General features: G+C 39.1%; 1 protein-coding gene across 3 annotated transcripts; it reads right to left on the bottom strand.

Moving 5' to 3' along the window:
* Window positions 1–59,921: 59,921 nt before the first annotated feature.
* On the bottom strand, window positions 59,922–258,452 carry CCDC60 (coiled-coil domain containing 60). 3 transcript variants are annotated; one of them, XM_051972899.1, is made up of 16 exons: window positions 258,365–258,452; window positions 166,928–166,996; window positions 158,823–158,902; window positions 122,483–122,650; window positions 113,891–113,995; window positions 109,679–109,786; window positions 100,020–100,110; window positions 94,226–94,466; window positions 83,927–84,011; window positions 81,575–81,634; window positions 78,758–78,820; window positions 77,908–77,961; window positions 70,716–70,835; window positions 65,005–65,136; window positions 63,473–63,662; window positions 59,922–60,492 (listed from the first exon to the last, which is right to left on the bottom strand). In XM_051972899.1, exons 1-16 carry the CDS (start codon window positions 258,422–258,424, stop codon window positions 60,388–60,390), a joined length of 1,731 nt encoding a protein of 576 aa, XP_051828859.1. In that variant the 5' UTR covers window positions 258,425–258,452; the 3' UTR covers window positions 59,922–60,387. The 3 variants fall into 3 exon arrangements, with proteins under 3 accessions (XP_051828859.1, XP_051828858.1, XP_051828860.1); XM_051972898.1 differs by lacking the exon at window positions 258,365–258,452 and adding an exon at window positions 257,068–257,662; XM_051972900.1 differs by lacking the exons at window positions 78,758–78,820; window positions 258,365–258,452 and adding an exon at window positions 257,068–257,662.
* Between the last annotated feature and the right edge of the window lie 4,162 nt (window positions 258,453–262,614).

Genomic DNA, 262,614 nt, shown 5'->3' with positions numbered 1-262,614 from the left:
GGGAGACAGCGAGAGAAGTGGGGAGACAACGAGAGAAGTGGGAGACAGCGAGCGAGAGAAGTGGGGAGACAGAGAGCGAGAGAAGTGGGGAGACAGACAGAGAGGTACAGAGACAGGAAAAGTAAAAGAAAGAGAAACTCTGGGACAGAACTAGAAATTCAGAGGAAAGAAGGGAGGAAGGAAAGACTGGCCCGGAGAAAGAAAAAGATATAGAAACAAGAGAGAAACTGACACCGAGGCAGGCAGGGAGACACAGAACAGAGAGAGAGACAGATAGACACACACACACACACACACACACACACACACACACACACACACAGAGAAAAGGCCACACAGAGAGAAATAGAAATCCTGCCACAGAATTTGGGAAGGAGGGAGGGAGGAAGTGAAGGAGAAAAGGAGAGACAAGGAGAGGGGCAGACGAATATAAGCAAAGGGGGAAGAGAGAGAGAAAGAGAGAAAGAGAGGGGCTTCAGAGATAGACTAAGTAAAAGAGAAACAGACTTACTGGGACAGGAAGAAACACAGAAAGAGACAGGAGGAGAGACAGGCAGGGGGAAAGGAGGAAAAAGAAGGGAGGGAAAGGAGAGAGAGAAATGAAGAGACACACACAGAGAAAGACAGATAGAGACACAGACACTGAGTAAGAGAGAAACAGACTCACTGGGACAGAAAATGGCAGGAAGAGACCCAGGGAAGGGGAGAGAGGGAAAGAAGGAAGGAAAGAGAGAGACAAAAACAGACCTATACAGAGACACACAGAGAAATACATATTAGAACAAATATTGAGACATAGAGAAGATAAAGACAGACAAACCCACAAAGAAAAACCCACAGAGACAGAAATAGGGAGAGAAAAATACATTGGGACAGACAGACCCTCTATTGGAATCAGAGACAAAGAGAAATAAATGCAGGTACAGAAAAACACGGGGACAGAATCAACTGATCTCAGAGCTGGAGGGGATGTTAAGTGCCATCTAGAATAACTTCCTTATTCTGTGCATGAGGAAACTAAGCCTGAGATTGACTAAGCGACTTACCCAAAGTCATACAAGTAGTAAATAGTAGAGAAAAAAATTGAAACCAGTAAGGTGAATTGAAATATTGAATTAGGAAAGGGTAAAGGATGGGCAATTGGAGAGCCAGACAGTTGGAAAGACCCTATATTGTTGGTCCTTGATCCTCTGCATTTTCCTTTTTGTAGGAACAATGATCCTATCAACACAACCAATGTAGTATCGATGTCCAGGGCCTTACATTTAGCATTGAGCAATTTAGCTCAAATTAATGTTTGTTAAACTCCCCAGGTGATAGAAAGTTGGCTAGAAAAACTTAATAAGTGCAACCTAGGATCTTTTTATACTCAAAGGTTGATCAACTCACTTGACTGTAGTCCTATATTCAGGTACCATGTTAGATGCTAAGCAATATACTCTTTCCAGGATCATGGACTCACTCCTAATTCAAAGTCATCTGTGACATTGTCAGTCAACACACATTTGCTAAATGCTATTTGTATTTGCTAAGAATAGGGGATGCAAAGAAAGGCACACTTTTTTTTTTTAAAGTCCCTCCTTTCAAGGAACTAACATTTTAATGAAGGAGACAATATGCAATTAACTATGTACCTACAAGATATATGAGACATAAATTTCAGAGAAAAGACTCTGGGGCAGGAGATAGGAGGCAAGAAGGACTGGGGAAGGCTTCCTGCAGAAGGCGAGTCTTGAAAGAAGCTAGAAAGTTAGGACATAGGAGAGAGAATTTCAGACATGGCAGACAATCAGTGCAAATGTGGGGTTGGAAGATGGAATACCATGTGTGAAGAATGTCACCAGTGTCATTGGATTTAGAGTTTATAGAGCAGAGTAGGATGTAATAAGATTAGAAAGGCAGAAAGGGGCAATGTAGCAATTTAAAGTAGTGCTTTAAATATCAGAGGACTTTATATTTGATCGTGGGGCAAATGAATCCCTGGAGTTTGAGCAGAACAGGTAAGAGAGGAATGACATGGTCACACCCATGCTTTAAGAGCAGAGAATAGAATGGAGGGGTAGCTTAAGGCAGAGAAACCAACCAGTAGGTTATTGCTATAGTCTTGGCAAAAGGTGATTAGAATCTACAATAGGGTGACAGGTGTGTGGAGAGAAAAGAATGTATGTAGGAAATATTGTGAAGGTAGCAATTAGATAAGAGATTGAATGTGTGGAGTGAATATGAATGAGAATTTAAAGATGATACCTCAATTGTGAGTCTGAGTGACTTCAAAGATGGTGGTTCTATTGATAATAATAGGAAAATTGGGAAGGGAGAAAGATTTTTATGAGTTCTTTCCTGGCCACATTGAGTTTGAGATATAAACTATCCAATTGAAAGTGCCCAAAAGGTACTTGGAGATGTGAGACTGAACCTTAGGGGAGAAATTCAATCGGAATATATAGATTTGGGATTATCTACACAGAACTGATAACTGAACTCATGATTGCTGATGAGGTCATCAAGTTAGATAGTATATAGAGAGAAGAGGGTCCAGGACAGAGGTCAGGAGAATAACTATGGTTAATATGATCTATATGAAGATCCAGCTAAGGAGACAGAAAAGGAACAATCAGACAGGTAGAAGGAGAAGCAATAGAGATTAAAATCATGAAAGCCTAAAGATGGGGGAATATCTGGAAGAGGTTGATTGAGAGACCAAAGATATCTGGGGGATTAATAGGAAGACTGAGAAAAAGCCTTTAGATGTGGCTATTAAGAGGTCATTAGTAACTTTTGAGAGAGTAATTTCAACTGAATGATAAGGTCAGAAACCAGACTGCAGAGAGTTTAGAGGGTAAATGGAGAACACAAGTGGAGAGACTGAATGTAGATGGTTTTCTCAAGGAGATTAACTAAGAAGAGAAGGAGAGATACATGATTATAGTTTTGGGGAATGGATGGAGCAAGTGATGATTTTTTTAAAGGATGTAGCAGTATGGGTATTTTTGTAAGCAGCAAGAAAGGGTCAGTAGATAGCAAGAAATTAAAAATTAGTGTGTCAGAACAAAAGAGGAAGCAATCTATTGGAGAAGCCAGGATCAATTAATCAATAACCATTTACTAAATGCTTACTATGTGCCAGGCTTTATGCTGCCTGTGAGTCATTCTAATTTCAAGGATTGTGGTTCCCTTTTCAGTAATAGGAAAAGGAGGAAGAGGTGAGAAGAGTGAGACCCTCAGCTGAGAGGGTGGGGAGGGGAAACCTTGGAAAGTTTGAGGAGAGATGACAAAGTTGAGAAAAGATTCTGTGCTGAGTGCACTATTGAATTAATCAAGGAAGCATAAAGGATTGCCTTACAACAGTGAGGACCCTGTTGAGATCACGTAGCATCAATTTGTGGGTAGTCTCAACATGGTCTCATGATCTTCTCCAGCCTTGTTCAGCAATATATCATTAGGAACAAAGGAAGTAGATTCAGGGTTGATGTTTGGTATCATTTGCAATCAGACAAAAGGGTATAGGATCCCAATGTAGAATGGAAAGGATTTGATTAGGGAAGAGAAGTGCAACAGTAATAGCCAGGAATTGACATTGTAGATGGACAAGATGTCACAGAAAGGTGAAGGAAGAGGGTTAGGTATTATAAGGCAAAGGGAAAAAAAGTTATGTAAATTAAGGAAATTTCAGAGTTCATGAACAAGGAAATGAAACACCTACAGATCTGTGGTACAGTGGGGTTCAAATTATGCTTCTAATGCTTGTTGCCTGTGTGATCTTGGGCATATCCTTAATTTATTTGGGTTCTTCATTTATAAAATGAAATATTTAGACTCTAGGACTTTTGAAGTTCAGCAATGGTTCAATGAAGTTCAGGTGGACCTGAGAGTCCAGCTCTAGATTATAGATCTATGATCCCATAAAATAACCTAACCCCTTGGACCTCAGTTTTCTTATTTGTAAAATGAGCAGATTGAGTTAGGTGACCTTTGAAGTCTCTTCTAGCTCCAGCTCTGAACTTGTTAGCTTTTGAGCCCCTCTCTCCCTTTTTTGTTTGCAAGCAAACAATGGTTAGCAATGATTCCTAGGATATGCTTTCCTCATAGATCTCCTCAAGGTACTAATTCTTTGGGCAACTTCTAATCCTGATCCAACTGGCCTCTCATGACATCTTGGCTCATATCTGCCTCTTCTTTATTTTCCATGAGGGTAGGAGTTATTTCAGGATCCTCTCCCTTTGATCAAAAAGAGGAAACGTTCAAATAGTTTGAAGACACCCTGTTTCTCAGAAGTAAGGTGTAGAAAGCAACCCATGTCCTAAATTTGGCATAACAACAGTCCTTTGTTTTCTGGATGATCTCACTCTCTGACCAAATGTACTGTTTTGACCAACACCAGATGTTCACTGATGGAGCTCTCCCTATTTCCCACGGACCTGAGAATTGTCTTTCATACTTCTTGACATGCTGACAATAACACCTTCACTAAATGAATCCAACCAGGTATTGCTCATCAAACCAACTCTGGTTCTGTACTCCAGTATGAAACAGTGACCTTGGAGACTTCCCATAGTACCCAGGAACACTTGAATTATCTTTGCATGAATCTTCCTTTGGAACTGGTAATTAAGACCTAAGAATGATCATGTCATGGTCCAGCCCACTTGAATTTTTTCATGTGTATAAGCCCTGCCTTTGCCCCAGCATATTAAGCCTTCCTTCTTAGGAAGGGACTTCTGCTTGCAAGCTTTTCTTTACTTTGAAACTAATTAATTTCTGTTTAATTCTTGACTCTCTGTCTCTAGCCTGCTCTGTTTGGGCTCTGGCACCCACAGATGAGAGGCTAGTTTTGTTTCTGTTGACAAATGACACTTTATCACTTATCCTCTGACTCTTTTGAAAGAAACCAACTTGAAAACATGTCTTCCTTCCTTCTGGTGGCCCAATAGTGTCACCTTCAGATAGTCAGGGTAAAAACTATTCACACTTAAGTTGTTTTTAAGGATTTAGCGTTCTTCTCACACCATGACTCTCCAGATAGAAGTACAAGGACTTTATCTCCATGCTTAAAATGAAGAAACCAGTTTAGAGAGAGGAAGTAGCTACCCCAGGACACACAATGAATAAGTATCAGGGCTGAGATTTGAATTTAGCTCATTCCTTATTCTATGTCTTAAGCCCTTTCTGCCTACCATTACAACCTCAGATGGTATTATGGTATTCTGACTTATTTCTTACTAATCATAGCTAGCAGTGATCTATGACTTTTTGAGTCACTTCACACACATGATCTCATTCAATCCTCATTTGAGGCTCTTTGAGATGAACACTTTTATACTTTGATGGATTGGTGAGCTCATCAGTGTGGTCACTCCTTTCAATATGTCCTTCACTTGTCATTCTGGGAATCTTCTATTCTTGAATATACCTTTTGCTATTCAGTCAGATGCAAGACTTTCCATCAATCCAATCAATAAGTTCTTAAGTGCCTATTATGCTCCAAGACCTATGCAAGGTCCTGGATGTATAAAGAAAAAAACAGTAAAACAATTCCTGCCTTCAAAGAGTTTACATTCTACTAGGGGGAACAGCATTCTCATATCTCTCTTGGTTCCATGTCTAGTTTTCTTTTCAAGACATATCATGGTCTATCTCTGCTCTCCTCTACGTGTCTTAGGTGTTCATAACTATAAATGGAGTTCCCCTGAAGAAATTTTTATCTGAGAAGGCCATTAGAGCAGGAGGTCAATCAATCAATCAATATTTATTAGGGATCTACCATATAACATTAGTACTTGTTAGTAGGTCTTGAGCAAACAAAGATTAAAAAAAAGAAACAGTCCTGTCTCTAAAGTGATTATATTCTCTCAAAAAAAGACAACATTTAATTATTTATATTAATTATTATATAATCAAATATATGCAAGTTCCTGAGAAAGGTCCAAGATAATTGGAGTTGGGGGAGGTGCTAATAATTGAAGTGATCAGGGAACACTTCCTGTAGCAGGTAGCACTTGAGTTTAACTTTCACAGAAACAAGAAATTTTTAGCAGTGGAAAGGGAAACCTTTCCAGGTATGGAGGGCATTGGAGGTAGAGAGAGAGTGACATGTGTGAAGAGCAAATAGAAGACTATCCATAAAGTATTTCTCTCTCTCTCTCTCTCTCTCTCTCTCTCTCTCTCTCTCTCTCTCTCTCTCTCTCTCTCTTTCTCTGTCTCTCTCTCTCTTTCTCTGTCTCTGTCTCTCTCTGAAGGCTGTAAAAGTAAGCTGGAGAAACCAGCTTTCAATTGGCTTTCAATGCCAAATAGGAATTTTGTCTTTAATTTTAGAGTAGGGGTCTCAACTTTTTATGTGTCACGGACTCCTTTGGCAGTCTGTGAACCCTGTTGCCTATATTCATAATATTCATAATAGAAGGAAATGGTAAATTTCAACTGAGTTGAGTGAAAATGAAGATGTACAATTTCCCCTCCAATCCACCAAAATCCACTTATGGGTTTTTTGATGATCAGGGGTGGTCTCCATGGCCCTCTGGCTATAAATCTTTGCTAACCCTTTTCTACATATGTCCTAGTGAGGATTGGGCTTAGTGGGTTGGGCTTAGATGTCTGATGAGGTCCTTTTCCTACCCTCTCTATCTACCCTCTCTGATTATAATTTGGTAATAGTGAGCCACTGTAATTCACTGAATAGTGGAGTGATGTCAGTGAGGATTTTGACTATAAGAATCTTTTTGTTTGGGGGGGGGCAGCTAGGTGGTGCAGTGGATAAAGAACCAGCCCTGAAGTCAGGAGGACCTGAGTTCAAATCCAACCTCACTTAATACTTCCTAGTGGTGCAACCCTGGGCAAGTCACCTAACCCCAATTGCCTCAGCAAAAATAAAAATAAAAATAAAAAAAAATCTCTTTGTCTTCTATGAACTATCTATATGTTATTCCAAGGGAAATCGCCAATCCAGGACCAGAAAAAGAAGACTCCAAGTTACAGCAGTTGGGCAAGGGATTGTCTTATTTAGCAGAGGGACGAGGACAAGGGGGAGGGCACTCATTTCTGGAAGATGCCAGACTCACATCCTGCTTTCATATTCTAACAGGGTGGGTGGATTAATAGCTTTTGGCCTGGTCTAAAAGGCTGCAGTAAAACTTCCATCACTTGAAACATTTGCAATTAAATTGAAAAGAAAAAAGTCCACCACCAGAAAGCCTAATGTATATTGCCGTGCTCCCAGAGGGATGTATTCCATTCCTGGGCTGGCCTTCCAGATCCAATTTACGGGTTTTTGCTGATATTCTCTGGAAGGGTCAGTTCATCACTCTGGGATGAGCTCTACCGGTTGCTTGAGTTGAGCTTTGAAGCAAACTAGGAAAACAAGTTAAATCAACGAATATTTAAGTGCCTACTATGTGCTAGATCTGCAAAGAAAGGTGAAACCAGTCTTTACTTTCAGGGACTTCACAGTTTAATGGAGATTGAGGGACAATAGACACGTGACAATGTGCAGACAAGAGGGTATATATAAAAACAATTTTAAGAGGAAGGCAGAAGCATTAAGGGAAGTCAAGAATGGCTTTCTGCAGAAAGTGAGACTTAGAGCTGAGGATTGAGAAAATCTGGGGAAATCAGAAAATGGTGATGAAAAGAGAGACAGTTCCAGACTAGTGAAAATTCATAGTGTTTGAAGATGGAGCATCTTGTCCAAGGGATAGAAAACGGGCTGGATCAAAAGTGTGTGTGTGTGTGTGTGTGTGTGTGTGTGTGTGTGTGTGTGTGTGTGTTGGAGTGGACAAGATGGAAGAACATTGAAAAGGCAACAAGGAGCCAGATTACAAAGACTTTGAAACTTTAAAAGCCTTCTCTCTTCTAGATGAGAAAGGCAGATAGTTAATAAGAGAAAGAAAGAGGAAGAGAATAATTTATAAACTGCCTATTATCTACTGCCTATATACTCTTCTAAGTACTTTTTTGTGAATATTATCTCACAATATTTATAGGTATTTTATTCTCACCACAATCCTGTGAAGTAAGTAGTATTATTATCCCCATTTTACAGATGAAGAAAGTGAGGCAGGCAGAGATTGAGTGACTTAACCTAGGCTATTAGGAATTTGTCTAATTAGTAAATTGTCTAAGGATGTATTTGAAGTCAATCTTCCTGCCTCCAGGGCTGAGACTGTATTCACTGCATTATCAGCTAGTGAAGCAAAAGCTGTAAATCAGGCACTGTGCTAAGCATTGGGGATACAAAGAAAGACAAAAACACAGTCTCTGCCTTCCAGGAGCTCACTTTTTATTGGTAAGATGACTTGCGAACACTTATGTGCACACATGATACACGCAGAGGAAATGGGAGGTAACAGAGACTAGGGGAAAGTCTTCCCGCTGTTCCAGCAGCAGCAAAGAAAATGGAATCATCTCTGTGGCTTTTGTACCATATGCTTCCTAAGATCTTTTCCTTAGAGGTGGCCGGGTGGTACAGTGGATAAAGTGCTGCCCCTGGAGTCAGGAGGACCCGAGTTCAAATTTAGTCTTGGACACTTACTACTTGTGGGATCTTAGGCAAACCTGTTTAACCCTGTTTGCCTCAGTTTCCTCATCTGTAAAATGAACGGGAGAAGGAAATGGCAAACCGCACCAGTGTCTATGCCAAGAAAACTCCAAATGGGATCACAACACGATTGAACAGTAAGATAGTGCAGTGTATAGATTTCTGGACCAGGAGTCAGCAAGACTGGAACTCAAATTTACTCTTAGTCATGTGACCCTCTGACTCAACTTCTGCCTGCCTCAGTTTCCTTATTTATAAAAGGGACCGGAATTAGCAGCTTTCCTCTTATTTATAAAAGGGACTGGTATTAGTAGCTTTCCCCCAAGATTGTTATGGGGATCAAATGAGATAATATTTGTAAAGTGCTTGTAAAACTTTAAAACACATAATGGAGATTATGCTAAGGAGTCATTCTAGTTCTCTGAATAGTCAATTTCTTAGGGTTAGAAAATCAGAGCTGGCGGAGAGGGGCGCAGATCTTAGACGTTATCTGTTTCAACTTCCCTCATCTCACAAATGAGGAAACTGAGTCCCAGAGAGGTGATTTCTCCAATGTTACAAAGGTAGCAAGTGGCAGAGAAAGGATTGAACTCAGATACTCTTTTCCTTACAACTTACTACTATCTCTGCGAGGATAATGGAGATTCAAGCTCTTAGCTCAGGATTTTGGGGAGTATTTTCTCAAAAAAATCAAATTTGAGGGCTCTGTGGTATTGTAGAGAGAGAGAGAGTCTAGAAGACCTGGTTTAAAGCTATAGCTTGCCCTCCCTGCTTTGCTCTCTGCAGAAAATCTCGCCTTCCACTTCTCTGAAAAATTTTGCTCCCTTCATTTTTTTTTTTTTTGTGCCTCAGTTTTTTCATCTGTAAAATGGGGCTGGTAGCAATACATGCTCTGCCTGTTCGACTTTTTTCAGGATCCTCAAGGGGGAATACAATGAAATTATGGAAGTTGTAAAGGACCTCAGAAATGAGCCAATTCAACTCATTTTACTGAGAAGGAAACTGAGAGCCATGGAGAATGCAGATGAATTTTGTAAAGGGTCGCAGAATTGTGAAATGTGTTCCAGACTTGTAATATTAGTTGAAGAGCCAGGAAAGGAATGTATATAAGTAAAATAGTGAGGTGGCTCAAAGGGAAATCATTTCCAAGTGCAATTTCCCCCAAACTGGATGGACTCCAAGTCTATACCCATCCCTGGGGGGTGAGTGTAATATTGAGTTCATAAACAAATAGGCAACGGATATGTGCTTTCTGGAATGAAGAGGGAACTTCTAGAAATGCAGAATGAAATCCTGAGCTCACTACTTAAGCCCTAGTACATTTGTCCTTGGAAGTTGACTGAGGGTCTCAGAGTTTGAATTACACAGTTTATGTTAGAGGCAAGATTTAACTTCAGTTCTTCTTTACTCATTATGAGTCAGAGTTATGAACTTGAGATTGAAGAATCCAAGTTCAAATTTGAGTTCTCTCGGTCTTATTTCCTTATAGTAAAAGGAGGGGTTGGGAGAATGGAGTTTTTTTTTTTTTTTGCTGAGGCAATTGGGGTTAAGTGACTTGCCCAGAGTCACACAGCTAGGAAGTGTTAAATGTCTGAGGCCAGATTTGAACTCAGGTTCTCCTGATTTTAGGACTGGTGCTCTAACCACTGTGCCACCTAGCTGCCCCCATTGATCTCTTTTAAGCTCTAGAATCACAACTTCAAACTATTAGACCTTTCCTCAAAGAGCTTACATTCTTCTGGAGCAGCATAATGATAATTTTTATTATTAATTTAAAAATATAATGGAGATTGGAAAGCAATTAGGCCTTTTCTATATGAATCTGTAGAATTTCATATAAAGGATCCAGAATCATACAATTCAGGGCTAACATGACCCCAGAAACTTTCTAATCCATTCTTCATTTTCATATAAGACAAAGGTGGAAGGTAACAAGTAGGTATCAACCACAGCAATTGTATCTAGTCCCTCTGGCTCTCAGAGCAGGGTTTTCCCTATCTTTCCATGCTTTAATGTCTCTGCTCTATATTAGGCTCCACTGCTACCTCTGTAGAATCCATAGTGGAGCAACATTTGCCTTTGTTGGAAATTTGTGGTTTAAAACCTTACCTGTGCAGTCGTGTTCTGGGATTCTGAAATAGAAATGAGAGCATCTTGGCGGGGAGGGATGAAGGAGAAGAAGATGGGGTTTGGGGGAGAGATTTTGCTGATCTTGACAAATATTAGTGAAAGGATTCCAGACCTTTAGGAAATGGTAAGAAGAAGCCCAGTTCATTTGCTGCCAATTTCACCATTAGTTTCTGGCATCAGCCTTCTGCAGTCATAAAGGAACTACTGTGGTCTCAGGGGCTTGCTACAGGAGAAGAGTAGCTTTTTGGCTAATATTATTAGAAAACTCTTTACCTTTCCAGCGTCCAGTGACTTTGATCTGCTCAGAAGACAAGAAGCTGGGAGTGGAGAGGGAGGGACAGAGTTGGTGCTGATGTTTCTTTAGAAATTTCTTTAAACAGCTTCAGGCAGTGGTCCTCAAAATGTAGTCCAAAGAATTGTTGGGGTCTCTGAAACCCTTTCAGAGGGTCTACAAATTCAAAATTACTTTTAATTTCTAATATAGTAAATAGCTATAAATATAACCCATGTGAACATAAACTCTTTGAACAGATCCTCGATAGTTTTTTAACAACAGGAAGATACTGAGAACAAAAGTTTGAGAACCACTGGGCCTTCTGAGATTAAAAATGCACTCCTCTTCACCTTCAGTCTCCACAGAGGCTGGGAGACTTTGGATATGGAACGCTATGTCTACAGATTTTTTTCTGGTGTGTCTGTTAATTTCAATTGTCATTCTCCCCATTTTTTCTTTTAATTTTTTTTTTTTATTATTAAGGACAGCTCTTTGTTAGGGGGGAAAGGGAGAAATTTATTAAGGAATAAAGAGGATGTAAAAATGAAAGATTGTAATAAAATTTTATTTTAAAAGATTCCCTTAAATGCAAACCCCCCCAAACTCCAATATTCTTTCGGTATTACTTGTGAGAAGTGTCTCTCGTCACTGTTCCCTACAATTATTTTTGCCACAACTGGAAAAAAAAACCCTAGTTGTAGCTCTGACTTCCTTCTTTATAAAAATGAGAGAATTGGACAAGAGGCTTCTAAGGACCTTCCAGAAATGGCCCCAGAAGAAGAAGTAATTTTAGTGGAGGAGATAAAATTGCTGCTTTGGATTTGGAAGAGACCTGAGACATCATTTAATTCAATCCTGTTACTCATTTGATTCAATCCTGTTTCTTTTCTATCTTCTGAAATCCATGAGAGATGAAGTAACTGATCCAGTTTTACACGGATAGTAACTGGGACAGGATTTGAATCAGAGTTCAAGTATAACAATGTCCTATCTCTAAATCTGACACTTAAAAAAATGGTATCACGACTTGACCTCTCTTCCCAACATGAGTTACTCAAAAAGTTACCTTGGGATCAAGGGACTCTGCAAGGAAGGTCCCACTCAAAGTCAGAGATCACAAGCCCCCACTGATGTGTTTACTTTTTTCAGGCTCTAGAATTTTTTAAAAAAAGAAATATGAATCCCCAAACACTTAATGCTATTCAATCCATTAACATTTTCTTTCTTTTCTTTTTGTTTTCGTTTTGAGGCAATTGGTATTGTCTATAAACATTTTCTAATGGAACTTCTTTGTGCCAGAAATCCAGAAGCCTAAAGCTAAGGTGACAGGGGACTTGGTTTAGTTGGACTAGAGCTCATGGATGCCATTTCTCGAAGGGTCCTTGGGAGCCTCTTGTCCAATTCTCTCACTTTTAATAAAGAAGGAAAGCAGAGCTACAACTAGGGTTTTTTTTCCCAGTTGGGGCAAAAATAATTGTAGGGAACAGTGATGAGAGACACTTCTCACAGGTTATGTTATGTTATGACACTCACTGACCATTCCTAATTATGTTCACTTTATCTAAGTGACAATCATGCCCTTTCTCTGAACCTCAGTTTCCTATTCTATAAAATCACGAAGTCTTATATTTGTATTATCTACCTTATAAGGCTATTTGGAAGGCATTTTCTAAACTTCAAAATTTAAGGCACATGTGACTTCATCTTATTTTTATTATGAACACCTCCATTAATATTCTTTCCTCATTCTGGTGATTCAGTCTGTTAGTCAACCACCAAGCATTTATTAAGTACTTTCTATGATCCAAGCACTGTGCTAAGTGCTGGGGATAAAAAGAAAAGTAAAATTACCTTCTCCCCTCAAGGAGTGTCTACCCTTTAAAGGGAGAGGGAATATAATATGCAATCCCCTGTATAGTGCATATATAATCTACATTCATATGTTTATATGTACACATATGTATGTATGTACAGAAACACCCAAAGCAAGGTAGAAGGTAATCCCAGAAGGGAAGGCATGTAAAAGAGCTGAAGGAAGTCAGAGAGATTGAGAGACAGGGAAGGAAAGAGATTTAGAACTGGAAGAGATCTCAGGTGCCAAATTATCCAATAACTTCATTAGACAGGTGGGGGGACTGAGGTCTGGAGAGGTAAAGGTTTATAGGATATCAGTCAAAAGGCATTTTTTGTACAAATCTGAAAAACCACAAGCCAGTGAAAAACCACTACACCTCCCACTCTGATCAAGTCACATCTCTTTGAAGTAGAGAAGCATTAATAATATTTAATGCTATTCTATGGAAGTATAAATAATAATGATTGGGATAGGAAGGGGATTGTCACTGAGCTGTTTCAGTCATGTGATCCCATTTGGAGTTTTCTCAACAAAGATACTGGAGTGGTTGGCAATTTCCTTCTCCAGCTCATTTTGCAGATTAAGAAACTGAGGCAATCAGAGTTAAATGACTTTCCTAAGATCACCCAATTAGTAATTGTCCAAGATTGAATTTGAACTCGTGAAGATGAGTCTTCTTGATTCCAAGTTCTATCTATTTTGCCAACTGGATGCAGGAATATGTATAGCACCATAATAATTAAAACCATAAAAATTAAAAAAAAATTAAAAAAATTAAAAAATAAATAAATAAAAATAAAAATTTTGTTTTTACCTCCTACACGACTGTTGCTATCTTCAAGGAAATTACATTTCACTGGGGGAGTAGCATGAACAGAGGGAATTAAATTAAAATTAGATTAGTTACAATTGATTAAATTAAAAATATAGACAAAGTAAAGACAAAATAATTTGGGTGGGTAAGCAGACATATTGATAAATGAGTGGGGGGAGGAACAGGAAAAATTAATGCCAAGAAGATACTAGACCAGAATAGGATACTAGAGCCAGAAAGTTCACACTTAGAAATATGATCTAAGGATCCCAGACTATCCGGAAAGATTAGGGCATGGACAAGGTCTCACAACCAGTTGGTCAAATGGCAGATGCTGGAACCCGGGACTCCAGGTTGAATGCTCTAACCATTCTACTATTTTACCTTAAAAAGAAGTTATTTTAAAAAGATTCTTTTATCCAGGAAGAACTTGCCGCGCTCCCTGTTGAGGGGCAGGTGAAGCTTCGTATAGAGCAGAATTGGTCAAGTGTTTGTGTAGTGAGATTTGGACTCTCTACTCGTCCCGCCCCTCCCCTCCACTTCTGCCCATTTTATCAAACCAGCCTAGCTGGGCAGGCTCAGCCTATAATGCAATTTTCCTTTTGGCATTTAGTAAATTAGAAATCCCACAGCAAGGAAATGAAAACCAGCTCTTGAAAAATCACAAACTATTTCATTTAGCACTTTGTGGCTATGCCTCTGATGCACTTCCCTTATTCTAATAAGCCATACCCACTACAAGTGTTTGTAATATTCATTTCCTCCTAGCAGAGTATATGCTTTCTGAGGGCAAAGATCAGTATGAGGTAAGGATAAGCCTTAAAGACTTAGTAGCGATGGGATCTTGGGCAAATCACTTCACCTCTGTTTGCCTCAATTTCCTTATCAGTAAAATGGAGAAAATAGATACTGTTGTGAAGACCAATTGAGATAATTGTAAAGAACTTAGCGCAGTACCTGACATATAATAAACACTATATAAATATTGACTTTTATTATTATTATTATAAAAGTATTACAGATTGCATGTGCTTGCAACATTTTAGAGTGTTGGACTTGGGGTCAGAAAAACTTCAATTCAAATCCCTTCAAACATTAGCAAGTCACTTAAACTCTCTTTTCTCAATCCTAAAATGGGGATAATAGTACCACCTTGCAGGTTTGTTTTGAGGGGTAAAATGAAATAATATTTGCAAAGTGTTCAGTAAATACCTGGCACATAGTAGGTGCTATAGAAAATTTCATTTGTCCCCCAATCCCTGTCTCTTTCTTTCCCTTCCCCTCCCCCCCAGCTCAGGTAACTATCTTATGAACAACTCGAATTAAAAAAGAAGTCAGCCCATATTCCACTCATGATTCACTGACAGTCATATACTGGGACATTCACAGTCATATATATATATTTTCTCTCTCTCTCTCTCTCTTTCTCTCTTTCTCTCTGTCTCTCTCTCACACACACACACATTTTTTGATTATGTGATGTGTACATCCATGCACAATAGATATCCACTACATGAAATTAATATTATTCAGTTCTGAGCACTACAAGAGAATGTAGTATTGTAAATAGAGACTTGCCCGGAAGCCAGCAGTACCTAGCACTTAATTTACTGTTCTAGGTAACTCACTATGACTATAGGTTTCAGAGAAAGTGTCAACTTGAACTGGAAGAGGGAGCTTTCTCTCCCAGGAGTTCCTTGTGTCACTAATATCTTTTCTCTAGTCCAATGTGGGTATTTCATAAGGATGCTGATAATCTGGAGGGTCTTGAGAAGGGCAATGAGGGAGAATCCTGAATTCCTATTATATTATGATATTCTATGATATGATATTAAGAGGAGAGACTTGTGGAGTAGGGAGGGAGAAGGAGGGATATATGATAGTCTCTTCAAGTATCTGAAGAATTGCCTTGTAAAACAGAAATCATACTTAAATTTATCCCTTCCACATCATGATTTTTCCCATTGAGATTTTCATATATTGCAGGTCAGCATTAGAAATTAAAAGAGAATTTTGTGGAAGCTGCAGATAACAGTTGAAGGCCAGTATTTATGATCAATGTAGCATTTATGATCAAATTTTATAATAAGGTACTGTAAACATCCTATAAAATAAAGAGGAAAAAATTCTGATTTCTCTGATACAAAGGGAGGGCCAAAAAGTTTTATGTACTAAACCTCTAAACAAGCTCCTATCCTGCCACAGCGTGGAAGGTATATGATTTGAATTCAGAGGATAGAATTAGGAATAATGGATAATAGTAGTAGACAGGGCAGAGCCAGGTTACATATAACAACTTTCTTCCAATTGGAGCTGTCCAATAATTATAGGCTGCCTTGAAGGTAGTGACTTTATCCCTGTTGGGGATCTTCAAGCAGGGGTTGAATGATCTTTTATTGGGGATGTCTTGGCCAAGTCTAGGTTGTACCGCCCAGCCTCTGAATGCCCTTCCAGCTCTGAGATACTCTGTATGCTCTCAGTTACTTGAATGATCTCAGAATCTTAGATCAGCAGAAGTATTCACTTCTAATAAATAGTTTGTGAAAGCTTCCTGGGAGAGTGATGGTCTGGGAGGCTAATGTGCCAGTTAGGAGTCAGTTCTCAGTTCAAGCAAGAAGGCTCTAATGCTCCCCTCTCTGTCTTTAATTATACATGAAGAAGCTGGTTGCTTGCCAGAAAAGAGGCATTTTTAAAAACCAGGGATAAGGCAGTATGGCATAATGGATAGAGCCTGAGCATCAGGGAAAACTGGCTGGTTTCAGGACTCATCTGTGACACACGTTGGCTGGATTACTCTGAACAACTCCCTTAACCACTAGGTGGTTCAGGTAACTCTCTAAATCTTTAAGTTGCAGATCTGCTTTGGTAAAGAGAGATCCCCCCTGGGATGTCTCCACACCAATGAGATCCAGGTTCAGTTAAAAAAAGGGGGGGAAGATTAGGGTTAGGCAAAAACATTTCTAGGTCTTTTTAGTGGTGTAAACAGTACTTCTAAATCCCTTTGCCATGTTAAAGCTATTTTTGTCTTTAAAAATTAAAAAGTTATTCTGAATCTGACAAGCATTAAGAAACACAAATACTTCCATATACAAATAACAATAAAATTGTCTGAATATGAGTAGTTGTACTTTTAAAGCAGGTACCTCAGTGAAGAACACCTAAATGACTCATCCCTTCTTCTTCCTTCCCGCTTTCTTTTTTTATTCCTTCCTCTTCCCATCACCATCTACTCCACTTGTCCTTTCTCTCTTCCATTCTTTCCTCTCTCTCCCTTTTTCTCTTTTCTTCCTGTGAGCATCAATTAATTTCCTACTATGTTTAAAGCACTTTGACAATCACTGGGGATGCAATGACAATAATAAAACCAAGCTGCTTTCAAAGAGCTTTCAAAGATACTAATGGACATGAAAGAAATGACATCCCACATGATTCAGTTTGGGGTTCTTTTCCTTTTTTTTAATTGAGCGATTTTTAAGTGTGCCTCTCTCTATCTTGAAGTATAGAATAGTATTATTTGGATTTGGCATCCTAATTCTCTCCCCCCCCCCCACTATATGCTTTTGCTCACACTGTCCCCCATAGCTCAGTTCTACCTCGAAAGATCCTTAGCTTCATTCAGGGGTCAGTTAATGGTGATATCTGATAGGAAGACTTCCCTAACTTTCTTGGTTTTTAATGTTTTTTCCTTTCTCCTCAAATTATCCTGGATTTATTTATTTACTTATTTGTTTATCTCTTATGGCAACCCCCCTCCCCCCCAAGTTGAAAGTAAATTATTTGTGGGCCGGTACTGTTTCCTTTTTAAAGTCTTTGTATCTTCACTGCCTAGAATACTCTTGCACAGGATTGCTGCTTAATACATGCCTGTTGGATTGGTTCATTTCCCGAAGTTGATATACTGAAGCTTGTCTATTTTCTTTTAACCCTCTTCTACTCTCCACTGGGTGCGTTGAAAGCCTTTGTCAAGTATTTAATGCATTAGAGTACCTGCCATCTAGGGGAAGGGGTGGGAGGAAAGAGCAGAAAATTTGGAACAGAAGGTTTTTCAAGGGTCAATGTTGAAAAATTACCCATATATATGTTTTGTAAATAAAAAGCTTTGATAAAAAAATGAAAGTCTTTGTCAAATCTTCCTCCAAAGAGAAAAAAGCTAATTCAGCTCCAGGGAACAGACATGCTGCTGCAGCTATTTATTGGACATGAGTTTTTAATTTCCTTGTCTTACTTGGCCTCAAAACATATTCCTTTCCTTTTTGTTAGGCAATCAAAGGCCAGGAAGGATAGCTTTTTGGCTCACCCTAAAGAAGGGCTTTCTAACAATTGGAACTATCCAATAGTGGAATGCCCTGGGAGGTGATGAGCTTCCTATCACTGGGAGTAATTCAAGGATAATCTGAGTGATTTTTTTGACCCATATGTCAGGGTTTTTACAATTGAGGGTATTTGAATGGGTTAGGAGATTAGACTAAATGCTGTCCTTAAAAGTTCCTTTTAGTTCTTAGATCTTGTGTTTCTTTCAAAGGTTTACAAGGCAATAATAGAAACTTTTCTGAATACAGAGGCTATAAGGAAGTTCTCTCACTGTTTTTATGCTGGCATCTAGTTGGTTTGGATTTTGAGAGAGACTTCATGGAACTTGATGTTTTCTGTACTACAGTTATACTCAAGGAATAAATTTCGTAGTGTTCTCAGGCCTGTGATAAAATAAGAACCCCTATGAATTGGTAAAGTGGAAAAAATCTCAGATCCAAAAGGGGAACCTGGAATATCTGTTTACAATTTACAAAGATTGTAATTGCTCTTATTATCTGAGAAGAAAAATCTTCAAGCTGGAGTAGTGACATCTGCTCAAAGGAAAAGAGTGAGGTATTTATATATACTAAGTGGGGGTTAATGGAAAAACATAGGAAATTGAAAATCAGGTGGGAAGTGGGCATGTAGGGAGATATTTATAAGCCCCCAAATCAGAAAGTGGAAGGATTGCTGCTCTTGAGATTAGTCAGAAAGCAAGATGTTTGATATTCTGTCTGAGCTGATCAAGACTGGCTTCAGCAGTTGAAGGCATCTCCCAGTGCAGTGAAAGTTTCCTTTGCAAAAGTTCATTGTTGTGTCAAGCAGCCTTAAGCATCTGAAGTTCTCCCGATTGACTTGTTGTTGTGCTACTCCATTGTCTGGTTCCCCTTCGAAAAAAAGAAGTTTTAGTATGTTTAATTAGTACAAGCATTGCAGAGCTCATGTCCACACCTGTCATCCCTATTTTGTGGGTAGAACAAAGGGTGAGAGAACATTTTGCCAGGGTATAACAGATACTCTTTTAGATGGGGAAAAATCATCTGATATTACATCTGCCCAGCTCTGGCTGCTAAACTTTAGGAAGGACATCAATAAAGGGGAGAGGGGCAGAGAAGAGCAGTCAAATTATCCAAGAATCTGATGATCATGCCATAAAGGGATTACCCAAAGGGTTGTTAAGCCTGGAGAAGAGAAGACTTTAAGTCTTTTAAGAACCATCTTCATGTATTTAAAATGTTAAGTAATCAGGCTCATTCTGCTTGGTCCCAGAGGGCAGAGCAAGTAATATTGGAAGTTGAAAGGTAGGCTTCATGTTAGGAAACATTTTAGATGAAAAATATGCAAAAATATTCTGGTTTGCTTCAAGAGATTCCAAGTGATTTTCTTCTCTTGGAGATCTTGCCCCCACAATGAACAATTCTGAACTCTCTTTTTCTAGAGATGTTTTCCAGGTTGATGAAGATGTAATTGTGTTCTAAGCTTAGCTTAGTAAAGGAGCTGTCCAGAAAAGATCTTAACAACCCAAACTCCATCTTCCCTTGGAACTTCCTGGACCAAGGACGTGCTCTTGAGGTTGCAACCCACATAGGTGATCAGAACTTGTGACTGACAACAGTGACTCATTTGGGTCACAATTTGCCTTTTAATATTGATATTATTCCCCCAGGATTGAACCTTGAGTCTCTTATCACATCTCCTTTTTGGACTGTGTCCTTCATATACTGACTCATCCTCATTAGGATGATCATCTCTTACTCTGGTGATGATATTGAGAATCAGATCATATAGTGATACCAGCAGAAATCTGGAGATCAAAAGAAAGGGGAAAAGATTTAAAATGGACAAAAACATTTATAGCAGTTGTTTTTGTACTGGCAAAGAACTGGAAATCAAGGGGGTACTTTTCAGGTGAAGAATAGTTGAACATTCTCCATTTATGAGTAGAATTTGAATGAAATAGAATTTTCTTTTGCTGTAAGAAATGATTAAAGGGATGTTCCCAGAAAAACTTGGGAAGACTTGTGTGAATTGATGTAGAACAGTGGTTCTCAAAAGTATGGTCCAGAAAATCCTGGAGTTTTCTGAAACCCTTTCAGAAGATCTAGAAATTCAAAATTTGTTTTTAATTCTAATATGGTTAAGTATATATAAATGGAACCCCCTTAAACCAAAATTCTTTGGACAGATCCTCAATAATTTTTAATAGCATAAAAGGGAGGAGGATTCTGGAGAAGATGACAGAGTAGGTCAGTAAATTTCAAACTCTCCAGATTTCCCCCACAAACAGAACAAATTTGCACCCCAGAACAAACATAGACTGGTGAAAAATCAGAAGATTTGGGGCAGAATAGGAGTCCTCCTAGCACAATTTGAGAAGAACTGAGAAAAGACTGGAACCACAGGATGAACCCATGTGAAGTGCAAATACCTCCAGGCTAGCTCCACAGAAACACCAAGTGGGGAGCTCTGGGGCTAGCTGGGTTTGATTGGAGCAGGAACCACAGAAACTTTTACTTTCTGGACTACAACGTCAGGAGTCTTAGTCTGGAAAGACTGAATGAACTTCACCTGATTAGGAATTCCAGGCCCAGCTGTGCTGCAGAGATACTTCTGTGGTCAAGAAAGAGCCAGCACACAGGATGAGTGCTGAAGCAGCGGGACTGTCACTTGCAGGAGGGTGCTTTTGGTTTGTGGTTCCAGGTCAGAAAGGAGACTTAAAGTGAAATTTGAGGCACCATTTCCCCACCTCATGATTAGAAATGCTTATACTAATATTTCTTATTTAAAATTTTTTATCATATTTTTAAAAATATGAACCAGCAAAGAAGATCTGGGTTCATCTTCAGAGGACAGTGAAGTAAAAAAGCTTCTTTTTCTCCAAAGAATAATGATGAATGGCCCCTTGCCTAGAAATAATTCACAGAAGGCCTCAAAAAAAGAAATTTAAATATGAAACACATTGAGGAAAAACTAAAAAAAAAACCAGAAAAACAAGAAGATTATGAAAAAAAGTTAACCAGCTAGAAAAGGAGATAGAGTCTTAAAGATGAAAACAATTTTTTGTAAATTAGAATTAGGCAAGGTCTATGAAGCTATGAGATCAAGAAAAAACAAAACAGAATATAAAGAATGAAAAAATTTTCAGAATGTGACATACTTTATATATACAGATCAAGAAGAGAAAATATAAAAATAATTGAACTATCTGAAAGTTGTTACCAAAAAAGAACCTTGACACAATAATGCAAGAAATAATGCAATAAAATTATCCTGTAGTGATAGTACATGAAGAGAAACTAGAAATAGAAAAAACCCACCAATCATCACTTCAAAGAAATCCTTTGTGGAAAACACATAGGAATATTATTGCAAAATTTGGAAACCCTCAGATGGTAGAAAAAATTCTGCAATGGACAAGGAAAAAACCAATTCAAATACACTGGAGCTACAATTAGAATTGTACAGGATTTATCAGCAACCACAATAAAAGACTGCAGATACTGGAATTCTATATACCAGTAATCAAAAGAGCTAGCCCTATGGCCAAAAGTATCATATCCAGCAAAATTATTTGTAATATTGAATGAGAAAAATGGACATTTAATGAACTTGCAGATTTTCAGAACTTTCTTCCAACCAAACTGGATGTTAATAGAAAATTTAACATATAAGAGCCAATATTAAGGATCAGTTTGAAGGAATTTACCATGGACAAGTCATTTATGTTTTTATGGAAATGTATATCATATGTTTAAGATTGACATTAACAATTGGGCAGCTTGAAAGAAAGATCGGCTAGAGTTGAGTATAATCTGAATTTAAAAAGCAAAACCACCTAGAAAAAGATAAAAATAGTAATTATGTTATATAAATGAAGTGCAGAGGAAGAATAAATACAGAGGAATTAGAGGAGGGAGGCGGGCTTGTAGTCCTGAAAATGGATTCATATCAGGAATGGGTTAAATAGGCAACCTTCTATATATGCCATGAAGAGTAAATAAATAAGTGAATGTGGATGGTTGGAGGGGGAAGCAGAGACTGAAGAAGGTAAAGGAAAGATCTATGGAGGGGGGAAGGTTAAATAACAGCAAAGCAAATTGAGAAGGAGAATTAAAGCAGAAGGCTTAGGAGGGATAGGAAAGAAGAGACATTCACTAATACTACAACAAGGAAATGTATGTCTATATAGAGATATATATGTATGTGAGTGGCTTTATGGGTGGATGATTGTATATGTGTGTGTGTGTGTGTGTGTGTGTGTGTATACACACATATATGTATATAACATATCTATGCTTAACTATAGCCTGTTTAAGGGAGGTAGAGGAGATGAAAGGGAAAAAAATAATGAAATAAAAAAAATATACAGCAGAGAACAAAAGAATAACCTACAAAAAAGCAAAGAAAAGATGGACATTCACAAATATAATTCTTCTACTATTATATATCCTTTCTCGAACTGGTAATTTATGGTTATATATTTTGAAATCTTCCTGATACTCTGCTGGGTACTTGACAGTGTTCTCTCTTACTTTGTTTTGTTTCTCTTTTTTCTTTTTTCTCTTTTGTTTTTTAAATAAAATAAATTAATTTAAAAAGGGAAAAATATTATAAAGAGATATTTGAGAACATAAGTTTGAGAACTACTATGTAGAGTGAAGAGAACAGACCCTGAAGGACAAGGCATATAAAACAAATAGTTTTAATAAGGATTCAGACAAAATACTGGTTATGTGATTTTTAGGTAAATTACTAAATCTCTCTTAGAGTAGAAAATACCTTTCTCTTTCTGGCAAAATACTGGTTGTATGATTTTTAGATAAATTATTAAATCTTTCTGGGATTCATTTTTTTTTTCATCTGTGGGTTTTGATGAAGTAAAAAATAAAATAAATAAAACAATAAAATCCCTTCTCATCCCTCTTTCTCTTCCCCCCTCCCAAAAAAAGACAAATAGCTTTAAAAGACTTAAGAGTTCTGGTCAGCATAACAACCAATTGCGATGTCAGAGCACTATAATGAAGCAAGATACTCATTTCCTGATAGAGAGATGGGCGGATAAAGATTTATGTTTAACGTTATTTTTTTATGTTATGACTGAGATTTATGTTTTTGGAGAATATGGGAATTTGTTTTTCTTGACTATGCATATAGGTTAAAGGGGATTTCTTTTTGTTTTTTGAATGGGAGGGAGTAAGTGAGAGAAAGAGAAAATAGATTTTTTAATGAAAAAATACTTTAGAGCAAAAGCTCAAAAACTGCTTTTACGAACAGTTTACCATTCAAATCTGAATGAAAATATATCTTGTTGGTTCCCACAAAAAAGAGAAATTCAGCCAAGTGCTGGTGTTTTTCATTTACAAGTATGAAAAGCAGACTTTCAGTAAGCCCCGGTGGATTCGCTGGCTCCAGTACTGTGAACCATCTCCTGGGTTCAGCCCAAGGATGAGCTAATTATTAGAGTCAGGCAACATTGCTCACAGTCACAGAGACTGTGCTTGATTTGGAGTAGGGAAGAAATGAGTTCAAATTCGTCTCTGATACAAGCTATCTTGTATCTTGGGCAAGTCACAAACTCCCTGTGTCTTGTTTTCTTCAACTGGAAAATAAGTGGATTTGATTAAATGACTTCTAAGATCCCTTCCATTGCTAAATCAATGATCTTATTGAATTCCATTTTAGTGGAGATATCTTTAAATAAATTCAGAAAAAAACCACTTATAAAAAGCAACCTTCTGTTTATCTCATAATGTCCTCTCAGCATGACTTTGAAAATGATTCTTTTAAAGGTCCCTTTTTCCTACCATTTTCACCCCGTTTCTCATACCATTCGGAGTTTTACTTGTATTTCTTCCCTTTTTATGAGAGCCATTCTTTACCACAAAGAATTTTCTCTTCTTTCTTTATTCATTTACTTATTTACTTATTTGTTTATTCATTCATTCATTTATTTATTTAGTTGACTGTCTGTTTGCTTGTTTGTCTACTTTTATTTCCAAAACATATGCAAGGATAATTTTTTACCATTGACCCTTGCAAAACCTTGTATTCCAATTTTCCCTCCTTCCTTCCACCCTCTCTCTTAGATAGCAAGTAATCCAATATATGTTAAACATGGTAAAATATATGTAAATCCAATATAGGCACAGATATTCATACAATTATTATGCTGCACAAGAAGAATCAGATCAAAAAGGAAAAAAAATGAAAAAGAATATAAAATTCAAGCAAAAACAACAAAAAGAGTGAGAATGTTATGTTGTGATTCACACTCAATTCCCACAGTCCTCTCTGTAGGTGTAGATAATCCTTATCATCATAAGAGCATTGGAACTGGCTTGGATCATCTTATTGTTGAAAAGAGCCAGGGTCATCAGAATTGATCATCATATAATCTTCTTGTTGCCATGTGCAATGATCTCCTGGTTCTGCTCATTTCACTCAACATCAATTCATGTAAGTCCCTCCAGTCCTCCCTGAAATCATCCCGCTGGTTGTTTCTTACAGAACAATAATATTCCATAACATTCATAAACCCTAATTTATTCAGCCATTCTCCAACTGATGGGCAGCCTCAGAAAGATTTTTCTTTAAAAAAAAAAAGAAACATAATGAGATCAATCAACACACAAACATACATATTGTGGAGCAGGAACTCTAATCCACTCGTCTTGAGGTTTCCATTGTCACATAGAGATAGACCAACTCTTGAAACCATCTTGATTAGACAGTGACTCTGCCAGGCCCCTCTCTGACCCCTCCTCAACTCCTCCCACTTATTCCCTTATTCTCTAGATCCTGTCCTGGCTTCCCTTTCCTTTTCCTTCTGATTTTAAAGGTTGACTTCCCTCAGAACACATTGCTTAATTACATGGTTCAATCTTGTTTAGTCATATTTGGTTTAGTTGATGAGCCGTTTCACATAAGTGCATCCCTTTGTAGTTATGATAAATGTTACATCTTGAACTACTCTCACCTAGATACTTGGTACTTTATCTGATACACACATACACACACACACACACACACACACACACACACACACATTGTGATACACAAAGTCCCCAAACTATGAACTTCATCCTCTGAAAAGAATCAGGGGACTTATTTTCTCTATATCTTCTTTGGGGGAAATTTTAAATATACATACAGATTAATACATATATACATACACATACATATACAGATACACAGAAATATGTTTCACATATTCACAGCTATGTATTTATAATTTCACAACACTCAGTTTTGTTTGCCTTATGCTTGTCATTTTTCCTTCTTGTTGGGTAATTGTTTTCTTGCCTTTGCTTACTTCATTTCATATTAGTTCACATACATCTTTTTATTCTTCTTTACATTAAGAAAGTCTTTGGATGTTAGCCTATATGGGATGTGTTTTAAATCAGAGGCAAGAGGGAGCTGCTGAATGTTTTGGAGCAAGAGTTTGCGTTCATAACAGCTATACCTTACAGGGGTCCTCAAACTATGGCCCGCGGGCCAGATGCGGCAGCTAAGGACGTTTATCCCCCTCACCCAGGGCTATGAAGTTTCTTTATTTAAAGGCCACAAAACAAAGTTTTTATTTTTACTATAGTTCCACTCTCCAACAGTCTGAGGGACAGTGAATTGGCCCCCTATTTAAAAAGTTTGAGGACCCTAAGACTATTGATGTGAGTGCTGGGTGGAGCAGACCTTATCTGGGAAAAGACTGGAAGTGGGAAGATTAGGTGGGAGGGTATTGGAACACTTCAGGTGACAGTGATGAGGTCCTGAATGGTGGGTGTGTTGGGCAGAGAGAAACTGAAGCATTGATCTGTGGGGCAGGCAGAGAGAAGGCACTGACAGATCAGTATGGCTCTGTGGTCCCACTTTCTGGGGACTTCATCCAGTCAGAAATTTAATCCTCTGGGCGGGTCTTGGGACCTTGCCGTGCCCTATCAGAAATTCCAGTCCTGTCCCTGAGGTTAAATGTTACCTATAAAACCTACTCATGGCTGTGCCATATTTACTGCCCTCCTTTGGGTCAGTCTGCCACAGCATTCTGCCTCAAGATGTCTTTCTCCTTACCCCTCCCCATGCTATATCCTTCCTAATCCTATCATTCCTTGTGGTGTCTCTCCTGACCCCACTTCTCCTCCTTACAGCTAACTCTTTTAGGGTGCTAAGTCTCTTTCAGGATTTAGCCTGCTAGCTAAAAACATGCTCCAACCTCATGGGGTGTTTCCTGGCAAATGACAAGTTCTACTAGGGAGCTCACCCTTTTCCATTAACTATTAACTCCCCTTCCCCCTTTTAAATTCTTCCAATTCTATTTCATATTTACCATTCCCAGTGTCACTAGTATCCCTTCATTTGTCTGTAACCATTTCCCTAAATAAATCTACCTTTTGCCAACGAGAATGGCCATTGGGAATTCATTTGACTGAGAATGGCCATTGGGAATTCTTCACATAACCAACCCCCAACTTTTGGTGTCTCCCATCATCTGGGATCTGCATCAGTCACATCAACAGCAGATGTGAAGGTGGATCAGGGCAGTGACAGTGGAGAGAAGATACATCGGTCATCCTTGATCAGTCACTTAACCTTTCCTCCTCAGAGAAATGGACTTGATGGGCTTTGAGGCCCCCATCACTGTCCTAATTCAGGTCACTGATTCAGGCTCAGAATGCATCGAGATACTTTTCAACTGTGGAGTGCAATCCAGTGACTTTTCTAATGAAAGGATCCCTAAGATTACAAAGTACAATGATTGAGTATTATAGGGGTAAGGATAAATAATAGGAAATTACAACCCTAAGGTTAAAAAGTATAAAATGAAAACCAAATCTGGTTTCTTTTACCTTTACATTCCCTAAAGCAATCAGCAGCACTGTCCAGAAGGCATCCCTGTGGGACCGTGGTTCTGCCAAAGCCTCTTCGGCACCAATTCCCACCAGATTCCCTGGGCTGGGTTTTTTATGCCTCACAGGGCAAGGAGGATCTAATTGCGAGCCCAGCTAAATCCTCAGAATGCTCCTCCTGCCACATTTAATGGAAAACCAGTTCAACCCACGTAAAACCAGACACTCCTATCATCTTCCAACCCTTGATGGCAAGATCCCCCAAACAGCATAAATAATAAAAACACAAACCGATACAGATAGTATTTCTTTTCCCTCCCTTCCTCCCTCCATTTCTCTCTCCTTCTCTAATTCCTTCTTTCCTTCCTCTCTTCTCTCCTCCCTTCCTCCCTCCCTTCCTGCCTTCCTCCCTCCCTCCCTCTCTTCCTTCCTTCCTTTCTTCCTTCTTTCCTCCCTCCCTCTCTTCCTTCCTTTCTTCCTTCCTTCTTCCTCCCTCCCTCTCTTCCTTCCTTTTTTCCTTCCTTCTTTCCTCCCTCCCTCCCTCTCTCCTTCCTTCTTTCCTCCTTCCCTCTCTCCTTCTCTTCCTCCCTCCCTCCCTCCCTCCCTCCCTTCCTTCCTTCCTTCCTTCCTTCCTTCCTTCCTTCCTTCCTTCCTTCCTTCCTTCCTTCCTTCCTTCCTTCCTTCCTTCCTTCCTTCCTTCCTTCCTTCCTTCCTTTCTCTTCTCTCTTTTTCTTCCTTTCTTTCTCTTCTCTCTTTTTCTTCCTCGCCCTCTCTCTCCTCCTCCCTACTACTTTCTTCCCTTTCTTCTTCTTCTTCTTTTCTGTCTATCTCTCTTTCTCTCCACAGTGTGGGTTATGTGAGGAGAAGATGAGAGTAGCTTTCATGGCATCACTATGATGATCAGGAATATTAACTCCACAGCACAGATGGGGATACCCCTCTGAGGCTCTCACCAGCACCTCTCAAAGGTTTAGCTCATTTGACACAAACAAGCAAAGAAAGCATAAAACTCTTGTGTGTGCAACCTCTCCTTGGTGGTGCGGTGGATAGTGTGCTTTGTCTGGAGTCAGAAAGACCTTAGTTCAAATATTACTAGCTGTGTGAACCAAGTGCCTGGCTCAGAGTTGGGAAGATACGACTTCAAATAGTACTAGCAGTGTGACCTTGGTCAAGCCACTTAACTCAATTTCTTTATCCATAAAATATGGATAATAACAGTGTCTGTCTCCCAGGATTGTTGTGAGGTTTAAATAAGATAATGCTTGTAAATAATTGGAAAGTGCTTAGCACAGTATTTGGCATATAATAAGTGCTGTATGAATGTTAGCTGTGATTACAGCTACCATTATTACTAGAGCCTGAGAGGACATAGTTTCTGGCAAGTGGGCCACCCAACCCCAATAATCAAAGGGGTGATGATAAAGCTATTGTTTAAAAGACCATTTCAGCTTTCAACTGTGCCAGCTGTCTGAAGCAGGTGCAAGAGAGAAAAAACCCTGGGAACCTGATGGCAGTAGACCCAGTCTCAAACATGGTTTGCGGTAAATGAATGTCTTGATCAGGGGTAATGGTGTAAGGGTGCTCATAAGGGAGAAGGATATCAATCGGTCTTTGGCAATGATGGACTTAACTGATCTGTAGTGCCAGAGCATTATAATTATCAGATAATTATAATCATCATTATTAGCAATAATAGCTGTTATTTACACTGCTTTGTAATATTTACAAAGTTATTCACATATATAATCTCATTTAGTGTTCATAATAACACTGTAAGATAAGTGCGGTTACCATCTCCATTTTACAGATGGAGCAACTGAGGCTGTTAAACGACACAGGGTCACATAGCTAGTAATTGTCTGAGGCAGGATTTGAGTAGTCAATGTTATTGGCCCGTAGTTCAATAAAAACTTTGCCATCAAAGAGGAAATCTCTGGAACTGGGATGGGAGAAGAGGGACAATATAATCATTTGTCAGGTAGAAGCAGGCCAAGAACCATGTAGATGCCATCTTGATCTTTCCAAGTTGGATGTGCCAATTGGAATAAAAGGCTTCACTAAACAGAGGTTGATGCTGTGATAAATATAATCCCATGATGGATTCTATCATCTTCTCTGCTCTTTTCACGAGAGCATCTGCCTGAATATTCATTTCCATGGAGAGGGTATGATGCTTCTGATGGGCATCAACATCGGGTTAATAGAGGAAGGCAAGGACTTGGGGCTGTGACTGCAAGTCTCAGGTACGGTAAAATCATGAAGGGCACTAACACCCAAGGGTTTTAAGGAGATCCCATCTCAGATACACATTTCCATTTAATACTGGTAGGTCCTTATATCTTAGCTTATATACTAGAAGAATCTTCTTATATCACTCAATTTACACGAGCAACTTGAAACAAAAAGTATAGATCATATATTCACGGCCACTTGGACCCATCAAGCACCTGTTTTTCCAAAGTAGGAGAGTAGAGGTTGACCCACATTGGTATAGCTTTTGAAACCCAACAGTAATTTATTCTGCCCATTCTTTAGTTCTTGTCAAAAGCTATATTCAGCTCAGGCCTTATGGGTAGAGATTTCCCTCTACCAGAAAAAAAAAAAAACCTCTCCCAAACATAGGTTATAGGAGCGAGAAGACCAAGGGAAGAGATTTCTGGGGGGGCCCAGCAGGATTGTACCTGTTCTTGGGTACATCTGAATTCAGTAGATTTGTGAGTGACTTCATAAATTTCACCAAAATCTTCAGATGGGGATTATGAGGTCTCCAAAATTTAAAGAGTCCAATAAGCCTCAGAGAATACTTTTTGAGAAGGTGAGGAAAATAAAAGTCTCAGTAACTAATCACAAGCTACATCTCGACTCTTTCCATCCAATGCATTTCCCCAAATTATACTGTGTGGCATATGTATGTATACTATGAGTTGGGGTTGACCTCCAATATCTCATTTTTCAGATGAAAGGCCAACTATCTTGGGCTTCCATCACCAAGACAGTCAGCATTGTATCATCAATATCTATCAAATGGGTTCTAGCTCTCTCTATGCTAGAATAGCCATATTTCTCCCCTCAAGGTGCTAGTATAGTCTGAGACATGGGATGTCTCTTCTTTGCCATCAGCAGTTTGAGTCTCCACTGATTGTTTTTGCCACTTTTAAGAACCAGTGACTAAAATCTCAATTCCATGTGATCATCCAACATTAAGTGACTTTTTACAGGACATTTACTTTGAAGATACAGCAAGAACAAAGCACAAAGACTTCTCCCAATAGCTTGGGAGTCCCCTGGACTCCTTCAGTCTCAGAGAAGAATAAATTCAATTTACCTCAGTTAGCATTAGTGTCCCCACATTCATTTCCAAAAGGAATATCAATGTTGGATGAAAAATTTTTTATCTTACCTATTCACTCCTTATTTCTTGGGGCATTGATGCTTCCCTAATTTTAAACCCAGGCTATGGAATATAAGAATTCTGGGGCCCCCTCCAGACCTTTGTAACTCAAAAAGTCAAAAGTCCACTCCCACAATATTCTCCCAAAAGTACTGAAGCGAAGAATAAATGGCTCAAGATGACAGACAATTTTGAGTGCCTTTGCAAGCCAATCAAATTACCAAACCAATTACAGAATGCCCTCAAATGACCCACTTTCTTTCCAAGGCACTTACATTCTGCATCATCACTTTCACAGGAGCAGGAATTATGCTTCCCAGTGTCTCTACACGGCAGGGACACCATTGGACTCACCCTATGCATATGCCAGATTCTCATTACAAATATAGCGTGAACATCTCTACTCTCGAGAAGTAGGGGCAAAATGAAGGAGAATTCAAGCAACCTCAAGAAAAGAATAATGATTAGTATAATTGCATAAAAGCCTGATTAGTCCCTCCATAGGAGTGGAGAATGTATCATTAGGAAGATGAAGAACACTCAGGTACATTCACCTGGCATCTGAGTCCATCCTGTTGATGAAGTCAGTAACAGCTGCTGCTATCAGTGTGAAAATTTTATTCCATCCCTGATGACCTACTCTAAGCCAGGCCAATGAACATTGACCTTCATAGACTACATGGGGTTGTTAAAATGAGTAATTTGGGCCTATATCCGGTGATATAATATGCAATACAAGTTCTATTACCACTTCAATCCACTCCCACCCCTGAAATAAGTCAGGAAGAGTTTGGAAAAGTTCCAAATGACAGAAATAAATGTAAAAAACCATAACTCATCATTTTGAGTTATATTATGTTATATATTACATTTATAATATATAAATTCTTATTTATATTTTTCTTATTTTTCCTTTTTTAATTAAAAATTTTTAGAGAATACATGTACATTCATTTTTTACATATTTCCATATGAATCATACTGGGAGAGAAAAATCAAAATAAAAGGGGAAAATCACAAGAAGAAAAGAATATATGTTGATCCACATTCAGTCTCCATAACTCTCTCTAGATGTAGATGGCATTTTCCATTCAAAGTTTATTGGGATTGCCTTGGAGTTACTATGTGGTTTAAATTTTTTAAAATTTATTATTATTATTATTTTTGCTGAGGCAATAGGGTAAAGTGATTTACCTAGGGTCACACCTAGAAAGTGTTAAGTGTCTGAGACCAGATTTGAACTCAGGTCCTCCAGACGTCAGGGCTGGTGCTCTATCCATTGCCCCAGCTGCCCTCTATGTGTTTTTTTTTAAATAGACAACCATAACAAAATGCTTTGTTGGAGAAGGCTCTTACAATCATCATCAACACCACTAGCACTTGTAAGATCTATAAAACAGGCAGATGGTGACCTACAGGAATTTTATCAAATATTCTTGTATAACCTGTGTATTTTGGAGTGAGTAATTACCAGGCCAACTATGATAACTCTGGGACCCCATCAAAGACTTAATTTTCTAAGATCGGTGTGACAATATACTTTTCTGGGACTTTGGATATGGCACCCAGGATGCATCTGAGGACTCCATGTGAATTGTGTTGCAATCCTTCAGTCAACACAAAGCAGGAATGATGCTTGAGTCTCTTCATGTTCCCAGAGAATTATTCAGAATTGGGGACACGTATACATTTGTCCAAAACACTATAAATTGATTTGCTGAGAAAGTAAGTATTTAACTGAAAGAAGGAATTTAACAAGAAAGGAGAATCCTAAACAATTTGACTAGTTTCCCAATCAATTTGTAATTGTTGGGCATGGGGTTTTATTAGTAGGGGGCTCTGCCTATGGAGCTAGACACACATCATACTTCCTTATGAAGAGTATAAAGGAACACTTCTGATTGGTCCCCTGTTTCTGAGGCTATTCTTCATGACTAATTGAAAAAGGTTCAAGAAGTTGGACTCTTGTGTCACCTTACTGAATTTATCTGAACAAGGGATAACCTATCTTTGAGATATCCCCTTCTCCTTTCATAGGAGACAATTTTCTTAATAATATGCTTTGCATGGTGGGAGAGGGCTACCAATAGGAAGAATGTGCTATAACTGGAGATCTATAGTCATATTGTCACGGGGCAAGAGATGTGGATCTCACTATTCTTCCATGCTAATATCCGTGAGTTGTGTAGGACAGATATGAGGCAGTTGGGAAATCTCTAGCAGTTTCACAGAAGATCTTCATTTTCCAGTGGAAATATAATGAATGTTGGTGGGCTATTCGAGTTATTTATATTCCCTTAATTTGTTCAGGAATACCTATTAATGTTCTGAATCCTCAGTATAGTAGGAAATGAAAAGCTGCCTCATACCCAGTACCCATATTATTTATGGAGACTCCTTTCACATCACTTTTTTTTAATTAAAATTTTTTATTTTTTCAAAACACATGCAGGACAATTCCTTAACATTAACCCTTACAAAACCTTGTGTTCCAATTTTCCTTCCTTTCCCCCATGCCCTCCCCTAGATGGCAAGCAGTCCAATATATATTAAACATCACATCACTTTCTATGCTGTCAATTCCCAATACATGGATTTTCCAATGAATTGGGGCTTAGCATGCATTTCCATATTTTCTCTGAAGGTAAGACATAGGCAATTCTTTTGTATTCTTTTATTTTCTATAGTGTTTTCAAGTTTAGATTTGTAGAGGAGGAGAAAGTCAGAGACAGATCTGGAGTTAAATCTACTAGTCAACAATCTTAAAAAGATTAAAAGTTTACATTCTACAAAGGGTTTCTCCAAAGTTTCTTCTCAAACACACACACACACATACACACACACACATTTATATGAATTTTGATTTTAACAAAATTAAGTATTCAAATCACCCCTCCTGCAAATCTGAAAAATCACACAAAAAAGTGTTTGTTCATAAGAGTCTCCTTGTGCCCAACCTGCCAAAGAAACCAACCAAACAATAGTGGGAAAGTTTTGATGGGAATTAGAACTTTTAGAAGAATAGTTCCCCAGGAGTATTCTAGAAAAACTAAATAGGACTCATTTTGACCCTTCTACTTTATGGAAGTCAACCTGAGGCCTCAAGGGAAGAAAAGACTTACAATAGTGACCCTATTGTGGTCCTTCATGTTCATAGAGGACCACAATAGCATCACCATGTTGGGATCAATATATAGTATGTCCAACTTGAGCTGATCAGATCAATACAAGCTCAGAAGGTTCTACCACAGATCAAGCACAAATAATCCATGTGAACATTTGGAGAAGAGATTTCTCTAAATTTATGCATCTCACATTTCTTTTGAGCTACTGCAATTCTGCTTTGCTTATAAAGCATAATACATACTTTAATTCAGGGTGGTTCTATGTCATCATCTTCCATGTCTCACAATTCATCCCATAATTCTTTGGACAGCCCTTGAGAGTGTCCTTGTATCATTTCTTCAGAGTGAGTGCTTGTCTTTTGTGAATTCTCTCAGTCCTATTGGCAAATACACATTTGACATTCAAAATATATGTCCAGCCCCTTTGATATGCACTCTCTGTAGTAGAGTTTGAATTCTTGGCAGTTCAAGAAAAGTCTTCAGTATCTGATACCTTATCTTGCCAGGTGATCTCTAGAATCTTCCTGAGAAAATTTACATGGAAAAAATTCAGTTTCCTGACATGATACTAGTAAACCTCCGGATTTCACAATGAGGTCAGCACAATGGTTCTGCAAACCTTAGTCTGATAGGTGGAATAATACCTCTTATCATCCACATTTTCTTGAGGAGCCTCTCAATCATTTAGGGAGCTCTGACGATGCATATGTCAACCTTATCATCTGTGTAGGCACCCCTGGAAAGTATACTGCTAAAGTAAGCAGACTTATCCATAGCATTCAAAAATTTTCCACTTGCTATAACTGATGGTTCTATGTATGAACAGTATGACCTGAGTGGGAGAGAACTTGTATTTTCTTGATGTTAATTATCAGGCCAAAATTAGCAGAAGAGGCAGAGAATTGATCCATACTTTGCTGGATCTCATTCTCAGAGGCTACATCAAGTGCACAATCATGTTTAAATAAAAAGTTGTATGCCAACTATTCCTTCATTTTAGTCTTAGCTTGTAGCCTTTTCAAGTCAAATAATTTATTATTGGTGTGGTAGCTGATCTCGATGCTATTTTTATCCTGAGAGAGTTATCTTTTTAAGTTGAGGTTCATAATGCTAGAGATGAAAGAGATTTTAGAGGCAACTCACTTCCTCTCTCATCATCATCATATTTAATCACCATCACTAATATTTATATAATACTTTGTTGTATAAAATATTTTAAAAATATGGTCTTTTTGTTTGTTTTTGCCAGGCAGTTGGGGTTTTTTGACTTCCCCAGGGTCACACAGCTAGGAAATGTTAAGTGTCTGAGATTGGATATGAACTCAGGTCTTCCAGATTCCAGGACCAGTGCTCTATCCACTATAGTGTCATTTAGCTGCCCTCATAAATATAGTGTTTTAAAAAATTATGCATATCACCTTGAGAGGTAGTTGCTATTATTATTCTTATTTTTCAGCCGAGGAAACTGATGTAGATAGAGAAAAAGAATTTATCCAGAGTTGGACATTGAGGTGGTATAGTGGATAGAATGCTGGATCTGAAGTTAGGAAGGCTCATCTTCATGAGTTCAAATCTGGCCTCAGACACTTACTAGTTGTGTGACACTGTGTAAGTCACTTAATCATGTTTGCCTTAGTTCCCTCACCTATAAAATTAGCCAAAGAAGGAAATGGCAAATCACTCCAGTATCTTTGTTAAGAAAACTTCAAATGTGACATGACTGAATAACAGCAAATGAAACTTAAACACTTTAGCTACATAATGAGAATATGGGACTCATGGGAAAAGATCTGATGTTGGGAAAGATTGAAGGCAAAAAGAAAAGGAGATAACAGAGGAGACAATGGATAGTGTCATGGAAGCAATGAACATAAAGTTGGTAGACTTCAAGAAGTAGCAGAGGATATAGAAGGACTTGGTGTGCTATGGTTCATGGGATGGACATGACTGAACAAGTGAACAAAAATAGTTTGCCAGGTAGCATGCTAAATAATTTACAAACAAATTCTCATAACACCCTTGGGAGATAAAAGCCATCATTATTCCTATTTTATATTTGAGGAAACTGAGGCAGACAAAGATAAAGTGATTTGCCTAGGGTCACACAGCTAATAATACCTGAACTCAGGTCTTTCTGACTTCTAAGACTTCAAGCTCCAGCCTCTTCACTACCTCGCTACCTCTGTAACTCTTTTAGTCACCAAAATTTTAAATCTCAGAGCCTTCATTCTCCCTTATGTCTCATATTTAATCAGCCACCAAGAGAGAAGAGGGTCAAAGGATACAAAATATATTATTTCATGCTTTTCACTTGTCTTAATAGGTAAATTTCATTTATGGAGGGGGGAATAGAGAAAAAAGAGATAGAAACAGGTTAAGATGGTGACAGTGAGTCAGAGATAATTCCATTTCACAAGGTGTCTAAGATTTCTTTTCTTTATCTCCCCAGACCCCGTTCAAGGGGGATTTCTTAAATATTTGGAAATAATCTTCTATGTTTAATGTTGAAAAATAGTTAAAATAATAGTACAGACTATATTGCAATCCAGCTCAGGAGTGTTATCTGTTCGTTCTCTCTCTCTCTCTCTCTCTCTCTCTCTGTAAATCTCAAAGAATGTTTCAATCATTTAGAATTAAAAGGAGAACTCACAGAAAAATTAGGCAGAATACTGAATATTCATAACAATAGTCTTATTGTTTTGTTTTGTTTTGTTTTTAAAGGAGAAATCTGGAGGTAAAGCAAGAACAACAAGGAAGGCTGGAGACAGGACAGATCACTGACTCATATCAGGACCAGGGACAGGGCCACAGGTTGATTTCCTGTCTCATGCCACAGGCAGTGCTTTGTTGGGAATTGGCAAAGGAGGACCTAAACCATCCAGTGGGTGTGGTTATTAGTCTTCCTCTCTTCATCTCTTCTTCTTTCTAATCCATTTTCCAAACAGCTGCCAAAGTAAGATTCTAAAAGCACAGCTTTGACTATGCTCCTCACTCATCAGCAAACCTCGGTGATTCCATATTACCTCTAAGATTGAATTTGAACTCCTCTGTTTGAAATTTAAAGCCCTTTGCAGTCAGAGAACCTGGGTTCAAATGTAGGATCTGCTGCTTTCTATTTGTGTGAATTTGAACAAGGTCTCCCCTTTGGACCTTAGCTTCTTCTATCAAATGAAGAAATTAATCTTTTTTTTAAATTTTATTTTATTTAATAATAACTTCACATTGACAGAATCCATGCCAGGATAATTTCTACACGACATTATCCCTTGCAATCACTTATGTTTCGTTTTTTCCCCTCCCTCCCTCCTCCCCCCCCCCCCCCCCGGATGGCAAGCAGTCCTATATATGGTAAACATGTTGCAGTATATCCTAGATACAATACATATTTGCAGAACCGAACAGTTCTCTTGTTGCACAGGGAGAATTGGATTCAGAAGGTAAAAATAACTCGGGAAGAAAATCAAAAATGCAAATAGTTCACATTCATTTCCCAGTATTCCTTCTTTGGGTGTAGCTGTTTCTGTCCATCATTTCTCCAATGAAACTCAGTTAAGTCTCTTTGTCAGAGAAATCCACTTCCATCAGAATACATCCTCATACAATATCGTTGTCGAAGTATATAATGATCTCCTGGTTCTGCTCATTTCACTTAGCATCAGTTCATGTAAGTCTCTCCAAGCCTCTCTGTATTCATCCTGCTGGTCATTCCTTACAGAGCAATAATATTCCATAACATTCATATACCACAATTTACCCAGCCATTCTCCAATTGATGGGCATCCATTCATTTTCCAGTTTCTAGCCACTACAAACAGGGCTGCTACAAACATTTTGGCACATACAGGTCCCCTTCCCTTTTTTAGTATCTCTTTGGGGTATAAGCCCAATAGAAACACTGCTGGATCAAAGGGTATGCACAGTTTGATAACTTTTTGGGCATAATTCCAGATCGCTCTCCAGAATGGCTGGATTCGTTCACAACTCCACCAACAATGCATCAATGTCCCCGTTTTCCCGCATCCCCTCCAACATTCATCATTGTTTTTTCCTGTCATCTTAGCCAATCTGACAGGTGTGTAGTGATATCTCAGAGTTGTCTTAATTTGCATTTCTCTGATCAATAGTGATTTGGAACATTCTTTCATGTGAGTGGTAATAGTTTCAATTTCTTCATCTGAAAATTGTCTGTTCATATCCTTTGACCATTTATCAATTGGAGAATGGCTTGATTTTTTATAAATTTGAGTCAGTTCTCTATATATTTTGGAAATGAGGCCTTTATCAGAACCTTTAATTGTAAAGATGTTTTCCCAGTTTGTTACTTCCCTACTAATCTTGTTTGCATTCGTTCTGTTTGTACAAAGGCTTTTTAATTTGATATAATCAAAATTTTCTATTTTGTGATTGGTAATGGTCTCTAGTTCATCTTTGGTCACAAATTTTGAAGAAATTAATCTTAATAATTTCTAAGGGTCCTTCTAACTCTGTCTTTTTAGAGAGACAATATGGTTCATATTTAGATGCTGACCTTAATTACTTATTTGACTATGGGCAAATTGTCTAATTTTTATGGGCCTCAGTTTCCTTTTCTACAAAATGAGACTAATAATACCTGAGGCTTGTTTTAACAATTTGATGAGATGATGTATATAAAGTACTTTCTCAACTTTTAAGAACTATAGAAATGGCAGCTATTATTAATACATCAACCTAATTTGAAAGGATATATAAGAATTATGTAAATGTCAGTTATTATTATCTCTCAATTTTATGGTTAGTAGATGCTATGGCCAAAGGCACAATGGAGCAGCCAAAAGAAAATTTAATCAGCTTGGATGGTGTGCCTTTCACATCACTCTCTTAATGGGCTTCTGGGAAATAACCAGTGAGTGAACTTGCATTCATTCTTACACATCCCCACAGGAGGCTGGAATTTGGTGAGCCAGGGCTTTGGACAGGGCTTGCCAAATCTTATTGAAGCTCCCAAGTGAGCTCTCATTCTGGCAAATGGGCTTCCTTAAATAAACAGGAGAGTTCTTAAAGGCTAGATGCCTGATAAAGTTGTCTTTTTGATACCAACAGATATGCTCTTGGCAGAGCCATAATTCCACACCAATGTGTCCAAGAATATCAAAATGGGATGTATAGGATATTGGTAGGCTCTACTTTTATTATTGCTTTTTTTGTCTGGTTTGTACTATGAAGGATCAGAAAGATGGAGGGGAAAGGTGGTGGTCATGGTGGTGGGGAGAATGTTGTCACTTAAAGGAAGGGGTGGTTTATTTTTTGCCTTTGTATTCACAGTATCTCAACACAGGGCACAGATGGCAGATACTTAATAGATGTTTGTTGATTGATCAATTGAATGAAGGGGGAATATGACTGGACTGAGAGGTTGTTTTCTGTGACTGAACCAATGGAATACAAGTTCTTCTAGGGGATGGGCTGCTTCCATTAGTGCCTAGCATGGTGTGTATCAAGTATTCAAAGGATGCTAGTACTTCTGGTGTGAGAACTTGCTCACATTTCAAGGCTATTTACCTACTTTTGCTATCCATTTGTTACTCGGATCTCACCCGTGGCTCCAAGAAGCTATAGTGTAAATGTAAGGCAAGAACAACAAGGAAGGCTGGGGACAGGACAGATCACTGACTCATACATCCCAATAAACAAGCTTGGCAGATGGGCTAAACCAAGTTGAAAATAACCACAGGACTCAAACCTGTTGGTGAATTAGGGGGATGAGAATGGGTGCATGAGAACTTTTTTTCCCAATGGTCATGTGTAGAGGGCCAGAACTCTGGACAAGTATACTTGAAATAAGATGTTAACTCAGTGGAACTGATGAGATGATTGTTCTCTAGTTCACATATGCTTAGTACTTAGCATGGTGATGTAATGGTTCTCTAAGTTCACACATACTCAGTGTGCTGTAATGATGTAATCACAATAAGTTATATAAGGGATAAGAAGGACTGGAAGAGAGACATTCTATTTTTGACCATCCTCCTGGTGGCTCTCCTGCCTCCTGTCTCCTGCACTAAGATCAAGCCTGGGCCAGAATAAAGACTCTAGACTCTGTTCTTGACCATTCTCGTTGTGTTGATCCTGCTGAGACCAAGGCCTGTCCTAAGGACCTGCAGAAAGCTAGCCCGAACATTATAGTCGTGAAAGTCTGGAATTCTTAGAACACAATCAGAAATAGAAGAAGCCAATTGAGCTCATCTTGATTTTAATCTTTACACTGGATTTTTATGATTCTGAAAAAGAGTGGGGCTGATGACTGAACATCTCTGCCTCATTTAGATCCAGTTCTTATGCAAGTCAAGATATCACCTTGTGATATCATTGGTTCTCTTTGAAAATGAAGGGCAGACATTCTGCCTACATATATTGTGTCTAGGATATACTTTAACATATTTAACATGTATAAGACTGCCTGCCATCTAGGGGAGGAGGTGGAGGGAGGGAAGGGAAAAGTCAGAACAGAAGTGAGTGCAAGGGATAGTGTTATAAAAAATTACCCATGCATATGTATGTCAATAAAAAGTTATTTAAAAAAAAAGAAAATGAAGGGCAGACAGTAACAATAGTATGGAAGTTAGTAGCTGCTTAATAAAAACTTGTTGATTGGTCATTTTACTTGATAGACCTTGTAGAAAATTAAGTTAAATACATGGCTTCCATCTCCATGAAGAGTAATTCATTCTTTAATTTAAGAAGAATTTGTTATGCAGCTACTATGTGTCAAGTATTGTTCCAGGCTGAAGATATAAAGACCAAAAAAGACAAGGGCAAAATAATCCCTACCCTCAATAAGCTTACATTTTATTGAAACAACTAGTAAAAAATGCAATTGCTCAAATCTGTCCTCTTCCCCCTTCACTTAAGCAATGAAGTGACCAGTCAACAAGCATTTGTTAGATGCTGACCATCTACCAAGATGGTTACCAAACACCGTGCTTGATACACAAATAGAAAAAAATGAAGCAATAAGCTTTAACTTGCATAACGAACCCTGACGTGGATATCTCATACACATAAATACACGGTTACAAAGAGAAAGTGGGCAATGGGATGGCTAGATTACAGAATCTCAAAATCTAGACCTGGTAGCAATCTTAGAGGCATCTCATCAGAATGATACTTGACTTACTCATGAAATGACTGAATATTTTTGTTTAGTTGTTTTTCATTGTGTCTAACTCTTTGTGATCACATTTAGGGTTTTCTTGGAAAAGATACTTGAGTGGTTTGCCATTTCCTTCTCCAGTTCATTTTAAAGATGAGGAAACTGAGGCACACAGAGTAAAAGTGACTTGCCCCAGGTCACACACCTAGTAAGTGTCTGAGGCTAGATTTGAATTCAGGATGAAGAGTATTCCTTATTTCAGGACGAGTGTCCTATTCATGTTCTAACATGTGCAGAACATGGTCATCTAACCTCTGATGGAAGACATTTAGGAGGTAGGAAAATTGGAGAGAATATTAAGCATGGAGTCAAGAAGATCTGAATTCAAATCCTGCCTCTAATCTTTAATTACTGTGTGACACTGAACAAATCAATTAACTTCTGTCTGCCTCAGTTTCTTCAACTGTAAAATGGGAATAATAAAAGTACTTACTCTGAAGAACTGATGTGAGGATCAATTGAGATAATATTTGTAAAGCACTTGGCATAATGCCTGGCATATAATAGTTGCTTATTTTTTTGCTTGTTTTTTACTTCTATGAAGGGGGATCCCCTAGTTTCCCAATTAGAAAGAGAGACAGACAGAGAGAGAGAGAGAGAGAAACAGAGAATATCCTTCAATCTGTAATTAGGCACACAGATAGTTTCTTTTCTGGGTATAGATAGGATTTTTCATCATAAATCCTTCAGAATAGTCAGGAATCATCATACTTCTGAGAACAGCAAAATCATTTACGAGATGGTCCTCCCAGGATATTACTTTTACTTTGTCTACTACATTTCACTTTTCTTGAGTTTATGGAGGACTTGCCAAGTTTTTTTTTCTGAGAGCATCCTGTTCATCATTTCCCATAGAACAATAATGTTCCATGACAATCTCATACCACATTTTTTTTCAGCCACTCCCCAATTGATGCACAACCCTTCAGTTTCCAATTTTTTGCTCTGAGAAGAGAACTACTACAAATATATTTGTATATATATGTCCTTTTCCTTTTTTAAAAAAATCTCTTTTGGTATATTCATGCTTAGTAGTGGTATTATTAAATCAAAGCGTATGCATGAATTTATAGCCTTTGGATATTATCACTTCTTTTTTTAACCCTCTGGAACCAAAGACAACAAGTTGAATTTCCCCCCACATAGCAGTCTTTGAACTACTTGGAGATCTTTTTCTTGTCCCACCTGATGCTTCTTTACAGTAAGCTGGAAGCCTCATTTCCTTCAAGTGATCCTCAAGTGGCCTAGACTAATTCCTCTGGATGTTCTTGTTTATCAATATCCTTCCTAAGTGATGTTGCCCAGAATTGCCCAGAATTCCCCAGGTGTGGTATGACCAGGGCAGAAAACAACAGAACCATTGATCCCCTCCCTGGATCTGAAAGTATCCTTGAATGCATCTTAAGATATAATTAGCTCTCTTTGCTGAATCACTCCATGTTTTGGGTTTAATAAAACCTATGGAAATGTAACACTTAGATATGGGACTCCTGAGACAATCTACTTCATTTCTCTCTTATTTTAGAGATGAGGAAGCTGAGGCTCAGAGAAAGTGAGTGACTTGTTGAATCAGGTCACATAGATTAATAAATAACAGAGTTGGTATTTGAACAAAGGTCTCTGATTCCAGAATCAAGGTTTTTAAAATATAATTATCACCTTTTATTAGAAAAGTTATTCAGACCTAGTGGGACCACATGAACAACTTGTTATTTTATGTAGTTTGCCACCTGGTATCACTCTGCTTAAAAGACTACACAGGTTGTCACTGCCCCCTGACTTCTAAGGAAGGCCGAGAGCCCTTTTTTTGGTCTGGGTACATGATGTATCCCTCGCCTTAATGGAATATAAGCTCCTTGAGAGCAGAAACTGCTTCCTTTTTGTTTCTATATCCCTGCTGCTCAGTACCCTGTTTGACAAAGAGAAGACATTTACCAGAAATTTTATTGTTTTCCCAGACTTGTGATTTCAGTGATATAAGGAACTTTTGGACAGGAAATTGGCTCAAAGCTTGCCAGCAAATGTTCTGCAGCTCATTGTCTTTAGTTGGTAGTTTCCTGGGACACTGCCGCTAAATGTCAGAGGTGAGACTTGAAACCAGGTCTTTTCAACTTGGACGATGATTCATTGTTCACTCCATTAAATGACTTATTGAATTGAATTGAATATTCATTGAAAAGAGTGGAAATGGATATTTCCATTTCTTTGCCTCGACTAGGAAAGGAAGGATTTGTGGGCGCTTTCGTGGAGCCCCATGAAGAGGATGTCTTGACATACCGTCCCCCTGTAGGTGGGCATCTACAGGTGCTTCCCCAGTAGTGGCTCATTGATATCGTGAGTTAATTCCACTGAAGAGATTTTCCCAGTGGTAAGAACCCCAAAGACACAGGTATGTTTTGCACCAGCACACCGAATGGAAGCCTTTCCTTATTAAAGGCACATTTAGCTCGGTTATTGCTGCTAAGACATTTGGAGCACTGCACTGGAAGCTTAATTGTATCCGGCTCACATTTTGCCAAACACTAAAACGTTGTAACTTGAGTTAAATGCATTGAGAAATATGTTGAATCTTTTCTTGGCGATTTGGGTTTTGGGGAGTTGGAAATAATGATTCTAATGCCAGGTCCATCTTTCTCTACTGCTTTGTGATGGATCTGCGTGGCCCAGAGTGAGATGGGGTCCCATGATAGGGGTAGGGATGCTCTGCAGATAATTCCAAAAGATGCACCATTAAGTAATCCTATCATGTGTGTGTGTGTGTGTGTGTGTGTGTGTGTGTGTGTGTGTGTGTACTGATCAGACACTAATGCTTGGGTTTCATGAATCAGGAATTGGGCAGATATAGGAAGTGACCTCAGAAGGCTGATAATCCCAGTGGGAAAAAGATTAGTTCCTCAAGTGGGATAGCAAGCACCAGGGTGCCTGATTTATCTTGGCCCAGCCACCTACAAAAGAACATCAAAGGGGAGGATGAACATTTGGGCATCATCTTTGCCATGCCCATGGGCATCATTTGCCATGCCCAACCCTTTGGTTATCTGTCGAATCTTAAAACCTCAGCCTGATACATACGTGTCTTCCAGGGCCACATATAATGAACACACAAGAACACAGACCCAGGCTCACAGAGGAAGGCATCTGGAGAACTAAAATTTTGGGAGTACATTACTGGGTTCCACAAGGGAGTCAATACTTTTCTGCCTCTTTCTCATGGCAGCCCAATTAGTTAGCTCTTCAGTCAGAAGAAGCCCAGGAACATATAAGTGCTTACAGTTATATCCCAGGTTGTTGTCTTTGTTCTAAAGCTATTCTAGTGACCTATGGTAATTGTTTCCAGTGTTCTCCCAATTCATCACTTCTGCTATTATAGCCTCTCTTTACTCCTTTCCCAAAGCTGCCCCTATCATCACCCAGTTCAACTATTCATAACCCTCAAATTTGGAAACTTGTTCTATTAGTCCTCATACATTATCAGATACCGGTTGTGGGGGACCCTTGCCATTCACCTTTTCTGGAAGGCTGGCTCATTTATTACTTAATGGCACTAGAAAAAGTCATCATTATAAATATGTTATTCAATTGCATCTCTCCATAGCCCCATATTTATTCTTCTAAGATTGATTCTCATTCTATTTTTCACAGCAGCTTTTCTAAATTTTCTTTTGAGCCTCCTATGCCCTCTTCTGTCTCAATAGACAATACTTAACCAAAATCATGGAGGTCACTATTGATCAGAGATCACCATCTTCTCTGTCCCATGTCTCAGAGTCCATTGATAGCATCTTCTACTCTCACCTCCTTTACTGTAGTCTAGAATGAAGCAGTAACCTTTCTTTGTACTAAAGCCAGTTTTGCTTCTTCTTTAAATTTTCATTTATTTTATTTTTAACTTATGAAATAAAACAAGCATTTCTACAACACAGTAGAATTAAAAAAAAAAACCAAACCCTTCCAACTCTGCTTCTTGTAACCTTGATTTTCTTCAGCTGACCACCTCAACAATCAACCCTCGCTCTCTTAAAAGTTCAATCTCTCACCATCACTGATTCTTGCTCTGCTGTCTTAAGACATACTTAGAGCAACCAGTTAGTCAATCAATCAACAAGCATTTATTAAGCACTTATAATGTGTACTAGGGATGCAGAATAGACCAAAAAAAAAAGTCAAAAAGCCAAACAGTCTTTGTCTTCAAGAAGATTACATTTTATCTGGGGAGAAAAGCAGGTAGCAAAATATGTTTTCAGTTTAGATATATTGAGTTTAAGCTGATTGTGAGGCTTCTGATTTGGGATGTTTAAGGAGTAGATGGACACGTGAATAAGAGAGTTTAAGGCTAGATAAGTGCACCTGAGAATCATGAGCAGAGAGATGGTAATTAAATCCGTTGAAGCTGATAAGGTCACCAAGTGAAGTAATAAAGAGAAAAGAGGGCCCAGGACAGATAGTCTGGGATACACGTGGTAAGTGGATTAACCTGGGCAAAGATCTAGCAATGGGAACTTATGAGTTGCCAAATAAGTAAGAAAAGAAATAAAAATAAAAGTAAGTATTGTCATGGAAATCTGGTGAGAAAAGAATGTTAAGAGGAAGAGGCTGATGTCAAAGGCTGCAGAAAAATGAAGTAGTATAAATACTGAGAAAAGACCAGAACTGGCAACTAAGACTTCATTGGTTACTTTGGAGAGAAAGGCTTCAGTTGAATGATGACATTAGAAGCCAAAATGTAGAGAGTTAAGGAGAGAATGAGAGAAGAGGAAATGGAGGACCCATTGTAGAAGGTCTTTTCAAGAAGTTTAGCCATGAAAAAAAGGAGAGTTAGGGGACAATAGCTAGTGGGGATGCCTTGATCAAGTGGGTTTTTTTAGGATGGAGGGACATGGGTATATTTAAATGGAGTAGGGAAGCAGTTAGCAGACAAGGAGGGACTGAAGATAAATAAACCGGTGAACATGAGAGAGGAGGAAACCTGCTGGAGGAGGCAGATGGAATAGAATCACTTGTGCAGGTAGTGATTTATACAGAGTCACACAGAGATGGGACTCATGTCTTCCTGACTCTGAGACCTGCTTTCTACACTATGTCACTTCTCTATGCAGGTATATAAAAGTATCTCCAGAACAAATAAATTGCCAAATTGGTCGGGAAAAGGTATTATAATTATCTGGGGATATTAAGAAGGCTTTATATAGAAAGTGGCATTGGATTTGAGTCTTGAAAGAAACTGGAGATTCTAAGAAAAATAGGTGAGAGAATACATTACAGATGTGGGAGACTGCTGATGCAAAGGCATGCAACTATGAGATGGAATAGTGTGCATGAAGAACAGTGAGAAGACCAATTTTGCCTAGACTTTAGTGTACACAAAAGGGAGTAGTATGTAATAAGGCTAGATTGTGAAGACCATCAATAGGAGTTTGTTGGTTTTTCATGTTAGAGGTAATATGGAGCCGCTAGGTTTATAGGGTAGGAGAGTGCCACAGTCAAATCTGCACATGAGGAAATTCATTTTGGCTATGGAGCGGAGAGTGGATCAGAGTGGGGAGACACTGGAGAAGGAAAACCAATTGACATGCTAGTGAAATGGGCCCGGTGATGAAGGCTTTGAAAGTCACTTAACTACTCAGCCTCAATTTTCTCATTTATAAAAAGTGGAGAATAATAGCCCAGGGTTGTTCTTAAGGTCAGATCAGATAGCATATGTAAAGCTATTTTGCAAACCTTCATGTAATTATTCCCTCTCCTTAAGCTCTTGATCTCCCCTCCTTTTCACAGCCCAAGTCCTAGAAAAAAAAGGTATTTACTCTTATTGCCTTGATCTCCTATCATTCCCTTTTCCATTTATTTAATTTATTAAAATTTTCTTTTGTGTTTCAAATTCTATTTCTTTCTTTCTTCCCTGCTCCCTCTCTGAGAGAGTAAGCAATCTGATATAAGTTTTACTTGTGCAATTATATAAAACATTCCTATATTAATCACTTTGTGTAAGAAAGCTGAAACTGCAAAAGTAAAGAGGAAAGGAAAGAAAGAAAAGAAGGAAAGAAGTGAAAGAAAGTGTGTTTTGATCAGCTCTTTCTCTGAAGGTAGATAGCATTTTTTATCATCAATCTTTTGAAGTTGTCTTGGATTTTGTATTGCTGAAAATAGCCAAGTCATACACAGTTGTTCATTACACAATGTTGCTGTTACTGTGTGCAATGTTCTACTGGTTCTGCTCACTTGTATTAGGCCATGCAAATCCTTCAAGGTTTTTCTGAAATCATTTTGCTCATCATTTCTTATAGGCACAGTAATATTCCACTAATTTGTATATTACAACTTGTTCAGCCATTCCTCAATTGATGGGTTTTCTTTCAATTTCCAGTTCCTAGACACTAAAAACAGTTGTTATAAATATCTAGGTACAAATAAATCTTTTCCTCACCCTTTTTTGATCTCTTGGGATGTAGACCTTGCAGTGGTAGTACTAGATCAAAGGGTATGCACAGTTTTATAGCTCTTTGGACTTAATTGAAATTGTTCTTCAGAATGGTTGGATTAGTTTACAACTCTACCCATAATGCATTAGTGTCCAGTTTTCCTTTCAGCATTTATCATTTTCCTGTTCTGTCCCATTAGCCATTTTGATAGGTGTGAGGTGATAACTCAGAGCTGCTTTAATTTGCATTTCTCTAATCAGTATGGAAATAGAGCATCTTAATATAATTACAGATTGCTCTGATTTCTTCTTCTGAAGACTGCCTATTCATATCTTTTGAGCATTTATCAATTGAGGAACAACAAATTTTTATAAATTTAACTCTATTCTCTATATACTTAAGAAATGAGACATTTATCAGAGAAATTGTTCTAAGATCCCCCCTCTTCCTGTTTTCTGCTTTCCTTCTAATTTTAATTGCGTTGTTTTGGTTTGGGCAAAATCTTTTAAATTTAACATAATCAATTATCTGTTTTACATTTTGTAATGCTCTCCATCTCTTACTTAGTCTAAAATTCTTCTCTTATTCATAGATCTTAGAAGCAAACTATTTCATTATCCCTTAATCAATATCCTTAAGATATTACCCTTTATGTCTAAATAATGTACTCATTTTGATCATATTTTGGTATATGGTGTGAGATGTTAGCCTATATTTAGTTTCTGCTTTATTGTTTTCTAGTTCTTCTAGAAGTTTTTGTTAAATAATGATGTTTTGTCCTCAAAGCTTGTATCTTTAGATTTATTAAACCTAAACACTAAATTATTCTGGTGATTTACTACAATATATTGTGTACTTAAGTCATTCCACTAATCCATTACTATTTCTTAGCCAGTACTAACTAGACTGTTTTTCTCACCACTCTACAATACAGTTTGAAATTTGGGACAACTAAGCCATGTTCCTTCACATAAATAGGTTAATTTAGGTGGAATTGTTATTTTAAAATTATATTGGCTCAGCCTACCCTGGAGAAATTATTTTTTCCAGTTGTTTATAATCTGACTTTTATTTGTGTAAAAAGTGTTTTCTAATTGTATTCATATGGTTTCTAGGTTTATCTTGGTAGTAATTTTTATTATTATTTTATATTATCTATCTATTTTAAATGGAATTTCTCTATTTTTTCACCTAGTTCAACATGTCTTCTAGATATACCATTCAATTGGAATCCCTGTCCTCAAGGTTAGCAATGACTTCTTACTTGGTAAATCAGATGATCTTTCTTCAGTCTTCATTCTTTTTCTCTACTGAAACAGATGACAATGTTGACTCCTTCTAAATGTCTATTCTCTTTTCTGTTTTTATAACATCTTCTTTCTGGTTCTCTTCTCCATTCCTGATTTGTTCTTATTTTCCCTCCTGTTCCCTCCTCTCTCTTTTTTTTTACTTTTCCTTCTCCTCTTTTCCCCCTTTCCTCTCTTCTCCCACCCCCTCTCTCCTCTCCTCTCCTCCTTCCATCATTTCCCTTCCTCTTTTTTCCTCTTCTCCTTTTCACTCCCTTTCTTTTCCTCTCTTCCTTTTTTTCTTCTCTCTTCACCTCTCCTCATCTTTTTTCTCCCTCTATGTTTTTTCACTCCGTGATCTAATAAGCTCCCACATTCAAAGATAATTTCTATTCAAACGAATTCTAGATCTACTTATATGTTTATCCTTATTCTAGCTCCTAAACTCCAATTCTCTATCATTAGATCTTTGTTGGGCATTTCAAACTACATGTTTATTAGGCACATCAAACTGTCTTCTAGTCTCTACTCTCGGCTGAAAACCTTCTGTAGCACAGCTGCAAAAATCATCTTAAAGATCAAATATGACCATGGTACTTTCTTGCTAAAGAATCTTTGCCTCTAGAATAAAAATATAAATGTTTTATCTTGACACCTAAGTCTCTTTACAATTTTCACATTCTTCTTCTTCATATACTTTATATAATAACAACAAAAATAATAATAAGTAATATTAAATAGCATTTTAAGATTTGCAAAGGGATTTAAAAATAATTTCATTTGAGCTTCACAGCAACCATTGGGGAGAGATGCTATTATTATCTTCATATTACAGATGAGGAAACTGAGGCTGAGAGAGGCAGGTGACTTGCCTAGGGTCACATAGCTAGTGTTTGAGGCTGGATTTGAACTCAGGGCTTCCTGCTTTATTCAGTGTACCACTTAGTATTGTCTAGTATTGCCTCTACATGTCAGCTGAACTGTTCCAGTGATGTTTCCTGAAATTCATAGCCCAGCTCCTACTACCATGTTTTTGCAATGTTATTCTTCATAACTGCACTGATTCTCTTATGATACCTGACTTTCTCCAGGACTTAGCTCATGTGTTGTCTTTTACAGGAAGGCTTTTCTGAATCTTCTCATTGTTAATAGTACCCTTATTATCCTCCATTTCCTTATTTTGATTCTTCTCTTGCTTTTGTCCTTTTTCTTCCCTTGATCTCTTTCTCCTTCTCCAATAATCTCTGTACATGGTGTATTTCTCAGTAGAATATAAGTATCTTGAGAGATTCCACTTTCTCTGGGTCACTTAGCCAGGTATTTTGCACAGAATAAATTCAATAAATTCTTGGACTGGATGAAACAGTCAGCTCTAGACCTTCAGGTTGAGTTGGAAAGCGGCCTGGGTTATATCACTGTTTATAGGCTAGTTCTGAGGGATAAAGTGTGTAGCTATTAGCAAAAGCTGCTATCTTTCTGTTCTATGATTCATTCTCTACCATTAACTGGCTATGTTAGTAGTTATCAGTAGCTCTGGCAAGTGGAAGGAAAGGAGAATAATTCAGTATGATATTGAAAATTAGCAATGAGATGGCCTAGGTGCACATAACATCATCTGGGTTCTTTAAATAATAGCTGAAATGGATGTCTCTTCTTTCATACTAAAGTATTAAATATCAGAATGGTGTAATGGAAAGAACTATGGACTTCCAATGAAGAGACTTACATTCTAGTCAAACCTTGTATGATCTTGAGCAAGTTACTACCCATTATTTCCTCTGAGCCTAGGATTTTTGATTCATGCTGGACTGAAGCAGGAATAACAGATCAAAGTTCCAGAGAGACAGATTTTGGTCTTATATCCTTGTAAGGAGAGAATAGCATAATTCCTCAGGTGATATACTGACAGGAATATAGTTCCAGATCATGAGGTGATATGTGGGAACAAAGTGATGACACTCTATGATCTCTTGTGGAAGCATGGACAGCTACCTCTCTATATTATTGAATCAGAATGAACACCACCAATTGGTTTGAGTGAGATTTGTCATACTCCATTAGAGTTTTAGATGGTTAAGTGTTGGAGACAACAATAGAGAGTTTGAATCAAGTAGGAGGAGGGGCAGCTAGATGGTGCAGAGATAGAATATTACTCCTGCAGTCAAGAGAACATGAGTTCAAATCTGGCCTCAGGTATCTGCTAGTTGTCTGATTCTGGGCAGGTCACTTAACTCTAATTACCTCCCCCACCCACAAAAAAATAAAATTGGAGGAAGTGCATATTAGTTGTTTCTGGTGGAAGGGACTCTTAGCAAGAGAAGATAAAGTCTCTTTTCCTACTCCCTCTTCCATTGTGTATGACTTCTGTCAGTGGAGTTACTTACCTAGAAATTCATCAGTTGAAGAGTGAATTTGAGGCACATATAAAGGAATAGAGATACAAAGGAAAGTTAGAAAAAGGATACAGGAGCTGTCACTTGAGGCTGGAAGCAGCTTTACAATTGTCATTACCTGGAAGCAAAGAAGAGAACAGAATACAAGAGAGAAATTGAGAGAGCTAGTCCTAGATTTGAGAATTGAGCTAAAAAGAGAACTCCACTGAAGATCAGAATTTTTGATACCCCAAATAGGTGAAATTGTGAATTACGTAGGTCACATGTGTTCTCTACAGTTTGATTGACTACCTTGGTGATATAAATTTATTTCCATTCTTCCCAAGTTCAATTATGAGAGAGCATATCCCAGATTTTTTTGGGGGAAATGTTTTGTAGTTACTATTCTTCTTATGTCATTTTAGTAAACACCTATACTAAGGGCTGTTTACTATTCTTGTTATTGAACTCATTTCCCTATGGATTATAACATGGAAAGTCCTTCCTCCACTAGTTCTTGAAGTTTGTTCAAGTTCATGTTCATTGCTTCCATGACACTATCTAGATATCTCATCCTCTGCTATTCTTTTTTCCTTTTGTCTTCAATTTTTCCCAACATCAGGGTCTTTTACTTTTTTTTTTCTTCTTTCACAACATGACTAATGTGGGAAATTGCTTTCCATGATTGCACATATATGACATATATCAGATTGCTTGCCCTCTTGGAAAGGGAGAAGACAAGAGAGTGAAGGAGAAAAATTTGGAAGTAAAATTCTTTTTTTTTTTTTTTAAATTTTTTATTTAATAATTACATTATATTGACACTCATTTCTGTTCCGATTTTTTTTCCCCTCCCTCCCTCCACCCCCTCCCCTAGATGGCAAGCAGTCCTTTATATGTTGGATATGTTGCAGTATATCCTAGATACAATATATGTTTGCAGAACCGAACAGTTCTCTTGTTGCGTAGGGAGAATTGGATTCAGAAGGTATAAATAATCCGGGAAGAAAAACAAAAATGCAGATAGTTCACATTCGTTTCCCAGTGTTCTTTCTTTGGGTGTAGCTGCTTTTGTCCGTCATTTATCAATTGAAACTCAGGTCTCTTTGTCAAAGACATTCACTTCCATCAAAATATGTCCTCATACAATATCGTTGTCGAAGTGTATAATGATCTCCTGGTTCTGCTCATTTCACTTAGCATCAGTTCATGTAGGTCTCTCCAAGCCTCTCTGTATTCATCCTGCTGGTCATTTCTTACAGAACAATAATATTCCATAACATTCATATACCACAATTTACCCAGCCATTCTCCAATTGATGGGCATCCATTCATTTTCCAGTTTCTAGCCACTACAAACAGGGCTGCTACAAACATTTTGGCACATACAGGTCCCTTTCCCTTCTTTAGTATTTCTTTGGGATATAAGCCCAATAGAAACACTGCTGGATCAAAGGATATGCACATTTTGATAATTTTTTGGGCATAATTCCAGATTGCTCTCCAGAATGGTTGGATTCGTTCACAACTCCACCAACAATGCATTAGTGTCCCAGTTTTCCCGCATCCCCTCCAACATTCATCATTATTTTTTCCTGTCATCTTAGCCAATCTGACAGGTGTGTAGTGGTATCTCAGAGTTGTCTTAATTTGCATTTCTCTGATCAATAATGATTTGGAACACTCTTTCATATGAGTGGTAATAGTTTCAATCTCATCCTCTGAAAATTGTCTGTTCATATCCTTTGACCATTTATCAATTGGAGAATGGCTTGATTTCTTATAAATTTGAGTCAGTTCTCTATATATTTTGGAAATGAGGCCTTTATCAGAACCTTTAACTGTGAAAATGTTTTCCCAGTTTGTTGCTTCCCTTCTAATCTTGTTTGCATTAGTTTTATTTGTACAAAGGCTTTTTAATTTGATGTAATCGAAATTTTCTATTCTGTGATCAGTAATGGTCTCTAGTTCATCTTTGGTCACAAATTTCTTTCTCCTCCACAAGTCTGAGAGATAAACTATTCTATGTTCCTCTAATTTATTTATAATCTCGTTCTTTATGCCTAGGTCATAGACCCATTTTGATCTTATCTTGGTATATGGTGTTAAGTGTGGGTCCATGCCTAATTTCTGCCATACTAATTTCCAATTATCCCAGCAGTTTTTATCAAATAATGAATTCTTTTCCCAGAAGTTAGGGGCTTTGGGTTTGTCAAACACTAGATTGCTATAATTGACTATTCTGTCTTGTGAGCCTAGCCTTTTCCACTGATCCACTAATCTATTTCTTAGCCAATACCAAATGGTTTTGGTGACTGCTGCTTTATAATATAATTTTAGATCAGGTACAGCTAGGCCACCTTCATTTGATTTTTTTTTCATTAATTCCCTTGAGATTCTCGACTTTTTATTGTTCCATATGAATTTTGTTGTTATTTTTTCTAGATCAATAAAATATTTTCTTGGAAGTCTGATTGGTATAGCACTAAATAAATAGATTAGTTTAGGGAGTATTGTCATCTTTATTATGTTCGCTCGGCCGATCCAAGAGCACTTAATATTTTTCCAATTATTTAAGTCTGACTTTATTTGTGTGGAGACTTTTTTATAATTTTGCTCATATAATTCCTGACTTTCCTTTGGTAGATAGATTCCCAAATATTTTATGGTATCAACAGTTATTCTGAATGGAATTTCTCTTTGTATCTCTTGCTGTTGGGTTTTGTTGGTGATGTATAAAAATGCTGAGGATTTATGGGGATTTATTTTGTAGCCAGCTACTTTGCTAAAATTATGAATTATTTCCAATAGCGGAAGTAAAATTCTTTAAAAAAATGTTGAAAATTGGGGAAAATACAAATCAAATCAACTGTTTGTTGTCTATATTCAAAGTTCTATATTGGTAGGAGTCCTTAGAACTAGCATTCTAGTGAGTTCTCTTTTGAGAACTCAGGGTAGCCTCCATGGCCACCCATTAAAGCAGGATTTTTTTGAGTGGAGAATTGTTTATTCATCAGGATCTTTTCCAATGAGTCCTGTCTTCTCATAATGTGGCCAAAGTATTTAAGCTTCAGCTTTAGTATTTGACCTTCCAGCACATAGCCTGAATTAATTTCTGTAAGTATTGACTGATCTGACCTTCTTGCTGTCCAAGGGACTCTCAAAAGTCTTCTCTAGAATCACAAATCAAATGTGTTAATTTTGCAGCACTCAGCTTTCCTGATAGTCTAACTCTCGTAGCTATATATTGCTTCTAGAAAAACCATAGCTTTGACCATATAGACTTTTTCTGGCAAGCTGATGTCTCTGTCTTTTAATATCCTGTCCAGATTTGCCACGGATTTCCTTTTAGGAAGTAAACATCTTAATTAATGGTTGCAGTTGCTATCTACAATGATCTTTGAACCCAAGAATATAAAATGTTAAAACCCTGCTCTCATGTTTTTCTCCATTTGCCAGAAGTGATGAGACCAGTTGTCAAGATCTTAGTTTTATAATGTTAAGGTTCAGGTCAGCTTTTACACTCTCCTCTTTCACCCTCATCAAGAGGTTTCTTAATTCCTCTTCACTTCCTCTTCACTCTGCCATCAGAATGATATTGTCTGCCTCACTAAGAGTGTTGATCTTTTTCCTGGCAACCTTAATTCCAGCTTTTAATTCATTTGACCTGCTATTTCACATGAGTTAAAAAATTAAGGTGACAATATACAGCCTTGTTGCAGCCCTTTTCCAATCTTAAACCAATCAGTTGTTCTATGTTTGGTTCTAACTATTGCTCCTTGGCCTGCTTACAGGTTGCTTAGTGGGCAAGTAAGATGATTCTAGGCTCCCATCTCTTTGATGACACATTTAGTTTGATCCACAAAGTCAATCTTTAGGATAGTCAGTGATGCAGAAGTTGATTTATTTTTCTGGTACTTCTTTGCTTTCTCTATAATCCAGTGAATGTTAACAATTTGGTCTCTAGTTCTTCTGCCTTTTTAAAAATGAGACTGTTGTTCTGGTAATTTTTGGTTCATATACCGCTAAAGCCTAGTTTGCAGAATCTTAAATATAACCTTGTTGGTGTGAAAAATGAGTGCACTTATTTGGTAATTTGAACATATCGTGGTATTACTAAAGTGTTGGGATGTTTCCAATTCAGTGGCCACTGTTGTGTTTTCTAAATTTGCTGGCATATTGAGGGCACCACTTTAACGGTGTCATCATTTAAGGGCCTGAATATCTCAGCTGGAATTCCATCATCTCCACTAGCTTTATTGTTAGCAAGGCTTAAAGTTCACTTGACTTTATTCTCTGAGATGTGTAACTTTAGATTGGTAATGGAAGCATTGTGATTATTGGTGATATTCAGATCTTTCCCCTCTTTTCTGCTTCTGTTTAATCTCTACCATTTTTTGTCTTTTAACATCTATTTTTACATGAAATTTCCCTTGATATCTCTAATTTTCTTAAACAGATCTCTTGTCTTTCCCATCTGTTTTCTTCTATTTCTTTGAATTCTTTATTTAAGAAAACTTTCTTATATTTGAACATGAAGTGGAAGTGATAAATGAATTTAAGGGATTAGATCTGGTAGATAGAGTGCCTGAAGAATTATGGATAAGGGTTTGTAATATTGTACAGGAGGAAGCAAGAAAAAACATTCCAAAGGGAAGCAAAATATAAAAGAGAAAAGGAAAGATATAATCAATTGATTGTTGTTCATTCACTAATCATCAATTGAAAGAACACTGGTGGGGACTCAGACACATAGTATATCCTAGAACCTGTGGGAATCATCAACTTCCTTGAAAGTTGACCTATGTGAAAGAGTGGGAAAACTGCTCAGAGGCAGTGCTACATTGGGGAAAAATATTTCTAGAACTAAACTGGAATCAACCATCTCCAGAGATAGAAAGTTTCCGTTTATTGGAAATCTTCAAGCAGATACCAGATGATAACTTGTCAAGTATGCTGTAGTGGACATTTCTTTTCAGGTGTAATTTGGTTGGCCACTGAGAATTCTGAAATTTTTTTATTTTGTGAGTCTACACCGAAAGCTTTTAGATATCTATAGTCACTCACGTAAGAGAGAATCCAGCTGTGTTTCATTTCAGGCAAAAGGAGAATGGCAGTATGACTTGGATGATTGTGTTATTCACCGAAATGGAGAATATTGGAGGAAAGATAGGTCAGGGATGTAGGTGGAGAGATATTGGTGAATCCCATTTTCAGCATATTAAATTTGAAATGCCTAAGGGATATCTAAGTGGAGCTATCCAGCAGGTTATTTGTAATACAGATGGGGGTTCAGAAGAAAGATTAGGGTTGAATATAGTAGCCATCTGCATAGTGGCATTAATTGAACCCACAGCTGCTCATGTCACCAGGAAATCAGAGAAGAGAACTAAGGACAAAGTCTTGGGGATAATATTCACAATTAGGTCAAAGGAGTCATATAATGACATAGCAAAGGAGGCTGAGAAAGAATAGTCAGACAGGTAGTAAGCTAAGGAAAGGAGAAAAAAGATAGGAAAGGAGAGTAATGCTATGGAAACCAAGGGAGGAGAGAGCATCTAAGAGAAGGAAGCAGTATATAAGGTAAAAAGTTTCAGAGAAAAGGGTTAAGCTCTGAGAAAAGGCCATTAGAAGTTAGTAATAAAGACATTATTTGTAAGCACAAAGAGAATCAGTTCAGTCAAAGGGTGAGATCAGAAGTTAGGCTACAAGGAATTGAGAAGAGAGCATAACTATATATATTTGTGATTTGTGAAACATAGAGTTAGATAACAAAGAACCATGACCAATTTTGCTTACTTCTCTCGGGCTTCTTTTTCTATTAAAGATGATAGCCTATGTCTCTAGAACTAAGTCATCTTTTTCTCCATCTTTTATTCACCTGGATATTCTTTCTCAGTCCTGCCAGGTAGTTCTCCCCAAGATGAGCCAGTGTTAAGAGTGCAATTGTTCATTGACCTTATAGTCTTTATAGCTCCTTTATAGCTGAAAAGAAGGGAAAGGAGCAGAGGTAGCTTGAAGTCCTTTGCTACTGTTGAATCTAGCCTTAGTCAGAAGACATGCTCAAATCTTGGCTTTCTATGTGAATATCCTTGGGCAAAATGCTTCTCCTCTCTGGACCTCAGTTTCCTCTATTTGTAAAATGAAGGCATTGGAATAGATGATCTTTAAAGATCTCTTTTGGTTCAGTGTAATGTTGATTCATACCACAAGAGGTCAGGCCAGGACTGAAAATTCAACATGGTAGCCCATGAGGGAGAGAGATCTAGGAAAGAAGAAAAAGACTCAGGGGAGGGAGAAGCTGGGTTTTTTAATAAAAAGGAGGAGGCTGATGACTGAGCAGGACAGTATGGAAGAACAGAGATCTTAATCTCTCTCCACTGACATGGTGCCTGAATAGCCATGATCCTTAAGTATAAAGCGTTGAAGAGTCCTGTTAATTGACAATTAGGTTATTTGGGAGGATACTATTATTCTTTTCTGTCCATATTCATGAGATGTCTCCACTTTGAGATCCCCTCTCCTCATTGGTGAGTTCCTAGTCTGAGCTGCCATTTCATGAGAAGTTCAGACCATGATCACATCATTCTGGCTCTACTCTCTGGTACTTCTACATCTTTTATGTGTTACAGTAGAATGTAAACTCTTGGAGAGTACCATCTAATTTTTTTGCTTGTATTTGTATATCCATCACTTAGTGCAGTGCATAGAACTTAATAAGCATTTAATAAATGTACTCTCTTCTCCCCCTTCCTTTCTTTCTCCCTTTCTCCCTCCCTCTCTCTGTCTGTCTCTGCCTCTGTTTCTGTGTCTTTGTGTCTGTCTCTATTTCTTTTGTCTCTGTCTCTATCTCTATATCTTGCTCTCTGTTGTCTCTTTGTCTCTCCTCTCTCTCCCTCTCCCTTTGTCTCTTTTTTTTTTCCTCCCCCTCATCTATTTCTTCTTTCTGTCTCTCCTCTCTCTCCATGGGATGTTGGGATGGGGAAAAGGTCCAAAGGCATGGGTATTGCTTGGGGGAGAACAACCTTGAAGGGGTTACCTAAACTGCAGTGGTCTGCTCTGCTCTTTTGGAGGCCATGGATTGAAGGGGAGAGTACTGGCTGTGGAGTAAGAAAGCTGGCTTCATATATGGACAAATAACTTCATCTCTTGGACTTCAGCTGTCCCTACTTTACAATATGAGCTTGGACTAGTCTTTTAATGACAGGTTGAAGACAAGGATTACAGATGCAGCATTAGAAGAACCTTAGAATTACAGGTCCTATGGTCTCCAAATTGGGGCAATTGAGATAGCTTGGTGGTGCCATAGTATATAGAATGGAGTCGGGAAGACTTAGAATTCAAATTCAGCCTCAGACATATGACCCTAGGCAAGTCACTTCACTCTGTTTGCTTCAATTTCCTCATCTGTAAATGAGCTGGGGGAGGAAATGGCTTATTATTCCAGTATCTCTGCTAAGAAAATCCCAAATAGGAGCACAAAGACTCAGACATGACTAAAATGGCTGAAATAGTAGTCTTTAAATACCTCATTTTACAGATAAAGACATGAAATCTGGAGGTAAAATATTTTTCCCCAAGGCCACAAAGTTAAATCACAGTCAAGTCAAGACAACAAGCATTTATTATTAAGTACTTACTGTGAGGCAGGTACCCTATTAAAATTACTGGGGATAAAAGAAAAAGGAAAAAAAAATCAGTCCTTAAGGAGCAATCTATTGGGAGATGCGCCTTATAAAACATCTATGTACAAGCAAGTTATAGATGTGTAAAGTGGAGATAATCAACAGAAGGAAAGCACTAGAATTAAAGGAGGTGAGAAAGACTTCTTGCCAAAGATGGACTTTTAGCTGAGACTTGAGAGAAGCCAGGAAAACCAGGTGATTGAGGTGAGCATTCCAAGTCTGGGGACGACTGTTGACAAAGCAGAGTCTGGAGATGCAGGAATGGCCAGAAGGCCAATGTCACTAGACTGGAGGGAAATAAAATAAGAAAAATGAAAAGGTAGGGGAGTAAGAGATTTATAGGCCAAATAGATTTTATATTTGATCCCAAAGGCAAAAGGGAGTCGGTATAATTTATTGAATACGAGAGACATGCTCAGTTATGTTGGATTCATTGTAATCCCATTTGTGGTTTTCTTGGCAAAGAGAATTCACTGTTTTATTTGCTTTTTCAGCTCATTTTACATAGGAGAAAACTGAAGCAAACAGGGTTAAGTGACTTGTTCTGCTAGTGACAGTCTAAGGCTGGATTTGAACTCATGAAGGTGATTCTTTCTGATCCCAAGTCTGGCACCTTATGCACTATGCTGCAATATCTGTTTTAGGAAAATCAATTTAGCAGCTAAGTAGAACATGAAATGGGGAAAGACTATAAAAGCTGGCTGACCCCCCTCTCTCCACCTCTTCCTCATCCTTAACCACCATGTTGAATTTTCAGTCTGGGGCTGACCTCTTGTGGTGTAAGTTAGAATTACTCTCCCCCACAAGCTGGGTCTCGCAATGGTTTAAGCATAAAATAAGAGCTTGTATCAGTCTGATGGCAGCATGAAAAGAGAGAAGAGGCCGTGGTCAAGACACATTACAAAGGTCCAATTGATAGCACTTGGCAACAGATTGGATAGAGGGAAGTGGGTAAGGGGTTAAGGATGACCCCTAGGTTTCCAGCCTGACTGATTGGGTCAAAGATGGTTGTTAAATATTTATCAATGTGCCCCTCTTCTCATTCATTTTCAGCTAAATTCTTCTTGAGACTAGATCCCACCTAGTTATGGAAGAATGCTGGATATTTTAGAAATACCTTGAATCAAAACACAAATATTACCCCTCTATTTTGGAAGGTAGGAAGAAAGTCTAGGTTTCCTCTGTCATAAAACAGAGCTCTAACTAGGCCTGGGTGACCTTCCCCAATCCATCTTAATTCTGCTAATTATTTCCAATTTATAGTTTGCTTTGTATATATTTGTTTGCATGTTAACTGTTAGACTGTAAACTCCTTGAGAGAGCTTTTTCAATTTTAAGTTCCTAGAGGGAGTTTTTTAAGATTGTAAGCTCCTCTAGGGATCTTTTGCCTCTTTTTGAATCCTCAGGACTTAGCCCAGTGTCTGGCACATAGTAAGTGCTTTATAAATATTAATTCTGTACAGTTGCAACTAATTGTAACTTTGTCCCAGGTGCTGAAGTTTAGAACTTGTTGAAAGCCTTTCTCTTCTTTTAGCAGTTTAGATATAAGCTAATAGCACCTAGTAAGAATCCTTAATAGGAAACTGCCAGGTGTTTCCTCTTCATTTTCTCCACTCTCCCCCCTTTCCACGGCCCATGGCAGCCTTACTAAGTGGTTTCGAGGGTGTGTTTTATACCGTTTCCCCCAGGTGCCGTCTCAGCTCACACCCAGAATGTTTCTACGTGTCCGATATTCATTTTCATTTTATTACCAACAATAAATTGCATTCGATGGGAATTGGTGGAACTGGGCCGAACCTGATAGAACACTAGAGTGATGGACCTGAGAGGAGGGAGGTAAGTGGTTTGGAGGAGCCCGGGGGGGGGTCGCAAAAGGCCAGCTTCTTGGAAAACAGAGCCCCAGTGGCAGACCACCTCTGGAGCATGGCTTCTGGTGTGGAAAGGGCTCCAAAGTGGGATGGAAGCTGAAGTCCAGCTGGTCAGGCCTTGCAGGGAATGAGAAGCTTGGGAGCTCCGATCAGGTCTGGGAAGCAGGCGGAATTGGCTTTCTTCCTCTCAGCATCTTCTCTCTGGGCACCAAACGCCCAAAGATTCCCACGCTTCCACCTACATTCCCCATCTTCCTCAATAGTGTTCCCATTATCAGTCTGGGCCATTTCTTGGTCTCTGGCTTTGGCTGCCCTATGGGGGTGGGGCGCTGAAGCTTCGCACGGGAAGGTTGACCCGAGCCCGAAGCCACTTGATATAGTCTACTTGAGGCATTTGGACAATATGTTCTCGTACAAACTGTGGGAAGAAAGGAAGAAACACAGTGAGTGGATATGAGCAGGAAAGTGGGTCCCTCCCTTGGGGGGAGCAGGATCTGGGGACCCCATGGGAACCAAGGCTCATGGAATCTCAGAGTCGCAAGGAACCTCAAGGTTTGCAGTGTCCAATGAATGCTAGTGGATGAAAATCCCCTCTGTGGCATCATTGACAAGGAGTTCCATGACTCTTTGCAATTTGAGCCCATGACTTCCACAGATGGCCCATCTCCTCTGTGGGGAGGCTGAAGAGTGCAAGAGAAAGAACATTAGCTCTGGAGTTCAAATTCTGCCCCAACCCTCCTGTTGTTATTAACTCTTGTCTAACTCATGTCTAACTCTTTGCGACTCCATTTGGGGTTTTATTGGCAAAGGTAACAGGAGTGATTTACCATTTCCTCCTTCTCCAGCTCATTTAATCTCAACATCCTCATCTACAAAATGGGACAATAATCCATGCTGATTTCTCAGAGTGATTTATAGGATCACATGTGGAACTGTATAGGATCTCATACTTCATTATGACAGCTGAGAAAACTGGAGTCCAAAGAGAGAAGTCACATAGGAAGCAACCAACAGGGCAGAAACTGAATTTTATAGACCCTGGGAGTTGAGACCTATAGTAGATCTTAAAGGCTGATTAAGTCTAGCCCCCTTCATCTTACAGATGAGTTAGATGGAGATCCATTCAGGTTCAATGACTCACCCAAGATCATGCAGCTAAGAGTAAGGGACAAAGCTGGAATATGAATCCAGCTCTCAAACTCCCGATCTGAAAGTCATTTCCATATTGCCTCAATATGAGGTGCATATATGAAAATGGATAAAAAACACCTTGCAAATTTTAGAGCTCTCTATAAATCTAGGCTATCATTAATAATATAGGAGCATTTTAGAAAAAAATCACTTCTCTTTCTCCATATTTTTCTTTTTTTATCCAATATTTCTTCTGATACTTTTCATTTTCAACAAATCCCACGTTCATTTTGATGTAGTGAAAGTCTCTCAACATCTTTTCATCTTTTCTCTTCTTCTCCCCCACAGTTCCTGAAGGGACATCTCAGACAAGGTGGGGGAAGATGGGAAATCCACATCTTCCCCTGCTTTATATATTAAGACAAAACAAGGTATGTGATAGCAAGCTTGGGCCTGATTCAGAGAGCCAATTGTTAAATTTTCAGTGTGAGTATTTCTACTTCTGAAATGAGCAAATGCTACAAATCAGAGCTTGATTTCTTAATTTGTTGATTGTCAGAACTTAAGAAAGCAATGGAGAAAATATTAATGCAGATTAAATTTAAAAGTATATTTTACGTGCATTTTTTTTTTTACCAGAATCCCACTGGGCAGGACAAATCTCTAGCAATGAGGCTGGATGTTATGGCTGCATTATTGCTAGGGACAGTGTGCCGGGCAAAACTAAGTACATCACAAATATCATCTACTTTGATTCAACTTAGGAAAGGGCAGAACTCTATTGTCTAGACTTCCTAGGATATTTACTTGGTATGGGCAGCTCTCTTTTATACACTCCTTAAGGGACTTTTTTTTTTTTTTTTTTTTTTTGATATAAGGAAGTACACAGGACAATGCCCTGGACATTCAATAATTATGTGTTCAAAGGATCCTAAATATAACACTGGAAGGACCCCCCCCCAAAGACCCTCTAGTCCAACCCCCCTTTTTTTTACAGATAAAGAAACTGAGGCACAGAAAAGGGAGGGATTTCTTCCAGGTCACACAGCAATATGGTTCAGAGTGGGTACCACAGGTCTAAAATTGGAAGGGATTTCAGGAGGCTTCAAATCCAATTAACTCATTTGGATGGATGAGGGGAGACCCAGAGAAGGGATTTGTTCTTCCAGGTCCCAGTGATTCATGACCCAACCCTCTCTTTTCACTGTTGCTTCCTTGTGAATCAGCAGGAAAATATTCAGAGGAGTATTTCTTTCCTCCAGAATCTTAGGGACTGTGGCCAGGATGAGAACCTCTTCCAGGGGGCAAAGGGTAACTTCTCCAGGAGGAGTTGAGTCTATGATAATCAGGTCATTCGTAAACAACTCTACCCACTATTTTTCTGATACTAGAATTGTTCTGAGATCCCACCTCAATAACTTAATTAGAGGCACAGTAGATAGAGCATTGGGCCAGGATGCAGAATGATCTGAGTTCAAATATGACCTCAGATATGTACTTGCTGTATCACCTTGAACAAATCATTTAACTCTGCTTGCCTCAGTTTCCTAATTAGTAAAATGTGCTGGAGAAGGAAATGGAAAAGCCCTCCAGTATCTTTTCTAAGAAAACCCCAAATGGAGTCCGAGTTGGACATGACTGAAATGACTCAACAGCGATGATTATAGCAAAGAGCAGACTAGATAGAGTTAGAGGAGTTTTAGCTTTCTCCATGAATGCGAATGACTCGAATAATCCCTGAACAGCAGTGACCTTCAAGATCTGGGCTCACACAGGAGATGAGGTTCCTTTCTGAAATTTCTCTCAGGGATTTTTACATTTCCAGTTAAGCTTCTGCATTGAAACCATCCTGGGAATCTCCCAGCCTGCTCAATGATCCTTCCTATGTCCCAAGGTCCAGCTGACTCACTTTTTCCTTGGAGAAAGAGCCCCTCAATGCAAATTGGTAAACACGTGGGGGACCATGGGTTAGAACATGGAATAAGTCTTTGAAGACATTTGTTAAAATGTAGATATTACCCCTTAGAGCAGTAATGCTTTAGTCTGAATTAATTTCTTAGTTTAGTTCCTTTTACTTAGGAAGATTCTGAGCCAATGGGGAGATTGAACAGGGGAGTTTCAAAAAGGGTAATAGAATTATAAGTTGAGAGACCCCAGTCAACCAAAGGGTCACGTACAGAGACTGGATCAGGGGAAGAGTAAAGCATCCAGGGATGATTGTCGGAAGTGGACAGCGACTCCAGGGAGCAGACCTTCATGATGCTTACCTCGATGGCCACGGCGATGTCAGGGGAGCATATTTCCCACGTACGGAGGTCCTGTAGCACTTTCAGGAGCACGTGCGGACGGATTCTGAGATCCAAATTCTCTCCATGCTTTTGCAATTTCTGTAGGATTTTCTTGGCAGGACGATATTTCTTTAAGTCTTCCGGGAGTTTAGATAATAAATCAAAATACCTTCATTTCCAACAGAAGACAACCAGTTAGAGGAGTTGCTAAAGAAATTTTCTTTGGGGGTCCCTTAGGCCTATGAGCTGCTTCCCAGGAAAGTGGAAAGAGTCAAAAGGTTTGAGCCTCAACAAAGTTTGTGGGCTAAAGATTCTCTAAGAGCTTTTCTCAGTTCTGATAATCTCTGTTCTGAGCCCCTTCCATGCCCTGACATCCCATGTTCTAAGGCCCTTCCCAACTCTGACATAACATGCTCTAAAGCCCCTTCCAGCCCTGACACTCTGTTCTAAGCTCTCTCCCAGCTCTGACATCCCCTGTTCTAAGATTCCTCCTACCTTTGACATTCCTTGTTCTAAGTGTTTTCCTAATTCTGGTATTCTCTGGGAATATCTAAGGTACTTGAGAAGACATATTGATTCTTTATCTTAAGATTCCAAGTTGCTCCAGGGATCTCTCTAATAAATGCTTGCGGATTGTCTTTGTACCTTCATCTCTACTTGTCACATAGTAGGTGCTTAATGTTTTACCATCCCAATAAGACATTACTAGCAACCACTTGTAGAGACCCCAAATAATTCCTGTCTCTGGTAGGGTCATGAGTGTTTCTTTGTAAATTTTCTACTTACTCTCATGGTTTATTTTCTCTCATCCCACAATTCTCTATTTTCTGGATCAGGGTATTTTTTTTTGGGGGGGGCTCTCATGAATCTTTGTCAATAGTGATAATGCTACATGTGTATTCCTTTTTCGATTCTTTGTATATGTGGTTTCCCCTGTTATAATGTAACCTCCTTGAGGTCAGGGATAATTTTTCTTTTATTTATATCTCCAATGCTTAGCAAAGTGTCATGCGCATAGTAGATTCCTTGTTTTTTTATTCATTCATTCATTCATGGTCCCAGAGATCCCTTTCAGTTTTAGATTTATGATTCTATGATGAGGAATGAGAAGCAGAGTTGTGTAATGGAGAAAAGCCTGGAATGGGACACAGAAAATCTGGGTTTGCTCCCTAAAACTTGTATGATTTTAGGGAAGACCTTTTTCCTCTCTGTGCCTCAGTTTCTTCCTCTGTAAAATGAGGGTCTTAAGCTAGTTTTTTTCTAATCTTTATTTTTAAAGGTGTGTGTGTGTGTTTGTGTGTGTGTGTGTGTGTGTGTGTGTGCGCGCGCGCATTGATTTTAGAATCAAGAACAGAGGTTTCACTGAGCTCAGAATTTGGACTCTTCTGGGGGTCCTATCTGTAGTCAAGGGCACTTTAGGGGGTTGACACTTTTCTATATAGCTAAGAATATATGGGATTATGGATGTGCTAGAGAAGACCCTCCCTGATTGGATCGTTTCCCTTCCTCACCAGTGGTTAGCCATTTCTTCAGCATCTCCTCTTGTTATAGTGATTGGATGTCTCATTTTTTCTATGTCGTCATGAAAATTGGAGACCACGGTGAAAGCAAAAAACTTCTGGATGCCTCTTTCTTCCTGTCTCCTATAAAACAGGTTTGGAGAGCAGGAGAGAATCAGTATTCCATCTTGGCCAGTTGACAGCCAACCCATCTTTCGAGATCTAGTGCAAATGTCCCTTGTCTCAAGCAAGAAGCAATATCTCCTCTGGAAAGACAGGGCTGCTGGTTTATGCTGTGCTTAGTCTTCTGTATTCTCCTTATTAACTTCTCAAGAGCCTCAGTTTCCTCATCTGTAAAGTAGCAATGATAATAGCATCTACCTCACAGGGTTGGACTGATTATCAAATAAGATAAGGTATGTATAGTGCTTGATAAACCTTAAATTGCTATGTAAATTTGAGCCCTCAGCAAACATACAAAGAATTTGAATCCAAGGATTATTTATCACTGTGTTCCCAAAGTTGAGGTAACAGTGATTAGAGCACTGGGACTGCAGTCAGGAAGATCTGAGTTCAAATTCAGATTCTCTGTGACCCTAGGCAAATCCTTTGACCCATATTTGCCTCAGTTCCTCATCTGTAAAATGGGGACACACTAAAGAAGGAAACAAGCCATTCCAGCATCATTACCAAGAAAACTCCATGGGATCAGTTAGATTTGGACACAACTGAACAATGACAACAATCCCAATGTGTAGCATGGTGAAGAGAGATCCAGTTTTGGAACCCGGAAGAAATAGGTTCAAATCTTGCCTCTTACCCAAACTAATTCTCGGCAAGTTACCGAATCTCTCAGTGCCCCTTGCGTTTTCTTCAAGAGTCCAAGTTGCAAAGAAATATACTGCCCCAAGTTAGTAGAGGGACAGTCTTCCTCTTAACTAATGAAATCCCAAGTTCAGTGCCCATTACTATCCCCAACTTATAGGAGGACATGGATGAGTTTCGCTATAAAGGGGGCCCTGAATAGATTTAGTAGTTGGAAGGAACATCCAAACATGAGAAGGATCATGGCTCTACTGGAAGATATGATTCTCCCCACAATGTGACTAGTACAGTGTTCTTACGTTCAATTCTATTGAGCATCTACTCTGGGTCAGGAACTGGGAATACAAAGAAAAATAGAAACAATCCCCGCCCACTGGGAACTTATATTCCTTTTGGGGGAGAAACAATGTGTGTATAGAAAATTAAATTACATATATGATGTTAATAGGGTGGGGGAGGGAATGACATGAAGAGTCTAAGTTAAATCAACATTTATTAAGCTCTGCTAGATATTAAGGTTACAAAGACAAAGGAATAAACTAGGAACTCCTTGATGGAATTGTTTTTTTCTTTCTTTTCTTTGTATCCCTAGCATTTAGCAAAGTGCCTGGCACACAGTAGGCACTTAATAAATGTTTTTCTCGACTTAATTCTATTGGGGGAAACAAAATATATATATTTGTATATGTATCTATATACACATATAGAAGTATAAATATATGTGTATGTAGTAAAATATTATACCAAATGAATACAAGGAAGAGTTAGGAGGGGCTTCCATAGGACCAGGAAAGGTAGAAGATACCAGTTGACTTGAACTGAGTCTTGAAGGAAGACTGAGATTCTAAATAGAAGTAAGAGAGTAATATATTCCAGGACTCCAGGAGTGTAGAGTGGGCTAGGATTGACATAGAAGGATAGAAAGGAAGGAAGGAACAAAGAAATGAATGAAGGAATTTAATGGGAAGAAAGGGAAAGTCTTAAGGATGGGAGCTCCAGCCTATATCATCTATAACTCAAAACCAGAGGGATTCTGGGTGATGCCATAGGAAAGTAGCTATCAGCTCCTTCCCAGTAATATTGCTAATGTTGATCTGATTATTGTTGTATGTGCAAGATCTGGAAAAAGCCTGGAAAAGGGAATATGCTCAGCATTTGAGCAGATGTTAAGTCTTTAGTTCTGTCTGTTGGTTAGGGTAGGAGTGGGTCCTGATATCTGACTGGTGGAAAAAGAGGAAGGGATTTTGAGGGGCTTACCTTCTTTATCAGGTAAATCAATCAATAAGAACTTAATATTAAGCACCTATTCTGTGATAGGCACTGGGAATACAGTTACCAAAAATGGAAAAATCCTTGTTCTCAAGGAATTGGAATTTACTCAATCGTATTGAGTCCTTTGCCTCTTCCAAGGTGAGCACTCAGATGCTTAGTAAATGCTTATGAAATAAATGAATTCTTTATAATGCCATTTATTTCTTTGTGGGATTGCTCCAATGGGTTTATGTCCATGGGGGTAATGGAATTGTTGTTATTAGTAGTGAGAATACATTGGCCCCAAACGCAGCTGAAAGTCTTTCCCACAAGCCAGATGTAGTCCAGATGGGCAGCTGGCATTTGCAAGAGATTATGAAGCAACAAGGGGTGACTGTTTGTGACTGAGGATGAAGCCAGAATATTGATTTCTCTCTTAGCTTCTCCTTGAGGAGGCCAGTCCATCAACATTAGTGACAGAATCCTCATTGAGTGAAGATTCCTGTTTTGGGGGTTCTTGTGGGGGAAGAAGATGGAGTCCAGATAGTCACTGGATAAGTCCCAAGATGTATTTAATATTCATACCACTGTCCCCCTCTTTTTGCCAGGTGGATGGTCAATAGAATTTGTGTGCTTTACTATGTGAATATATTTATGGATTTTTGGCACAGTATTTGTTGGAATGCTTTGTTCCTTTCCGGGATCTTAATAAAAAGGAAGCTACTTGACTCTAGGGCATGAGCCCTTCCTCTACCATCCCCATTTCTTGGAACGCCGCATATGACCCAGGAGGACAAACTCTGCCTCGTAGATACATATACGAATATATATTTTGTTTCCCCCAATAGAATAAGCCAAGACAAGCATTCAACAAGGATTCATTGTTTCATTCTGCCTCCTTTGTCCCCCATTGCTGCCTTGCCCATAATATGACCCCTCTTTTCAGGCCTGGTTCAATTGATCACCACCCTTCCCTTTCCTGAGTGCCATATCCCATCTAACATCAGAGGTGTGTGACAGTACTCATGAGTAAGAGTACTGAGAGGGAGGGATGATTTGACCACAGCTCATCATACAGCCCAGAGAAGCAGGGCTTTGAACCCAGGTATTCCTAACACAGTCCATGCTGATTGGATAATGCTGATTCTCTCTTTTCTTCTTTAAAATTTTTTTCAAATGATCAATTATACCTGTGAAATAATTTAAAATGAATTTACATTTTAATCATATTTTAAGAAAAATAACGTGAGAAAATTATACTCCATTTTGTATTCAGAATTCATCAGTTCTCTCTTTCTGGAAGTAGATAGCTTTTTTTTTTTTCATCATGAGCTCTTTGGAATTATCTTGGATCACTGTAAGATGATTATCACTGCAACATTGTCATTACTGTGCACAATGATCTTTGATTTTTCTCATTTCACTCTGCATCAGTTCATAAAGGTCTCACTAAACCATTCTCCTTGTCCTGTTTCATAGCACAATAGTAACTCTTATAAAAATTATATGCTACAACTTATTGGGGCACTTAAGTGGCACAATGGATAGAGTGTGGCTCTCCAGCACTTGAGTCTGATTCCAGGTTCACTTACTAACTGTGTGACCTTGAGTAACTTAACCCTGTTTCTGTTAGTTTCTAATTCTTTGCCACCACAAAAAGAGCTGGTATAAATATTATTGTATATATAGGTAATTTTCCTTTTTTTGGGATACAGACCTAGTGGGCCAAAGGATATGCATGGTTATATAGACATTTGGTCATTGTTCTAAATTGTTCTCCAAGAATGGTTGGACTGGTTCACTATTCCACCAACAATTCAGTAGTGTATCTATTTTTCACTCATCTCTATAGGCACTGGTCATTTCTGATAGCAATGAAGTGGTATTTCAGAACTGTTTTAATTTGCCTCTCTCTAGCAAGAGTGAGTATGATTCATCAGGGGAAAAAAAAAAAGGATATTTAATGAAATAGAGGACTTGCAATCATTTCTGATGAAAAAACCCAATGAATAGATTTCTCATCAAACCAACATTCAAGAGAAACATATAAAGAGTAAACATGATATAATTATAAAGGTCTCAATCAAGTTCAGCTGTTTACATTTCTATATGGGAAAATCATACATGTATTTTTTAGAATATTTATTTTCATATGCCTATTGCTGGCTTTGATTTCTTCAGGAAATTATCTATATCATTTGACCAATATCAATTGAGGAATGACTCTTTATTTTTATAAATTCAATTCAGTTTTATGTGTAGAGTATATATATGTAAATATATATTTATATATATTTGAGAAATACCTTTATCAGAGAAACTTGCTGTGAAAATTTTGATATGACGTCATTGTCTATAGTGCCTTTTTAACAATCATTTCTTTTAATTAGTTCTTAGTTCTAATTTTGCTTTATTTTATTTGAGATTATGATCACTACCCCTGAAGCATATTAGATTCTGCTTCAGTCTTTTATTTTAGCTCTGTGTCTTTCTGTTTTAAGTGTCTCTTTTGCAAACAAGATAATGTTGGATTCTGGTTTCTAATTCATTCAGTTATCTGCTTCCATTTTATGGGTGAGCTTAACCCATTGCCATTCACAATTAGGATTATTGTGTGTTTCTCTCCATTTTCTTCTCTTTTTCTCCTGTTCCTTTTCAAATATATGTTTTGCTTTTAATCCCTGTCTTCCTAATGTGTCTTTCCTTTTGGGATTCTTCTCATTTTCTCATCCCCTTTTCCTCCTATTTCCCTATTAGGTAAATTACTTTTCTATAACTGAAATGTGTATATACATTCTTCCCTCTGTGAATCAATTCCAACGAGAGTGAGATTTGAACATTGCCCACCATCCCCCAATTTCCCTTTTCATTATAAAAGTTCTCTTTGTATACCTCTTTTATGTAAGAAAAACATTTCCCATTCTACTTTCCTCCTTCTTACCCCTATATTTTTGGAGATCATATCTCAACATAATTGACTCACACTTATGCACTCTATGTAGACTCTTCCTAACTACCCTAATAATGATTAAGTCCTTAGGAGTCACATGTATTATCTTCCCATATTCAAATGTAAACAGTTGAACTTTATTGAAACCCTTATGAATACTCATAAAATACCCTTTTATGTTTCTCTGGAGTTTTGTGTTTGAATGACAAATTTTCTATACAGCTCTGGCCTTTTTTTTTTTAATGGGAATGCTTGAAAGACCTCTGTTTCATTAAATATTCATTTTTTTTCTCCCTGAAAGATTATACTAAGTTTTGCTAGGGGGGTGATTCCTGGTTCTAATACTAATTCCTTTGCTTTCTGGAATATTATTTCCCAAGACCTCTGTTCCTTTAAGGTAGAAGCTGCTAAATCTTATGTGATCCTGATTTTGGCTCTACAATATTTGAAATGTTTTTCTTTCTTTCTTTTTTTTTTTTTCTGCTTGAAGTATTTTCTCTTTTGACCTGTAATTTGGCTATAATATTCCTGGAAGTTTTCATTTTGAGATACTTTCTGGAGGCGATGGGTTGCCTTTTACTAAAGAGATCAGAGGGACTGAAGAGTCCCCTAGATAGTAAGAGCCAGAGGTAGGATATGACTCCTGTTTTCTAAGCCTTGTCATAATGCCATTTGCCCCATCTATAGAGATTCTTACTTGGTGAGGATTTCTAGTCTGTCTTGCAAACAGAAACCAGCCTCCTGTGCGATGCTGAAAAACTTGGCTCTCATGTTGGCACATATGTTGCTCTTGGCTTCTGAAACACCACCAGGATAGCTGCAGGGAGAGAAAAGTGGAAAAAAGCAATAAACCAAAACTATGAAATTGGAATAGGCTCAGGTGAGGTGAGGGCTGAAGGTTTTTTTGTCAGCTTGATTTTGGTCTGCACTTTTGATTTTTCATCATTGTATGGGGGACTTTCCAGTGTGGAACTCCTCTTCACTGATTTAGATGAGTAACTTGTAATGGGATGCAACTTCTAGGGAAATGTTGCAATAACTGTGGGGTCCTTTGGCCTTAGAAATGTTATAGTAAAATTTTTTCTTCCCTTAGCTTCTAGAGAAATGTTACAATAAACCGGAGACCCTCTGACTTTAGGACAAACATTGCTGACTGTCAGATAAACAATCTTGTTTGTCATTGATAACCAAGTTCCTGAGACAATAGTGAATAGCCAACTCCTCAGACTTACCCAGAAGTCATAAAATTAGCAAATAAGCAACATGAAGCTTCTGGTCTAACTTTTTCCTATACATTTATCTTCTTGCTCCTAGTTCTTTGCTAAATTTTTTAGGAACGTAGCCCACTTCAATTGGCGTTACAATTATAATAAACTTTGCCCCTTGACTTAGAGATGGGTTCAAGCCTGCAAATTTCTTTTTGAGACACCTTGTAACACTCTGCAACCCCAACTTTTAGGGTCGCCTTTGAACCTCAACATTTAGAAGCAGCATGGGACATTTGGAGGTTAAGTAACTTATCATCTCTGTCACATTGCCACTCAAGAGCTCTGGTGGTACTATGAACTCATGCTCTGCCCCCCCCATCACCCCAAGAATCAGGATGTGCCCATTGGTTTAGTCTATCACAATCCCATGCCTAACCAGAGCTGAAACAGAATGTTGCTTTGATTCTTCCCTCGCTATCCCTCGGCTGTAAAATAAAACTAGGATGTGATGCCTCAAGGTACTCATAAACCCCCGTTGTTCTCCTTTCCCCGAAGTGGCTACAGAATTAAGTGACTTGATTAAGGTAACACAGCTGGTCAGATTTCTTAGGCCAGATTTGAATTCAGAAAGATGAGTCTTTCTGATTCCAGGCACTCTTATTTACCGAACCACCCAACTGGTTACTTTAAAATAGCTCTGAGCATTCAGAAGTTCTTCTTACATCAAGATGAAATCTTTATCACTTGTACACATTGTTTTCTAGTCCTATCACCCAAGAGTCCTTCAAATATTGGAGGGCAGCTGCTGTGACTTCCTGTCTTTTCTTCTTTGGGTTTAACGTTCCCAGTTCTTATAATTCTTTCTCCTGTGGCATCCAGAACAATGCATTGTTCAGAGACAAACAATTTTGCTTTACAGATAGAGACTTGCCTCATGTAAATGTAGGGAGACAATTTAGGGTTGACCTAGTCAGAATGCACCACAAAAGACTAGTCCTTTTATTGCTGGTAGATGTTAATAATAATAGTAGCAATGTAGCTCTGCCTGCTTCACGTAGTCTTTTATTCTTGCCTCGAGCTTTATTTGCATGAGAACCAAAGCAGATTTAGGGAGTGAGGGGAGCCTTTTAACCTCAGGCCCCACAGAGCTCTTATGGAGCTTCTTAAGGTGGAACCACTGAGATACAGTTTGGGGCTGTCATCTCAAAACCAAGACTTTATTATAGAAATTAAAAAGAATTTTCTAACCCCAAGCGAGATAGTTGTCTGGGACCAAAGGCCCTTACATGGGCACCAGGGAAAAGAGAATACAAAGAACGGGCTTACACGCAGCTTGCTGCTATCCTTTTCTGGCTTTTCTTGTCTGGCTTAAAGCCCAGCTTACAGCAGGATGAATATAGAATCAATTTATCCCTGTTAAGGTGAGACTTTCTAGCCTCTGCACATCTGCAGATAGGATGAAGGCTAAATAACTGAAGATACTAAATGTTTTTGTTTAGTCATTTCAGTCATGTCTGACTCTGGGACTCAGATAGGGTTTTCTTGGCAAAGATACTGGAGTGGTTGGCTATTTCCTTCTCCAGCTCATTTTACAGAGGAGGAAATGGAGGCAAACAGGGTGAAGATGATATATCTAGTAAGGGTCTGAGGCTATCTTTGAAGTAAGTCTTCCTGACTCCAGATCTGGTGTTCTGTGTTCTACGGCACCCAACTGCCCTGAAGAGCCTAAGTAGCTGAAGTCTAAAAGAAGACAAAGGAGATTTATTTGGTAACCAGTAGAGCTTCCTCGGTATAGAGTAATTCAGAGAAGGGCACTGACATCACTGGAGGATACTGATAGGTCCATAGTACCTGAAGTGTGACTGGGAGTATTGAATAGTACTGAACATGCTGCAAAGGTTTTTTTTTTTAAATAAGCCACTCTGTCCTTAACAAGGAAGTCTGTTTTTTTTTTTTTTCCTAATTCATAGTCAAACACTGCAGGATAAAAGTTTTAAAACTAAATTTGTGGCAGGAGGATTCTGGGTCTGTAAATTTTAAGTTCTTCAGATTCCCCCCACAAATAGAATAAATTTGCATCTCAGGCCAAACATAGACTGGTGAAAAATCAAGAAGACTTGGGACAAAACAGGATCCTCCTGGTATAACCTGACAAGAACCAGAAGAATCGACCAGGTGATAAACCCATGTGAAATACAAATACTTCCAGGCCAGAGGTATTCCACAGAAACACCAAATGGAAAATCCCAGGGCTAACTGAGTCTGGCTGCCATCTAATCAGGAACCACAGAAACTTTCACCTTCCAAACTGTGTATAGAGTTGGGGTTCTGAGTCCAGGAAGACTGAGGAAACGTTTGCTGCTGGGGAATTCCCATCAGGCTCAGCTGTGCTGCAGAGATGAGACCCTGGGCAAGAAGGAACGAGTACACCAGGAGTGCAGAAGCAGTGGAGCTGACACTTGCAAGAGGGGGGCAGTTTTTTGTTTGGAGTTCCAGGTCAGAGGGAGAGCCAAAGAGAAACTAGAGATACCATTCCTCCATTCCATGATAAGAGGTGTTTACCCTAACACTTCTCATTTACCCCTCTCCCCAAATGAATTGGCAAAGAAGAAAGAACTCAATCATAGAAACTTACTATGGGAACAGGGAAGCCTGGGATTCAACTTCAGAGGAGGACAGTGAAGTAAAAAAAGCTTCTTTTACCCCAAAGAATAATGTTAAATGGCTTCCTGCCCAGAGAGAATTTATAGAACACAAAAAAGACTTCAAAAATCAAATGAGACACATTGGGGACAAACTAAAAAAAAAAAAATCCAAGAAAAACAAGATTATGGAAAAAAGTTAATCAACTGGAAAAGGAGATAGATTTTTAAAGATGAAAATAACTTTTTGAAAATTAGAATTGGGCAAAGAAAAGCTAGTGAAGGTATAAAAGACCTAGAAAAACAGAATATAAAGAATGAAAAACTAGAACAGAATGTGAAACATCTTAGAAAAAAATGACAGATCTGGAGAACAGATCAAGAAGAGAACATATAAGAAATAATTGGACTACCTTAACGCTGTGACCAAAAAAAGAATCTTGACACAATAATGCAAGAAATAATTAAATAAAATTGCCCTGGAATGATAGAACATGAGGGGTTAGTAGAAATAGAAAAAAAAATCCACTGATCAGCACTTCAATGAGATCCTTTGTGGAAAACACATAGGAATATTATTGCCAAATTTCAAAACCTTCAGATCAAAGAGAAAATTTTGCAAGAAACAAGAAAAAAAGAATTCAGATATGCCAGAGCTACAATTAGAATTGTACAAGACTTATCAGCAGCCACAATAAAAGGATCTCAGGTGCTGGAAACATATATAACAGCAGTCTTAAAAGAACATGGCCTGTGGCCAAAAATATCATAGCCAGCAAAATAGACATTCGATGAACTTACAGATTTTCAGGACTTTCAACCAAACCTGAACTCAATAGAAAATGTAACATATAAGAGCCAATATCAAAGATGATTTTCAAGGAACTTAGCACGGACAAATCATTTATCTTTTTTATATGAGAATATGTACCATATGTTTAAGTTTGAAATCAGCAATTGGACAGCTTAAAAGAAAGATTGGGGGCAAAGTTGAGTATGATCTGACTGCAAAAAGCAAAGCTACCTAGAAAAAAGTTAAAATAGTAATATGTTATACAAATGAAGTACAGAGGAAGAATAAATACAAAAGCATTAATGGATGGAGGAGGACTCATTGTTCTGAAAACCTACTCAGAATGGGTGCAATGGGCAACATTACATATATACCATAAAGGGTAAATAACCCTCAAAAATTTCTAAATAAGGGAGGAGGAGGGGGAAGGCAAAGGGTTAGGGAAAAAGATAAGGGAGGGATCCATGAGTGGGGGGGAAGTTAAGTAATAGCAAGGTAAGTCAAGGAGCAGAATTAAAGTAAAAGAGTTAACAGGAATAGGAAAGAAGATAAACACACACACACACACACACACACACACACACTACAATAAGGATCAGGAGTAGAATTTATTAGAAAAAAAGTACTGTTAGTAATCATTGATCTTATATAAAGTCAAACTTAAAGATTCAACCAAGAGAGAAATCTACATTAACTTAAAGGTTCAATCAAGAGAGAAAGTTACATTATATGTCAGCCATACTAATATTGTTTTAGATGTATGTTTATATATGGGTAAATGCACATATATATATATGTATATATACATATATACATACAAATGTAGATATGTGTGCAGGTTGCTCTATGTATGTGTGTATATATGTATATGTGTGTATGTATATATGTACATGTGTGTGCTTCTGTAGGCGGATGTCAATGTACGTGTGTGTGTATATATATGTATATATGTGTGTGTGTGTATGGGTGGGAATGTATGTGTATGTATATATCTATATATGTATATAACATATATTTGTGCTTAACTATAGCCTACTTCTAGGAGGTGGTGGGAGAGATGAAAGGGAAAAAAAAATAAAATTTAAAAAGTATACAGCAGAGAACAAGAGAATAATCTATAAGGAAGCAAAGTTGGACACTCATGAATATAATTTTTCTATTATTATATATCATTTCTTGAACTGCTAATTGTTATACATTTTGAATCCTCTCTCATGTTCTGTTGAGCACTTGACTTGTTTCTTTTTTTTTTTTTCTTTTCAGTTTTTCTATTCTGAATCAAATAAATAGAAAATATTTTTGGAAAAAAGACTAAATCTGTGGTAGAAGGAACAAGAGGTGCCTTAGGAGGTGAAGCCCTTTCATGTTGGTCCATATGGTACAGGCAAAACCTTTGCTCAAGATTCAGAAGGAAGCTAGAAAGTGGGTTTCAGGAAGAATCCCTGGATAGAAAAGTTTGTTTTGGGCAAATGATAAAAATCCTACTTTCTTAGTCTTCTTGTGGGTGGTGATAAATGGGAGGATGTGTGAGTAACCCATGATGCCTCCATTGGAGAAAGGAAATGGAGATATTATGGGACAATCTAGGTAGTTATTGGCACACAGCTGGTGTCCCAACAGTAACCTGACACTTGCCTCTCCTGCCCATTCTAGAAGAATCTTTAGCCCAGCCTCTGGGCACAGAAGTAGCATAACCCTTGCTCTAGAGGGCAGGCGTATGAGTCAAAGTGGAAAAGGGGGAAACAGAGAGATTTTGGACATGTGGACTGAAGAAATGGAGTATGGTGGAGTAGACTACATTTTTACTTTTTCTTTTTTCTTTTTTCTTTTTCTTTTTCTTTTTTTTTTGCCATTTCCCGTTGCATATCTGAAATTTAATACTAAGGAAAGCCTCTTAAATCCCCATCACCAACATGGCTCTAAAATCACATCCCTGGGGTGGTATATGTGGTTGAGTAAGTGCAGGTTCTAGGCAGAATTGGCTCCCAGAGCCATCTGGGGGGGAAGTTGAAAGCCTCTAGAATTAATGCAACAGCAGCAGCCCCACAACAACTCAACTACTCTTATTAAATTCTGATGAATTGATAATTGAGTTTGGGCAAAGCATAAACATTGACTCTCCCTGCAATATGGCGCCCTAACCTTTGGAGATGGTTTTGATTTTGTTAATATTTTTCTGGCATCATTTCTCCTACTTGTCCTAGCCTCTTCAATATTGGCGTCCCTGATACCATCATCTGACCAAACAATCTAAGCTAAGGACGTTGGGTCTTGGCATTTGACCAATTGATGCACCATTAGGACTTTGGGGACTTTCCACGCACCTTAAGCTGAATTATGTTTTATGTGGTAGAGAATAAACTTGAGAGCAAGAACTGTTTTATTTTTTCTATTTGTGCCTTCAGAGCTTAGTATAATGCTTCTTATATAGTAATGGAACAGTAAAGTTTTTCATTCATTCATGCATTCGTTCCTTCCTTCACTCATTCTTATGTCTCAAAGTTGAGATCTGTTACCATCCCCATTGTCCATCTTTTCTATACTGTTCCCTTCTCTGCCACCGTCTTGGAGACAGGCTTTTTTCACTACATGATGGGACTATTGTGACAACTGCTGGTGGGTCAGCCTGCTTTGAGTCTCCCCACTCCTACCCATTCTCCACTCAGCTACCAAAGAGATCTTCCTAAAATCTGGCTCTGATCATATCACTGTTCTACTCAATAACCTCTGGTGGCTATAAGAAGAGTGGAAAGTTAGGAGGGTATTGGGTTATGAAGGGCTTTAAAGGCCAGACAATTTTGTATTTGATTCCCACTTCTGCAAGAACCATGTCCTGATCCCCCTTAATACAAGTGCCTCTTTGCTGAACTGACCCCACAATTTATACAGTAGGCACTTAATAAATGTTGACTTGATATGAAGTTCTCCACATTATCCATATCTTTGATAAAGGATGCAGTCCAGAACTAAGATGATTTAAAATGTGGTTGATATAATATAGACTACAACAGTTGCCTGCCCTATTCTGGGCATGCTTTCTTAAGACAGACTGAGATTTCATTTTTTTTTTTTCAAGACTTCCTTTGAGCTTGTGGTCCCCTATAGCCTTCAGATCTATTTTCCCTTTCTTCTACCTTCCTCCCCTTTCCTGATGAAATGCAATTGAGTCTCGGGAACTAACATTTCAGCAAGCAACCTGACACATGAATTCTTACACACACACTCATGAGCTTGGACACTGCTTACCTTTTAGGCCGTCGGAGACTGTCTGTACTGCTACTACTTGACTTCTCGGTTATGCTGTAAGACAAAGGAAGTATAATCCTTTAAACCTTGTAAAATTTGCCTCTTGCTTAATGCTGTGTGAATTCTGATTCAGAAGCATTAGGATTTTTTGTGAGGGAAACCACTAGTCACAATATACAAAGTCAGGTCTGGCCTTTGCAGAAACATTTTAGGCTCATTCCCACCTCTGAACCTTTGTCTGTGTGGTCCCTCCCTTTTGGAGAGTCTTTTTTTTTTTTTAAATCTGTCTACATCTTGGCCATCTTTTCATTTTTTGTTGAGTGTCAGCTTTCCTTTTAGCACCTTATTTCATATTTTTCTTTGTTGGTGTGACTATGGTTTGTCTTCTCAAATGGATAAGAAGTTCCCAGAGAATAAGGGTCCCATTTTAGGTTTCTCTTGAGTCTTCAGGGCTAATATACAGGCCTAGACAGAGTAGCAGTGGAGGATCTGTCTGTCTTTGGGGTTTAATAAATTTGTAAATATGTTAAATAGTTAGATTCAAGGTCCCGTGACTAACATCTCCTCCAGAGCCACTGCCCCTTGACCTCATTCACTCTGTTCCATGCTCCCAGGGCCTGAAATTACAGAACCTCTATATTCAAACTTCCCCATTCTCCCAGCTCATTTGCTTTAAGGCTTCAGTTGCCAAATTCCTGTGGGGGAATGTCCCCAGTCAATTTTTTTTCTTTTGTTTTACTCATTAATAACTCTATTGTTGTTCATTCATGAGAGAGGTAGCAAGAGTGGAGAAGGTAGAAGCTGATGTGTGGGAGAAGAATTTGGGGCCTTGGTGACCCTTTTAACTCACACTGAGAAGGCCTGGTTAGAGAAGGCCCGTCCCACTGACACAGGATTGAATAACTTTCCAGATCTGCCATTAACAGAAAGCATAAAAACATAAAATGAAAGTCACCCCCCTCCAGTGCTCAGCCTCTCATTTACAAAATGGGGATGCTGTTGGCCTAGACAATTTCTAAGGTCCCTTCCATTGCTGATATTCTATGTGCAGAAAACAGAAACATACTCAGAATTGCAAAAATCCCCAGCAGTAGGAAATCCACCCCCTACTCCAAAGGCAAGTGTCCCCAATGGGTATTTTATCTCTCCTTGAAGTCCTCCACAGAGGGAGAACTCACTGCCTCTGAGACAGCCCGTACTTCTCTGGAAGGATTTTCACTCTTGGGAAGTTTTTCTTGTATTAAGTTGAAATCAACCTCTCTCTGACTCCCATTCATGGCTGCTTGGTCTGCCATCTTTCACCTGCTATCCCTTCAGATAATGGAAAGGAGCTTGCTTGTCTTTCTGCTGAGGCTTCTCTTGCCTAGGCTAAACAACAACAGTCCCTTAAATACATTTTTCTACATCATGCTCTTGAGGTCTTTGAGCGTCCTTAAGTCTTTCTTCATTTATCAAAGTCCTTCTTGAAATATGGTGCCTGGAATTTAACTCATGGTATAATGGCTACGATGCTACACTTGGGAGTCAGGAAGATCTACCTGGGTTCAAATCCTGACTTCTCCTGGGACAAGCTATGTGACCCCAGGGGAGTGATTTGGCTTTTCTGGCCCTGTCAATGAAGGGGTTGGATTACAAGGCCTCCAGAATCCAAATCGCTGACCCTCCACAGATACAGATCACCTTTGATTTTTTTGGCAGTCATGTTAAGTTGTTGGCCTTAGAGTCCCATTAGAACCTCCCAGATGGGAGGTAGAGAGGCTACTTAGGAGGCTTTTGCAATGGTTCAAGTAAGAAATAATGAGTGACAGAACTAAAACAGAGGCAGTGAAAGTAAAGAAGAGTAGAGGGTCATTGATCGAGAATTAGAAGAGACCTTAGAAACCATCTAATTCCAACTCCTCGTTTGACAGAATAAGAAACTGAGACTTGGGATTATTCAAGGCCACACAGGAAGCACTGAAATTGAGGTCTGAAAGAATCAGTGAGAAGAGGTGTTGTGGAAGTAGATTTGGTAGTATCTGGAAACGGATCAGAAGGGAAGGGGCAAGGGAAAGAGAGCAGTTGAAAAGAACCTCAAGTTTGGGAAAATGATGTCACTGACTAAACGAGAGGAGTCTGTAAGACAAAAAAGTCTTTAGCCATGCTAAATAGTTCAGTTTGGGACATTTTGAGTTTGAGGTGCTAGCAGAAGACCCAGAGAGTGTCTAGTAGGAAATGAGGATCTGAAGGTCAGGAAAGAGTCCAGGTTTAGGAACAGCAATGTAGGAGCAGGTGTAGTGGAAGCCATGGCAGAGGCTGAAATGGGCAAGGAAGAATGAAGAAAATTAAGAGGATGGATCCCTTTTGACTAGACCTGAGTCACCAGGGCAGAGTTGAGTTGACTCCTGTTCACTGTTCGTGGAAAATATAAAATATAATTAAAATATGCTTGTATTTGAATGACAATTAAATTTTTTCCCCTTAAAACTAGACAGTTTTAAAAATACCCCTAGAGGGCAGTGAGACCCTATTTACTTTTAAAAAGAACCTGAATTTAAGAACACATGGAAACAGCAAGCTGTGCCAATTGACCCAGAGCATGATTTTTTAATCTATAAGACAAAGACAATAGAGATAAATTATAGTGATTATAATAAAAATTTTGCACCAATTGATACACCTGATCCTTTTAGTGCTTCTCTCTCCCTCTCTCTCTTTCTTTCTCTTTCTCTTCTTTCTTTCTTTCTCCTCTCTCTTTTTCTCCTTCCTCCCCTCCTCCTTCTCTCTCCACTTTCTTTCCCTCTTTCCCTTCTTCTATCCCTCCTTTCCCTTCCTTTCTCTCTCTCTCCTCCTTTTTCTCTCCTTCCCTCTTTCCTTGCACCTTCCTGACACACTGTGGTCTTCCTACACTACAGTTGTGATCAAAAGGATCTTTCTTGTCTTGGAGCAGCATCAGGTTATGGCTATCACCAAGCACATCCCCCAATATTCATTGGGAAGCAACAGAGAGGGAGGACAAGGACAGAGATTGGCCCCAGACTTTGGATCTCTTAGGGTGGGGTTGGATACCTCTCTCTTCCTCATTCTTTTAGGAGGGCATCATCACATCATTCAATCACTCAGGTTTAGTCTGAGTGTCATCCCCAATTCTTCACCTCTCATTTACTTTCCATTCATCCTGTAAATAGCTTGTTTGTACATATTTCTTTTGTTTTTTCTCCATTAGATTGTAAGCTTCTTGAGTGAAGAGATGTCTTTTGACTCTTTTTGTGTCTCCAGTACTCAGTACAGTGCCTGGTACATAGTAGGTGCTTAATAAATGCTTGTTATTTGATTGCTTGATTTGGGATGACTCTTCTTCTCTGCCCTTGGGGCCTTTCCTTCTTGGGGCAGGACTTTTCTGAGAACCCACATTTAAATAGGGCACCCAGGCCAGCCATCTCTTCATTTCCCAGCAGGTTTTACTCCTTTGGAGTTCTCCATCTGCTATACTTTCCTCTCTCCCTTTCCCCCTTTTAGCTTCCTTTTATGACTTGTATTTCCCATTAGAATGTAAGCTCCTTGAAGGTAGGAATCGTTTGTTTGTATTTGTATTTCTAGCATTTAATACAGTGTCTAGCCCATGGTAAGCTCTTAACAAACATCTGTTGGCTGACTGTAGTGTACAGTGCACATCACATTTACCTACCTCGTCTTTTGGGCATTCTCCATATCACTCTTCAGGGAGGGCTTGAGGATGGACACAGTGCTGTAAGAAAGAAATGTTTCTTAGCATGGTCATAGGAATATTGATGAGACTTGGTTCCTAAAAGCCATCAAATCTACTCTTTTGTTATAGATTTTGTAGTCTGCAGAAGGATCCTCACAATGGCCCTATGAGGTAGGTGCTATTATTGTTCTCATTTTTACAGATGAGGGAACCGAGGCAAACAGAAGTCAAGTGACTTGGATAGGATCATATAGTAAAATGTCCAAGGTAGGATTTGAAGCCAATGTTTCCTCCATTAGAATCCACTCCAGAGGTGCCAAATTCCAGTCAAATTGGCAGAACCAGATGAAAACATTAAGACAATAAGTAAAAATATAATCAATATAGACAATGTCAATTTGTGGTTTTCAGAGATCCCTTTCTATTTGCATTTCACACCAAAGCTTAGGTAATAGATCTCATTGTTCAATGAGAGAATTATAGAATTTCCTTTTTTTTTTTAATTAATTGTGGCTTCCAGAATTTAAAAGAGTCCCAGCTATCATGTAGTGGACCCTCCTCTAGCGACTAGGTATCTACCTACCTACCTACCTACCATCTGTCCATCTATTCTGTTTGTCTGTCTATCTATCCATCCATCCATCTATACTGTATATCTATCTATCCATCTATACTGTCTATCTGTCTAAATGTCTATCTATCCATTTTATCTATCTATCTATATCTATTTACCTATCAATCTATATTATCTATCTATTTATCTTTCCATCCATCCATCCATCTATCTATCCACCTATTCTATCTATCTATCTATCTATCTATCTATCTATCTATCTATCTATCTATCTATCTAATATATCTGAAAGGGCCAGGGTCATGCTGGATGACCACAAAAGGAATCATCCAGACTTTGTGTGAAGACTGTCAATGAAGTAGGATCTTTCTGATAACTTGTGTCATGCTGTCTGGATTTCAGAACTGCCTTGTATATATAATGCTTGTGTGACTCTGAACAAGTCACATAAACCTCTTAGCTCACCAGCTAACACTCATGGAACATAAATTATGGAATATGGATGAAATGCTTGGGGGGAGGGAGTTTCTTATACCATTAAAATCACATTGTTGAATCCATCCCTCTCCTCACAACAAATCCAAACTGCTTAAATTCTGATTTAACTTGAGACTTAATGGATTTCCTGAGATTCTTCCTTGAGGTCCCTTCAAGGAGTAGGATCCTATATAATTTCTTGACAAGAATAGAGATAATATTTAGAGGGTAGAATATTTTAGGACCTGGATGCCAAACTTACACAGGAAAAATGGGACTACCATTCTACCTCTTCTCTCTTCAGATGAAATATTTGTAAAGTGCTTAGCACAGTGCCGGATACATAGTAGGAACTTACATGCTTATTTCTTACTCTTTCCCTTCCTCTTCCTCCCTATGCACATAAAATCCTAAATATTCAGACATTGGAGCAGCTAGGTGGAATAGTATAGAAAGCATCCTGCCTGAAGACAGGAAGATGTGAGTTCAAATTCAATCTCAGACCCATATATGTTACTAGGCAAGTCACTTAATTCTATTTGCCTTGGTTTCTTTATCTGTAAAATGAGGTGGAGAATGGCAAAACCACTCCAGTGTTTCTGCCAAGAAAACCCCAAATAAGGTCACAAAGAGTTGGACGTGACTAGATTGAACAGCAACAAAGCATCTCCATTGGCCAGACAATTTTAAAATGTTTCCAAAATGTGTGTTCCTCCCTAGGTGTGTCTGCTTGATGATGTGTATATTCATGGGAGTCCCTCTCTAGGTCCGTGGGAAAATTTTTCTATTGCTACTTTTCTTACTATGCTATTTTATTTGGGCTCTTTGTTTTGCCTTACTTGTATCCTCTGCCTGACTGGTAAAAGTAAATTCATCGGTGGGGGCTTGTGGTCATTGGTTTGAGGCTGTATGAATCTATAGACTATCTCAATCTGCCCATTCTTCTGTGGAAGAACATCTTAGAATGAGCAATATGCCCTGATAAGGTTTCCAGCATTTTACGTGTCTCCCAGAAATGTCCTTTTTCTGAGTCTTCCTTCATTTGTTTCTCTGGTCTGTTGGTCTATAGGGAAGCAGTTTGGAAAACAATTGGATCGTCTGCCCTGAGTCTGTGCTTGGTGCCTTCCCAGGGCACCGATTGTCCACCGTGGCTTTGCCAGAGAGCCAGGGGATTGTAATGACTGGTGGCTGAATGTTCCGTCTCAGAACTTGGGGCAACCTCCCACCTCTGCCTGGGGCCTCACTCCCTGGCCTTTTCTCAAGTTAGCAGGATGTCACACCTGGCATACTTTTTGTAATTATCCTCCTCTGCAGAGACTGTTCTTCTGGCATCTTCACGCACCATCTCCATGAGTTTCTGAAGACCTGAAGAAAGTGGGAGAGACCATTCCGTGTGATGAAGAGGAAGAAATGAGAGGAAGTTATCGAGTTATTGGTCCCCTTTTCTTCCTCCCAGAGTTAGTAAGGGAAAACCCCCTGCCTCCCTCATACCATCGAGCAACTGCTCTCTTGAAGTTATTTTCAGGAAAGCAGGTAGAGATTTCACTGAATTCCCTTCAAGAAAAAATGACTAAATTCTCACTGTGTGCCAGTGAAGAGGCCATGTGGTAAAATGCGTAGGGAACTGGCCTTGATTCAAAATGATCAGTTCAAGTCCTGCTGCTGACACATACTAGCTTTGTGACCCTGGGTAGGTTAACCTCAGTTAAATTAATCTAATTTAACCTCTCAGGATCAGAAACTGTTTTGTAAAACCAATTTTTAAAACCAACTGCACTGGTAAGAGGGAGTTTATTCTCAGTCTTAGAATTCCCTAGATAAGTGAAATTGCTGATTGGCATTTAAACAACAACAACAACAAGTTATTTTAGGTACTTTTTCCCACAAGGTGGGACCATCCCCATTAATTTCACTCATGCCCAACACTTGGTGAACCCATTTGGGCTTTTCATGGCAAAGGTGCAGGAGGGGTTTGCCATTTCTTTCTCCAACTCATTTTACAGATGAGGAAACTGAGGCAAATAGGATGATGTGATTTATAATCCAGGCTCACACAGCTTGGAAGTGTCAGAGGCTGATTTGAAATCGGGAAGATGAATCTTTTTAACTCTAGGCCCAGGGCTTTGTGCACTATGGCCCTAGCTGCCAGGAAATACTCCCTCAGGATTACACTGGAAGTATCTGAGATCACATTTGAAATCAGGGGTCCCTGATTTCCTCTATCCACGCGAATCCTAGTATTCTCTGACTACTTCCTTTGTCTTTCTCCCCCTTTGAAAGTCTCAGCTGCAAAGGAAGTGAGGATTTCTGATTTCTACCTCCCCTTCCTTTCCTCACTATTCCCCATCCCCCAGGACTTTAGGTGCAATCACACCTCTGTCTGGCACCTCACGCTGGAGTGGTTGGAATGCCAATTGGTGAGAGCCAGTCTGATTCCCTGGAAAGTCAGGAAACATTCTCTGAGAGGATCATTTATAAGGTTCCACATTTTCCCTTGCCTGCCACCAATTTTTACTTGAAAAGAATGCCTTTGGGCAGGGACTGTGCCCGCTAGCATGGGGCTTCATCTATCATGTAGCTGAGTTTTGATGTGGACAAAATAAGGGCAGTGGCCACCCTGTTTCCTGAGTCTTGCTTGGAAAAAAAAATCAAGGGAGAGGGATTCAAAGGTAGTTGATAAAGTGGGGCATTCATGATGATGGAGGGACCCTGGAGACCCCTCTCCTGAGGTGTAAACACCACAATATTGGTCCTGGCTGCCTAGATCTGCGAAACAGGTGCTCACTTGCCTCTTTTTTGTGCAGGGGAAAAAGTGACCATTGATGGAGGGGGGAGCTGATGATATTAACATGTGACAGCAGTAATTCTCATAGTGTTTGTGGAATCTGGATGTCCCCAGGACTTTTTTTAGGGAATCTGTGAATCTTTTTCATAATGTCCTTCACCTATTAAAATACTCTTTCCTTTTCCAATTATCAATCTGAGTGAGGCCAGATTTTTCTTCATATTCTTCAACCAAAAAATATGCAGAATAAATGTAGAATTATATACAATAAAATGTAGAAGATATGAGAATCCAGTTGTTTTCTATTAAGCCAAGCTTAATAGAAATAATACCAGTGCAATGTAAATTAATACCCCATTTTCCTCATTAATGTTTTTTTTGGAAAATAGTTGCTTTTTACAAAAATGTTTATTAATATATACTGGATTATTGCTATGTTAAATTAATAACTATTTGAAAATTTCTGTTTTAATTTCTAGTACAGATGGGTATAGACTCATATAAACAAATGTTCTTTGGCATCCCCAATAATTTTTTTTAAAAATTATTTTCCCCAGTTATACATAGAAACAACATTTTTTGTTATACTTGTACATGTGTGTATATATACCTATATTAATAGCTATGTATATATATATATATATATTTACTAATCATGTTGAGAGAGAAAAATCAGAACAAAAGGAAAAAAGCAGCATAAGAGAAAGAAAAACAAAAGAAAAAGAAAAAAGTGAATATAATATGTGCTGATTTCTATTCAGTTTCCATAATTGTCTCTGGATTTAAATGAGTTTTTCCATGCAAAGTTTATTGGAATTGCCTTGGATCACTGAGCCACTGAGAAGAAACAAGTCTGTCATGACTTGATGATCGCACAATTTTGTTGTTGCTGTGTACTATGTTTTTCTACTTCTGTTGTTTTGCTCAGCATTAGTTCATGTAAATCTTTCCAGTCCTTTCTAACATTAGTTTGTTCATCATTTTTTATAGAACAATAATATTTGATTACTTCCATATACCATAACTTATTCAATCATTCTCCAATTGATGGGCATCTACTCATTTTCCAATTCTTTGCCACCACAAAAAGCTGTTACAAATATTTTTGCACAGGTCCATTTCCCTCCTTTATGATTTCTTTGGGATATAGATCTTGTAATGGCACTGTTGGATCAAAACATGCAGTTTTATAACCCTTTGGGCATAGTTCCTAATTGTTCTCCAAAATGGTTGGATCATTTAACAACTCCACTAACAATGCATTAGTGTCTCAGTTTTTCCCACATCCCCTCCAATATTTATCATTTTCCTATCATCTTGTCAATCTGTTTTAATTTGCATTTCTCTAATCCATAGTGATTTAGAACATATTTTCATATGACCATAAATGACTTTAATTTCTTTTTCTGAAAATTGTCTGTTCATATCCTTTGACCATTTCTCAGTTGGGGAATGTTTGTATTCTTATAAATTTGACTCAGTACTTTATATATTTTAAAAATGAAGCTTTATCAGAAACACTGGCTGTAGAAATTTTCCAGCTTTCTGCTTCCCTTCTAATCTTGGCTGCTTTGGTTTTGTTTGTGCAAAACCTTCTTAGTTTAATGTAATCAAAATTGTCCATTTTGCATTTCATAATGTTCTCTAGTTCTTCCTTAGCCATAAATTCCTTCTTTCTACAAAGCTCTGTAGATCCCTTCTTCTCCTAATTTGTTTACAGTATCACTCTTTATGCCTAAATCATGTACCCATTTTGACCTTATTTTGGTATTGGGTGTGAGATTAGGCTACACCGAGTTTCTGACATTCAATTTTCCCAGAATTTTTTTTTTTTGCATGAAATAATGGGTTCTTATGCCAGAATCTGGGATTTGAGGGTTTATCAAACAAACACTAGATTACAATAGTCATTAGTTACTGTATTATGTGTGTCAAAATAACCTATTTCACTAATTTACCATTCTATTTCTTAGCCAGTACCACATGGTTTTGATGACTACTGCTTTGTATTAGAGGTTTAGATCTTTTACTGCTAGATCACCATCCTTTGTATTTTTTTTCATTAATTCCCTTAATATTCTTGATATTTTTGTTCTTCCAGATTAATTTTGTTATTATTTTTCTAGCTGTATAAAATTTTGGGGGGGAGGTTGATATGGCACTGAAAAAGTAGAGTAATTTAAGTAGAATTGTCTTTTTTATTATGTTAGATTGGCCTATCCATGAGCAATTGATAATTTTTCAATTGTTTAGATATAGCTTTATTTGTATGAAAAGTATTTTGTAATTGTGTTCATACTGTTCTTGGGTTTGTCTTGGCAGGTAGACACACAAATATTTTATTTTGTGTCTACAGTTATTTTAACTGAAATTTCTCTTTCTAACTCTTGTTCCTGGGCTTCGTTATTAACATATAGAAATGCTGATGATTTGTGTGGGTTTATTTTATATCCAGGAACTCTTTAAAAGCTATTGTTTCAAGTAGGTTTGGGGATGATTGTCTAGGATTCTAGAAAGATTGATAGTTTTATTTTCTCATTGCTTAATCTAATTCCTTTAATTTCTTTTTCTTTTCTTATTGCTAGACCCACTATTTCTAGTCCAAAATTGAACAATAGTGATGATAATAGGTATTCCTTGGTTCATCCCTAATCTTATTGGGAATGCATCTAGCATCTCTACATTACAAATAATGCTTGCTGATGATTTTAGATAGATGCTGCTTATCATTTTAGAGGAAATTCCATTTATTCCTATACTCTCTAGTCTTTTTCTGCACGTATTGAGATCATCATATGATTTGTTAGTTTTGTTACTGATATGGTCAATTGTGCCAATTTTCCTGATATTAAATCAGCCCTACACTCATGGTATAAATTCCATTTGATCACAGTATATTATCTTGCTGATCAGTTGTTGTAATATCTTTGCTAATATTTTATTTTAAATGTTTGCATTAGGGAGATTGGTCTGTAATTTTCTTTCTCTCTTTTGGCTTTTTCTGGTTTAGGTATCAGCACTATATTTGTGTCATAGAAGGAACTTGACAGGACTCTCTCTTTGCCTCTTTTCCCAAATAGTTTACATAGAATTAATTGTTTTTAAGTGTTTACATGGAATTAATTGTTCTTTAAATGTTTGGTGGGATTCACTTGCAAATCCATCTGGCCCTGCAATTTTAGTTCACTAATGACTTGTTCAATTTCTTTTTGTAAAATGGGATTATTTATGCGATTTATTTTCTCTTCTGTTAATCTGGGCAATTTATATTTTTGTAAATATTCATCCATTTCAGTTACATTGTCAGATTTGTAGACATAGCATTGGGCAAAATAGCTCCTGATTATTGTTTTTAATTTCTTCTTCATTGCTAGCAAATTCATTTTTTTTTGATGCTAGTTATTTGAGTTTTTTCTTCCCTTTTTCTAGTCAAATTAACCAAAGGTTTATTTATTTTGTTGGTTTTTTTCATGAAACCAACTTTTAGTTTTATTAATTAATTCAATAGTTTTCTTTCAATTTTATTAATTTCTTCTCTGATTTTCAGAATTTCTAATTTGGTATTTAAATTGGAGATTTTTAATTTGTTCTTTTTCTAGCTTTTTTAGTTGCATGCCAATTCATTGATCTCCTCTTTCTCTATTTTATTCATGTAACTATTTAGAGATATTAAATTTCCCCTAAGAATTGCTTTGTCTACATGCCATAGGGTTTTGGTATATTGTCTCATTATTATTATTCTCTTGGATGAAATTATAGTTTCTATGATTGTTATCCAACCTACTCATTCTTTAGAATTAAGATTATTTAATTTTCAATTGGCTTTTAGTCTATCCTTCCCTGGTCTTTTATTGAATATAGTTTTTATTGCATCATGATCTGAAAAGTAAGCATTTGCTATTTCTTCCTTTCTGCATTTGATTGTGAAGTTTTTATGCCCCTGTGAGTTGTTTTATAATTTCTTCAATTTTTCATTTTTTTTAGTTTGATTCTTGATGTCTCAGTATCATTAGCTTCTATTTGTCTGGTTATGGTTTTGAATGCATAATTTTTTTTTCAGTTTTGTATCTCTTTTTCTGTTTGGTTAATTCTGCTTCTCAAGGTAGGGTTTTCTTCAGTGGATTTTTTTTTTTTTGCATTTGGCCAATTTTGTTTTTTTAAGAAATTGTTTTCTTCAATCAATTTTTGTCCTTCCTTTTCCAAGCTGTTGATTCTCTTGCATACTTCTCATTACTTCCCTCCACTTTTCTTCTACCTCTTTTATTTGCCTTTTAAAATCCTTTATGAGCATTCTAAGAAGTCTCTTTGGACTTGGGACCAATTCATATTGCCCTTTGAGATTTCCCATGTGGGCATTTTTGTCCTCTTCTGAGTTGGTGTTTTGGTCTTTCCTGTCACCATAGTAGTTTTCTCTGGTTAAAGTTCTTTTCTGTTTCTTGCTCATTTCCTTCCTTCCTTCCTTCCTTCCTTCCTTCCTTCCTTCCTTCCTTCCTTCCTTCCTTCCTTCTTCCTTCCTTTCTCTCTTCCTTCCTTCCTTTCTTTCTTTCTCCTTCCTTCCTTCCTTCCTTCCTTCCTTCCTTCCTTCCTTCCTTCTTTCTTTCTTTCTTTCTTTCTTTCTTTCTTTCTTTCTTTCTTTCTTTCTCTTTCTTTCTTCTCTCTCTTTCTTTCTCTCTCTCTTTCTTTCTTTCTTCCTTCCTTCCTTCTTCTTCCTTCCTTCCTTCCTTCCTTCCTTCCTTCTTCTTCCTTTCTCTCTTCCTTTCTCTCTTTCTTTCTTTCTTTCTTTCTTTCTTTCTTTCTTTCTTTCTTTCTCTTTCTTTCTTTCTCTCTTTCTTTCTTTCTTTCTCTCTCTCTCTCTCTCTTTCTTTCCTTTCTTTCTCTCTCTTTCTTTCTTTCCTTTCTTTCTCCTTCCTTCTTTCCTTCCTTCCTTCCTTCCTTCCTTCCTTCCTTCCTTCCTTCCTTCCTTCCTTCCTTCCTTCCTTCCTTCCTTCCTTTCTCTTTCTTTCTTATATTTTGTGACATTTGAGGTTGAGCTCTGTTCCTGGGGATACAGAAAGCACTGTCTCAAGCTTCTTGTGCAACTTGAGCCTAGGCTTTGAGCACAGTAGCCGCTTGTGTTGGGTGTCTTGCTCACAGGAGATAGCCCTACCTGTTCTCTCCAAATAACAGCCTAGTTTCCTCAATTGGCAATTTGCCTTCTGTGCTGGGACTAGAGGATGCCCCACTGGTATTTCTACTACTGAACCAGGACCTAGTGTCTCAATTGTTAATATGTGATTAAGACCCTCTTATTGGATTTTCTGAATACCATCTGAGCTAGACTGAATACCCTTTAACCTCGGTGAGACTGATCTTTCTTGAAGTCCTTCCAATCTATCTTGGGCTGGAAAGTGGTTTCATTTCATCAGATTCTGTTGAGAGGCTTGGTTTTATGTGTTTTTTAGGGTAACTGGGAAAGCTCAATCAACTTCCTAGTTTCACTCTGCCATTTTGACTCTGTCCTTGGAACTCTTCTCAATAATTTCTAAGCATGTAAAAAGGTCTTGAGACTCTAAAAATGGTAACAATAATGGCTGCTTTGTAGAAAACAACCCAAATCCAACTGTCTTTCTTTCAGCCAGACCACTGGACATAAACAAATAAGCCCATTCCAACCTTTTTTCTCCAACAGATTACCCACTCTTTCACCAATCTTCATTATTGCTGGGTTGCCTTCAAACATGCCCATGGTTCCCCTATCCTTGAACAACCTTCATTGATATCTACTTGTCCCTAATAGCTTTCATTCTTTTCATTCTATCTCTTTCCAATCTTTTGTGTCTAAACATCTTGAGGTCCTTCCATTTTCCTTCCTCTCATTCCCTTTTATAATGCCTTACAAGCCAACTTCTGATCTCATCACTCCACCCAACTGCTCTCTCCATCATTGCCCAGTGATTTTGTATTGGCCAAATCTAATGTCCTTTTTTCAATCCCTTTGATCTTTCTGTTGTTAATCAATCTTTTTTCTTTGATACATACTCTTTTCTTTAAGTTTTCAGGACTTCTGAATTTCTTAACAACTTCTCTTTCTCCAATGATCTTTACCTATGTCATGTCTATTATCGGGAAATCTCAAGAAAAGTCTCTGTTCTGATATTCTCTCTCTAAGGATAGTAAATAGAGTACTGGACCCAAGTTTAAGTTGGCCTCAGGCATTTACTAGCTGTGTGATCCTGGGCAAATCACTTAACCCTATTTGCCTCAATTTCCTTGTTTGTAAAATGAGCTGGAGAAAAAAAAAAAAGGAAAACTGTTTCCAAATGGAATTACAGAGTTGGATATAACTGAACATGACTGAAAAAAATTACTGAACAACAACAATTCCCATGGATTCAACTATAATCTCAACGCAGATTATTTTCAGATCTATAGTCAGCCTTGTTATAAGACTTGTTTTGAAATTGTGAATTTGTTCCAAGGATTTGATATATTATGGAACAATCTGAGATTGTGTCTGTGAGAAATGGTGAGAATACAGAAAAAGGGGCGGTTTCATAATAATTCAAATACTACAATCCTTTTCATGACTACTTCATGGACAAACATGACCACAAATTTTACCCCCATCAAACCTAGCAACTCCTAGATGTAAAGATGCTGCCTCTATGTATTTTTAGCCATTAAATTTGTATAAAAAGCTGTGCTACCATTTTTATTAAGTTCTTCATTTTTTTTTTAATGTATCACTGATGAAGCTAGTCAGATGGCACAGCAGATAAAGCTCTAGGTCTGGAGTTATCTTTTGTGTGTTCAAACATGATCTCAGACACTTACTATCTGTGTGACCCTGGACAAGTGACTTCACCCCTCTTTGCCTCAGTTTTCTCATCAGTAAAATGAGCTGGAGAAGGAAATGCAAACTACTTCAGACTCTCTACCAAGAAAACCCCAAATAGAATCACAGACTTGAGCATGACTGAAAAATAACTCAGCAAGAATGAAGTTTTTGACTGTTGTATACTTAAGTCCCTGTGGTTTTTATTGCAGAATTTTGCATAGTGACATATTTTAAAGTGTATTTATGTCACATTATAGTAGATTGTACTTGTCCAGCTCTAACTTCCCCCAACTCCCAACCTTTGCTCTATCATCTTCAACTGCCTTTGAGACGTTTTGAATTGGATATTATGTAGACATCTTAAACTCAATACATCCTTTTGTTATAGATTTTCTTATAGAGCCTATTACTGTTTCCCCTTCTCTCCCAATCTTCCTCTCTTTTTAACTTTCTTATTACTGTTGAGAGAATCATCATTCTCCCAGTCATCCAAGCTTACCATGTAAGTATATCATCTTCATCCCTGTCATCAGATACATATCAATTTGTTCAAGCCCATTTCTTTAGTTATTTCTACCTTTGTGTTAAGCTGCTAGCTATTGCTATTATTATGATAATTTACAATAGACTCCATGGGGTAGGTAGGTTTGGGTGTAATCATGCCCATTTTACAGATGAGATCAAATAGAAGTATTGACTATGTCATGCCTCCAATAAGTGTCTTAGCCAGAATTTGAACTCATGTCATTCTGATTTCTGATTTCAAGGCTCTAGTCACTACCCCACCAAGTTTCCTTATATTGAACCCTAAATCTATTTCTCATTAATTCGCATCCATTGCTCCTGGTTCTTCCCTTTGGGATCAGAGTGAGGCTTTTTTTTTAAAATCTCTTCCACATGACAAATCTTCAGGTCACTGAAGTCCATTATGAATCATATTCTTCTCTCTTCAGGCTGAAACTCCCAGTTCCTTCATTCTCATATGTGATTTTTTTTGAGATTGATACCCAATGGGATCATGGCTAAATGATCGATCGTAGAATGGAGGGGAACAGAGAAATATAATATGGTATTGTGCTTAATGAGAACTGTCTCAGAAGGCCTGACCTTCCTTTTAAGGCCAGGCCTTTGGCAGAAATAATAATAACTCCTATTTCTGGGGCATTCCCCAGTTATATAAAGCAAATTCTTCCTAACATCCCTAGGAGAAAGGTAGGATGTTATTCCTCCCTATTTACAGATGTAGTCTGATAGGGACAGGGCCCCAACTTGTTGCTAACAGAGGATGATTATTCTATATGCTATTATGGTTAAGGAGACAAACTTTGGGGCAGAGCCAGGTCTCAACATCCGTGAGAGTCTCAGCAACTCACATTTTATGGAGGAGGAAACGACTGTCAAGATCAAACGAAGGCATGAATGTCAGGTTGGATCTGAACCTGGATTTCTTTGCTTTACATACTGTGCTATTAAAAAAGGATGCCCATTTAAAAATATTTGTGCATATGCATCATGGAAGGAAAGAAATAAGCACTTAATAAACACCTACTGTGTGCCCTCAGGGCTTAACAAATATTACCTTATTTGATCTGGACAAACCTAGGCGCTTGGTGCTGTGATCCAAATTTTACAACTGGGGAAACTGAGGCAGACAGCACTTAAATGACTTGCCCCAACTGGATTTAAACATGCGTCTTCCTGATTTCAGGCACGAACTATATCCACTGTTACCTTTTAGAGCTGTCTAGAAAGGGTATCCCTGGGAGGATAGGAGTAAATGTGCCTACATTCACATATATCTATTGATCTTGAACTCGGTCCTTGTGACTCAATCAAGTTTAATTTTCCCTATGCTACCATTCTTGGTGTCTCCCGGATAATAAACACATACTTTTTTGTACCCTTGGGATTGCCTCACAGGATGGGCAGCTGGATAAAGAAGGAACCAAAAATCAGGGGATAAGATATGGCACTCACTGATGGGAATGTTATCATCATCTGCCTTCGTGGATGAAGACTCATTGTCATCCAGATCTTTACTGCTGGTACCCAGGGTTACAGTGCTCTGGGGCTCATCCGAGCCAGGAGGGTTCACCGACAGCATGCTGCTCTGGGGAGATGACCCTCCACTTGTACGGGTAAGACTGATGGTCGATGCCTTCCGGCTTGCCTTCCGGGCGGTCATGATTCGGGGACCTGGCATTTTATATTTCTTGGACTAGGAGGAGGAAGGAAAAGGTAGTAGGGCAAAACAATTCCCGTGACAGAATCAGTTAGGGGGAGGAAATAAGGGTTGGAAATCAATCAATTGATCAACAAGAACTTAGTAAGCACCTAAATGAAATAGTGTCTGCTCTCAAGGTGGTTATATTATCTATAAAAGGTGACAACATGTATACATATATAAAATAAATCAAAGTAATGGGTGGAGTAGAAGACGATAGCAATTGAAAAATTTTCATGTATGAAGGGGCCTTTGAGGCCATCTAGATGAATTTATATGGGAATGGCAAATTCCTTAAAGTCAAGGATTCTTTCATTCCAGTTTTAGATTTCTCAGTCCTCGGTTCAGGATCTAGCACATAGTAGTATTTAATCAATACTTTTTGTTTGTTGAAATGAATCTTTGGTAAAAGAAATTCTTACATCCCCCGTGAATATCTCCACTGGTGGGAAACTCATTATCTTTTGAGGCAGCCCCTTCAGCTCTCAATCTGTGATCCTATGAGCTGCCTATCTTAATAGGGGTTGCTGATGGAGACACAGTGCCTAACATATAGAGTAGGTGCTTAATAAATACCACTATTCTAAAACATTTGAACTTTAAGATTTCCAATTGAATTTCACAAATATTTAAATCTATTATACGCTAGGCACTTTACTCACAACCAGGGATACAAAGAAATTACCTCCTCCCCACTTCTTCCCCGCCCCCCCCCCCGCCTTCAAGAAACTGATACAACCTTCTTTTATAGTTACTATTGTGCATTATATACCTATTCTATTCCATGATCCGCTATTCTATTTCTTTACCATATAGTTTTGATAATTATCCATTTATAATACTGTTTAAGATCTGTTACTGCTAAGCTCTTTCCTTTAAAATTCCTCCCACTAATTTCTTTTATGTTCTTGACCTTTTGTTCTTCCAAATAAATTTTGTTATTAATTTTTTCTGGTTCAATAAAGTAATTTTTTGGTAGTTTAATTGGGATGGCACTGAATAGGTAGATCAGATTTGGTAAAATCATCATTTTTATTATATGGCTTGACCTACCAATGAATAATGAATATTTCTCCAATTATTTTAATCTGATTTTATTTGTATAAACATGCTTTATGTATTTTATATATAATGTGTATCATGTATATGTATATGTAATTATGTATAATGAATATACATTATTATATATAATTACATTCATGTAATTCTTACATTTATCTTAGAAGGATATGTTTCCCAGGTATTTTATATTGTCTATGGTCATTTTAAATAAAACATATTGACCAATATTTTTTTCAAGGTTTTGTAGGTGATATGTAGAAAGGTTGATGATTTATATAAGATAGTTTTATATCCTGCTATCTTGCTAGAATTGTTGCACAGTCCTTCCTTAAATCTAATTCACTTGCTAGTCATGGTGTCACCTCAATGGTCATTCTGATTCCTTTAATTTCTTTTTCTTCTCTTATCCTATTGTTAGCATTTCTAGTCTTGAGGTCCTTTCTTGAACTAAACAGCCAGGCATTCCAACTTTATTACAGAGAACACAACTCCGTTGTTGGCCACATTGTGTGAATGCCAAATGTGTGCTTGCCAGAAAGATTATTTTATGAAGAACTCACACAGGGCAAGTGTTCCCAAAGTGCTCAAAAAATGTGATATAAGGACACTCTCAAGGTCTCTCTTAAGAACTTTAATCATAGCAGCTTTTACAAATGGGAGACACCGGCACGGTTCCTCTCAGCATGGCGTGCCTTCATCAGAGAAGATGCTGTGCTCTGTGAGCAAAGCAGAATTGAATTAGCTCAGAAGAAACCTGAGATGTGCAGTTAGAAAAGCAACTCCAAATGTTCATAGGGACTGTTTGTGTCTGATCTGTGGCAGATCATTCCAAACTCACATTGGTTTAATTTGCCACAATCAGACACATTGTAATTCGACTCTAACATAGTGATATCATTTTGGTCCTCTTTGAGAAATAGGGACAATAATCAACCAATCAACCGAGTAACAATAGTGATAACAGGCATCCCTCTTTCACTTCTGATCTTACTGGGAAGGTTTCTAACTTATCCTCATTATGGATAATATTTTGTTAATGGTTTTAGGTGGATACTTCTGATCATTTTAAGGAAAATTCCATTCATATCTATGTTTCAAGTATTTTTTATGTTGTATTTTGTCAAAAGCTTTTTCTGCACCTATTGACTAAACTATATGATTTTAGTTGCTTCTGCTATTGATAATCACCAGTTTTCCTAATGTTGAACCTGCCATGCATTCTTGGTATAAATCCCATCTGGTCACATTGTGTAATTTTTGTGATACATTGCTGTAGTTTCTGAGCTAGCATTTTGTTTAGAACTTTTGCATTTAAGTTAAATTGGTCTATAATTTTCTTTCTCTGTTTTTGCACTTCTCAGTTTAGGTAACTTATTTATTTCATTTAAGGAGTCTGGTAGGATTTTTTCTTTGCCTATTATTCCAAATAGCTTGCTTAATACTGAAATTAGTTGAATTTATTTGTAAATCCATCTGATCCTGATACTTTTTTCTTAGAAAGCCCATTTATGGCTTTTTCAATTTCTTTTTTTTTTCTAAAATAGGTATATATAACTATTCTATGTCCTTTTCTGTTAATCTGAACAATTTATGTTGATCAAATTAATAGCTATTTGACCTTGAGTAAATAACTTACTAAATTCTAGATCTGCAGAGGCTGGACTGGCCAATGTCCCAGATTCCTTTCAGTTGTAAATCTGTGATCTTGTGGTTCTTGAGGTTCTTAGGCTTCCTTCAAAGGAAAGCTTGGATGCCACCTGCTATGGGAGATTCTATAGGATTTATCTCACTCCCTCTCACCTGACACTGCTTTGTACTTACCGATCTAGCAATAGCTATTATCCTCCCTACCCAAGAGAAGATGTTTTTTGAGGGCCAGGTCCAAGTACTTTTTGTCTTTATATTCCCAGCACTTGGCAGGGATTCTGTAACATAATAGGGAATTTTAAATACATGTTCACTGATGAGAATCTAGTCCAATTCATTTTACAGCTGAATAAACTGGGATCCTGAGAGGGCAGGTAATTTTGCCCAAGGTCACACAGGCAGTGAGTGGTGCAGTTGGAGTTTCCAAACTCCCTGTACCTCTGGTTTTGTCAGTATAGGGAGACCGCCTTTTAAAATAATAAGAATGACAATAATGACAATGATTTTTTATAAATCTAAAAATCATTCCATCAAACCCCTTTTGATTCTTTACCTCCTTGTGTAACCCTAAGGTTTTGAAAAGGCACAATTGTGATGAGGAAAGAGAGGACTCTGAATATAGGGGTATAAGCCCCATCTGACTTGTGTGGGAGTTAGATGCCTCTGTCATTTGTCTTTACTTAGGGATGTTCCCATTGGCCAGCCCCCTACCCAGATAAAGAGGCTATTGGCTAAACTGCCAGGTTCCAGGGGGAGAGAGCATTGGGTGATAAACACCCTTATTGCTTCTGCCTTCCTTACACTGCAGGAAATTAACTTCTGATTCTAGTGGGGGAAAAAAATAAAAGATTGAATCAACTTGGTCTTGAAAAATTAGGGCATTAAATTAGCCTGTGAAAAGTGTCCAGGCCTGAGAATTTGGAGACCTGAGTTTAGCTTTTCCCTTTCTTTATTTGGCTTCGCCACTTTGGGTAGCTTATTCAGCCTGTGAACAACCAGATGATCTGTTCCAGATCTAGAAATATTAATGGCCAACAAGTTTTTGAGGAGACAGGTCCTCCCTTGAGCTAGGATTTCTGACTGCATCCCCAAAGCTGCTATTTCTAGCGAGGGTGGCTAATGAATGCTTGTTCAGCCACCCTCAACAGAAACGTGAACATTCCTGCTTCCTTAATGGTGTCAGGGGAAAAAATGGAGCAGAAGGGTGGGCCAGCCCTTTCATCAACTTTCTTTGGGGGGGGGGAGAATTGAGAGTTGCCTCTAAAGAAGTGCTGAAGCTACTGGTTTTGAGCTGATTCAGATCTCCCCTGACATCTTCCCAGGATAAACTCCCTGCTTCCTACTCCCTTGTATTTAACTCGTGGGTGGTGTTAAGCAGCTGTTCTATTCCACCCTAGAGGTGGCTGGAGACCTGATTGCTCGGTATAGGTTTTTACAGCTGTGTCAGAGGCTTTGGGGATGATGAGAATTATTAAGAGTGCTAGGCAACCTGGGCTTTTGAATGTTGGATGGGGAACAGGTCCTAGAATACAGAATACCAGGAGGTTGTTCTGACTGGCTGCCAGTGAGGCTGAGGCTGGTAAATCTCTGGGAATTGGGTGTTCTGAGTTGTGGAGAACCATGGATGAATTAAATCTAGCGTTAAATGGTAAGCCCCTCAGGTTGCCCAAGGAAAGGAGGACCAGTCCAGGGTGGAAATGAAGAAAGGCAAAATTCCCATGCTGATAAGTACTGGCATAAGTCTGTGAATGGCTCCCTGTACTTCTGGTTTAGTCAATATAGCGGGGCTGCCTTTAAAAATAAAAAGAACAGTGAAAATAAGGAGCCTTAAAAATAGAGACTGTTAGATTGAGGAGAGAATTAGAACATAAAATGTCTATTTTGTGGAAAGGTTTGTAGAACAGAGAATGTCAAAGGTAAAAGAGACTTTAGAACATGGAATAACATTGTTGAGTGGGACCTTAGAATAGGGGATTTTAGAACTGGGAGGGATCTTAGATCATGGACCATGAGAGCTGAAAATGACTTGGGAACAGGAAATGTCAGAGTTGGGAAAAGCTTTAGAACAAGGGGTGTCAGAGCTGGAGGGGGCCTTAGAACAAGGCATGTCAGGGCTGGGAAAGGCCTTTGAACAGGGGATGTCAGGGCTGGGAAGAACTTTAAAACAGAATATTAGAAACACGGAATTCAAGGGCTAGAAGGGGCCTTGGAAAAAAAAATTTAGAACTGGGAGGGATTTTGGAATCAAATAATGTTTTGACCAAATGGGATTTTAGGAGGGAATAATAATAGTTTCTATTGACAGAGCACTTAAAAATATATGAAACATGTTCTTTGTAATATTCTGAAAAGGAGGCACTGCAGTACTGACCCAGGATGGGAGGGGTTTTGGCTGTCATTTAGTCTGCGGGTTCTTAACCTGCTTTTATGTCATTAACTTCTTTGGCGCAGTCTGGTGAGGCCTTCAGAACAATGTCTCTAATGTACAAAATATATAGCTTACAAAGGAAGCCAATTCTACTAAAATGTATTTATTAGAGTATTTTTCAAAAACAAGTACATGGATCCCAGTTGAAAAACTCCCAAAGTTCAACTCTCTCATTTTACAGAGACTAAAACAAAGACACATGGGAGGGGGGTCTTTGAGTCAGAATTCGAATGTGGGCCCTCTGACTTTAATTTCATTTTACTCAACACTCAAGATGCAGATGCTGAGAGGAATGGAGGAGACCATGGGACAGTTCCAATTGGCATCGGCCAGTGGAATGGGGAGGGGAGGCAATGGGGGTGGGGAAGAGAGGGATCCAAGCCTTAATGTAAAATTTGCAGTGGATTTACCTTGGGCGGCATGACGAAGTGCTCCCATTTGTGCAACATCACCTTTTCCTTATTGATTTTTTTTAATGTACTTTTGCTGCCTCCAGGGTCCCTAAAGTGAAAAACAACTTAATGAATTTTAGTTTCCAGAGTCCTGTTTTTATTACAACAAGTTCTTTTCTAAAATGCAATAAATAGGGAATAAAAGATGGCGATTTCTGGGCTAACATGGATCTTGGCTCATGAGGAAAAGGTTTGGGTCAAATTTGGAAAGGCCAAGTGATGTCAGCTGGATGGATGTTATCTGTGACAACAGCTGTTAGGTGGGGTCTTGGCTTGGTGTGGCCTTAGGTGCACTTAGCTTTTGGCTAAGGGATAGGAACAAACTTGACCCACAAGGCAGACCGCAGCTGGCACCACTCTTTGGGTAAAATGGGGAATGTCCCTTGTTTTTGCAGTGTTGTGAAGAGAAGTGAGAAAATATTTCTGAGTAATACATAGTAATTAACAATAGATTATAATAATCTATGTATATATAATTATATATTTATAAAAAAATTATTAAATAATAAATAAATGCTGGTTCTTTCCTCTCCTCCCCTTGTGAGGATCAAATGAGATAATTTGTATAAAAGTTCCTTGCCAACTTTAAAGCACAAATGCTGGTGTATTATACTACTATTTGTTATATACTACTATTTTATTTTATTATTATTATTGCAGTATACATAAAATAACATCATCGTTGTTGTTATGTGGTGGTGGTAATAGTAGTAGTAGTGATTGTTGTAGTAGTAGTAATCGTACCAGCAATAATTGTAGTAGTAGTAGTAGTAGTAGTAGTAGTAGTAGCAGTAATTATAGTAGTAGTAGTGTGATAGTGGTGGTGATAGTAGTAGTAGTAGTAGTAATTGTAGTAGTAGTTGTAGTAGTAGTAGTATGATGGTAGTGGTGATGATAGTAGTAGTAGTAGTAGTAATTGTAGTAGTAGTAGTACCAGCAATAATTGTAGTAGTAGTACTAGTTATAGTAGTAGTAATAATAGTAGTAGCAGTAGCAGTAATAACAAGAGTAGTTATTGTAGTAATAGTAATAGTAGTAGTAAGTAGCAGCAGTAGTAGTAGTAATAGTAGTAATTATTAAATTTTACTCATAGTAAGAAACAGGCCTGATTCTAAGAGCTGACAATGAAATCTACTTTCCTCCTCTTGTAAGTGAGAGAATAAACAAAACACCTACTATGTTCCAGGCACTGTGCTAAGCACTTTACAAACATTTCATCTGAACTCCATATGACTGTCGGGGAATTTGGATGTGGAATGAGACTTATTTGTTTATCGTGTTGGTTGATTTGCTTAATGTGATTGCCTTTTTTTTTTTTAAATAAAAGGGTGGGGTCAATAGTTAGGGGGTACAGTCAAGGACAAAAACAAAAGGTATTAGTGAACTCTTAACAAGAAATCTAATTCATCCGTTGAAAAAGAGAGACATAGCCTATAATCAACAATGAATATTGGCCTAGATTTCTTGATTATATGTTCTATAAAGGGTAATGTAGGGAGATCCATAGGAATAGGTTTATGGGTAATGTGCACGTTTAGGGACTGGGTACTTTTCTTGGGGGGGGGTGGGGATTGTTTGAAGTTCCTGGCTGGCATGAGGGTCCTGGGACAAGGCTGGAAATTAAGAGAACCTCTCAGAGAGGGAAGTTGGAGCTCCTGAAGATCGTTAGGGTCCTACAGAAATTGTAAGGAGCTGTCCTGGAGTTAGGATGGGAGATGTAATACCAAACACTTTGATATTGATATAGAGCCCAGTCTGTCTGTTTTTTGACTTGCTCCCTGGTGGACCTTAATACCCTAGAGAGTGATTAATCCTAGGTTAATCAGTGGATAGAGTGCTGGGATCATTTCCTGCTGGTCATCTACCCTGAGTCAAGGCCTGGCAAAGCCATGATGGGGAAACGGAAGCAGGAGACAGAACCTGCTTCTTCCATTTGGGAAGAGAAAAGGTTAAGTCAGGAAGGCTCATCTTTCTGAGTTCAAATCTGGACTCAGACACTTTAATAGTTTGTGACCCTGGGCAAATCTACCATCTTTGTCTCAGTTTCCTCTTCTGTAAAATCAGTTGAAGAAGGAAATGGCAAACACCACTCTAGTATCCATGCCAACAAAACCCCAAATGGGGTCACAGAGTTAGATATAACAGAAATCATTTGACTAAACAATAACAGTTTCTGAATCGAAATCCTCTACTCATTCTAGTGTGAAATGAAATGATTATGATGAAAGTAGTAAAATGGTAGAAATAGTAGATAAGCTGGGAGGAATATAATACCTAGAATGTCAGAGCGGGGAGGGGTCTGGGGGATGTTAGAGCTGAGAGGGATCTTAAAACAGAGAATGGCAGGGCTTGGAGGGGCCTTCAAACAGGGAATGGCAGAGCAGAAAGGGGCCTTACAAATGATTCACTCAACTCCATTTTATTGAAGAGGGAAACAAGCTCAGAACAGGTAATAGAGCCAATTCATCTTTGAGTGAAGAAGTTACCAAAATGCTCTTTGTAATATTTTATTTTCTGATTACACAATAAAAAGCTTTTTGCATAATTAATGGTGTAATTCATTTAATTTTTGTTATGCTTCACTGCTCCCTTGAGTAAACAAATTAAGGAAATATTAAAAATACTGTGGAAAAAGCATCACCATCAATATTTGGGTTATGCAAACAGTATTTAAGCCGGCAGCTTTTTTGATGTCTGACACTCTGATTAACAAGGAGATCCTTCGCTACCTCCCCCCTTCCTTGCCCGCCTTCCTTCTGATCCTACAAGGCTTTCCGAGTTCTTTCTCCCAGATGCAGCCCCTGCTGCTTCTGCCCGAAGACTCCTTGAAGTTCAAAAGCCCCTTTCCCCCTTTAAAAATGAAATATGTGGCTTAGGCAGGCTTTTAAACCTTAAGTATTCCAAACTTAATAAGAAAGTTTCTTCTGGTTCTGGCCTGAGAATTTATGGCTCCAGGATGGATCATTTCCTGCTGGTCATCTGGCCCCAGCTAAGACCTGGCAAAGCCATGTTGGGGAAAATGAAGCAAGAGATAGAACCTGGTCCTCCCATTTTGGGAAGATGAAAAGTTAAAAAAACCAAAGTCTTATATATGCATTTATTAAGCACCTACTATGTTCTAGGTATTTCCTTCACTATAGACCTAGAAGGTCAGTGGTGAATGAGTAGTTATTCCCATTTTACAGGGGGAGGAAACCCATGCTCAATTAGGTCAAATGTTGTGTTGGGGAGCTCAGGAGTCTGTAAGGTCTTTCCCTCAAAACACTAGATAAAAGTTAGTTATGATCTGACACAGCCTCCAAGTATTAAGAGAAGAGGGCAATGGGGCCTTGAGAGCTGTCCAAGGTCACATTGCTGGCCTGGCCTGTAAGCAGCAGAGCTGGATCTGGAGAAGAGGCTTTGAGGGAGATGGAGAGCAAGATTTGGCTCCCAGATCCCTGGCTGTCCAGCGGGAAGGTTCTCCCTACTTCCTTTTGCCTCAGAATCTAGAACAAGGAATTTCAGGGCTGGGAGGGGCCTTGGAACAGAGATTATCAAAGGTGGGAGGGATCTTAGAACAGGGGATGTCAGGGTTTGGGAAGGTCTTAGTACTAGGGATGCCGTAGGTGTAAAGGATCTTGGAATATAGAATGTCAGAGTCTAAACAAATTCAAAGAGGTTCCCCTGTGAAAGTCAGTGGAAAGGATAAGATAAGTGGAAGGGTCATTATCTACTTCAGGGGAGGAAGAACCCATCCCATTAAAATTTTGGCTCCCCAAGATCATCTGAAATCATGTGACACAGTCCTATTTTCACTCTTCAAAATGGAACTGTCAACAAGATCCTAATTAACAATTTTGTTAACTTTCTCTGACTCTCAAGAACATTAGTCCCTATTTGGTCATTACCACCTGAAGTTCACTGACAAGGACCTGCTCTTAAGAATCCATAGCTACCTGGTCAATGTTGGGGAGAGAGCCCGGAATCCCCAAAGTCAATAGTAGAATGATGCATGAGCTCTCCATCATTTTGCCTGATAGAAACGAAGTCACCAGTTTCTGATATTACCTGGGAATTCATTATTGTTCCACTCAGCGATGAATGCTGTGACTGTTAGTGCAGTGCTTATTTCTCATCAAGGATTTAATAACATATGTGTCCGTTTGACCGTGAAAAATCATGTCTCCACAGCACCTGGGAGGTGGCAAGGGGAGGGGGTAGAGAACTGCTTTTTGCTCAGTGAATTTGACCTGCATCATATTTCCCGCTAGGAACACTCCCAGAATGAGATCTTAGGATACTACAAAGGGTCTTTGGTGTGTGAAACATTTCATTTTACAGATGAGGAAACTAAGGGCCAGAGACATAAGTGATTTGGTAAAGTCACACGGCTGGTAAAGAGTAGGAGTTTTTAGTTATTGGGGTTTAAAAATACTTTACTGATATATTCTGGAAAATACACTGTCATTTCCCAATAACCTCACTCTTCTACCTCCCAGAATTATCCTTTGCCACAAAGAAAAACAATTAAGAAAACAAATCAACACATACTTAACTGGGACTGACAGTGTATGTTGCATCACTCACCTATAATCCACCACCTCTTTCTTACTAGGGGGAGGGAAATATATTTTGCCACTAGTTATAGTCAAGACCAAGAAATCTTTAAACACCTTTGCTCTTCTTCAGTCATGTTCTATTTTTTGTGATCCCATTTGGGGCTTTCTTGGCAAATATACTGCAGGGGTTTGCCATTTCCTTCTCTAGCTCATTTTACAGATGAGGAAATTGAGGCAAACAGAGTTTTAAATAATTTTATATTGCTTAGGGTTCACAAGGCTGGTAAATATCTGAGACCAAATTTAGGACTCACAAGTCTTTCTGACTTCAGGTCCAGATTATGCTATCTAGTAGCATCATTATTTTTGATGATGATGATAACTATCTTGCAAGATTATTGTGAGGAGCAAATGAAATAGTATTTGTCAAACTTTTTGCAGACTTTCACCAGCTCTATAAATGCGTGCTGTTATTATTGTTCTTTCCCTTTACATTATTGGAGGCCCTGACTATTCTCCCCTAAATTCTTCCTGCTTTGCTCTGCATCTGTGCATCCAGGCTTTGCTGGACCCTTCCTATTTATCCTTTCTTGCCGATCTGCCTTCCCATTCATATACCACCATTTATTTAGCTGGGCTCTGATTGACGGGCATCCACTTTCTTTGCTACCACAAAAAGTACTGCTATGAATATTTCTTCTCTTGAACCACTCTTTCTGCCTACTAGAAGGATTTCTGGATCAAGGGAAGGATCATGGGATATTTTTGAAGGTTTCTCTATTTTTTTTCTACCAACAGTGACCTTCTCTGCAATGTCTTTTTTTGGTCTAGAGTGATCATGATGGCTGCCTTTGGCTTCATTTCTCTAGACTGGTTTGCAAACATCAAGTGGATTTGCTGGAGAAACATTAAACTCTTGTCATGGTGAGGGGCAATTATATTGCTAAATGTCCTTGAAAAATGCTCATTGTCTTTTACGTTCCTTGTCTTCTCCCTTCTGGTGGTATGGATGTGATTTTGGTTACTCAAGGCTATGCTTGCAGAGCATGCTTTTCACCCCCAAAGATCAAGTTGGAAAAGCCTTGATCACAACCCTATGCTGGAATAAATACTAGATTTGCATCTCTGTTCAAATTCTAATTTTTGATGACTTAATATTGATGTCTAGTATCTAAGATTTTTAATGGGTCAGTTAGTTTTGGGTCTCAGTTTCCTGTACTTAATGAGAGTTGACCTCTAGAGATGAATGAAATAATATTTGTAAAGCATTTAGCTCAGTGACCAACACATATTTGTTATTCAGTCATGACTTGACTCTATGATTTCATTTGAAATTTTCTTGGCAGAGACTTTGGAATACTTTGCCATTTCCTTTTCCAGCTCATTTTATAAGGTGAGGAAACTGAGACAATTGAAATTAAGTGACTTGCACAGGGTCACCAAGCTAGTAAGTATTGGAGGCTAGATTTGAACTTCTGAAAATCAGTCATCTGGACTGAATTGAATTATCCAAAAGAAGTCAAAATTAGGGAATCTACCTCAAACGTTCATATTTGTGTCCCATCTGTAACAGAGCATTCTGAGCTCGGATTGGTCTGATCAGCCACAGTTGGACACAACTGTAACTCAACTCTCACATTTTGGTCTTCTTCATTAATGAAGAACAACTACCAACCAACCAACCAACCAACCAACCAACCATGTACCAAAGAGAATGAGAAATGCTAGTTAGAAACATATTCTCTGCCCTCAAGGAGCTTATGTTCTAGTGGCAGAGACTACACACACTGAGAGGTGTTGACTAAGGCAAAATGCTCTAGTCTGAAAGGTAAGAAAGATGTGGGTTCCCATTCACTTAACTGCCTCTGATTTAGGATGAGTCAGAGGCTTCAGAGGACTCTATGATCCAGCTCTATGATCCTGAATTCCTTCTGCCCTCTTTGCTGGGTGAGAAGGCATTAAAATGAAAATTTCATTGCTTTTTTTTGTTACATCACTCTTCTTTCCAAATCTATTCCACCTCTACCTAGTAAGTCATTTCTTGTAACAAAGATCACAAAAGAGGGAATAAAAAAGCAGTTTGACAAAAACAACCAAATACCAGATTCTGAGTCTAGATCCCCACCTCTTAAGAGGCATTTTTGAGCCTTTACATATGCATCAAGCATAACTACTACTGTAAAGGGCTGAAACTCTTAAAAGATGTACTTGAATCAGACAAGCAGAGCACTTAAGGTGTAATAATTACCTATTGGACAATAACTCTATTAGCATATGTTTGGAATTTCTCTTCTCTCAGTTAATGCTGGCTCAATGGTTGGGGTTAAGAGAATTGTAGGGAAGGATTTAGGGGGTGGAGTGGGAGAGGTAAGAGAACTTTACTTGGCTGCAGGAGGAAGAGGAGAATCTAGAATCAAGGAGGGATCCTTGGCAAAACTCCTGGAAGTTTTGTCCCTCTTCTTCATTTCTCCCTCTAAAGACCAAGGAGTTTTGCTTATCCTGACTCCAGCTGTTCTTGAGGCCTCAAGAGAGCTAGCCCAGACTTTGCATACCACCAACCAAAATTTTACTATCATTAATAATTAGACTTAGCATTTACACGAGGTGTCCTAAAATTCTAGATCCATCTTCTCATTTTGAAATGTAAGAAAGCCTGGAGAATCATAGAATCAGGAGTTTTAATGGCTTAAGACACTGTACTAAGACTTTTGACACACTTTGCATTGGTTTGGGCTCTAAGGTCTACAGAGTATTTTCCAAGGGTTTTCTCATTTGATCCTCACACCAACCAGAGGATTAGGTGTTATTAACGTCCCCATTTTACACATGAGGAAACTGAGGCTGAGGAAGAACAAGCCTTGCCCAGGGTCACTCGGCTAGTTAGTACCTGGAGTAGAGTTCCATTTCTGGTCTTTGTGACTTTTTTAATTGAACTTCAATTTAAAAACAAAAAATGGAGAGGGGATCCCTAACTCCTGGTGGGAATCAAGGGAGAGTCTTCCAGAGTTCTTTTGTTTCTGGGCTTCTGCTCTATAAAGATCTGTATGTGACCAAGCCCTTGATGGAAATCTCTTCTCACACATTGTGGCAGGCCATCAGTATTCTCGGGTGTGTGCCCTACAGCTGTTAATGAGTTTCTGTCATGCACCATGCACATTTCTCAAACCGACTACTAGGGGAGGGAAAGGACGTTTTTCTTCTTCCTCCACGCTTCTTTCACTCCACATCCCCATTTCCTTTCTTTTTTGATGAGGGATTCCATCTAAGGTTTTGGAAGTCTATGGAAGTTTACTCTTCCCACCACACTCAGAGGATAATATAGCCTTTTAAAGTGATCTATAGTATTAAAAACTAATAAGCAATAAACATTCATTAATCCACCCTATGTGGGTGTTGAGGATTCAAACATTCAATAAATACAGACATTCCCTGATCTCAAGGAGTTTACAATTTAATCGGGGAGGATAATGTGAGTTATTGTTATGATTATGATTATTATATGAGTTAAAAAAACCTAGAAATTACTGAAAGCATATGAATTGAAATCAAGGTTGAGAAGCAGTTCAATTTGATTCAATCCATTAAGAAAATAATTAGAAAAACATGGAATTATCAGTTCTATAGAATTCATTTAACCATCATCTCTTCCCTTTTCCTCTCCATGCAACAAAGGCAGGGAGGAAAATGTTTTTTCATTCATTCAATCAATCAATCAATATTTCTTAAGTACGATTTTGTGCCAAGCATGTGCTAAGTTCTAGAAATACAAGAAAAAAAAGATAATTCCTGTCCTCAAGAAGATTACAATTTAAAGGTTTATGTTAACAAGCAAACAAATATATATAAAATTAAAAAGCAAAATTTATATAGAATAAATGAGGAATAATAATACAGTAAAGGCACTAAATTAGGGGGGCTGAGGAAGAATTCCTGTTAAAAAAGGATTTGAAGGAAGCCACAAGGTAGAGGTGAGGAAAGAGAGTTAGGAGCAGCCAGAGAGAATGCTTGGAGCCATGGTACTAAGAGTATTTTGTTACTTTAACAATTAGGAGGCCAGTATTATTCATTCATTATTATTTTTGGACTCAATCTCTGATTTCGTTAGCATGGAAAGCTACATTTTGGAAACGGAAAATGCTTTCTGCCACCACAATTTTAGGTCTTTGATGCTGTCTAGATAGCCTGAAAGAATTATGATCTGTGCAAGGTCACAGCCATCATGCGATGGAGGTGGGACTTGAACGCAGATCTCTGCTGACTCCAAGGCAATTTCCTAAGCCTCTTGCCAAAATGTCCCTCTATTGTTTCACAATTCTCAAAATCTGGACCAATGGAGCACAAATTCTGGAATCTCCTGCCATTCTAAGATGGACTGGATGACATGTTTGCCTTCTAAGCTCCAGCTTCCCTTTAATTCAGAGGGAGATGAGCTTTTTGGCCTCAACTACTCCTAGAGAATAATGGATTAAAGTATAGAAGGTACCATCTTGTACCATGGAAGTGGGTGTCCAACAACCCTCCAAATCATCGATTCTGAAATTTTTGAATAATTGTCATTATTTTAATATTATAAATAACAGCACAGAAGTGGCTCAATGGATAGAGTTTTGAATCTGGAATCAAGAAGATCTGAATTTAAATATAGCCTCAGACACTTATAAGCTCTGCGACTCTGGGAAAATCCTTTCATCTCTGCCCACCATTCTATCTCCTGTGCTACCTAGGTGATTTGTTAGTCCCTTAGAATTTACTAAGAATCATCTCTTTTGCCTCTTATTTCTTGCAAAAAATAAACCAAGCAATCATGGCAGGATAACACCACTACACAGAAAAGCAAAAAAGAAGAAGAAAAGGAGGTGTGGAATAAGAGGAGGAGGAGGAAGAAAAAGGAAGAAGGGGAGGGAAAAGAAGGAAGAGGAGAGGGAGGAACAGGAGAAGGAAGAAAAGGAAAAGAAGGAGGAGGAATAGTAGATGAAGAAGGAGATTTTTATAGAAGATACAGGATGAGGAGGATGATCAGGAAAAACAAGGTATATAGAGGAGGGGAAAATAAATCTCTTTGGAAAATATATGACCTACTTTTCGTTCCAGCAGGTTATCAATGGTTTCATGCCATGGTGGTTGTGGTCGATGGTCAATGCCTCCAGGAGCCAGTGGAGGGCACAGAGTTGCCGAAAGAGGGGTTCTCTACCAAGTCAAAAAGAGAAATCTGGTCACAATAAATGAAGGATAGGAGGAAGCTTTAGAGATTTTCTAGTCCAAACCCCTCATTTTACAGTGGAAGAAACTGAGGAAGAACACTAGTATAATCATCAGGATCATAGATTTAGAACTGGAAGGGACCTTTATGATCATGAGACTCAAACCTCCATTTTATAGATACGGAATTTTAGAGAGCCAGAACTTTGGAAAAGTCTACTTGAAACAAGGATACTTACAACAAGATGTTAACTCAGTGGGATTGAGGAGATGATGGTTCTCTAGTTCACATATACTTAGTACTTAGCATGGTGATGTAATGGTTCTCTAGTTCACACATACTCAGTATGCTGTAATGATGTAAGTGTAATAGGGTATTTAAGGGCTGAGAAGGACTGGAAAAGAGACATTCCATCTTTGACCATCCTCCTCGTGGCTCTCCTGCCTCCTGCACTCCTGCATTAAGATCAAGACTGGGCCAGAATAAAAACTCTAGATTCTATTCCTGACCCTTCTCGTGGTGTTTCTCCTGCTGAGACCAAGGCCCGTCTGAAGGACCTCCAGAAAGCTAGCCCGAATATTACAAGGAACTGAGGTTCTGAGAGTGTTAAATGACTCATTCATAGTCACTCAGGACACACAGAAGCTTCAGCTTCAAAACCCAGTCCTTGTTCCCACTGTACCATCACACCATCAAGGGACTGATACACTCGCATTAACATAAACCACATGAGAAGCCCTCTGTGATGCATCTCCCTTATCAGATGATCTCCAATTCAATTCAAAACATTTATTAAGCCCTGCTATATGCCAGCTACTGTGCTAGGTATTGAGGGCACAGACAAAAATAAAATTAGTCACTGCTCTTATGGGGCTTCTATTTGTTGGGGGAAAACAATTCTCCTAGGATATAGGATCTTAGACCTAGAGCTTGAAGGGAACAACCATCTTCCTTGAGGAAACTGAGGCATAGGAAGTGATATCATATAGGCAGGTCCTTTGATTCCAAGTCCAGTGATCCTTCCACTAAAGCATACTGACTTATCACCATGGGACCATAGCTGGGAGAGACCCCAGAGGTTGTTAGTCCAACAAACTGAGGTCCAGAGAGGGGAGTCACTTATTTACTCTGAGCTATTAAGTATCTGAAGCAGGATTTGAACCTGACTCCAAATTCAATTTTCTGTCCACTGTCCTATCCTGCCTTAGCAACATTCATCGATAAATTAGAGTCATAAATTAGAAACAAATAAATGCTTGAGAAGAAAGTGGTGCAGGATTATGTGTTGTTCTTGGAGTCAGGAAGATTTGAGTTTGAATCCTATTTCATCCTTGGCAATTCTCCAGTTTTTACTTAAGTCATCTGTAAAATGGAAGATTATAGGGATTATAGGGAAGGACCCATAAGGTCAAAATCTCTGCTAGGGGCCAGAGAAGGAAATCAAGACTTTGAAAAGACCAGGTTCAAGGCCCCTGGAAAAGAGGGCTCCTTTCTCTGAATGTGCTTCTTTATTTAGCAGAGAGCTGCATGGGGAAGGGAATGCCAATTTGGGTTTGATCTAAGAAGAAATTTCCCAACAACCAGAGCTATCAAAAAAGAGAGGAGATTAATAATAATAATAATAGTAATACTAATAATATTTCTGCTGAGAACAATGATAATGAAAATCATCTATTAAGTGCTTCCTCCATAAATAATCCAATGGATTAAATTACCTTTGAAGTCCTCCCCTCCAGATCTAGGGCCATGATCTTATATAAACTGGGCATCTGTAAGCCAGAGACTGCCTTGAGAGCAGCTCCACTGATGAACACAGGATAGGGTTAATGTCTGGATGCTCCTTACTGGAAGCAACTTGAGCATCTTCCCAACTAACCCCCAGCTCTCCTCCATCCCCCGGGATAACTCCGGGAATGGTCTGCCCATTATGATGACTCGGAAATTGTTATTCTCTGAAAGCAGCCTCTCCCAGAGAGATCAATATTCCCAGGTTCATGGGCTTTTCACATCCTAAGCCCTCCTCATTGCCAGGAAAATCAGTAGGGAAGGTACCAGGGAAAGCTCTCATACCATTGACAGATGTCTAATGTCATCCCAACCTTATAGATAAGATACACCTAACTCAATAGGACTGGGAAGACATGCATGCACTTGTTCACTTATTTCAGTCGTGTCTCACTTGGTTTTTTTGGGCCAAGACGTTAGAGTGATTTGCCATTTTCTTCTCCAGCTCACTTTACAAATGAAGAAACTGAGGCAAACAGGGTTAAGTGATTTGTCCACAGCTAATAAGTGTCTGAGGGTGGATTTGAGTTCAGGTCTCCCTGACTCTAGGCTCAGATACTCTATCCCCTGTGCCACCTACCTGCCTGATGCAAGCACAGGGAATGACTCCAATTAGGAGTCATTAGGAGCTGGAGATTTTAGTGAGCTTGGGATCATTCATATACAAGGGACACTGTCCAATGTATGAAGTCTATGATCTTCATCTATAAAAATTCATTAGATGGAAAGACTGACTCTGGAGTTAGAGGCCTTGAGTTCAAATCCTGTGATGTTTAATAACTTATGTGACTTAAGGCAAATCATTTGATCTCCTTGGTTCCCAATTTCCACTTTTGTAAAATGAGCAGATTGAGCAAGGAGGTCTCTAAAATTCCTTTCACCTCTGAATCTCTGATCAATGACCTTAAATAACTTTAGTCTTTCTGGGCCTCAGTTTCCTCAACTTTAAAATGAAGGGCTTGTTCTCAATGGCATCTGATGTCCCTTGAAATACTAGATTATGATCTTTCAGAACATGCTCTGATTTCAGTGTGCTCATCCATATATTGAGAGAGTTTGACTCAGTTGGCCCCTAAGGTCTTTTCCAACCCTACTAAGAGCCTTTGAATAACTGACTATCCAAGAAAACCAGAATGGGTGAGAGCAGAATTCATCTTGATGTTAAGAATCCCAAAATTCCAGAGGTGGAGTCAGTCAGTCAATCAGTCACAGCCAGACACATATTGGAGATACAGAAAAAGGCAAAAGTATCTCTGCCTGGAAGGCAGAGACAAGAAACAAATAATTGTATATAGAACAGCTGTAGAGAGAGGACCTCAGTGACCATCTTGTCTAACCTTGATCTAAAACTTTAACACAGGGGTCATCCAGCTTCTTCTTAAAGGCCTCCAGGGAAGGAGTGGCCACTATTTCTCAGGTTAGCCCATTCTGCTTTTAGACAGCACTACCTGTTAAGAAATTCTTATCGGTGTATAACCTAAATATCTTTCTCAATAACTTACCCTGATCACTGACTGAATCCTCAAAGAAGAGGCTACTGAGTCTAACACCTTCATGTTTACAGATGAGGAAACTGAGGCCCAGAAAAATGACATAACTATAATATGTTTGCAATTGAGACTAGACCTGTGTTTTCCTTGATGTAAAAGAGTCCAGATGAGGAAACTCCCTCTGGTGATTCAGGTTTATAATTTTTCTTCAATTTACACTCTCAGAGCAGAAGCTCTTAATCTGGGATATCTCCACGTTTTGATCCAAGGAGTCCTTCCATAAATTTCAGGGAATCGATGAACATAAACCCACCCCAACTAGCTTCTAACTGAAATTTAGCATTTCTTTGAATTTTTTGAAAACATAATTCTGAGAGGGGATTCCCCTAGGCTTTACCCAACTGCCAAAGGGGTCAAGAATGTAAAATGGTCAGGAATACATGTTTTGAAAGAGTTGAGTGACTTACTTAGGGTCACACAGTCAGCATATATCAAAAGGCAGGATGTGAACTCAGTTCTTCCTGATTTTAAGGCCAACTCTCTATCCACTATTCCACATTGCCTCTCACATTGAGATTTGAACCTTGCTTTTTTTTTTTTAAACCTGATGCTGGGAAAATATTCCCCATGTTGATTCCTGGCTTTATAAATAACCCTAGCTCCCTCCCATCTTGCTTTAAAATTCAGTTTTTGATTTCTGTTACCATTTCCATATAGCTAAGCAGTTTGGGAGGGCAGCCCACACACTGTCACTCGGATTCCCTTTTCTTTGGTGGAAGCAAGACAAAATAGGAGAAAAGAATCTGGCAGACTCACATTTGGGCCTGGGATAGCGAGGGTGAGATCAGACAGTTGTGTACTGGGTTGAAAGGTCGTAGGATAACATCTGGACCTCCTTCTTTTTTTACTCCATCATATAAGCTGTGGGAGGAAAAGACAGAAGCTTAATACATGGGCATTGAACTGAATTTTTCAACATCACCTTGTCTAGTGTTCCTCATAAAGCACTCTGAGGGAGACCAAAAAAGTTTAAAATAAAGGCAGAAAAGTCACAGGTTTTCCTAGGAATAGTGTAAAAGGCACATCTCTTATAGGTGAAGATTATTTACAACTATGACTCTTAGAAGGGACCTCAGAGGCTTGCTAATCTAACCCTCTCCTCCCCCCAAATTCTACTGAGGCCAAATTCCAGTGCCTTCCCTTTATTATTTCTTATTTGTCTTATATTTTGTCTTATTTACTTATTGTCTCATTAGATCATTAAATGTTAAATTCCTTTGAGAACAGGGATTGTCTTTTTGTATCCCCAGTGTTTTGCACAGGACTTGGCACACAGTAGGTGCTTAATCAATGGCTATTGAATTGAGTTGAACTGAACCTTGGAGAGATGAAATGACTTTTCCTAAGTCATAGAGATAATAGAATTAGAGTTCAAGTATTAATCATCAATTTAGAGATAGAAGAAAGAATCCATCTATTTCAGCACTTCCCACCCTCTGTAATATTCTCCTCTTTAAAATATAATCGTTTTCTGGGAGCAGGTTTCTTGGGGGGCTTCTGGAGGCAGCCTTAGTTTCAGTTCAGTGTAATAATCACCTCAAATACAGCCAGCTGTTGAAGTCTAGTCCTTTATTGTCTCTTCTAAAATAGCCCGGTTGGCTTTCTTAGAGGCTTATCTCTCTCCTTGGTTCTGAGAACTCTTGCCATTAGTCCTTTGTCTCTTTCAGCTTCTGTCTCCAAGCTCCCTCTGAATCCAAAGCCTCCAGCCAGCACAAAGGTGGAAGTTGGAATGAATCTGACTCCTCCTCTGAGAGTGGGATTGTGGGCTTCTTCTCTTGTGGGCTTGTCCTTCTGATTTGTGAATCTCCTGGACTGAATCCTGACTTATGAATCTCCCAGAGTGCCTATCAATTCCAGTGACTTAGCACCTTGTAAGAACCATAACGCCTCCTTCACTTTACAGATGATGAAATTGTGAAGTGAGTGACTGGCCAAAGAATCCTCAGATAGAAAGAAATGTGTTAGGATTTGAATCCAGTTCTTGAGACTTTACATATATAAATTTGTCTTTCTTCCCAAGTTCTGAGTAGCTGTTTTACAGTTCAGTTAGAAATAACAATAACAATTAGCATGAATACAATGTCTACTCTGTGCCAGGCACTATGATAAATACCCTATAAATATTATCTCATTTGAACTGATTTGATTCTGTGATCATGAGGTGAGAGACAATTCTTTGCCGTCCTGCTCAATCTGGAATGAGAAAATTAAGAACTATTTTGAATCAAGAGTCCAGGAGTATTTTTTTCTTGATTTCCCTTCTAGTGGACTCTGGAAGGTCCTTTGATGCCTTTCCTTAGTTATTTGGGGATTTTCCTAGGGAATAAGTGCAGTCTCAGACTAAAGCCTTTCTAAGGTCGTTGGATCGTAGGTTTATAAGGGATCTTGGAAGCAACCTACCTCTTCATTTTATACATGAGGAAACTGAGGGCCAGAGTGGTTTAGTGGCTTGACTAGGATCATTCTACCAGTTGAAAGTGATGGGGCTATGATGCAATACAAAATTCTCCAACTCCAATTATTTTTTCATGTACAGTGCCCCCTTAGAACATTGCAAACTCATGAAAAATTACACAAATGCATTGGAAGACCCTCTTTGTCTCTTCTTTCTTCTCATCTCAACTCTCATCTTCCTTAGCATTTTCCTCTTCATTAACTCTTCTCTTTTCTTTCCTTTTCTTGACTTTTGTCATTATTCACCTTGTCCCTTTTCTCCTTCTCTTTCTTCATTCCTCTTTTTAAAAATCTGTTTACATTTAAGTTTTTAAAATTTAAATTTATTATTTTTAACATTTGTTTAAATTTTTGAGTTTTCTCTCTTCCTCTCATCCCTCCCCCATTCATTGTGAAGATAAAAAATATGATATCAATTATACAGGTGAAATCATGTAAAACACATGGCCAAAAAAGCAAGAAAAATAAAGTGAGAAAATTATGTTTTAATCAGCATTCAGACTCCATTAATATTTCCTCAGAAGATGGACAGTATCTTTCAACACAATTGTATTGCTGAGAATAGCCAAATTATTCATAGTTAATCACAGAATAATATTACTATCAATCTGTACAATATTCTCGTTCTGCTCACTTCATATCAATTCATTAAAATATTTCCAGGTTTTTCTGAAACTATTCTGTCATTTCTTATAGCACAATAGTATTCAATCACAATAATATACTATAACTTGTTTAGCCATTCAGTGGATAAAAATCTCTTTAATGTCCAATTCTTTGCCTCTACAAAAAGCTGCTATATTTTTGTATACATTTTGTATACATTTCTCTTATTTTATGATTTCTTTGTGATACAGACCTAGTAGATGAATTGTTTCATCAAAGGGCATGCAGAGTTTTATAGCCCTTTGGGTATAGTTTCAAATTGCTCTCCAAATTGATTGGATCAGTTCACAACTTCACCAACAGTGCATCAGTTTTCCAATTTTTCTACATCCTCTCAAATATTTATCATTTTTCATTAAAAACATTCCCTATTAATCAATTTGATGGATATGAAGTGGAACCTCAGAGTTGTTTTAATTTGCTTTTCTTTAACCAATAATGAGGTAAAGCCTTTTTTTCATGTGTCTCTGTTATTTCTTCTTCTGAAAACTGTCTATTCATATCCTCTGACCATTTATCAGTTGGGAAATGACTCATAATCTTATAAATTTGATTCTGTTCTCTATTGAGAAATGAGGCCTCCTCCTTCTTTCCATTTTCTTCCATCTTCTTTTTTCCCCTGTTTCCCCTTCATTATTTCCATACCTTTATTCTTCTCTCCCTTCCTCTCCTCATTCTTCTATCTTCCTTGTTCTCCCTCTCATCTCCCTACAGTTAATATCAGAAACAGGATTTAAACCTAAATTTGTTTTGAATTCTTTCCCTGTGTCCTAGTGCTCTTTTGCCACTCTCTCTGGTTTAATAACTTTCCCATTTAAGAGTAAAATTTTAAATAATATCTTTAATTTTTGTATTATCTAAATTTCTCCAAGAATTTCTCTCTCTCATCTTCCCAGCCAGTCATCCCAGTGCTTAACCATGAAAATAAAATTCCATAAAGTAAAAAGAAGAAGAGAAAAGAAAAAAAATCAGAAAAATTAGCTAATACTTTGAAAAAGTTTGAAAACACATGTCCTCTTCTACACCTGTGACCAGGTGAACCTATGCAAATGTGTGGAGGGATGTGTCTTCTTACATCTCTTCTTTGGTACCAGTATATTCTGTGTGATTCTGTAATATTCACTTTAGATTATTTTATGGCTCTCTTCCCCATTTATATTATTGTCATAATGTACATTTAAAAAATAGCTCTGTTTACTTTTCTGCACCTCAGTTCAGCTAAATCTTTCCATACTTCCCTGTAGTCATTATGTTGATCATCTCTCGGAGCAGAGAACATTCCATTATAGTAACATAATGCAGTTTGTTTAGCCATTTTCCAAATTATGGGCAACCATTTTGTTTCCCATTCTTTGCTTCCATATAAAGTGCTGCTATAAATATTTTGGAGTATAGATATTTTCTTCTTATCAATGACCCTCCTTGGGGTATAATTCTAGTAGTGAGATCTCTGATGCAAGGTATCTGGACATTCTAGTCACTATATTTGCATAATTTTGAATTGTTTCCCAGAGTGTTGGTACTGATTCACAACTTTACCAGCAACACATTAATGTACCTCTCTTCCCACAACTCCTTCAATATTGACTTCTGTCATATCTAATAACTTTCTTAAATGCCTCATATTGATTTAGGTTCCTAGAAAGAGCTGTGTGTTTTTTTTTTCAATTTAGGAAAAGGTCTTCTTTGTTGATTCCTTCTCTCTTCCCCCTTCCATTTTCTCTTTTTTTCTTCCCTTCCTTCCTTTCTCCTAGGCTCCTTCTTTCTTCCTTCTCTTCCCCCCTTCCCTTCCTCCCCCTCCCTCATTCCCTTCCTTTTCCCCTCCCTTTCCTTCTTCCTTCCTTTCTTTCTTTCTCTCTTTCTTTCTTTCTTTCTTCCTTCCTTCCTTCCTTCCTTCCTTCCTTCCTTCCTTCCTTCCTTCCTTCCTAGCTTCCTTCCTTCCCTCCTTCCTTCCTTCCTTCCTTCCTTCCTTCCTTCCTTCCTTCCTTCTTCCTTCCTTCCTTCTTCCTTCCTTCCTTCCTTCCTTCCTTCCTTCCTTCCTTCCTTCCTTCCTTCCTTCCTTCCTTCCTTCCTTCCTTCCTTCCTTCCTTCTTTCCTTCCTTCTTTTATTTCTTCTTCCTTCCCTTCCTTTTCCATGATTTCATGGAAAGTATCAATCTATAGTTTAGTACCACTTTAGCATCTCATAACAGGTCTTAAAAGAACTGCCTGAGATATCTAAAAGTTAAGGGAGTTGCTCAGCATTACATCGTCTAGTATCAGAAATGAGGAGATTGCTTTTGTGGACTATAATGAGTTACAGAATCAAGCATTATTATTATTATTATCATAATTGTTATCATTATCAATAATTATAGATTCTCAATGTCTAGAATAAAACCTGATCTGTAGCAGATATCCAAGAAAGGCTTGCTGATGGTGTGATTATTTTCCCAAGAGGAACACTTGATTTTTCAATTCCCCTTGGTCTTTATCTCCTATTAAGCATGAATATACATTTCATCCACAAAGGTGTGGTCCAAGAGCTCTGGCTTTAGTGGCCCTGTCCCCCATATTTCCTCTACTCTTGTATTCCTTCTGTGCATCCTTGAGTTGGCCCTTGTTTTTAGTTTGCTCATTGGTCAAATGAAGGCATTGAACTAGCTGGTGTCTGAGGGCCCTTTCCACCCTAGCATCTTCTGATTCTGGGAATGGTCAACATCTGAACCATCCTGGTGATATTCCATAGTGTTTTACGTTTTGCAAAGGGTTTTACCTATGTGATTTCACTGGAGCCTCTCAGCAACCTGGTAAGAGAATCACTATTGGCTGTTATTGGCCCATTCTAGGATATGAAAACTGAGACCCAGAAAGATGAAGAGATTTTCCTATTTGTTATAGTGTTAGAAGTGATAGCTGAACCTAGAATCAGCCCGATTCTGAGTCAGCCCTCCATCTAATAAGAATAACAATGCTTATTATAATATATAGTAGATATCTTATTATCTTAATTGATCCTTAATTGATTCTGGGGAAAAGGTGCTACTATTATTGGCATCCCCATTTTACAGATGAGGAAACTGAGATAAAGAGTAATAATTCCTCCAGGGTCACACCACCAGTAAATGTCTGCAGCTGGATTTGAACTCATATCTTTCTGATCTTATGTCTAGTGTTCTGTCCACTGTACCATCCACCTGAAAAATTGTTATAATAAAAATGCTGATAACTTTGGACATTTGGGTATTTGTATGGCAGTAGAAAATTTGAATCTGGAGAAGGAAATGGCAAACCACTCCAGTATCTCTGCCAAGAAAACCTCAAATGGGGTTACTAAAAGTCCAACGTGGCTGAAAAATGACTGAAAAATCACAGTAAAAATTGAAGTGTTTTACCTATAGCATATAGTGGATGCAGTGTAGAATGCAGAGAAAGGACTGCCTCTGGAGCCAGATGACCCCATTCTTATTACCTGTCTGACCCTGGCAAATTGGCCGTGGTTTCCTCCCTAAAATGAGAGCTCTGGTCAGTGCCGAAAACCTCGGAGATTCTGTCTTAATCTTCCATCACACTTGAGCCTCAATGTAAGCTGGTGAAGTACAGCCACAGGCATTTTTAGTCCTATTTTACAGGTGAGGAAACTGAACTTCCGAAAAAAACCAGATGACGTGCTCAGGACAGAGCGGCTAAGGTTAACGGTGGGAAGAGGAGGGATATGGAACCCGGCTTCTCCCCACTCCTTGACACTCCAGTACTAGAGCCAGATCAATATCTACTAGAACCAGATCAATATCTACTAGCGCCAGATCAATATCTACTAGAGCCAGATCAATATCTACTAGAGCCAGATCAATATCGCCCTATGTGTAATTCACCAACACTGAAACTGACGAAGCTTTTAAGTGAGCCACGGGCCTGAATCTGGAGCGCTGGCTTGAAAGAAACCGTGTGTTCTCCAGGCTGGGATTAAAACACCCATTCAAACACAGAGTCCGGCTCTTAGATCTCGGGGGGAACCGGGAGGGGATCGGAAATCGGGCACCTGCTTCCTCGCCTATTTATCTCAGCGAGGAAATACAGGGCTTAGGTCCTTTCTCCCTTCCTTCAGAAAAGGGGCCGATAGGAAGATGATACAGCTTTGGCTCCGTGAGTTGCAGCCACTCTGAGGCTTCCCGGCAGGCTGCTGGCTTCGTTTTCAGGAGCCGGGAGGTGAGGGTGAGTCCCTCCGCGGGCAGGGCAGCATCCCCGGTCCCTCCATCATCAAAGGGGAGATCTGCTGGAGGGGCACGTGGGCTTTAGGCAGTGCTGCAGAGGTCGCAGTTGGTTCTGCCCTGATGACGTTTACCTCTCTCTCTCTTAATGATCACTCTGGGCTCTGCTCTGAAAGAAGTTCCATCTCTATAGCTTCACCCAGAACAAAATCTGTTTTGTCAACTTGTATCTGGCCCACATTCTGAATGATTCCAGGCAACTTCTGCCTGGTGCTATGTTGCTCCCTTTGGTTTTGGGAAAGCTTCAGACGTGTCTGTCCTGTACACCCTTGCTCTCTGGCAGAGCCAGACCTAGAAGGTTCCAAGGTGTGTGCGATGTGGTAGAAAAGGCAGATGTTTGATAAAATAACAACGGACAATTCTATATCATTTTAGAATTATTATAGAATCTAAATGATAAATAATATAAATAAAATAATAAATATAAATAAATAATAGAATCTAAATAATATAAAAAATAATAAATATAAATGTAAATAAATTATTATAGAATCTAAATAATAATTTAGAATCATTATAGAATTATAGAATAGGATATAGAATCCCATATCATTTTAAAGTTTGCAAAGCACAAAGGGTCAGAGCTGGAAGAGGCTCACAGAACCCATATCATTTTAGGATAAAATAAGTGAGTTGTCCAAGTTTACACAGATAGTGTTAGGGGTAAGATCTGAACTGGGATTCTAGATCAGGTGCTCTTTTTAGAAACATCACATCACAAAGTGGAAACTATAGGTATTAAAAGTCCCCATTTTATGTTATTGAGTAGGAGGTAGAAATTATTAGGATACCACATCGGATGATGAGATCACAGAAGGTTTCAGCTGATCTTCAAATTGTGATTTTGGGCAAGATACTGGGTCCTAGTGTCTATTTCTAAAATCAGGGGATTGGATTAGATGACCTCTAGTACTCTGGATTTTCAAGCTAGAGGTAATGTGGTATAATGGAAAGGCAGTAGCTTTAAGAGTCAGTGGATCTTGGGTTTGATCCTCATTCTTGCACTCAAGTCACCTTCTAAAACTCAATTTCTCTCTGCCTCAGTTTCCTCATTTGTAAAATAAGACTTTGTGTCCTCTAAGGTCCTTTCTATATCTAGGTGTAGAATTCAATGAGCTTTAACATCTTCAATGATAGATCAAGGTTACCATGGGAATATTACAGGACAGATAGAATATAGAATAATGCAACAGATCCTTCCTCTAGATTTGGTGTTGGGATCAGAACAGACTAACCAGTTCTTCTGACATTTGGGAAAAACACCCCAAAATGTGCCTTTTCAAATCACTTTTTAAAGATTAAATTCAACTGGCGCTGCCTGGGAGGCGGTCTCAGACTTCGGGCAAGAAGACCTGGATCAGGAAAAGCCTCTGGGACAACAGCCCCAATAAAGATTGCAGGGTTCTGGCAGGCTAGTACGAGGGGAGGAAGTTGAACAGGACCTCTTTATGAAAAAGGGGTAACACAATGGGGGAGGGGAAGGAAGCACCTTCTCATCACTTCCTATCTAATTAATTTTGCTAACTAGAGGCTAAACTCAATATTTTCTACCTGCAAATGAAATTTGTGGTGGAGAAGCATTCTCTTCTGACTCTGATGCCAGTTAAGTAGTATCTGCCAAATGATTTTAATTCTCAGTGGGGTGATTGATTATTTTCCTAAGAGATATTGAAATAACAAGGGCAGATAGATGGTTCAATGGATAGAGCACTGGACCTGGAGTCAATAAAATTCAAATTCAGCTTCAGATACTCACTAGCTGTGTGAGCCTAGGCAAGCTACTTATTATTTGTTATAGTTCCTCATCTGTAAAATGGGGACACACTGGAGAAAGAAATAGCAAAATACTCCATTATCTCTGCATCATCTTATGCCCTACCGACATAGTTCGTGGGGAGATGATGAATCAGACGGGACTGAATACCCCAACAAGAAAAACAATCGAAATAGAAATACTAATGCTTTTGGGTCTACCTACTTCAGGCTAACATCACTGGTTTCAGCAGCAGGCATTTTTGGAGGCTGAAATCTGTTTCTCTCCTCTTCTTCTCTCTTTTTGTCCATCAAGATTTTCTTTCTTAGTGCACTCTCCGCCTTCAAAATGTCGAAATAACTTTGGCCCATTTTCACTGATCGGATCAGGTAGCTGCATGGGGAGAAGAAGAAAGTGAATTTGAAAATAGAAGATGGGGGTGGTGGAAACAATGGAGGAGAAAGCAGCAGAGTTGATGTCAGGAAGCCCGGCTCAGACACTGAGGCTTTGTTTCCCTTTCTGTAAAATGGAGATAACAATCCCTGTGCTCTCTGCTGAAAACTCTCTTTAACCTGTACATATCAGAGAAGTCCAGGCTTAATCTTCGGATTTAGCGCAATTAGAATTTGTGGCCCTTTCCATCCACCCTGTAGCCAAATCTCACACTCACTTACATACACACACATTTATATTCACTCTCATTCACTCGTACACATCACACTCCCACACTCACACTCAGTCACACACACCTGTATTCATACCCACACACTCAAACATGGACAACTCTCCTTCCCCTTCCCCGTTTTGCCCTCTAGAGCCAAGCTGAACAAGTCTCACTCCTCTCTCCGTGTAATAACCCTTCAAATACACAAAGGCAGCCGTCACACTGTCCCTGCAAAGCCTCTCTATTTCATGCCATAGATCTCAGATTGTTAAGAGACCACTCTGGCTGGATGTCAGGGGACACTTCCTAACAAGAGGAGCTGTCTCAGAGAATGACAAGCGGCCTCGAGAAGCAGTGGGCTCTGCCTCACTGCTGGGATTCTGAGACTTGAGGGTCCCCCAATGCCCTGGGGAATCCTGCTCTAGCAGAAAAAGCCCCTTGGTGGTGGCAAATGTCCTCCAACCTGTGCTCAGCCCAGTTTTTCCAGCTCAGCCAGCACATGGTGAGCGAGGCCTTTGGATCCCTTTCCATTGTCTTCCTCCTCCTCCCCTTCCAAAGCTCACCCCTCTGCTTAATAAGAGTTTTTGTCACATCTTCCGCTCTCATACGGGTCAGGGGGTCACCTGCTGCCTTGGGTTGATTGGCACAGGCTGGCAAGTAATCGCCCGGAGCTACCTGTTAACTGTTAGATTCTATTTGCTGTCACTTCAATATAGTTTCAATCAGAGGAAGGCTGTCAATGAGGCTGTCAGGATTTGGGAGACGAGGGGAAGGGCACTCCAGCCCTGGGGGGAAGAAGAGGGAATGTTCACACCTGTCCATTGGTGATGACAGAAATGACAGGGGGAGAAAAGCATGGGGTGGGAGGGATGCTGGATACAGCCCGTTCACTGCCAAGCAGCCATGTGGCCTCAGAACAACAGGGAAGTGGAAGGGGATTGCAATCAGAGAGAAGCCTCTGTGCTCCAGAGGATGGCATATTCTTGTCCCTGGTGGGGTGAGGATTAAGCCATCCAGAATTCACCGAGATGAAGCAGCTGGTTTGGTTCTTGATGCATTCAATCCTAGTGAAATAGCATCCTTCCCCCTTCTCCGTCTTCCCCATATTTTAAACAGAGATGAACTGAAGGATTAAAAAGGAGCATTGATGGAGGGCAATGCAGAATTGCATGGGAGATATGGACATATGGAGATATGCCATGAAGAGGCAAACAAGAGGAGCAAAAGAAATCCCCGCCTCTTCCCGAAAAAAAAGTAAGAAAGACAAGAAGAAAATACGGTTAGGACCCTTAGCAAGGGTGAGGGATGATAGGTGAACTGTCAGATAATTTTTGTGATGTTGAGAGAAATTGAGGAGGGCTTCCAGCACATGGAGTGCACTTCCTGAGATACATTTATGGGAGAGCAGAAAGGGACATCCCTAGTTTGAGGATGCCTGAGTCAGCTGTGTGGGCAGGGGTACCCAACACCTATTTGAGTAAGAGGGCAGATGAATGGTCCTTTGGTCATCTCAGGGATGGCAAACAGTGCTTTCCAAGCATTTAACTGAAATAACCCCGTTTTCTGGTGGCTTGCTGCTGCGCCACTGATCTGGGACAGGGGGAAACTGAGAGTTTGGCAGATCTGGGGCCATGATGATGGACTCCCATGACATGGTGGCCCGCTCCTTCAGAACTCTTGAGGTTAGACTGTCCCCAAGGGCAGGAGTTCACAAGGGGAGCTTTCTGAGCGCACCAGGCTATTTAGTCTAATTGCTTGGCCACTCTTCCAGAAGGTACTAGAAAGCTTTCCTGGTGCTGCTGGGGCAGATTTTAAAGGCCTAATGTTTTAATACTGGCAATATGGCATCTAATAGGGTGCTAGGTTCAGATTCAGTAGGGCTCAGGGTTCACATCCAGCCTCAGACACTAACGTTAGGTCACCATGTTCAAAGTTCACTTATAAGAGAAATCAATAAACTTAAAACCATGGATCGAACTATAATCTTTATGCAGATGACCAAGATCTAGATATTCAGCCCAAGTCTCCTGAACTTGAGTCTAGCATCATGAATTGCCTACTAGAAATTTCAAACTAAACACCTCTGACACCTTTTAAACTAAAGCATGTATTAAATATGTTGTTGTTCCGTTATTTTTCAGTATTGTCCAACTCTTCATTATCCCACTTTTCTTGACAAAGATACTTTGTCATTTCCTTCTCCAGCTCATTTTAGAGGAGGAAACTGAGGCAAATAGGGGAAGTGACTTGCCCAGGATCACATAGCCAGTAAGTCTCTGAGGCCACATTTGAACTCGAACATGAATCTTGCTTGCTCTGTGCATTATGGCATCACCTAGTTGCCCTGTCTTAAATTAGACATGTTTAAAATGGATTTTCTCTTTAAAAGTCATTCTCTTTCACCCTCCCTAAGCCCTCTCCTCTTCCAAACTTCTTTATTTCTATCAAAGGCATTGCCATTCTTCTTGCATCTCAGCAATATTTTGGCTTCTTCTCTCTCCTCTCTCTCTCTCTCCTCCCTCCCTCCTTCTCTCTCTCTCCTCTCTCTCTCCTATTTAATTAGTTGTCATTTTATTAGCTATTTGACAGCATCTCCCACCTTCTACTCCTTTTTTTCACTTGCATGGTCATTGCTTTAGCCCAAGTCTTCTGGATCCCTAGCCTTTAGCCTGGCACATAATGGCTATAACATTCTCATGAAAAAAAAATTAACAAATGCTCATTGGGAATAAAAATAGAAAAGTGAAATCATATTTACTCTCAAGAGTCTCTATCTATCATCAATCAATAAACTGACATGTACTTACTAAACACTTCCTGCGTGCCAGGTACTGTGCAAATATGCAGAGGCAAAAATAAAACAATTCTGCTCTCAAGGAGTTTAATTTTTTTTCAGTATATACACACACACATACACACACAATCATAGTAATTTTCACATTTATAATTATTTTAAAAAATGTTTTCATTTAATCCTCCCAATAATCCCAGAAAGTAGGTTGTAATTACACAGATGAGGAAAATGAGACAGACAGAGGTTCATAACTATGAAATATCTGATTGGATTTGAACTCAGAACTTCCTGACTCAATCTACTGCACCACCGAGATGCAGTAGATATTGTCTTATTATTATTATTATTATTATCATCTCAGTGCTTTACCAATAAATGCTTGTTTAATGATTAATGTGTTTGGAGATGAGTTCAGGAATGAGAAAATCTCAATACTTCCAAGTTGGAAGAAGCTATTCAATCTGCCCCTACCTGAACTCGAGTCCCTTCCATGATACAGAGTCACCCAGTCTTAGCTTGAAGACCTCCAGGTATGGGGAATTCATTTCCTCCCTTGATATCTCATGTCATTTATAGAAAGGCAACTCTATGACACGTCTAAGAAGTGCTCATACAATTTCTCTCTGATGCCCTTCTCCTCCCCTTCCCCCAACCCCCAAGACAGCTTGGAACTCAGGCAGGGTGACAGCTGGGCACAAAGCTTGACTTTGGCATCTACTGCTTGTGCTACTTTGGGCACATCGTTTCTCAGAATCTAAAATGCTATATAAAGTCAGCTGCAATCATCATCAACATAATCAACACCATCATTGTCATCATTGACCTCTGATTCATGCTATCTATGTGGTCCAGGGCAAAATTGGGCTGCAATCTGCATGGTACTGGGATTTCTCAGACTGGGAGTTGCCCATGCTGATGACATCACAGACCCTTCACATATTAAAGTACCCACCTATCAGTCAATCCATAAGTATTTATTAAGTGCCTCCTGGTGTCAAGACACTGTGACTAGATGCTGGAGATGTCTCCCAGTCACTATGCTAGGCTGGAGTTAATCGGGATAAAGACTGGATCATTCTATTAGCCAGAGAACTCTAGGGTGAGGGAACTCTTTTCCCCTTCAGGTCAGCACCTTATCTAGAACTTTTAGGTATCGAGGATTTCCTGGGGCACTGAGATAATGGGTGACTTGGTTTGGAAACCAGTTCTTCCTCCACTAGGACACTCCAGAGGTAGAGATACAAAGACAAAACAAAACCCACTCCCTGTCCTCAAGGAACTTTCATTCTACTGGAAGAGAAGAATAGAGTGGAAGCTTTTTTAGAGACTTTTCTTTTTTGTCATCTAAATCAGCGCTGTCAGAATCAAATGGGAACAATATATAAAATCTCTGCAGGTTGGATATTGACTTAGAAAAAAACCCCACATATTAACATTATCTATGATTTATTGTATTTTTATTTATTTTGTTAAATATTTCCCAGTTACATTTTAATTTGGTACCGTTGGAAAGCTGGTGACTGATTGAGGCCTGGGGGGTCATGAATCTAAATCAACTGATTTAAATCAACTCTCCAAGAAGTTGGAGCTCACTCACACAGCTATTAACTGGACCAGTCACAGCTCACACTCCTGGCTCAATCGCCTTTCCCTCATTCCATGCTTCCCACCTATGGGTCCAGAGAGCTATGATAGAGCTATAGGGCTCAATGCCTCAAATTAAGAGCCCCCATCCCAGATGTCATCTTGCATCTTTTAGTTCCATTAGTTCTGTCCCTCCCAGCTTTTTACTTAAGTTCCTGTCTCTGCCTGGGAGAAATATGGGGCCATAAGCCAGACTTTGCCTCAGCTGGGATGGCAGAACGACATTACAACGAACAGACACTCCTTGCAATGTGATTTCAGGACAGCCCCACTCTTGCAAGAGGGAATTGGCTACATGGAAATTTTTCACTTAACAAATATTACTCTCTTCAAATAATGGAGAATAAATCAGTTTGCTCCTAAATTGTTGGGATGTGGAATCTCACGTAGATGGCTTCATCCGTCTGGTTCACGACCCATTTTGTCAGAGCTATACAGGATTTGATTTCAGGGAATGAGGGGAGAGAAGTAGGTGGATGGATAGTCACAGAGTCTCAGAGCTTGAAAAGGACTTAAAGTCAGCTAGTCCTACTCATATCTGAGCAAGAATCACAATCTCTGACAAGTGGTCATCCAGCCTCTACTCAAAGACTTCCATGACAGCGAACTCACTATTTCCCAAAGCAGAACATTCTACTTTGAAATAATTTTCATTGTTAGGATGTTTTCCTTCAAAAAAAAAAAGCCCAGATCTTCCTTTTAGACCTCCAAGGTCAAAAAGAAACTAATCCGAGCCCTCTTCCCCATGGCAACCTTCAGATAGCTGAAGATATAAATCTGAAGACATGACCCAACCAACTCTTTTCTGGATTAAATCCATCAAGTTTCCTTAACCTAACCTAGCTATGATGTGGTCTCCAGACCCCTCTGCTGCCTTGTCACCCTAAGTAGGATGCACTTCAACTTGTTAATATACTTATTAAAATGTGATGTCCTAACTGAATTCTAAATTCTATATGATCTGATCATGCCAAAAATTCTCTCTCTCCCTCTCCTTTTTCTTCTCTTCTTCTCTCTTCTCCCTCTCTTTCCCCCACTCATCAGTCCATCTATCTATCCATCCATCCATCCATCTATCCATCTATTTTTCTATTTATCTATCTGTCCAGATCTTTGTCTATTGATCCATCTCTGTCTTTCTATATTTCTACCATCCATTCATCCAATCATCAAGACATCTATTTATATCAATCTATCATCTATCATTTTAATTTCTCTATTATCAGTACACACCTATTATCTTTATTATCTATCATTTCTATATCTGCCATCTAGATCGAACAATTAATCATCTCTCTGTATCTATGATCCATCTTTAACTATTTCAGTATAATTGGATTTCTTTCTAATCTTACATATTTGATTTTATGTACTTAAAGCCATTTTCTGAGAAGGCATCCATGGGCTTTGCCCAACACTGTCAAAGAGGAGCAAGACCCCAAAATGGTGAAGAACAATTCTAGACACTTCTGCTGATGGTGTTCAGGGGTGTATTAGCATCCCAACACAGTAAATAGAAAGCTGGCTTTGGAGTCTAGAAGGCCTGGGTTCGAGTCCCACTTCTGAGACATACTTGCTTTTTGCCCTGAATAGGTCACTTCATCTATATGTGCCTTAGTTTCCCCAATTGTAAAATGGGGAAAGTAATAGCATCTACTTTATAGGTTTTTGTAAGGATCAAATGGGGTAGCCTATGTAAAGTGCTTGGCATAATGGCTTTCCTTTTATTGAGTTGTTTTAAGAGGGGTTTCCTACCCCATGCATGTAAAGACTTCCCTGGTAGAGTGAGCAGCTAAGAATAATTTGTTCCAATGGCCACAAAGGCGGCTGAAGCAGTTGCTGTGGAGGGCTCAGCTAAGTCAGACATTGAAGACTCCAAGGTCATTGCTGCATCCCGGCCATCACCAGTCTTGCCATTGGACATTGATGACTTGGGGAAGAGTGAGACCGTTAACTTTGTGTAGCTCTCCCTCATTTAAACCCAGTCTGCAAGTCAAGAACACCCTGTGATGTCACTGATCTTTGAAAAATGAACAATACAGTATTGTTCACTAAAATCCTGAGCCTATTCTCCCATGAACTGTCTCCCACAGAATGTCTGTGAATGGAAGGGTATTTGGGAACTTAAATAAAGCGGTCCAGCCCCTCCATTTTTACAGAAGAGGAATCTGAGAGTCAGATTTCTTCAAGGTCACATAACAAATTAGGGGTGGGGCAACTCTAGAGCCATTCCTCCAATTCCGGCACTTTTAGTCCGCCCACAGAAGCCCTTAATCACCCAGTTTTTGGCTGGGAAGGCACCAGCTAAATGTGATTTCGTATTGACGATTTCCCCATCAGACCATCCTGTTTATACAATAACTTAATAACCCTCGCCCCGTTGCCAAATTGATAAGGAGGTAGGCATCATTCATTAAAATGCAAATGCAATCGAGATGAAATTTGGAATACATTTATTACAGTAATTGAGCTTCAGTCAACTATAGTCACAACACAGATTTTGAATTGCCAGTCAGACAAAAGGACGCATCTTATTTTGGGGGTTAAGTTAATACCTTTGTCGGCATGCAAATTAAAACAGTTTCCCAGAGCAGTCCCGTAATTCATGGTAGAGCACTTCACTTTCCTTTGTGGGACCAGATTAGCAGACGGAAGGTCACCAGAGTTACTACACAAAAGATTGTGTCAGTAGCATATTGTGGGTACGGCAAATTAATTGCAAACAGATTCTGACTGCTTTGTGGAACTACATAGTTATTAAGTCTCTTCCGTAAATCGGTGGCTATACCTGGGTCATCTGTTCATAAAAATGCACGGTGGAGAGCGGCGATTGCCGAGTCAGGCTTTTTGCCTTGGGAGAGCGCTGTTACTGCGGCCTCTCTCTGCCCAATGACTTGGGCCTCCAATGGAAAGAAGAAATTAATTTTCTTCTTTTGATCATAGACCAGATGTCAGAAAGGTATCTTGGAGCTGTCCTGATGATGTGACATGTCTGACTATCAATGGAGAACAAATCACCAGTGGGACTGGGTTCTATTTGGTTCTGACGGTTTTGCAAAGTTCACTTGACATGTCTGGGATCTGGGCAAACACTGTACACGTACATGGCAAATTGCTATTTAAGTGAACAAGACGTAGCTGGTGACAGGTAATTTAGTTAGTTTCTGCCAAGATATGGGCGAGGATGGGAGTGGGGGAGAGACAAAGAGGCACATTTAGGAGAATGCTACCTTTTGTCCTTGCCCTGGAAGTCCCACCGAAAGGGATCTTTAAGAGGTCATGGAACAAAGAATGTCAGTTTAAGACCTAGAATGTCATGGCTGGGAGGGCCTTAGAACAAAGTGTCAACTAGAAATTAGAACTACAAGGGATCTTAGGACTTAGACTCTCAAAGCTGGGAGGGTCTTTGGAGCACATAACATCATGCTGGAAGGGAGTCTATAACACAGAATGGAAAAATTGGAAGTTAGAATACAAAATCAGAATTGGAAAGAGCCTTAGAACAGGGAATGTCAGAGGTAGGAGGGCCTTAGTACAGGGGATGTCAGAGCTGGGAGGGAGCTTAGAACAGGAGATATCAGAGCTGGGAGGGAGTTTAGAACAGGAGATGTCAGAACTGGGAGGGGCCTTAGAACAGGGAATGGCAGAACTGGGAGGATTATTATAACATTCTATGGTATGATATGATAGAATAATAGAAATTAACTTCATGATAGAGAATGATGAGGGGTATGGGGAAGGGGAGAGAATAAGCATTTATTAAATCTCTACTGGATACTAGACATTGCATTAAGCACTTTACAAATATCTTGTTTGATCTTCACAATTTCAAGTTAGTTGCTATTTTAATTCCCATTTTACACAGGAGAAAACTGAGGCAGACAGGGATTGAAAAAACTGACCTTAAGTCACAGAACCAGTAACTGAGTCCAAATCTGAACTCAGGTCTTCCTGATCTAATGTGATCCAGCAGCTCAGAAAAATCATTTTTCTCAAAACTTATCTAATCCACGATTTGATATTTCCTGATCCTCTTGGCACTGGCGTGTTGTCTCTGATCAAACAGGGAGAGAAAAGCTGTTCCAGAAACGTGAGTGCAAGAGTAATGTCTAGACAGAGGGGAAGAGTTCTTTCTCTCACCTCAGAATACCTGCCTGTTACTTGCACCCCTCCTGGAGGGCAGTGCACAGAACTCATTATAGCACAATCATTTTGGGATCCGGCAAATTGTGTGATAGAGCAATTCACAAGAGTCTGTAAATCCTCCCTGCATAGCGGGGGTATGATAAATGCTAAGTTATCTTGGAAGTAATGAAATTTGTTAACTTAAAGGGCTAACAAATTAACCTTTGCTCCACTGAAGAAGAAATTGCTGTCAGAAGTGTTCTAATTATTTTAAGTGGTTTTCCCTTTCCTTGTTCCCTTTACTTAATCTTTATTCTAAATTCCAATTTTATGAAATTTCAAAAGAATTCACTTTACTGTCTGACAAACCCTTAGGGTGGATGGAAAGGAAGTTGTCTTGGTGAGGGAGTCAGGAGATTGGGTTTGTTTGAGTCATGGCTTTGTTGTTGGTCAGTTGTTTTTTAAGTCATGGTCAGTTCCTCATGACCCCATTTGAGGTGTTCTTGGCAGGTACACTGGAGTGGTTTGCCATTTTCTTCCCTACTTTATGTTACAGATGAGGGAACTGAGGCAAGCAGAGTGAAGGGACTTACCCAGGATCACACAGCTAGTAAGTGTCTGAGGCCAGATTTGAACTCAGGAAGATGAGTCTTCCTGACTTTAAGGTTGGCACTCTGTGCTCCATGGCATCCTCTAGTATACTGTTTGCCCACTGTGTAATACTGGGGAAGCCTCTTCCTGCTCTTTGGACCTTAGCTAATTTACCAATTCACATTCCCTGAAGAATGACTGCCCCAGGTTTAGGATCTTAAATGCATATATATAACTTATGAGGCTCCACTGATGTGTTTATCATGCAAGGACACAAATGAATTCAAAACAAAAACACTACTGAAAAGCAAAGTGAGAAAAGTAACTGAAGAAAAAAAAACCTTGACCAGGGACTCACTGTCCCACAAATACAACCAGCACCAGCAGGAAGGGGGAACACTTATAGATCACATAGTAGTTGCACATGGGGGTGCCATAATGCATAGAATGCACATAGACTCATCTTCCTGAGTTCAAATCCAGGTTCAGGATTGTACTAACTATATGACCCCGGACAACTCACTTCACCCTGCTTGCCTCAGTTTCCTCATCTGTAAAATGAGCTGAGAAGGAAATGACAAACCACTCCAGTGTCTTTGCTAAGAAAACCCCAAATCAAGTCATGAAGAGTTGGGCATGACTGAAAAAATTTGTACATATAAAGAACCTTGGAGGATCAGCACCATCACTGTTCCAGCACCATGTTCTTTCTTCCATTCTTTGTTAACATGGAAGACTGAAACATGGAAGCAATTTTGATTTCCCTTTTCAGGCTGAGTGCAAGCACACATTTCTATGGCGATGTGCCGATGATTAGAAGGAGCAAGTCTTCTCTTTGCCCAACACTACAAGAGGTGCTCTTGAGTTCATTATCTCAGTTATCATTTCATCACAGCTTGACCTCTCTGATTGGAGCCAGTTGGTACTAGGTCATCACTAGAGGCGAGGATGATCTTTTCAGTTAATCATTAGGAGTTATTTGTGCCCTATCCAGTTGCCTTCAACCAATGTTACAGATTTGACTATATTAAAAAATGATTACAATTAGGTAATCCTTTTGTAACTCATTGTTGGGTGATCAGAGACTTATTTAGATCAGCCTCTTCTATACATAATGAAGTTGACACTAAATAGTCTCCTGGGACCTCTTCTAGACCTCAAATTCTGTATTCTCAGATTCCCTTCCAGTTCTAAGTTACCCTTGCAATTTTCTCATGTTTTCTTCTTAGCCTCACGATATGACTGCTTATCCATCTTGTAGAAGCTTATGAAATACTGAACAAAATATCCCTGAATAAATGGTAAGCTGTCTCCTATGCCTATAGAATTCACTTCAAAGACTAGAGATGAAGTAAAAAAGTTAAGAGTTAGTTCAGATATTCAGGCCGTGGACAAACGTGATGGTATATTAGTTGTTATTGGCTATATCCTTGCTTCTGGTAATGTACAGATTAAAAAATAACGTCACCCATCCTAATTAAAGGCTTTGAGAACAGGTTGCTATCTCTGTGCAGTAAATAATAAATTAGAAAGGTTGGTCGTGGATTAAGACAGCCTTTTTTCCAACATCCAATATCCCTGGGTCTTTTTTCCTAACCAATTTTAATGTTAAAAGATCCCAAAGTGAAGATTTGAAATCAAAGCAAGAGATAACATCTTGTATTTCCACTAATTAAAATGTTACCAAGTCCAAGCCTGAGTTAAGAAGCCGGCAAAGTGATGACACATCATTAGAGTACATCAGAGTTAGGCTTTCTTTTGCATATTAAGGGAAAGATGGGAAACCATTTTGTTGCCGCCATCCTGTGAAGTTGGACCCTTATATTGTACTTCAAAGGAACTGATCACCAGCTGACATAGATTTTGGGAACCCTCAGAGGCTAGACAGGCCAAGTTAAGTCAAAAGAATTTATTAAGTGCTTCCCATGGGCCAGGCAATGTGCTAAGTATTGGGCATAAAACAGAAAAAAATACCATTTCCCCCTACAAACCAATCCAAAAATATGGTCCCTGCCCTCAAGGACCTTGTCATGAAATGGGAGATAACTTGTAAACAACTATATACCGGGGCAGGTAGGTGGTGTGGTGCATAGAGCACCAGCCTTGAAGTCAGGAGGACCTGAGTTCAAATCTGGTCTCAGACACTTAATACTTCCTGGCTGTGTGACCCTGGGCAAGTCACTTAACCCCAATTGCCTCAGTAAAACAACAAAACCCAGCTATATACCTATAACCTGTATATTCGATAAATTGGATAAATCTTTGGAGAAAGATTTCTTCACTACCATGGAGAGTAACTTGAAGTCCTCTATATAAGGAAGCTCCAGACAAGCAGAAATAACAACAAATATATTTTTTAAAAATAAACTTGACTAGGACATATATATTTTAAGCCTGAATTGTCTATCATTTTTCTGGTGTAACTATTGATTCTCTGTCCCCATCTCTTACCCTCCCCATCCCCCAAATAAACCTGTTTAGAAAGCATTTGGGGATTAAATGGTTGGATAGGCAGAAAAGAGATTCCAATAATTCTCCTGCTTTCCAGCATGTCCCCTATTGATGAGGACTTCAATATTACGTGTAGTTAGTAGAAGAACTGATCTCTGGGGCAAGCAGACAGAAGGCTCCGATAGAGGTCAGGTTAGCTCCATGATCCTACCCTTTGTGGGGACTGTCAGTCTGAAATCCAAGTTATGTTGAATTCCCGAGACCTACCTTCTGTAGAAATCCCAGTCATGTCCCTGATGCAAATTTTCCCTATAAAAGCTACTTATGGACCATCCCATGGCTGCTACGTTTCTTTGGATCAGCCTATCCTGGCAATCTGCCTAGGGGCTTTCTCTTAATCTCCCTCTCCCATGTCACATGGTATCTCCCCTAACTCCACTATGTTTCCTAACACTTCTTCTTACAGCTAGCAAACTTTTAAGGTGCTAAGTCCCTTTCAAGATTTAGCTGCCAGCTAAGAGCACACCTCAATCTCCTGGGATGTTCCCTTTCTCCTGGGTAATTGTGAGTTCCACTGAGGAACTGGTTTTTCATATGCTCTCCCACTCTGTTTCATATTTACCATTCCTGGTGTCTATTGTATCCCTTCATTTTGTCTGTAACACATTTCCCCTAAATAAATCTACTATCCTTTGCCAAAGAGAATGGCCACTGGGAATTGTTCACATGACCAGACCCCAACTTTTGGTGCCTGTCATCATCTGGTGACAAATCCCACACCAGAGATCACATCACTATGAACCCCTAAAAAAAGCTAAGCATTGAAATTGCATGTCTGAAGGTCCTTTTTAGTTGTGTATTCCATGTTCTATAATTTGTAGTCCTTTATGATTCATTTTTTGCACTACAGTTTCTTTTTTGTACTACAGTTTCTTCCAGTGATAATATCTGGTGTTCTAAGACCTCTTCCACCTTTGTAGTTCTATGTTCTAAGGGCTCTTCTAGCTCAAACATTCCATGTTCTACAGTCCCTTCCAGTTTTAAATTCTATGTTGTAAGGAGTAATCATCCCTTCTGCACTCAATGGAATTGTTTTGCTGCCTGGCTTTTTGTTCATTTTAAATAGTACTGGCTCAGTTCCAAGAACAATTTTGGGGTAACACATTAGAAGGTGTGGTTTCAGTGAAACATTAGGCTTAGAATTAAGAGGCACTGATTCAAGTCAAGTCAGTCAACTGGCATTTACTGATGTTTACATGCCGGTCATTTTCCTAATTGCTGGGAATACAAGGAAAGACAAAGGACAAGTCTCAGATTAGTCTCAGATCTCGAGGAGCTAAGGGAAGAGACAATTTTCAAATGGGTGTGTTGAAACAATTTATAGTTAGGAGAAATTGGAACTAACCAATGGAAAGCTGACTTTTTTTTTTTTTTTTGCTGAAACAATTGGGGTTAAGTGACTTGCTCAGGGTCACACAGCTAGGAAGCATTAAGTGTCTGAGACAAGATTTGAACTCAGATCCTCCTGACTTCAGGGCTGGTGCTCTATCCACTGCACCACCTTAGCTGCCCCTAACCAACAAAAGGAAGACACTAACATTAAAGAGAACTGGGAAAGACTTTTTACAGAAGGTGAGACTTTTAGCTCAGGCTTGTCAGGGAAGCCAGGAGGGAGAGATAAGAAGAAAGAGCACGCCAGTCATGAGAGAGAGTGAAAAGGGACAGCTCCTGGGACTGGGTGTCATTTTTCTGTCTCTTTCAATGAGGGAGCTGGAAATAATGATTTCTAAGGTTCCTTCTAGCTCTAAATCCTACGAGACTTCCTGTTCTTCCATTTCTTCATCTGCCTATGGTATTAAAAATACTTCTCAGGTTTGCTGTGAGGACAAAACAAAGAAGCGGATGTGAACTTAGAGCTAGAATTTAATTCAGAATGAATTTAAGTGCATTTACAGCTAGGAGAGACATCAGAGGCTTTCAAATCTGACCACCTCATTTTGCCCATGAGAAAACTGAAGCAGAAGGGTGACTTGTCCCGTGTTACACAGGCAGTAAATTGCAGATTTGGGATTTGATTTCAGCTCCTCTGATTACAAATTCTATCAGCAGACTCTGATAGGGTCCAACAAGTCAGAAAGGCTTTGAATACACATCAGTGATGGACTGTCTGCTTGTCATCTAAGGTCCTGTCTCACTAGTTCCAGAGGATCATTACCATTTGGCCATAAGGGATGAGTTTTTTGGCCATAGCAATTCTCAAACAAAATGTACCTACTAAGTGGTCAAGGGCCATGAGCTGCAACAATATAAGAGGTGCTCATCCAATGCCCTAGATCTTTGAAGTAGCCAGGAATCTTTTCTGCCATTAAAAAATACTTGTGCTGATTAGCAATCGATTTTTTTTTCAGAAGGAACAATGAAGAAATTTCAGTTTTTAAAATTCGCACCATGAAATCAACCATTCATTCCTTCACGTACATGTGCATGGCGCATTTCCCCCTCCCTGCTTGCAAACTGTTGTTCTAGTTAGATTTGCAATGATTTTTATACTGAATGGTTGTTTTCTTTAATTTGTTCACCTCTCCAGGCTTAATCCCGGAATTGGGGTTGTGTGTTAGGAGGGCCGACTTTATTCCATATTGCATTTTGGGGCAGGGAGGTCAGTCCTGTGTAGCTTAATGTCCTGCCTTAGATTTTATCCCTTTTCTCCCTGTCTTTGATCTTTGGTCTTTGTCCTGATCTTTGATATTCACAGTATTTGGATCTTTAGAGCCTTCTCAGGTATCCCAGGACAGAGGGTTATGACCTCAGTGTTCCTGGGTTTTGGGTATCCTGGTCCATGTGCTGGGGACGGACCAATTGAGGGAAGGCAGGACAGCAGGATGAGTTGTAGCCAGATATGGCTCTCTGGGACCAGGGCTTTCTCAGGGGAGATCTTTGGCTCTGGCTGCTTCTGAGTGTTATTTGTCACTGATAGAGTTATTGCTTGCTTTTCCTGAGGGTTGGGTTCTCCTATCGCTCTTGGTCTTCAGCTTGAGCGTTTTTGTGTGCGCATGCAGTTTTGGGGTAAGAAGCCACTTATTCTAGTTTCTATTTGATAACTTGATTGTCATTTGGCCTTTGGGAACTTCAGGGTTTTCTGGATCAGTTATAGGGGGAGCTGGATAGTCTGCCACTCTTCAGATGGCCATCTTGGTTGGAAGTCTAGGTATATTATTTCTATGTGACCATTTCTGTGCATTGCAAAGAGTTGGGGGAAGAAATTTACTCCTTGCTTGATAAAATAGTAGCTCGTTAGGGAAAGGGATCTAGCATGCTGCTTGAAATATGGTTCAGTTGTTTTTTTCTTGGTTAAGATACTAGAGAAGTTTGCCATTTTCTTTTCCAATTCATTTTATCAGATGAGGAAACCGAGGCAAACAGGATCACATAGCTAGGAAGTATTTGAGGATGGATTTAAACCAGGAAAATGAGTCTTTCTGATTCCAAGTCCAGTGCTCTGTGTACCTAGCTTCATTATGCCTGGCATATAATAGGTGCATAATAAATGCATACTGATTAATTGCTCAGTAAGGCCTGATTTTAGGATCAGTGGCTATTACCAATCAGCATCCCTTAATGACAGTTATCAGTGTAGAAGTTCTGAATTTTTTTTTTTCTTTGCTGAGGCAATTGGGGTCAAGTGACTTGCCTAGGATCACACAGCTAATAAATGAATAGTTCTTAATTCAGAGACTCCACAAACCTTCCCATGGATAATGACAATAAAAACTGGCATTTAGATGATACTTTTAAATGCAAAGTGTTTTATCTATCATTTGATCCTCACATCTACCCTGTAAGGTATATGCTATTATCAACCTCCATTTTATACAGGAGAAAACTGAGGCCCAGGGATATTAAATAATTCATCAAAAAAAATAGCCAAGTGTCTTAAGTTGGATTTGAACTCAGGACTTCTTCACTCCGAGCTTAGTGCTCCCAATGGTGCCTGGATAATTCTATTGCCAAGACAGGGCTGCCAGCCAGACCATCTTTGGGGTCTCATTGTCATAGCTAGAGTACCAGTCCAGAGAGACAGAATGACAGATCCTCATTGTGGGATTAAAACTCTGAAAACACCTTGTCCAACCGATTCCTGAATTACAATTCTCTCTATGATACTCCCACTCCCTGAAGAGGCTATCCAGCCTCTCTGCTTGCTGACCTGCAACAAAGAGACTCGGGCCTCCCCCGGCAGCCCACTTGACTGTGGGATCACTAATTATCAGGAAGACTGTTTCCCTCCTTAAATATCAAGCCTTCTTCTGTGTCTCTGTAACATCCATACATCTAAAACCTCCATAAAAATCACCCCTAAGGCTCTAACGTTCTGTCGATTGGGTAGCAAGTCTCATTCCCAGCTCTTTGCGATGCTTAGAAATGGAAAGATATGGATAGCGCAGAGATCAACTGATAACTTTGAAATGATTGAGTCCCTTTCTCCTCCTCCCCGCTCTTTCTCAACCACCCTCTCATCAGGGAACTAGAAAATGTCAGCATTGTGGGGAAAATAATCAAATGAAACAAGCTCCGTGCATTGCTCTGGGAAGTCATTTCTCCCCCATTAAGCTAGCACGTGCTCCCAGCTGACAGCGCCAAGATGACTGTTAGCATTGTTTAAGTCTCCAAAGAGAACTCGGGCTTCTCATTCATTATCCAGCTACTCAATGTTGCAACGTGTCATGTTCCAGTTGATGGGAAGCTTTGTGAACAAAGCCCCCCTCCTCTCTCTATTATAACATACCCATTCCTTTTTTTCCTTCAGGATGCATTTATGAAGCGCCTACTGTGTGCCATGTGCTCTGTTAGTTGCTGGGGATTCAAAGTCAAAAGAAAGCCTTTTCTGACCTCAAGAAATTTATGTTTTAGGAAGATGGTAGGGAACTACATGTATGTAGAAAAGTAAATACCAAAAAAATACAAGTGATTTCAAGAAATGATAAGGGAGAATTGGGTAGATGAGAAAAATTGACATGTAGAAGGTGGCCCAAGAACTTCACCTTAAAGGGAGTTGGGATTGTTAGGGAGGGAGCGCTAAGAATTGGGTAGACAAGGAAAATTGTCATGTAGAAGGTGGCCCAAGAACTTTGTCTTAAAGGGAGTTGGGGATGGTTAGGGGAGGAGGCACAAACAAGGAAAATTGCCATGTAGAAGGTGGCCCAAGAACTTTGCCTTAAAGGGAGTTGGGGATCCCAAGAGGTGGAAGAGAGGAGAAGCTTCATCCCATGAAAAAAGAGGGAAAAAATAGGGGACCTTGTATGGGGAACTGCAAGAGGGCATTCGGGCCAGAAATGCAAATAATCAATAGGAAGTAGTGGAAAAGTCAATTCAGAAAGAATAGATCTTGGGATCATAAACGTAGAGTTGTGAGGAACCTCAGAGATCATCTTGTCTAACCTTTTCCTTTTTATATCTGAGGAAATCGGCTCTCAACAGGGTCCAATGATTTGCCCAAAGTCAAAGAGAGTTTCAAAGGACAAACAGAGGCTCTAAAACACTATCATTTAGGTAAAGGGGAGCCAAAGAAGCTCTTGAGCAAGGGATTGACATGGTTAGCCCTTTATTTTTAGAAATAATTCTGTGGCAGTCATGTAGAAGATGAAATGGTAGAGAGTTGAGGGAGAGAAACTAATTAGGTTTGCAAGTGGCCATCCAGAGACTTCCCTCTTGGTCAATTATTTCCAAAATTTCAAGTTGATCTGTGTCATTCATACCATCCTATTTCTGTGCATTGCAATAGTCCAGATTAGAAGTGAGGATGAGCTGAGCAAAGGGAGGCTGGAGAGAAGGAATGGAGTTGAGAGGGGTTACAGAGTTATACTTGACAATGATGCTTGCCTGCACATGCAGTCAGGAAGACCTGACTTCAAATCTGTGTGATCTTAGGCAAGTCCACTTTCCCTCTGTCTGCCTCAGTTTCCTCATCTGTAAAATGGGGATAATAGCACTTATTTTCCCAGGTTACTATGAATCTCATCCCTGCAAACTTGAAAGTCTTATCCATACATGTTAGTTAATGAACAGATTAGCCAATGGTCAATGTGCAAACTAGAATTAGCTATTTGCACACGTATATTTTGCTATTGAAAACGCCTCAAGCTGAACATCAGAAATGAGGATGGAAACTCAGAAGGGCCATTTTGCTTTTGCAGATGATCACAAAGATAATGACTCAGGCCTACTGATGTTTGCTGGTACTCTTGCCCAAGGCTACTTCCCTAATTAATATGAATCATCATTCATATAAGAGATACATTTTTCTGGGGGAAAACACAGAACATACATTTGTGGTGTAGCACACACACACACACACACACACACGCACAGTAGAGTGTGTGCCAATTAGAGAGATTTCTGACAGGCAGCAAAAAGTCACAGTGATCTGGGTTCCTAGGCAACAGTTATTAGAAAGTCTTAACTTCATTGAAAAACTAATATAGGCAGATCAACATCCCACCTTCCTCATTAGTGAGCCCAATATGGCTCTCCTGGCCTTTCTCCTTTTCCTGACATCCTCCCACTTTAGCTTCTCACCATTTTGGACCCGGAGGCCAACTGAATTGCAAACCAATGGGAAGGCACCGGTTCTGTAAATGTTGAGTCTAGTCAGACTGAACCAACGAAGCAAAACGCATTTATTAAGGTCCTATTATTTACCAGGTTCGGAACATAGAGAACAAGACCTAAAACAGGCCGTGCCCTTGAGAGGTTTCCATTTTTATGAGAGGAAACAACGTGTTTCTTCTGTAAGCAGATCCAAAGTTATTTGGGAGGGAGTACTAGCAGGTGGGAGGGAGGGTGGGTCAAGAAAGGAGGGAATGCTTGAGTTTTGAAGGGAGGGAAGACAGAGACAGAGACACAGAGATAGTCAGAGAGTCAGAGATAGAGACAGACATACAGAGACATAGAGACATAGGGATTCAGATGCAGGGGTCCTCACTGTCCCTCAGACTGTTGGAGGGCCGGACTATAATAAAAACAAAACCTTTGTTTTGTGGGCCTTTAAATAAAGAAACTTCATAGCCCTGGAGGAGGGGGATAATCGTCCTCAGCTGTCGCATCTGGCCCAGGGGCCGTAATTTGAGGACCCCTGCTAGAGATTTGGAGACAGAGACCAACACAAAGACACGCCCAGAGAAACAGAGACAGAGTCAGAGGCAAGGGGAGGGAGATAGTCCAGCCAAGAAAGAGTTTGTGCCTCTAGAAGAAATAAAATCTAGCATCAGAATGAAATATCAAGCCTATGGGATATACCATCAGTACTTTTGTATTTTATTGTCTTTGATCTGGTTAAACTGCTAAGATAAAAATGCTTAGGTGCATGGGATTTTGATTGATGGGTGTGAAGGGAAGGAGTGCAGGTGATGGAGGCGAGATGAAATAATGATTGATAGACAACTCTCTCTTTCTGTCTCTCTGTCACTGTCTGTCTCTTGATGTCTCTGTCTCTCTCTCACACATACACACACACATTTCTGATATCAGACCCCATCCAAAATCTAGGGTCCATCCAGTAGAATGGAAACTCCTTGAAGGCAGGACAGACCTTATTTTTGTCATTGCATTCACAGAATAGTCTAACACAGAGCCTGGTATATAATAGGTGCCTGATAAATTCTTTTTGTATTGATTTGAGTGATACTCAGTTGCCTTTAAAGTCCTAACAGGAAAAAGCAGCAGAGAATCCCATAGGAGCCCTTGGAGAGGCGCTGACGCTCTCTCTCTCTCTCTCTCTCTCTCTCTCTCTCTCTCTCTCTCTCTCTCTCTCTCTCTCTCTCTCTCTCTCTCTCTCTCTCTCATTTATTTATCATCTACATCTAATATCAATTAATTCATTTAGCATTCTATCTCATCTCTTTCTCTTCCTCTCTCTTCATCCATCCATCCATCCAACTATCCATCCATTCATCTATCACTCTCTCATCTCTTTCTTTCCCTCTCTTCATCCATCCATCCATCTATCCATTTAACTTTGTATATTCATCCATCCATATATCATTCTATCTTCTCTTTTTCTCACTCTTCCTAGCTATCTTTAATCCATCATTCTATTTTTCTTTTCCCCCTCTTCCTCTTTCCCTCTTCTCTCTCTTTCTCTCCTCCATCCATCTCCCCGCCTCTGTGCGTCTCTCCTCTATACCTATCTGGCTATCATCTCTCTTTCTCTATTACACAATAGTTTGAGACATTATAGAAGCTGCCTCTGGCACATTTCACTCCCAAGATTAACTAGTTTGGTATATATTTAAAATACAGAAATACCACACAGCCCATCCCCCCTTCCCTTCTCCCTCTTAATGACTAAATGGAAAGGGAGTAGGGAAAGGGAGTAGCTTGCTCTTCATGCATCTGTCAGTCCAGACATGACAAATACATTAGCACTATGAGAGCCTTTTCAGAATACCTTTCCTTTCAAGAGATTTTTAAAGAAGTAGGGTGGGACTGTGGGAGGGGGCAGGAAAAAAAAAACCAAGCTTCTCATTTTAGACACAAAAATAGAGCCTGGAGACAGGTGAAAGCCCAACTTGGCAGCTGTTTGATGTGTTTTGCTGTACTGTTCTACTGGATGGATATGATGCGGGGAGACATATGGGCCCCACTTCCTGGCAGCCTGGGATTTGTAAGTGCTCTCGGGTGACTTTTTATTTTTATTTTTCCAAACAGAACAATTTATGCAAAGGAAAATATGAGCTAGGCAAGGACGGAGAAATGTCTTCCCTTCCCTTCTGAGTTTGCAACTCAAAAGCTGTCATTTTTGGCTGTCCCTGGGAGACAGAGATATCTGCCATGTTCTTGGTGGCTCTGGCAGGGAAAATTGTGACAAGCCCCTCCACATCATTCTCTCTTTTTCTTGTTACTTGTCCTCTTCTGCTGCCATTGGCTTACTGTCTCCTGTCTTGCCTAGACACACCCTGAGCCCCTTTGGGAAATCCTGTCCCCCAGAAAATGCCAGTTCTCTGCCTTTAGGAGAATTGACTGTAATTCAGGTGGGGTCAGTTATATGCAGAAGAAATAAAGGCTATATCTCTTCGACATATTCCCCCTGCAGAGCAGCTGGATGACACAGTGGATAGAGTACTGGTCTGAAGTCAGAAGGATCTGAATTCAAATAAGCTTCCTAGCTATGTGACTCTGGGAGAGTCACTTAATATGATTTGCCTCAGTTTCCTTCTCTGTAAAATAAACTGGGGGAAAAAAGTATCTTTGCTGAGAAAATTCCAGATTAGGTCAGAAATCTTATATAACTAATCCATAAAACACAACAATAACACACCCCTTCCCTGGAAAGTCAGAAAGCCTTAGCCCAGACCCTTCCCCAGGGCTGCAATATTCTCCCTTTACAATTCTATATTTTAGCATCCCAAGCTTAAGGCAGGATCCAGCTGGATACTTTTCCTGTGTTTGCTGTTACACCTCTGCCACTTAGCACATAGTAGGTGCTTCAGAAATGTCTGTTGATTGATTGGTGAAAGATGTGAACTCCTTGAGAAAAGGGATTTTCATTCTTGGCTTGTATCGCCAGTACCCAATTTGGTACTTGACATGCAGCAGGGCACTTTATAAATGCCTGATTGACTTATTGAGGCAGCTAACTGACCTAGTGGAGAGAGTGCTGGGCTTGTCGGGGTCAGGAAGATTCTGAGTTCAAATCCAGCCTTCGCTTAAGTCAATTAACTTCTCTGTGCCTTCTCTGTAAAGTGGGGATAATAAAAGCACCTGCCTCCTAGGGTTGATGTGAGGAATGAAGGAGCTAACACAGAGTAAAATATTTTGTTGTTGTTCAGTCATTTTCCAGTCAGATCTAATGGATAGAAAACCAATTCTCTCTTCTACCTCAGTGTCTTCATTTGTGATATAATGGAGTTAAGTTAGACAATGGCTCATATTGTTCCCAGCTCTAAATTTATGATCCTATGAATAGGCATGAAAGTTAAAGTCAACATTGTGTGTATTTAGGCAGAAGGGATTGTGTTTCTCTCATTTTCCAATTAAATGCCTTCCCAATCTAGCATTCAGATGCTTATTTCTAAAATTTGAAACTGGAAATTAAAATATCATTGCCTGTAGAGGGCTGCAGATAGTGGGGGCACTCTGGTTAAGGTATAAGACCCTTTAGCCCAGAAGACAAAGTAAGATTCCAATACTGTGTTTAAAAAAACAACAACAACAACAACTCTCTAATTAATTAAAAGCTGTAGAGGGCCACAGATAGCAGCTTTCCTTCTGGCTGAAGAGTCTTACACCTTATCCAGAGTTCCCCCACTATCTGCAGCCCTCTGCAATTAACAGTCTGTTTGACTCAGTTTTTGATACTCACTATCTTCTCAACTTTCTCTTGGAAGGCTAAATCTGAATATTCCAGGTGGTGTACCCACCTCCACATACTTTTTCTTTCTTTTATGTGGTGTTCCCCAATTAGATTGTAAGCCTCTTGAGGACAAAGGGTATTTTTCTTTTTATTTGTATTCCTGTATTTTATTTGTATTGCAAAAATATTATTTTTATTTGTATTGTAGTATAGTGTCTGGCACATAGGACGACATTAATAAATGTTTACTGAATTGGAAGGAAAAAAATATTCCTACAGATTGAATGTCAAACATTTTAACCACTGACATCAACAGTCTCTGGTTCATAGCAGAAGAGAGAAAGAAAAGGAAGAGTAGTAAGAGAAAAATTACAATTTAAATAAAAGAAAATAAAGAATGTCCTAGTGATGACTGGTGTGGCTGGCCAGTAGCTGAGTTATAAAAGGGGTTGGCTTGTCATACCTGTATGTTGGTCTCTAGGTAATAAATATTTTTGGACAAGGCAGGTCATATCAAAAAGGAGATATGAAATATCTGTTCCTGGAGAGTTGATTACACAGATGAGATCATGGATCCTTTAAGTATTGATTGGAACCTTTCATCACAGCGTAATAGGCAGATCTGTTGTAATTTTTATGGTAATGTTTCCTTTCCTTTAATTCAATCTTCTTGAGAGCATAGAATATCTTATCTAGATTTTCTTTAAAAAATGTTTTTTTTTAACAGACATTGCCTTATGAATCATGTTGGGAGAGAAAAATCAGAGCAAAAAGGGAAAAACCATGGGAGAAATAAACAACAGAAAAAGAAGTGAACATCTCATGTGTTGATTTCCATTCAGTCTCCTTAGTTCTTTGTCTGGATGCAGATGGCATTTTCTGTCCAATCTATTGGGATTGCTTTAGGTCACTGAATCACTGAGAAGAACCAAATCTTTCATAATTGATCATCACACATTTTTGTTGTATTGTGTACAATGTATTCCTGGTTCTGTTTGTTTCTCTCAGCATCAGTTCATGTAAATCTTTCCAGGCCTTTCTAAAATCAGTGTTCTTCATTTTTTATAGAACAATAATACTCCATTATCTTCATATATTTCAACTTTTCAGCTATTCTCCAATTGATGGGCACCTATATGTTTTCCAATTTTTTGCTACCACAAAAAGAGGTGCTGCTACAAACATTTTCGCACATGTGAATCATTTTCCCTCTTTTATGATTTCCTTGGGATATGGAGACAGCAATGACACTGCTGGATGAAAGGGTATACATAGTTTTATAGCCCTTTGAGCATAGTCTTATCTAAATTTTCTATCTCCAACATGAGCCCCCACTGGAGGTAGTGGATCAAATACTGGACAAGGAGTCCCACCTCTGATACTTACTCTGACACAATGACCCTGCGCAAGTCATTGAATTTTTCTCAGCCTCTGTTTCCTTATCAGTAAAATGTGAAGGTGGAACTCAGTGGCCTCTTAAGTTCCTTTTCAATTCTAGAGCTCTGATCTATGATCCAATATCATCACAAAGAAGTTTATGGGAAAAGTGGATTCTGAAACATTCTTAAAATCAGGTCTAGGAACGATGCTACTAAAGAGATCCAGATAAATTCTGCTAAAGCCATGGATTCACAAGTGGAGGTTTAAATTTGCTTTTTACTGATAACTGGTTTATAAACCAGAAGGCTGTAGTGTCTTGCCTCAATAGTGATAACCTAGTCTTTTGCTTTTGTTAATTATCTCCAATATATCCTGTCTATATCTGGTATATATGTGAGCTCCATGAGAGTAGGGAATGTCTTTTTGATACTTGATGGGGATGTTAAATGATGCTTTAAAAAATATCTTTTCTTCTTACTCTTACCCTCCAGGAGACACGAAATTAAGGGACTTGGCTGGGAATCCAACATTATCTATTCCCTGTGTCACCTTGAGAACATCACTTTACTTTTGAGAACTCAAGTTTCCTTGATCTTTCAAATGAGTAGCGTTAGTTTTGGTGACTTTCCAAATCTAGTTCTGTGATTGTGTGAATGATTTGTTCAGATATTGTTTGGGTCAAATGGCCACCAAGATTCCTTTCACCTTTGTACTTTTTCTCTACACACTGAGGTGAAATATTTGCCTCTCTGAAAATTCTGCTCATTGCTTCTTTTTCTTCCCTATGGGATCAAATAGGCAAACGCTAATCCCCTTTCAAGTGCTTCAAATATTTGAAGACACCTATCATACTTTCTCTCCTTATTTCTGTTATTTCTTCTTCAAAAAGCATGATGTCTTAGCCCCTTATCATCTTAGAATAAAAGATGGAACCCAACCCTTTTCCTCATCTCAGTTAAGATGCTGTTTTAGGCAATCATATTTTTATAGAAAAAAAAATTCCCAGAATCAGTCAACCAGCAGAAATAATGTGTAAATGGAATTTGTTTACATGTGAAGGTAACTATGTCAGGAAAGAAAAAGTGTTCGATTCTGGACTTCTCTAACCCCTCGTAATTCTATTATCTTCTTTCTATGAACAACTTATTATTTATCTTGTATATAGCTTGTTTTGGTTAGATTGTGGACTTGTTGAGTTTTCCAGCTTAGAAAGTTTTGACTCTAGGAGGAGAAGATTTCAATTTGGGATTTGAAGATTCTGCTTCAAACTAGACCTCTGAAAGAAAATTGTTCTTTGGGGAAGGAGAAAGTTTCTACACTGTCAAAGTGGATTTAGTGATGGAATAGATAGATAGAAAAGTAACTAAGTGTGTGTGCATGTGTGTGTGTGTATTAGGTGGGAGTTAGAAATTATATGTCCTATGTATACATATATTGTATTTAATATATACTTTAACATATTTAACATGTATTGGTCTACTTGCCATCTGGGGGAGAGGATGGGGGGAAGGGAGGAAAATTGGAACAAAAGGTTTTGCAAATGTCAATGCTGAAAAATTACCCATGCATATATCTTGTAAATAAAAAGCTATAAATAAAAAAATGTACAAGAGAAAAAACTATGAATCTATGAACTACTTATTATTTATCTTGTATATAGCTTGTTTATGGTTAGATTGTGGACTTGTTGACGACACAGGGACTGTCTTTGACTCTTTGTGGAGGTTAGCACAATGCCTGGAACATAATAGGTGCATGATAAATGTTTATCAACTGACTGGCTAACCCTACAATTGAAATGATCAGACTGATTTTGTTTTCTGTTCATTGATCCTATTTATAGTTGATTTTTGTCATGTGACTACCTAAGTCATGATTCTTTGTCTGTTTACCTAATTTAGAAACTTTGCTGTCTTGTAATGAGGTAAGTTTAGAAATTCAAGTTCTTCTGCTAATCATTGTTTTGTTTTCCCCTCAAGGAAGTCTGTTATCCTTGAGGGATGTGAGTCTGGCTAATAAATTTACACCAGCAAGCTATGTTTCAAGGATGTCTTGGTTTGTTATATGAAGAAATCTGATTTCTTATCTCTAACCTTGCAGGTAAAGACAGACAATAAACATTTTTAGTCACAAGTAGAAAGGAGGGGAGTGTTGCTAGCCCTTCATTCCTAGTTTCCAACCAACCACATCCCCTATCACCTCAAATCTGTAAGCAATCATATTGATTTTGCCATTCATGATATGAAACTCTTTTTACCGATCATATCTTGTTCCTCACCTTGTTCTGTATTCCTCCAAACTATAAAAAAGAATTGTTTCTCCCACTTGGGGTCTTAGCTTTGCAGAGGAAGCTGAGATTTTATTTATGGGTAAATTTATACATTCCTAGGAAACTGATGATGCTTGGAACTTTAGTTTATCATAATTTTAATGGATACAAAGTCATCCACACTTTTGTGATGACATTTTAACAGTTTTCCAGCTTAGAAAGTTTTGACTCTAGGAGGAGAAGATTTCAATTTGGGATTTGAAGATTCTGCTTCAAACTAGACCTTTGAAAGAAAATTGTTCTTTGGGGAAGGAGAAAGTTTCTACACTGTCAAAGTAGATTTAGTGATGGACATCTTTCTCTATTGTCTGGGGCAAAGAAGTATTCTATCTAATGAGGGTTAGATAGAAAAGTAACTAAGTGTGTGTGTATGTGTGTGTGTGTATTAGGTGGGAGTTAGAAATTATATGTCCTATGTATACATATATTATATTTAATATATACTTTAACATATTTAACATGTATTGGTCTACTTGCCATCTGGGGGAGAGGATGGGGGGAAGGGGGGAAAAATTGGAACAAAAGGTTTTGCAAATGTCAATGCTGAAAAATTACCCATGCATATATCTTGTAAATAAAAAGCTATAAATAAAAAAATGTACAAGAGAAAAAAAGAAATTATATGTCCTTAAAATGGGTAAAATGTTCATTAAGCGAATTAAAGTTTTCATGTAAAACATGTGGTTCCATCCATTACTGTATTGTTCCTTGAACAAATTTAGAATTAATTGTCATTTAGCATGACGCTACTTCTATATGGCTTTCACTTGGGAAGTGAATCCTGATATGTTGAGTCAGGGAACTCTAACATCTCTGAATAACTGAACTTGGGGATCACCCAAAGTATAATGGAAAACTCTAGTTATGAGCTTTTCATTTCATTTCATTTATTATCATGATCACATTTCATTATCACAATTCAAAAGAAGAACTTCACAAAATTCATTACAAGGAATGATATCACCAGATAAAGGAGGGCAGAAGAAGATGGGTCAGTCATGAAGGGTGATGGCCCCAGTGATGGTCAGAGATTAGAGAATGGTGGGCTGAGGGCAGGGGGAAAGGGTGCTGATTTCCAGCTTTGTAAGGTATGCCCTTATGAATGAGATTATAGATTATTTGGTGAATCACAGACAGTGCTAAGAAGAGATCTCAGAAGTCACCAATCAACCAACAATCAATGAATAAATCCTTTTCTTGTTCAATCATATTCGACTTCTTATGACCGCATTTGGGGTTTTCTTGGCAGAAATACTGGAGCTTAGCATTTTCTACTTTAGTTTATCTTACTGATGAGGAAACTGAGGCAAACAGGACCTGCCCAGAGTCACACAACTAGTAAGTGTCTGAGGCTGGATTTGAACTCAAGAAGATAAGTCTCCTAGACTCTGGGCCCAGAGAGCTATGCACTATGGCACCTCCTAGCTGTAGCCCTTAGTCACTGTCATTTGTCACTCATGTCAGTTCCATGCCCTAGAGCAAGCCATCAGGCCTATGGCTGACTCCTCAGCTTTGGACCTTTCCATCTATCCACTGTGAGCTGAAATCTCTCTCTTTCCCAATTTAATTCCTTGATCACAGGGACTGTCCCACTCTTTCTCTTTGTATCTCAATGCTCAGCACACCGTAAGAGCTCAATAAATATTTGTTCATCATAAATCTGGAGGAGATCTAGTGCAATGTCACTCATTTTGCAGATGGCGGGGAACTGAGGTCCAGAAAAGTGAAATAGCTTGTCCAAGATGATACTGGTGACAAAGCTGGGACTTGAACCCAGGACCCCAGATTCATCAATCCTTCCATGTAATCAGATTAGCTCCCTAGAGGTGTCAGCCTGACTACTGGTATCAAATCAATCCTTCAACAAACCAGCCTGCTTAGAGAAAGGGTCTTTGCCCCAGAAAAGGAGCCAGTCTGCTCTTCCCGAATTTGGAGTCTTATTTACAAGCACTGAAAAACCTTTTGGGTTCACAGATTTAGGACTGGTAAGAATTGCAGAAATTACTTGATACCAAACTCTTCATTTTATAGAGAACTCTCCCAGCCCCGACATCCCCTGTTCTAAGGCCCTTCTCAGCCTTGACATCCCCTCTTCTAAGATCCCTCCCAGCCTTGACATCCCCTGTTCTAAGATCCCTCCCAGTCCTGACCTTCCCTGTTCTCAGGTGTCTCCCACCTCTAAGAGAACATTACATGAAGCAGACAGTGATCCATGGGAGTGAGAGAAGAAAACCTGCCCCTAGAACTGTAGCTAACCAGAAGTGTCAGATCCCCACAGGAAATCCTGAGAAACAGGGAAAATACTCTCGGCCTCTGAGATAATAAAAATGAAATGAACTTTGGCGATGCTGCTGCTGCCCTGCAGCCGTGGCTCGGCCTTTGGGTCTGCAGCCACGCTCCATAAATTCCAGCTAAGGACAAAAAGCCACGCTCTTGCCTTGATGGCACGTGCTGGGGAATCATTAATATTGCTCTGGATAGGAGAGCCCAAGGTTTTCTGTAGAGGCTTACATCTCACCAACTGGGTCAGCTCTCGGCCCGTCTGCTGCCCCAAGACCTTCTGGGCATGATGAATGATTCTAAACAAATCCTGAAGTGGAGTTTTGGATTTGGGGATGAGAATGAGAATTCAGTGTGGAAAAGGAGAGGTTCTGTGCTGTATGGATGGGCCATGATCACGGGGGCATGAGGGAAAGAGATTGATCTTGAGTCACAGGATGACAGAGCAAAGATTCAGGGCCACCCTGGAATGGAATGGAGGCACTCTCACTAAGGACAGCATGGGCTGGGGGATGGGATGGGGGACATCCCTAGGGTGGAAATTGGGAGATGTGGATTTTAGTCCCTTCTGCTGACTCCTTGTGCAATCCTATTGAGCAAAGCCCTGGTGGCCTTCTGAGTGAAATGTGGGGATACTGTGTGTGTGTGTGTGTGTGTGTGTGTGTGTGTGTGTGTGAAAGAGAGAGAGAGAGAAAAAAAAGAGAGAGAGAATGAGAGAGACAGAGACAAAGAAACAGAGACAGACACACAGAGACAGAGAGAGAAAGAGAGAGACACAGAGAAAAAGACAGAGAGAGACTGAGAAATGGAAGCAGAGACACAGAGAGAGACAGAGACAGAAAGACAGAATGAGAGAGACACACAGAGATAGAGAGAGACACAGAGAGAGACAGGGACAGAGAGACAGAGACAGAAAGAGACAGAGAATGAGAGATAGAGATAGAGACAGAAAGCATATATGATCTAAGGCCATTTTCTATCTCTGACAGTAACACATCATGGCATCTCTTGTATTGTTATGTAAATCTTTTCTGTCTTGTCTCATGCATCAACCAACCAGTATTTATTAACCAATCAATCAATAAACAACTGTTTTGTTGTGCTGAGCATGTAAAAACAAAGATGAAATAGTTTCTGCCTTCAAGAAGTTTAGTGTCTAACCAGGAGAGATAAGACATGGTCCATACATGAGGATATACGCTATACATAGATTACAAATCAAGGCGATTTGGGAGGGTGACTCTCACAGCTGGAAGGACCTAGTAGCAGGTTGTCACTTGGGCAGGACTTTGAAGAAAATGAGATTCTAAGAGGTAGAGCTGAAAATGGGGAGCAAAATCTAGACATGGGAGCATCTAGGATCAATCCAGAGATAGAGGTGGAGTGTTTTGTGTGAAGAGGAGACATAAGTCTCCCAGGTCCCAAAGGATGAAAAGGATTGAGGGAAGGTTCTGGAGAACTTCCAAAACCAGAGGTGTCTATATTATTTGAATTTAATAGAGGAAATACAGAGCCCTCTGGGGTTTAATGAGTAGGGGAGTAACATTTAGGGAAATCACTATTATATATCAGATATTGTTCATTATATCATGGATACCAAAAAAACCCAATCAACACAAATCCTTGTATCTAGGACCTCACAATTTCCTTAGCTATTTGAGGAATCAGTAGGGAGCTAGAGCACTTGGTCTAGAGTCAGGAATATCTGAGTTCAAATTCAGCCTCAGACACTTAATTGGCTGTGTGACCCTAGGCAAGTTATTTTTCTCTGTTTGCCTCAGTTTCCTCATCTGTAAAATGAGCTGGAGAAGAAAATGGCAAACTCCTTCAGTATCTTTGCCAAGTAGACTCTAAATGATGTCACAGAAAGTTGGACGTATCTAAATAACATCATTTCTTTATAATCCCATGGCACATAAACTAGCACGTAGTAGGCATTAAATATTGGGCTGAGCAATGCCTTAATTTAGAGTGATCTATAGAAGTCTTTTTTTTTTTAATTTCTTGCTGTCGACCAAATGTTGCTTAGAAGTGAGGTCTACACAACTTGTAAACATCCTCTTAATCTGCACCCTGCTGGGGTCTGACAGGGGTAATTTGTTTCTGTTTATTTGCAGCAGCCTGTAACTAAACCCTGCCATGGCTAAATCATGTCTTTAGGTTCAATGTCTTGCTGTTTTCCTTGTAAGAATGTTTATTAAAAACAACCATCACCACCCAGTACATACATATTCCCATGAAAGAATGGGAAAAGCTTTATGGGAAATGTGTCACGGGCTAACGAGTCAGACACTTATGGTTAGCTCCCATCTCACCACCCCCACTCCTTCCTGACCACAGGTGACACCCTACCAATGTTCATGTCAACACAGGTGGGATGGATACTGCCAGTCTTTTCTAGGTGGCTCAGCATAATAGGACACCTAGGGAAACAGGGGAAGAGGGAAGCCATTAGAGTTGATTCTTTTCAGCATTGTGTGAAATTGGCCATGAAAACACAGAGGGATGTTATTGAGTTGGAAGGACAGCTGAAACATTCAATCACTCAATCAATATTTGAGGGGTTTCGTTAGGGAGGAGATAATAGATATATTTTTAAAGGGATATTGCATCCGAATTAATGAATGTAGCTTGTTTCAGGCCAAGAAACACACCAAGATCCTTCCCTTAATTTATAAGTTTTTCAAAAGGGTCGTTACCATTGAACATTTTTTTTGCTCAAAAATGGGGTGCTTCCTTTGAAAGCCAAGTCACTGATCTCTTAGATATCAAAGGCATTCAGGAGTTCTCCCACAGGGGATCTGACTGCTGGTCACATTTGTTTCCTCTTTTACAACTTTCTCATTAAATCATTTCTCTAATCTGTAAGATGTCTGGAAACTGAGGTCTTGACAAGCAATGTCACATAGGCAGTAAAAAGGAGAGTTTGGATTTGAACTGAGCTTATAAATTCCAAATACTGGACTCCACTGCTTCTCATACAGTCAGGAGACCAGACAGTTTTAGTTACAAGTGTATCAAACCGTTCCTGTCATCTGGAAAATGTCAGCAATTGAGCATCCAACTCATGTTTAATGAAGGATCATTGGTGCTGCTGTTCAGTCATTTTTCAGTTATGGCTAACTCCCCATGACCCTATTTAGGGTTTTCTTAGCAGAGATACTAGAGCGCTTTGGCATTTCCTTCTCCAGTCCATTTTACAGATGAGGAAAGTGAGGTAAGCAGGATAAAATGACTTGCCCAGGGTCACAGAACTCATAAGTATCTGAGGTTGGATCCTAGTAGATAGAGGATGTAGATTCCCTTCAAGCAGGCCTCCTATGCCAAAAGACTGGTATTGGCCCTTTGCTATCTTGTAAGTGGGTGTTTAGATGTGTCCCCCGCCTCTCCAAAGAAGGATCCCTTTGTAATTGTCAATCTCTCCCTGTCTCCTGGTATTTTCCAAAGCCTGTATCCTCCTCGATTGGAAATGCAGCAGCCCCTGAGAAGCTTTAAAATTTCCTGCTGTTTTTCTGACCTGGTTTTCTTCCTATCTGGGCAGCTCTCTCCTTCCTGAGGATCTCATCCCTTTGGCACTGGACTTAAGCTTACACACTATCCAGGGACTCTCCAAACTCTTGAACTCAAGGGATACCCCAACTTTAACCTTCCCAGGAGCACGGCTTATAGCCCCCCACCCCATTTCTAAAAACACTGCATCTGATTCTATCTTCCTGCTGAGCTACCTACCATTTTAAATCTCTCTTCCAATTATAGACAAACTTCTAGGAAAAAAAACCAATTGTATACTGCAGTTGCCTCCAGTCTCTCTACTCACACACTTCTCAACCCCTTGAGGGTTTAGCATCTGTTCTAATCACTCAACTGCAACATCTCTTTCAAATCTTATCAAAGATTGATCAGTTGCTACATGTTCCCTCCCACTCCCCAAGGGCACTAGTAAAAAATAGTGTGAAAATATATATTCCTTAGGTGTAGGGACTGATTTCACTTTTGTCTGTTATCTTCAAAGACTATTACAGTGCCTAGAACATAGTAGGTACTTAATGAATGTTTGCTTGTTGATTGAATAAAAAGGATAAAGGGCAAAGAAACCAGTAGCAGCTTTGATGCAATGGTCTGAGGTTTCTAGCTCCTAGCATTTTAACATTTGACTTTGGAAGGGGGGCAGGGAAGCAGGAGTTTGTATAGTGCCTGTCTGGGTTTTCTTGGAAGTTTTATCAGGGGACCATCTGATCCCTGAGGATCCCCCAGAACCAGCTTCAAAGTTATGAGGTGTGAGCATGGATCTTAGATCTGGCGCTGGAAGCATCCTGTGGAAAGGATGCTAGCTCAGGAAACTGAGGCAAACAGCATTATATAGTAGTAAGTATCTGAGGTCAGAATTGAACTCAATTAACGGGAATCTTTCCGACTCTGGACTTTGTGCTCTATGCACTATGGCGCCACCTAGCTGCTGTGGAATCCAGAGAATTAAGTTTAAAGATCATACCCATCTAAGTAGCGAGCATCAAAGGTGTGATTTCAGCCCCAATTCTCTAACTGCTGAGCTAATAATGTTTCCTTCACGCGGTCTCTAGGGAAGACTCTGCAGGGGTTGCCATCTTTGTGATACATCATGACATTAAATCCTAGGGCACTGTCTCTAAACACTTCCACCCAATTAAATTTGCACCCATGAAGATGTTGCTTAAGTGCTAAGAAGAAAGGCTTGTTCTTTCTAGCCAAAGAAAAATGATCCCCTGACTCCTGAGATACAGAGACCCATTGACACGAGCAAGGAAAGAGTGGGTTTCTTCATCTGAATTTGTCATCTCTGGTTTTTGACCAGGTAATCTTTGTAAAAGCATCACCTCGCAGGTGTTACCCATCTACCCAAATGACCAGCAAATTCTAAAGACAGGTAGAACACCTGGATTTAAATTCTCATCTCTGATTCTTATTACTGGTGTGAAATTGGAGAGATCACTTAATAGCCCTGGGCCTCAGTTGCCTCATCTGGACCAGATGGTCTCTGAGGTTCCTTTTAGCTCAAGATAATAATAATATTACTTACTATATGCCAGGTATCAAAGTTGTGCATATCCTTTGATCCAGCAGTGTCTCTATTGAGTCTGTATCTCAAAGACATCATAAAAAAGGGAAAAAAACCTATGTGTGCAAAAATGTTTATAGTAGTACTTTTTGTAGTGGCAAGGAACTGGAAACTGAGTGGCTGCCCATCAGTTGAAGAATGGCTGAATAAATGATGGTATATGAATGTTATGGAATATTATTGTTCTGTAAGAAATGACCAGCAGGATGGTTTCAGAAAAGTCTGGAGAGATTTACAGGAACTGATGTTAAGTGAAGTGAGTAGGACTAAGAGAACACTGTACACAGCAACAAGAGGATTATGTGATGAGCAACTCTGATGGACGTGGCTCTTTTCAGCAATGAAGTGATTTGGGCTAATTCCAATAGATTTGTGATGGAGAAAGCCATTTGCCTCCAGAGAGGGACCTATGAGGACTGAATGTGAATCACAACATATAATTTTCATCGTTTTTCTTGATGTCGTCTGTTTTGTTTCTTTCTCATCCTCTCCTTTTGATCTGATTTTTCTTGTGCAGCATGATAAATATAGAGATATGTTTAGAAGGATTGCACATGTTTAACCTGTATTGGATTACTTGTTGTCTAGGGGAGGGGGAGGTGGAGAGGGAAAAAAAATTGGAATACAAGGTTTTGCAAGTGTAAATGTTGAAAACTATTTTTGCATTATTTTGAAAATTAAGAGGCTATTATCATTAAAAATATGCCTATATGCCAGGCATGATGGAAAGCATTTTAAAACCATCTCATTTGATGTTCACAACAACCCTGAGATATAGGGGCTTTTATTATCCCCATTTCCAAATGAGGAAACTGAAGCAAACAGAAGTTACTTGTCCAAGGTCCTACAGCTAATAGGTGTCTGAAGACAGATTTGAACTCATGCCTTCCTTACTCCAGGCATGAATTTGATCTCTGTTCTTATGCACTTTATGTGAATCCCGGCCACTCCACACTTCTCTAAAACAGCTGTTTTGATCTCAGTTTTTCTTTATACTCTTAAAATTATTGAGGGTTCCCATTCAAAGAGCTTTTGTTTATGTGGGTTATATCTATCCATGTTTATTATATTAGAAATTATTGTATTATTGTAAAAATATGACCTTGTAGATTGCATGAAAAGGTCTGTGACCCCTATGATCCTGGACCATACTTTGAGAATTTCTCCTCTAATTTTAATTAATTCTGATCCCAACTTTTTTATGACTTCTTTGCAGGGCAAGGGAGATGAGGTGTGATGGTGATCACAGAATCTCAGAGGTGGAAGTACTAAGAGACCATCTTGGTAGAGAGTGATAGATTTAGGGTTGTGAGGGACTTTACAAGTTATCTAGTGGACACCTCCCCTTCTCCTCTTTATGAGATCAGAGAAGATGATTTGCTCCAAGTCACATAGGTAGAAATGACAGAATTGAAATTTGAACCCAGGACCCTCTGAGTCCAAAGATAGGGTTCTTTCCCAGAACCATACTCTCTCTACTGAATAAAAGTCTGCTCTGCAACATATAGGCCAAGATATCACTTAACCTTTGTGTTAACACTTCCGATCACAAGGAACTCATCACTTACTTGCCAAGGGTCCATTCCATATTCATTCTAATTTTTGGAAAATTTTCCTTACATGAACCTTAGTTTTGCCCTCTGAGGACAAGCAGAAGAGGCTTAAAGAGTTAAACATGGGCTCTCTTCAACAACGGGATGAGTCAAACCAATTCTAATTGTTCAGTGATGAAGAGAATCATCTACACCCAGAGAGAAGACCGTGGGAACTGAATGTGGACCACAATATAGCATTTTCACTCTTTTTGGTGTTGTTTGCTTGCATCTTATTTTGCTTCTCTCTTTCTCTCGCTCTCGTTCTCACTCTTTTTTTTTTTTTTTTTTTTTTACTGGTTTAATTTTATTTTTCTTGTGCGGAATGATAATTGTATAAATATGGATGCATATGTTGAATTTCATATATATTTCTACATGTTTAACATATATTAGACTACTTGCCATCTGAAGGAGGGAATGAGGAAGAGGGGAAAATTGGAATACAAGATTTTTTTTTCTGAGGCAGTTAGGGTCACACAGCCAGGAAGTATTAAGTGTCTGAGGCCAAATTTGAACTCAGTTCCTCCTGACTTCAGGGCTGGTGCTCTATCCACTACACCAACTAGCTGCCCCTAGAATACAAGATTTTGCAAGGGCTAATGTTGAAGAATTGTCCATGCGTATGTTTTGAAAATTAAAAAAAAACTTTAATTTTTTAAAAAAGAGTTAAACACGACTGAAAATGACTGAACAAGAGCAAATTACTGTTCTTATAATAAAATAATTCAAAATATATTCAATTCAGATTTAAATAAATGCAAAAATAATTTTTTAAAATTCAAATAAAAATCTTATCAAAATTATAGATCTGGAAAGGATCTCAGAAGCCATCTAGTTAACCTCATTGATGTTGCAGATGAGGAAAACTGAGGTCCAAGGAGCTTGAAGGACCTGTTAAGGTCACAGAGGTAGTAGATACCAGTAGAAAATATACCCACTTCCTTCCTTTCAGTAAAGAAGTCGGGGATTGGGGACACAGGACATTGCATATACTGTCAAATATGATCATCACATTGGTTACTTTTGCTTAACTGTGTCAATTTACTACAAAGGGAAGCTATAGAGATTCTTGGTGAAGAGGGTAAATCTGGACATTACTGATATAAAAATGAAAGGCATCAATAAAACATGAATTTTTGAAAAATTAGAAATAAATGTTGCTTTGATGAATCGGTCAATTTAAAAACATCCATCCAGTGTTTGCCTTATGTCAGGCACTGGACCGGCCTCAAGGCACACCCATACCACCACAGTGAGTTCTCTTACCGGCTATGCTGGAGGTCTTTCTTGAGGTTTGTGATTTCCTTCTCCATGTACCTAAAGCTCTGTCCAGGTCCTGGACTATCCTAATGTGAAACCATCAGAATGAATAAGGAAAAAAAAGAGACATCTGAGTAAATATAACAGCTGGACCTAGATTATTACTGTCTCAGGCTTAAATTCTGTATTTAAAAGAGTTTAAATGACCCCAATCCTTTGTTATAACCTTCACAGAGTGTCTGCCCTTACCCATGTCTATCCAAATGGTAATTAGTCTCTGCACCAAGGGTCTCTATTGCATTTATTTATTTATTTAAAAATCACAAGATTTGACAACAGACTAGACTTCTTGTATGAGTACAGGTGAGGGGTCAAGGAAGATAAATTGAGGTTTCCTAGGTGATGGGAGGACGATGGTATCTTCAACTGTAATGGTAAAGTTTTGAAGAGGGGAGAATTTTGCAGGGGAGATAGAATGAATTCTGTTTTGAAAATGCTGAATTTGAAATCCCAAATTTGGGATGTAAAACGGCTTTTAATAATATGGGACTAGGATTCAGAAGAAGCTCTAATTGGCATCTCTATGGAAATGGGAGCTGGTGAGACCCAAGGTAAGAAAATTGAGGGAGAACATAAAGAACTCCAGGACTGAGTTTTGGGAGACAGTTAGCGGCATGATCTATCTGAAGGTTCAGAAAAGAAGATCAAAAAATAATTAGAAAAGTAGGATGAGAACTAGGAGAGAGCAATGTCATAGAGACCCCGAGAAGAAAGGATCGATAAGAATGTGGTTGATGGTGTTAAAAGCTTCTGAGAGGTTCTTTAAAATAGTGTCGAGAGCAGGCCATTGGACTTGGCCATTAAAGTAATTGCTAAGTTTGGAGAGTGCTGTTTCAATTGAATGATGGTGTTGGCTGACTGACACACTTAATAAATTGGCATAGGGTTATGACCTGTGATTCATTGGTACAGGTACATCCTCCAGATGAGCAAACTACCTTTACCAAAGCAGATGGTCTAGCCTCTCAACAATATAGTTTCAATTAAGAGTTTCAGAGTTTCCTAGAACTCAGCTTCTTAAACTTGTGAGAATGACCCCATCTGGGACTCAAAACTGAATGTGTGGGTCCCAAAATAATAATTTATTATCAGTAAATGTTTATTTGTATATCTATTTTATATACTTATGTACACAGGGTCACATAAAAATTCCCTGGGTGAAAAGGTCTCAAGTGGAAAAGTTTAAGAAGCCAGATCTAGAGCGTTGGGATGTTGAGGTTCTTGTTCAAGGTCTCACAGTCATTTTGTAGCAGTGGTGGGACTTGAACTTAGGTTTTCTAGGCCTCCAGGACAGGACTCTCCCTTTTATTCTCCCTCTTCTCCCTGTCCTGTCTCTGTCCCTCTTCCTTTCCCCTTCTCCTCTTCTCTGTCTCTCCCTTCATTTTCTCTCTCTTTCTCTTCTCCCTCTTCCTTCTCTCCCTCTCTCAATTACATCATACAGAGTAATTTTAGATGACTAAAAATGAATGAATGAATGAATGACATAATAAGCACACAGAGAGAGTGGGCTTTGGAGTCAGGGAGATCTGAGTTTGAGATACCAACAGCTGTGTGACCATGGACAAATCACTTAACTTCTCAGTGCTCTAGACAGCACTTTAAGAATGTAAATTGTCAGAACAACATTGAACACATAACAGCAACATTGTGGGATGATCAGCTATGATAGACTTAGCTCTTCTCCACAACACAATGATCCAAAATTATTACAAAAGATACATGAAGGAAAATATCATTCACATTCAAAGAAAGAACTATGGAGTCTGAATATCAATCAAAATGTAATATTTTCACTTTTTTTGTTTTTTCCTTTTTGTTGTGATTGTTCTTTCATATGACTAATGTAAAAGTATATTCAAAATAATTATACATGTATAACCTATATCAGATTGCTTGCTAACTTGGGAAGGAAGAGACAAAAAAATTAGAACTCAAAATCTTATTAAATGAATATTGAAATGATCTTTACATGTAATTGGAAAAAATACTAAGTGAAAAAACTAAAACAAATAAAAAAGAAACTCCTAAGAAATAAAGAATATGGAATGATTGGAACATAAAAAAAGAATGTTAGTTTCAGGAGAGCAGTTGTATTGGTATCAGGAGTTTCTCTATTGAGAATTCCCCACAATAAAGGCTTGACCTCAGTTATCCTTCCCCTTCTCCCAGAAAAGGTGCCATGTAAATGTCTGTTGATATTCTGATGCTGTCTCTCGATTCATCCTGAGATATTTCCACTGGGATAAGGAGCATAACTGGCCAGGCGTCCATTCCTGCCCTACTTAGGGGCTTTGCTGTCAATGCTTCTCCTTATTTGTACCAGGGCAGATTTCCTGATGGCGATGCTCACTTATTGGACCCACAGGTATCAATGAGACCTAATTGGCTGTTATCTTTTGATAATAAAAGCAGTTTTTTTCAGTCCCATATTTTCAGGAACTATTCTCTAGATTTTCTTTCTTCTGAACTAATTCTTCTGTAATAAGACTTAACTGGATTTTTTTTAATAAAGAGAAATGCCAAGAATTAAGTATTGTGAATGTTCATTAATAGAAAGTGGAGAAAGCTACTATTCAAAAATTGTTTAAAGGTGGAGGGTTGATGAGATACAACTGAGAACTATGAGCTATAAGTCTGGGGAGATCCATACTTGGATCTCCTGTGGCCACATTGATCTGTAAGAGGTACTATGTCTGTGGAACACCGTCTATATTGTGAGACTTAATCGATGGCAGATAGATGGTGTGGTGGAAGAGTATTCTAGGAAGCCAAGTTCAAATCCAGCTCCAGACACTTATTAGCTAAATGCCTACTTCTCTGTGCCTCATTCCCCTCCTTTGTAAAATGAAGGGACTGAGATAAATGACCTCTAAGATCCCTTTTAGCTTTTAATCTAGCATCTAATGTGTTGGTTAATTATACCAAATTGCCTTCCTAACTCCCCCCTTTATTTTTTATCCTTTACTGAAGATTATAGTCGAGGTGAATGGGTGAAGAAGGGGTTGGGATATAGGTGGAGATGAAAGTGAAACAAAACCAAAAAATTGTAATAAAATTGAAATAGTTAAAAAAAAAAGAGGCAAAATTCTTGTTTTTAAAAGTGCTGCTGCTCTGGGTCTTCTAAGTGGAAAATGGAAGTGAGGCCTCAAGAGCTAAAGGGTGGCTGCATCCTACCCTTTTCCAAGCTGTGTTACTAGGAAAATAGATGCCAATTAGAACCACTTTAAGGCTGGCAGAGAACTCTCAGTGGAGCCTCATAGCCGTTGTAAGGGGGAGGAAGTGCAGGTATCTGGGACCAGATGAAAGAAAGGAGGCATGTTTATCTCTGAAAAGAGAAGACTCAGGGGGGATCAGGATCATGGTCTCCTGTTGGCTGTCTTCCTGGCTCAAGGAAGAGGAATTAGCTGTATTCTGCTGGCCTTAGAGGGCAGAGCAAAAAGCTATCAGAAAACAGGAAGCTTTAGGCTTATTGTCAGGAAAACCTACAGAACAAGAGGAGCTGTCCAGTACTGAAATAGGCTGTCTTGAGACTTAGCCTGGCTCCCTTACTGGAAGACCTTCAAGTGCAAGCAGTCTGCTTCGCTGGAAATTTTCAATAAATCTATGGGGTTAGAGGGGAGAAAGTACTGGGCCTGGAGTCAGGAAGACCTGAGTTTGAATCTGACCTCAGATATGTATTAGTATGTGATTCTTCTGGGCAAGTCACTTCAACTCTGTCCCATTTTCTTCAACAAAAAAGGAGATAATAATAGCACCTACTTTTCAGATTTGTTATGGGGATCATGTGAGATATTTGTAAAGTGTCTGGCATAGGGCTCGGCACATGATAAGTGCTTCTTTCCCTCCTTCTGCTTCTAAATCTATGATCCTTTACTATCATTGTAGAAAGTACAAAGAGGAAGACTTGTTTGGGGCAAGAAATATCGTAGCAAATGAGTGCTTTGCTAAGGTGGCCCTGGCTTTCTCTGGAGGAGATGCAGCCCTCCCCCATTCCCTGGAAATCTTCAGAATCTGGGTGACCCCACATCAGACAAGCTATATGGACAATATTTGTTCAGGTCTTGGTTGGACTTAAATGACTTTCTGACTTGGAGATTTTGTGAGTCTATGAAGGCATTTGACTTCCCTGGTCTCAGTTTCATCATCTTCAAAGGTTAGCCTAGATGATGTCTAGATAAGGTACCTTTATAGCTCCAAATCTTCTGAGCTTTTCCAGAAACTCACAGAATTGTGACAAATTCTCAAGTTTTGGCTAATTCTGACAAATGGTTTAAGGATAGATGAATGTATGTGGCAGTTAGGTATTATAAATGATGTCTACTGACCATCTTTGGCCTTAGACCAAAAATTCAGGAAGCTGGGAATCAATAGTTCCATGGTTTTGTGGGACATGCATGATGAGATAACTGGATAAGTTCCTTTGGAGTATATCTACAATTCATAGGATAAGGATCTTAAATTCTTCCAGGCACAGCAGACTGGAATTCTGGGCTTAGAATGCTAGAAATACCTAGATTCAAATCTTATTTTTTAAGTTCACTAGCTATGTAAACTCATGAGCTCTGTGAGTTTTAAGACGCTCTGTGAAGCTTATTGACTAAGATATAGATCTGAGCACTTTAAGAATGGCATTTGATAGTGGTGTGCTATATATATAGCAGATCCCTTGCCATATTCATTGTTTCTATGACTGCAGTTATAACACCCTTTTCTATGGCACTTTATGGCATGACAAAACTTTTTTCTTCATAACAACCCTGTAACCTAGGTTGTACAAACATTATTCTACCCATTTCATGGATGAGGAAATAGAGGGGTGAGATCATTTCCCCAGAGAATCATAATTCTAGTAAATATTAAAGTTGGAACTTAAAATTCAACATTTTTTTTTACTAACTCCTAGTTAGCTGGTTAACTAATAGATAGATGAATGGGTAGATGAAGAGATGGTCAGCTGAATGTATGGATTATAGATAACTAGTTACTTCTTTACCTATGGTGGATAAAAAGATAACTAGCTAATAGGATGGATGGGTAGATAAATAGAAAGATGGATGGATCTTGGAGAGATAGAGAGAAAGAGAAAGATAGGAAGAAATGGGTTAGGTTTTATAGCTAGGTGGTTCAATGATTAGTGCTCTGGACTTGGAGTCAGAAAGACCTGAATTCAAATTCAGCCTCAGACGAGCTGTGTGATTGCGTAACCCAGTTTGTCCCTGTTTCCTCAATAATAAAATGGGGATAATAACAACATTTCTCTCATAGGGTTGTTATCAGGATTAAAGGAGATAATATTTATTAAGCACTTAGCACAATGCTTGGCCCATAGTATAGGAGGCATAAATGCTAGATTGTTGTTTAGTAGTTTCTGACGCTTTGTGACCCCATTTGAGATTTTCTCAGCAGAGATATTGGTATGATTTGCCATTTCCTTCTCCATCTCATTTTACAGATGAGGAAATTGAGACAAACAAGGTTAAGTAACTTGCCCAAGATCATGCTGCACTAGTGTTTGAGGCTGGATTTGAACTCAAGAAGATGAGTCTTCCTGACTCCAAGCCCAGCACTCTGCATGCTGTGGTGTCACCTAGCCTCCCTACATGGCAATTGCTTTATTATGATGACCACAATTCTGTGCCAGGCATTGTTTTAAGAGCTCAAATAAACCCAATGAAAATGACAAGTCTTAACACTACTGATGAGCACAAATGAGTTACTTCTCATCTGATCATTTTAAGAACAGCATTTGATAGTGATGTGCTTTAAAAAATGGTAGCCCAAATGGATTATACATGTTCTTAAAGATTTAACTTAAATAATAGTCTGGTTTTAGAGTGATATGTGAGATCAACTGAGGTTAAATGGATTAGCTGTGGGATCACACAACCAATAAGTGTCAAAAGGAGGATTGGAAATCAGATTTCTCTGATTCGGAGTCCAGTATACTATTGCTTATGCTACCAGCCTGTCTGGAGTCAGCATATACCTTATGAAGATGTGAATATTGTTCGTTTTTCCAATTTACACAGACATGGATGTAAAATTCAAGGCAATGCCATTTTAAAAGACCATTTAAGTTACCATAAAGTTAACTTTAAAACAGGACATACTGCCTCATTTTATTCTTATAGAGTGAATCCAGGAAAATTCAAAGCTCCTTTGCTTTCTCCTCTTACTCTGCTCCTGACTCCAGTTCTCTTCTCTGTGTTGTCTGCTCCTATTAGAAGGTAACCTCGTTGCCTTCTCCTTGAGGATAGAGGACAGAGACTAATTTTTTGGTTTATATTTGTATTGCCAGTGCTTAGCACAGTGGTTAGAACATAGTAGATTCTTAAGAAGAGAGGTCTTTTTTAAAAACCAAATTGTAGAATAGGCTTGACATGAAATTGGGAAATTAACTGTGGCTTACCTTCCTAGACTATACACGTATGTCAGAATTTGGTTATAAAGTGCTTTGATTTTAATTTTTGGCTGTGATTACATGAGCAAAGGGAATTCTGAATGAAGAGACTTTCTCTACCAAAGAGAAAGTACTTGCCAGGCAAATGATACTCAATGTAAGTTACTTATCTATCTCTACTGGATAAAAATTTAACTAGTGAGTAGGATGGATGGGTAAATAGAAAGATGGATGGATCTGGGAGAGAGAGAAAGTGAGAGAGAGGAAGGGATGGATTGTTTTATAGCTAGATGGTTCAATGGTTAAGAGTGATGAACTTAGAGTCAGAAAGACCTGAATTCAAATTCAGTCTCAAACTAACTGTGTGGCTTTGGGCAAGCCAATTTGCCTCTGTTTCCTCAATAATATAATAACAGCACTTCTCTCACAGGGTTGTTATTTGCTAAGCACTTAGCACAAGGCTTGGCCCATAGTACAGGATGTATAAATGCTAGCTTGCTTTTTTAGTAGTTTCTGAAGTTTGTGAAGCCAGTCTGCTTTTGAGGTGGGAACCAAACACAATTCTCTGACTCCAAGGTCAGTTTTCTATCCATACCACCATACTATTTTTCTCTGCTTTTAATATATTTCCTTTTTTGGTCCCTTTTTTGGTTTGGTCCCAAACAAAATATATATTTGTTCTTTACGCAATCTCCTCAGTTGCTTTGGATCGTACATTTAGAGCTGAAAAAAGAACCCGGGAAGTCATAGAGTCCATTTCCTATATTTTATATATGAGGAAACTGAGGCAGTGATTAAGTGACTTGATCAGGGTCACACAACTAGTAAGTATCTGAGCCAAATTTGAATTCATATTTTCATGACTCCATGTTCAGCACTCTTTCTATTTGGATACCTGAATTTCTTCACATATCTGAAGGCATGTTACCTGGCTGAGGGATTCATTTTGTTCTGCTTAGTTCCAGAAGGCAGGACCAAAAGCAATGCATGGAAGTTGTAAAGAAGAAGAAAATTTCAGCTTGATGTTAGGAAGAACTTTTTAGTGATGGGAGCTGTCCAACAGGATCAGGAGCTCCCTGGGAAATAGTGAGTGAGCTCTCTGATGCAGGTCATCAGAGGGCTAGGTTGGATATGTAATGGAGAGGATTCTTGTTCAGTTATTGGTTGAGTTGGAGGTCCCTTTCGGGGCTGAGATTCTACATTAGTGAATTCAATGAAAAAATAATGTTAGCCCTCCCAGGTATCACACCTATTCCTCTCCCCTCTTCAGTTCAATTCAATTCAATTAATGCAACTCAGTACAATATTAGATCTGTCATGTATTATCTGTGTGATCTTGGAAAAATCACTTAACATCTGGGAGTTAAAATTCTTCATATTTGAAACAAAGGAGATGGATTCAATGTTCTCCAAGGGTCAAATCTTATGATTCTATTCATACCTCTTCTTGAAAGAACCTGGAGGGGGGCGATTATCCCTAAATGGGACCCAAAAGAAGCCTTTAGAAATTTTGCCCCATCATATTCTGAAAAACGGATCTGCTGCTGGGGTTTCAGGGAAAGCAGGTTTCAATGAATCCCCACCCAACACAGGCCCATGGACAAGTCTACAGATTTCAATATAACACAAAAGAAATGTTTCTTTGTCTTACTTCTGTGATCTTAATCTTTGTCTTTTCCACATCCTTTGGACTTATAGCAAAGCTTTCATTCTTGGTAATCTGGAAAGAAAATAAGATGCATAAACAACAATCTCGGCCACGAATGACTAATGAGTGAATCAAAGGAGGGATATTGAAATTGATTAAATCAATTCATTATGACAACTCAACTCAACTCAATAAGCACTTGCTGAGTACTCCCTATATCAGTGTTGGTTCCAGTGCTGGGTGGGGAATCAAAGGTGAAAAGGAAAGTGTTTCTGCCCTCACAAAACCCAGGAGATACAATATGTACATAAACAAATAAATACAAATACAAAGCAATTTTTAGGAGGATTAAAGCACTGAGGACTTTAGGGATCAAAAAGTCCTGATGTAGATAATAGTTCCTGAGCTGAGCATGGAAGGAAGTAAAACATTCTAGAAGGTGGATGTGACGAGAGAGAACATTCCAGGTATAGGAGAAGGCTTATGAAAGTGCACAGAGGTAGAAGATGGGCTCTATATACAGACGATAACTTACAATATGAAGTAAGATTAAAAAGGTAGAAGAGAGTCGGATTGATGAGAGCTTTGTATATGAGGCTTAGGATTTTGTATTTTATGTAAATTTATGTATTTGAAGCTAATTGCTATTGCTAAGTTATGTCCAATATTTTGTGGCCTCTTTTTGGGGTTTTCTTGGCAGATACTACAATGATTTGTCCTTTCCTTTCGTGTTTGACAAATGAGGAAATGGAGGTACATAAGGTAAAGTGACTTGCCCAGGGTCACACAACTAGTGTTTCAGGCTGGATTTGTCCTTATCTTCCTGAGCTTTCCAGCCCCTTCCAGTGCTCTATCTACTTTACCACCTTGTTACCACAAACAGGGAGCTACTGCAGTTTTTCTCTCCCACTTGAGTCAAAAGACATCAAATCCAACTTTCTGTTAGAAGCCGCTAGTTTTCTCCCTCATTAGTATCTCTTCCCTGAAATATCTTCTATTGGCATCTTTTTCCTCTCCCTTTCCCTTTCTCCTTCTCCTCCTGCCAATTTAGAACATCTATATTTTGTGCCTAGGTCTAGAACCTAATTTTTGTATATTATATCCCCAATTAGACTGTGGGCTCCTTGAGGGTAGGGACTGACTACTTTTTGCCTTTCTTTGTATGCTCTAGTTGCTTAGCACAGTTCAGGGCACATATCCTCTTTATACTGACTTGTAGAAATAGGATGGTAAGAAATTTCCATTGGTCCCCAAAAAACATAAATGGACTATCATGATTATTCATTGATTTAATTTCAATTCAAATTACCTATGGCAAATTAATCGATCTCTTTGACCCTTCAGTGACTTCATCTGTAAAGTGGGCACAATATATACACAGTCCACCTCACAGTATTGTCAGGGTAAATTTTGACTTTATGGACCTTGAAGTACCACAAACTGTTATTAGCATTGAAGGATATGGGCAAAAATCCAACAATTGGGGAAAGAGGAGGATAGGCAATCCTCCTTTTACCCAGTTGGGCAATGGATTAAAAGTTGATAATGATAGATTACCAAAATGTAAATTCATATTTGAGAACTTTACTGAGATTGTTACATATTTAGTATTTGCCTGTTCAAGTTAAAAAAAAATCCAATACATTTCCACTGACATTCTTATTGTAGCCCAGAATTTGTTTTTTTTTTTAACTCAATAATACCCATTTCTATGTTCCTTAGCTTCCTTCCCCCTCCTTTCTTTTTTTTTTTCACCATTTCTCAGAAATCTTGCTTCAGCCCCCATCTCAAATCTTGAGTCTTCTCTTCTAGCCTAAAACACTCCAATTTCTCAGCTCCTTGGGCTTCTAATTCCTGATTTCTTTCTCATAGCTGGGAAAGTCAGGCTTACCAAAGCAGTGTCTCCTTTCTTTTCCCTTCCATATAAAAGACCTGAGCTACTCTGCAATAGGAGCTTCCTCCAGAAGCTACTTTTACACCACAGAGACTTTGGAGTCCTGGTAAGTGCTGGATGTAAATAAAGAATGAGTTGTCACAGCTCCCCTTTTCTATACTGTTCATGGCTAGTAGGTGTTTAATAAATGCTTGTTAAAATACATAATTGTAATAAGATCACTGGAAAGAACTACCACCACAAAACCGATCATAGTGTTTCTATAATGACCAAGTCTGATCACAAAGATAAAAACATACCTCCCTTTCTTCTTTGCAGAGATGGGGGACTATGGGTATGGTTTACTATTTATTATTAGAATCTGTTGGTTAGTTAATTTTGTTGTTTTATGCCTTAAAAAATTCTTTGCTACAAGATTAGGGGAGAGGAAAGAATATATTCAGAGATGAAGATGTGATAAATACAAAAAATATCTCCATCATTAGAATGTAGCTCTTTGAGAAAAAAGACTACACCTTTTTTTTTTGAATTGGTATAGTGCCTGATACATGGTAATTTGAAGAAAAAAGGCTAGTTAAAATAGTTTCTAAAAATAGAAATAATTTTTTTGACTTGAGACTGATTCTTATCATGGCTTCGAGGGCTTGGTTCCTGACCCTGTCCAAAAAAAAGATAGATCTGGCTCCAGCACACTCCTTAAAACATCCCTCTGGTCATTATAACCTTATATGAATGGTATCAGAATGTTAACATATTGTGGAACTCTATTGCTTTTTATATTTGTAACTTAGCCTAGTTCCTGACACAGTAAATGCATTTTCATTCATTCATTTCCTTTGATCCATTCATTCATCCATCAATCAAGTCAAATGGGATATTTAAATGTTTTGTGTTTCTGATATGTTTTTTAAAACCCCCTGTAAATCCATCTGATGTTATCCATTTTCTATGGTGGATGAAATAAAGATTCATATCCCAAACCTAATATCCATTGTGTGCTCACACAGAAATTGAGATAATGTTACCTATTTTTGGGGAACCCTAGACTTGAGCTATACCTAAGGCTTATTAATATTTCCCTGGAAATATTTTTATTTGGAATGGAGATAAATAACTACAGACAAGCTATCTCCTTTGAGATAAAGCTGTCAGAATTGGATCTGGTTTGTGTGACCCCAGAGTCCTTAGGAGGTAGGCCCAGGACTTAGGCTAGAACCCATGTGCATCCTCTATTGATCCAATTCTTCCCATTACTTCCTCTCTATATGATCCTTGTCCATTTCCCCCTGATATTCACCATGGCAGGTGTCACTAAGTGGACTAGTGCATCAAGGGCCTTCCTTCAGCTCTTTGGACCTTGCATGGATTCAATAAAATATAGGAACTGTCTATTCTATCCTTTATCTCTGTGTCCCTCCCTTTTCCTTTTTCCTTTCTCCTTTCCTTTGTTGTTTCTGTTCTTTGCTTCCCTCCATTTCCCCCTCCTTCCCTTCCTTTCTTCCCTCCTTCTCTCTTTTCCTCCCTCCCTCCCTTTCTTTCTTTTCTCCTTCCCTTCCTCTCTCCTTCCCTCTATTAGTCCCACTCTCCATCCCTCCCCTCCTTTTCTTCCTTTCCCTCCCTCTTCATCTTCTCTTTTTCTCTATTCCTCTACCTCCACCTTCTTCCTCTCTTCCTCCCTCCCTGCACCTCTCATTATGATACTGACCCATTCCCCCCGCCCCATGATCATACATTTCTTCACTTTGCATTGCTTCTAAAGCACAATTCCCTATTTGTGATGTTCCCAAGGCCAAGGAACTAAATCTTTATTAAATTCCATTTTGCCACTGAAAAAACAATGGCCTGACCAGCAGATAAGAATTTATCAGTGGCATTGTAGCTTTCCATAGATTTTTTTCCCTAGCATTTTATATCAAAACTCTCCACCTCATCCTTTGATACTTTAAAAAATTGAGGGCACTTTCTAGAAGAAAATTAATATGGAAACTAATTCCCACTGGATGTATTCAAACTGATACAAACATCAGGAGAACAGCTGGGACCCTTCACTGAGTGCTCTGTTGCTCAATCTGAGAATGCAGAGCACTTGGAAGGAGTTCATAGAAGACCAACAAAAATGATGAGACAATTTCAGATGTATTGTGTGGAGATGGAAAGGATTTTAACTATTCAGCCCTGCTGGGAAGGAAGGGAAAAAGGAAGGGAGAAAAGGAGAGTGCATGAAAAGAGTGTACGGGGAAATTATGAGAATGAAGCAAGGTGGGAATAATTACAGGAAAAAAACAGGAGTAAAAACTGCTGTTTTTCTGAGGCTCTATGATTCCAAAGTACTTTGAGTATATTGTCTTGTTCGTTCTCATCATCATCTTTCAAGATAGAATTGTAGCTGATCTTGGGTTAAAGGGGACCTCAGGTGCCATCTAGTCCTACATATGCTCAAATTATGAAAATCCATTTACAGTATCCCCCAAGCAAGAGATCATTCAGTGTCACCATCAAGACTTCCAAAGATGGGGAACTCACTACCAGTTTAAGGTAGTCATTCTCAGACTCATAGATTTAGAATTGGAAGGGATATTATTTAGTCCAACTCAATCATTTTACAGGTGAGGCAACTGACGTTGAGACATGTTAAGTAATGCACCCAAGGTCACATAAGGAGACAGGGACAGAACTGTGATCTCAGCCCAGTCCTCTGATTACAAATCCTATAACTTTGAATAATAACTAGCATTTATATAATGCTTTAAGTTATGCAAAGAGCTTTGTATGCTCTATCACATTGGAACCTTATAACGATCCTGGGATCAGGAGTCATTCCTACAGATGAAGCAATAAGGCAAATGGAAATTAAAGTGACTTGTCCAGGATCAACTAGCCAGTAAGTATGTAAGGCTGAAGTGTACTCAGGTCTTCCTGACTCAGAGGGCTATCCATCTAGCTGTCCAATACATCCTAAGACACAGTAGATCTAAGGACAAAAAGGAAAATAGTCCCTTGTCCTCTGTAGTCACGTCAACAAGCATTTATTAAGCACCACTGTATTACAGACACTATTCTAAGTTCTGGGAGCTACTGTATGGCAGATAGCATTCTAAGTTCTGGGAATATATAGAAACAAACAAAAACTGTCGATGTTTTTGAGGAGCTTAAGCTCTATTGAACCCCTCCTTTCCCTGCCTCTCCTCATCCCCAGCTCCAAAGCGCTTGTATTAACTCTGGATATACTTGTGTTCCTAGGCATATTCTCTACCCCAACAAAAGGAAAGCACTTTGACAGCAAAGCCTGCTTCATTTTTGATTTTGCATCCCTCATGCACAGAGTCCACTCTTAATTGGTGCTTATGGATTGATGGATTGCTTGATTGAAAGTGATGAGATTTTTTTTTGAATCATGTCTCTTATTAATTGTATGACTTTGACTATGTCATTTAACCTAATTGTTTCTCCCTTTGCCACAAAATTATAAATGGGCTCAGTGGTTTCACAGATCCCTTCCAGCTCTGAATCCATGATTTTATGAATCAGTAATAGGTATTTTATTTTATTTTATTTATTTTTTTTACATTTTTTTTACTAAAACTTTTTATTTACAAAGCATACGCATGGATAATTTTTCCAGCATTGACCCTTGCATAACCTTTTGTTCCAAATTTTCCCTTTCTCCCCCCCCCCCCTTAGCTGGCAGGTAGTCCCATACATGTTAAATACATTGCAATACATGTTAGATCCAATACATGTATACATATTTATACAGTTATTTTGTTGTACAAGAAAAATCAGATCAAGAAGGAAGAAAAAGAAAAACAGAAAGAAAACAAAATGCAAACAAACATCAACAGAGAGAGTGAGAATGCTATTTTGTATTCTACACTCAGTTCCCACGGTCCTCTCTCTGGGTACAGATGGCTTTCTTCATCATTGCACAAGTGGAACTGGTTTGAATCATTTCACTATTGAAGAGAGCCACATCCATCACAACTGATCATTGTATAATCTTCTTGTTGCTGTGTATAATGATCTCCTGGTCCTGCTCATTTCACTTAGCATCAGTTCATGTAACTCTCTCCAGGCCTCTCTGAGATTATTCTGCTAGTTGTTTCTTACAGAACAATAATATTCCATAGCATTCATAAACCATAATTTATTCAGCCATTCTCCAGTTGATGGGCGTCCACTCAGTTTCCAGTTTTTTGCCACTACAAAAAGGGCTGCCACAAACGTTTTCCACATGTGGGTCCCTTTCCCTCTTTTAGGATTTCTTTGGGATATAAGCCCAGTGGGAATCCTGCTGGAACAAAAGGTATGCACAGTTTGACAACTTTTTGAGCATAGCTCCAAATCGCTCTCCAGAATGGTTGGATCTGTTCATAGTTTCACCAACAATGTATCAATGTCCCATTTTCCCATATCCCCTCAGTGATGAGATTCTTTATGTTGAGTTGGAGTCAATCCTTGTTTGGGCCAATTTCTGCTCTAGCTTGAGATGGTGCATTTCCAATGTTTTTTTAAGTCCTTGGACTCCGGAGGGCTGAAAGCCTCTCCATCATCAATCTTCATAATAGAACTCTTGAAACTGTTGGACATTGCTTTATCCCTGTTGGCGGCACTTTTTTTTTTTTAAAAGATGGATTGGACTCAGTGACCTCTAAGGTCCCTTCCATCACTTTGCATATTCCTCTTTAACTTCTGGGAGTCAAGCTGGCAGAAGGAGCCCTTTAGAAACTCACTTTTTCTGACCCAGCCTCCCAGGGGAGTAGTTATATTATTAAGAGGAGGAGAAGGAAGTCAACTTCCCCTCCCCCAAAGGATACAGATGGGGGATTTTTCTAGTGGAAGGCTCAGACTTCAAGTGGAAGATGCTTCAGATGCAACAAGATCAAGAAAGAGTGAAAGCTGGGTATGTGGGACCAGTTAATTTCCATTCCCTTTTCAGAGCACAGCTATCCAGTGATTCCTAAAAAAGCTATTACGTCAAGGTCTACAGACATGACATATTCTTCCTTCCTTGTGAGAGCAATAGGGAAAGTCACAGAAAAGTGTGTGGAGTGGGGGGTTATGGGAAGTTGGATTGAGATGACTCCATACTTATAAATGTACACTCTTGTTCAGTTTCACTTTAGTGAATGTAATTTAACTGATTAAGTGACTCCTTCGGGTTAGAAGAAAGAACCGTCTGGGAATTAACTAGGAATGGGGATAATCCAAAGAAATCATGAGTTATTGTTGATCTCTCTTTACCCCTATATTGAGAAGGAAGCCTATTAAGGGACTAGAAAGGATGTATAGAAAATGGGGAACACGTGTGGTTTTTGAAGCTCTTAGCTCAAGTTTAGATCACCACCTGGTGGCACTCTCCGATATAGCACCAGTTGTAGTTGCAGTTTCACAACCTCTGTGTGTAGGGTCTGGAGGCTCGGGGTCCACTTAACACTGAAATATTCCTTCCTGTAAAGTCCACCCATTCTACCCTACTTATGTCTTCTGGGATCAATGGAACAAATCTTGTTCACACCACAGCCCTTCAAATAAAGTATGATTGCTATCATGTGTGCATCTTATTGAGACCTTTCTATTCCAGGATCAATGGCCTGGAGTTATTCCAAATGATTCCTTCACTAATTCTTTTTTTCAACAAGTATTTCTTAGGTTCCTGATATGGACAGTGTACTGAGCTATTTTACTGTACAAAGAACAAATGAAAAACAAGCCCCTGTACCCATGGATCGGACGGGGATATAGAATAGATTTGTTGCTCATTCACTCAGTCGTGTTCAAGTTTTTGTGATCACATGAACCGTAATACACATAGCACTTCTATCCTCCATTATCTCCCAAAGTCTGTCCAAGCTCATGTTCATTGCTTTGACAACGCTATCCAATCATCCTCTGCCATCCTCCCTTCTTCATTTTAATGAATTAACAAATGAATACATGAAAAAGTATTTTTAAAGTTCTTACTAAGAGCCAAATTAAATACAAGATTATTTGAAGTAAAAGAAAGCATCAGCAAACAGGAGGATTAGAAAAGGATTGCTTTAAACTATGATATTTGAGATAAGCCTTGAAGATTTACATTTTACTTGAAGAGGAGTCTAAAGATTCTAAGCATGAGGGAAGTTTGTACAAATGTATGATGATGGGAAAATAAAATGCCCAGTTTCACTCTCTTATAAGAGAGTTAAGTAGCTCGGTTTGTCAGAAATGTAGAAAACATGAAGCTGGGTCATATGAAGTAAATATGGAAGGGGAGACTTTACACAGATTGACAAGGACTTTCAAGGTCAAATGAAACAGTGTGTTTTGTCCTGGAGGTAATAAGAGAGTTACTATAGCTTTGTGAGCAGGGAAGTAACCAACGTAGACCCATGTTTCAAGGGTTATCATGGTTTCTACTCCCTTTCCCATCATGCACTGTTATCTTTGTTTTATGGATAATCCTCAGAATGTTGCCTGACATACAAACCTGAGGGAAGCTGGGTTTTCAGCTTTTTAAAGTTCCAATATAGTGTTCCTTCCACATCATTTCCCAATACTGGGCAAGGACAAGTTATAATATATGTGACACCTCCAAGTTCAAAGGCAAGAAGCTCCATTTGCTACATGAATAATAACAGACCAGCATTATTAAGTGAATGAAATATGTGTACAGGAACAAAACTTTTCTTAGAAATTTTAAACTTCCAGCTATAAACAAATGGGAAAAGCTGAAATATAAATGGTGAAGTTCTTCAGGGGCAGAAGACATACTGAGTGCAATGAGCTCAAAGAATGCTAAAATTGCTTTCTCAAAAGATCCATAATGAATGAAAAGATATTGGCCTGATAATCCACACAAGAAAAACAAAGTGGATGAAGAATGCCCATCGCTCAGTTTATCATGCACAGTTGATATAGAGACAAACCAGTGAACTTGTCAGTATTTCAGAAGCATGAAGCAAGTGAAGCTGGCTTGAGAAAAGGATAATTGGAAGAGAGTGGGATGGCTCATATTTAAGAAACTGTGAAGAGCTTTTGATGGACCACAAGCAATGGTCCTTAAATGTCAATATTCTTTCAATATTGACGTATGACCATGAATCATGGAACATCATAATCTCAAGGATGAAATAAAGAACAAGGAAGATTGTGTTCACTTCTCTGTGTCACAGATATCCCTCAACCAACAAATATTTATGAAATCACTATTATGTATGTGCCAGGAATACATGTCTCTCTCTCTCTCTCTCTCTCTCTCTCTCTCTCTCTCTCTCTATATATATATATATATATATATATATATATATATATATATATATATATATATGCAAGGTGATTTTGGTGGGGAAACATTAAACAATGGGAGGTGGTGGAGGACAGATAAGGAAAGGTCTCAGGTAGAATCAATAAATCAATATGCATTTATTAAGCACCTATAATAATGTACCAGCATCGTACGAGGTGCTAGTGATGCAAAACCAAGGGATGAGACAGTTTTTACTGTCCAAGAGTTTAACACTTGAATTGGTTTTGAAGGAAGCTGCAGAATCGAAGGCATAGGGATAACAAAACTGTGTCTTCCAGGGATGTAAGGTAACCATTTTAGAGCTACAGTGAGGAGCAATGAGAAGGCTGCTTTGGATCATGGATATATAAGAGGAATGATGTGCAGTAAGGTTGGAAAGGTGGGTCGGAGCTAGGTTGGGAGGCTCTTAAACAAACAGAGGAGTCTATACATGATACCAGTATTCATGGGAACCACTGGAGCTTTTTTTGGCTGAGGCAATTGGGGTTAAGTGACTTGCCCAGGGTCACACATAATAAGTATCAAGTGTCTGAGACAAGATTTGAATTCAGGTCCTCTTGACTTCAGAGTTGATACTTTATCCATTGTGCCATCTCTGTCCCCATGGAACTTTTTGAGTAGGGGAGGGAGGAGAGAAAAGTAACCTGATCAGGTAGGAACTTATGAAAATCATTTTTGTCAACTATGACCATCAACATGTCCCTGATACTAAAATCCCTATAATGCTAATATCCTTTTAAGGTTATCCCATGGCTGTGGTTCATGGAACTCCATCAGTTCTGAGGAATCAAGGTCAAAGACATGGTTATTGTAGTCATCCGGTCAAGAAGTGAATCAAAACTTGCTTCAAAATGGTGGCCATTTGAATGGAGACAAGAGGACAATGGCAAGAGACATGGAAGTAAAACTAGCAAGTTTAGGCAACTAATGGAACACGTGAAGGTGACAAAGAGTTAGGAGTCAAGGATGAGGAGGCTGTGAACCAGGGAGTTTTGGAAGGCACATGAGAAAAATATTGGCATTTCAAAGACAGGTAAATATGGGCAAGATGTACAGGTAGAAACCTTAAATCTGGCAGCTGACAGGATATGGGGTTTGATGGAGAGTTTGGAGTCAGGGATGACCCTGAGAGTGTGAACCTTGGAGACTGGTGGGTTCATCCACTCAATAGAAATGGCGATGTTTGGATGAGAATAAAAATTAGGGTCTGGGAAAATACACCCAAGTGTGCTTGCAAGTGGGGTGGATATGGGTAAATTAGCCTCTTGTGCAAGATGGAGTCTTGGGGTGAGTCAGGTATACCTGATGCTCAGTCCTCTGCGGCTTTTTCTTAATGGCCAGAGGTCGTGAACTAGCTGCGCCTTATCTTTGCTCATAAAAAAACCAAGCTTACTGCTCCTCGGGGCCTGGGTACCGGTCATGACTTACTATAAAGAGCTGCCTCAGAATTCAGCTTAGAGAAAGAAAATATCCTCTGCAATTCACCTGATATAATGCACTGGGAGGAAGGCTAAGCCCCTTCCCGACTCCGGTGAGAAACGCTGACACGTGTTTCCATTTTCATAACCTCGGGATGCTGGCCGAGGCATCCTCACACAGGTGAGGAGCAGATGAGGGACTTAGAAGGCGGCATCTCTCTTGGCGGGGGTACCTCTCTCAGCTCAGGTGCGGGCTTTTCTGGTCGGAACACAGGCAAACATCTAAGCGGGCATCAGAGAGCACGTGCCAGGCTCTCCGGTGGGTGCCTACTGACCACAGCTGGCATACGGCCAGCCCGGCCCTGCTCGACCGGCCCTTTGCTCTGGCCAAATGAACCAGAGGGAAGGCGTAGCTCACAACATCTCACTAGGCAGAAACAATTTCCACTTCAGCTGGTTTGGACTGCGTTCGAGCTGGCAATTTGGAGAAGGAAAGCTCGCTATCTCATTACCACTGTCCTCAGCGAGGAAACAAATAAAACTTGTTGGTGAAAATCTGTGTCTTTGGAAAAACCTGCTGATTACAACTTCCCTCGCAAAACTAAATAGATTTTTGCTTCAAAACAGCTCCATGATACTTAGAGGGCTCCAGCGTGAAGCAAGATTGATGTCAGATAAACAGCATGGTGCAGAATAAGTCTGCAGACGTTAGTCGTTTATTTTCAGGCAGCCGCTCCAGGGTTTCTCCAACACAAAATTCTCAGCTCTGGGGTCAGAGCTGAGCTTCTGCAGAGACATTTCCGCACAGGGGTCTGCAGGCAAAAGAACCTCGCAGGGAGTGGGCAGGATGGTGGAGGGCTGAAGTGAGCTGCTGCATGAAGGGACCCAAGATAGTCAGTTCTGGAGATCTCTGGAAGCTGGCAAGGTGGGAGGGAGGGACTCCATTTCTGGTATCAGTGTAGTGTGTCCATAAATATCACGGCTCCAGGGGGCTTAAGGTGGCCACTCAGTAGTGGAATGGTCGAATGCCGTAGTGGACAGAGGGCTGGAGTCAGGAAGAGAGTTCTTCATGAATTCAAATCCAGCCTAGCTGGGTAATCTTGGGCAAGTCCCTTAACCCTGCTTCTTCTTCTGCAAAATGATCTGGAGAAGAAAATGGAAAACTACTCCAGTATCTCTGCCAAGAAAACTCCAAATGGGGTCACAAAGAGTCAGACACGACTAAAAAAAAATGACCGAAAACCCAAAAAATCCCAGGATTGCTGTGGGGTTTGAATGAGATAAAATTTATAAAGCACATTTTGCCTGGCAAATAGTAGATGCTATATAAATGACTATTCCCTTTCCTCCCCTTTCTAATAAAAATGTGCTCAAAACACTTTATAAGTGAATCATTATTATTTTATAATTTAGCTTGTTGGGACAGAGACATTTGTTCTGAGCTGACCATGGTCATGTCCCTGGGTGCCGGGCCCAGGTACCTGTCATGGAGCATTATTTCCAATGAGAAAGGTAGATGGGGAAGGTTCTCAATATTTTTTCCAAGTATATTAAGGATGGTGTCACAAGGACAGAGGTCCTTGGTCTGCTTGGTCCCGAAGAGCAGAAGAAACAAAATGGGGAGAAGTTAAAGAGAAACAGATTTAAGCTTGATGTCAGGAAACACTTCCGGCCCATTAGGGTCCTCCAGTAGTAGGAATGGGCTGCTTCTAGGGGTAGTGAATTGCCTGTCATCTCTAGAGACCGGGTGGCCAATTGTCAGGGATGCTATGGGGAGGGGTTCTCGTTCAAGGTTGGAGTGAACAGGATGGTGTCTGAGATTCTAAGGTAAAAGGCTGGGCTTAACCCAGCTCACTTGGTGGTAGATTGAGGAAGCAAAAAGGATCTATGATGGCCAGCAGCTGGAATTATTCACTGTAAACTATTAATTATCAAAAAACCAATTAAGGGGAATAATGCTCAAACTGCTTGGTGAACTGTCCAATGTGCTATTTAGAGGATCAGGGACTTAGATGGCCCAGAAGGCCACATTTCAGATTCTATCCAGAATCTGGGTCAGACTTCTCATTTTCCAGAGTGGTCACTCATGTAATGAGAATCGGGCAGTCAGTCAATCAGTTAATCCATAAGCATTTATTAAGTGCCTACTGTATGATTCTGGACAAGTTATTGAAGATGGTTTGCCTGTGAAATGAGCTGGAGAAGGAAATGGTAGAAATGTTGTTGCTGTTATCAACAGAGGGAAGGCACTAGGGTAATATCAAGCAACCAACATGTATTAAACACCTACTCTATGCCAAGTATTGTCCTTGACACTAGAGATACAAGGATTAAAAAAAATTCCCCTGCCCTCAAGGAGCTAACATTCTATCAAACTGAGGGATATAGCCTTTTAACAGAACTCTTTTTTTAATAATAGCTTTTTATTTTCAAAATATAAACAAAGATGGTTTTCATCATTCCTTCTTATAAAACCTTGCGTTCCAAATTTTTCTCCTCCTTTCCCCCCATCCCCTCCTCCCCCAGACAGCATGTAATACAATATATAATAGAAGTCTTAAAAGGAAAAATGACCTACTGTTTCTGATGACTTTATATCCACTTATCTCTGTATAAATTTGTTTCTCCCAGCTGAATGTCACCATTTTGGCCCTACTTTTTTCTTTCAATGTATTGCCAGCAAACAATAGAGAGGCCTGCACACAGCAGGCACTTAATATATGCTGCTTGTTGAATTTTTTTAACTCAAAAAATAGGATCGTTTATTTTCTCTTCATTCATTAATTCAATAAACACTTATTAAACATTTACCATATGCCAGACATCGCGTGAAGTGCTGGGGATACACAAGAAGGCGAAAAACAATTTCTGTCCTAAATGAGCTTATAATCTAATAATAATTGACCATCATCTACTAATAGAAACTCTAGAGTCGTTGTAACTGAGTCATTGAATTATACATTCTAATTATACATTATAAATTGACAAAAATAAGATTGATTCAAGATAAGACTGAGTTCATTAATGGAGGAGAACCCCATCACCTTATAGAAAAGAAAACTGAACCCCAGAGAAGGGAAGTGACTAAAATCTTGGTTCCTTGACCCATTAGGCAAGTATTTGTTTTACTAGACTGATCCTGGGCCTCAACTGGGAAATGTTGACAAATATTCTTAGAATGAAGCCACTCATCCCCAGCCCATGATGACCAGTGGCTGCTGAGAGGGATGTGGTACTCGGAAATCCCAGCAGGTGGAGCTGGATGCCCTCTCCTCTTCTGGCCCAGGGCTGGGAGCTCAATAGCGGGAAGCATTGTGGGAGACTGATGGATTTGACTAGAATGAAGGTGGGATGGTTGACTGAATCTCCAAAGCGTCCATCAGACATGTGATTGAGCCAGAGCAAATGAACCGTAGGCTCAGTTAAAAAAAAGAACAACAACAACAAAAAAAAAACAAAGCAACGCATACAAATCCAATAAATCCAATAAATGAACCTCGCCAGGTTTCTCAAAATACTCGGGCTGAGGGGCCCAGGCTACCACTTTTGGCTGCTGCTGGCTGATTCCTGGTTCAAAACCAGAATGCTGGGAGAGCTCCTAGTCCGAATCCTGATCTCACCTTTGGGAAAAAGCTGTAAGGGTGGAGCTATATGAATATAGGGCCAAGGTTGCAGTCCTTTGAGGACTGGGCTTTTCTTCATTTGAAACCTTTATTGGTAAATCATGTCCAATGAGTCTCGATAGATAGTTTTTAATGAATTTGGTTAAATTAATCTGCATTTAAATGTATATGTATACAGAACAGCATAAATTATAGCATAAATATAGTATAGGGTCTATAGTATTATATAGGTAACATAGAAAAGTATAGTGATAGTATGGCTATGGTATAGTGCCTAGAACAGAATAAATTATAGAATAAAATAATATAGTATACAATATAGAAACAGTATAGAAAAGTATAGTATAATACATATACATATAATAAAGTAGAATATAATAGAGATATGTAGTATTATTTCAGTTATAGCATAATATATAGAACAGAATAGTATAATACAAAATAATATCTGGAATACTTTTATATAGCATAGCATAGCGTCTAAAACTGTATAGTATAAACATAGTTTCCAGAAGAGTAGACTGTTGTAAAACAGTATAATATATTATATCAGCTAGAACAATAAAATATAGTATTTAGAATAGCATCATATGGAATAGTTTTTAGAATTGTACAGCATTAATCTAGTTTTTTTTTTGCTGAGGCAATTGGGGTTAAATAACTTGCCCAGGATGACACAGCTAGGAAGTGTTAAGTGTCTAAGGCCAGATTTAAACTCAGGTCCTCCTGACTTCAGGGCTGGTGCTCTATCGACTGTGCCACCTAGCTGTCCCTAATCTGTGTTTTTTTCTTCAGTCATGTTCAAATCTCAACGATCCCATCGATCATAGCACATCCATGCTGTCCATATAGCTTTTCCTGGCAACGATACTGGAATGGTAAAAGCAATTTTATTAAAGCACTGATTTTGCCATCAAAATCATTTTCCCTTTGTCCCCCCTGCCTCCAGTAACTCCAGTGGCTCTCTATTACTTCCAGAATCAAATATCAAAATGTCTGTTTGGCTCCTAAAGCAAAAACAATCTGGGTCTGGACAGTCTCCTAATACTTTGCTCACCTTTATCCTATTCTAGGATGCAGCACACTGGGCTGCTCCCTGCTCCTAGCACATAGCAGCAATCCAAGCCTAGTATGTTCCCCCTGCTCCCTACCTCCAACTCTTAGGGCTTCAGGCTCCATATCACATCAGAAGGAGGTCTTTTCTATTCCCCTACTCACTAGAACCTTTCTCTCCTAATCCTTCTCCTTTAATGTTATCTACTATGCATATTGCTTATATATATATATCTCTTTATATATAATATAATCTATATATCTATATCTATATCTATCTATCTATCTAGTCCCTCTCATTAGAAAATAAACTCTTTGGGGAAGGTCCCTGGCTAGACGGTCAGAGAAGGAAGGGAAACCATTTAGTTTATAAGGAAGGAAAACCGTTCAATTTATAAGGTCAGTATTTCTAGAAGAATATATTGCGTTTATCCAAGGGACACAAAAATCCCAAGATTCTGCATTTTGCTTTCCCTCTTTCCATGTCAAGAATTCAACATATATTTATGGGCTGCAGAAAACGCTTGGGATATCCGTATTTCATAAACTTTCGACTGGGGGATCAGAGATCGGCTAAACTCATGCTTTGACTCAATAAGACAAACATTTATTAAATACTTACAATGTGTAAGGCATTGTTCTAGGGTGACGATGGTCCCTAGACTTAAAGAACTTATGACATTTTACACACAAACACCCACACCCACACAATACAACTTCAGTTTGTGAGTGAGATTTATAAAAAAGAAGGCCTGAATGGGTTGTTATACCCATAAGAAAAGACAAGGTGATTGGAGGAGGAGAGAGAGAATACTTGACATTGTATGTGGGGATGGGGGAATCAGGATCTCAGCTCCTTTCTCACCTCCTCCTCTTAGATTCCTAATTTCTTCAAAGCTGAGTTCAGGGGCCACCCTCTTCATGTTAAGTTGATAGGACCTTGGCTTTGGAGTCAAAAGACCTGGCTACATGGAGTCCTGAGCTGTAACCTTGGCAAGTCTTTTTTGCTTGTCTGGACTTCAGTCTCCTTATCTATCAAATGGGAGAATTGGACTGGCGGTCTCTAAGCCTCTAGGGCTACAGTGTATAGACCATTTAGTCTAGAGTCAGGAAGATGAGTTCAAATCCAACCTAAGATATTTACCAGCTTAACTCCTGCCTCAGTTTCCTCAATTGTAAAATGGGGATAATAACCTCTACCTCGCAGTTGTTGTAAGGATCAAATATTTATAAGGTGCTTAGCACAGTGTCTGGCACATAGTAAATGCCTAATAAACACTTATTGATTTGTTAGTTTATTGATCTGTGTCCAGTGTTGAGATCAATCAGACACTTTTTTGGCAAGTAAAGAATCTTTAGATAATTGAAATTCTTCAAATTACTCCTAACTCTCCTCCATTCCTGCATTTCAGGAATATATAATAAACAGTCAACCTTCTCCTCAGTCCTTTTTTTTTTTTTTTTTAATCTCATCTTTTGCCATTATCGGCCATGACACTTTAAATGGCAAAGTCTCAAATGGTACATGAGATGCTGAAATCAAAGCAACATTTGAAATTTCAATAATCTTTTCCATGAAGATGTATGGCTAAGTATTATGAGTAGATTTTACAGAAGTGTCAACTGAGCACATTGACAAATTGAGCTTTTAAAGTCTCACATTTTGCTAATGAAGTTACTTGAAGGTGACCAAGTATTCATTATAATTCCATTTTATCCTCTCCTAGTCCTAGATAGAGAGAAGGTGCTCAGAAGATTTTATGAGGCTCCTATAATGTCTGACTGCCAGGGTTCCATGACCTCTGGTACTTCCAATAGATGGGGAGACTCAGAAGGTGTTCAAAGGATCCAACTTGGACATTCTGGGATCAGCACTGCCCTTTGGGATAGTTCCCCGCCCCAAACTCTATCTACACACATACAGCCCAATAAATCCAAGACCACCAACAGGGAAAACTATATAACCCAGAATTTCTCTGGTTTGCCAGGCAGCAATTACAAACCCATTTACTAGAACTCTCCTAATCAGTTGAGAATAGTGGAACAGAGACCCAGAAGGCCGGGTTTTATCAGGTTCCAGAATCTGGCTGTAAACAACTTCTCATAATGGAGAGTGAATCCCCATAGGGGTAACTGGTAGGAGCTGTTCAACATCTCAAATGCTCTTCTTTTTGGATAGCAGGCGCCATTTTTGATAAGTTTGCTGATAGTGTCTGGATGGATCCATATACTGCCACATGGAATTGGACCAGAGGACATATGTGTATATGCGTGTGTGTGTGTGTGTATGAGTATGTTTGTATGTTGTCAGTTCCTTTGAAAGCCTTCCCAGTCATGTTTTTACATGCATAAAATAATTTATAGGGAAATACAAAAAGCAATCCAATTATATTGAAATACATTTGTCAAGATAGATTTTTAAAAGTTCACAGACCCCCTAATCTAAGGATCTTTCCACAATCCATCAGTCAACCAATTGACAAGCATTTATTGAGCACCTGCCATACAACAATAATAACTAACATTTGTATAGCCCTTTGAGATGTATGAGGAACTTTGTAATTATCTCATTTGACCCTCATGTTGACAACCCTGGGAAGCAGGTGCTTTTGTTATCCTCATTTTTAAAGGCAGAGAAACTTAGGAAAGCAGAATGACTTGTGGATGGTCACACATTTGGTAAATGTCTACGAAATCAGCTCTTCCTGTGTCTGGGCTCAAAATTGCAACACTGAGATGCCTACTATGTGCCAAGCATTATGGGAAAACAAAACCAAGAGAAATAATGTCTATCCCTCAAGGAGATTACAGTTGGAAGACAACCAGGAAATGTAAATATAAATATGAATAAACATACACATATACATATACAGATATATGTGATCTACTACATCCAGATATATGTGAAATACATGCATGTGTATATATACATTTCCTTGTTATCTATCTATCTATCTATCTATCTATCTATATATCACTTATATACTTTAGGAAAATCATTTTTAAGAGTATTTTTTTTTTTTTTGCTGAGGCAATTGGGATTAAGTGACTTGCCCAGGGTCACACAGCTAGGAAGTGTTAAATATCTGAGGCCAGATTTGAACTCAGGTCCTCCTGACTTCAGAGGAAAATCATTTTTGTGGCTGAATGCAAGATGGATTAGATGGAAAGACAGTTGAGGCAAGCAGACCCAGATCTTGGCAACAGGTTGGAGTGAGATATGATGAGCTCATGTCCTATATATTTGTATTTGTATCCAAATAAGAACAAATTAGCTTAAAGTAAGGTAGGAAAGACACAAGGAATTGAAGACCTTGTATAGAAGGCCAGGCTTGAGCTACATCTTGAAGAAAAGAATCCTGTAAGGCTGGGTTAGTAGAGCAGGCTTTTAAAGCTTGGGGATAAAAGCATGGGATAGAATATTTAATGTTGGGGATGAGGAACAAAGAGAAAGCCAGTTTGGCTCAATTACAGAGGGCCAGAGGGGGTATAATGACTACAGAGAGAGAAGGGAGGGTTTTTGAGGGGAAAGCTACTGAGTTCTATAATGGACATGGTGAGTTTGAGATGTTTCCAGAACATATGGTTTGAAATATTCAATGGGCAATTGGTGATTTGGGATTGACTGGGGCTGGAAATATGGATCTGGAAATCATGAGTATAGAGATGATAATTAGGCCCATGGGAACTGATAAGGTTACCTAGAAAGAGGGAGGGTGGAAAGGAAGATGAGTAGGGGCTGAACACAGTTCAGCCATGGTATTATGATTTTATATGTCAAATAATCAACATTTATTAAGCGCCTACTATGTGCCAAGCACTGTAGATACACATAAAAGGTCAAAGACAGTTCCTACTCTCAGGGAGCTTGCAATTTAACGGGGAAGACGACATGGAAACAAATCTGTACAGGATAAAAAGGAAATAATCATCAGAGGGAAGGCGCTGGAATTAAGATGGTTTTGGGAAGGCTTCTTGTAGGAGCCCCAAACCCTATCCACACACATATAGTGCAGTAAAATCCAAGAAGACCAACAAGGGAAACGATAGATGGGACTTAAAGGGAGGCTCAGTAGTTGGAGTGGAGAAAAGATACTGTTCCAAGAATGGGGGATAGATCAAGAAAATGACCAGAGATAGAGATGGACAGCCTTGTTTGTGGAATAGTTAAGAGGCCGGGGCCACTGAGTGGAACAGGGTGGGGGAAAAGGTTTTAAGAAGAATGGAAAGGTAGAAGGATTATGAAGAGTTAAGAAGACTGGAAAGGTAGGTCGAGTCATGAAGGTTTTTGCATGCTGAATAGAGCATTATAAGAGAGCCCCTGGATTTAGTAGGGAATTATCATGATTTAGCTTATGCTCTAGGAAAATCGTTTTTGTGGCTGAATGGAGGAGAAGTGAGGCAGGCAGATGCAGGTCCTGGCAATAGATTGCATATGGAAGGTGAGAGATAATAAGATATCCCAAGGATATCTTGGGAGTCTGAGGGACTGAGATGTATGTGAAATATATGCATGTATATATACATATTTCCTCATTATCTATTTATCTCTGTTTATATATGGCTTATACTTTAGGAAAATCATTTTTGAGAGGTTTTTTTTTTTTTTGCTGAGGCAATTGAGATTAAGTGACTTGCCCAGGGTCACACAGCTAGGAAGAGTTAAGTGTCTGAGGTCAGATTTGAACTCAGGTCCTCCTGACTTGAGAGGAAAATCATTTTTTTATGGCTGAATGCAAAATGGATTAGATGGGAAGACAGATGAGGTAGGCAGACCCGGCTCTTGTATAAGAAGAAGCCCAGAAGGGAGAACACAATTGATTTATGCTGAAAGCATCCATTCGGCTTTCCCTTTAAGGGCTAGTTATGGGATTAATAGAATTTTACCACTTGGCTGGAGAAACATATTGGCCTGACCTGTCCCTTCTGGAAGACGGTCATTAATTACTCTACTTGGACTTGGCAGCTCTGGAACAGATGAAGTTACTGGAGTTTGACACATGTCTGCTAACTTAGCATATCACTGAATCCTCATGGCACCGGGCAAACGGGCAGACGTCACGTGCTCCGCGGGGCCATGAGGCAATTACCTTCAGAAACGTTCAATTCCGACTAAGGTGCAGTCAAGGAAGCTAGACATCCAAAGCGGAGCATTTCCCCCTTATCTTAGCCAGACTGTGTCTGAGTCACAACCGCAGAGACGTGAATTTGGGAGGAACAAGAAAATCGGGGGAATGTGACAAAATAGAGAAATGAAGTCCCGGGCGAGTCTTTCATCTGGGAGCCTGGTGCCTTATGCACCGACGGGATAAGGCCCTGAGACCAGTTATGGAAATAGTCAGGGAGATGAACCTCGCAGAGGCAATCACCGGCCCTTTGCTGGAAATCAGAGACTGGGGGCAGGATCTGGTCCACAGCAAACGTTTTCTGCTAATAAGGTTCTGGAAATAGTTTAGGGGCACATGATGCAAAGGGGACGGGAACTTTTGCTTGGGAAGCAGGCAGATGGTTATCGGCTTCAGCTGTCCTGCTAATGGTGCTAAATTCTCTCTTGAAGTTCGAAGACTAGATGCTCAAAGCATCAGCTGTCGGGGGTATTACTGGGGAGGGATTCACTGTCCTAATCAGCTAGGAGTGAGGTCTGGGGAACATTGTGTTGTGGGTGCCCTCTGGGGAAGGGAAAGAAGAAAACGTTTTGCTTTTTGTATCAGGGACATTCTAACAAAAGAACAAAAAAAAGGTCTTGATTTGTCACAAAGGCTCATGGGAAGCTTCCCAAAGGAGTGAGGAAGAGGAAGCAATAGCAGATGAATGTGTAATAGCACTAAACAGTAGTAGCTATTTAGTGGAAAAGCAACAAATAGTAGCTTCCAAATTCATTCATTGGGTTATCCACCCATTCATTCGGTCAATAATCATTTATTAAACATTTATAAAATGCCTCCCATGTTCTAACAATTCAGAGAAATGTAGTAGATGTGAGGTGGGAGGTGAGGAGGAGAGAAGGGAGAGCTCTCAGTGGCCTCCACTTTTTCAGGGAACATTGGAGAAGATCCTCTCACCTGATAGGTTTGCAAAGCACTTTACATGTATTATCTCATTTAGTCCTTACAACAGCTCTCTGAGGTAGGGTTATTTTTCTCTCCATTTTGCAAATAAAGAAATTGAGACTGAGCAAGAGTAAGTGATTTGCTCTGGGTCATAGAGCTTATAATGGTCTCTGACTGGATTTGAACTCAAGGCCAACATTCTATCCACTGTCTCTCTTGGCTTAATATCAGAATAGTCAGCTTAGTCACCCAGTGGATAAAAAGATATATTTAAGATTCAGGAAGACCCGAGTTCAAATTCTGCCTAAGATATTTACTACTTATGTGACTCTGGACAAATCCCTTTATCTATTTACCTTAAATTTCCTCAACTGTGAAATGGGGGGTCATAATATCTCCTGGTTGTTGTGAGATCGATGGTGATAATCTCTAAGTGGTTCTTAACTTAAGGTACATGAATTTCAGCTTTTTCAATATAACTGACTTTCCAACATCTTGCATTTTATTTGGAGCTGGACTCCATAGGTTTCATGGACTTAAGTTTCATGACTTAATAATAAAGACTAAGAACTCCCGATCTGTGTAAAAATGAACTATCTCATAGCGCACAGAATACTGTTGCTGGTATGATTATATATCTCTGTAAAGACGAACTATCCCACACTGCACAAAATACTGTTGGTGTATGATTCTATATCTGAGACAGGATTTGAATTCAGATCTTCCTGCCTGCAACCCCACAACTCTACTACACAATAATTGTCAGAAAAATGCCTTCCAAAGTTGCAAGATCAGTTGCCATGGGGACTAACTTTTTTCCATTTTGGTTCATGACTTAATAACAAAGACTAAGAATTCTTGATCTGTATAATGATGAACTATCTCATGCTGTACAGAACACTGCTGGTGTATGATTCTATATCTGAAGCAGGATTTGAATTCAGATCTTCCTGCCTGCAATCCCACAACTCTATCTACTACATAATAATTGTCAGGAAAATGCCTTCCAAATTTACAAAGCTAGTAACCATGGGGACTAATTTTTTTTCCATATTGGTTTATTATTTAACAATAAAGACTAAGAACCCCTGATTTATGTAAAGATGAACTATCTCATGCTGTACAGAACACTGCTGGTGGTATGATTCTATATCTGAGGAAGGATTTGAATTCAGATCTTCCTGCCTGCAATCCCACAACTCTATCTACTACACAATAATTGTCAGGAAAACGCCTTCCAAATTTGCAAGGCTAGTAACCATGGGGATTAATTTTGTGGGGTATGTGGGCCTCCTCAGTTCCATGTTTGCCAACACAAGAGCCCTGACTTCCGTGGGGTCCCCCTGTGCTTGCTGCCCCCCACACCTTCAGAGAATAGAACTCCAGCGGGGTCTGGCCTCTGCCGCCATCGGCGCTGGGAAGGCTTCCAGCCTCCCACCTGCGTGTGATATCTCTATTTACACTTCATAGACTTTGCTTTTCTTTTCTATTTGCTGATTTCATTTACACTATGCTTAGGCAACCTGCCAAGGCCTTTTAGGATATACTCCCCCCTCCATGTTTCGCGGTGTATGCCCATGGATAATATTTTTGTCTTGATTTATGTTCTCAGCACCTTCCTTCCTACTGAAGCTCAGCCCGCACATCTGCTGGGTCCCAGCCATATTTAAGTATAGTATTCCCAGACAAGGCACCCTAGACGTATAACAGCACATAAAGCATTTTGGTGATGAGTGGACCGTCCACAGGCAATCTTTTACCTCTCCCCAAATCAAAATATGATAGATGAAGTGCTGGTGTTTCCATAGGGTCATACAGTTCATGTCTTGGTCTATTATTAGCTGTGTGACATCGGGGAAGTCATTACTCTCTCTTTGGGACTCAGTTTACCTATGTGGGAGGTACATAAGTGCCTCACCATCTGGCGGTGGAGTGGATAGAGTTTTAGGAGTGAAGTTAGGAAGATCTGAGTTTAAGTCCAGCCTCAGATATTTGCTAGCTGAGTGATACTGGTCAAGTCACCTAATTTCAGTTTGCCTCATTTTCCTCAACTATAAAATAGGGATAATAATAAACCTAAGTTCCAGGTTATTGTGAGGATCAAAGGAGATATTTGTTTAAAAAAATTGGCACAATGCTGGCACATAGTGGCCATTATAAAAATGCTTATCAAATAAGGAGTTGGGCTAGATAATCTCCAACGTCCTTTAAAACTCTGACATCCCCTGTTCTAAGGCCCCTCCCAGCTCTGACATCCCTTGTTCCTATGGTCCTTCCAGCTCTGACATCCCCTGTTCTAAGGCCCCTCCCAGCTCTGACATCCCTTGTTCTATGGTCCTTCCAGCTCTGACATCCCCTGTTCTAAGGCCCCTCCCAGCTCTGACATCGCTTGTTCCTATGGTCCTTCCAGCTCTGACATCCCCTGTTCTAAGGCCCCTCCCAGCTCTGAAATCCCTTGTTCTAAGGCCCTTCCCTCTAACATCCTGGTTCTAAGACCCTACTAAAGCCTCTCCAAGATATAAGATATCCTCTGTCCTAAAGCCCTCTTGACACTAACCAGAGAGATTTCCTTGAATACCCAAATCACAGAATCAGAGACTTTCAGCACCAGAAGCACATCAGAAATTGATCTAATCCCAATCTTCCCTGAAGAATAATCTTCCTCTCTTCCCCACTCCACTCCTACCACAACTTCTCAGACAAAATGGTCATGTAGACTTTGCTGGATGGGAGCCCTAATGACAGGGAACACACCACTACTCAATGGCATCCAAGCCACTTTGTGACTTTTTTCCCATCAGACTTTACCTGTTGCTCCTAATACCGCCTTTCAGGGTCAATCAAAATTAGTCTAATTGCTCTTCAACAGGATGGACTCTTTAGGAGTCATGCTGCCCTAAACCACCTTCTCTCTAGGCGAACCACCTACAGTTCCTTAAACCCCCTCTGAGAGCTTGCTCTCAAGGTCCTTTGCCATTTTCATCGACCCATACGATACTCTTCCAGCTGAACGAGAACGGAAGCCATGATGTGCTGAAGCGGGCTCAAACTGGCTGGAGAGGGCAGATGGTTATGTCTTCACTGTATTTACACCTTGGAAATCGGCAAACACAAATTTGAGCTTAATTTGTTGTTTTGTTGTTTGCTAGACTTGAGAGTGATGGAGAAAATGCTAATGCAGAACAAATATGTGTTATATGCACAATTTTTTTTTGAAGGAAGAACTGGTTGTTAAACATCTGTTGAAACAAAGGTATATTTTTAGAGGAAGAGGAATGAAGTAAATGATAGTGAGAAAAGCCTCAATTTGATTTGATTTTTTACTTTGGATGGGTAAATAGAGCCAAAATGTGGCTCTGCAGGATATTTGGAGATAAGTGAGGGTGAGCTCTTAAGATTTTTTTCCTTAGGCTAGATTTCCTTAATTGTACAGCTTGGATATCCTCTCTTTGATACCTGCATGGGGTAGAATGTTTTCCTTTATATATGAGGAATACTGCATCGTCTCATTTTTATAAAGAAGGAAGTTGATGCAGGGGAAGATTAATGATTTGTGGTCAGAATGAAAGTTTCTTTCACAGCAGCAGATTTAGGCTGGATTCAGAGAAACTTCACTGACAGTATGGGCTTCCTCTGGAGGGAGGTCATAGATCATCTCATTGGTGGGCTTCAAGCAGAAGCTGAATGAGCAGGATTATTGCTGTGGGGACTCTCTCCTCCTCTTCCCTTCTTTTTCCTCCCTCTATTTCCTTCCTTCTTTCCTTCCTTCCTTCTTTCCTTCCTTCCTTCCTTCCTTCCTTCCTTCCTTCCTTCCTTCCTTCCTTCCTTCCTTCCTTCCTTCCTTCTTTCTTTCCTTTCTTCCTTCCTTCTTTCCTTTCTTCCTTCTTTCTTTCCTTTCTTCCTTCCTTCCTTTCTTCCTTCTTCCTTCCTTCCTTCCTTCTCTATTTCCTTCCTTCCTTCCCTCCCTCCTTCTTTGTTTCCTTCCTTCCTTCCTTCCTTCCTTCCTTCCCTCCCTCCTTCTTTCCTTCCTTCTTTGTTCCCTTCCTTCCCCTCTTTCCTCCTTCCTTCCTTTCTTCCTTTCCTCTTTCTGCCTCCCTTCCCTCCTTTTCTCCTTTCTTTCTTCTTTCCTTCCTTACTTCCTTTTTTCCTTCCTCCTTCCCTCCTTTCTTCCTTCCTTCTTTCCTTCCTTTCCCCCCTCCTTCCTTCCTTCCTTTCTAATTCTTCTCCTTCCTTTCTTCATCATTTCCTCCTTCCCTTTGTTCTTCTCTTCCTCTCTTTCATTCCTCCTTCCATTCCTCCTTTTCTTATTCTCTCCTTCCCTCCCTGACTCCATTCCTTCCTTCCCTCTAGCTTTCCTTCTCTCTTCTTCTCCTCTCTTCTTTCATTTCTCCCTCTCTCCTTTCCTTCTCTCCTTTTTTCTTTCTTCTGCTTTCTTTTTTTCCTTCTTTCCTTCACTCCTTCCCTCCTTTCTCTTCTTCCTTCTTTCTTCCCTTTCTCTCTCCCTCCCTCCCCTCCCTTTCTGATAAAAAAGACTCAATTCAGGGGAAAAGCTCTGAACACACAGAGGCAACAATGACCAGGCAGGCTCATTTCAGAGTCCAAACAAAATGAATTTTTTGGAAGAAAAATGTAATCTTGGAGCTGAGTTTCCAGCCTCAGGATACTCAAGGAAATGTAATTGAGTAAGAATAATCTCTTTAATTACTTCTGACCAAATCAATAAAACCTACAGATGGAATGGCATGGTCCCCACCACTGAGCTGCAGGGTTCATGGGCGCTCAGTGAAGCTTTGGCTTCTGGGAAAACAAGACACCTCCCTTCCTAGATGCAAATGTAGCTGTTAAAAATATTCATCAGCTCAATGGTTTATAACTTGATGGTGATAATTAAATTTTGTTATTATTTCTCAAATGGAGAATATAACTCACATGAAAATAGTATTTACAAAGTGATTTCCTTGTGAGGGGAGGATTATTAATCAATCAGTCAATCAATGAACAAGTATTTATTAGGCATCTAGAAGGGCTGCTTCCAGTTCCTAAGAAGAAGGAAGTTCAAATTATATCCTTCCCAGATGAAGAAACTGAAGTCAGAAAAAGGAAGTCACTTAATATGTCATAGGTGGAGAAATTTCAGACATCATTAGTCCTGTTTGACTCTTTCTAGGTTAGATTTCATTTAGAGCACTGAGTTTAGTAGGACAGAGAGTAACTGGAAATTATTCAGAACTGCAATGGTGATGGACTTTGAGTCCATGCAAATAAAGGAACTGGGGGAATTTGTCTTGGAGAAGAGAAGATTTAGGGTAGGGAAATCAAATGCCGTCTTTAAGTATTGCAAATGATCATGGGTAAGAGATTTAGCTTAATCTACTTGGCCCTAAATGGTAGAAACATGAGACAAGTCTTTCTGAATCCAGCCAACAGCACTAGCCACTAATACTATCCTGCATTGCCTTTGTACGTGCAATGTGCTACTACTCATGTCTCCCTGGTGGAACCCACCACCTTAGTTTGGACCCTCGGTCTTCTTACCTAAACCTCACCCTTTATTCAGCTGCCCAAGAGGATTTTTCTAAGATCAAGTTCTGACTGCATCACTCTTCTGCTCATAAAACTATCATGGCTCCCTATCACTTCAAGGCTCAAATAGAAAATGCTCCATTTGGTGTTCAAAATCTTTTGTAATTTAGCCCCCTTTTCCTTTCTAGTTTTTGTGTACCTCACTCCTTGCTCCAAATCCATGATCCAGTGACACTGGCTTCTTTGAAAATCCTTAAGCATGACATTCTCCTTCCCATACCCAGAAAGCAAGCATCTGAGGAAAAATTTGAACCCAGACTTTCTTGATTCCAAGCCTAGTATACTTTTCACTTTGCCATGGTCAATGTGATGCTGCATTAGTGTGTCCACGCCTAAAATGCTCTAGTCCCTCCCTTTTGCCTCTCAGCTTTCTTGGCTTCCTTCAAGACTAGGATTAACATCCAAATTTCTGTGGAGAGGCTGTCACATAATAAGTGGTTAATAAATGCTGATTGATTGACTGATTAATGCCATGCTGTTAAGAAAGCACTCTAGAAATGTGAGCTGCTGGACCATGGCATTATAACTTGCATTGATGCTATTTATTTTTTAAAAAGTCCCATCTCCAACATTTTTAGCTGCATTATTCCAAACAAGTTATCTTTCTGAGACTTATTTTGCTCATCTATTAAATGGGATAGTAGCACTGATGTTATTTAATCACAGAATCTCAGACCACAGAGAGGTCCTCATCAGCTTCCTAAGTCAACCAATTCATTACTAAATAGAGTATTGCTCACAAAATCTCCCAATGTGGTCATCCTGTTTCTGTTGGCAAGTCTCCAGTGAGAGAAACTCAGTACCTTCCCTAGGACCCACTAGAGAACTGCTGTAATTGAGATTGTACCCCCCCCCCAACTTTTCAAGTCTTTTTTGAAGACTTTTTGGTGGTTATTGTTTGGTCATTTCAGTAATGTCTGACTCTCTGTGACCCTATTTGGGGATTTTCTTGGCAAACATACTAAAGCGGTCTGCCATTTCCTTCTGCAGTACATTGTACAGATGAGGAAACTGAGATAAACATGGCTAAGTGACTTATCCAGGGTCACACAGCTAGTGAGTATCTGAGGCTAGATTTGAACTCAGAAAGAACTGTCTATTCTTGGGAGTTCCTTGAAGACAGGTATTGTATTATTTTTTCATCTTTGTAGCTTCACTGATTAGCACAGTGCCTGACAATAAATGTGGGTTGAAAGATAAATGAAAAATTACAAACATGAAAGAATATTAGTCAGACTCTCTGCCTCTAGTTTCTTTCCATTTCAGTCCATCCTCCACTTACATTGATTAATTATTGATTATTGATTAGTACAGTGCCTGACATTCAATAGGTACTTAATAAATGTGGATTGAAAAATAAAGAAATGAAAAATTACAAACATGAAAGAATAGTAGTCAGACTCTCTGCCTCGTTTCTTCCCACTTCAGTCCATCCTCCACTTAAATTGGCTAATTATCGATTATTGCAATTGATTAGCCCAGTGCCTGACATTTAATAGATACTTAATAAATGTTGATTGAAAAATAAAGAAATGAAAAATTACAAACATGAAAGAATATTAGTCAGACTCTCTGCCTCTAGTTTCTTCCAATTTCAGTCCATCCTCCATTTAAACTGACTAATTATTGATTATTAATTGATCAGAGTACAGGTCAGACCATATCACCTCCTCTACTTAATGAACTTCACTGGCTCCCTATATCTTCCAAAATCAAATAGAAAATCCTCTTTTTGGCATTGAAAGTCCTCCATAATCTTGCCCCCTCTTATTTTCCCAGCCTTATTATACCTTATATACCTTCACCTACTAAATAATCCAGTAATACTGACCCTGTGCTCCTCAAACGAGACCCTCCACCCCCCAAATCCAAACATTTTCTTTGCCCTCCATGCCTAGAATGCTGTTCCTTTTCCCCATCCTGCCCTTCCTGTTTTTTTTTTTACCATCTATAGAAAACTTTTCTGATTTTCCCTTTAATGTTTTCGCCTTCCATCTCTCTGATTCATGTATTGTTTGTATATAATGGTTGACATGTTTTCTTCCCCATTAGGCTGTGGGATCCTTGAAGGAAGGAATGAGATTGTTTATTTTTTTGTTTTGGTCTCTCTTTGTAACTCTGCTACTTGGAATGGTGCCCAGAACACAGTAGGTGCTTAATAAATGCTTATTGACTTGTTAACAACAAAGGTGAAAGAATAAAGAAAAATTTTAAAAAATAAAAATGAAGGCTGACACCCAAACAAATGATGGGAAATGGGAGCTGACAGGTTTCTTGGCATGGCTCCCTGACAGAACATCTGGCCCAATGTGTTCCTTTTAAAGGAAAAAAGGTTGGATGGGCTTTCTGAGGGACTGTCTTCCACATAAGCCAAATCTTAAAAGGTCCCTTGATCTCCCCGGGGAAGAAGGATTCTTTAGAGCAAAAGGAAGGGCAAGTCAGTATGTTGGCTTGATTAATTAAACTAGGACTGACTTAGAAGGAGGGTGGCTGGCTGGCTCTGATGGGCTGTTTCCTTTTAAGTACAGCTCAATGGAGGCTGGGGTGATACTTCAGGCTGGTAAGGGAGGCTCTGCGGGCTGATCTGGAAGAGGAACTTCAGTCTGAGCTTCTCTTTATAAAGAGATTTCTCCTTTGTAAAGGAAAAAGGTGAGACTCTCTCATCCCTAGCATCCTTCCATCTTTTGATAGTTTACATTCTGAAGCCCTTACCAGCACTGGCAGCAAATGGAGTATGATGCAGTGGAAGGAGGCTGCTGTGGACATCACAGACAGAGGGATAGATTTGGAGGCCAGAAGGCATGAATTCAAATCTTGCCTCACACATTAACTAGTTGTTTGATGTGGGGCAAAGTCATGAATCTATCCCAGCCTCCATTTTTTTCCTTTAACTGTGAAATGGGGACATTAATAGCGCCCACCTCACAGGATTAAATGAGATACTCATTTATAGAAAAGTGCTTTGTAAACCTTAAAGTTCTATATGAATATTAGTTATCATTATAATAATTAGTGAAGTAACTGAATTGGGAATCAGACAATCTGTATTCAAATCCTGATCATTAATTCCTACTTTTGAGCCTCATTTTTTCCTCAGCTCTAAGTTTAGGGGGGCTTGATAATGACCATAAAGATCTTTTTTCACTTCTAGATATAAGATTCTGAGTTCTTATTCTCTTAGACTCCTCCCAGCCCTGACAATCTCCTGTTTGAAGGTGTCTCTCAGCCTGAATATTCCCTGTCCTAAAGTTCCTCTGACACATCCCCTGTTTGAAAGCCTGTCCCAGCTCTGATATTCCTTGTTCTAAAACACAGTCTATGCCTAGTAAACAATCATCAAACTTGAATTGGCCTGAAATGATTTTCCCCTTTTAGTAGCATTTGGGGAGGTCTGAATCAACCCAATGATATTTTCAACTCTTCATGGCTTCCACCTTCAATGTCACCAACTTGACCTTGAAAAAATCCACACCCTTAAAAGAATCATCCAAGTGGTTCTTTCATGTGCCATAGCGTGCTAAAGGTAGAGCTACAAGGGACTCCTGAAGCCATCTGGTGGAATCTCTTCATTTTACACAGGGGGAAACTGAGGCCCAGAAAATTTAAATGCTATGTTTAAAGTCACACATAGTGTCAGAGGAAACATTGGAAGCTAGGACCTTTAGCTCAGAGCTAGCCCTCTCATAATTCACTGCCTCCCAGAAGACCTAGCGGCAGGCTAGTTGTAGCCTTTCTCAGTTTAGAGAAGAGGATCCTGGGCTGTATCTCCTCCAGTCTTTCCCAGGATGCAAGCCGACTTTGAAGGGAATCTTCCTTATCCTCCCATTATTTCCCTTGTGACGCTCTACCAGGGTCTTATTCCTTAAACGTGTTTGTTCATTTTGTTTGTCTGCTCTTAAACCACCGATGTTTCAGAAGTCATTACTGCAGCCACATTTTAAAAATGCTCTCTGCTTAATGCAGACACAAATCTGCAGCAGTGTATGCATTTTACCGCTGCCCAAACGTTCATTTTCCCCTCTGCCTAGAATGTAGGGGCAGGAGAAATAAATAACACTTAGGAATAGTGAAAGCAGAACAATGGGTTATTTCGAGGGGGAGAGTGAAGCATGAAGGATGAAGTGGGGAGCTCTTAGAAGAGCATCCGAGAGCTCGGCGGGAGCAGGAGCACAGAAGTGGGTGAGATCAGGCTGCTCCTGCACGCTTACAGGGGCCTGCTTCACGGCCCCCAGGACCGGGCAGAATTGCTTGTCCCCACTTGTCCCAAAAGGCACTCATTGGAAGGAATACTAAACCCTATCAGCTTCTCTAAACTCCCTCCAATCATCACTGTTCAGCGCTTTGGAGCCAAGGAGAATGAGGTTATCTGTGATCTGATATCCCCTGTTCTAAGCCCCCTCCTATTCCTGACACCCCCTGTTCCAAGGCCCCTCCCAGCCCTGACATCCCCTGTTCTAAGGTTCCTCCAGCCAGCCCTGACATCCCCTGTTCTAAGGCTTTTCCAAGCTCTGACATCCTTGTTCTAAGGCCCCTCCCAGCTCTAATATTATATATATAAATATAAAATATATACATACATATATATAATATATACATACATATATTATGTATACATATATAATATATACACAAACATATCTATTATATATATAGGTTATATATTATATATATATATTATATGTGTGTGTGTATATATATATATATATATAATGAAATCTTTCATGGGCACACTTCCTGCAAGTTTCTTTTTCTCCAGACTAAATGTCTCTGTCCTCAGAAAAATGAGTAAAAGAGGCACTTCCCTCCCTTATTTATAAAAGTGGAAAGCTGTTGGTATGACACTATCAGAGCTGGCTGATGTTTTAGGTGGTTTTGCTAAACCATTTTTTCTCTTTCTCTTAGACACTCTTTATTAAAAGAGATGGCTCTTTATGCAGTTGAGGGGGAGTGATGGATTCCAGAATGAAGGTGATGTAAAAAAGATATTAATAAAAATTATTTCTGGAAAAATATCCCTTTTTCCACTAATCCTGGGGTGATAACAGCCTCTTTTGAGATATGGCTGAAATTTGTTTGTGTTTTCCCCATCAAATGATAACTTAAAACATATTTTGTGTCCTATGTGTGAGCCTCATCTTTGTAATATTCCAAATCACATTTTAACGAATGCACATGATTGGGTTTGTACAACGAGAGACTTAACGACCCATAAAACGAGCGATGTGCAGCTGTCAACCTGGGATACTGTTATGGCACCTGTACCTTGCAATGAGGCACCAGGTCCTGATGTGCAAAGGAGGAGTTTCATTTTTTAATTTTCAAAAAATAAAAAGGTTTTCTTACTTTTATTGATGCTATTTATTTTTTATTTCATCCTCATTTTATGAAGACCCATTGTAAGGGCTTCATTCACCACAATGCCTTCTCTAAGGCACCCTGTCAAAACACATTCCTCCTCGTCCCCTTCCTTGGCTTCTCCATGACCTTTCCACCATAGCTAAGTGGCGCCATATATGAGGAGCTGATTTGGAGTTAGAAGACCTGAGTTTAATTCTGATTTCAAACATTTAGAATCTGGGTAATTTTGTTACTAAGTTACTTCACCTGTCTGCCTTAGTTTCCCCAATTGTAAAATGGATATAAAAATAACACTAACCTCAAAGTATTGTAAGGCTCAAGTGAGATTTTATTCACATGGATATATATGTTTAAATATGTATATGTGTATATATATATGTATGTATATATATACACATACATATATGTATATATTTAGAGATATCTATCTATCTATCTATCTATACATCCTCTCACCCCAGATCCTTATTGTTCACCATGCACAGATAAAGTCCTGTTTTAAAGCTCAACTTTTGTCTTTGCTATGGAGTTGAAAATATCTATGGAGACACCTTGGTAAGGATTCTTTGATATAAATTCCCTAAAACAGCAAGAACATATATGTGTGTGTATGTACACAATGTATATGTATGCTTAAATACATGACACATGCATACACATGTTATGCCACATATGTTATATGATTGCACATATATGTATTGTATATATTCAAATATACACAATTCTGTTATGTATATATATGCATGTACACACAACACAATTATGTTTACATAATTGCATATATATATACAATATATATTAAACATACACAATATGTGCATGTAACACAATACAATTATGTGACACATATGTTATGAACACATGCTAACACACATCTATGTACACATGTGTGAATACACACATACATGGTGTACTTAGCACAGGTCCTGAATACTAAAAGCTTATTCCCTGTACTTTCTCTTCCCCAACTTACTGATCACATTCTAACTTGTAATAGGGAGTACTGCTTTTTACACCTCATCCCTCTTGTAGACTATAAACCTTTTGAGGGTAAGGATTCTCATTTATCATTTTTGTGTCTTCACTGATTTAGTCAATCAATCAATAAACAATTATTATGTGCCCACTGTATGCTGAGCATTGTGCTGGAGACACAAAGACAGAAGGAAAAAGTCATCCCTGATGACCAAGGAGAATATTTCATTATGGAAAAAATAAGTGTTTCCTTTAAAAAGAAAGGAGGATACGTCTACACAGACGGACATATACGTGTATACCTAAGGTATATCTAAATTAAATGCATGATTATTTCAAGCAGTGGCAGCTGGAGGTATCAGGAAAGGTTGATATCTGAACTGAAAGTTGGTAGGCCTTGTAAGAAATGGAGATGAGGAACAAGAACAGATGTAGTATGATGTGAGGAAATATAGCACATTCAGTGTCTTAGGGTCTATGAAGGAGAGTAACATATATAGTAATGAAGGGGAGTGTATAATAAAACTGGAAAGGATGAAGAAATGTGTTCAGGGGCAGCTAATGACTATATTGAATTGAGTTGAAATGATAACTTGATTGACAGATTAATAGCAGAGTCAAAGCTTGGAGTGGCCAGTGAAGCACATCCACAAGAAGCCCAATTTGCCAACCTGGCCTTGGTCACACAAAGGTCTTCCTCTGACCCAGCCCGCCAGCCCGGGGCTCTGCATGGATAGTCACGATGCACTTTGACCTTTGTTCCTTAGATGACCAGAGAACTGCCCGCTCTGGCCCCTGGGTCAGATTGCCAGCATGGCCTGATCCCACTGAGAGCTGCTGCCTGTCGCCCACCAAGAGAAGGGCAGCCTGCAGACCCTGACTGGCTCTCCTCACTCCCCTTCCTACCCGTATTCCTCTCCCCTGAATCACAGCATCTGACAAGGAGCAGAAATCTGGTCAGTTCCTTTTCCAAGGTTGCCAATGTCTGAAATAATATTTCTACACATTCATGGGCAGGCCAAAGGGATTGGGACTGTGGGTGGACAAAAGTTTGTATTGCTCCCTTTTCTCTGAACTGAACACCTGAGATTACAAGGTTTACAGGGAAGCTTAGAGAAGGTCAGAGGCAGAGAAGAGCTTAGTTTTCATGGAGACCAAACTCTTCATAAAAAGGAAGGACCTAGAACCATAGGGACAATAACTTCCTTAAAGCAGAAAGAGACAGAGCTGGGAGTTAGAGACTTAGCTAAACAATTCAGAAACTCATTCTACCTTACCTAGGAAATTACTAAAACTCTCTAGTAATAGTTCTATATGCTATTTAAAAATATTTAATTTATAGGATCATAGATTTAATGAAAGAAAGGATCACAGTGGCAATTTAAACTCACTTCATTTCTTTGATGAGAAAACCTCAGAGATTAAAGGCCTTGTCTAAAATCATATAAGTAGTAGGAGTAATAATAATAATAATAGTAGTAGTAGTAATAGTAATAGTAATAATGATAATAGTAGTAGTAATAATAGTAGTATAGTAGTAATAGTAATAGTAATAATGATAATAGTAGTAGTAGTAGTAATAGTAGTATAGTAGTAATAGTAATAATGATAGTAGTAGTAGTAGTAGTAGTAATACTAATAGTAATAGTAGTAGTAGTAGTAGTAATACTAATAGTAATAGTAGTAGTAACAATAGTAGTAATAGTAATGGTAGTAATAGTAGTGGTGGTGATGGTGGTGGTAGTAGTAGTAATAATAATAATAACAATAATAATAATAATAATAGTAATAGTAATAGTAATAGTAGTAGTAGTAATAATAGTAATAATAGTAATGGTGGTAGTGGTGGTGGTGGTAGTAGTAGTAATAGTAGTAATTGTGGTGGTGGGAATAGTAGCATTGATACTTATAACAGTGGTAGTAGTAATGGCAGTAGTGGTGGCAGTAGTGGTAGTAATAGTAAATTAGCTAACATTCACATTGTGCTTTAACTATATAAAAGTAATAGTAAATAAGCTAACATTTATATCATGCTTTGTAAAAATCTGATCTTCACAACAACAATCCTCGGAAGCAGGACCTATTATTATTTTTATTTATTTTCATTTTACAGATGAGGAAACTATCCTTGCAGAGCTCCGGGCTGGCAGGCTGGGTCAGAGGAAGCCCTTTGTGTGGCCAAGGTCAGGTTGGCAAATTGGGCATCTTGTGGATGTGCTTCATTGGCCACTCCAAGCTTTGAGTCTGCTCTTAATCTATAGCCCAAGTTATCTAAAGAGGTTAAGGGCCTTACCCAAGAGCACACAGGCAATTTAAAAAGTAACTCATATTATTATGGTACTTTTAAGGCAGGCAGGTTGCACAGTTTACATTATTATTTGATGAATCTTCACCATGACTCTGGAGATAGGAGCTATTATTAGATAACCCCCAATTTTTACAAATGAGCAAACTGAGGCTTTGAAAAGTTAAGTGACTCATATTCAGGTACAGCAAGTTGCAGATGCAAGATTTGAACTCAGCTCCTCTCACCCCAGATCCTTATGTTCACCATGCACGGATAAAGTCTTGTTTTAAAGCTCAACTTTAGCTTTGCTAAAGAGCTGAAAATATGTGTGGAGACATCTGGGTAAGGAGCCTTTAATATAAATTATACATTAGACCTAATTAGACCCAATTTAGTACCTCAACATCCCTAAGTTTTATTAAAAGTCTTAATGACCCATGCCAATTGATTGCATGAATGTTCAAGAACTTGGACTCCTTAGGAAGCCCCAGTGGGAGGATGGGAGATGAATGGCTCATTTCACCTGGGAAGCCGGGAACAAGGACGGCTGACTTTACCTGGACAGGTCCCTGCAGGCCAGACACATTTCTTATATAATACTCTGAAGAATGACAGCTGCTGGCCAAGTTGGAGTGAAGATCCTAGGGTTAGAGCTGGGTGGGACCCTAGGGAGGGTCATACTGGCTTGTTCTTATCTACAGAAAAGGATTTAAGTAGCCTAGGTGTCCAGGCAAGTAAGTGGCAAAGCCAGGATTGGGGTTGAGGACTCTGAACCCTTTCTGGTAGAAAGTCTCCCCCTTGTAAGACTGCTATCCACCTACTCTCTTATGTGTCTGTGTTTATTTATTAACAGGTCATCTTCCCCATTAGAACAGAAAAATCTTGAGAATGTTTTCTCTTCCATTAGACTTTGAGCATCCAGAGGGCAGGAACTATATTTTGCCCCTTTTTGCGTTCCCTTAAGGCTATGTATATAATACATAGTAATAGCCACTTAATAAAAGTTTATGACTGACTGATTACTATCATTCCTGCTGAGGATTCAGCTGGCTTTTTATTGGAGATCTTCACTGAACAGGAGGCCCCTTTAAGGTCTTCTATTGCACTTTTAAATAATCTCAATTATTAGGAGGGCAACTAGATGGCAAAGGGGATAGAGTGCCAGCCCTGGAGTCGGGAGAACCTCAGTTCAAATCTGGTTTCAGGCATTAACTAGCAATGGAATACTTGGCAAGTTACGTTACCCTGTTTGCCTCAGTTTCCTCATCTGTAAAATGAGCTGGAGAAGGAAATGGTGAATCACTCCAGTATCCCTGCCAAGAAAATCCCAATGGGGTCACAAAGAATTAGCACAATTGAAATGACTCAACAATAACAAATTGTTAGGAAAGTCTTCCAGGCTAAATTTACCTTTTTGTAACTCCTCCTCTTTCCTTCCCCCTTTTACTCCTGAGGGTTCCTTTAGTCCTTTCATAATGATTATTTGTAGAAGACTGTCATAATTTTTTCTTTCCACCCTTTGAGGCAGCCAGGTGATGCAGTGGATAATCAAGAAGATCTGGATTAAAATCTGGTTTAGGATATGTACTAGCTCTGTGTGATTTTGGCCAATTCACTTAACCTTGGTTTGCCTCAGTTTTCTCAACTGTAAAATGAAGATAATAATAGCACCTATCTCCAAGGTCATTGTAAGGATTAAATGAGATAATATTTGTAAAAAGTGCTTAACCCAGTCGCTGGCACATAGTAGGTAATGTAATAAATGCTTATCTGTTTCCTTCCTTCCTTTCTTCCCCTCAAGTCTTCTCTTTTCCAATCTAAACACATGGCTCCATACACAACTTGGATTCAAGACCCTTTCTATCATGACTGCCCTGCTCTGAACATTTTCCAGAATATCAAAATACACTTCCCAAAATGGGAGAGCCTGCTACTGAGCACAAGATTGCAGATGGGGTTGACCAGGGTCAGGAAGATTTAGGATTGCTTCAAAGTTTATCCCAGGAACAAAAGGTTTAGCAATTGTTGATGCTGCAAAATTACTCATGCATAAACTTGTAAATAAAAAGCTATAATAATAAAAAAACCCAAAGTTTATCCCACTAGCTGTGTGACCCTGTGCAAATGAATCACCCCCTCTCAGCCTCAGTTTCCTCCTCTGGTAGCATCTACCTACTGAGATGTTGTGAAGATCAAATGAGATTTTAAGAATTATATTAATCTAGTTATAATTATCATTATTATTATTCCTGAAAACTTCAATCTTTCTTAATGTAACATCAGGGGTATTTGTGATGAGATCTGGAACACCATGCGGGGAAAAAGTCGACTCCATACTGGAAATCTTTGATAAAAACAGCTCTCTGTTGTCCCCCACTCAGGTCTATTCTTTTTCTCTCCACTGAGCCCACTGGTATTTGACCTTTTAAAGGAGACTGGCTCCTGGGCATGCTTTGGGAGAGTAATGACAGAGCTGTTGGCAGCGGCCAAGTGTGTCCTAATTGCAGCCTAGTTGACATCGACTCTGGTTGGACTTCTGGGTTGTATTCCATTAGTCCCAAGGCTTTGTGTCATACAGCCATTAAATCGTTGTTTTTGCTGACAGCGTCATTGTTCGCTAACCCAATACAGTGCAAAATGTTCATGGCGTGGATTTCTGCTGCTTTCTGTTAAGCTTGGTGGTGTTTGAGAGCTGCCCTTGGAAGATGTGGATCTTTGTGGATGCTGCTGCTCAGTGTGTCCTCCCCAAACTCCATCCCTCCGATGGGCTAGTTACATCAGTGAATAATGTGATGGGGAAATATTCTCTAGGAAATAACATATTCAAGGTGTGTGTGTGTGTGTGTGTGTGTGTGTGTGTGTGTGTGTGTGTGTGTGTGTGTGTTGTTATCCAGGGACAAGAACTGATGAAAGAAAAGGATTCTGGGTTTGGATCAAGACAACTTGGGCTTGAGCCTCTGTGCCTGTGATAGAGGACAGACCATGGAGTCACAGAATGTCACTGATTGGAAAGAACCCCAGAGACCATCTCTTCTCTACAACTTAAGCCAATGAAAGAACTCAATTCCTCTTCTAGCTTTGCTTCTGGCTCTCTGGACTTTACCACTATGCCCCAACAAGGATACTTTTGTGTCCTGCCCCCCCTTCACTTTCAGACTCATTTTCCTATGTTGTTTCCTCCCCTCCCATTAAAATGTAAGCTACTTGAGGGTAGGGATGGTCTTTCAGCTTTTATTTGTATCTCTAGTGCTTAGCATAGCACTGGCACATAGTAAGTGCTTAATAAATCCTTGTTGGCTGAGTGACTCAATTCCAGAAGCATTTATTTAGCATCTAAAATGCATAAGGAATGACAGAAGCAAAGGGAAAAATAGCATCTACTTATTGGGATGTTGTGAAGAGCAAATGAGATTTTAAGAATTAAGAATGATATTAATCATCATAATGACAATAATAATAATTATTATTATTCCTGAAAACTTAAAACTTTCTTAATGTAACATTCCAAAACGTTAAAAGTCTTTCTACCTTAGTGTAAGGAAATAAAACCAATCAATCAACTTTTTATTAAAAACCTAATTTATGTCAGAAACTATGCTAGGTCTTGGGGATATAAAAGCAAAAATGAACTAAATCTCCTATCCTAATGGTATATTGTTCTATTTCCATCTCTCTCTCCTCTCTCTCTCTCTCTCTCTCTCTCTCTCTCTCTCTCTCTCTCATCTATCTATCTCTTTCTATCATCTATCTATCTATCTATCTATCTTTCTATCATCTATCTATCTATCATCTATCTATCTATCTCTTTCTATCATCTATCTATCTAAGTATCTATCTATCATCTATCTCCATCCATCTACCCCATTCACCAATTTTTTACATGTCTATCTATCTATCCATTCACCTCTTCATATCTATGGAAATATATATATATATAGATAGATAGATAGATATAGATATAGATATAGATATAGATAGATAGATAGATAGATAGATAGATATAGCGACATGGATAGGAAAAAGATACTATGAGAGGGAGAAAGAATAAAAATACCACTCAGTCAATATTTAAACACTTTCTGCGTGCCAGGCATCGAGGCTATAAGAGACAAGAGTACAGTTTCTATCCCCTTTCAAGGGGCTAACGCTTCAAGGAGGACAAAGAAGAAAACCACATGGATGAATAAATATCAAAGTCATTTCAGAGGGAGAGATCATTGCCAGCCATGAGAACCAAGAAATTTGGTACAAGTTATTTAGCCTCTTAAGCCTCAGACTTTCCATCTATAAGTTGGGGGTGCAAATGTTTGCACTCCCTAACCTCACTGGGTTGTTGTGAGGAAGCATTGGGTAACAGGAAAGAGTTCTCAAAATAGGAACTATTGCATATGTACATGTACTTATTGTTTATATTCATTTTTGTGGGAACCTGTGATTTTTATTAGCATGAAGTCAATCAGTCAACAAATCAAGTCAAATAATGACTTTAAAGCACTTACTATATGCTAGGTATTGTGTAAAGGCTGGGGACACAATGAAGAGTAAAATAGTCTCTGCATTCAAGGAGCTTATATTCAAAGGGAGTAGACAGCACACAGCCACGGGCAGTCAAGATGGATACAGGATAAATTGGTTATCATATATCATATCTCAGTTAGGTGACACACTGGATGGAAAAGGGAAGAGAGACTCGAGTTCAAATCCAGCTTCAGACACTTAATAGCTGTGTGACTCTGGGCAAGTCCCTTCCCTTTGTCTGCCTCAGTTTCCACATCTGTAAAACAGGTTTAATATATCACCTATTTCCCAGGATTGTTGTGATCACTAAATGAGATAATATTTGTAAAGTGCTATATAAACCTTAAAATCCTAATAAATGCCATCTTCATTGTCTAGCCTCAAGGGGCACCTTGGAAGTTCCCACACTGATGCAGCAATTCTCAGGAACTGAAAGAGTTGAGTGAATTTCCCAGGAGACTGAGGAGCAGTCGCTTGTCTGGGAAAATCCAGCCAGCATGTGTCCCAGGCAGGACCTTAATCCAGCTCACCCTGAATCCTGTAGCCTCCGTGTAATGTTGCCTCTCAAATATGGACATCATCTTTATAAAAGAGAGGATCAATCTGGAGAGATGCAATTATCTGAAATGGTGGCTTAGAAAGGAGCATTTTCTTCCTTCCTACTACTAGAGAAAAGATGAAGCGGTAAAATGTCCCGGTGACTGATTTCCCCCTATCTGGCTGAATCTCTGTAATACCGCTGAGCTTTGTGCAAAGACCCAGAAACCAAGCCTGACCTCTTGGAGGATGGGCCTGAGGGTAAAGGGGATTCTCCAAAGGTTGAATTTCTCATTTTCTCTGGATTACTGGGGTTTTCAGTGCTGTCCAGCATCATGCCGGTGACATGTCCCTTATGTGCAGGCAAGAGGGGAACCCAGAAAAATCTCTAAGGGAAGGTTCAAAGCGACCGATTCCCCAGAAATCCGCCCCCAGGCTTCCGTGGTTGCCCTTGACCTTGTGGAAGCCGCCTCTGCAAAGGGCTGAGAACCCTCCTGACTTTGACACAGCTGTCTTCACGGAGGATTCAGCTCCCTGGACTGTAACGAGCAATTTGTCTCTCAGCCTCGATCCAATGTCAGTTTAGCTGACACAGACTCCAAGTATTAATTTCTTATTGCGCCGTCTCACATTTCAGCAGACAAAGGGGAAAAATGAGGCAGGATGCACAAGATACTGAAAGTCATCCACCTGCTGCTTCTATTAGGCTGAAAGTGATGGGGATCTCTCCATTGAATGATGAGACCTTAGCTGGGCTTGTTTTTCTTAGGCCCAGAGAAGCGTAACCCTAAGTAATGAAGCAGCCCCTTTCCTCTAGCCTGGTGTCTGAGGCGTTTTGCCAATCCGTCTTCCTTCACACTCCCTTGATTTCATCCCCTTAAAACCACCTGGCAGCAAGGTGTTGGAGAAACCTGGGAACCCAGAGCATTTTTCAATGGCTGGCAGACGTCTCGGCGGTTCCATCGACATGCCTTCCTCCATGGCCCATTGAGCTCGACCTGTGCGCCATATTGCTGATCACAAGGTTTGCCAGCAGACACACAAAGCTCTCATCCAGACATACACAAGCTTCCTTAAATGGACACGTTATAGAATTATGACTCCCAGCATGCTGGAGATCACTCAATCCAACAGTCTCATCTTTAACACAGGAGATAATTGACGCTCAAAGAGGGTTTCAAATGACTTCTGCAAAATCATACAGCTTGTTTGTGGCAGAGCTGCTGCTAGAAATCAGGTTATCTGTGTTCCATTCTGGACCCCTTTTTATATTCTTTTATGTTATCCCTCCTGCATATCTCAACTCTGTGTTTAGAAGTGGGGGGATGGAGGGCAGCTAGATGGCACAGTGGGTAACACACCATTCAGATCTGGTCTCAGACACTTAACACTTACTTGTTGTGTGACCCTAAGCAAGTCACTTAACCCCAATTACCTCCAAATAAAATAGAAATAGAAAAATAGAAGTGGGGTGAGATAGGATAATTAAAGATGACCATTTAAATTTGGTCTCAGACTACTTAATACTTACTGTGTGACCTAAGCAAGTCACTTAAAACCCCAATTACCTCCAAATAAAATAGAAATAGAAATGAGGTGAGGTAGGATAATTAAGGATGAAGATAGACCTTATTTTTACCCCAAAAATATAAAAATAGAACATATCCTATGGTAGTAGGAGATAGAATCTTAGATCAACTGAACTTTGTCATGTTCATGTAGGAGCAATCTGGTAACGCACAGGGACCCCTCTTTTGAAAAAAAATTAAAGTTTATAAGGTAAAATGCATCAAATTACAAAGGAAGTCATTTTATTCAAATGCACTTATCAAAATATTAAAAAGACAAGTTCACAGGTCTCATATTAAGAGCCCTGGTCCTAGTAGAAAGTCCTTAGCACATCAGTATTCCTCTGTGGAAAATCCATGGGATGGTATAGACTAAGGTGTCACAGGATCAGTCAGTCAATCAACCAATCAATACATAAGCAATGGTTAAGGGCCAACTATGCACCAGGTGTTATGCTAGATACTGGAGATAAAAGGATTAAGAAAATAAAATCATCCCTGCTCTCCATCCTATTAGAGAAGACAGCATGTGCATCCACATGCATAAATTAAATAAACATAAACTAAATACAAAATAAAAGAAGGTAATTAAAGAGAGAAAGAACTGGCAATTGGGGTGGAGATGGAAAGACTTTATGTAAAAGGTGTGATTGAGCTAGGTTTTGAAGGAAGTGAGGGATCCTCTGAGATAAAAATATATGCCCAACATGGAGGACAAATGCTTAGACATGGAGTGCTATGTGTGAGGAATAGATGAAAAGGAAGATAAGAAAGGATAGATGTGATCAACAAAGTAGACGACTGGTTTTGGAGTCAGGACCTGAATTTGAATCCCATCTTCATGGTTACTGCCCTGTAACCTTAACATTTGTGGGTCTCGATTTTCTCATATTAAAATAAGATGATTTGACAAGGTGAATCATGAGGCGCAATCCAACTCTAGAACTAGGAGATCTTTAGATCAATTAAAGCATTAAGAATTATGTTCATCTGTTTTAGAGGAAGTTAGTTGGTACAGTAAGCTAGATGCTTGTCTAATTTCTGTTTTAATATATGGGCTCCAAGGATGGTTTGATTCTATCAGACAGTCACAAAAAGCTTCCCATGTGAAATCATCAGATGGTGCTGTGGATAAAGCATGGGACTTGGAATTGGAAGACTTGAGTTCAAATCTTGCCTCAGACACTTAATTAGCTATATAACCATGGGCAAGTCTCTTAAACCTCTCAGCCTCAGTTTCCTGACCTGTAAAATGAAGCACTTACTTCACAGGATTATTGTGACTATCAAGTGATCTAGTATATGTTGCCTTAAAATACTATATAAATGTCAGTTGTTGTTATAAACATCCTGAGATTGATGGTGTTTGGTCCAGAGGAGCAAAGGAAGAGTGTGATTGTAGAGTTAAAGACTTGATTGCATATCTTAAAGGTCTGCCAAACAGGAAAAAATAGCAGACAAAAGGAGCAGTGTCATCTCAGAAGCTAACTTGCCCTCTCTCTCTCTCTCTCTCTTTTTTTTTCCTGTTTTTCTCCCTGTCACTAGCTGCAGGGATCCAACCCTCTTCTCAATTAAAAAAAAGTAAATTTTCAGCAATTAGACACTGTCAACACTGGGATGAATAGGTGGTTTTGTGAGGTAGTGGGTTCCCTATTAATGGAGGTCTTCAAGCAGAAACACTTATCCAATAGGAAGTCAGAGAAAGGATTATCACTTCAATAAGGGATGGGTTGGACTTCTTGTTTGTCTTTTGTTTTTAGAGAGGACTAATGACATCTCAGGGTGATTTTAGTGAGGCTAGATGAATTCTAGGCACCATTGTGACATTGACATTGTCTGATTCTATGACTGCCATTTGTAATTCCAGTGATAGAACCTAGCATAGCACCAAGGACAGCACCATTGTCCTCACTAAGTACAGTACTTTGTTGATGATAAATGAGGCTGGCTCAGAATAAAGATCTAAGCAATCCTGGCTATTTCCAAGGCCCCTAAACAGTTAAAGCTTCCTCGGTGATAGTATGGAAAATGTTAGCACAGAATAGCTCTTGTGAGTGACTTGGAGGAAAAAAGCAATTCTGCTCTATCATACACAACACTAAGAAATTGGTACATGCAGCTGAGGGTCTACTTTCATCTAGATGTACTATTTTTAGTTTCTTTGCAAAGATTTGGTCTGCATACCTACTGTTCTCCATGTTGTGGGAATTTGGCTGTTCCTTTGAAATGTGTATCCAGAATGGGGAGAGAACTACTTGTCAAAGACAGTTAAAAAAAAATGACCTTGCTGTGTTTCCTGGGCCTGGCAGGGGTTATTGTCCCAAATGGCATGGTTAGGGACTGATTACTTAGATTTACTCTTATTCAGGTAATTACAGAGTTTGCTAAATCTCTTCTTCAGGTCCTGGCTCCCTGCATCACAGTCCTAATTTCTGCAGAGCCCCTGGGCTAAGGTCTGGCCAAGTGTGGCTGGCAGGTGCTGCTGAGTTTTTTCACAATGCCGCCCATCTCATATTGGTGAATTCATCCAAAGGAGTCCATTTCAATACTGTGCTCTCTGTGTTAAAGGGAGATGCATTCTAGGTAAATTTACCCATGCCCTACAATAGATTCACCATTTCTTCCCTTGTTTTATGGACGAAAGGTTCACAGTCTGCATCCTGAGACTCACAAGTGTGCCAGGGGAAAAATAATGCTGGATTCAAAAGGCTATAATAGCTTAGAGAATTAACACAAAAATATAAAACCCAATCACCAAGGCTACTTCTTTTCAGAACTTCCCTATTATCATTGTTGCCATCTTACCATTTAATAAGATTTGCCACCTTGATTTCAGCCTTCACTCTTTAATCTTTCTCATCCCATATGTCTAATTGGTTATCAGATTTTTCTTTTTCTACTCCCTACTTCATCTCTTGGATTTGTCCCCTTCTTGCCACTCTAACTGCGATCACCCTCATTCAGACCCTCTTTAGCTCTCCTAACTATTGCAATAGCATCCCATTTGGTCTCCTCGCTTCAAACCTCCCCCCTTAGATTCATCATCCACTCAACTGTGAAAGCAATTTTCCTGAGGAGCAGGTCTGGCCATATCACCCCCATTCAAAAAACTTCAATGGTTCCCTGATCACCTCTAGAATAAAATACAACTCTTAATCTCCCCAGCTACTAGTATGTTCCCTATTACCTTTTATCTATTCTGCTTCTATTTTTATGATGCGCATTTGTTTCCCCAGTTGAATGCAAGTTTCTTGAAGGCAGGGATTCTTTCACTTTTGTTTTTTTAATTCCCTTCACCTAGAATAGTGCCTGGCACATAAGTACTTAATAAATGCTTATTGATTGAATACTAAGTGGCCACCCTCATCAAAAATGGTTCAAGGATGTGAACAAATAGTTCTCAATATATTTCAAACCATTTTTAACCTCTGGCTCCTCATTCTTTCTTACTTACCACGCTTACAACAAATTCAGATTCAACTAATCTGGTTGATTCTTTCTCCAGAATACTTCTCTCATCCCTGCCCATTTTTCTATCCACAGTGTCATCACCCTGGTCCAGACTCTTGCCACCTCTCTCACGGGTTACTGGTCTTCCGATACATCCTCTACAAACTACAAAATGATTTTCATAAAGCCAGAGGATCCCATGACCATATTATCTTCATTCTCAATAAACTCTAGCCCCTTTGTATTTCCTTTAGGATAAAATGCAATTTCATTTTGACATTTGTAACCCTTTGCAGTCAAGCTGAAGCTTATCTTCCTGACCGTATCATATGTTGCTCTCCTTGCTACTCTTTAGACACAGGGGAATATTTCCCATATATTTGCACCCTTGTATGGGCTGTTCCTTAAACCGGGGATGTATTCCCCTATCTCTTATCTCTCAGAAACACTTCTTTTTCCTTTGAATGCCATCTCAAATGTTACTTTCTACATGAAGCCTTTCCTGAACCTCCCTAACCTCTTACCCACTCTGCCAGTAATCATTTTATTATCTAGTCTGTATGTATTTTGGAAATATCTATGTGCAAGTCGTCTCCCCTGATGAAATGCAATTTCTTTGAGGGCAGGGACTATTTCACTGGACCTGAACCCAGACCATCTGGATCTGAGGCCATCTTCTCTGCTATGTCTGACTCATTATTTATCAAAATATGGATATCTGCATCTTTTAATGCTGTGTCCTGTGCCTCTGAATTAACCCCCCAAAACTGCCCAGTTTGACCGTGAGAACAAAGGGGCTCTGTTCACCTCTTTCTTTCTATCCTCTTAATTCTAACCTAAATGCTGCTTGACTTCTCCAGCAGGTGAAAACAAGGGGATGTTTACCCCTCTCCTTAAATCTATTCATTCAAACCCAATTACTGACTGGCTCGTCCATCAGGGGACGACAAGGGGACGTTTTCTGTCCACAATGAGTGAGTATCTTAATTCAGGCTTATTGAATACATGCTTATTATCCTGCTTAATTCAGGCTTATTGAATTACTGGAAAGGAAAGGGGAAAAGTAAAATCTGAAGAACAATAGGAAAGAAAATCATCAGATCAGCTTGGAGTGACTTCACCTCTCTGAAGAATATATAAAATCATGAACATTCCATTTCATCCAGGCGGCATTAAGATGGTTCCTCTCCACCTCCCTCCCCCTTTCCTTATTTATTTATTTTTGGTAAGACTGCTTTGGTTTCTTCTCATTATTCATGAAATGCTTAAGGCAAATGTGTCGAATGCACAAATATGAATTTGTAGAGGAGGAGGTGGGGGAGGAGAGAGGAACCCAATTCAGTGGTTCTCTATTCCTCCAAGGAATCTGACCTTTTCATCAGATTAACGGGCTGCTCCTTGAGCAGGAGGAGAGGTAAGGTGGAAGGTATTTTCAGTCAAGCACAGTCAAGTTAATGAGGCAGCCCTTTTTGTACCACCGTACTTTGGAAGCCCCCAAAGAGGGCACAGCATCCAAATGGTGGCTTGGACTTTAGACATCTGGAAAAAACAGCTCAAGGGGTTGTTACTGTGTTTTATGATGATGATGATTTTTTTTTTGCATTATGGATGCATACAAGTAATGCATTAAATTTTAATGCTGCTCCAGCCCATTTTCTTTTGCCTTATTGGTGCTTTCCATTCTATTTAAAATACTATTTTCCTCTCATACAGTGACAACTTGAGACCACAGAAGTACGTTTTCCTCCTATTTTTCAAAGCAGTTTTAGGTTTTGGTCTTCATTGTGGAAAAGAGCAGGAAAGGAAGGACAGATGGGTAGCTGGAGTGTACTCCAAATACTGTTGGTATTTTTGAAATGTCAAAGTAAAGGAGGAGGGCTGCATGTTGGGAGGGCTCCTTGAAGAGGACATAGCTAAGAGGGTGAGAAGGCTTGGATGGGCTGCAATCTGCAACAGTGGGGGAAATATCCATATTGAGTATCTGAGAGTATACTCATTACTTTCATTTTGGAGAAGATATGGATAATCTGAAAAGTTTCTTGAAGTCCAGTCAAATCAAATCAAATCAAGAAGCATTTATTAATGGAACAGAAGGTTTTGCAAGGGTCAATGTTGAAAAATTACCCATGCATATGTTTTGTAAATAAAAAGCTATAATAAACAAGAGAAAACAATAATAAACAATTATTAAGCACTTGCTACTTGGCAGGCACTGTGCTAAGCATGAGAGATACAAAGAAAAACAAAAGGCAGTCCTTACTTCAAGGACTCGTTATCTATCTAATGAGGAAAAAAAAAAAACATGCAAACCACTGTGCACAAACAAGATTTTGTTGTGTGCTAGATGGTCTTGAAGTCAGGAGGACCGGTGTTCAAATTTGGCCTCAGACACTTAATACTTCCTAGGCAAGTCATCTAACTCCAATTGCCTCAGCAAAAAAATGAAAAAAATATAAAAATAAAGATTGTTGTTGAAATGTTTTTCAGTCACGTCTGACTCTTTGTGACCCCATTTGGGTTTTTCTTGGGAAAGATACTGGAATGGTTTGTCATTTCCTTTTCTGGATCATTTTACAGATGAGAAAACTAAGGCAAATAAAGTGAAGTGACTTGTCCAGGGTCACCCACCAATTAGTGTCAGACCAGATCTGAATTCAGGAAGATGAGTCTTCCAGACTCTTTGGGCCTGGTGCTCTATACACTGGGCTACATAGCTGCTCCACAAAGAAGATAGATACAGGATAAATTAGAGCTAGTTTTAGAGGGAAGGCATTAAGATTAAAGAAAAGGCTTCTTACAGAAAGTGAGACATGAAGGAAGTCAGAGAAGCCAAGTGGTGGAGATGAAGAGGAAGAACATTCTGTTCAGTGGGACAGTGAATGAAAATGCCTAGAGTCAGGAGAGGGAATGTCTTGTTCAAGGAACAAAAAGAGGCTGGTTGTCACTGGAATTCAGAATAAGATATTAAGACGATGTGAGAAGGTAGGAATGGGCTAGATTATGAAAGACTTTGAAAGTAAAACAGGATTTGGTCCTGGGGGTAATAGGGAGTTACTGGAGTTTGTTGATTAATGGTAGTGATGTGGTAGGCCTGTACTTTAAGAAGATCAGTTTGATAACTAAATGGAATTTAAAGATAAGTAGGGAGACACATGAGGTGTTGAGACCAACCAGCAGATTATTGTAATGATCCAGGCAGGAGGTAATGAAGGCTTGCATCTGGTGGAGTCAGTATGAGGGGGAAAAAGGTAGTGCAAATGAAGAGGACAGGACATGATAACTGATTATATGTGGGTATTGAGAAAGTGAAATGTCAAAATAATACCTAGGTTGCAAATTTGGGTGATTGGAGAGATGATGGTACCCTACACAGTAATGGAAAAGTTCAGGAGAAGGGAGTGTTTTGGGGGAAAGATAATGAGAGTTCAGTTTTAGATATGTTGAGTTTAAGGGGTTACAGGACCTTAGGTTTGAAATGTCCAGTGGGCTGTTAAAAATGGGAGGAGAGAGGTTTGTCCTGGACAAATAAATCTTAGAACCATTTGCATGAAGATGAAGAGAAGAGCGTGATGGAGATGGTGATGACCTTTTTAATTATGCTAAAGAAAAAGACTTAGTTGGCTAAAGCATCTGGGAATATTTAACTCAAGAAGACTCGGATGAGGAAGTGACACAATTGCTTGGCTTTGGGAACTCAATTTAGGCTTGATATAAAGGCATACTTATCAACAATTAAAGCTATTCCAAAGTGGAATGCACTGCTTGGTGAGGTAATAACTCTTGCTTCACTGTCCGTAAGTCAAGGCTAGACAACTTCCCAGCTAGATTGCGGAGAGATGTTTTGTTAAAGCATAGGTTGGACTAGATAGTCTATCCCTTCCAATTCAGAGGTTTTGTGATGCATTTTAAGATTTCCAACATAATTTCCTCACAGCTTTGTGAGATAAAATAGTACACAAATTATCTGATACCCATTTTACAGAGGAAAATACTGAAGTTAAAAGAGATGAAGTGATTTGCTCAGAGTCCCACAGTTATTTGGTAACTGAGGCAGAATTCAAACTCAGACTCCAAATCTGATGTTCTCCCTACCTAACACTAGACTAGTAACCTATAAAGATTTAAAGATGGAAAACCACCACCACAATGCAAAAACTAGGAACAGAGTGCCCACCAGCTGGGAGATCAGTGCATTGCAATACATGAATATTATGGGATATCATTTTTTAAAAAGACACAAGCAGGAGCATCCAGAGAAACATGGGAGATATTTGCATTGATGAAAAGCAGAATTAAAAGAAAAATATTCACAGTGACTCTAACAACATGAATGGCAAGAACAACAAAACAAAAGGGAGCGTCAGGCCACCGGTCAACAAGTTTTTATTAGGTACCCTCTTAAGTGTGAAGGGTATGTTAAGTACTGGGCACACAAAAGGCAAAACCACACTTCTTGCCCTCAGTGAGCTCACATTCTAACAAGAGGGAGACAACATGCAAATAACTTCATTTATATGACACATATCTGAAATGGGAAGGCATCCCAGAAGAAGGATGGCAGAGGAGGAATGGTGGGAACAGTGCTAGGTGTGGAATAAAGAAGACCTGGAGTTCCAAATCTTATTTAGACATTTTCCAGCTGTGTGATTCATGGCAAATCATGGAACTTCCTGCAGCCTCGAATTTTTCATCTGCAAGTGGGAATCATAAAAAACTCTACTTCATAGGGTTATTGTGAAAATTAAAAGAGATAATGAGAGTATATGGGGTGTTTGGGGAGGAATAGCATTTCTGGTGTGAGAACTTGATAAGTTCTTTTCAGGACTGCTCAGCCATCTCTGGTGTTCATAACCAGTCACTCAACTCTCACCTGTGGCTTCAAGAAACTGTGCCATGCATTGAGTCCACAGCCTAATAAAAACATAGTGGCTGATGGGATAAGGGCAACTGACAGGTTTCAAACCCACCAGTGAGTTAGGGAAATGTCTGCCCCAAGGATGTGAAAACTCCTTCCCCCAAGGAGGAATGGGTAGATGAGAATAATTTGTTCCAAAGTCATGAAGGAAGCTGAATCAGGGGCTTGGTTGGCCAAAAAAGATGCCAAGGGCATCCACTGCCTCTTGGCCATCAGCAATCATTATGACTTTTGCCACTGACTTCAATAACTCGGTTAGAGAGAGTGAGGCTAAAGACTTTGGGCATTTGAGAAGACTCTGCCTCATTTAAATTCAATTAACACACAAGTCAGGACCTCACCCCATGATGTCATGGTCCTCTTCAAAACACAAAGGACAAACAACAAAGGAGATAGTATATGTAAAATGCTTCACAAGCCTGAAAAAGTTATCTAAATGTTGGCTATGTTATTATCTAACATTTTATATGTAAAACCATATAGATGTGAACCCTATTAATGATGATAACATGGCTAATATTTCTATCTAAAGCTAATAAATGTTGACTACATTAAAATACTATAAAAATACGTTGTAAGCATATTAATAACAACAATCAAGTCATTGCACCACTTTTGGTCTGAAGAAAGCATTGGATTAGATGACCTTTAAAGTCTCTTTCAGCTCTACATATATTATCTTGGAAGGGAAGACTTGCTGGACAGGGGAGGGGAGATGAGTATACTTGAAAATGAATGGTACATAAAAGTAAAGATATCAGTAAAGCTAAAAAAAGAATTCCAATGACTTATTGGGAACCACATATATGTTTGTGAAGAATTTTTCTTCTAGGGTTGTTTTAAGGAACGAATGAGATAATGTATGTGAAGTTCTTTGCTTTATAAATTTCAGCCAATATTTCTTATTTTTCTTCTCCTTGTTCTTAATTCCTCCTCCTCCTTTTCCTCTTCCTCCTCACAAATATGGTTCATTAATACAGGTCAATGACAAGGTAGGTCCCTTAACCTAAATTTTATTTGCCTGTAAAATGAGGAGGGGGGTAAGACTCTATAACCTTTAAGTTCCTGTCCAGTTCCAAATCTATGTTCCTATGACTCTTAAAAGTCATCTTGGTGAAATTAGAAGGCAGTTTCATAGCATGCACTTCCTTTTTTTTTTTTTTTTTTTTTGAGACAATTGGGGTTAAGTGACTTGCTCAGGGTACATACAGCTAGGAAGTGTTAAGTATCTGAAGCCAGATTTGAACTCAGTTCCTCTTGACTTCAGGGCTGATGTTCTATCCATTGTAGCATGAAATTCTTGAAGACACTATGGTCAAGGTAACAAGTGAAGGACGATTTTTTTTTCTATAGGTGAACATTTGCTGCCTATTCTGGCCATATTCTTTGGAGAATAATCCAATGTGCAATTTCGGCACTCCTGGCCAAATCTTCATACATAAAGTCTTTCCTGCTCACTGTGGTTGCTTGAGTTATTTTTGTATCTAAAGTATCTTGTATTGTAAGGGGGAGCCCACCTCCCTCATCTCCACTAGTAACAACTGCTGACTAATTATCACTAAAACAAGTAAATAAACGCAAGGAGCAACCCTCAGACTAGAACTACTCCTTGTAGTCCAGTCCTCAAAGCCGACAACCAGGGAAAAAACTCCCATGGAGAAAGGCCAATTATTTCCACCAAATGCCAACTAATTGTCCCCCAAAAGATTGGCAAGTCAACCTACCCAAGGCAGCATCACACCATGAGGAAGAGATAGGAAGACTTGTGAATCAGGCAAGTCAAATTGCCATCATTACCTTAACCATTTTTTTTCAGGCCCTGATGGAGACAGCCAAGAATCCTTAGCCCAAGAACATTAGGAATAGTAACAGTAATTTAGACATTAAGAGAGGGATGTTGCCATCGGCTTTGCTGCTGCTCCCTAATGACCATGACATTTTCCATCCAACTAGCAGCCAAAACCTTCCACATGTGTCATCTCCCCATTGGATTATGAGCTCCTGAGAATAAGAACTGTCTCTTTGTATCCCCAGTGCTTAGCACATAATATGTATTTAATAACTATTTCCTTCATTCATTTTTGATTTATACATGTGCATGTCATATTCCCTCACCATTCCCCCAGGAGAATGTAAGTTTTTTCGAAGAATATTGTGATACCAATCCAAGGCTTGTAGATAGTCCTTCTTCCTCTAAGCCTATTTTCCTACACCTCCCCATCACTGGAATCCTCTTTTTTTCTCCAGCTTACCAAGACTTCTCTCTCCCTTATTTAACCATTATTCAACTAGTACTTTATCCAGTAAACCTGGGTATCATGGTTAGAACCATAGTTTGACTTTGGCTCAAAAAGACCTGAACTTTAATCCTGATTGTGGCAATGTCCTGTGTCACTGTGTAATCATGGACAAATCACTCAGCCTTTCTGAGTCTCAATCTTTTTATTTGTAAAAAAAAATGAAGCTAATCGCTTGTAGTCCCTACTACACAGGTTTGTGTTAACATGAAACTTAAGAACAAATATGAGAGCAATAAGAGTAGCACTTTACCATCCGAAAAGTCAGGGCTATTCTAGCCTTGACGTTAAAAATATTGTCATAGGTTCTTTAGGAAGAAATACTCTCCCTTCCCTTTATTTCTTCCTCCCTCTCCTTCTCTCTCCCTCTCTCTCTATTTCTTCTCTCTTATCCATCCACCTATTCATCTGCCTGTCATATCAATCTACCTACCTATCCATTCATCTCTGTCTCTGTTTCTGTGTCTGTCTTTTCCTACTCCCTCAATCTTAAATACTAAAGGAAAGCCTTATCTAGGAATAATCTTCTTTACAATGATGTCTATCAGAAGAAGAGTGGGCTGTCTCTGAGGAAGAAGTCTTCAAAGAATGGAAGCCCAGTTGTTGAGTATGTTTTTAGAGAGAATTCCTACTTTAGGTAAGGATTGGAATAATTGGCCACTGAAGTCACCCCTAGTTCTGAAATTCTGTTATTACTCAAAATGTCCCCAACCTGTCACCACCATATAACTTTTGTTCCATTTCCATAATTTCCTTGCTTAAGTTGTAGTTATTAAAGCCATTGTTATAAAGGTCACTGCACTTCTAGGACTTAGACGGCAAGGACCACGAGGGAGATATGCAAGTTTCTCATGTCCATCTTGCTCACAATGTCAACTTTTAATGAACAGCTTTGGAAAAAAAAAGCACTTCTTATTAAATTTCTTATCAACCTGATGGTAGATTTGTGATATTTTACAAATTTACTACCAGGGGTCACCTTTGCAAAGCACTTCATTCTTACCTCCCATGATATTCCATTCCCAACCCTAGGGGAGCAAAGCAATCCATTATAATGACAAGCCCTGCTATGATCATGCAAGCATAACCTGCAACACTGCTACTGGCAGCCCGACCCATAGCAAGTTCCCTTCGCACCCTAATAACAATGTATTCTGACATTGGATAGACTTCCCCCAATTCATTATGGAAGCCACATATTAGGATTCCATTGGGACTTTAAGAATTGATTCTATTGTTTTACAATGAATACATAGCATGCACTTGACCTTGGCTACTACAGCTCTGGAGAGGCATTAGGCATGCTTAGCAGCCTTCCATCCCAAGTGGTGTGGGGAAGCTATGAGCTCTTTGAGGGGGATGGAGGAAGAGAAGTTGGAAGAGATGCAATGGATTCTGGGATGCTGATACTGAGTAGAGAGGGCTTCTAAAGAAGTAGAGAATCAGAGGATTCAGAGCCAAAAAAAATCTCATCTAGACCGTCACACTTGATAGAAGAGGGAATTGATTAACACGACAGGGAAATGATTTGTATAAGACCTCACAGATATTCATTGGACTGCCATTATTGGTACAGTTGGAAGATGTAAATTCTAGCCCTGGGTAATTTAGAGCTCAGTAATTCAGAGTTCAGTTTCCCCATCCATAAAATAAAGGTTTTATTAGGTGGTCTCTGAAGTCCCTCTCAGCTCTCAGAATCTATGATCTTAGGACTATTAGTCCTGACTATTACCCAGAAGGTAAATTTCTTCTCTCTTAATATTCAGATATTTGTTCTAAAAGTATTTCTTAGCTCTGATGTTCTCTCTTTGTTCTCTATTCTATATATTTTCTAATGTTCCGTGTTCCATATGTTCTATATTTATTTCAGTTCAGACTTTTTGTTTCAATAAAGAAAATGAAAGTTAATATAGAACCCATATACCAGCCCAGCCAATATTGGGTTTATATAGACTGGATTCAATATCACAGATGACCCTAAAATGTTCATATTCTCTCTTTGGCTACACCCAGATTTTATTTTGAGAAGTCTTAATTGAGAAGTTTGTTCTTTAGATTTTCACAAATGTGGATAGTAAGAATCAAGTACTCAAGGGGCAGCTAGGAGATGCAGTGGATAGAGTACCAGCCCTGAAGTCAGGAGGACCTGAGTTCAAATATGATCTCAGACACTTGACACTTGCTAGTTGTGTGACCCTGGGTAGCAAAAGAGAGAGAGAGAGAGAGAGAGAGAGAGAGAGAGAGAGAGAGAGAGAGAGAGAGAGAGAGAAAGAAAAAGAGAGAGAAAGAGAGAGAGAGAGAATCAAGTACTCCAGATACATATCAGGCAGAGGCTAGACATTAAGGAAAGGGAATAAGCATTTATTAAGCACCTACTATGTATCTTAGTTTGTGCTCAGCATTTTGCAAAAATCTCAGAAGTTCCTTCAGAAGACAAAGCAAATAGGAATTGTCACTGAGGTGATACCTTGTCATTCTGACAAAATCTCTCTCTCACGGGGTTCTATAGAAATTCTCTATCAGAATCACAGTATCATCCTGTGGTTTTTGGCTCCCCCTAGGAGGCAATCCCTTTCACATTGAACCTACACTGTTTGAATTACTTCTAATGAAGGGAATAGCAAGGTCTCAATCCCTTGCTCACTGCACCATAGTTTAGTCCCTTTATTGCTCTTTTTCTACCTGAGAGGAGCATGGGTGATCTTATTGTTTCTCTAAGACACACCCTCCTCAAGAAGTCTTATTTCTCTAGGACAGAGCTGTGACCTCTTGATTTTAGGATTGCTCTCTAGAAAAGCCCCCAACCTAATATTGCCCAATGACCTTCCCTTTTCTCTGGCATTATCCTGCCTAAGAGTTCTTCCAGGAATAATAAATAGTATGGCCCACCCCCTTGGACCATGTGGGCAGGAATGTGTAACCTCCATGTACCTCTGAGGACTTTATTCTCCCCCACTTCCTCTAGCTTTATTGCCCTTAAGAGTTCCAAAGGAAAAGGCTAAAAAAAAAAAAAAAGAATGAGAGGTCAAGTCAGCTCTCTTTCATAGGTCAGCTCAGAGAACAATCCCTCTCAACAAGAGAACACTCTCCCAAGAATGTCATCTAAGCAAGTTATCTTGGGAACATGAACAGACACTGAAACCCATTTCCTTGGAAGAAATAAGGGGAGTCTAGAAACAAGTGCTCTATCTTTGGGGAGCTTTTGTCTTTAAAAATCAGGAACTGCTTTCTGGCCTTTTATCAAGGTAGTAGGGTTTTTATTCTATATGGAGTGGGATATGAATAATTAAAAGTTCCAAATCAAGGCTCCTCTCTGGCAAAACTCATTACATTGATCAGGGATCTTACTGGTCCAATTCCCATTAAAAGTGAAAAGAGTTCTGTATATAGAGTCCAGAGACCTAGATTCAAAATCATGCTCCCGACACTGACAACAGATATAGGACCATGGGGAGGTCACTTAGCTTCTCTTTCCTCATGCTCATTTTCCTGACCTGTAAAAGGAACGTAATTATATTTGCTATCCCTCTGTAACATGATTGTTATGAAGAAGATGCTGACTTATAAATCTCAAAGTGTTGAACAAATATCAAGGCTTTTTATACTTTATGTTCTCTTGTTCTGGGATTTTTTTTCCTTTTTAGCTCCAACATTTTCTTTTTTTCTCATTCTGAAACCATTTGTAGCTTTGGGCTTGACATTTGACTTCCCCACGGTACCGTTCACAATGTGATTTGTCAGACTCAAAGACCTTCCCTGGCCAACACGCTTTCTACATATTGTCTCCCCGTATTAGAAAGTAAGCTTCATGAGCTCAGGATCTGCCATCCTTTTGTTCTCTCATCTCCAATCCTTGGCACGTTGCTTAGCAAATGTGTGTGTTTCCAACATTTTCACTTCCTTAATTTGTTCTAATAAACTATCTTTTCAAAGAGTCTTCCTTCACTGACATTCCTGTTTTAAGGTCACTTCCAATTCTGATATCTCAAGTTAGATTCTGACATTTCGTTTATTCTAAGGTTCTTCCTGATCCTTTGCCTTCTCTGACATTATACTCACTGGTGTCCTTCCTATCTCTGACGTTTTATAGTATAATCGTTCCCATTTCTGAGAGAGTCGCCATTGGTTTTTTTTTTTTTTTTTAAGTTTATTTTTTAAAAATTAACTTTTTATTGACAGAACCCATGCCAGGGTAATTTTTTACAACATTATCCCTTGCACTTGCTTCTTCTGATTTTTCCCCTCCCTTCCTCCACCCCCTCCCCCTGATGTCAAGCAGTCCCCTTTACATGTTGAATAGGTTACAGTATATCCTAGATACAATATATGTGTGCAGTACCAAACAGTTCTCTTGTTGAACAGGGAGAATTAGATTCAGAAGGTAGATAACCCGGGAAGAAAAACAAAAATGCAAGCAGTTTATATTCATTTCCCAGTGTTCTTTCTTTGGGTGTAGCTGCTCCTGTCCATCCTTGATCAATTGAAACTAAATTAGATCTCTTTATTGAAGAGATCCACTTCCATCAGAATACATCCTCAAACAGTATCGTTGAGGTATATAGTGATCTCCTGGTTCTGCTCATTTCACTCAGCATCAGTTCATAGAAGTCTCGCCAGTCCTCTCTGTATTCATCCTGCTGGTCATTCCTTACAGAACAATAATATTCCATAATATTCATATACCACAATTTACTCAACCATTCTCCAATTGATGGGCATGAGAGTTCCCATTGTTTATGACATTCTGGGTCTCAAGATCCCTCCCTATCCCCTCTGATCATCTATGAAGGACAGAATACACGCATCCCATTGTTAAAATGCTTTCTCTGTGACACCAACCCATATACATGATCATGGGCAAGACCTTAAAACATCCTTATGCATCAATTTCCTTATCAGTAAAATGAAGGAGTTGGACTAGATGGTCCTTGGGGTTTCTTTCAGCTCCAGATCTAAGATTTCATTAGAGCCTCTCAAGGCTTGAAGCCTTTATTCCAAGAATCCATCCCCCTGTTAGCTAATGAGTGGAAAGAAGGAAATATTAATTATCATTATTTATTATTTTTTACAAATATTATTCTATTTAAACCCATTAACTACCTGGGAGGGGGGGTAGGTGCTTTTATCCCCATTTTACAGTTAAGGAAACTGAGGCAAACAGAAGTGAAGTGACACAAGGTCACACAGCTATCAAGTGTTTGCGATCAGATTTAAATACAAGTTTTCCTGCCTCTAGGTTTCTTGCTCTAGTTACCATACTACCTTGTTCTAACTACAGCTCTATCTCAGAGGTCAATTTTAGCTTTGGATCAAGGACTCCAGGTTTCATAATATCTATGTAGAAATGGAGAAGTGCTAACATTTCTATCCCCACAGAACCAAAAACCCTGTCTTGAGAATGAGTTTCTTTTAACTGAGGTAGGGAGAGACAGAGATGAATCTTAGTGATTTAAGTGTGGTAAATCATTTTCTGATGTACATGGAAAGGTGTCTTCCTCTCTAAATATGGCACCATCTCTATGTTGGGTCCACTGCCTTGATGGGCTGACTGCTAGAAAAGCTTTGATTCCTTAGCCTCAGATGCATGAAAGGCTCTGCTTGTGTAATTTTCAGCTCCCTATAAAAATCTGGCACATTGGTTGTTACTCTCTTTTTCTCTCTCTCTCTCTCTCTCTCTCTCTCTCTCTCTCTCTCTCTCTCTCTCTCTCTCCTCTCTTTCTCTCCTCTCTCTCCTTTCTCTCTCTTCTCTTTTTCTCTCCCTGTTCTCTCTCTTTTTGTTTTTTTCTCTTTTCTGTTTCTCTTTCTGTCTCTCTCTATTTCTGTTTTCTCTCTCCTCTTTTTTTCCCTTTCTTTCCTCTCTTTATCTATCTTTGTCTCCATCTGTTGCTGCCTCTCTCTGTCTTTCTCTCTTTCTCATTTCTCCCTTCTCTCCCCCTCTTTCTGTCTTGTCTCTCTGTCCCTGTCTATCTATTGGTCTCTTCTCTTTCTCCTTTCTCCTCCCTCTCTCCTTCAGCATCTCTTTCTGTCTCTGTCTCAATCCTTGATCTAGTTACTGTTTTGAACCGTATTTGGATGATCACAGGTTTAACTTCTACTGTTGCTTTCATCTGTCACTGAAGAGAAAGAGTATTTTTTTTCCTGGGGAATAAATTAGAAAAGCAAAAAGGAACTTGCAAAGTAATCAGTTTAACACAGATAGACAAAAATAATTACAACAGTTTAAGGTTTGTTTGGACAAAATGAAAAGGAGAATAGGTCCCGGTTAGCCAGGCAGAGTGGCTAGTGACTGCAGAAAATGAAAAAAAAAATCCCAAACCCAACAACCAACCAACCTAGCCTCTTGTTAATTAAGTGAGGGAGGTCTCCATGGAAACCCAAGTCAGGCTTTCTCATGGACTTACTTCAACTATATGGAAATCTGCAGTGGAAGCAGTGCTGAGAGAAGGAATATTTGGCACATTTCTTGATATAGATCAAGTTTCTCTGTAGTAAGCACTGGGTTAACCCTCTCTTATGTAGACAGCACTAAGAATGTTTCTTGTGGTACTCGGGACTCTTGGTGTGTGCACAGGGACCATTTTATTCCACGTGAATTGAGAAAGAAATGCAGTTGCTCCATCCCAAAGAAATCAGGAGTAAGCAGGACTAACAGGAGAGGGAGGAAACCATTGACCCAGGTGAGGATGAATGAATGGGAGATCTCAGTCTCCAGTACCAGTAAGGTCTTCTCTGTTTTTCAGTCTAACCCTCATGCTATATTTTATCAGGTCACGACACTACAGATAACCTGTTCCATTATACAATGCATCTACCTTTTTCCAACTTGTCCCTCCCTTCCTACCCCCATTAATGCCTAGCCAGCTTCAAGCCTGGTTCAGCCCCTTCATTGACATTATCCATTCATATCCTGAGCTGCTGAATTCACAGTATCCTGGGAAAAAATTTCCCCTTCCTGGACTTTATTTTCCTCATCTGTATAATGAAGAAGCTGGATTTGATGAGTTCTAAGGTCTTTATCTCTAAATCCATGATCCTATGAACAGGAGCTTGTTTATCCTGAAGAAAAGAAGATTAAGGGGCATCATGATGCATGATTTCAAATACGTGAAGAATCGTCAAGCTGGAGGAGAATTAGATCTATTTTTTCCCCTGTGGTTCCAAAAGGCAGAACTCAGACAAATAACTTTACAGAATTAAAGAATCAGAATTTGAGAGTGGGAAGGGATGTGAACCACCCAGTATGACCCACAGGTGAAAGAAACCCTCCTGAAACATGGCTATTAAGCGATCCATCTGGTCGCTTTTGAAAGACCTTCAAGGAGGGTGAACCCACCCTTCCTCTAAAGGCAGACATTCCACTGAAGGATGCTGTCATTATCAGGAACTTTCACCTGGTTTCAATCCAAAATGACCCCTTCACAACTTTCACAACTTGCTGGTTCTGCCCTCTGTGGCCAAACTGAAAAATACCGATTTCTCTTCTCCACAAAGTCCTCTCAAATACTTGGAAAAAGCTATAATTTCCCCTTTGAATATTGGATGATCAGAGGTGTCCTTCAGGCTAAACATGCCCAGTTCTTTCAGCTGATCCTTTTATATTATGAACTCAAGGCCCTTGATCATTCTGACTGCTCTTCTCTGGACACCCTCCAGAGTAGCAATGTCTTTACTAAGACCATACTACTCCAATGAGTGGGATCACATTACAAGGAACTGAAAAGTCAGGAAGAGATGACGAATAGACAAGATTCTGGGAATTTGTAGAGGGAGGGGAGCTATATGACAATAGCTTGAGGGGATATTGTCATCATCAGAGGAATGAGTCTTTTAAGGATGGGGTGGACCAGGAAAAGAGTCAGTGAACAGATAGAGACAGAAATTCTGTGTGTGTGTGTGTGTGTGTGTGTGTGTGTGTGTGTGTGTATGAGAAAGAAAGACAGACACACAGACAGTGAAAGACAGACACAGACAGACACAAAGATAGATACAGAGACAAAGACAGAGACAGAGACAGACACACAGACACACAGAAAGACACAAAGATAGAGACAGACATAGAGACAAAGATAAAGGCAAAGAGTTTGAATGGGAAAACTCATGGAGAAAAAAGGGGAATGGTATCAGGTACAGGAGTTATCTTTAGCGAGGAGAAAGGCCATTTCTTCTTCAGAGACATGAGTAAAGGGGATATACAGTAAAGAATATAAAAGGAATATCTCTTCTTGGCTATCAAAATGAACCCATCCATGACAGAACTGCTCATTTCCCCTGTAAATCTGCCCCTTCAAATTTTCTGTTCCCTTTTGATGGCATCATCACCCTTCCAGTCACTCACAGTATCAGAATCACCCAGATGTGTTTCAAGGATTAGCTCAGGTACTGACTACAAGGCTAATGATTTGCCCTTCCTCAATTTTCTACATATTGTACTTGTCTGCTTCAATGAGATGTCCTCCTTCATCCCCCAAGAAATTGACAGTGTAAGGTCCTGTTTCATTTTTATCTTTGCAGCCCCCTACTCCCACCGGCCCAGCAGGCTAGCATATAATGGAAGGTATTTCTAAGATGTTAGTTGGATTGAGTAGATCTAAGTCTAATCAGACAGGATGAAATCTCAGCCACGGGCAGCTAGGAGCTATATTGCAAAGAGTTTTGGGCATGAAGTCAGGAAGGCTCATCTTCCTGAGTTCAAATCTGTCCTCAGACACTTTCTAGCTGTGTGACTCTGGATATATCACTTAATCCAGTTTGCCTCAGTTTCCTCATCTGAAAAATAAACTGAAGGAGGAAATGGCAAAGTGCTCTAGCGTCTCTGTCCAGAAAATCCCAAATGGGGTCATGAAGAGTTGGACGCAACCTAAATGATTAAACAAATCTCAATTAAGAGAACAGACGGACCGAACCACAGATTAAATGGTTAGAAAGAGCATAGTCAGGATGAAAATTCAGGTCTCATGGGATCGATCATAAGATCAACTGAAGGGTCCTTTGAGAACATCTAGCTAGCTTAGCCTCACATACAGAGGAAGTAATTGTGATTGAGAGTAGGGAAGGGACTTGTTCAAGGTCATATAGATGGTGAATGGCAAAGACAGCACGGGCAGCTGGACCAGGAGTCAGAAAGATCAGAGTTCAAATCCTGTCTCAGACATATACTAGCTATAGAATCCTGGGCAAATCTTTCTCAGAGTCCTCAATTATAAAATGGTTCACCTAACTTTCAAGGCTTTGTGAAGCTTAAATAATTAACCATATATAAAGCCCTCTACAAATCTTAAGGCACTATAGAAATGTCAGTGTTGGTGTTTTCATTATTACATTTTAAAATCCTTCCCAGCTCTGACATTCCCTATTCTAAAGCCTCTTTCAGCCCTGACATTCTCTGTTCTAAGATCCCTTGCAGCTCTGACATCCCCTGTGCTGAGGCCCCTCCCAGCTCTGACATCCCCTGTTCTATGGCCCCTCCCACCTCTGACATCCCCTGTTCTAAAGCCTCCCAGCTCTGACATTCACTGTTCTAAGACCCCTCCCAACCCTGACAGTCTTGATTTTTCCTCTTATAACAATGTATAACAAGGTTTTCCTCTGGATTTTCTGCATTAATTTGTCTGTATCATGAGGTCAGTGTGTCCCAAGCTCCTGACCAGTGAGCTTTACAACCATCTCCCTACATTCATTCCCCCAGATCCCTCTCTCACAAGTGTGAGATCCTCTTCTAGAAGGGTTATATATACTGAAAGTATGGTCATATGAACAGAGCTGGGTTTGAAATCAGAAGACCTCCGTTTGAACCCTGGCCCTTAATGTGTGACTTTAGACAAGTCTGTTTATTTCTCTGGGCCCCCACTGTCCTCATCTGTAAAATTAGGGCAAGGCATTACATGGCCTCTAAAGTTCCTTCCAACACCTACAAACTAGACATTTAATCCTTATCCCATTCACTTTTAATTTTTAAGGCCCACTATGGTCCTTTGATTGGTGATTCTTATCTCTTAATTTTATTTTCAGTTGGGTTCCTTCCCATTCCCCCCCCCTCAAAGTGAGTCTTCCTGAAATTCTAATCACATCGCCTTATTAATAACACATTTTTCTACATAAAAAGCAGCTGGTTCTATGCAGACACCAAATAAGCAAGCTCTCTCTGCTGGCTGTTCCTTTGTTCAGGAAGCCACTTTGGCTCACTAGCTTTTGAGAAGATGGAGTTAATTGGCAATTCTATTTATCATGCTTTGGTTAACTGATACATCCGCTTACCCTTCATTTTGTAAATTCCCTTTGGTCTTTATCTGATCTTCTCCCCAGGTTCCTACTGCTAGCCATAGAATCCTTCGTATTTGAGGAAGGAGTGGGAAATGATGATGCTTTGCTAGGGTAAGGAGGGGACTCCCAAGCTGGCATTGGGGAGGGGAAAAGAATTGAGCTTTTTTATATACTACCTACAGTGTAATTGTGTTCTGAATGCCACATACTATGCTAAGTGCTTTTACAAACAGTATCTTACTTGATTCTCATAACAACTCTGAGAGGTAGCTGCTCTTCTTATTCTTATTATAACATTTTATATTTGAGGAAACTGAGGCAGATAGAGGTGAAGTGACTTGCCTAGGATCACATAGTATCTGAAGCCAGATCTGAATTTTGATCTTTCTGACTCTAGTACTTTATTCCACAATTTTTTTCAGGGCACTATTTTTGTCTTCTCTTGGAATATCTCTAAGCTGGCTCTCATAAGTCCTGAGGGTCTGTTCATCTACAGTGGCCAGTCCTAATCAGTTCTTCACTTACGTGTCACAGAATCACACATTTGACAGTTGGAAGAGACTTCAGAAGACACCCAGTCTAATTCAGACATGAAAGGATTCCTCACTATAGAATACTTGACAAATGAGAGGTTGGAGTTGGGAAGGAGACATTTAATACAACACCATTCTGTCTCTTTCTAATGAGAATGCAGCAGAATGATAGACTATGGAAACCAAGAAATGGTCTTAAACCCTAACTGATCCAATGCCTTCATTTTACAGAGGTGGAAACTGAGTCAGAATTACAGAATCAAAGAATTTGGTGGTTGCAATAAAAATATGAATTGAGAAAACAGCAGGTACAGCTAGGTGGCGCCATAGTGGATAGAGCATTGGATTTGGAATCAGGAAGACTCTTCTTCCTGAGTTCAAATCTGGCCCTAGATACTTACTAGCTGTGACCCTCAGTAAGTGACTTAATCCTGTTTTGCCTCAATTTTCTCATATGTAAAATGAGCTAGAGAAGGAAATGGCAAACCATTCCAGTATCTTTGCCAAGACCAAATGGAGTCATGGAGAGTTCGGCATGGCTGAAATGACTCAACCACAATAACAAAAATGATATAACATTTATTAAGCATTATGTTCTAGGCACTGTTCTAAGCAATGGACAATACAAATACAAAAGATAGATAATTTCTTCCCTCAATAAAATTTAATTCTAAAAAGAGGAAATAACCACCTAAGAGAGTATCTTTTAGGGAGAGAATTTTGGTTTAAGGAGTCACAAGGAGGGTGAGTTTGCTCCAGAGACCAGTTAATAGATTCCTCTTTTCAAGGAAATGATTATTATGATTTTATTTTGATTATTATGTTTGCTTATTGTGTTTAGAGTAAGATCTAGAAAGGACTCTCCAAGGGAGAATAATAGGTGTGAGTTCATAGCAGTTGTCAAATGGTCTGGGTGGGCAATTGAAGGAGAAATGGACCAGTTGATATACTAGGCAAATATGGTTATTTATATCTAAATAAGACAACTGATGAGCTCACAGATGTACTAACAACCAACATCCAATACTCATTTAGTAAGTGACTTTTAGGTAGTAAGTAGATTTCATAGAAAGATCAGGGAGGTAGACAAAGGCTTGTTAAGGGACAGGTCAATTCTCCAAGAGCCTCCACAGCTGTGGATCATAACATCTGAAGGAGCTGCAAAGCAGCCTTTACTGACACAGGTGTTGCAGACTAGGAATGAGATAAATTGGAGGCAGAGGGAAGAGGAGAGAGGTCAGACAATGCAATGGCAACTGCCTCTAATAGATTCCTTGTATCATCCTTTCATGAGAGGAGATCCATTCTGAGATGGCTCTCCAGCAGCTACTGTCAGGTGGCTCCTGTGTATTCTAACAGCTCTCCCGTGTATTTCAACAGAGGCTGAATCTAGATCTGGGTTTCTCTTAACATCCCCCCTCTGGATATTTTTTCAGCTAAAGATGTATGGATAGTCACTGTCCAGCCACAATGCTGAGATAGTTTTGGATTGGCTTCAATCCCTCTGGGCTTGTGGTTCTTCCTTGGGACTGTCTCAGTCTACAAAGGGAAGTCTCTCCCAGCTCCTCAACATCATGCATTTAATGAATGAGTTTGGCTGAAGGGCCTTTGTGGAGGTGCTTGAATTGTTGGGGATGTTCAGGGAGATGATTCCTTAGTTTCAAGAAGTTCCAAGAAAGTGAAACTTTAAGCTTTTGATTTATAGTGGAAAGTCTTGTTAAATCCTTAGCTGTAGCCATGTGAATTTCACCATTGTTACTTATTGCCTGAGAAAGATGCTCAGTTTTCTTTTCCCTTTTCAGTCCAAAATACTACCTGTTCATTACCCATGATCAATCTTTTCCAACAGCTTATTTACCTGAGGCTCTCGATTACAGACCATCCTCTCATTACAGGAGCTGAGCAGACAGGCCCATTAACGATGCCACAAATTCTGGGGAATTGGATTGTTTCACCATCTGTCCACAAAGGGCATCTTCCTTTCATAGAAAAGTCACCGGGGCAATCTTTAGGTTTTACAAATGAATTTGTCACACTAATTAAGGAAGGGGAAAAGGAAGCAATGGGAACATGCTGACTAATGTCTCCGGGCCACCAACGAATTAGACAAAGGCCTTTCTTGTCTAGCTCACAACTAAAGTAAAAAAAGACTGTCTGGGAAGTGACTTTTTATGAATCTGAGCTAACTGCTTGACGAATATCTGACCTCTGACCATCTTTCCCCATGAATTTCCCATTTCAAACATCCTGATGCCCTAAATCAAATCAAGCTATTTCATGTGTGAGAGGTTGATCTGTTTCTTAAGAGTCAGGAGATAATGGCGGCTGCTTCTCTTTGTAGTTTGTTTCCCAAAGGAGCATGGCCTGAGAATAAAAGTAACTTGATTGGGAGGAGGGCGTACAAGGCCAAAATCTAGGGGGCTGATGAATTGGGCTTAATTCTTTTTCTACTGGTTCCCTAAATTCCCCAAGAAGTCACAAGATCACAGAATTGAGAAATTTCAGAGATGGGAGGAAACTCAGAGGCCGTGGGATCCAACTGAGATTTTTAAAAGAATGTCTACGGAATAAATCCGGAAAGTGCCGAGAATCTCTGCTTAAAGACCTCCAGTGAGGGGAAAACCAGATGTGTGATGGAACCAGTTCGTATTACATTTTTTTGGTAGGAACATTTGTACGTCAGAAATCAGGAGATGCTAAGCCTCAGGGATTGATTCATTGTTTGGTTGATGTCTATACTTAAGAAAGTGATGGAGAAAATATTAACGCAAGTTAAACTTAAAAGTGTTCTGGGTTTACTTTTAAAATAATTTCCCTAGGGAGTAGGTTATTAAATCTTTTTACTAGTACATACTAAGGAGAATTCTCTTCTTTTTAGGTAATTCATTTCACCTTGAGATAATTTGCCTTGTCAGGATGTCGTCTTGATTTTCCCCTTGGTGACTTCCAGTTAATTGTGTTTGAGTCTACTTTTAGGAAGCCAAACCAAAAAGAAAAATCGGATCCTTCTTTTCCATGATGGCCCGTCAAATATTTGAAATCAGTCCCTCTTCTAGGATAGATCAGTTTCCTCTTCTAGGATAGATACATTTAATCCATTTAACTGATCTTCCTATGTAATGGACCCAATTCCTTCACCATTGTGGCTGGCTTTTTCACTGCATTTGAACTTCACCCAAAACTCCCCCTTGTGGTTCATGACCAGGGCAAGATACAGAAGAACTCTCATCATCTTATTCCTAGATATAGTGATATATTCTCTCTATCCAATGCATTTATAGGAAATATTTTCCTAAAGTGGCCCATCACCTCATAAGCTTCTATGGCTAGTACCTCACACTGTTGACTCGTATTGAATTTGTTATCCACTAAGCCTTCCAGTTCTTTTCCAGGTGACTATTACCTCTCTATCCATCAGGCACAATACTTCCTGCCTCGGTCTCTCTTTACTTACCTTGCCAGTTCATGCCCTCATCATCTCTTACTCAAACAATAATCTTATTCCTTGATATTCTCCCTCAGCTTTCTCCCTGTACTCCAAACTAAACAATTCATTTCCGTATATAGAGCCTCAGCTGGAATGGTAGCAACACCTTTCACCTTTCTAATCACCCATTTCTGGACAGTCTCCAGTTTTTCAGAGCCTGCCTTCATCTGAATGAATGTAATGCTTGAGATGTTGCCTGGCCAGGGCAGAGGGCAGCAATCCTTCCTAGCCCCAGACACCAACACTCCCTTATTATGCTCAGTATAAGTAGAGAGATAATTGTACCCCCAGTGCTGTCTTGTGTGGTCTCTGATGAGGGTGTAATCTCTTTCAAGTGGATTGCGGTCTCTGAGACAGTGTTCTGTTAAAACGACACTAAGTCTGGAGTCAGGAAGACCTGAGTTCAAATCCAGCCTTAGATATATCCTAGTTGTGAGGGCTTAAGCAACTTCCTTCACTTCTGCCTATTATCCCCCCAAAAGGATAATAACGGCAACTATCTCCCCTAAGATTGTGGTGAAGATCAAACGAGACAAAAATTGTAAAGCACTTTGCACAATACCTGGCACATAGAAAATGCTGTATAAAGGCTTGCTATTTTATTGTTCTCTTGTTGTTGTTGAGATAATCACCAGGTTTCATGGCACTAGGTGGTCTGCTGGGACTCGTGGTTTCCATACACTTCTGCTTTAATTGGGGTTCTCAGTTGAGAACTAGTTCATTCTTGCCCATTTAAGGATTAAAGTCTAACTTCGATCTCAAAGAAATTCTCTTACTGAGGAAAGTAGCATCCTCATATACTCAATACCAAACTAGGGAAAACTAAGTTAAGAAAGCTAAGAGTCGTCTTCCTGTTCCTAGAAGCTTAGCTCGATAAGGCTTTCTTCTCAAAAAACAGTCTACACCTATAGAATCCAAGTTATTTTGGAATACAGAACAAGCAGTGATCTCAGTACAGTCTACAAGCATTTAATCAGTCTTTGAACTCCTATGTCTAAGGATTGAATCCTAGGTTTCTGTCAAATTAAAGAAACATTTATTAAGCAGTTAATATCAGATACTGTAATAAATGCTAGGGATACAAATGCAGTACATTCAAAAAGACAGACATTTCCCATCTTCAAGTAAGTTATATTCTCATGGGTCACATAGCTACTAAGTATCTGAAACCAGATCTGAACTTGGGTCTTGCTGACTCTAATATTGTATCCTAGAATTGTTTCAGGGAATCATTTTTATTCTTCTTGAATATCTCAGGCTGACTTTCACAAGCATTGAGGGCCAGCGCATATGCAGTGGCCAGTCTGAATCAGTTTTTAGTGTCACAAAATCACAGATTTTGACAGAAGGGACTTCAGAAAACACCCAGTCTAATTCAGTCATGAAAGGATCCCTCACTATAGCATAGTTGACAAGAGGTTGAATTTAGGGAGAAGAGCTGAAAGTGAGGCAGGAAGGAGGTATCCTTGAGGGGCCATTGGGATTAAATCCAGAGAGTCAGGGACAGACCTGAGAGAGGAGATAAAAAGTGTCTAGCCTGGATCTTTTCTCAAAATGGAAGCTCTAAGAGGAACTCACCAAAAGGAAGTGGGTTCCATGGGGCAGAGAAATATTTCAAAGTGATATCATCATCCAGAGGGAATGATAAAACTTCAAGATTTTGTGAAGACGGAGAACTTTCAAGCAACTATCTGAATTAAAGCTAGAAAATCCCAAGGTCCTTTAGTCACATAAGCAAATAAAAAGAGTGTATATATCAATTCATTAGGACTATAAGGCAAAAGGAATAGGGATTAAGAGAGGATAAGATGGACAAACAGCAACATGGAAACAACTTGGAGACATAGTGGAGAATAGAAGGGCCTGGTATATGGAGTAACAAAAATGAACAGCAGCAAACGACCCCAGTAAGGAGATGGAAAGAGAATAAGAGTAAGTAGGTTCCAGTTTTCTTTCAATGGATTCCTCCAAAGCTACTACATTCGCTAGCTTGTTAAGTCCCAGTGTATCTAGACGTTAACATGTAGCTTAGGTGTAAGAAGTATTCATATAAAATCTGACAGAAACCAATTAAGCCTTTGTTGAGTTGAATCAACGCACACATATATTTTTTATTCCTAGAAAGCTTTCTGACAGCTAAATTCAGAATTGTAAGCACTAGTAATGGGATACTTTCCATCATGAGATGGTGGAATTCCTTGTTCTAAATTCTTGTTTTCAAATCAAACCGATGAGAATTGTTTTTCTCGGCCTCAATCTTGATTGCAAAGCATTTCTAGCTCAATAAGAATTTATTTGATCTATGGTTGGATTTGATGGGTTGAAAATGATCTTGGTTTTGCATCTCCCAAGCAAACTTTAAATAATAAGAATGATAATAACAGGATGTAGTGCTTTACATATGCTGCTTTCTTCAAACTTCACAACAACCGTGTGAGGTAAAAATGACAGATGATATACACATTTTACAAATGTGAGAGAAACTAAGGTTCAGAGCGACCATTCAGACACAAAGCTATAAGTGACAGAAATGAAATTTGAATCCAGGTCTTTGTACTTCAAGCTCTTCATTCTCTCCTCTATACCGACCAAGTTACTTTTCTTTGAAGTACCTTGAAATTACCTGAATTTTACAATAATTAGAGGAGCAGAACTGGGATATGGCTGAGTCCGCCATATGCTGATACTTTCAAATTAACCTGAGGTTGGTGTTAATCTGAGCTGGACCCCTGATTTGAGCACAGGAATAGGCAATATCAGTGACACAGAGAATGATTAAATCATAGTTTGGAAAGTTTATTTTTATTTTTTGAAGAACTGTGTGGTACTTCAAGAGAAAATTTAGTTTAATACCTTCATTTGACAGAGGAACAAACTCCATGGTGGCTGCTCAAGGTCACAACACAAATTTGTGAAGTCATAGAGAATGACTGGTTTTTTGTAGCTAAAAGTTTCTAGGTCATAGGATTTAGAGTTGAAAGGGACTTTAGCACTGATCCAAGCCAACCTCATTTTATAGATGAGGAAACCAAGACAAAAAAAGGGTTAAGTGACTGACTTGTTCAAGGTTCCTTAAGAGCCGCCTCATCAGCCACTCATTCTTCAATCCCTTGAGATCTGCCTTCTGCCCTAGGACTACTTAAAAACTGATCTCCCAAGATTACTAGTGATCATCTAACAGTTAAATTCATTGACCTTTTCTCAGTTCTCATCTTTTTTTTTCCTACCCAACATAACCCCTGCTTCTAATTATGGCTTCTTTCAGGTTATCACCCTCAGTCCCTCCACTGGAAAATTGAATTTTGCTTGTGGAACCACTTTGCGCTGTGGCAGGCTGACTTTGGTCCTATTTTCCTTGATTTTGGGCCTAAGCAGCACTACACAGATATCTACAGTCATGATATGCCATGAAAACTGTGCTTCCCATAACTTCTAATTTTCCTTTATGTCATTTTCTTCCATTAGTGTGTAGGCTCATTGAGGGCAGGGTATGTTTTGCTTACCTCTGTACTAATATTGTACATGTACAATATGTAATAAATATTATCTCTCTCTCTTTTATTCCATCCATCCATCCATTCATCTATACATCTATTCCACCAATCCATTGATCATTTATCTATCTATCTATTTACCTACCTACCTACCTGCCTATCTATCCATTCATTCCATTGTCCATTCCAATGATCCGGTGATCCATCAATCCATGTATCTATCTGTCTATCTATTCTATCTCTCCCCCTCTCTCCTTCCCTCCCTCCCTCCATTCTATCTATCTTAGCTACTTATCTATTTTATCCATCCATCAACTATCATTCTTTATTCTCTTCCCTCCCATTTGAATGTAAGGTCCTTTAGGTCAGCAATTATATCTGTATCTCCAGTACTCAGCACAGTGCCTGACAAATAGTAAATACCTAATAAGTACTTTTTCTGTTAATTTATTCATTTATCCCATCCTTGATGGCTTAGTACTTTTGACCCTATTGGCTATCATTGCTCCTCTCTGGATTGCTTCATGACATTGCTTTCTCCTGTTTTTTCCCCCTTTTCTTTCTCTTTTTCTGGATCATCATCCAAATCCTGCCCCGAAGTGCAACTCTGTGGTCAGTGCCCCAAGGCTCTGTTTTGGTGTAAGGATTCCTAGTGAGTAGGGAATCTAATGAGTCTTGGTCATGTTCCATGTGTAACTTTTTGCTGAGAACATGAGAACGTGCTTACAGTTATCTAATGGAATGCCAGGAAACATACGAAGTGCATTGATTACTAAGTTTTCTTTATTGCTGTGTTTGCCTTGGAAACCTGGACAGTTTCCTGAGTAAACGCAGTCATCCTAAAGGGATGAACAAATATTCTTCTAGGTAGGTCCTTTAAGATGAAGCACCCTGAACCTGGAAGTGCTTCATCTCAGGAGTTATGTATTAAATGACGACACTTAGCATAGTGCTGCTTTTGTTCTAAGCCTATAAAAATCCCTTAATAGGAAAGGGACTTTGAGAATCTCATACTGGAAGGAATGCTTTGCCTGGCATCTTTTTTTCCACTCCAGGACTCTGAATGACTGTGAATAGGGATTCACCTAGCTAAGAAATTCAATTGTTGCTTCCTTGGAGTGGTGATGATATATGTTGTATGTTATGTGTTTGTTATACTATCTTTATTGTTATGGTGGCTATTGTATTTGTTAATTGTGTGTTACTTTTATGCTATAAGTTTCTTATTCCCTTATGTCTTGTTCAAATCAAGGTTATGAGTAGTAATAGACTTGTACCACACTCTTTAAGTCTGTTGCCTGTCAAATATGAATTCTGAATCTAGACTAACTTATACTTGTTCCCTTATCTTGTCTCCTTCCTCCATGCTGTCTTGGTCTTTTCATCTACTTCCATAGGTCCAATGATCATCTTTATTGTAGAGACTTCCAAATCCACATATCCATAATAGCTCTCCTGAGCTCCAGTCCTACATCAACAATTGCCTGGTAGATATTTCCATCTGATATCCTATGACATCTCAAATTCATCTAGCAAATATTTAAAGAATAATTAATTCCAATACTATATAAACTATTGGAAAAAATAGGGAAAGAAGGAGTCCTACCAAATTCCTTTTATGACACAGATATAGTGCTGATATCTAAACCAGGTAGGGTGAAAACAGAGAAAGAAAATTATAAACCAATTTCCCTACTGAGTATTGATACAAAAATCTTAAAACAAAATATTAGCAAAGAGATTACAGAAAATGATCCCTAGGATAATACATCATGACCAAGTAGGATTTATACCAGGAATTTAGGCCTGGTTCAATATTAGGAAAACTGTTATCATAATTGATTATATCAATAACCAAACTAATAAAAATCATATGATTATCTCAATAGATACAGAAAAAACACTTAACAAAATCCAACACCCATTCCTATTTTTTAAAAAAGCACTAGAGAGTATAACAATAAATGGACTTTTCCTTAAAAAAATCACTAGCATCTATTTAAAACCATCAGTAAGCATCATATGTAATGGGGACAAACTAGAACCATTTTTCAATAAGATCAGGGGTGAAACAAGGTTGCCTACTATCATCATTACTATTCAGTATTGTATTAGAAATGTTACCTTTGGCAATAAGAGAAGAAAAAGAGATTAAAAGAATTAGAGTAGGTAATGAGGAAACCAAATTATCACTCTTTGCAGATGATATGACAGTATACTTAGAAAACCTTAGAGAACAAACTAAAATACTACTAGAAACAATTCACAGCTTTAGCAAAGTTGTGGGATACAAAATAAATCTCCCCCTAAATCATCAGTATTTTTATATATTACCAACAAGGTCCAGCAGCAAGATATACAAAGAGAAATTCCATTTAAAATGTCATAAAATGAGATGTCAATAAACATCTCAAATTCAACATTTTATTATCCCTCTCAGCTGTTGAGAGTTAGTGATTGACCATAGCTAGTAAATAAGTGACTGGTAGGATTTTAATTTAGGTGTTTGTGGAAACAAGGCCAGCACCCTTCCTATCTCTCAAAAATGCCAGGGCCATTCACACGCATGACCTGGGTCCCCAAAGAACCATGATGAGCTATTCAAGAGACAGTGTAACCTGTTAATTATGGTAACCTTTGTTGTACCATGGAGCCGCAGTCAAGACTATCATGTTGGAGCAATAGCAAGGAAGTCATTGGCACTGGATTACAGTTTGTGAGAAACTGAATGAAGGGAAAAAGCTGGCTAGAATGGTGGGAGTTAGCCAGATTATTGGATGCCAAATTGAATTATATATATGATCCTGAAGTGCTAGCAATCACTGAGGGATGGGGTAACATGGTCAGAACTGAATTTCAGGAAGGTTAATAAATAGCTGAGTGGGGTAAGGAGTATAGTGGGGTGAGATGACTCAGGGAGACTGACCTCAGACTATAAGAATCAAGGTATTAGGTGATGAGGGTCTACATCTGGGATATATCAGGGCAGTATCAGATGAGAGAAGAGACCATATGTGAGAGGTAGTATAAAGGTAAAATTGATAGAACTTGGAAACTGATTGGACTTATAAGGGAGGGGAAAGAGAAAAAAAGGGAGGAGTTCCTAAGCTGTGAGCCTGAATGACCTGAAGCATGGTGACATTCTCAACATTAAAAGGGAAGTTTGGATAAAGCAGACTTTGAGGGGAAAGATGAAATCAGTTTGCACAGACTATAATATATCCAGTTTCAAATAGCCAATAGTTAGCTAGAGAGGCAAGTCTGGAGTCAGAAGGGAGATTAGGGATCAACTGTAGGTCTGAGAAACTCACTTTAGAAGAAGAAAACAAAGAAGTATTTATTAAGCACCTACTATATGCCAGGCACTGTTCTAAATGCTTTAGCAATACTATTTCATTAACAATATTAACCAGATTTTCACAACAACCCTATGAGACAGGTTTTCTCTGTTTTACAATTGAACAAACTGAGATAGAGATTAAGTAATTTGCCCAGCGTCCTGGTATAAGTATCTGAAGCAGGATTCACACTCAAACTTCCCAATTCCTGGGCCAGCCACCTAGCTGCAAAACTTTGGGCACATTTAATTAACTGGCAAGTTATTAATTATTAAAATACTTACTATGCTTCCAGGTACTATGCAATGTGGTACCATCTGGCTATCCATTCACCAGCTAGGTGGGGCCATAGTACATAGAATACTAGGCCTGGAGTCAGGAAGACCTGACTTCAAATCCATCCCACGACAATTATCTGGGTAACCCTGGGCAAATCACTTCACTCTGTTTGCCTCAGTTTCCTTATCTGTAAAATGAACTGAAGAAGGAAATGGCAAAACTACTTCAATATCTCTGCCAAGAAAACCCAAATGGGGTCACAAAGAGTAGGACATGATTGAAACTACTTTGTTTTTAATCCTGACAGGTTAGTGCTATTATTATCCCCATTTATAGTTAAGAAAACTGAGGCAGACAAACATTAAATGACTCACCCAGGAGCACATAGCTAGTAAGTATCTGAAGCAGGAATTAAATCTCTCCTAAGTCTATTTTTAGTGATACCTAAGGTACCATCTAGCCCTTAATAAAATGATTCTCCCTGTTATTGGGAACAGGTTGTCTGGGAGGTTTTACTCCTTTAAGCATCTAGCATGGTAATTCACAGGGAAAATTATATTCAGATTATGACAGTTCAGATAAAATTTATTAGGAGGTTATATGCTGATCCTGGACTCTTAGGATTTGAATTCAGATCTTGATCATGTCTCTTACTAGCTGCATAACCTTGAGTTGGTCACTAAGTTTCCTTACCTTTGAAATGATTGGGGGGGGGGTGTGGTTTGACTAGGTGGCCTCCAGACCTATGTGCCAGTGATTTTATAATCTCTGCTTTCTTACTACACTAAAATTCAATCAGGAAAATCTGGTACTAACTCTGTATATCAAACCTTAGAAAAACTGTTTCCCATTTCTGGGTCTAGAATTCCTCATTTGTAGGATAAGAATCAAATCTTCCAAACTTCTTTCTTCCTGTGTTCTGATTCTAGAGGACAGACCAGTAGAATGTTTGTTCTCAGAAGGGTCCATATAGAAAGGGTCTTTCTTCCTTCCTTCCTACGTTCCTTTTTTTCTTTTGTTTCTTCCCTTCCCTTCCCCACTTTCCCTCATTTCCTTTCCTTCCTCCTTCCCTTCCTCCGCTTTCCTTCCTTCCTTCCTTCCTTCCTTCCTTCCTTCCTTCCTTCCTTCCTTCCTTCCTTCCTTCCTTCCTTCCTTCCTTCCTCCTTCCTTCCTTCCTTCCTTCCTTCCTTCCTTCCTTCCTCCCTCCCTTCCTTCTTTCTTCCTTCCTTCCTCCTTCCTTCCTTCTTCCTTCCTTCCTTCCTTCCTTCCTTCCTTCCTTCCTTCCTTCCTTCCTTCCTTCCTTCCTTCCTTCCTTCTTCCTTCCTCCCTCCCTTCCTTTTCTCCTCTTCTTTCCTCCCTCCCTCTGTTCCTGTCTGTCTTTCTGAATATATATATATTATTATAGATATTATACACACACACACACACATATATATGTATATTCAAAAGTCTCAAGGAGGAAGAGAAATGCACCATTTTTAGCTGCGGGCAACCCACATTTAAATGTGACTATGTCCACAGATGAGGGCATTTGCATTTTGGGAGTGCCAGCTGAAATATGCAAATTGATGAGCTTTTCTGGGAAAGAAATATGTGGACTTAAAACCCAGCCTCCGAGAAAGAGTCGCCTGGTCCTTGGAGTCCTCTTGCTAAATAATGCCCATGTATGTCGATGAGCTTTCCCAAGGATTTGCTAATGAGACACACGTTTCTAAGAAATGCGCCCGTTTCATGCTAGGTCAGAACCTTGGATAAGCTCTGCCAGATACAGGCTGGAGCAGGGTGAGCTCTGCTAATGAGAAGTGAGGTTTGGGGAAGGCGGAGGAAGGAAGAAAGATGCCATGTGGTGAAGACATTGGCAATCCCAAAGAGGTAGATCGGGCAGAATAAAATGTTAAAACATCATAACGTGTGTGGAAGGGCATTTGGAGGAGCCATTCTAAGGGCTAACATCCCAGAGCACTTCCCCTGGATTTAGCTGAATCCATCAATCAGTCAATCAACAAAATGCTTATTAACCTATTATGTGCCAGACTCTGTGTCTTACCTTCTGGGGACAGAGATGAAAATTAAGCAGTTCTTCCACTCAAAAGGCAAGTCTTCTATTGGGGGGGTCACTGTGCATATATCTATATATGTTATATATAGATATAGATAGATAGATATAGATATAGATAGATAAATAGTTAAGGGATGAGACTGGATCTATGATTTCAATATTACAGGGAACTCCCAGTTTACCATGCAGATTGGCACTTTCTCTGCAATCTATAGTCCCAGAGAGTTGCCTGTGGCACTGAGAGATTCAGTGATTTGTTCAACACCACACAGCTAGTATGTGTCAAGAAGCAGGATCTGAACCCAGAGCTTCCTAGTTCTTTAGGTCAATCTCTAGCCACAATAGTGTTCTCTTTTATCCCCCCTTTTTCTCTTTACCTCTTTCCCCACTGCTCTATCTCTTCTTCCTCTTTCTCCTCATACATCTTTCTTTGATCCAGTGGCAGGACAAAAGTCAGGATGACTGGAGATGGCCTGGGATGAAGTGGATGATCTTGGCATCCTCCATGGCTGACCAAGTTCTAAGTGCTCCACAGAGTCTGCTTCATGGCCCATTGAAATAAAATGTTCATATCTTTCTACTCCTCCAGGCAAGTTTTCAAATACTTGGGGTAAACTTCCCCTCACTCATCGATGGGTTAAAACCCCCTTAATCTGGTTTAGCCCATCTGCCAGGTTAGTTTTACTGGGGTGTGGCCACTGGGCATTCTACAGTTTCTTGGAGACTCAGTTGAGTTATATGAATATGGAGGAACAATCCTAAAAAGGGCTCAACAGCCTTCACATTAGAGGTGCCATTCCTCCCTGAATACCTCATGCACTCACATGTGGATAGTTAAAATGATTTGTCAATAATTACATATGGTATTTTTATACATAGTTATATTCAATAACAGTTACACAAATAATCTAGAGATGGTGAGAACAGGAAGACACTCGCAGGTTGAACAGCGAGGGAGCCAGAAAAAGGGAGAGAAGTATCTTTGAAGGATGTGTATATGAAAGTATTCTATTTATACCACTGGTCATGTCAAGCATCTGTTATATGTTATGTGTCAGGCACTCTGTTAAACACTAGAGATACAATGATCAAAAAAAATGAGGCAGCTCCTACGCTCATATGTGAGGATCTGAAGAAGGAACTGGGACTCTTTCACTTGGAGAGGACTTCAATCAAGTATTAACGAAGTACTTGAAGGGCTGTTAACTGGAAGGGGAATTAGATGCATATCGCCTTCTTCCAGAGACACTTCCCTTCTTGGAGGCCATTAGAAAGTTCAGTGGATAGAGTACTGGACTTGGATTCAGAAAGATACTTATTAGCTGAATGAGTCTAGGCCAGTCACTTAGAGGCAGCTAGGCAGGGCACTGACCAGAGTGCTGTCCTGAATCAGTAAGATAATAGTTCAAATCTGGACTTATGACTGTGATGTAAAGACAAAAATCAGAAACAGAAAATGTTATATTTTTTTCCAATTTAAAGATCAAAGGAGGAAACTAAGGCTATCCCATAGTTTGAAATCAATCTGAGGGATGTAGTAGGCTTCAGGTTACATGAATCAACAGTGTCATTTGGACCCAATATGCAGAATGAGATAGGCATTTGTGATCATGGCCAGTGCGGTAATTTGTTTTGCTTGACTGCATATTTGTTACAGGGGTTTTCTTTTATTCTTTTTTCAGTGTGAAGGAGGAAGATTGGGAGAGAGAAAAAATTAATAGCTGATAAAAAGAAACATTTAATAGAAAAAGGGATTTCCAGGAATGGTGAATAGAGTCATTCACACCCTTTCCACTATCAATGACAATATTGATTATGTTTTCAGAGATTCGGTGGGGGAGGTTGAGGGTAGGGCAAAGTGGCAAGGCAGCTGGTTGCTAGAATTATTATGGAAACTCAGGAACCAAAGGCTTCCTGATTCTCAAGGGGTACAACATTTAAATACTAATACTTGCCAAGAGTATAATTTTAATATAATATTGCTCACTTACAGATTCTAGAGAGAGGCAGCTGAAAGGGTAACAGCTAAACATCTCTTTTGGTTAAAATCATGCTCTGTTTTTCTCCCCCCCCACCCCATCCCCAACAGTCCTTGAAAAGCACTTCCTGAGTTCAATTAGCTCTCAGCAGCCATGCTCATTACTGTTACTTATTAGCAGATCCCATTGGACACTAATCAAACTGATTCTCCTATTCTGTGGAATGCCTTTTCATCATTTAGGAAGCAAGGTTTGTCAGTGGGACCTAAGCCTTAAGAGAATTAGAAAGTGGGAGTTTTATATGAATAAAGTACAGACATGACAAGGTCTGAATTTAAGGAATATAGCAACCAGGCTGCATAAGATTTCTACTATGTGGCTGTCATTCAGTTGTGTCAGATGTGTCCTACTCTTTGTGACCTCATTTGGGGTTTTCTTGACAGAGGTACTTGAGTAGTTTGCCATTTCTTTCTCCAGCTCATTTTGTAGATGAGGAAACTGAGGCAAGCAAGAGGAACTGATTTGCTCATTGAGTAAGTGTCTGGGGTCAGATTTGAACTCAAATTCACTAAGATGATCTTCCTGACTTCAGGCCTGGCATTCTATCCATTGCACTATCTACCAGGGGTCCTCAAACTATGGCTCGCCGGCCAGATGCAGCAGCTGAGGATGTTTACCCCCCTCACCCAGGGCTATGATGTTTCTTTATTTAAAGGCCCACAAAACAAAGTTTTTGTTTTTACTATAGTCAGGCCCTCCAACAGTCTGAGGGACAGTGAACTGGCCCCCTATTTAAAACGTTTGAGGACCCCTGATTCTAGAAAAGCTTCCATTGTACTTATTCCTAATCCAATAAACTCTTCCAGAGCCCCCAGGAATTCTAAACCAACAAATCAGCCAACTCAGAAAAAAAAAACCCAAAATGAAGCCATGTTCTTTCTCAAAATAGTAGGCTTTATTGGGAGGACTTTGAATTTGGAGTCAAAGGATTTGGATTCTGTCGCTGGCCCTGCTCCTCATTAACTATATGACATTGATCAAGCATGACCTACTTCTCTGGGTCTCCATTCCATCATCTCTAAAAATAAATAGATTAGATCCTATGACCCTAGTTCTTCAGTTGACTTTCCCTGGCAAAGACAAAAAGAGGTCCAGGTGTTATGGAAGAAGCCCAGGAGGCAGAAAACTTTTGTTCTAATAATACTCTCTAGTTGTATGAGCTCAGGCAAGTTACTCTCTTTTGTAGAGCCCAATTTCCTCTAGGCCTCCATCCTTGACTTGATGGCTTTTAAGATCCTTTCTAGAGCAGAAGTTCTATGACCACTTTCCACATTTACATCATACTCCTAAGTCAGTTTGTGAACTCTCAAACACTATAAATGGGAGTTTAAAGTTATTATTGTTGTTTTCCATTTTTCTCTTTTTTCACATTGACCAAATCCCATCCTCATGCTCGGACCACTTATCTTTCCAGGCTGATAGCACATTTCTAGCCCTCATGCACTTCATGGTCAGGCCAAATGCATCTCTTGGCTGTTTCCATACGCAATGTCCCAGCTATTGCTTCCATGCCATTGTCTAAGCTGTTCCTGATGCTTGGAAGGCTCCTCCTCTTCACCTCCATTTCATGGAATCCCTAACTCCTAATGGTTTACATAGCTCAAACATCAACTTCTCCATGATGTCATTAGGAATCTCCTTCCCCAAAGGTTAGTGTTCTCCCTACTTCAAAAACTATTTTTATTCCATACATACTTTACTTTTCTATGTTGTCATTCCACTTTGATGACTGAGTAATGCTGATGGTTTTGTTTAATGATCTCACTTAAATCCAATTCATGTGCAAGTCAACATATTACCCCTTGATGTCATTGGTCCTCTTTGAAAATGAAGACTGAACAAAATATTTATTTACATGTGTTTCATTTTCTCCCAGTCAGTAATTGAGCATTTATTAAGCATCTATTCTGTATGTGCTAGACACTGTGCTAAACACTGAGAATACAAAGAAAGCCAAAAAATAATCCCTGCCCTCAAGGAGTTTATACTCTAATGGAGAAGATAATGTGAAAACAGTCATGTAAATGATATAGGATAAACTGGAATTTATCAAGAGAAGAAGGCAATGGCATTAAGGAATAACAAGAAGTAGAAGATGGGATTTTACTGAAGACTTGAGAGAAAGAGATGAGAAAAATGTGCAAGTTTCATGAAATCAGGGACAACATAATTAATTCATTTCTGTATCTCCAGTGCCCCAGAATCTGACATGATAGTCTTTTAATAAATGCTAATTGAACTGAGCTAAATTGGTTCTTAACAATATAATTTTAAAGAAATCGTTGGTATAATAAATGCAGTGTTGTATCTGGGCTTGGGAAAACTTGATTTCAAATCAATTCAACCAGAATTTATTGAGCCAGCTTCCATGTAAGCACTTTGCTAGTTGCAGGTGATACAAGCGCAAAAAAATCCCTCCTGTCCTCAAGGAGCTTACTTGATCCTCATAGAATCATTTATGCAAATAAGTAAACACAAAATATATGTAAAATGCATACATATTAATGAGAGGGAAGGAGTGTTGACAACTGGGTAATTATAAAAGGCAACTTCTAAGAAGAAAGCTTGGAATGAGACTTCAGGAAAGCTAGGGGTTCCAAGAATGAAAGATGAGGAGTAAGATCCTTCCAGGAATGGGGGATAGTCCATGTAAAAGGCATGGGGATGGAATGCCATTGGATACAATAACAAGTTGGAGGTCAATTGGGAAGGCCAACAAATTGCCTATGAGGTTCAAGCCTTCTCTTGAAATTTACTGAGTGATAACTTTCTCTAAGCTTCAGTTTCCTCAACTTCAAAATGTGAAGATTAGACTAGATAGGAGGTTCTTCCTCCTAATAGTGCTATTATGATTGCCCATTTTACCATTGCACTATATCGGTTAATTTTGTAGAACTTTTTTTTTTCTTTCTCTTTCTTTTTTTTCTTTATTATAACATAAAGCTCTCTGGGGAAACATGAAGAAAGAATACAATGGGACATAAAAATGAAAGATATCAATAAATTTTAGTTTAACAAAAGAAGAATAGCAAACATGAATAAGAAAACTCAGAAGCTGAAACTCAAATACCCTGCAGAACTCTTTTTTCTTTCCTTTTCTCCATTTCTTCTCTGAGAATAGGTGAGGAAGGAATACAATGAGAAATATGACATGAAAATAAAAGATATCAATAATATTTTAGTTTAACAAAAGTAGATTTGCAAATATGAATAAGAAGACTCAGAAGTTGAAACTGAAATATATTGCAGAACTCTTTTTTCCCCCTTCTTTTCCCCCTATTTCTTCTCTGAGAAGAGATGAGGAAAGACTGCAATGGTAAATAGTGATGTTAAAACAAAAGATATCAATAAAATTTTAATTTAACAAAATTAGAGTTTCAAATATGAACAAGACAACTCAAAAGTTGAAGCTGAGGTGGGAGTCGGTTTCATGAATGCTCTGTTCCTTGTATGAATCATCATTGACATTGTCATAATGAGTAATATGAAAATAAAATACTGCCCTGATGGTCCTTGTGATGTGACTCTCAAGTGGTAGTTAGTGCAATTTTCACTCTAATCAGTCGTCCAATCAAGTGGGAGGGGTCTTGGTGATTAGAGGCAGGAATAATCAGGAACTAGTCTGGACTCAATCCCTTACACTGACCTGTGAGTCATCACGTGATCTGTGGTCAGTCCTTTAGCTGCTCCAGCTTTGATTCTTCCCATTTATAGGAGTGGGCTAATCATTTAAGATTCACCATGAGAAATTTCCTCTACTGAGAATCAAGTCTGTTTATATCCTCATTATCCACCATTCATAACTTTCTATAAAAATCAGAGAAAAATAATTTTGGGCACTCATTCTACAGGCTTTGGTTATGGGCTGAGCCCACAGCCCCTTATAATCTACTGGAGAGAATGGTAAGGAACAAAGGAAATTAATTTTCTATTTCCTACAATGCTTTACACATAGTAGGTACTTAATACACACTCATTGCTAAGCAATGAGCTGGACCCACAGAGGAACAGGAAAATTCTATATTTATAACACCATGTTATAGTAATTTTAAGCCTGAGGCAATACAATAATCTCCAGCTCCACTGAAATTTTAAGGAGTTTATATTAGACATAGTAGCACAATCACAATTTCTCAGAACTCCCATTTAAAGAAATTCCTAACAGTGAGGCAGAGTTGGCTCACTTCCTAAATTTATATTTCTATCTGTCTCTAGTTCACCACTGACTCTTTGTGACCGAAGCAAAATTCAGGCTGCCCAAAAAGATTGCGTAAAGCATCAGAATATATTGTTGTGGCTATTGATAAATGGGCACTGGGAAAAGATCCTGGGGCAAAAGCAGATATTTCTGGGAAAGTCCTCAATCCTTGAGTCATAGTGAGACTAGAGTCTTCTGTTTTAAGATGTTCTAAGATGCATGTATAACTTTCCTCAATATTTCCCCTCCCTTTTTTTTACCCACCACTAAGGTCCACTTTCTCTTTCCTCCTTTGTTGGTTGTCTCTGGATTTCCAGTTCTTTCTGGGACTAAACTCTGTATATCTCCACTTATTCCTTCCTGTTATCAAAGTCCCAAGATCCATCAGGTAATGAGTCTCCCAGTTTCTGAACCAGTTTTCTCTTTTAGAGACAACCCACACCAAATGCCAAATTTCCTGAGACACTTTTAACGTCCTTCCTTTGAGTGTCACTCTAGATAATCCAAGAATCTTTCACATTTGATTGATTGACATATCTGACTAAACATGTGTCAAGTTGTAGCATCTCTCACTTATTTTTAGTGGGAGTGGGGTAATCAATGAACCCTTCCTCCATGTGTGATCTGATCTCACATCAATTTTCTTCACAGGGTGACCATGAATTATAAGACTCTACTATCACTGAAGACTTGAAAATTGATATCACTGCCGAATCCACAACCCTTCACAGATTCCTACAATCTCTTGAGTTAGAATGGATCTATGTCATAAATAACTGATCCAGCCTGTCAATAATATATGTGAAAGATATGACCAATGGTCATTTAGCTGCTGCTGGAAGACCTTGGGTGGGAGCCCACTAACTTCCATGGTAGCCCAAGGGAAGGTCTAATTAAGAGTTTTTTCCCTACTAATTCTCTTCTAGCCCTGTCCTGTCCAGGCAAAACAAATCAAATTCCTTATTCAGGAGAGAATTCATTGAATATTGGACATAGCTATCACATTACCACCAAACAAATATTTTATATTTTTTCTTGTTGAGAAAAAGCAGACCCAGTTCTTCCAACTTAGCCTTCACACAGAGACTGAAGGCTCTTCATCTTCCTGGTTGCTCCCCTCTGGATGCTCTCCAGATTATTAACATCTTTCTTAAAATATGATATGAAGAACTGAACACTGTAGTGTCCATATGTGTGACAGTAGTACTTACAGGTTCCTACACCTCAAACAGCTAGGTAGGGCAGTAAAGTATTGGATCAGCAGTCAGAAAGAAATGAATTCAAACTCTGCCTCAGATTTTTACCAGCTATGACTCAGAGCAAATCTGATCTCTTTGAGGCAGTATTTTTACACCTAACACTCCTCCTCCCCCTTATTCTCTGGGATTTAGTGATAATATCTTCCTCATATTCCTACAAGACACTCTTTACTCCAGGCATTTTTTTCTGGGTTCCCCCATTCTTATAATATTCCCTATTCTCTTCTCTGTCTCCTGAATTTTCTGACTTCCTTCAGGGCTCAGCTAAAAGCCTACCTCCTACAAGAAGCCTTTTCCCAATGCCCCTTAAAAAAGGGGGGCTCATATCTTTCCTGTTGATTCTTTCCAATTTATTCTATATATGGCTTGATCATAGATAATTATTTGGATTTTCTCTATTATCCTTAAGGACAGAAACTGTCTTTTACCTTTCTTTCTATTCTGAGTATTTAACACAGCACTGAGCACATAGTAGACACTTATTGTTTGACTGACATCTGTAAAATGAAATGTTGGTCTCAACATTCTTCTTAGCTCTTGCCTAACTTTAAATCTATGAATTTATGATAAAATATCTCTATGAATTGAACCTATGTTTACACTAGATTTCTTGACAATTTCTCATGTCTAACTTTCACCAAAATTGTTTCTCCCCCCAGGAGAAAAAAAAAACCCAACTTCTACTAATCATGTTTCAGCTATCTTGTATTTGGAGAACTGATTTTTTTAGACCAAGAATAACACTTTTTTTATTTATATATGTTAAAATTAATCCTATTAAGTTTGACCCATATTTTAGCTCATTGAAGTTTTTTTTTTTTTTTTTTTTTTTTTTTTTTTTTTTGAATCCTGACTTTCTCCTACAGCGTGGGAGCTATTCTTCTTGGTTTAATCTCTAGATTATCTAAGTATGTCTTTCTGAACTTTTATCCATATTATTACTAGAAATATTGAAGAGCACAGGGCCAAGTTAGAATCCAAGGAGCACTCTACTCTTTCCCAGTTGAAGGTTAATCAGTAAGGATTCTTATTTGAGACTGACCACTCAGCCAATTCTAAATTCTAAATCCAGAATTATCTCTCCCAGATTTCTTCATCTACTTCACAAAGATTATTTCTCACTCCACTCTCACTCCACAAGAAATTTCATCATATGCTTTGCAAAAAAACAAAAACAAAAACAAACAAACAAAAAAAAAACAAGTAAATAATATCCATAGCCTTCTGCTGCCTTTCCTCCTCCTCCCAATAGCTGCCTGTTAAGCAATCTTGTTTAAAAAATCAAGCTAATCTGTCATGATCTAAGCTTGCTTAAAGCCATGCTGGCTCTTTGTGAATACCTCTTCCTTTTCCAAGTCTTTGATAATCAATTAATCAAAAGCAATTTAGCCATGCCTTTAACCAACTATTTGAGAATTTTGCCAGGAATCTAAGTCAAGCTCATTGACTCCATGGTTCACAGATTTTATTCTTTTCTTTTTTTGAAAACTGTGATATTAGCCATTCTTCATCCCTAGGCACTTCCTCCATTTGCCATGAGATGTTAGAATCCTAGTGTAAACACAAGCATTGTACCAATTACATTGATTTAACACTAGGATTCTAACATCTCCCTTAAGTTATCACCTTGTTTCAAGTTGAGTTAACACTAGGATTCCAACAGCCATGATTTTTCAGATAACACTGGCTGTAGGTGAGCTTTCACACCTGTTTGTTTCTGTAAAATGAGCTGGAGAAGGAAATGACAAATCGCTCCAATATCTCTGCCTAGAAAACCTCAAATGAGGTACAAAGAGTTGGACTTGACTGAGAAATGAGTGAACAACAACAACTACTCAATATATTTTCCATTTGTATCAGAGGTAAATTGAACTTGTTCAAAGTATCTAGGTCAAGGAGCAACTAGATGGGACCCTGGATAGAGCGCTGGCCCTAAAGTCAGGAGAACTTGAGTTCAAATCTGGCCTCAGAAGCTTAACACTAACTAGTTGTGTGACCCAGAAAAATCATTTAACCCCAATTGCCTAAAAAAGTGAAACAAAACCCTCAAATTATAGTATCTGCATCCTTTTGATGCAGCCAAAAAATCAATCAACTAATTAAACATTATTAATCAAATGCCTATAATATGAAATATTTGTCAACCTTGGGCAAAGCAGTGAAGACAGACAAGTAATCCATTTTTCTTATCTTTCAAATCTAGGAACACCATCTTATTCAGAGATATCCATTTTATGATATTAAAATTATAAATTGGAAAATCTGACCAAAAAGGAGGCATATTCATTGTTGGAGGGATTGTGGAAAGATTGATACACATATACATTGTTGGTGGAGCTATGGATTGATTCACTCATTTATGAAAAATAATTTGGAATTGTGAAAAGAAAGTGATTAAAATATCCAGACTTTTTACTGCAAGGATGCCATTTCTAGGTATATGTCTCCAGGAAGTCAATTATTAAAAAAGTCCCAAATGCATAAAAATATTTATTTTAGAACTGGAAGTAAAGTAGATATCCACAGTTTGGGGAATGGTTAAATAAGCTAGGGCACAAATGTAATGAAACATAACTAATAAAAATTGAATGTGACAAATACAGAACACAGAGAAGGTTCTCTAAACTGATGCAGAATAAAATCAATAGAACTAGGAAGCCAATAGATATAATGATTATTAACAATGTAAAAAGAAAGAACAATTTATAACAAAACACTAGAGACCAAATGCTATGGAATTATAATGGCCAATCATGGCCCCAAAGAAGAGATATGAGTAAGCACTGTCATCCTAATTTTTTAAGAAGGGTAGAAGAATGAGAATGTTACTCTATACATATTATCAAAAAAGATTCTTTTAATTGGGTATTACCCAGGCTGAAAATGCACCAGCTTAGCCGCAGCCTCTTACTAATTGCCATGGGAGATTTTGATTTACTTCATTCTTCAACCTGCGTTACTTTGTTCCTCTCCTCTTCTGCCCCTTCCATCTCAGGGACTTAAGGTAGCTGAAAACTCCAGTACATAATAGTTTTACCAGCTTCTGCCTCCTTAGCATCTGGGATTATAGGCAGGCCTGGCCACATTTGGTTGATATATTAGTTTTATTCAACTTTTTTTTTTTGTATATGTATGTATGTTTGTGTGTGTGTATTTTATTATGTATAGATGTGTACATCTGTGCATATACTCCATTGTTAGAAGGGATCATTTTTTGGGAGTGGAAGATATATTGGGAAATGTATGACATGTAAAATAACAAATGATACTGATAAAAATTTTAAAATTCTATGCATTTATTAAAAATATGAAAACATTTCTTCCATCACAATATATTATGCCCTAAAGATGCTTTATATCTTACATAATCCTAGTTGTAGATCTAGATAGCATGAAATCTGACATGCCCAAACACACTCCAAATGTGTTACCCTGTAAAAATTGTCTCTTTCTATTTTCTGGTCTTTATTTTGTCATCAATCCAGTCTAACAAATAAGCATCTACCATTTCCAGTCCAGTATATTGCCTGGCATATAGTAGGTGGTTAATAAATGCTTATTGATTGATGGAGCTAAGCTTTGTCACTAGTTCTAGTTTGGTAAACATGATAAGTCATTGAGGCCTTCCAAATATTCTCCTATGGCCCATTTATTGGGCTGGGGAGCTTTGCTTTCTATTCCAAAGTGAGCCACTTTCAGTACCTAAAACTCCTGTGAAGTATTTAAGGAAGAATGGGTGGCTGTGAATACACAAAATAGCCCAAAATGCTCTTGTTTGCAGGGCTGGGCAATGAGGTGAACAAAAGCACGCATTAATACTCAGAAGAGATAGACAAGGGAACACTTATGACTACAATATAAAGGGCCAGTGAGTTTTAAAATCTTCCCGGTGTACTTACTTCCAATTTGTAAATCTGGAAGTATCCAACTATTTTTAAGGCTGCTTTCTTCCAGCATTATAATGTAACAAGAAAAAGGCCTCTGGTTACCAGAGTGGCAAGTTGGGAAAGAGCTGCCTTGATCCCTAAATGAGTCAGCAAGAAGGGGGAAAATGAAATAGACAGAGGTGCATAAATGTGCATCTTTCCCCCCACCCCATCTCTCTCCTCTCTCCTCTCTCTCTCTCTCTCTCTCTCTCTCTCTCTCTCTCTCTCTCTCTCTCTCTCTCTCTCTCTCTCTCTCTCACACACACACACACACACACACTCCCTCCTATCATCTCAACAGGATAATGATGACATACCATCAGTTTCAAATACAAATCAATCAAATTCACTATGAATCTTTATAAAGATATAGACCAATGACATATGTTAATCATCAGAATGACCTATGAAAAATATGAAAGAAGTCCCTCAGCCTCCAAGGTCATTTGTAGCTCTAATTTTATGAGCCTATAAGACCTTTCTGCTCAAGTAATATGTTTTTCTTTCCTTATCCAAATATCATCAATATCATTTATGCTTCCACCTTTCAAGAATCTCGGATTCACTCAGCATGGATGGTGTTCTAGCACCCTCTGTCCCCCATCATGCTTTAGAAAAAGTTTTTGATTACAATTTCATTGGCTCACAGAGACAGACTCACAATATCTGACTCATCCAATCAGTGGCTGAGGTAGAATTTTCTTTGTGACATACCCTATATGAGGTCATTTAACCTTGTCTTGAAGGCCCACAGTAATTCCCTTACTCTCCAGTCCAATCTACTTTTGGACAGTTCTCATTGTGGCGTTTTCCTCATATTAACCTGCCTCTTTGTAACTTCTGTCCATTATTCTTATCAATGCCCTCATTTACCAAATGGAACAAGTCTAGTCCAAGCTCACGTGGCCCTTTCGATGCTTGAAGACAGCTATCAAATTTACCGAGTGGACTTTCTCTGGGTCCTCTTTAACATAATATCCTGCTGTAACTGGACATGGTTCTTTAAATGCGGCCTGACCAAGGCAGAAGACAAAGAGAAGCTATCACTACGCTAGTTTGTATGCTCTTCTCTTTTTAATGAGTCCTAACACTCTATTAGCTATCATATTGTTGATTCCTATTTGAGCTTGCAGTCCACTAAAACCCCCAGATCTTTTTCACAAGACTTGCCATATAATCACAACCAGATCCTCCCCAATATCATGTCTGAGATTTGTTGTGGCCAACTATCATTTTCTTGTGTGGCCAAACTGTTGGTAAACCTCGTGATACAATGGAAAGAGTGATAGATTTGAAATAAAAGATTGTGGGTTCTAATCTTTCCTGACCTTAACTGCCTGGATGACTTCAAGCAAATGATTTAACCTCCTTGGTCCTCAGTTGCTTTATCTGTAAAATTATGATCCTATTATCCTCTTATCTATGAAGGGGGCCTGAATGCCAAACCTCTGCTGATTGGATCTGTCATGAGCATCATCTTTACTTTGGAATCATGGTCCCCTCCATATTGGAATCAGATGTTTGTGGGGTATGCTATGAGGAGATGAAAGTTGGCTGAATTTTCTGCCCCTTATTTAAAATAAAATGAAATAATACAGTGCATGGGAATGAAGAGAGCAAGTAAATCAGTCTCTACAGCTCTGAAAGAGCAGCCCCAAGTCAAAAGTCAGATAAACTTCAGGTGGGTTGCCAAGTCAGTGAAACAGATTCATTTATTAAGCACCTAATATATACTAAGATGCTGCACTGAACATTGGAAAAAATACAAGGAAAAAAAGTCATTTTTCCTGAGTAATATCCCCTTACCCAGACCTTAAAACACAAAGCCCCTTTCCAGCCTAAGATCCCTTTTTTTCCCATTGCCTGTCCCAGTAAATCTGAAAAGATCTCAAGGGGAGTGAAGACCTGGAACTGAAAGGGACCGACAACATCTAGTCCAACATCCTCATTTTACAGGGGAAACTGAGGCCTCTAAAACTGAGCTGACTTGTCTCAGATCCCAGAGAGGAGAAGTGGCAGAGTCAGTGTCTGAACCCAGGTCCTCCACAAAATCCAAGCCTCTTCACCCACACACTAAGAAAAAGGGAAAGATGGCCATTGCCTTTCCAACCCGGTCGCATCTGTACGGTGGATCTTTGGAAATAATTTCTGTCATGGCAAACCTACAATTTATCTTAATTTTTCTGATGTTCGACCGTGTCACTGCTGATTCATTCCATCATCTCAGAATTATTGGCTAATATGATGGCCTGGCGCACTGTTCCGGCTGGCGCCTTCATTCTTCAGACGAAACCAACCATTTATATCTATAGGGATGTGTCTCTACAATTTAATTACAACATGACTTTCTTCTCCCCTCCCTCCCAGTCTTACCCTCCTTGGTTAGTCTATCCATACATTCATTTGTATTATACGTGGTGTCCCCTCCCTCCCGATATGATCAAGAAAAAAGACACCTACCTGAGACAGCTGCCTAGACCCCCGATAGGACTTAAGACCTTGGCTGAAATGGGAATATATGCTTCTGCTGGGTGGCATCTTAGGACAAGTTAGGGTATCCTTGTTCTGGTATTGTAAGTTCTTAAGTCCTTTGCAGAGAGGGATTGGCCATTTACTGGGAGGAAATCTTGGGGGGGCGGTACGCTCCACTTTCTTTGCTCTCTCTCTTTCAGTTCAGTCTCTTGAATCCCAAAGCAGTTGGTAACCAGCACGAGTGAGGTGAGAGTATGAGAAATAGCTCTATACATATAATATCTATACATAGAAGTTCTTATAAAATAAAAACAGTTGAAGTTGACTTTAAGTAGAAATATAACAAAGAATTCCTGTTCTCTCTTCTCAAGGGATGTTTTTTCTTTCATTTACAAAGAAAAATAAAAGAGAAAGAGGGGGAAAGTTGGAGATAAGAGCTTATTTAAACAAAGGAAGGGAAAGGGGGGTTTGCTAGCTAATGAAAAACTCCGCTGATCTGAGGGAGTTCCTGCGTCAGACCCCCTTGGATTACTACCCAGAAAGATGAAGTCCCTTCCCGAAATTGGACATTTGGAACGTTTACCCCTACCCCAAACTTTCGTCTTCCCCCCCAGGGAACCACGCAGCCTGATAACAGAGGCCGCGGCTTCTGCCAGAGTGCACCTTGGTTGCTCCGGGCAACGGCAACGCCATGTGGGGCTTCCTCATTGGCCGGGGGTAGGGAGCAGCGCCGGCCACGCAGGAGGGAGGGTGGAAGGGTCCACTATTAAAGGGGGGAGGGGAGAGGAAGAAAAAGGAAAAGGGAAGGGAGAGGATGTTCGAGGGGCTATAGAACTCTTTTTTCCCCTCCCCCCCCAGAGGAAACCAGGGCGGATGTTGCTACCTGGACCTTCCTGGCTACGGAGAAAGAGCAAATTGCAGAATCTCAGATCCTAGAGCTAGCGGAGACCCCACAGACCAGCGAATCCTCCTTTTACAGAGTGGGAAAGTGAGGCAAAATCACTCGAGGAGGGAGAGGAGGAATCTGACCAAGGTTAAAAAAAATCTCACCTAACATGCCCAATTGTCCAATCTCTACTTGAATAAAAATAGTACCTGTGTGTGTGTGTGTGTGTGTGTGTGTGTGTGTGTGTATAATAGCACACATAACACTCCAAAGCGCTTTCCCTTGCTAATCCCACGTGTGGGAGAATCCTGTGACAGAGATAGATGCTATTATTAGCCCGATTGTCCACACAAGGAATGAGATTCAATGAAAATAAGGAACTTGTTTGAGATCGCACACCTGGAGAATGCTGGAGGCTCGATTTGTAACCAGGACTTCAGAATTCAGGTTTAGAAACATCCAAATGTCTAATCTTCATCTGAATAAAAATAGCACCTATGGGTGTATGTGTGTATGTGTGTATGTGTCTCTGGGTGTGTATAATACATACATATGTAACAATTCAAGGTTTGCAAAATGCTTTGCTTATCCCCTGGGTGGGACAATCCCACACATAGATATTATTATTAGCTGGATTGTCCCCACAAGGAATGAGATTCAATGAAGGTGAGGGATAAATGTTGGAGGCTCCATTTGTAACCAGGACTTTGGAATTCTGTTTAGAAACATCATCGATTATAAGAGGAATAGGAAGGTCTCCTTTATTGGACAGCTCTGATGTTAAGATTTGCCTCTGTCCTTCAGGGCCAAGCAGAACAAATCTAATCTACCCATTTTGTCCTCCTAAAATCAAATTCATGTCATCGTGTGGACAATTAAATTATATTCAACACACAATCTTGGATTGGGAGTCAGAAAACCTGTACCATGCTAAATCTCTGGATGATCTTGGGCAAGTCACTTTGTTTCTCTGAAGCCAGAATCTTCATCCATATAATACTCCTCACTACCTAGATTTTTGAACCTCTTTGCTGTTCTTGTATAAGACAATACAAGTCTTGACTCCAGGTATTTTCTCTGGAATTCTGTCCCTCCTTCTCGGCTACCTAGTTTCTCTGGCTTCCTCCAAATCTCAGCCAAAGGCTCACTTTCTTCATCTCCCTTATTGTTAGACTTTCTTTCTAAGATTATTTGCAATCTATTTTGTTGGTGTACAACTGTTTGCCTATTGGTTCCCCCCATTACACTGGGAACTTCTTGAGGGTAAGGACTTTTTTGTTTTTATTTTGAAGCCTTGGTGCTTAATAACTACTTACTGACTGACAAACAATTATATAAAAGCTTCCTAACCATTTAGGCATGTGTACAGTCTATTATCAACTCTAAGACATTAATCGATTATTTAGCCTGCTAGGTGGGGCAGTGACAGACTGCTTAATAGATAGATCTGAGTTCAAATTTGACTTTAGACACGTATAAGTTGTGTGACCCTGGCAAGTCACTTATCCTCTGCCTCAATTTCCTTATCTGAAAAATGAGAGTAAGTTACTTTGCAAGCTTTATGGAGTGATATATAAATATTTTATGTAAATATGCACATATAGATTTGTATCTATATTTTGATCTATTACAAAGTTCTTGTAGTACTTAGTGGGGGAGGGGGTGATGGTGGACTTAGCCATCATTCTCATATTAAAAAGAGGAGGAAAATGAAGTACAGGGAAGAGATGTTACTTGCCCAAGAGCATCCGTTGTTTTAGTGGCAGAACTAAAATTAGAATTTTGGTCTCTTGATTCCCAGCTTAAGGCTCAGTGTTAGGACTCAAAAATCCTAGTTTATTTGTGTAAAGTTTGAAGTCTGGGAAGTGGAAATACAAACTGCAGCCCTCCTTCCCCTTTTACATTTGCTTAAATAAAGCATCAGAAGGAATTAAAAATAAACCTATCAAGTTGAAAAATATTTTTGGAATATATTGGACACCAGCTGGGATAGCTGAAGTGAGATTTAGAAATCTGGTAAACACAACCAATTCAGTCAATGGTACATATGTTCAGCATTAAAAACCTATCGGAAAGACATTATTTTCAGAAGTTCCATAATATGCTTTGCCTCGTTGCATCTTGAACCCAGAGATTTCCGTCTGGTGGATTTTATAGAAATGCCAGTTTGGGCTTTATAAATTACAGGGCCCAAGGCAAGGCTCAAACTTGGGGCTCCCTTGATAACAGACAGTTGGCAATCTCTACATGGATCCCTGCCAGTAAGAAATACCATTGGATAATGGACATTTTCACCACCTAAAAGGATTACTGGTTGTAAAAGGATTAAAGACTGGATTCTGCTGTGCAAATGCCCTGGAGGCCATAGGCTGTGAGGATGCCCAGTCCCCCCAGTCTGCCTGAGTGATGGTGATAATGAGCACAACTTGTTTGGTAGAGTTTCTTCCAAGACTTTCATATCTATTATCTAAAGTGAATAGTTAACAATAACAATAAATAATGTTAAAAGCTAACATTCATATACCACTTTAAGGTTTGCAAAGTCTTTATAAATATTGTCTCATTTGATCCTAGTTGTAGTGGATAGAGCACGGGGCTTGGAATCGGGAAGGCTCATATTCATTTACATTTTATCTACATATAACATATATTAAAATATGCTTATATATGTTTAATGTCACATATAACAGACACCTGAACATATATAACAGATTTGATATTATGTATGCATCTGTATAGGTATATAGACCTATACATATATGTAAATCTATCTAGGTATTTTTATCTCTAAATCTATCATCCATTTACCTTTCTACCTATCCTTTCATCCAGGCTCCATCTATTCATCTGCCTCTCTCTCCGCCTAGTCATCTATCCATTCTTCTCTCTCTTTCAGATATCTAAAATATCTCTCTTTCTGATATCAGATATCTTTTGTCCATCCATCCATCCATCTACCCATCCATCCATTCATCCATCCATCCATCCATCCATCCATCCATCCATCCATGCATCCATCCATCCATCCAATCTATCTATTGACTTATTGGCTCTCTGTTAGAATGCAAGTTCCTTGAGAATAGAGATTGTTTCAGCCTTTGCATTTGTAACCTTCACATTGTAAATGATTCATTAGTGATTGTTGATTGATTGATTGAAGGCACCTTGATCGGCAATAGAGTTAAAAAGATAAAATGAAAAATAGTCTCTGCCCTCAAGAAGATTCATAATGATCCTATGGGATAAGGTGAGCAGAGATTATTACCAAAATCACTGGCTTCCATTCTCTGCTTCCCTGACTGCTTTCTATGCCTGAAATGCATCTTCATCTTTGCCTTGGAATTCTTAGAATCTTTCAAGGTGCTCAGCTCAGGTGCTGTGATCTCTGGGTAAACTTCTCTGATTCCCCTTCCCTTCCAAGTATTAATGTTTTTTCTTCAAGTTATTTTGCAGTTGCTAATATGCATATATGTTGCACTCTTCCCCCTATCCCCAAATAGAAAGTTAATGTCTTGAAGGTAGAGAGCTTCATTTTTACACTTTCTAAGCACAGTCCCTAGAAAATAATAGGCAGTTAAAAATATCTTCCCAATTAAGTTTTTTAATCCCCATTTTGTAGATAAGGAAACAGTTTATCAGAGAGAGGTCAGTAAGTGCTGTAAGCAGATAAGAAATTGGAGGTGAGACACCTGAAGCTCCTTCTGGTTGCCTCTCAATGCCACAATACAGATGGAGTCACCGGTTCATTCAGAGCTGGACTGGTCTTTTGAGATCATTTAATCCCAAACTCTGATTTTGTACACCTGGAAAGTAAGATATAGAGAGGAGAGAATGACTGGACTGAAGACCCTCGGCTAGTGGGGGACCAAGCTGGGTCTAGAAGGCAGACCTTATGATCTGAAGGCAGTTTTCTTTAAAAATCACCTTTCAGATCTGTAAATCTTGCAACAGTCTTTGACCAAGGGAGTCACACGTCAAACATCTCCATTTATGTATAAAGAGAAAGCATTGATTAATTCAGCTCTCATCTATTGAGCTCAAATCTATTTTATTTTTTGCTACAATTACTTGGCTGCATGTGCTGTTAGAAAAGACTTAGTTTCTCAGTTATTTACTTCACCTTGCTTGCTTAAATGTGATCCTACAAAGTGGGATGTTTTATTTTTTATAGTTTGGATTTGTGATTTCCTTGATGTGGGACTCACAGTTTGACAGCTTCTTTTCAAAGTATTCCCATTGTAACTTAGAGTCCTTGAGTGTTGCCTGGGGACACTGGGGAGAGGTGAGTGAATTGAGCGCAAATTTTCTTGAGTAAAGGAATCACTTGGCATTGGAGTAAATGGGGTAGTTTACCTTGTGGTAGAGTATTTGGAGGATGAGAATCTCAAATGTGTGACTCTGGGCCAGTCCCTTAACTTCAGTTGGCTTTTTTTTTCCATCTGTAAAATGGGAACAATAATAGAACCTTACCTCCCAGGGTTATTCTAAGGATTTAACAAAATCACAATTGTGAAATTCTTAGCATGGTGTCTGGCACATTTTTCATGTAGTTTAAACCACGATTTTTCCAGTAGTGTTATATGTCTGTGAGACTATAAGGAAAGCTGAATGTTGCAGATTTGATGCTTTTGAATTATAGTGCTGGAGAC

This window comes from Antechinus flavipes, chromosome 1 (assembly GCF_016432865.1).
Source record: "Antechinus flavipes isolate AdamAnt ecotype Samford, QLD, Australia chromosome 1, AdamAnt_v2, whole genome shotgun sequence".
NCBI classification, from domain to species: Eukaryota; Metazoa; Chordata; class Mammalia; order Dasyuromorphia; family Dasyuridae; genus Antechinus; species Antechinus flavipes.
Note: the sequence above shows the minus strand (reverse complement) of the source record. Positions and strands in the feature narration are given on the sequence as shown.

Excerpts from the sequence above, each read along its gene's own strand:
- CCDC60 (XM_051972898.1), bottom strand. The coding sequence starts at position 257,145 with ATGCCACCCAGCAGAAGCATATATTCCCATTTCAGCCAAGGTCTTAAG. Across the intron at positions 113,996-122,482 it reads ACCAGTGATGTTAGCCTGAA|CTTATATGATGGAGTAAAAA; the intron begins GTAGGTAGACCC and ends TTCCTCCCACAG. Across the intron at positions 60,493-63,472 it reads ACATCGCCGTGGCCATCGAG|TTTGTACGAGAACATATTGT; the intron begins GTAAGCATCATG and ends TTCTTCCCACAG.